Source organism: Cupressus sempervirens, chromosome 4 (assembly GCF_028749045.1).
Source record: "Cupressus sempervirens isolate cs-2001-9-10 chromosome 4, ASM2874904v1, whole genome shotgun sequence".
NCBI lineage: Eukaryota > Viridiplantae > Streptophyta > Pinopsida > Cupressales > Cupressaceae > Cupressus > Cupressus sempervirens.
Window position 1 is genome coordinate 692,900,167 of NC_143121.1, and position 288,358 is coordinate 693,188,524.

The window sequence follows — 288,358 nt, forward strand, 5'->3', positions numbered from 1 at the left end:
TGGGTGAGGGAGGGAGTCGTAGTCACTTGTTAGACGAGATTTACACGATGTACCACTCCTCACCATTGCTTGTTTAGCTTAGATATAAATGCACATGTACATGCTTATCTTTTCTATAGATTTGTAGGTATCACGCATTGACTTCCCTGAATTGCCAGGATGAGCACGCCCTATCACAGTAACTCAATAGTAAGAATGTAGAGATAATGATTAGGTCCAATCCCAGCTATAGCCTAAATACTTGTACTACAAGGAGGACTCCTAACTAACTTTCCACCCTTTTTAAACCCATAATTTTATCTTTACCTATGAAGTTTAATTTTGAGTTTTGGCCAGTTTTGGTTATGTTGCTTTTATGTGGATTTGGCTATGTGATTTATTTGGTAAATGACTTAATTATAATATTTGGGTTAATCATATAATATTGAGAATTATTAAATATTATTTAATAAAAAAGAAAAAAGAAAAAATATGAGAATATTTAATTAATTAAATATGTGTTTTAATTTAAAAGTCTTAATTTGGAAGTCTAAATTGGAAAATTGGTTAAAGAGAAATTAAAATATGAAAATATTTAATTAATTGAGTTTAAAAGATTTAATTTAAAAGTCTAATTTAAGAAGTTGGATTTAAAAATAAATAAATAATGGATTAAAAGATTAAAGATTTGATATTTCTATATTATTACTATTTAATTAATAATAATTAAATTAGAGTTGCATTTAATAATGAGCTTTAATTATTAGTTTCAGTAATAAACTGCGCATAAAATAGTGCTTGCATTAATTAATAAAGTGGAGGAAAAGAAAACAAAAAAATTAAAAGGTTTTTTAACTGTGCATGAACGGATTAAATAATTAATGTAATTATTATTTAATAAAGTTGGTGGCTTTAGTAATTTAGAAACCTTAGTTAGGGTTATGGTTCTCTATAAGAGGGTTAATAGTTCATTTAAGAGACACACAAATTTTGGGAAGCAAAATTTAGAATTGGAGCAAAAGAATTATTTAAAGTTTCAGAGGGTTTTGATTTGCATGCATTCTGTCATGCCCACAAATTTTCCAGGGCAAAAACACAACTTTTTTTTTTTTTTTGAAATAACTTCTCAAGCCACATATGGACTTAAACTTTTCCAACTAGTTTTTAGGTAAATCAGGGGAAAATATTCATGTGTTTGCATATCTATAGGATGTGCCTTTATTGAATTTCAATTCCAATTTGGTGATATTGTTTGATGTTTCGTCATACGATACTATAGTATTAGTATACAAATTATTTAGTGTTTGGAATCATACTTCATTTATTGGGATACAAGTTTTAACATACGGGCTGGATAATGTTGAATTCAAGAAAGGTACATTTTCTTACGAGATGTTGTTGTACAATGTAATTGTTGTTGTTCAACTGATTGGCAACCTATCCTTTGGTTAAATACTTTGTCTATAGAAAAAAAAACCCTTATGAGATTAAAAGTTTACAATCAGCTTGTATTATAGGGGTTATACATAATCTAATCCATATTCATGTTTGATTTCGAATATTGTACGACTTCTATTATACTGCATAGTATGTTTGTAACATTTACTCATGAACCTGGGTCACAACTCAAAACACTTCATCGCAAGATACCTAATTGTATAGCTCATACATAATTGGCTTTACCTTTATGTATCATATATTATGGGTATATATTAAGTGTTATTAAGGTATAAAAGGTGTGACACTAGTAGGATTTAACAATTAAATGTTTAGGCTTAGACGTCTATTTTGCTAGCTACATTTCAATTTATACTGCATAGTATGTTTGTAACATTTACTCATGAACCTGAGTCACAACTCAAGACACTCCTGATGGTGTTTTAAAAACTACTAAAACTACTAAGCGACAAAATGCTTAATACCAGAATGACAGTACATACACAATCTAAAGACTAGCCTATTCTTGTTAACAATTGCATCTGTAAGGTATTTGGACCCAACTTCACCAAAACCACAGATGGTTTTCTACTCTTTTGGCTCTGCAAAACCAGGGTGGGTGTACCCAGGGATGGTTTGAAACTGGAACAACTATATGAGGATTATTCTTAGTTTCATTCTGAATCTCATTTCAAGATCCTCAAACATATACATAATTCTCACTAACTTGGTAAACCCATCCTATCAAATAGATATGGCCAAGAATTCTTCTATAGATCTGCATATGTTTTCAACAACAATGGCTAACTGAAGCTAAAACATTCCATGCAAACAAGTGTTGGCCAACTTTGAAGATCTATAGGAAATAAAAGTAAAATTTGATTTGATGATGCATTTGAAAAACCATTTGTAATATATTTCTCCTTCAGCTGAAATAACTTCATCAGTGCCTAATCCATTGGGGTTCAGAGTCTATAGCAAATTCTTAGATCTAATTTGTTGCCTTACAACAAATTCTATCAAAAAATTTTATCAGAACTTATGATTAAAAATCCTTCTCAATACTTAAGGAATCTTATCACATTCATCAAAGCCTTTTTTTAATCCATTGAATTAACATCAATGATAAATGGATATACAACCTAACTAGATTGCATTCAATTGCACAAGCTTTTACTCATACAACATCAAGGTAGCTAATTATTTAAAAGGAGACAAAATTCAGAAAGAATTGATATGGGGACAGTCCATAATTTGTATTCATTTCCTTTGAAAATGGTATATCCTTTACAATAGACTCAGAATGGCCTTCAGAAAGAAACACAGCTCATTCTATATTCATGTATTTTAGGAGAATTGACAGAAAAATACATTACAAACTTGCTTTCAAAATTTGGACCAAAAACCAGACTAAGCACAATACTTAGAAGAAATAGAATTCGGACCCTTCTTTAGCCTTGGGATCTCACTTAAATAGTGTGAGATGCAACAAGCTTCAGGCTAAAGACAAATGACAGGTGTCCTTTTAAAAAGGCACTCACCTAAAATTCTATCAAAAAGACAAGAACAAAATAATAGAAAGGCTTATTACAACAAAAATTCCTTGGTGGGTTCCTTTCTGTTATGCTTCTCAGTTGTTGAGACAATAAAATATGATCTTATCTTACAATCATTCTTCATCCTCGGAGTACATAGCCATGAGGTCTGAAAGTGATGTATCATCTTCAGTTACCTACAAACTCACTTTAACCTGGGGATCTTCCATGTCTTCATTACTAACTACAAGGGTAACTGTTACTTTTGCATCTTCCTCCTCATCATCTCCTGACATCTGTTCCATAAACTGATTTTCCCATTTATTAAAAGCATCATCATCTAGCCAATCAAAACTTAGAGCTTCTCTTTGTATCTTTATTAAAGAATTTGCACTTTCTTCTAAATCATCAAATTCTTTTCTCATAGCAATATAAAATAACTATATTTTTACTAGCTCTTCATTTGTCTTTTCCCAGAACCAGTGGCTAGTCTCACTCATGATGTTTATTATTCTTTCATTAAATAACTCGTCCAACTCCCTTTTCCACTTTTCCTTTTCCTTTATTGTATCAACAGATTCTAAAGCACAAGGAAATAAAATGAACTTTTCAGCCATATATTGGGAAAAATAGAGTGTTAATCTTCTCTGTAAAGAATCTCTTTCATCATCAAAATTCTCTAGCTTATTTAATAAATCAAAAATCTTCTCAATTTGATGATAAGGCATTTGGACTGCAGATATACATATGATTGTAATATCATTATTTCTCTCCCTCCATTTCTGTGCAAGAAGAGTCAGTTTATCCTTATCTCTGTTCAACTCATCCATGAGGGTTATAATTCTTGTCAACTGATCATAAAAAGTTGACCATTGTATTTTATCCCTCAAATATACCACACCCTGCTTTAATTTTTCTTCCTGTTGATTTCTAAATTCTATTTGCAACTCATGTAATTTTGTTTTTTCTGCTTCAAAGTCCTCTGCAGTATAGAATTAGGGCCTTTCAGGGGTGTCAAGTATTTCAATAATAGGGGTTGATCCAACAAATGACTGTGAAGGGTATGCAATTCTAAGTGTACTGGATTCTCCCGCCTTTCTTTTCCCAAGTATCTTCTCCAATTGAGATACCTTGTTTTCCAGCTCAATTCTCCTTTTTACTTCTTTATTGTAGGCATCCACCACTATTTCATACTTACTCTATAGATTAGTCATTTCCTTTTCTTCTTTTACTGCAGTGGCCAAGGCAAATTTAGAATAGTCCCCATTCATGTGGGCTGGCTATACATGTGAAGTATCAGCGACCCTCCTCACAATGATACTCCCTATTAGTCCTGAATCATTGGGCTATAATGGAGTAGTCCTGGATTTTCTTCTTAATGACCACATAACAAGGGCAGCTTGATCATTACTGAATATTGTTCCCAAGAATTCTTCTTTATCTAGATCTTGTAATCCTAAATTATTTGACACAGAATTAAAAGTGAAGGCATCAGCAATATCCCAATTGGGCAATAATAAAATATTTGCATCTTTCACCATCTATCTACCCTCTTCAGGGGTTATATTCTGGAACTCTTGTATGATTTGTTCCTTTATTTGATTCTGAATAGAGCCTTCATCCATTTCTGGATGCTCTATTTTCATATTCCTACATCTTTGTTAGAAAATGTGCATGTTTGCCCTCCATGCAAACTGATGGAAAGCCCTAGATTTTACAAAACTGTTATCAGACAAACATTGTTGACTGGCTTGTTCCAAAATAGGGTCTAATTCCCTTCCTTTGAAATCTGCTACAGTTAATTCAAAACTCAGCACAGGAGGCTCCTGGGAATTCCCTTCATCAATTTTTGCTTGAGTAACAAAAACTCCTCCTTGTGACCCCATTTGTTCAATTTGCTCATTGGTGAGCTGCTCTTCCTCAATTCTCATTGGAGTTTGGGAAGGTGAGTAACCTTCATCATGGGATTCCTCTTCCCTTATTATTTTTCTTCTTTTGGGAGAAGGTTCAGGGGGTCTTTCTTCAAGGACAGTACTAGTAGATTCAATCATCTATTTTTCTTTGTTTACAATGGGCATCTGATCTCGAATAACAAAATATCCTGTCCTCTTTTGCATAACCAGTGGACCTGCCCCTATGTTAGGGGTGAAACCCAATTTCCTCATAACTTCTCTGGCTTTATCTGGAAAAGAATCAATAAAATGTTGTTTCTTCTCATTCATTACCTCCATTATTTCCGAGAATGTACTCATGAGCTTATTTATTCTATCTACATTAGTTGCAGCATTACTAAGAGGATTGTAATCCTTGTCAAAACAATTAATAAACTCCAAAACTTTTGAGTAGACTCTCCATTTCTCTTTCTTTGTTTCTTGCTCCTAGAGAGAGTATTCATTCCTTATTATATCTTCAGGGAAATAGAATTCATGCTGACTTGGACGAAGCTTGATCCTATGTCTAAGAGCAGAATTAAAGAAACCTTCTGTGTCACAAAAATGAGCATGAGATACTGCCATCTTATACTGATCTAAAAATTTGTAGAGGAAGATCCACCCCTCTTTAGTTATTACAAACTGGTGAGCCTCAGTTCAAGTAGGAAAAATTGATCCTGTTCCCCTTTTGTGCAAAAAAGTCTCCTCCACTCCTCCCAATTGCCATAAAAATTCAGCTACCCCTACCTTTAAAGGCACTTGATAGGGTGGTACATGGGGTGTCCCTTTGAATCCATAAACCCTAATGACAGTTGAGATTGGATATGGGATGATATCTTCCCAATTATGTGAAACTTTTAGACTATGGGGTCTGTCCATAGGCCTAACAAGGTGCATTAAAGCCTTAGGAATTCTGGGATTGTCACTCAACATGAGGCATCTTAGTTTAGAAGCAAAGTGCCTATCAAATCTAACAAAACTAGCATTTTCTACTTCCCCAGTCATATCTGCACTCCATAATTGAACTGGTAGTGCTTCCCCCTCTTGTTCCCTATTTAAAACCATTTCTTTACCGAAATATGTAACCCCTTTAAAAAGAAACATATGCATTAATAGGGAATACTGACCCCAAACCTTTTCCACCTTGCCCTTTGCAATCCCCACCAATCCATTGTGAATCTCATTAGCCAAGTAAGATGCAAAATCAAAAATTATTTCTACACCGAAAGAGGAGATTTGGGTGATCATATACATGAAGCTCACAGGAATAAAATCTTCTTCACCCTCTCCGAAGACTCTGCACAGGGTCATGTATATCTCTACTGCCCTTGCATTAAAGCATGATTTCTTGAAAGGTTCTTTAGAAGATGATGTTATTGCTAATAGGTTTCCAATTCTGCCTATGTGGGCCTTCAGTGCACCTTGTCTAACTACATCCCTTTTGGACATATATTCTTTTTCTAACTCTATCAAATCAATGGGCACATGATACCTAGTGAGAGGTCCCAGACTGAAAACTTCCCTAATTTCTTCTAGACTGATGGTAATTAAAACCTCACCATCCATTCTTCTTACTACCTTAGTGGCTTGATCATAACTTTTCACTACAGCTTCAAGAAGGTCATAATCCATAAACACACTAGGAACAACTAGCTTTCCAAAATCAAAATTCCATATATTGGCATGAGGGGCATATCATTTTCTTTCTGCAAACCATTTTTTGAACAAACTCAAACCAGTTTGAGAAGTTTGAGCATCCTGGACCCAATTACCCTTATCATACAATCCATCAGCTATCCTTAGCCTAGGGTTCAATGAGGTTAACCTTTTAACTTGCACTATCTCTACAGTGGACTCAAGAAGCAACTCAAGCAAGTCATCATGCACATTTCTATCCAAATAGTTTATTTGACCTGAAAATCCCTTCTTCGGAGGCATCTTGGACTATTTTTTACAGAATTGAAAAGCCTACGAAGATTATGGTAGTGCTACTTACTTGAATTCTATCTTTTTTTTCCTCTATATTTCTGCAACCTTTCTGTGAACAAATAACTTCACAATTTTTGCCAGATTTTAGCACACTTTCCTTCAATAATTGCTTCTGCACAAGAATGGCTCAAAATCTTTGCTCACGTAAGATGAAACTGAAGAAATCTCTCTGTATTATACTCTATTTTTTCTCACGGATGATGCTTTCATGTCTAATTAATACAGAGAGTTGCACCACATTCTGTGTTTAAAGTTGCGATGTCGATTTTCAAAGATCCTACGATCATGCGATACAGAGAGAACAACTAGGCGTTGCATTTGACATGTTAATCAATTCACCCAATGAGAACTTACCACATACATAACCCTTTCCTTGATGGCGCTTATATCCAGAACCACTGGCAACTAAGGACACGTGTCAGCATGTCGCTAGTTTGTTATGCATAAAGAACGAGCACCTTGCCATAGCGAAGCAGCGACAACCGTAGATCTGATCCAGAATTGGTAGATGATATGTTACTGGGCCTGCTCAGAAAGAAGGCGGTGGGCCCTATTCGCTATCTCGCTATACATATCTCCCTCACAATTCTTCGTAGCGAGAAGACGATGGTCATTGATCATAGGTTTAATCAACGATGAGGAAATTGCACATAGTCTTTTGATTCATGCTCGCTACATCGCATAGCTTAAAGAGCATGCAACTTTTCAAAGCAAGGTAGTGAGGACTGTTGATTTCGTTCCAATCTGACGCTCAGGATCTCTTTGTACATTTGATCAAAAGGGCATTGATGAAATACAAAATTCTACACAGTTGGCGCCTTTCAAGATTTTACTTCAGTCCTAATTATCATCCCACATCACCAAAGGTCCCACTGACTCTTCAATTTCACGGGGCCTCGCTACTTCGCTGACGGCGAGATGTCCAAGTTTTTCAATAGCGAAGTAGCGAGCTTCGACACTTTAATGAATTTTGGCACTGTGAAATACAAGGGGGCATTAGATAATTATTTCTGTTATTTAAACTGCTTCTGACAACGACATTTATTACTTGTCACGCCACCTGGTGTAGTCACAGTACCGGCAAAATGCAATGTCACTAGCTCTACATTTCACAGGGCCTCGCTACTTCGCTAAAGATGAAGTGTCAAAATTTTCTAATAGCGAGGTAGTGAAGTATCAAAAAATCATCATTTCGACTCTTACTTCAAACTACTTCCGCTGGGTCCCCTTTCCTATTTTGACAGTAATCTCAATGTGTACCTGCATAATAAATCAGTCAGAAAACAAAGCTCCGAATGCCATATCTTCATTTTGTAGTCCCATTTTGTAAATTATTCAGCACTCGCTACCTCGCCATACATAAAAAGTGCCCATGTTTGCATAGCAAGGTAACGACATCGGTAGATCTACTTAGATCAGATGGTTGGGGAAATATGAGAGGAAAGGTATCTTGGGGGCACAGAAGATAAAAGGTGACAGAATATTCATCTTATTTGAAGATTCAAAAATTTCGTGCTTGACACTTTACGAATAGAAAGAATGTAGGGTTTTCATAAGGTTTTTTCAAAGGCTAGCCAATGGATGGATTATCCAAGAACCCTATGTTTCACTTAGAAATAAAAGTCTGACTTTTCTACAATTTGGACAAAAGACTTCTATCACACAAAAAGTCAGACCAATAGTGGCTCTATCTGGGGGATGATAGACTACTTGAGTCTATGCAAGGATTCAGAATCTATGGGAGAGCAGACCACATACTTGGTGCAAAAATGACAACTTCTTCAGAGAGCACAAAGCAACACACAAAAATAAGAAACCAGAATGCACAAGGATACTTACAAGGATTTACAGAAAATACAAAATGACAGGAAACCCTAAAACTACTGTTCATGGAAGAAAATAAGTATTTTTCAAGAAAAATACCTCTTCAAGAACTGTCCATGAATTGACAATTCAAGAATATTGTCAAATATATCTTTGAGTATATAAGAATCTTCACCCCAAGTATTCTCAATGAGATATGGGCCTAACCAAATAGGATCAAATTTTCAATGTTTTCCTTTATCTTCAATTCTGGCATTCCACATTAAGACTAAATCTCCATTTTCAAATTTTTTGCTTATAGTTCTTTTATCATAGAGTGTCTTAACTTGCAATTGAAACTTTTGGTTCCTTAAAGATGCTTCTTTTCTGGTTTCAGTCAGTCCTACCAATTCATCCATTCTTTCTTGCATTTCATCTGTAGTATCTTCATCATATAACTGGATGTAATTGTATAGTCCCATCAAGTTATTCTGAGGCATTCTGGCTTGAATCCCATACACTAAATCAAATGGAACTACACCAATTGCTTTTTTTAGAGTTACTCTGTCAGCCCATATTGCCAACTGTAACTTGGAATCCCATGCCTTTTTATTATCATCCAAGGTTCTCTTAATGACCTTCAACAGGCTCTTATTTGTGGACTCAGCTTGTCCATTCCATTGTGGATGATATGGAGCAGATGATGACCTTGCCATTCCATATTTATCACAAAACTTGATGAACTCCTCAGATCTGAAGCACATAGCATTATCTGTGACAATTCTCTATGGACATCCAAATCTAGAAATAATATTATTCAACAGGAAATTATTTACCACTTTACTTGTTGCATTTCTTGTGGGGATAGCCTCTACCCATTTTGTAAAGTAGTCAGTGGCAACCAGAATCCAAGAATAGCCAGTGCTAGACTTGGGGAAAATCTCTCCTATGAAGTCCAGACCCCATTGTTGAAAAGGTGCTTGAATCTCCACTGGCTTTAATGGAGTATTTTCTGAGAACTTCAGTTTTCCAACAAACCTTTGAAAGGGGTCACATTTCCTAACCATAACTTGGGTATCTTTAAAAAGGGAAGGCCACCAAAACCCATCTCTCATTATCTTATGTGTAGTAGTTTTGGCCATGTAGTGTCCCCCACATACTCCAGCATGCATTTCTTTCAAAACCTCTTTTTCCTTTTCTTTATCAACACACTTCAACAGAACTCCCTCAAAATTTCTCCACCATACATTATTTTGGACAATTATATACCTAATGGCTTGCAATTTAGTATTCCTCTTTTCATTATTAGGCAGATGGGGAGGAGCTTCCATATGTTGCAAGTAATATATGACATTACTGTACCAATCACATTGGTCCATGTCACATAAGTCAACTCTGAGATCATCATTTACCAGATTTATCTGATTAGCCTCTAGATTAGTTTCAGCCATGAGTTTGGCCAAACCTTGACCTCTTACTAACTTTGTTATTTGTATATCAATGTTAAATTCCTAGATTCTATTGATCCATCTACACCTCCTGCCTGATACTTCCTATTGAGAGTATATCTTTGATTGCAGCACCAGGTACAAAAGCAATAACAGTAGCACCTACCAAGTAACATCTGAAAGCTTTTACAGCCTTTACCAAAGCATATGCTTGCTTTTCATTTATCTCATACTTAAGTTCAGCAGGCTGTAGTGACTTACTGAAAAAGGCAATCGGCTGCTCATATCCTTCTTGATTCTTCTGCAATAAGACTGTTGCTACAGTATGGAATGATGCAAAAGAGAAAATATGCATGGGTTTTGCATAATCTAGGGTCCTCAGCACTGGAGCATTCTTTATTGCAGTTTTTATATCCTAGAATGCTTGTGAAGGTTCACCATTCCAATCTATAATGGCTCCCTTCTTGAGCATCTTTGAGATGGGTCTACTAATTTCAGCAAAATTGGTAACAAATCTCCTCAGAAAATTGACTTGGCCAAAAAAGGACTGAATTCCTTTCACATTTTTTGGTTTGGGGACTTTATCAATAGTTGCTACCCTTTCAAGATCTATTTTTACCCCATCCTTAGACACTATGTGTCCTAATAATTTTCCTTCTGTGACCCTGAATGTGCATTTCTTTGGGTTTAAAGATACTCCATATTCCAGGGCTTTTATAAAGATTTTTTCCAAATGTTTGCAGTGATCTTCAGCCTTATTAGAATACGTTGTAAGATCATCCTGGTACACAACCATAAATTTGTCAATATACTCATGAAATGCTACATCCATGGCTCTTTGGAAGGTAGCTCTTGCATTAATCAAGCCAAAAGGCATCCTCACATACACATATGTTTCCCATGGGGTTGTGAAGGTTGTCTTGAACTGTTCACTTTCTTTTACTAGAACTTGATTATATCCAGAGAAACCATCCATCATTGACATCAATTCAGAGCCAGTCACTTGCTGTAACATGGCTTCCATATTAGGTAAGCCATAATTGTCTTTCAGAGATGCAATGTTTAAATTTCTAAAATCAACACAAAGCCTAATATCTCCATTCTTCTTCCTGATAGGAACCAAGTTTGAAACCCAGGTGGAATGCCTGATCAGTTTAATTATCCCACCATCTCTTAGTTTTGTCAGTTCTTCTTGCATTTTTGGGGCAAGGGTAGGATTGATTGGTCTCTATTTTTTCCTAAAAGGTCTTACATTTTCCTTCAATGGTATGACATGCTGGAAAAGATCCTCCCTGTAAGCCTTAAGGTCATCATATGACCAAGCAAAAACATTTCTGTATTTTCTAAGTAGGTCAATCAATGTTTTTCTAATTTCAATAGGCATATTTTGGCCAATATAAACCCTTTTAGGAACTTCATCAGTACCCAAGTTTATTTCTTCTAACTCCTGGGGTTTGGGGTCGTTAACTCCTGATTTTACTCTGTCTTGGCTATCAAAAATATTTTCCAAGACTACTAACCCCTTTGGCATCTTATTTGTTTTCAATTGCATTATTTCTTGACCAAAAATGGTTTCCTTCCCATTTATGGTTTCAATCAGTCCACTACAATCCATCTCCTGACCTTGGTACTTGTCTTCATTTAACAAAAAATTTGTAATATCTTTGTCATCTTCACAAATCTGCCAATTTTCAATGTTGTCAAGTATGGAAGGTTTGTTTTGCACCTCAATCTGGGAGATTCCTGCAAATGATATTTCTTTTGGCTTGATTGCTACATTTGCCAACAGATCAGCCATCTTGTTTTGGGTCCTATCTCTCCATGAGATCCCAAATGCATCAAAGAATTCTATCTGATCCCAGACTACATTCCTATATTGTTTCAATCTCCTATTCTTGGATGAGTAGGTTCCTTTGATCTGTGACACATAATTTCTTAATTTTATGATGTATGGCAACTTTGAGTCCTAGCAGCAATGCTTCATATTCTGCAATATTATTAGTGCAGGCAAACTTCAAGGTGAATGAATACCTAAAAGTGTTATTTTCAGGGGACACAAAGACTACACCTGCCCCTGCACCCTCTTTAGAACTAGCCCCATCAAAGAACATTGTCCATAATTTTGGTGAATTTATGAAACATTTAACTTCATTTTCGATGATAGCAGGTAAATTTTCAACTTCCTGAATAATTAATTCAGCCCTGAAAGAATTAATCCCAGTATCTAGGAAACAAGTGGTATCTTTGTCAATTTCTTCACCTAAGATGTGGTTAACCCTTAGTTCCCTATTTACCCTGACAGCTTTGTCCCCTATATGAAAAGTGGCATAAGTAAGATCACATTGTAGGCTTCCCCCCATGGCAGCACTCCATTTTCTGGAGAGTAACATTCCGTAGTGTGGAGGTATATCTACCACAAGGACATACATGGTTAATTCTACTTCAGGATATGCAGCCAGTTTGAATGGTAAGGCATTTATAGTACCTATGATTGGGACTTCCCTAGCATCCATCCCTCTGCATCTGCCCTGCTTGGTATCCACCTTCAATCCTAAGGCTTCCATTACTTTGAAAGGCATTATAGTGTTGGAAGCTCCTGAGTCTATCATGAAATTTTTTAAGGTCTTCCCCTTTATGATTAGACTAAGGAAAAAAGGATCAATATCTTCTATGAATGCCACTGAGGAATCATCTAGAAACATTTGAGGAATCTGGGATATGATACCACTGTCCTCTATTACTAAGGGGGTCTGTTGGGACATAGTTTGATCTACAACAATATTATTGTTTTCTATTCCACCCAACCATGACAAAGCCTTATTCTTATGCTCTTCAATTCTAAAAAGTTCAGACAAGGGCACTTTTACAGTAATTTGGGATAACATGGATATCATATCAACAGGTTCAACCACAGTAGGTTTTATAATAGTACCTGGAATCGGAGTCTTTTGAGTAGTAGGCACCACATTTTGCTTGATAACATCCGGTTCTGACTTCTTTGGTTGCACAACTAGTTTTGTTGCTTCACTTATCTAAAATTGAACCTTCTTCTTTGGTTCCCATTTCTTACCCTTGTTCTCCTTGATCTTAGGCACATCTACATTGACTTTCTTGTTTTGATCATTCATCTTATGAGTGATGTCTTTGATGAACACACTAGATGGCCTTCCTGCATCATTATTTATTGCTCTATTTCTCAAATTATAATTACTATGGACTTGTGAAATCATTTCGGCTGTAATTCTGTCAATTTCCTCCTTGGAGGGCATTCTTAAACTTGTGAGACCTACATCAGAAAATGTACTGCATACCTTATCTGTATCATACCCTTCATCATCTTAAAACACTTGCTGATGATGTAGCTGGTAAGCAATTCTCTGGCTAGTAATATCATTTTCAGGCTCTTCTAAATCAGAATCTATCAAATCATCACACATACTCACCATATTGCAGCTTATATTGTCATGGCTTTTCTCTTCAGTTTCTTCTTCAGCTTGCACTCCTTGGGCTTGGGCAAATGACTAAGCAATAGCACAATAATCAGTAGAGTGAGGTGATTGGCATATAATGCACCATGGTACATCATCATTCATATTTACAGTGTTCCTTTGCAGGGGGTTTGGAGTACCCTTATCCTTCACATTTTGGGTCTGGTTGGGAACTGGTTTACCATCTTTCCATTGAGTGGTATAAGGGTGATTTTGCATCCTAGGTTTCCTATTGAAATTTTTGTTATTCATAGGGGGTCTTTCAACAACATTTGGCTTATTGAAACTAGAGGGATTCATCTTCTTGAGCATTTCTAAAACCTGGCCTATAGTAGGTTCTTCGAGCTTTTTTCCTATAGGATTTTTGTCACCCTCCCTTTTATTGTTGTTCTTAGGATTAAAAAGCTTAGGATCATCCCTCCTACCTAGTTTTCCAGATGACTTCCTATTATTCTCTATATTTACTGCAACTTTATAGGCATCTCTTAAAGTTTTAGGATCCTTATCCCTCAATTGATAAGCCATTTTTCTATCAAAAGCATTGAAATAGGTTGTGAGACAGACGTCTTCATTTAACCTCATAGCTTGAAAAAGTTTGTACATACCTTTTTGGAATCTCACATTGAAATCAAATGTGGATTCATTTGGATTCTTCTTGATATTGTTGAACTCGTTCAACATGAATCCTACATTAGTGTTGTCCCCATATTGCTCCTTGAACAATTTCTCCAAATCACTCCATGAGGTAATACTGTCATCAGGCAACCTCCTAAACCAATCCCTTGCATCCTTTGTTAGTGAATGCACAAACAATTTCATTACCATGTCTTCATGTTCAACTTCATAATCATTCAACATGTCAATGAAAATCCTTAAATGTTTTTCACCAATAACAACATTATTTCCAGAAAACTTAACCACTTTATCTCTTAAATCAAATGATATGGGATGTGGGGCACCAGGAATACCAGCAAATGATATCTATCTATACTTTTCTAGGTATATAGGTTTCTTCTAGAAACCAGGAACATTTGAGGTACTAGCTATATTAGCTTGACTCAGGGGAGCAGCTTGGGATTGTTGTGGTGGGACAAATGGGACTTGGGTGCCAATAGTGGAAGAAGAGGTAGGAGCAGATTGGGGTACTCCCTATGTTGAAATTGTGGGACCACTAACTGGTGCAGGATTTGTAGGTGGGATAGAAAAATTGGGCCGTGAAGCCAATGTAGAATTAGACTTTATGAATTGGATTTTCCTTCTAGTTTCTGCAGCTTGAGCTTCATTCTCAACCTTCTCAAGTTCTTTTGCAAGATCTTCCCTCTCTTTTCGAGCCTTCTCAAGATCTCGATCTAATTTCGACATGGAGGGTTGTATAAGTTTGCTTGGTAAAGCTTGAGGCTCATTTATTTGGATTCTTATAGCCTTGCCTTTCCCTTTATCTAGAGCTTTTGTAGTGGGCTCTACAGGATCAACTTGAACAGGTTTATAGGCTTGAACTTGAGCAATAACCGATTCTTGCCTTTGATTTAGGCGTTTCTCCTATTCTTGAACTTTAGCTCTCAGATTATCAACATCTCAAAAAACATCCTTATGGAGAGTTGTGGTATTCTCTTCTAATTTTTTATTTTGCTCTTTCAAAGCATCCATCCTTCTTAGCAGAGCATCTCTTTCTATTATGGCATCCAAGGTGGCTTGCTCCTTCTCCTTTTCAAGACAAATGCATTTAGCTTCTTCCTCAGCAATCCATTTCTTCAAAAAAATTATTTCAGAGTGCACTTCTTTAGGGTCTGCAGAAGTTGCCTCGGAATCAGCAGGGTCATCCAAATCTATAAGGTTTGGTTCTACATATGGGGCTACTTTGGGATTAAAAGGATATCAGATGAACTCCTAAATCCTAGCCTATAATTCATATCTGCTATAGGATCTGGTCTTAATGAAGCAATTCCCATAGTAGATATGTCCTTGTCTTGAAAAACTCTTTCATTTGGTAATGGGGTATTGAAAATGCCTCCTAAGAGTCTTGTAGTTTCAGATTCAGAGCTAAGCGAAGAAGACTCTCTTCCTATTACTGGTTGATAATGGGAATTGACGGATGCATTACCTTTGGGTTTCCAAGTAGGATTTGGATCTGTCTTTTTCTTATTTTGGTTCTTCCTACCACCTTGGGGTAAATCAGTATACATTGATACATCGGGATTGGCTCTCATGTAAGCTCTTGTGTTTTTTCTCTTGTCAGCCATATTCACCTTTTGTTACAATAAGCACTAGCTTCAAAACCTTGACTGAGTCGCCACCCTATTTCGGGAAAATATATAATGACACTTTTGCTGACCGAAGGAAAATAATACACAAGTAGGAACAAAAATATCTGGCACAGATAGATCAATCACTGATGTCGTAAGACTGCAACTCTTGCTTGTTAGATAAGACACTTGGATAGGCTGAATACGTTAGTGTGTAGCAATGGTACTTGGGCTCTATCTTCTTTAAATTCTCAAGGTTTGACACTAAAAGATTCCCTTATAACCACGGGAAAAACATAGATCACATGACACACATATACATAGCAGGACCAAAGAAACTATAGTACTTTTCACAGATGTGTTGGACAACTCCCTAATAGAGTCGCCATTTTGTTGGTGTTTTAAAAAGTACTAAAACTACTAAGCGACAAAATGCTTAATACCAGAATGACAGTACATACACAATCTAAAGACTAGCCTATTCTTGTTAACAATTGCATCTGTAAGGTATTTGGACCCAACTTCAACAAAACCACATATGGTTTTCTACTCTTTTGGCTCTGCAAAACTAGGGTGGGTGTACCCAGGGATGGTTCGAAACTGGAACAACTATATGAGGATTATTCTTAGTTTCATTCTGACTCTCATTTCAAGATCCTCGAACATATACATAATTCTCACTAACTTGGTAAACGCATCCCATCAAACAGATATGGCCAAGAATTCTTCTATAGATCTACAGATGTTTTCAACAACAATGGCTAAATGAAGCTAAAACATTCCATGCAGACAAGTGTTGGCAAACTTTGAAGATCTACAAGAAATAAAAGTAAAATTTGATTTGATGATGCATTTGAAAAACCATTTGTAATATATTTCTCCTTCAGCCGAATTAACTTGATCAGTGCCTAATCCATTGGGGTTCAGAGTCTATAGCAAATTCTTCGATCTAATTTGTTGCCTTACAACAAATTCTATTAGCAATTCTTATCAGAACTTATCATTCAATTTCCTTCTCAATACTTAAGGAATCTTATCACATTCATCAAAGCCTTTATTTAATCCATTGAATTAACATCAATGATAAATGGATATACAACCTAACTAGATTGCATTCAATTGCACAAGTTTTTACTCATACAACATCAAGGTAGCTAAGTATTTAAAAGGAGACAAAATTTAGAAAGAACTGATATGGGGACAGTTCATAATTTGTATTCATTTCTTTTGAAAATGGTATATCCTTTACAATAGACTCAGAATGGCCTTCAGAAAGAAACACAACTCATTCTATATTCATGTATTTTCAGAAAATTCACAGAAAAATACATTACAAACTTGCTTTCAAAATTTGGACCAAAAACCAGACTAAGCACAATACTTAGAAGAAATAGAATTTGGACCCTTCTTTAGCCTTGGGATCTCACTTAAAAAGTGTGAGATGCAACAAGCTTCAGGCTAAAGACAAATGACAGGTGTCCTTTTAAAAAGGCACTCACCTACAATTCTGTCAAAAAGACAAGAACAAAATAACAGAAAGGCTTATTACAACAAACATTCCTTGGTGGGTCCCTTTCTGTTATGCTTCTCAGTTGTTGAGACAAGAAAACATGATCTTATCTTACAATCATTCTTCATCCTCGGAGTACATAGCCATGAGGTTTGAAAGTGATGTATCATCTTCAGTTACCTGCAAACTCACTTTAACCTGGGGATCTTCCATGTCTTCATTACTAACTAAAGGGGTAACTGTTACTTTTGCATCTTCCTCCTCATCGTCTCCTGACATCTGTTCCATAAACTAATTTTTCCATTTATTAAAAGCATCATCATCTGGCCAATCAAAAATTAGAGCTTCTCTTTGTATCTTTATTAAAGAATTTGCACTTTCTTCTAAATCATCAAATTCTTTTCTCATAGCAGTATAAAATAACTGTATTTTTACTAGCTCTTCATTTGTCTTTGCCCAGAACCAGTGGCCAGTCTCACTCATGATGTTTATTATTCTTTCATTAAATAACTCGTCCAACTCCCTTTTCCACTTTTCCTTTTTCTTTATTGTATCAACAGATTCTAAAGCACAAGGAAATAAAATAAATTTTTCAGCCATATATTGGGAAAAATAGAGTGTTAATCTTCTCTGTAAAGAATCTCTTTCATCATCAAAATTCTCTAGCTTATTTAATAAATCAAAAATCTTCTCAACTTGATGATAAGGCATTTGGACTGCAGATATACATATGATTGTAATATCATTATTTCTCTCCCTCCATTTCTGTGCAAGAAGAGTCAGTTTATCCTTATCTTTGTTCAACTCATCCATGACGGTTACAATTCTTGTCAACTGATCATAAAAAGTTGACCATTGTATTTTATCCCTCAAATATACCACACCCTGCTTTAATTTTTCTTCCTGTTGATTTCTAAATTCTATCTGCAACTCATGTAATTTTGTTTTTTCTGCTTCAAAATCCTCTGCAGTATAGAATTGGGGCCTTTTAGGGGTGTCAGGTATTTCAATGATAGGGGTTGATCCAACAAATGACTATCAAGGGTATGCAATTCTAAGTGTACTGGATTCTCCCACCTTTCTTTTGCCAAGTATCTTCTCCAATTGGGATACCTTGTTTTCTAGCTCAATTCTCTTTTTTACTTCTTTATTGTAGGCATCCATCACTATTTCATACTTACTCTGCAGATTAGTCATTTCCTTTTCTTCTTTTTTTGCAGTGGCCAAGGCAAATTTAGAACAGTCCCCATTCATGTGGGCTGGCTGCACATGTGAAGTATCAGCGACCCTCCTCACAATGATACTCCCTGTTAGTCCTGAATCATCAGGCTGTAATGGAGTAGTCCTGGATCCTCTTCTTAATGACCACATAACAAGGGCATCTTGATCATTACTGAATGTTGTTCCCAAGAATTCCTCTTTATCTGGATCTTGTAATCCTAAATTATTTGACACAGAATTAAAAATTAAGGTATCAACAATATCCCAATTGGGCAATAATAAAATATTTGCATCTTTCACCATCTATCTACCCTCTTCAGGGGTTATATTCTGGAACTCTTGTATGATTTGTTCCTTTATTTGATTCTGAAGAGAGGCTTAATCCATTTCTGGATGCTCTGTTTTCATATTCCTACATCTTTGTTCAAAAATGTGCATGTTTTCCCTCCATGCAAACTGATGGAAAGCCCTAGATTTTACAAAACTGTTATTAGACAAAAATTGTTGACTGGCTTGTTCCAAAACAGGGTCTAATTCCCTTCCTCTGAAATCTGCTACAGTTAATTCAAAACTCGGCACAGGAGGCTCCTAGGGGTTCCCTTCATCAAATTTTGCTTGAGTAACAAAAACTCCTCTTTGTGACCCCATTTGTTCAATTTGCTCATTGGTGAGCTGCTCTTCCTCAATTCTCATTGGAGTTTGGGAAGGTGAGTAACCTTCATCATGGGATTCCTCTTCCCTTATTATTTTTCTTCTTTTGGGAGAAGGTTCAGGAGGTCTTTCTTCAAGGACAGTACTAGTAGATTCAATCATCTATTTTTCTTTGTTTACAATGGGCATCTGATCCTGAATAACAGTATATCTTGTCCTCTTTCACACAACCAGTGGAACTGCCCCTATGTTAGGGGTGAAACCCAATTTTCTCATAGCTTCTCTGGCTTTATCTAGAAAATAATCAATAAAATGTTGTTTCTTCTCATTCATTACCTCCATTATTTCTGAGAATGTACTCATGAGCTTATTTATTCTATCTGCATTAGTTGCAGCATTACTAAGAGGATTGTAATCCTTGTCAAAACAATTAATAAACTCCAAAACTTTTGAATAGACTCTCCATTTCTCTTTCTTTGTTTCTTGCTCCTGGAGAGAATATTCATTCCTTACTATATCTTCAGGGAAATAGAATTCATGCTGACTTGGACGAAGCTTGATCCTATGTCTAAGAGCAGAATTAAAGAAACCTTTTGTCACAAAAATGAGCATGAGATACTGCCATCTTATACTGATCCAAAAATTTGTAGAGGAAGATCCACCCCTCTTTAGTTATTACAAACTGGTGAGCCTCAATTCAAGTAGGAAAAATTGATCATGTTCCCCTTTTGTGCAAAAAAGTCTCCTCCACTCCTCCCAATTGCCATAAAAATTCAGCTACCCCTACCTTTAAAGGCACTTGATAGGGTAGTACATGGGGTGTCCCTTTGAATCCATAAACCCTAATGACAATTGAGACTGAATATGGGATGATATCTCCCTAATTATGTGAAACTTTTAGACTATGGGGTTTGTCCATAGGCCTAACAAGGTGCATTAGTGCCTTAGGAATTCTGGGATTGTCACTCAACATGAGGCATCTTAGTTTAGAAGCAAAGTGCCTATCAAATCTAACAAAACTAGCATTTTTTGCTTCCCCAGTCATATCTGTACTCCATAATTGAACTGGTAGTGCTTCCCCCTCTTGTTCCCTATTTAAAACCATTTCTTTACCGAAATATGTAACCTCTTTAAAAAGAAACATATGCATCAATAGGGAATACTGACCCCAAACCTTTTCCACCTTGCCCTTTGCAATCCCCACCAATCCATTGTGAATCTCATTAGCCAGGTAAGATGCAAAATCAAAAATTATTTCTACACCGAAAGAGGAGATTTGGGTGATCATATACATGAAGCTCACAGGAATAAAATCTTCTTCACCCTCTCCGAAGACTCTGCACAAGGTCCTATATATCTCTACTGCCCTGGCATTAAAGCATGATTTCTTGAAAGGTTCTTTAGAAGATGATGTTATTGCTGGTAGGTTTCCAATTCTGCCTATGTGGGCCTTCAGTGCACCTTGTCTAACTACATCCCTTTTGGACATATATTTTTTTTCTAACTCTATCAAATCAATGGGCACATGATACCTAGTGAGAGGTCCCAGACTGAAAACTTCCCTAATTTCTTCTAGACTGATGGTAATTAAAACCTCACCATCCATTCTTCTCACTACCTTAGTGGCTTGATCATAACTTTTTGCTACAACTTCAAGAAGGTCATAATCCATAAACACACTGGGAACAACTAGCTTTCCAAGATCAAAATTCCATATATTGGCATGAGGGGCATATAATTTTCTTTCTGCAAACCATTTTTTGAACAAACTCAAACCAGTTTGAGAAGTTTGAGCATCCTAGACCCAATTACCCTTATCATACAATCCATCAGCTATCCTTAGCCTAGGGTTCAATGAGGTTAACCTTTTAACTTGCACTGTCTCTATAGTGGACTCAGGGAGCAACTCAAGCAAATCATCATGCACATTTCTATCCAAATAGTTTATTTGACCTGAAAATCCCTTCTTCGGAGGCATCTTGTACTATTTTTTACAGAATTGAAAAGCCTACGAAGATTATGGTAGTACTACTTACTTGAATTCTATCTTTTTCTTCCTCTGTATTTCTGCAAACTTTTCGCGAACAAACAACTTCACAATTTCTGCCAGATTTCAGCACACTTTCCTTTAGTAATTGCTTCTGCACAAGAATGGCTCAAAATCTTTGCTCGCGTAAGATGAAACTGATGAAATCTCTATGTATTATACTCTATTTTTTCTCACGAACGATGCTTTCATGTCTAATTAATACAGAGAGTGGCACCACATTCTGTGTTTAAAGCTGCGTCGTCGATTTTCAAAGATCCTACGATCATGTGATACGGAGAGAACAACTAGGCGTTTCATTTGACATGTTAATCAATTCACCCAATTAGAACTTACCATGTACATAACCCTTTCCTTGATGGTGCTTATATCCGAACCCACTGGCAAATGAGGACACGTGTTAGCATGTCGCTACTTCATTATGCATAAAGAACGAGCACCTTGCCATAGCGAAGCAGCGACAACCGTAGATCTGATCTGGAATCGGCAGATGATATGTTACTGGGCCTGCTCAGAAAGAAGGCGTTGGGCCCTATTCGCTATGTCGCTATACATATCTCCCTCGCAACTCTTCATAGCGAGAAGATGACGACCATTGATCATAGGTTTAATCAACGGTGAGGAAACTGCACGTATTCTTTTTATTCATACTCACTAAGTCGCATAGCTTAAAGAGCATGCAACTTTTCAAAGCGAGGTAGCGAGGACTGTTGATTCCATTCCAATCTGACGCTCAGGATCTCTTTGTACATTTGATCAGAAGGGCATTGATGAAATACAAAATTCTGCACAGTTGGCGCCTTTCAAGATTTTACTTCAGTCCTAATTATCATCCCACGTCACCAAAGGTCCCACCGACTCTTCAATTTCACGGGGCCTCGCTACTTCGCTAACGGCGAGATGTCCAAGTTTTTCGATAGCGAGGTAGCGAGCTCCGACACTTTAATGAATTTCGGCACCGTGAAATGAAAGGGGGTATCAGATAATTATTTCTGTTATTTAAACTACTTCTGACAACAGAATTTATTACTTGTCACGCCACCTGGTGTAGTCACGGTACCGACAAAATGCAATGTCACTAGCTCTACATTTCACAGGGCCTCGCTACTTTGCTAACGGCCAAGTGTCAAAAAATTTTGATAGCGAGGTAGTGAAGTATCAAAAAATCATCATTCTAGCTCTGACTTCAAACTGCTTCTGCTAGGTCCCCTTTGTTGTTTTGACGGTAATCTCAATGTGTACCTACATAATAAATTAGTCAGAAAACAACGCTCCGACCGTCGTATCTTCATTTTGCAGTCCTGTTTTGTAAATTATTCAACACTTGCTACCTCGCCATACATAAAAAGTGCCCATGTTTGCATAGTGAGGTAACGACATTGATAGATCTACTTAGATCGAATGGCTGGGGAAATATGAGAGGAAAGGTATCTCGGGGGCACAAAAGATAAAAGGCGACAGAATATTCGTCTTATTTGAAGATTCAAAAATTTCGTGCCCGACACTTTACGAATAGAAAGAATGTAGGGTTTGCATAAGGTTTTTTCAAAGGCTAGCCAATGGATTGATTATCCAGAAACCCTATGTTTCACTTAGAAATAAAAGTCTGACTTTTCTACAATTTGGACAAAAGACTTCTATCACACAAAAAGTCAGACCAACAACTCCATTGCAAGATACCTAATTGTATAGCTCATAAATAATTGGCTTTGCCTTTATGTATCATATATTATGGGTATATATTAAGTGTTATTAAGGTATAAAAGGTGTGACACTAGTAGGATTTAACAATTAAATGCTTAGGCTTAGACATCTATTTTGCTAGCTACATTTCAGTTCCAATGGTGCAACTATTACTAATGTGACTATGAACTATGTCACCTCACATCATCTATTAACTAGTTTATTTTATATTTATTACCACTATCAAAAGTGATTACTAGCAAATTCCCTTATTAATAACTTGTAACATCCACTTTTACTATCATACTAATCTCTCAGCTTACTAATTAATTTCCAATACACAACTTAATTATTAATTTACAATCTAATTATTAACCCCCTTTTTTATACAATTACCAAACATGCCACTACTTATTTACTAATAAACTAACCACTAGTAGTGCATTATTTCTAACTCTATCTAATACTCTCCAATATATAATTTAAATAATACTTCCCAACTACACTCTACTAAAACTCCCTATAATTCAGCTTTACTTTATGCAAACTAAGCCTATTGATCTACTAACCTATACCTTTTCCCATTTCCCAACGACATGTGATTTCCTTTCCTAAGGCACATGTAGGGGCTGAAATGACTTGACCCTAACTTGGGCGGCCTTTGGAGGTGCCTAGGGGAAAGTTAAAAAGATGGGGAAAGCAAGAGACATGTGACTCTCCAATTTTCCATAGAGTTATTCGCATGTCCCTAAGACATAGGGATGATTTTTTTTTTCAATTTAAGATTTGATTGTTATTAAATTTTCTTTGTGTTTGGGGTTAAGTGTGCTTATAAGGAAGGATGGTCGTTCACCTAGGAAAGAGGACAATGGTGTATAGGCCTTTAGTTTATTTGTTTATTCATTTAATTTTTCTTTCTTTTTTATTGTTGCTCCTAGCTCTTATCACATTTTGTCCTCCCATTAGTACTTTTAAATTAGTTTTTTTTTTCTTATTCTTCCTTTCTGATAGTTGATCACATGAATCTCATGACCCCTACTCATTTCCTTGATATGACTTAGTGATTCAAATGTGGATAAAGTCTTATGTCTACTTCTACTATATGGGATCTCTAATTATAATATAAGAAAGAATATTCTATTTGAATATTTTAATGGCATGTATTAGACAGTGGATATCTTTCACTCCTCATACAAATACCAAAGAGCTTAAAAAGTGCATGCACATACTTATTCTCTCTTCAAGTTTATGTTATGAGAATTATATGACTCATCCTTTCTATTCAACTATAATGTTTAACATATTGGGTTGGTAATAATATGATCCTACCTTCACATTCCCATATAAATACCTAGATCAAGGATGCATTTAGGAATCACTTGAATAATTATTTAAAAACATGAGATGAATTGAAACAAGATCAAGCATGAAGAAAATAAGTTACTAGTTTCTATGAATAATGGTACTTGAGATACATTAATTGACAATCTCATGTGATTCCTCAAAATTACGATTGAAATACATTCCCTTGTATTACTTTTGTGATTCAAGTGATCACGATACCAACAATGTCCATTCAATACAAAATTATCAAACATTGGCTATCCTTTGAAATGAGTCTGCTTAACATTCAACCATGACTATCTTCCATTTCTTTTCATCTAATTCATAACAATAAATCCTTCAACACAAAAATAAATGGATATCTATAATTTATTTACTTCCTCATGAAACCATTCTTCATAGTGATATGCATAACATCCAGGGAGCTTCTTTTTAACAAATGGAAAACTTGTCCTTACCAATACAATGTTCAAAGACAAGGAAGGGTGCATCACACAATACAACCACATAAGGTTTTAACTTTGCAATACAATTCTCATGGCATGGAGGAGGACTTTATCCTTCCAAATGCATTACATAATGGTATGTATTTTGCTTCTTTAGCAATGAAATGGGGAAACCATCATATCTTCATGGATCCAAATAGCACAAAACCTGCAAGACACATTTACACAAGAACCATGGAGGTTCACCTCCCATCCTAGGCTTCTATGAAGCCACCCATCGAGCAGGGGAAACAAGACTCAAATGGGTTACACTCAAACATTTCACAATGCATACCAAAGATTTACAATCCCTCCAAGGTTTAACACAATGATTCACCATTGGAATCATGAAATAATGGGTGAAGGTGGGCTCTCCAAAGAGGAGAATGCCATATCCATATGCACATATAAATTTTCAATTGCATAATGCCTCTTCAAGGCTATCAAAATATATCCTCCTCATAATACAAATACCTCTTCAAGGCCATCAATACTTCCTTCTCATCACATCAATACACTTATACCTCCCATAATAATAATAAGGCATATGGCTTCAATGGAGCCCATACTCCATGAACAACAAAAACCTCTCCAAGAGGAAAATCTCTCAACTTCAAAGTTGACCCCAACTAACCCCTTCACCCAAGGCATCTCTTCCTTCCCAAGGGTGAGTGAAGCCTTCACACCCATCAACATTCATACACATAAAAACAAGGAAAAATCTGCAAGAGGAATCCATCACAACAATGACACATACCAACAATCTCAACACAAACACATGACATGAATTTTAACACAATATGAACAAGAACATTCATCATTGAGCAAGTGCAATGAGAGTTATGGCATAGGCACCAACCTTGGTCCAAGCTAAAGGCAAATTGAATGTTGTTGCAGAGCTCCCTTCTCCTTAGTCATTCCTCCTTCCAAACCCTAATTGTCTCTAAAATTAGAGAGTGGGTGAACACCCCACTAGTTTTTCCAAGTCCCCTTAAAAAGACTCTCCCACTATCTCTTTTGGAAAAAGCATCAAGCCACTATCTCTTACAAGTTTGTCCCTACCAAATTTACTACTTTTTAACTAAGAGGAAAGATGGGGATGATTGATGGGACAACTCAATTTTCGAATTGGTGGAAGAATACATTGGATAAGGGGTTCCCTAGGCTAGCTAAGCATTAACATGGTCAAATTTAGGCCCCTAACATGTTATACTAACATATGGGTGGCTTATTTTCACAAAAAAGACACTTTGGGACCACATAATGACCCTTTAAAATTCTTGTCGAGTTTGAATTTGAAATTTCCCCTGATGGTGACCCATCCTATCCTTTCTCCAAGTGGATTTGCTTAATCTTATGAAAGGAAATTAGTTTAAGGTTAAGTGCACTTATGACTTAAACCCTAGGTGACATGTCATCAACACATAAACAATTTAAAAGTGTCAAGTGACACATTAAAACACATTACACACCAAAATGACATGTCCCTAATTCATTCATGAATATACATTTATTACACACATGAAAACTTACATTTACGAAACAAACACATCACAACGAGGCTTTGAATCTTCCAAATATTTGCTTGGCTAGATTGTGTCCACATAAGTTTGGGCCTTGTTTCCCTAATAAAATTCCAATGTTCAATTGCCTACACACTAAACTCGAACATTAGTAGCCCAATGAAAAATCATATAAAATGCATGTATATAGGTGCATGACAAATTCCATACTGAATAATTCACATTAACATACCCAATTATCCTTATCAACTTCATTTTCTAATAAACTTTTATTTTATAATCATTTTCATATAAATCATCTAAAATATTAAAATATCAAAATCTGCATATTAATATTACTATCTAATCAAATGATACAACTAACATTCTAAACCACATCATAATCCATTTATGATCATATTGATGAAATGTTGAATGTACAATGTTAAATCTACCAACATGATAATTAGTTTCGAATACATGTCTCTGATCAAATCTCTTAAATGTAAACATCAAAACTAGCATCCTTTAATTCAATTAAATATAGTTTGATTACTAATAGTATCTAAGACAATACATTATAAGGTGTTCAGGTAAATAGGATGTTTCCATAGTCATGTCACGTAGTTTCAAAATTAATCATAGAATAAATCCAATACATTTTATTGGGCCATAAAATATGTTCTTATGAATATCACGATATCCACCTAGTTGACTTATTACACTACATCGTATTGAGTTCTACCATGTATACCCCTTATCCAATTTTGACAACAACTTCCATCTATGACTATTTTTAGTTTCATATGGTTGGGTGTTGATTCATTTTTCCATAATAACCATCTAATCCAATTATCCTAATACACCTTAAAATATTATGAACCCATCGACATAGTTTCTAAGTTATGACACCTCGAGCCTTTATTCTATAGGATCTTATCTTATCGACCTAATGTAATTTCGGACATGATACTTAGCACAACAATGACTAAAATATACATCAGTCATAATAAGATTTTAGGTTCATTGTCCATCAAGGCATATTTAGATTCCAAAACTTCTCACCATCATTCTATCATAAGCTATATGATAACAATCTATAATTCACAAGAGTCAGAACATAACATTCCATCTCCTTTATTCCTCCTAGATCTAGCCATATTCATGTTATTAAAATTTATAATAAGGTACTAGGGAAGGGGCCTTACACATTCACAAATTGTCTTAGATTTTAGCTGTGGTTTTGAGGTAGGGTTTGAAAACCCATTATAGAATTTTATTGAAAGATTTGTCTACTTTGTATCTTCTTGGGTGCTTACATAATGCTTATTAATTTTTTGTATTGATTTTTTGTTTGGATAAAGAATTATGTTGTAGATTTTGAAAAGAAAAACTTATTGATCAAGAAAAATTAATTGAGGAAAACTGTAGAAAAATCTAGAAAATTATTATGATTGTATTCTTTTAAAACCCTTTCTAATATAGGGAAAATTCAATCATAGAAAACTAGAAGAAAACTACAAATTGAACAGTTAGGGTTTCAACTTTAAATTTTCCATTAGAACCATGTGATGAATTTTTTAAATAAAGAGATTTGACATTTGAACACTTGTTTTTTTAAATAGATATATTAGCCAAACTATCTATGTAAACATGTGTACTATTACTTTAATGTGAAACACACCCTTATAACCCAAACTAAACAAAAGAAATTGATGGAGCTATATCATATGACTGAAAATTATGTGTTTTCTTATATTCTATTTATAGTATTGTGATGTTTATTTCTATGATGGTTTTCTTTGTGGGTTGTTTAGTTGACCAAGTTAGGATGTGCACCAGAGGTATTTTGAGATTTCTTTCATGATTATTTGACTTGATGTCATGATGTAATTTATTATTTGAATTGAGATTTATGTTTTTAAAGCTTTATGCTATTGAGCATTAATAAGAACTTGGGTTTTGAGAACCAATGTTATTTTTGGGTTGCATGTCAAGGAACCAAATTTGATCAATATTACTTTTGTTTTATGAGATACAATTGTGGTTTATGAGTTTTGGGAAGGTGGTCTAGGTGCATGTCTATGGGAGTGGCTTGCAATGGGGGTCGAGGCCCAAAGTGGTTACTAGGGTAACTCATTGTAAGTTGTGTAACAAGTGATAACATAGTAATTAAAATATCTTGTTGAGCCCTTTTACTTGAGATACACTAAAAATATAAGTTAGAAATGTTTACCTTGCCCATGTCTTGAGTTCTTGTACATGCTAAGGATGAGAATGAGATGATACCCAGTCAGAGGTATGATTGGTTTTCCTTGTCTTCATGAGAGGTTATTCTAGTTCTGCATGTGTCACATTGAGGGTCTGGAGTCTAGAGTGACCAGTCTAGGGTAACTCAACGCTTGAGGGTCTGAGGTCTAGTGAGAGACTAGTCTAGGGTAACTCAAGTAGTTTGACCATGTGATGAAACTCCCTCATATGTATCTTGAGTCTCCTTCATGATTTTTATATTTGCCTCTAGTAGTCTACATGTTGGATATTACTTTTGATGGTGTATTTTGTAATGCCTCGCTAGGGAACCCAAAAGAAATTAATCTAAAGTTCAACTAAGTTTGCCAAATATTTTAATTTATTTTAAAGATAACAATTAAATAACAACAGATAAAATATAGCAGAAGCAATAACTCGCAAACATACAATTATCCATAAACAAGTTACATCTCTTAAGGGTCCCATGACATTGAATCACATATTTAAATAAATTAGATTTATACTAAATCTGATACATAACAAATCCACATCAAAGAATAACTACAAGTATGAATCCACTTAAATAATATACAATTATATAAGATGCCACTTCATAATAATCAGAATGCATAATCATCCACTATACAAGTCATAGGGTATGAAAAGCTCAAAGAATATATATCATCAATAAAATAAATCATCTCATAAGATCTCTAATAAATCAAGTAGAATACAACATAATATAACCATCCATTAGAAAATACAAGATCAAAATGAAAGGTACAACTACACAAGTACATCCAACAACAACATCTAGCTGCTGGATCTCAATGGTATTAAAAAAATGCACTACCACCCGAGCTTATGGAACCTAAATGGGCTACTCCCACTGTGCTAAGGAGATAGTCTCAAGTCCCAAATGAAAATCAATCCCAAAATTCATAACCAACATCTAGGTCAAGGAAACACCTGAAAGTAAACTATCTTAAAGGGACCAAGCCACAAGTATCATCTAATCCCACAGGCATCAAATACAAATACAAAATATACTATGCAAGTGGGCAAGTGTCATTGCATAAGCCAACTCTAAGATTACCTTGGCAACCTCTCTAGACTCTGGCCCCCTAGTCTCTCTATGCGGCTTTAGTATCCTTTCATATAGACAAGGCATACTAACGAAGCAAGGTCGTAACCAAGCATCCTCTCCACTCCCATCCTAGCCTGTACTAGCACTCAAGGCATGGGTAAGGAAAAATATTGACTCTTATTAATTCATTTTACTCTCATTTAATGAAATGTTATCACTTATTAAAACAACTTACAATGGGTCATCCAGGTAGCCTCTTTATGGCTCTGACCTCCATTGCAAGCCACTTCCCCACATACACATAGATTACCTACCCTAAGCTCATAAAAAGTACAAATAATAGAATCATAGCTTTCACCTCAGTCCTTTACAAGTAACTGGAAATCACCTATGGATAAAACACAACTTTCACTTTAGTCCTAAGCAAGCAACTAGAAAGCACCAATAGATAATTGATCGAGAACTCAAAGGTTACAACAAGAAGGTCACAATAATCACCTCAATTCTATATAAGAAATTGAAAAGCATGAAAAGACAACTGATTAAAACTCAAAGGTTACACCAAGATAATCACACCATTCACCTCAGCTCTACACAAGAAACTAGAAAGCACTAACAAACAATTGATCAAAAACTTGTCACAGAAAATACGTGAATACAACACCATGGTTAGGTATAAAAGATCATGACCAAATAATAACCAAACATCATCATAGTAAACATCCCAATTTGGTCAAAGTATAAAGTCAAACTTGAATCCCAAAATCAAATACAAAATACAACTCATTAGAGTTTTAGAAAGTGTTTTCAGAGTTCATTTGGTTTTCAAAACACATAAAAGTTTGATATACAAACATGGTTTTAGTTTTCGTTTCATTTTAAGTCTCAGATTTGCTGAAGTTCTCGAGTCTACAAGAATCTCAATACTCAATAGATCATAAAAACCATTTAAATATAAAACCCTATATTTTATATAAAACATGAATTATCGCGATAATAAAATTATTTTCTTCAATTTAAAAAAAAAAACAACTTACCAATTACTATAAACTAATTCTTTTATGAAATATTATTAAAATTAAATTAATAATTATTAAATTATTTAAAGTAAAAACTATCAAATTATTAATAAAGTACTACTAATTTATTAATAACTATTATTATTATTTAATAATTAAAATTTATTAATAATATTTAATATTAATTAAATTAATTACTAATAAATAAATAAAATTATATTTAAAATTTAATTAATTACCAAAATAACATAATAACAAGAAAATCACAATCACATATATTTAAAAGGGCTCGTAGACCTACTACGATAATCAACCTTGATTGACAAGGTTGCCTTAGCAGCTTTGGTTGTTCACGATAGCTTTGGCTGCCTTTGCAACCAAGCTACAATCCACAACTTAGGGACAAGGAAGTGATGACCCTAACCCCCATTCAATAAAATATTTTTTTTAAACAATAAAAACATAAAGCCCCCTCCAAAAAATGCAATTTCTTGATTTCCAAAAATATTATGTGTGATAAAAATGATCGCAGTAAAATATTTATTGTGGTAATTTTTATTAATATACTTATTTTTATTTTTTTAATATAAATTTACAAATTAGGTCTGATAGGAAAACACGAACAACCAATCGAATATTGCATGTCAAATTTTGATTTCTTTTGCAAACCCCCATCCGAATTTTAATCAATCAAATTACAAATCTCTAAAATTTACTAAACACGGGTTTACATAACAATGAACAATAAATTTATCAACAAGTGTTTCAATCCAAATACATTTTAAAAATAATTCCATTCAGAGACAGAGAAGACAGAGATTTCAAAGAAAGAAACTACTCTGAAAAACCCATAAGATCCTACCTAGATTTGATGCTAAACAAATAGATGCATAAAGCTCGCAAGCAAATTCCCTTTCTTTCAAATACCCTCTTCTTAGAAATTGGCTCCTCCAAATCTGTGTGGAGAAATGAGCTTTAATTTCTTAATAAAGAGATTTCTCCCTTTAGGGTTTCGTTTTGCAATCACGCGAAACCATTTACTTTATTATTTCATTTTATTTTAATTTCATGTGCAAACTTTTGCAAGTTAATTAAAGTAAACTCTATTCTTTCTCTCTTTTGTTAAATCATAAGACATCTTTAATAAAAATATTTATTAATTAAATTAATAATAATATTTAGAGTTTATTATAAAAATGAGACTCCTAAATAAATTATTATTAAATTAAATAAATATAATTACACCAAAATTAATTTTTTTAATTAAATCTTTAAATTTAATTCTTTTATTTAATTAATTTATCAATTAATTGAATATAATTAAATATTGATTTTTCTTTGTAAACTTTTCATTAAATTAAATCATTAAAATCATCTTTTAATTTGATTTAATTATTATTGCAAATTACAACAGACCCACAAAACTAAATTTGAAAACCCAATTTAAAGAACAAAGTACTAGATCAAATTCAAGGGTCAAGATCACGAATTCACATCACTTGACAAATTTGGAAGGGTAAAAATCATATTCTTGTCCTACTTTTTAGGATAATTGGCTTGAGGTTAGGATTTGGACTTAAGAATTATCTCCTCTCTTTTACCATTGAGATACTACAATAAGGGACACTCATCTTGGCAATTTAGGGAAGTTGATGCCTCGTACCTGCAATCTGCATAAAATCTGAGCATGTACATACACATATAATCTAAACTAAACAAACAATGGCGGAGAGTGGTGCATCGTGCAAATCCCAAATAATAGGTGACTACAACTCACTCCCTCGACCACATTAGAAAGGTTAGTCATAAAGTAAAACATACAAGTACACCATACACATGCAAGTATGGGGTAACCATAGAAACAACATGTAAATCACCCATCTAACTATCATCATGAGATAACTGAAAATCACTAAATGAATATACATATATCATCATTGAAATAATCATGAACACATGAAATAACTAACTCATCACATATATAAATTGAGTTTGAAATAATATCAAATCCAATCTAGTAACCAAGTACCACTAATCATAAAACATAAATATAAAACCGACCTAAAAGAATTTGACAATCCAACATGAAAAGTAAACCAGCGGTAGGCATTACATATTTATTGTGAGTTCTTACTCATTTATTGAATGCCATTTATTGTTGATAGTTGACTTTTACTGATGAGTGTCAGCAATTTATGATTGGTGTATTTATTGTGAGTTGTTTTTTATTTTGATCGGTAAGAGTATTTATTATGAGTTGTTACTCATTGATTGGATGCCATTTATCATTGACAGTTGACTTTTATTAATGAGTGTCAGCTATTTATTGGTGGTGTACTTATTGTTGGATGTTCTTATTATTGGTGATTGACTTTTATTGATGGCAGTTGTTATTTGTTGATTATTGTTCTCAGACATGTGGCCTTTGACTTAAGGTGGATACCTTTCATTGACTTTATCTTGATTTGATATGGTATTGTATTTGGTATCTGGATGTTGACTTGGTGTGTGATGTTGGTATTGGAATGAGTGTACTTTTGATTTTGATTATCTCTTCTTCTCGAGTAGTTTGTTTTACCTTTGAGGTAGTTTTGGCTATTAGGATTCCTTTCTTAGAAATATTTTGTGATTGATTAGCCATTTATGGATCGTTTATTATCTTCTTTGTACAATGGGAGTGGAAGCCTAACTAGGTAACTATGCAGTTGGGAGGTAGTGTCTTCTTACCATTTGGGTCCCTCCCCACATTGCTAGCTATTGAATGTTTATTGCAGGAGATGTACCTTTATCGTTCTTATTCTTATCTTGGAGACTTCTATTCAGTTGATGTATATATGTTAACATGTATTTTATATTTGGATGTACTTGTATCTATTCTTGCATACCCTGCAACATGTGCAGTGTATGTTATTCATTAGATGTATTGTGTCATATGTACTTATGCATTTTCTTATAAGATAATGTATCTCTTATATCCTTATGATTCATGAACATGTGTACTAGAGACTTAAACTAATTATTATAAACTTCTTAAATGTGATTCAATGCAAAGGAACCTTTTCATGAATGAAATTTTTTATTGTAATTACATTTGTGTAAATGTTGTGCATGTGTATATTAATTTTGTGTCGTTACTTTGATGTTGTTTAAACTTTAAAAAAAATAGTTTTGTAAACTTTATAACATATTAGATTTATTTCTTTTGGGTTCTCAAGTGGGGTGTTACACTAATAATCAATATGCTTATTTTCCACCTTCAACACATCTCCCATTTGTTTATCAAAACATGCATAAAAGCATATCCACTCACTCACCACAATAATCTACCTACCTGCAATAATTTACCCTTCATTACAATCTAGCTTTTCCCAAACCAATTCATCTTTAATGTTGCTATAAAATATTTGTTGTAAAGTGTTTCATCCTTGTAACAACAATTGGCCAACATGACCCAATCTCAATCTACTATCCCCTCATATAACACAAGTAAACTAACTTTTATTGAGATCATTCAAACCCAACTCCTTCAAAATATTGAGATACTTCATCTTGAAAAATACAATGAAAACTCCCATACTCATGTGAGAACATTTACTATTTAATACACCGACTTCTGTTTGAATAAAAAATTCTTATTAAACTCTTCCCTAGATCCTTTGAATATATTACTTTGAAGATTAGATGAATACAGTGATATGTGTGGAATGGATGGATCAAGTGATTGATGAGATGAAAATAGTTATAAGGTGAAGGAGACATTTTAGAGGTTTCTATAGCCCCTCGATTGAAAATTTCAATATGAACATTTATAAGAGATGTAATGATTGAGAAGTAAGAGTTTTTATATATGTCAAGTTGGGAACAAATTGAATTATTAAAATATTCGAAGTTGACCACTTTTGTATTAACTATTAAGTAGCAAAAAAATTGTCTTGACAATTATCTATGTTTTGACAAATTATTTGTAAGATTGTACAAGCTATAATATAATATAATATTTAATTATAATTTTATTTTGTTTTACCTCATGAGCATCTTGATGACCCAACCCAATGCCCAACCCACCTTACCTTGGTTTTATTTTTCTTGTCAAGTTTAGAGATAAAAAGGAGCAAGCTAGGACGAAACTAGTCCTCTAAGAATGCACACAATAATTTGTAAATCATGCACATTGAATAATCCAAACTTAGAATCAAACTTGAAACTAATACAAAACTAACCCACAACCCAAGTCAAATCCAACTCTCATAAAAAAAAACAAAAAACAAAATTGAGCACTTAACATTCATTGTATAAAATGAAATTGAGCACTTAACATTCATTGTATAGAAATATATTGTTAGTTCTTGCCTTGGGTAGGAAAGTATTGGAATCATTCAATTCAAGTGACCAATTAATTCATAGAATTTAAAAGATTAAAAGAAACTTGCAATGTTTATATATATATATATATATTCTAATTTTTCATTATTTTATAAATCACATTTTTTATTCATTCTATTGGACCATACTATTTTTGGTAGGGAGAAATTTTTTTCTCCAACAAAAATACAAATATTTTCTAAAAGCTCTATCATACATTAATGAATGCATTAATTACAACTATATCTTTCCCACATTTGTGACAAGTGGATTAACTTTTGAATTTTTTGTTTTTTAAATCTTCCACCTCACAAATGAATGTCTAATCAATATTAATTATCACTATCTATTTTCTTTACCAAGTTCAAATATAAAGTTAAATGTTTTATATTTCTTATTTTAAATATATTTATTATTAGTTTTACATTGATGTTTATTTTTGTCATTTTTAAGAAATACAAATATTTTCTAACAAGTATATCATGCATTAATTACAACTTTACCTTTTTCATATTTGTGGCTTTTCCACATTTGTGACAAGTAGACTAACTTCTCAAAAAAAAATCATTTTTATCTTCCACCTCACAAATGAATGTCTAATCAATATTAATTATCACTATCTATTTTTCTTACAAGTTCAAATATATTTATTATTAGTTTTACATTGATGTTTATTCTTGTCATTTGTAAAATGCTATTTCTTTAAGTTTACACTATATATTTTACGAGCTTACTCTAATTTTTTATACCATTTTACAAATTGTAGAACTAATACTACCCCTTAAACTAATTAGATAATGTAGTAATTTGAATTAAGTAATCAACAATTTATTTTTTAAATCAAATATTTCATCTTATAACTAAATTGGTAAAAATGACTAATTCATTCATATAATATAATTTCTATTATTATTTGTATATTTCTTAAAATAATAATATTATTAATATTTTTAAAATTTTCCACAACTCTCTATTCATATCCTTCCTTTCTACCTATAAAACTGCGTTTTCCTTCCCATAGCGTCTCTTGTTAGTTTCTGCCAAGGCAGGATACTTATGCATTCATGTCAATGCAAATATGACATTAACACTAACCAATCAAATTCAAGAATTTAAAACATTATATCAGATTTCAAATGTTTATATTTTTTTTTAATTTTTCATTATTTTATAAATCACATTTTTCATCCATTCTATTGGTCCATACTATTTTTGGTGGAGGAGAAAATTAATTTTCTTTAACAAAAAATACAAATATTTTTTAACAACTTCATCTTGCATTAATAAATGTATTAATTATAAATTTATCTTTTCCACATTTGTGACAAGTCGATAAGATTTTATTTTTTCAATCATTTTATCTTCCACCTCACACAACATGTCTAATCAATATTAATTATCACAATCTATTAAATATTCTTAATTTCTTATTTTAAATTATTTATTATTAGTTTTACTTTGATGTTTATTTTTGACTATTTGATATAACTTGTTCCTAAAACTTCATGTAACACATAAGTTCAAATTATACTTCTATATATATAACTAACACATGTCTTTTTAATATAATTTTTAATATGTTATATTTTTTAATTTTTAAAAAACTTTGTTTTTTTAATAAAAGTAGTTAAATTATTACTATTATTTTACTTTTATAAAAATAAATTAAACAATATTATTTTTTAATTATATTTTATAATAGTGTTTGTAATATGTATAATTGATAAGTGTTACAATTTTTAAATTATATTATTTATATTATTTATTATTATTAATATTTTTTATTTGAACAATTTATCATTTAGTTTAAATACATTTAAAACTTAAATATATGTTTTAATATTAAATTAATAATTATATTTTATATCAAAAAAATACTAAAGAAATAACTACAAAATAGAAATAATTCAATTCTAAAAAATATATAAATTATTATTAGATTTTTATAAACTATGTATTAAAATTTAATTATTATATTTTATTTCTTATTTACTACATCATATTTATTCATCAACATCAAATTTATATGTATTACATCTATTTATTATTTACAAATGTACATATTAAATTATATAGATATTATTTCATAATTAAAAATTACTTAATTTTATAAAAAATTTGGAAATACAAAACATTAAATAGTAAGCATTATCTAATTGTGTAAAATTAAACAATTAGTATTACTTATAAAATATTTTTATATTTCAATACATTTCATTTTTTCTTATAAAAATGTGAGTTTTAATATAAAAATTAAATTCTAAGTTTAATTAATTAAAATATAATATATTTTAATTCTTTATTATAAGCATGATTTTATTTTGACTATTTGATTTATTAAGAAAAATAATTATATTTAATTCTCTCTCTCACACACACAATTTATGTTGGTATCACTCTATCTTACTGTTTTATCTCTCTTCCTCTTCCTCCTCTATGTTATCTATCATTTTTTCTTCTGCATATATGTTTATGTTGTTATTGTTGTATACTGTTATTTATCTCTGTCTATATCTCTATCCTAGTTTTTGTCTAGTGCTAATGATTAAAAATAGTGTGAGTTTCATTTGATAATCAAGATAAGAATAATACATAATTGGGGGAGTTATTCCAACTACTTATGGTTGTCTAGTAGCATGCATGGTATCCTTAAACATATAATATGATACTTAGAGTTCCATTTGATAATCAAGATGAGAATAATACATAATTGAGGGAGTTATTCCAACTACTTATGGTTGTCTAGTAGCATGCATGGTATGCTTAAACATATAATGTGATACTCTAAATGCTTCATCACTTCTTCAAGTTGTATAATTCAAATATTGCTATGGATATCTTTCCTCGTTGCACATCATTTAAGTTGTCAATGTAGAATGTGCAAATCTGTCTAAAGCATATGTATTGATCGTAGTATGATATTAAGTACTTAGTGCCATATTGGGGACTTTGGCCTCTTATTTTTGGACTTAAATGCCCAAAGATATAATAATATAGCACGAGAACTTAACAACAAAATATGAGTCATCCTATCAGATCACAAGTGCATTTCTAGGACAAAAATTTAACAACAAAATATAAGCAATCCTATCAAATCACAAGTGCATTTCTAGGCAAAAATTAATGCATTCACAATGTTAAATTCTCACTCATCTACACCTCTACAACCGTTAGGTAGGAACTATGACCCATTGTGTCTCTTGTTGTAAAATACTTTCCACAAGTGCACGGGTAAAAAGCCTTTCCAGAGTAATTAAACTACACTATAGTCATGAACGCTACTATTGTCCAGATTTTATATAATTTTCTGGCATCTAAAGTGCGCAGATTTATATTCTTCCAGAAGTTGAGGAGATTTGTCATTTCTTCAGGTCATTACTGGTGCGAGTTCGTCGCAGACAGTTTTCATGTTTTCGATTCGACTTCTTCTTATATATGAATTTTAGTGTGACGCTGCGAGAACCCATGTAACGTTAATGTCATCCATGCCAACTTCCTTCGTTGAAATTTAAAACAGATAATCAAGACCCAGATCCTCAATTTGCATTTTCTGGACTTCAAAAATCTCAGAATACCAAGTTGAATTAGAATGGATGTGTCTCTCTCGGAGGAGGATTTTAAAGCATGCTGCGGGAGCACCAAATTCGTCTCAGAAATGGCCAAGGGCTGCCCGTTTTCCAACCTTTCGCAAGCAGTGGATTTGTCCAGGGAAATATGGTTTAACAAGGTAATACTGTGTTGCCTCAACATATTTCTACTAAATTCAACCTCGGTGGGGCTTGTAATCGCTGTATATTTAATTTGAACTTACGGGACCATGATGCTGATAGGTGGATGTTTCTGGTTATCTGGAAGCCTTTGCAGCCCATCCCCAGATTGGAGATGCAAAGTCTCTGAACAATAAAAACGCGGGCAGTGCAAAGTACACCATTTGCTCTTTATATTTTTGTTTAAGGGTTGTTTGTAATTAGGATGAATTTACTTTGTATGTTTCTTCTTTAAGAATTGTTTGTAATTTGGACGCATTTCTTTCCCTATATTTCTTCTTGTTACCAGTTTCTAAAATTTGAGCCATTTGATTCATTTCACTGCTGAATTTTGACATTTCGTAAGATTAGGATCTTAAGAGTATCAAGCCTGATCGCATAGCCTAAGCCCATGGAAACATTTGTTTTTTGTCTGATAGCACTTTGGGCACATAGATGAAGCAGTGCCTATGCCCTAACTGGATATGGGCCTCCTAAATGTTAAAATTCTGGAGACTGTCTTGACAAATTCAAATTAGTCGATATGCTTCTTGAATGAATTTGCTTAATTATTTCTTGCTTAGGAAGCTTCCGGGTTTAAGCCCGACCCAAGTCCAGGAGAGATTATACGGAGACCTCCTTTACAATCAACATATCTAACTAAGAAGCCAATTGTTCAACTCATATTAGCTTAGAAACTATCATGGAAGTCCAAGGACCACCACTTGGAATCCAACACTAGATGTCACTTTAGAAATCTTTAAAACACAACCTCATTGACTATTTGAATGAAAAATTGGTCATAAGTGACATATGGTTTATTATTTTATGATTCTTTTTCTCTTAATCTTGTCAAGATGTCAGCCAAAGTTAGCAGATTGCTGATAAAGATGCTGCAGTTATAAGAAACCTTAGGATACAAGTAGTATGTAGTATGTACATTGCAGATAGATGCACAAAAACAATCATATTTTGTGCTGTACTTTATGTAAAAATACATATCTTTAAAATATAAGCTTCCTGAAGGAGAATAATTAGAGCATATGGCACCAAAAAGTTCACAAAACTGTAGAATCTACGAGCATTTTTTAATATGAAAATGAGGGTGATGTGGATTCTCCGTTCTTCATTAATCAGAAAGAAACAAGCATAAAGTCTGAAACTAATAGCCGTGATACTTGCAGTGGTAAGCCCAGTGTAGCTCAGGGAAATTGGCATTGAATAAGGCCAAAAATATGAGGAAATAACGTCAGAGGTAATCATGACAAAGAATTTATAACTTAAGTAACAGCACCTAGCACCATAGTTACTGATATTGGATTTTGTGAACTGAATTTGGCCGGATGTGTATTTTTTGGACTGGCTTTATATGTCTGATTCAGTCCAAGATTGTCAATTAATATATTAATATAATTGATTTGTTTAGAAAATTTCAGATTTTAAATTTTTTAGCCTCTTGAATGAATTGAATTTTCAAATCTGTTAAATATGCCTAGCACGATCAGTGAAAGGCCCCATGTGACCTGTTGTGACCTTTTCACACCATCACCCCATTGCAAATAGAGACCCCCTCTTTTTTACTTGGTAGTAGAGGGATTAGTTGTCTGAGCCTAGGTTGGGTGGTGATTTTGAAGTCTCGATGTTGATGAAATGTAGAGCTTGAGCAACTCTAAGATTTGAGTGGATGTCTTGTTGCAAGTTCAAACAATGAGGTGACTGAGGTTGTCTAGTCGAAGTCCAACACTTGGTGAAATCTTATATTGCTTTTGAATTATGTTTCTTTGCATTTGTAAAATTTATAAATGATGATTTGCAAATTGATGAGAATGTTTACGGATGGGTAAGTGCTGTTGCTATTGTTGGCAAGTTGGATGCATTGTCATTGATCTCTACATGTCACTACTATGTTTAAGTTTGGATGGTTTACATGGTATATGTTTATTATACAGTTTGGATGACAGAGATACAAAATGTTTAGGACCGCAAAGGAAGACTAGCGAAGATGAGTTGTTGTGCATCTTAGGAGTCGATGTAGAGGTTGTCTACAATGTACATATCAAGTTACAGGTGCTAGAATGATGATTTGGTTGAGTTATGGCATCATAGAGATTGATTATTTACTTATTAATAAAAACACAAAGTTGTAGAGCTTGATGTCGCACAAGTGTGAGAGAGAAGATCTACAGTCGCACAATTGGGAAATTGTTAAGGACATGGTCATGTACCTACGATTCAAAGGGTTAGTGATTCTGATGATCCACAAGGCATTTACAAGTGTTTTGTTAAAGGGTGATAGTGTTCTTGAGTGTGGGAAGAACAACTAGCAAATCTAGAGGATGCAATAGATTTGATTGTTGTTTTGAGCTTCATGATGCCTTACGATGATCTAGGATTCTGTGCCTAAAGAGTTGGCAGCTTACATTGATTGAGATGGAAGATTTAAAAGGATTTGCGTTGTTACAAGTTATATTTTTATGTTATAGGCCGACATAATAAAGGAAGATTATAAGACGACTTATAAGAGATTAGTAAAACGTTCTATGGTTAGGGTGATGATGTTGAGGTGTTTGTGATGGATCTAAGTTATGTTTGGCTAGTACGAGAGATCGTGATGGTTGATTTTGGCATAGAGTTTGTAGTTTGAGATTAGGTTTTGCTGACCTAATTGCTGTTATAAGGAGAATGAATTAGGGTAGAAGATGTGGTTGTGCAAGTGGAAGATTTGTTGCAAACTCCAGGGTTGGTTTGTAGAAGATCTACTAAAGGCTGAATCACTTATTTGATTGCAGTAGAGAGAATTGTAACAAGAGATCTTATTGCACTTTTATGGAATTGAACAAGGCATAGGTAGATGCTACCATACAATTCATATATGTATTAGATTGTAGTCTAAATTGTACTGTAAGTCAGTGGGATTTCTTGACTTCTTTAGGGTGGGTGCCTAAGGCTAATTTGAGTAGTTAACTGACAATGTACTTGAATACATATGGATTCCCCATATTGTAATAAGCTATACTTCTAACAAGGTATTAGTCTTATTATGGGTATTGGTGTTAGAAACAATAGTCCACCAAGATAACTGAGAGGGGGGGGGGTGAATCAGTTATCCAACAACCAAAACACTTATCTTCTTCAAACAAACTTAACCATTCAACCAAAGTAAATAGCAACCATACAAAGATGCACATAAACAATTACACCAAATATGTTGACTAGGGAAACCCTTGAGAGGGAAAACTCCGGTGGGAATGATGCCCACAAGATATGTACTAATATGAATATTCCTTGTTAGATGATGGACTTTGTTAGGAGTCTATTACAACATTTAGTACAATGAGTCTTTGTTATGATACTTTGAATCCCTGTTAGGAGATTCCAACCTTGTTAGGAGTTGTAGTACAATGTATGCAAAAAGAGCCCATTGCCCAAACATGCAATTTCAACTACAAGAAGAGCTCACTGCTCAAACAAATAGTTTACTATTATTTTCTTCTTTCCTTGTTCTTTCCTCTGTCCTGTCAACCAGACCAATCACTGTCAGACCTTGTAGACCAGGTCACGAACCTCGGATCCAAATACCAAACCTTGGATCACTCAGCAAAACCTCGGCAAAGAAGTTTCCTTCACTTTCGCACTGCTTTGCTCAACTTCGCATTTCACACTCTGCTGCTTTCAGAATATTCAAAATTTGCATATATCCATACCATGATAAAGGAAAATATCCTTCCTTTATATCGAGTCCATTAAACAATTCCTTGAGTCGGCTGTTAGTCCTTCTCAATTAATTATTATAGGACCACATTAAGAACATGTTACACTTAGCGATAACACAAATCTTCTGCCTTGCAACTTGAATAACTTTTTATACATGCAAAATTATGACGAGCGAGCTTAGCCACGTCATCCTCAACATGTCTTCTTTATGTCCTCAACCTCGATCCTCAAGATATCAACTCTGCTAAGAGATATAACAAGTTTACCAGAACATGCCTCTATAAACTCTATCTCAGAATAGATATCACCAAAACTTACATAACTTCTTCTAGACTTATCCTTTCTGCTTCCGACGTTAACTGCATATGCCAGATACTTAGAAGTATCTCCCATAACTTCGGGTGGCTATCATGCTCAACTAGCCGTCTCTATCAACTTGATCTTTGCACTGTTCTTCTGTTAGATACCACAAAAGACATCAAACATGCAATGTTGACATCAATGACAAACTCAGTCATGAATGTAACATATCATCATCAAACCAATCTTCCAACAATCTCTCCAATCTTCCAACAATTAGGACCATCATGGTTTTTACCCTATTTGGGTTTCCACGATAAGAATCTTTGTATTATGGTGTGTTGATGTTTTTGGTTTATGTTTGCATGCATATCATTTTGGAAATCAATAATAGGGGTTTAAGCATTTAATGGTTTCAAGGGCTAGAGCTCAAGTGTTATTAGAAGCAATTGATTCACCTAGCCTCGCAGATTTTTACTGCCTATTTCCTACTATTGGTATCAGAGCCTAGTCCCTTTTAGGAAGCCTAACAACTTGAGGAATATCCAAAGATGGTAGCTAATATGAAGGACAACCCTAGATTTGATGGAACCAACTATGCATTATGAAAGGACCACATGATTATACATCTTAGATGCATTGATGAAAATTGTTGGAAGATAACAAATAATTCATACAACCTTCCTTAAAACCCTACAATCCCAAATGAGATAAATGATGCCAAGGTGAACATTAGGGCAAAAGAAGCTTCATTGAGTCCATTGAGTGATGTAGAAATGACTAATGTCATGGAATTGGAATATGTGGATCAGATTTGGGGAAATTTGCAAATTCTTTATGAAGGAAATGCAATAGTGAAAATGACCAAGTTGTAGAGTTTGAAGGGAAAATATGAAGCTATGAAGATGAGAACATCCAATCTTATATGGTAAAGATCAATGAGATAGTATGTGTTGGAGGAATATTTCATGAAGATGAAGTTATTTCAAAAGTTTTGAGATATCTGTCTCTTGCCTACAACAACAAGAGAGAAGCTAGTTGGGAATGTTACAACCTTTGAATTGAGTTCCTTTGGTGATGCCTGTTGATGTGTGTTTTATGACCCACCAAACACTAGAACAAAATACCAAGGTATCTTTTCTTCTCTTGAACAATGTCTTGTGTATGCTAAGATTGCGAGAAGATCATAAGATGACTCCAAGGTTCCTTTAATGTTAGGTCTTGGCTGTGGATAAGCTCGGCGGTTGATGTGATTTGTTGATGATCACAAGGGGCCTTAATATATTTTCTTAGGTTCATTCTCAAGTTATACTGGATGTGGGAGCTATAAAAATGTTTTGCGATTAAGTACATTTTTTGGGGATTTTCACAAAATATGCGTAAATGAAAGGGGATACGGGTTCAATTTTTTTATTCTAATCCTAAGGGTAGTGACAACAACATATGGTACATTGGTGGAGAAATTCCTCAATTACCAAGCTTCGCTTCACCAAGTTATAATACAACTACACGTGAACTGGTGCAATCTTCAAGTGTTATGCAAAAGATTTTCATATCACCACATAGACTATCATAGAGAACAATGTATATGAATGATAGAAATTAAGCATACACACGAAAGAGGTTCAGGGTAACTTTTCACAACGATTTAGAATCACTAAAAGGTCAAAAGAATGAACGGAAGGAATTCATCTAAATGAGGGAATTAAGAGAACAAGCAATCACTAAAACACATCAAGTATTCACCAAACTTCAATGAAAACTTTATTGTCTTAGTAGCTTATAGCAACAATCTTAGAAATCCTCCTCTTTACAAATGAGAAGTGAGGCCTTTATATAGGTCCATGAATACAATGGGTGACCCAGATGAAAAGCATAACCAATGGTCCAAATCATGCCACGTCAGCCCTAACTAAGGTTAGGACAAAGAAAAGGAATACACTTTTTCCAAGATTCCTTTTTTGAAGTGTTTTTTTGCCACTTTTCACTGCTAATCTTCTAGTTTTTGGGAAATTTCCATTTTGACACTTTTAACTTCATGAAGAAGTTATGTCCAAATTTGACTTTTTTGAAAACTAATTAATTAAATACTAATGAAAGTCAATATTTAATCGGTTTTTTGATTTTAAATTCATGAAATCCTTCTCTACTTTTTCTTCTTTCAATTATGGATTAACTTTGCCATCGTATTATTTCTCAAAAAGCCATTTTAATTCAAAATTCATTAATTAAATATTGATAAAAATCAATATTTAATTAAAATAATTAATTAATCCCACTTTTTCCATCTTTCAAGAATTCTTTTATCACGGTATATGATTTTTTCTCAACTTTCCCAAGTTTTGAAAATTTTCAAATTTCTTGCTCTTTCCATTTTTTGACTGATTTTTATGACATTTCACTTTCTAAAATTTTGAAGTTTTAAGGATTCAAATTTTTTTCGGAGTCCAACTTTTCAACATTAAGATTTTTTTCTTGACCAGAGAGATTTGGAGCATGTTTTGGGAGTCATGGATTTTATGACACATTCCATGACCAAGTGGATTTTTTGCTTGAGAAGGGGGCTTGGGCGGACTTTTCATGCCATCGTGGATTTTGTCCTTTTTGGGTTTGGGGGTGTTAAGGATTTTGTTCAAGGAAACATTCCTTGACCAATGCGATTATGCGCTCTATGGCGGGGATTTGGAGGTGTTAAGGATTTTGTTCGAGGGAAACATTCCTTGACCATGTATGTTTTGCGTTAAAGCGCACTGTAGCGGTAGCGGAGGATTTTATTCCTCATTCAAATATTCCACGATAGAGTTGAATATGGGCTTAATAGTGTGGGAGAGTGGAGTTTTGGGCAAGTCAAGGACTCCAATCCTTCCTAATGTTTTCCGTGACTTAGGTGGAATTGTACTCGAGTGCATTTTGCTACTAGTCATGGATTTCTTTCCTTTGATTGCGTTGACTTTCTCTAGGAGTTGCTTGGCTTCTATAGCAGATTTCAACACTCCACCCATTGTTTATTAACATGGGTAATTTATGCACTGGCGGCATCGTTGAACCTTGTCATTTATTACCTTCATTCTTCGTCTCATTGGGATCCCACTTCTCAACAAACAGTCTGTGTTCAAATATCTTTTGGTGAGGGAGAGCAGAGTTTTGGGCAAGTCAAGGACTCCAATCCTTTCCAATGTTTTCCGCGACTTAGGTGGAACTGTATGCGAGTGCATTCTGCTACTAGTCATGGATATCTTTCCATTGATTGGGTTGACTTGCTTTAGGAGTTGCCTGGCTTCTATAGCAGATTTCAACACTCCACCTATTGTTTATTAACATGGGTAATTTATGCATTGGCGGCATCATTGATACTTGTCATCCATTACCTTCATTCTTCATCTCATTGGGATCCAACTTCTCAACCAACAGTTTGTGTTCAAATATCTTTTGATGAGCAACATCGTGCGTACCCTTTCTTCAACTTTGTGGGGTTTTCTCAAGTTGAATGGAGGAACCATTGTAGGTGTTTGCCTCTAAAATGCTCCCTTATTCAACATGATGACTGGCTCTTCTATTTGGATCCAATGGAGTCTTGCAAGAAATAGAAAAATCCTTTGATCAACACTCAAATTTGATTCATTCAAATTCACAGCTTTGTTTTAGGGCATGTTTCAAAACTGGAGTCTTAAAAGGCAAAGAAATAACTTAAACTCTGGCCCTTATCCATTACTTCGCAGTTAGAAGGAAGGAGAACCTTGAGAGACCAACACCAAGAGCTACTGAGAAAGAGAAAACCAAAAGAGGCCAAGCAAAATGACAAGACAATGGGTCCCATTATGATGGGTGATGTGATTAGGTCACAACATCTTGCGACTCCATGAGTGAAATGTTACAAACATTTCAAGGATAAGATCTTAATTAGAACTCAAAATCTTGGGTCAATAGATCTCAAGCCTACATGAAGAAAGAACAAAACTCAAAAGGGGAGGAGAATCATAAATCGGATCAAGACACCTTTAATTTGCGATAGCCTGAGTGTGTGCAAATGCATTAATTCCCACTCAACAAGACCACTCAGAAACACTAAGAATAGTCATGACAAGTTATAGGTTCCTCTTGACTTCAAAGCATCCTGGATATTGCCCCATTGCTAGTCAGGCATCCATAGCCCTGATGAAGTTGTCACTGTAAAACTAACAAAGATTGCTCCACTTCACGAATTATTGTTTTGAACACCTATGGAGATTTCCGTGTACCCCCAAAAGCCAATTGTGCAATTTCATCTTTTCTTAACTCTTTTATCATTCTTTTCAATTGATATTGCATTTCTCTCTTTTCTCTTGGCTCGTGAGCAATGGAAGCTCACTGTGGGTTTAGGAATAATAGTGGCGCTGAAGTAGGATTTTAAAATTTTCACAAGCCATGACCTCTTCGAAAGAAATTGAAATGAACTTGGAGCAGTAGTTAGGAACTTAGGTGTGTAAAATATACGGTAATCTTAAGAGTTTGAGTATCACAATACAATGCATGATTAACCTTCCAAGTCAAGTCTGCATTCTAAGCTAATGAAAACATAAGAAAGACAACCCAAATCTCTAAAACTCTTTATAACAATTATCAAGGAAATGAGATAAACAAAACTTCGCAAACTCTTTAGATGAAATAATCAACTCACGCAATGCCCTTTCACAAATGAAGTAATCAAGATGCTTTCAGCAAACCAGAGCATATCAACCATTGGACATCTTGTAGCAGCATGGGAACCAATAAAGGATGATGTAATAGAAGTTGTTGTCTTGTCAGACACTTAAAATATTTTCATCATATTTTTGTAATTTGTATTTGATAGATTATATGTAATGTAAAAACATGATGTAATTGCATGTGATAGTATCACATGCAAAGATGCTTAATGTAACATGTTGCAAGTGCTTTAAGCCTTTAGCATTATTAGAGAATGAGTCGAGGTGGTTAAGGGTTTTGCCCGTCTTTCTCCACCTTTCTCTCCACCCTTTCTGTATATAAAGGAGGGAGCTAATTGTAGATGATCATCTTTTGGCAATGCACGAAAATTCTGCCAGTTTGTATTTGTACTCAAAGACTTTGAGCTCAAATGTAAATTGAATTGCTTTCAATAAAAAGGGCAACTTGCTTTGAAACTTTGTGTTGATTCAAGGTGTTATGTGTCGACATTTTCTAGATATTGATTGTGAGTTTTGCAGCTTTGCTCAAGAGGGATTTGAATTTAGTTGTGCAGATTTTGAGCTGCCTATTGTGTTCAGAGCCAATTTGAACTTTTGAACACTTTGTGCTGCAGGAGGACAAATTGCTATAGTTGGTAGCGGCTGCAATTACTTACATATATGACTTTGGGCTTCAGTTGTAAGTGTTTTTTAATCAAGTTTGAGAGTCTCTGGTAAGAGACTTTGCGCATTACTGGTTTTTCTACTTGAATTGCAATTCAGGATAATCACAAGAGACTTTGGGTTTCTATACTTATTCAACAAAACATCAAAAGTAAATTGCTGCCTCCAATGTTGTTCTTAAGTCAATCCCAGGGTCACCAATATTATCGTAGCAACAAGTCCTTTAAGTATTAGTGTTGTTCGTGTGTTGTTTATTGAATCATTCCTGAAAACAAGGAAAAGATTGAGAGAACAACCCTACTTTGTCATTTTCAGTTAATTCCTTGTTGACAGACACCTACGATAAGAAGGGAGCTTGCCTAAAGTCACAATATTGTAAGCTGCAGTATCAATGAGTTACAAAATTTTTAGCCAAAAACTTCCATCTATCCTACTACAAAAACTTGTTGCAGAGATCAAAAAATATCAGAGCAAACTCTAGTAGAAGTGATATTGAGTGTTTCTATGAAAACTTTATAGGATCGAGACAAGCTTTTTAGTCTAATCACTACCATATCTTCTTCCTCCATCTTGTAGTCAAGGTTATGAATGTCCTTGATTTTTTGTAAGATGTGCCTGAGAGATGTCTTCTTATCCATCATCATACAAAAAGAAAGGACAACTTTTGTCAGATGTCTCATGAAGATCCTTCAAGATGTTCTAGATCTCTTTAGCTATTTTTCCAGAAAGCATCTAAAGGAGCTGATCGTATGTAACTGAAAGTTTGATCTGTTACAAGCTAGGGCTGCCGTTGCACCAAAAGATCGATCTAATAATGCCCGATATAACTACTAGACTTATAGAACCACTTGTTACAAGCTAGGGCTGCCGTTGCACCAAAAGATCGACCTATCAATGCATTATATAACCACTAGACTTATAGAACAAAGGAGGTGGTTAAGCCATGTCACGAATCCCGAAGGGGAACGTTGGCAGTTAGTCCAACATGATCAATGTGACAACGTCTTAGTTACGTTCATCCCATTTATCTTGATTTGAGTGAGCTTGAGTAGAATGTGTTTCCATACCCAGATTTATCTTATCAAGACACTGATATTCAAATTTCGTCATCATGCACTACTTCTAGGTGTTGTAATTGCAGCCACTGAACTGCTGATTTCCTTTCAACATAATGTTGGTCAAAGATGCCATGATTGAAGTAGAGGTTGCTGGCGAACCCTATCAAGGCACAAAAAATGAGGTAGCCACCAATACAAAAAGTTGAACATGCTGGAAAAAAGTAAGACTATGGTGAACCTGAAAAATTAAAAAAAAAGGTTAGAATGAAATCTTTTTGTTTTGAAAATCTGGGAAAAACCCTAGTCAGGTTTAGGGATTGAAAACCCAATTGCAAAAATAATAGAAAACCTGAATTGCAGAAATTCGAGTTTTTTGGATCAGGGTTTCAGATAAAATATTGTTGGCTGTAAAATCATGGCCAGATAAAATTGCAGGTTCTGGGTGCCGAAAAATACAGATATGAGACATTTGTTTGCAGCAGGAAATCCCAAAAATCAGGGGAGGAAAATGATGGGGAAAAAGCTGCGCTATTCAGCTGCTTTAATGTTGTGATTGTAGGTGGTAAAAATACAGACAACTCCTATATTTTCCAAAAGAAAAAAACCAGAACTTGGGGCAGAAAACAGCCCATGAATCTCAGCTGGAATAGACACGATTTTGGGAGGGACAGGAACAGACCTACGAATTTGCAGTAAAACCCTATTTTGAGTTTTGTAGCATACTGCAAAGGATGGTAAAATTTAATTTCAAATTTCTTCAAAAAAAATGTCCAAAAATATTTACTGCTTTGATACTATGAAATTTTAAAAAACAAAATGATTGTATTAACAAATCACATAAATAAATTGAGTTTACAAACGCTAAAAAAAACTGAACTGAAAAGCAAAGTTGACTAAAGAAAGACAACATTTAAAAATAGACCAGCTGAAGATAACTAAAAATAAAGCCTAAATGACCATTCTAAGGTTCTAGACTAATGAAGTAAAAATAGCAAGAACATAGGATACTAAATATTCTAATAATACCTGCCCATTCAAACATCTTGTTCCCACTAAGTATCATCTTTATGTAGTAACACATTCATGACTCAAAAAGTGCTGCCTGTGGACTACCCATTACCTTGTTCAGCATCAAAATGAAATCTCCCACATCTTCTTTAAAATCAAATTTTGTTAACTTGGGGAGCTAGGAGTGAGTTCTTTTAGGTGTCAGTCCAGTTTGTCGATTCTTATATTCCAGATTGAGATACAACAGCAGAGGAAGCAGATGATCAGTCAGTAGAGCGAGATGGAGATTCCGTCTCTCTAGGGCAATACCCGCAGGGGTTTCAAAATAGGGGACCCAGCAAGAGAAGCTCCATATTCAGCAGAGCTTTCAACAACTCCTTGTTGATGAGGCTAATGTGATGATTGGATTTGTTCTTATGCTCTTTGCTCTGGGATATTGAAGGTTTCTCTTATGGCATCCTCTGTGAACTGTAACACTTCCCTTTGGTGTGATGATTTGTTTATTTGCTGGGTTGAGTTTCTCGCCATCTTCAAAACTCTGTCTATTGATATGTAGGTGGGAAGACTGCTGCCTAGATGATACCATTTTTAGTCCTCTTCTTGATTTCTTTGGATTGGTTGACTCCATATAATCTGTCTATGTCAAATGGACCAAGATTTGCGTCTCCAATGTTTTCTCATGTGGAGGTGAAGCTAGATTCATTGGTCATATCTTGTGTATCAATCTTCATTTGTGCCAACGTTCGTGCCTTAGCACTTTCAGCAATTTTGGCTCCTTTACCCTTCACTGTTTGCTCATTTCCTTCCTTCTCTCTCACTGGTGTGTCTTTCTTTTCCTTGGCTTTGGCTTTGGATTTTGGATATTCATCACCTTTCTACATGATTGAACCTACAACATCAACCCTTGAGAAAATTTCTCTTTATTTTATGAGACTTAAATTAAATCTTGAGTTAATAGTTGGTGATGCACATAATAAAAATCGGAACTTTAGACTTTTACATCAGAATTTAAAATTAGCAAACCTGAGACCTTAATGACATAAAATACCTGGAAATTTAATCACTTTTCAATCCTAGACCTCATTCCACTTGTCTCAATTCAATTTTACTCAACTGCTAGCAAAAAAATTGACTGAGATCTGGGAAACAGAGTTTGGTACAGAATTGTATAGTTCTGAAAATGGTTGTAGATCTCTGTCCACAATAGCAGCAATGTTCTGAGAGGACCAGAATTTTAAGTCTGGGACAGATTTTATTTGATTTCAGGCCCTGGATATGTCTGAGATAATCTCTGAGATCAAACCCTAATTCACTGGTAAATGATTAAAATCAGCGTATTATTGCTGTAAATGGTTGTAATCTGAGTCCTTTTGCTGGTAAATGTTGAAAGTACTTGAAATCAGAGTTTAATTTGCTGATGAAAGCTTGTAATCAGACCCTAACTTGCTAGTAATTGCTTGAGATTAATCAACCTTTAGCATGAAATCTTGGAGAAGAGATAGTGTAGGTTGGGTTACATCATCTCCTTTATGCAACCCTGCAATAAATATTGAGTAAAAACTCCAAAATCTCTGCCTGTTAGTTTGAACTTCTCTGATATCCCTGCAATTGGTTTGAATAAACTTCATTTGAAGTGTAAAGATGGCCTTGTTTATATAGAGGATACCTTGGACCTGTTTATCCCATGCAATGCAATCAATTTTAATTGCTACAATCAACCATTAAATGCCATTTTGAAAATTGATTTTCCAATTGCATTGAATATGTGGCATTGCATTAAATTCTATCTTATTTTTCTATTTCAAATTTCAAATTTAGGCCCCCCATATTATATTGACCTCCATGTAAGCATCTCTTCATCAAATTTGGGCCTCTAGTGGTTAAACGCAAGGCTACAGAGAGTTGGTTTTGAAGCTTTGGATTTAAAGTTGTGAGGCCTTGTGTTAAATTTAAATCCATAGACCAGATATAGGCCCATTCATTGCTGTTTAATGTTTGATTTATTGAGTTTTGTGCCATACATTTAGATATAGGGCCAATTTAGGCCACATTTTACTTAGATTTAGGCCTGATCTGCATTGAATTTAGGGTCTGGAATCTAATTTCAACTGAATTAGGGTCTGATTTATATCAGATCAGGTCCACATGTTAACACTTTGGGACTCATTTAGGTCCAACCTATTTGAATTTGATGTCAGATTTGTAATTTCAAGGCCACACAGCACGTTGTGGGGCCTCCAAAGCTTGTGTCCAGATTTGGGTCTGTCATGGTTGAGTTCAAGGCCCAATAGGGCCTACGCCTTAAAATTAGGCAATGCGTTGATTATTATGAAGCCGTACATTTTTTAGGAGTCTGATTTTAGGGCCAGATCATCAAACTTTCTCCCCAGATTTGGGCCCTGTTACCTGAATTTTCACCCCCAGCTCATTTCAGGTAGAGTTATAGTTATGTCAATCAATGGTGCATTTTTTGGTTGAACCAAATACAAGAGTCAAATTTGCAGCAAATTGAAGGGTTACAAAACAACAAGGATACATATGCAATGCATCATTTTGGTCATAAAAGGGAATAAAAATGAAGTAGCAGCTACAGACTCTACCATCAATAGCAGTGAAGTAAAGGAAGCATTTAGAAGTTTCAAATACCATCAGCAAAAGTACATCTGCAACAGCTGTAAGAGGAAGGAAGCAGAGTTTCCCTGTATAAAACTTTACCCCAAGGTTTCAGATCTAAAGAGAAATCAACAAAGAGCTTCCAGATTTCTAGAAATGATAACAAGAAGCTTCAATTTTGATTTTTGATTTTTGCAAGTTTGTATTGTATTTTTTTAATAATATTTATGAATGATATTTTAGAAATCATTTATTTGATATTATTTTAAAAATAAAAATATGGAAATTGGCTTTTAAAATAAAAATAAATATTTTATTTTGTATCATTTAGTAAACAATTATTAAATAATTTATAATCTATTATTTTTAATGAACATTATTTTATTAATAATATTGTTAAGTGATTTAATTATTGTTCAATAAATATTATTAATATAAATAATTTTGTTTAAATAATAAATAATAAATTGCCTAATGATTTTTAAACAAACGTATTAAATACTTTATAGTTCATTACTTAATTGATATTTATTAAGTAAATGGATTAGAAGTTATTAAATAATCGTTATTTAAAGTGCAAGATAAGATATTTATTTTTATCTCTAAAAGTCAAACAAAGATATTTTGGAGAGTTATGGCAAGGTAAGGTCATATTTGATGGGATTCAAGGTCAGAAAGTTATTGCTTTTCAAAGACTTTTTGTGGGATATTTTGAGAGATAAGAGTGCATTAATGAGGGCTCTTTATGTTGATATTGTTGAGGTATGACTTTTGGGCCATATTTACACCTTTTTGAAGACTTTTTAGGGGCTCAAAATTGGCCTTGAAAGCTGAATTCGACCAAGGAGTTGTTGTTTGCATTAACGATGTAGTTGGATGGAAAAAGGCATAAGTAGGAGCTGAAGGCACATTTGTAAGGGGTTCTGGTTTTATGCAGATTGGGGACTTGTGATATTTTTAGTCATTTTCCTCATTCTTGCCATATTTCTTGTAACTTATTTTGAGATACAGATTTGTAACACCTCTGAGTAGTAATATATAGTTTGTCCCTTCTCATTTTCTCTTTTTGTGTACCTAGTGTTAATGCAAGTTCATGTGATGTTCTTTGTCCTTGGAGTTGTGTTGCATGCTGATGCCTTTATGCAGAAGAAAACAATTTTTGCAGGTTATAAGTTGTGTTGGTCCGATGAATCAGTCTTAGTTTGTGAGAGAGTCTTCTCCTCCTAAGGGTCGAGCTTATTCATCCTTCTTATAAATTTTTATGCAAAGATCATGTTATTGAAGTTGTGGATTAAGTTTCATGTATCATCGGCTTCTATTGTGTGTGTGTTATCTATTAAGGCTCAAGGATATGTTTTGGTGCATCACCATAGTTTAGATTTCGTTTCTGTTATCCTTCTATCCCTTTCCCTCAAAAGAGTTTAAGAGCTTAAGGTGAAAGCATCTCATAGGAACTGGTGTAGAACCCGAAGATTTACTCCAATTTTGGGTAACCCACAGACCCAGGAGTATTTTCATTTTTCTCTAAGTGACTGGGTTTTAGAACTCAATCCGGGTGCAACTTTTAGACCTAACAATTTTGGCACGCTCGGTGGGACTTTTTGGGCTGTTTCAGTCCAGAACTATCCCGTAAATTGCTGTTGTTCGATGTGTACAACAGTAAATTCTGCCTTTGGAGGCAACAAAGAGACACATTTGGCGAATGTGGAAGAGTATCTATTGGTTTCAAAACTCAGTCTGAGTGCAACTTTTAGAGATAATAGGCCCAAGCCCACACGCTTGAGATACAGGGCTGTATGCTTGGAGTTTTGAGCCCATTTCTCATCAATGACGCTATACGATAGACCTAAGATCTGATTTAGGCCATGCCCTATCTCAATCTAGTCCATACGCCAGCCTTCTGAGATCCACACCTTTTATTTAGGGTCTGATTTATTGACTTTAAGTCCGATTTAGGCCTCATAATACTTAAATTTAGGTCTGATTTAATTTAACTAGGCCATACTTTTCTGTTACAGGTCTACATGTTTGACATTATGGCCCATTTTGTTGAGCTCAAGCACACACGTTGAATTTGAAGGCCGCATGTTACAGATGTAACAAACGGTTTTTCATAACAAAAACAAAGATGATCTATAAAGAGTTTTTCCCAACAAATTATTGAACAAATAACTGAATTCCTTTTTATGGGACATTAACTGCTTTTTTCTACCAACGATTAAGTGAAATATTCCTGTTCAACTGAGATAATTATAACAATGTTCAACTGAAACAGTGAACAACTGTATTAACTATAATAACGATTTTCTAAAAATAACTGTATCAATGATCAACTGAAATATCTAAAATAACGATTAAATGAAATAACTGTATCTATGATCAACTGAAACAACTATAATAATGATTAACTGAAAATAACTGTATCAATGATCAACTAAAATAATTATTAACTATCTTTCCCTACATTCAAGTAAAGTAAATGCTTTACATGAAAAGAAGAACATACCAGTAATATCCAGTGAGTCTTTAGTTGGTTGTGCAAGCCTTAGCTTTCAGTAAGACAAGAAGCATTGTCTTAGGCTTAACCTCCCAACCTTGGACCATACTTATCCCCACACAATCGATTGAATTAGAAAGGCCCTCTCTACCCCGAGATCGGGCTTGGAATACTTTCAGTCTAGCCACCTAAGCATTCCGGTGTTTAGAATGTCAGCACAGTTATGGATGAACATGTCTAAATAATTGGGACCACTGACATCAAGTGATCATAGATGGCAAACATGCCTTTAAATGACCTTGGCCGAGGTTTTATCTGATGGGTTCAATGATCCGATCACCATTGCTCGACTTGACAACAGGGAAACAATATTATGGACAAGCATGAGCTATTAAATGAAGTTAATTTAGGATTATTGTATCATGTTTGACTTTATTTCCATGTCATAGTAGATGTCATCTCACCTCTTCACCTTTTCCATGACTATATAGTCGGTGAATCCTAGGTGCTTAGAAAATTTAGAGCAATCAGCTCTGTTTGTTGCCTCTCAACTGATTTATGAATATTGTATATTTCTAGCTTATCACGATCTGTGACTTGAAAGAATATGTTCTTTAAGACTTGCAGAAATATCATTGATTCTGACTTACAAATGGTATATTTAAAGCATGATTTCATTAAATCATAAATAACTCTTTCTCAAAGAGGAACTAACCTATAATACTTATGATGAGTATAACTATAGTATACGGTTATGGTAATCACATTTCAGTAACATCTGATAAAGTATTTAGCAATGCTTGGAACATGATTGACCACATAACCGGATATAATTTGGAAGATAGGAGTCTAGCTGGACGTTGTGATGCGACTCTTCCTCGAAATGATCTTTAGGCGCAAAAACCAATACAAAATATATCACATTTTCGATAGGAAAATTAATACAAGACAGAAAAGAGATTGGCAATAGACGTAGAGATATCAGATGGTATTTGCAAAGGTATTGGGTGGTAGATGGAAGTTGGATGCTTGGAAATATATAAGTCGGGTGCTTGAAATATATGTGTCATCCGCCTCTCTCGACTTCTAAAATAAAAAAAAATGTGTTTCTTTGGCTTCCAAGTAGCCGTAACATAAAAGAAATGTCTTGGCTCTTGAACGCCAAATAAATATGCCAAGTGTTACAATCGGTTTTAAGTAAGAAAATAGAATAAAAAAAGATGGAAAAAGATTTGAAGGTTATAAATTGAAAATAATTATGGTTCATATCTATCTATCTACATGCATGTAGATATAACTATGGGGTGGCATCATACTATTACAAAAGAAATAATAATATTATGGTGTCATTTTATTCTTATATCTATTTGTATGTACATAGGTATGAAAGGTCAATCAAAATCCTTTGAGGTACGTATTATATTTTAATTAAATTATTTTGTCTTAAAATGTTTACTTAATAGCTCATGCGGGTCCTTCAATTGTATCCGGAAGTTCAAGTCGCTAGGTCCTTACCAAGGCAAATGAAGGTCATACCTGTCATCCTGATGATTGGACTAAGCTAGTATCCCATTTCGTTGATCTCGTTTAACAATGTTTCCCCCCTTCATCTTCTCGTGCAATCACTCGTGCAACATTTTCACGACAATAACAAGTTCCATAATAATTTTCATATCAACATTTAAAAGAATTTAATTATTAACCATAATTCCAAAATCAAGCAATTGCTAAATATCACATGACAAATAATGGATGACCACCATTTTCATTAAACAGTTAATACAATGGGTATAAATAACTATTTACTTCACATGATTATGAAAGAAAAATCCGTTCAATCTAACGGCTATGAACAAATTTAAAATTAGATCAAAATTTGGGATGTAACATACCCTCCCCCTTAAATTTTTCATCATCCCCGATGAATATCACAACAAAACTTCTATTTAGATTATTTCAAGAAAGTAAAAAGTTCAGGCTCTAGCCCTGGAGAAAAGATGAGGGTATTTTTGGAAGATTTCGTGATAATCTTCTCAGGTAGCATTATCTTTTGCATATTGATCCCACTGGACCTTGCATTGAGTCACCTCTCGATTTTGTAAGTGTAGCTTACGCACCTCAAGTATTCTGAGTAGTTCTATTTCCACCACCCCTAGTTCTCGCACCTATAATAGGTTCCAATCAATTATATGATAATGATGAGGAATGCATTTCTTAAGGTATGACACATGGAAGATGTCATGCATCCTTGCAAGAGTTGGTGGTAAGGCAATTCTGTAGGTTACAAGGTTCATAACTTCCAATATTTCAAAGGGTCCCACATACCTTGGGGCTAACTTGGCATTCTTACCAAACTTGATAGTACTCTTCTGAGGTTTTACTCTTAATAACACCTTTTCTCCCATTGAAAATTCCCTAGGTGTTCTTTTTGCATCTGCATAACTTTTCTTTCTGTCATTGGCTTCCTTCAATTTTCGACGAATTTGGATTATTTGATCTTTCATTTCCTTAAGCATTATAGGCCCAACAATAATTCTATCTTCTAATCGATTCCAGCTCACATGAGTTCTACATTTGCGGCCATATAGAGCCTCAAAGGGGGCCATTTTAATGGTGGATTGGTAGGAATTGTTATAAGCAAATTCTACCAAGGGTAAATATGTTTCCCACTGGTATTGCCGATCCATACAATAAACTTTTAAAAGATCTTCTTTAGGTTTGACCATTTGTTTCGGGATGATAAGCTGAATTGATGTTTAATTTAGTCCCTAATGTTGAAAATAATGTTTGCCAAAATCTGGAAGTTATCCTAGCATCCCTATCTGAGATAATTTTCTCTGGAACTCCATGCAGTCTAAAAATTTCTTTTATGAATTTATGAGTGATTTCTGGTGCTCCATCGGTTAGATTTCCTGGTATAAAGTGAGCAACTTTTGTCAATCTATCTACTACTACCAGAATGGTGTTGTGTCTATTCCGTGTCATAGGTAGTCCTTGTACAAATTCCATGGAGATTATCTGCCATTTCCATTCTGGTACCTCATTTGGGTGCCAAAGACCGGCTGGGTAATGATGTTCTGCTTTTACTCTTTGGCATTCCAGGCATCCTGCCACAAATTCTGCTATTTACCTTTTCATTTTTTTCCAAAAATACAGGGGTTTTATATCTGACAACATTTTAGTTACTCTAGGCTGTCCTGAATATGGGACTGAATGAGATTCTTCCAGAATCATTCTCCAAAGTTCAGTTTTGGTGGGTATATAAATCCTGTCATGATATCTTAATAGTCCATCCTCTTCTATCCTAAATTTTGACTACTTGGGATCTTGTGGGTCTCTGATGAGAGCTAAACTGATCTCTGCATAAAATTCATCATGCTGTAGATGCTATAAAATTTGGTCCTTTAATTTGAAATATATAGTAGCCATTGCAGAAATGTGTCTCCTCCTACTTAAGGCATCTGCCACTTTATTTTCCTTGCCCTTGATGTAACTTATGTCAAATTCATAGTCTACTGAAAATTCTACCATCTCCTTTGTCTAGCATTAAGATTAGGTTGAGTAAAAATATATTTTAGGCCATGGTGGTCAGATCGTAGATCAAAAGGTTTCCAAATCAAGTAATGTCTCCACATTTGAAGAGCGTGAACAATAGCTATTAATTCCAGATCATGAGGGGCATAATTCTGCTCATAATTCTTCAATTCCTTAGATTTGTATGCAATTACCTGCTCATCCTGCATTAGCACACCTCCTTCTCCTTCTCTTGATGCATCAGTTATAACAACAAATATCTTTTGTGGGTCAGGTACTCTTAATATGGGTGTTGTAGTTAACTTTTTCTTCAAGCATTCAAAAGCTGATTGACATTTGTCTGTCCATACAAGCTTCCTTCCCTTTCTCTAAAGTGATGTAATTGGGTAGGCTATCTTGGAGAAATTTCTGACAAACTTCCTATAGAACCTTGTCAATCCCATGAAACTTCTGACTTTTGTCACATTTTTAGGTATAAGCCATTCCTTAATTGCTTTGTCACATTTTTAGGTATAAGCCATTCCTTAATTGCTTTTATTTTTGATAGATCTACAACTATCCCCTAAACTGATATAATGTGTCCTAAATACTGAATTTCCTTTTGATAGAAAGTGCACTTGACAATTTTCCATATAATTTATGTTCTCTCAACCTTTGTAAGACTTTTTCCAGATGTTCTTGATGTTTTTCCTCGTTCTTTGAATAGATTAGAATATCATCTATAAAGACCAGTACAACCTTATCTAGACAATCTTGGAATATGCTATTCATTAAGTTCGTAAAAGCTGCTGGAGCATTGGTTACCCGAAAGGTTATACTGTGAATTCATAATGCCCATACTTGGTTCTGAATTCAATTTTGTGAATATCTGTCCTTAATATGAAACTGATGATATCGTGACCTCAAATCAATCTTTGAAGGTATTGTAGCGCCTTTCATTTGATCAAAAAGGTCATCAATCCTAGGGAGTGGGTACCGGTTTTTGATAGTAACCTTATTGAGCATTCTATAATCTATGCATAATCTCATAGTTCTGTCTTTCCTAACAAACAATATTGGGGCTCCCCATGGTGAAACACTGGGCCGAATCAGTTTCTTGTTTAACATATCTTGTAATTATATTTGCAACTCCATTAATTTGGTGGTGGTCATTTGATATGGTGCCCGAGAAATGGGTTCAACTCTTGGTAACAGATTAATGGTAAAATCAAAGACTTGGGATGGAGGTAGATCGGAGAGTTCTTCGGGAAACACATCTTGGTAATTCTTTAGGTAGGGATATTTTTCTTCGAAAGATTCCTTTAATTTTTCTCCGATTTCTCCATCTTCAGAAATGTAGTCATCTCCATATGTGGTGCTTATAGGATTTCTCATATCTTTAATTCTTATTACAAAAATCTCACAGCGTTTTCTTCCACATTTCTTAAGTTGCATGGCAGATATTTGTTTTGATTTAATTTTATGTTTAATTCTTATGATGCTTGTAGGTTTGCCTTGGTCATCCAAACAATGTACAGTTTTAGCAAGACAATCTACCTTGGCCTTATGCTCACTGAGCCAATTAATGCATATAATATCATTGTAAGACCCAAGAGGTGCTACATACAGATTTAATTCAGTGGAGAAATTTGGAAAATCGACCTGAGCCTCAAACAGACACTGCTCTACCTTAGCCCTTGACTGGTTTGCATACTTGACTGTCCATGGTTTTGCCATAAAACTAGATCTCTTTGGAAATCTACTTAATAGTTTAGGCGATATAAAACATTCAGAAGCTCAGGTATCAATTAAAATAGAGACAGGGTTCCTGTAGATCCTACCTGTAGTTTCAATCGGCCCTATTTGTTGTTCTGCTTGTCTATTATCAAGGGCTACGTGGATCCTTTGTTGATAAACATGCTGCTGTTGTGGAAGAGGTGGCTGGTGTGGCTGATTGGTGTTGGGTTTGACGGGGCATTTATTAGCATAATGATCTCCCCCACAATTGTAACATCCCAAAGGTGACCCCTTCTTTTCATTGCTTTTATTATTCTTACTTGTACTGAAATTACTTTTAAAATCCTTGATTCCATTCCCTTTTGATTCTGGCTTGCTAAATGTATAATCCTTAAACTGTTTCTTCTGAGATCCAGTATCCATACTTTTTGTATTCCAAATTGTTTTCCTTTTATTATTCCGAATGGAGTCATCTCTCTTGATTTTATATCCCTGTCGAACAACCTTCTCTAAAGCTTCTTTCATGGTTCGAGGAGTGAGAACATCAACTGCTCCTCCTATTCTATTATTCAAACCCATAATGAATTTCTTCATTTTCAGATTTCTGGCTTGTTGATATGGTGGTACATACTTTAGTAATCGGGTAAATTTCTCCCAGTGCTTGTGTACAGTCATATCTCCTTGCTTCAGGTTTTGGAAATCCAACAATTTTTGGTCATAAAAGGTTTGGGGTAACCAATTATTCCTAAAAATGGTTACAAATTTTTTCCAGGTAATTTCAGTAGTTTTAATGTTTTGCTCAACCTTGGTGTTTCCCCACCATGTAGCAGCTTCTCCAGTAAAGTGGCATATTCCCCAAACCATTTTTGAGGTTTCTAAAAAGTTCCTAATTTCAAAGTACTGTTCCATTTGGTTAACCAGGCCTTTGCATCCTCTCCGGATTCAGAACCAACAAATTTGGGTGGTATGATCTTCTTAATATTTGCGGACAGATCACTCACTATTTCTTGTTTCTTTTGTTTTTTAGTTTGAATGGGTGAAGCTTGTGAGGTTCTCTTGTTGCATTCGAAGACTTTTGTCTCTGTTCTGAGAGGAGGTGAGGATTGCATTTCCTCTTGGTTCTGCCCCATCTAGGCTGCCATCTCATTCATTCTTTTTTCCATATTATCTAACTTCGGTTGCATTTTTTCCAAAAGATGAAGTAATAAATCAGTGGATGACCATGTCATGACCTGCAATGTTCTCGTTGCTGCTCATTTTGTTTGTTTATCGGTTTAACTTGGAAATTTACAAAAAATTTGCGTCAATTTATTGTATACATATTTTTAAGTGTCTACAACAAACTTTTTTTTTTTTTTTAAAAGTGAGTGGATATAACACAAAACCAATTTATTTAATTAACTTTAATACTTTTGCTGCTGCATTCATGGCAGCCTTATTTACAAAAATTTCCTCTATAGAGGATGTTCACATTATGAAATCTAAATTTTGCTTCTCAGCATTCAGTTCTGATTCAGATTTGTACATATCCCGTGATGGAGTCCAAATTCTTTTGCCTCCATTTATGAAATAATAACGGAGAGAGAAATATAATGGAGAGAGAAATATAATCAGAAATGTCAAAGGCAAAGATGTAATTTACATACACAATTAACAACCTAATCAATAGGAGCATGTTTGTATAGACACAGCCAACTCCCAATCCTGTCTTTGATGTTCAGGCCTAGTAAGCCAATGGTGGGAGTTGAAAATGCAGACTTCCCAAATGCTCTTATTGCAACAGGTTCCCCTTTGGCAAAGGCACCTTTTGGTACTTCTAGTAGTTGGGCTTTAGGAAGATGAAAGCAAATATTCAACTGCAGTGAGAATAAGAGAGGTTGAACATGTTTAATATGGCAAAGATAGATCCAACACTTATTGGTTTCATATGCCCGAATCATTAACAAGAGGTCCATTGTAACACATAAATTGGAAAATGAATTGATCAAGTTGGAGATAAATTAGTTATGAGCCTACGACAAGCCAAGAATGAAGTTTTTATAGAGATTGTCAAATACAGATGCCATCTGGAGTATGAAACAATGGCAAAATCATCCCGCCACAGCATATAAAATATGATACCAAAATTGGTCTCTTGTGATACTAAACCAATACTCCAAAATTCATACCTAATGTCAAAGACGAACCTGCACAACAAATGAATTTGTTTAAGAATATATGCAAGTTATTGAAAAGAGCAAAATGCGTGTCGAAAAACAGAGACGACTTTCAGATTGGTGAAGAAATAATAGAGGCAACATGAAGGCATGAGCGGTGGAGTTAAGAAATGGAACACCGGTAAATTATAAATGTATTCCATGCCAAGTAAATTTAGTCATGTTCCGACGAGTGCATGTGAAAGAAAGCTACAAAATAAACAATTACCAAATATCCTTTCATGGAAATATGTCTCAACGTGTGGAGAGTGGTTTCAGCTCTTGCAAATTCTAATACTGAGCAACAATATTGAAGACGCCGATGACAATGAGCAATAAATATACCTAGGCATGGATAATAAACAAATATCGCATATGAAGACTTGCACATTTCCAAGACATATTTGATGATCAAGGGCTCGATATGATATAAACGACAAGTTTAATGATGAAATAAAACATAGATTATGCCCAAGATACAACAATTACCAAAAACGACACATTTAAACATATGATAAATTTTTAAATAGCAAAATGGGAGGAGTATTAGAGATCTAATGATTTTCACGCCTAATGTTTGATAAATCGTTCCCAGCACTTATAATACCTTTGGCGGAGAGAGCGTCTATTATGATCGGGTATTATTATAAAATGAATGACATGGCTCAATATTATGTTTATGCTAAGTAATTTAGCGGTGAATAATTACATGTTTCAAAAGGTCATGACGATTCAAACAATGCTTTTTTGTTTCCTCATATGCTTATAAATAGGAGATGAATTATTTTATCAAAAGGACAGAGTCGAAAAACATTCACATCCATATTCTCGTAGGAGAAAGTATTTTATATTTTATTATTGTATGGAGGAATAAGGGGCTCGTTATGATTTTGTAATAATTTTTTTATTATTTTATAATAAAATAAAATGTTCTTTGCTTATTATTAAAAGCGTGGAGATTTAAATTGCAGGCGAATTGCCCTTTGTAATTAATTTTTGGAATTTAGTATACAATTTGAATGTCAGATAAGTGGACATGGTCATCTAGCATTTAAATTCGATCATCACAGATAGTGTGAAATATTTAATTGTTTCCGCATCTGTGTCCAGTTTGTCTCCCTGCTTGAGGAGTTAAAGTTCAATCTGGATTAGACTGTGTATATATTTGATCTGTCGCATTTTGATTATTTAATTGTTGGCAGTAAAGTGTGTAAGACATTATAAAGTTGTACGTGAAAATTCACTGAAGTTGACTCTATTGCCTGGATGAGCAGAAGCATTGGTCTTTTTATTATTGAAGTCAAAAAATCTATATATTCCTTCTACAAGCATCAATTCCATTATTTGCAAATATTATATAATTCAAGCACTCAGCATCCAGTTCTAGTTTCATCGAGTTTGACGACTTTGCCAGTCGGAGAACTCCAAAAGTTTAAATTCGCTATAGAAAAGCCTTAAACCAAACAATCAGTGTTCGAGGTAAAGGTTAATCCGCTTGGGTGTAGCGGAGCCTAGAGTGCAGGGGAATAAAAAAGTATTCCTGTTCGTTGGCCAGAACTGATTGAGAAGTCCTATTGGAGAAGTGGCAGGTTCTTGGATTTTCAATCTGCGGTTTTGGGAACCAACAGATTGGCGACTCTATTGGGGAACTATCCATTAGATATTTTGGAAGTTTACCTACTTTGATTTACAAAAGATCTTGAGAACTTTTACTCACCCCATCCGAGTCCACCAACAGATTGACGACTCAATTGGGGAGAGTTGCTCATGAAGTTATCTAGAATTTCGAAGTTCGTAGATGAGTATGAGAAGTTGTATCAGTTTGTTTGGAAGTGTACTCTACTGGAAGTAAGAACTTAGAAGATCAATACATTCCTCGAAAGAGGTGGTGACTCTATTCAATAAAGTTTTAGTTGATAATTCTGCCGAGGGAGAGGACTTAGAAGGAGATGATTTGATTATCTAACATGGACAATATGTACTACGATAAGGAGGCGGATTTATGTTACACCATGGAGAAAGAATACATACACCCCTTAGATGCATTTTTCAATCTGAAAAGTTATGAAGGTGAGACATTGACACAATTGTTTATAAGGATGGATATTTTTCGGGAAGTACCTTCAGACATCATGCATTCACGCAAGGAATTGATAAGGAAGTTTCGTGAGTTGGGAATTTCACCAAAAGATCCTAATTTGATGCTTCTCTTCCAAATATTGGATGAAGGTCCAAGTTATATATCTCCTTTGGATGCATATTTGAATTTAGAAAAGCAAAAAGATGAATCTGCAACACAATTCTTTATGAGAATGTTTAATGCTTATCAAGAAATACCTTTAGAATACAAACCTCCATCATCTTATCTTCTCTACAGGATGTAGGAATTAGGCCTCTTATATGATCATAAGTTTATTACTTTTCTAAAACTTATGGATAATGAGCTGGTTGCAGAGGAAAATGAATGTGAGACTGAAGTAACATATGAGTCAAATGAAGTTTCAGATTCAAATGGAGATGAAAATTTTGAACATTCTAAAAGAGAATCAGCCCATGATGATACTTATATGCCTACGGGTGACGGTGAATGTGAAAGTGAAAATGAGGAGGAGGTACATCAAACATGTGATGGTGAGGTGGAATTAGCCATGCATAATGGGGATGATGTGTTGAAGAATTGTTCTGAAAATTTTTGAAGTGTCACACCTGATGGAATTCTTGATGAGATAAAGGTAGCAGTTCCTGATTATGAACCATTTTCTAAGCCTTGTTGTGAAGAGAAACATTTTGAAGGTAGAGCAGATTACATGCAAGACAATTAGGTAAACGGGACACATTCCAATGGTTGTATAACAGATCAAAAACGTGACTCCAACAATCTTCCATTCAGAAAGGATTGCAGTGCACCTAATGATTTCCTGAAGGGTAAGAAAAAGTGGGATACCAAAGAACGCATTGATGAAGCAGAAGCAATATATATTATTTATATGAATGATGGCATCATGATCAACAGGTTCAAAGTGTTATGTGATCAGAACTTTGTGTTTAATAGAGGAAAGAGAAAATGTTAATTTTTTTTTTTTTGTGGGGGGGGGGGAGCTGGGGCCACCCAGGCTTACCTTGCATCATGTTAAGCATGGATGCTCGGTTTGCTCTTCCAGAGATGGCTGGAATCTCGCTATGCTCATAAAGAGCATACGTCCCCAAAAAGAGCCACTGATGGAGTCCAAATTCTTTTGCCTCCATTTATGAAATAATAATAGAGAGAGAAGTATAATTAGAAATGTCAAAGGCAAAGATGTAATTTACATACACAATTAACAACCTAATCAATACGAGCATGTTTGTACAGACGCAACCAACTCCCAATCCCGTCTTTGATGTTTAGACCTGGTAGGCCAATGGTAGAAGTTGAAAATGCAAACTTCCCAAATGTTCTTATAGCAACAGGTTCCCCGTTGGCAAAGGCACCTTTTGGTACTTCTAGTAGTTGGGCTTCAGGAAGATGAAAGCAAATATTCAACAACAGTGAGCATAAGAGAGGTTGAACATGTCTAATATGGAAAAGATAGATCCAACACTTACTGGTATCATATGTTCGAATCATTAACAAGAGGTTCATTGTAACACAAATTGGAAAATGAATTAATCAAGTTGGAGATAAATTAGTTATGAGCCTACAACAAGTCAAGAATGAAGTTTTTATAGAGACTGTCAAATATAGATGCCGTCTGGAGTATAAAACAATGGCAAAATCATCCTGCTACAGCATATAAAATATGATACCAAAATTGGTCTCTTGTGATACTAAACCAATACTCCAAAATTCATACCTAATGTCAAAGACGAACCTGCACAACAAATGAATTTGTTTAAGAATATATGCAAGTTATTGAAAAGAGCAAAATGCGTTTGGAAAAACAGAGACGACTTTCAGATTGGTGAAGAAATAATAGAGGCAACGTGAAGGCTTGAGCCGTGGAGTTAAGAAATGGAACACCAATAAATTATAAATGTATTCCATGCAAAGTAAATTCAGTCACGTTCTAGAGAGTGCATGTGAAAGAAAGCTACAAAATAAAAAATTACCAAATATCCTTTCATGGAAATATGTCTCAACGTGTGGAGAGTGGTTTCAACTCTTGCATATTCTAATACTAAACAACAATATTGAAGAGGTCGATGACAATGAGCAATAAATATACCTAGTCATGGATAATAAATAAATATCGCATATGAAGTCTTGCACATTTCCAAGACATATTTGATGACCAAGGGCTCGATATGATATAAACAACAAGTTTAAGGATGAAATAAAATGCAGATTATGCCCAGGATACAACAATTACCAAAAATGACACATTCAAACATATGATAAATTTATAAATATCGGAATGGGAGGAGTATTATAGATCTAGTGATTTATCACGCCTAATGTTTGATAAATCGTTCCCAGCACTTATAATACCTTTGGTGGAGAGAGCTTCTATTATGATCGGGTATTATTATAAAATGAATGACACGGCTCAATATTATGTTTATGCTAAGTAATTTAGTGGTGAGTAATTACATGTTTCAAAAGGTCATCACGATTCAAACGGTGCCTTTTAGTTTCCTCATATGCTTATAAATAGGAGATGAATTATTTTATCAAAAAGATAGGTTCGAAAAACATTCACATCCATATTCTCTTAGGAGAAAGTATTTTATATTTTATTATTGTATGGAGGAATAAGGGATCGTTATAATTTTGTAATAAAAATTCTATTATTTTATTTTAATAATAAAATAAAATGTTCTTTGCTTATTACTAAAAGCACAAAGTTTTAAACTGCAGGCGAATCGTCCTTTGTAATTAATTTTTGGAATTTAGTATACAATTTAAATGTCGGATAAGTGGACATGGTCATCTAGCATTAAATTCGATCATCACAGATAGTGTGAAATATTTAATTGTTTCCGCATCTATGTTCAGTTTGTCTCCCTGCTTGAGGAGTTAAAGTTCAGTCTGGACTAGATTGCATATATATTTGATCTGTTGCATCTTGATTATTTAATTATTGGCAGGAAAATGCGTAAGACATTATAAAGTTGTACGTGAAAATTCACTGCAGTTGACTCTATTGCCCGAATGAGCAAAAACACTGGTCTTTTTATTATTGAAGTAAGAAAATCTATATATTCCTTCTACAAGCATCAATTTCATTATTTACAAATATTTTATAATTCAAGCACTTAGTATCCAGTTTTAGTTTCATTGAGTTCGAGGACTTTGCCAATCGGAGAACTCCAAAAGTTTAAATTCACTATAGAAAAGCCTTAAACCAGACAGTCAGCGTTTGAGGTAAAGGTTGACCCGCTTGGGTGTAGTGGAGCCTGGAGTGTAGGGGAATCAAAAAGTATTCCTATTTGTTGGCTAGAACTGATTGAGAAGTCCTATCGGAGAAGTGGCAGGCTCTTGGATTTCCAATTTGCGGTTTTGGGAACCAACATCCCACACCATCCAATATCTGTGGAAGTGCATAAGAGAGTTGCCTTGACGAGCGTTCCAGTTTTGAATTAGTTTATTTTTATATGCTGCTTTACTAGCAGGGCTCCACTTGACTCTTTCCTTCTTCATTCGTTGCAAAGCCTAGTTCAGAGTTTCATCGTCTTGGGGCATGGAGCAACAAGTTTAGTTGAAGTTTAGCAACAAGTTTAGTCGAAGTTTGGCATTTTTTAATTAAGTACAAGAAGATGGGAAATCATGCCTTCTTGCGAGGTGTTTTACGTACTTGCATCCTGTACAATTATTCTAAGAATTTTCAGGTTTACATGGAAGGTAGTGTGCCCTACGTTCAGTGTTGAACCCAACGCTCTGATACCATATGTAACAAATGGTTTTTCATAACAAAAACAAAGACGATCTACAAAGAGATTTTCCTAACAAATTATTGAACAAATAACTGAATTCCTTTTATTGGGGCATTAATTGTTTTTATCTACCAAAGATTAACTAAAATAACCATGTTCAACTGAGATTATTATAACAATGTTCAATTGAAACAATGATCAACTGTATTAACTCTAATAATGATTATTTGAAAATAATTGTATCAATGATCAATTGAAATATCTAAAACAATGATTAATTGAAATAATTGTATCTATGATCAATTGAAATAATTATAATAATGATTAACTGAAAATAACTGTACTTTTGATCAACTAAAATAATGATTAACTATCTTTCCCTACATTCAAGTAAAGTGAATGCTTAACATGAAAAGAAGAAAAACATACAAGTAATATCCGGTGAGTCTTTAGTTGGTTGTGCAAGCCTTGGCTTTCGGTAAGAGGAGAAGCATTGACTTAGGCTTAACTTCCCAACCTCAGACCATACTTATTCCCACACAATCTACCTTCCCTACCCTAGGATTAGGCTTGGGATACTTTTAGTCCAACCACCTGAGCATTCCGGTGTTTAGAATGTCTGCATAGTTATGGATTGACATGTTTGAATAATTGACACCATTGCATTCAAGTGATCATAAATGGAAAACATGCCTTTAAACGACCTTGGCCAAGGTTTTTTCTGATGGGTTCAATGACCTGATCACCACCGCTTGACTTGACTATAGGGAAACAATATTATGGACAAGCATGAGCTATTAAATGAAATTAATCTAGGATTATTGTATCATGTTTGACTTTATTTCTATGTCATTGCAGATGTCATCTCACCTCTTCACCTTTCCCTTGGCTATACAACCAGTGAGTCTTAGGTGCTTGAAAAATTCAGAGTAATCAGCTCTGTCTGTTGCTTCTCAATTGATTCATGAATATTATATGTTTCCAGCTTATCACGATCTATGACTTGAAAGAACATGATCTTTAAGACTTGCAAAAATATCATTGATTCTGACTTCCAAATGGTGTATTTAAATCATGATTTCATTACACCATAAATAACTCGTTCTCAAAGAGGAACTAACCTATAATACTTATGATGAGTATAACTACAGTATACTGTTATGGTAATCGGATTTCAGTAACATCTGATAAAGAAAAATTTAGCAATGCTTGGAACATGATTGACCACATAACCTGATATAATTTGGAAGATAGGAGTCTAGCTGGACGCTGTGATTCGACTCTTCCTTGAAATGATCTTCAGGCACAAAAACCAGTACAAAATATATCACATTTTCAGCAAGAAGATTAATACAAGGCAGAAAAGAGATTGGCAATAGACGTAGAGATATCAGATGGTATTTGCAAAGGTATCGGGTGGTAGATGGAAGTCGGATGCTTGGAAATATAGAAGTCGAGTGCTTGAAATATATAAGTATGCCGGCTCTCTCAACTTCTTAAATAAAAAGATAATGTGTCTCTTTGGCTTCCAAGAAGCCGTAACATAAAAGAAATATCTTGGCTCTTAAACGCCAAATAAATATGCCAAGTGTTACAATCGGTTTCAAGTAAGAAAATGAAATAAAAAAAGATGAAAAAAGATTTGAAGGTTATAAATCAAAAATAATTATGGTTTATATCTATCTACATGCACATAGATATAACTGTGGGGTGACATCATACTATTATAAAAGATATAATAATATTATGGTGTCATTTTATTCTTATATCTATGTGTATGTACATAGGTATCTATTATAATTATGTGATGGAAAGGTCAATCAAAATCCTTTGAAGCACATATTATATTTTAATTAAATTATTTTATGTCTTAAAATGTTTACTTAATAGCTCATGCGGGTCCTTCAATTGTATCTTGAAGTTCAAGTCACTAGGTCCTTACCAAGGCAATTTAAGGTCATATCTGTCATCCTGATGATTGGACTAAGCTAGTATCCCATTCTGTTGATCCCGTTTAACAATGCTTCTCCCCTTCATCTTTTCATGCAATCACCTGTGCAACATTTCCATGATAAGGAATTAATTTTCATATTAACATTTAAAAGAATTTAATTATTAACCATAATTCCAAAATCAAGCAAGTGCTAAACATCACATAACAAATAATGGATAATGACCATCTTCATTAAACAATTAATACGACGGGTATAAATAACTACTTACTTCACATGATTATGAAAGAAAAATCCGTTTAATCTAACGACTATGAACAAATTTAAAATTAGGTCAAAATTTGGGATGTTACAACATATATGATGCCTAGATTTGGGGTCAGGCCTATGCTTTGGGTTCTACATTTGTTAATGAGGCCCCACGTTACCCCCTAAGGACTGGCCATATTCAATATCAGTCCACATGTTTTATTTTGGGGCCTATACTTTGAGTTTTGAGCTCCCATGTTTGGGCTAAAGGACCTGGTCTCAACAAGTTTGGATCTGAATTTGATTGTTAAGGACCATGTGCTTCATTCTCTGGTGATGCCTTACGTCAATTTCAGGCTCAATTGTAGAGCTTTGAGCCACTTTTCAGCTTAGGGCCTGTTATAGGCCTCTCATTGGATCGACCCTAGGCCTAGAGTTTGCAAATTAGGCCCACAAGTTTGATTTTAAGGCCTTGCTGATTGGCTGAGGCTGTATACTTTTGGCATAGGGCCTAAAACTCGAAGTAGGGTCCATGATTTTGCAAATGAAGTGCAATTTTAGCCTCTCCAAGGCCAATCGAACTTGGTAAAGGGGCTTGTGATTGGTTCAAATTTGTTATCTTCCCCTTTTTGCATTATTTATTCTTTAATTGAATTGACCAATGTTGAGTTGCTTTCTTTGTCCAATAAAGCTAAATTTCTTCCTTTGCCACTTAAGAAGGTAGAATCCACTCCTTGATGTGTCAATTGCTTGATGAGAAGGTGGAATCCACTCCTTGAAGTGGCAACCTTGCCACTTGAGAAGGTGGAATACACTTTTTGATGTATCAATGCCACTTGAAGAGGTGGAATCCACTCCTTGATGTGATAACTTTTCCACTTGAGGTGGAATCCACTCTTTGAAGTGCCAATATTATAAAGGTGGAATAGCATTTTAATTTACAGAATAATTTTATTTCCGCTTCATGACAATTTTACTTTAGGCAATTTCTTAGAATTTATAATTTTGGCCCAATTTTAATTTTAATTTCTGATTTTCATACTTAGGTAAAATTTGCCAATTTCGCTCAATTTTCACACTTAGCCAAATTTTGCCAATTTCCCATTTTGGGACACTTGATTTTTTTTGGGGAAATGCTTGAATTATTGCCCAAACTTGCTCAACCATCTAAATATATTGAAGCAAAGAGGGGGTCCCCATTTGCAATGGGACAATGGTTTGAAAACCTCACAACAAGTATCATACTTGATGAGTATCATAACCATACATGTATTGGTGAGTGTGTACCTTGTAGTATTGATGTAAGCATTTTGGATATTGTCATATGGATCATATTCAAAATCATGTCCTATATGTAAGAGTTGAACTTGATTCTCTACTAAGAAGAATCTTTGTGGAACTCAATAAAGATTTGATTTAAATACCAACCTTATTTGTAAAACTTAGATTGACTATAAAATTTCAAGAGCAGTTCATAACAAAGATTTTTCCAGGATGGTCAACTCAAGATTGAGAGTACTAGACAATTTGAGAAGAGTATTATAACTATTATTTTTTGATTATTCTTTTTATAAATTGTATGCATTTATAAATGTATCTTAGATATCACACCTCTTGTAATGGGAAGGGTGAGGTGTAAAGGCAAAATAATCACTTTGTTTGCTTTTGCCATGTCATTTTTGTAAGAGGGATAAAAACATTGGCAACTTTGTTTTCCTATTAGTGGCCCACTTGATCAGCTGTACTCTTATAAGAATTTGCATGTGATTGGGAATATAACCCAACATGCCTTGGAAACTTTGGATTTAGGCTTTGCTCTTATTGCAATATGTAATTTTAATCAATGAAGAATATGGCAGTGCAGTGCCCCTTTTTAAATTTAAATTTGTTCCTTTAAGTCACCCTAGCTCATAATGATTGCATTATTAATTTATATCCTAAGAATTATAGTTTGGATTATACAATTTGGATTTAAAGTTTATAATCTGTGCTCCAGAGGGTGCGTCCCTTGGGCATCCCCGCACCCATACCAAGGGTGGTTTTTCGATTTCCTTGTGTGTTTTATCTTAGGACGAGCCGGAAACAATTCATAAATATGATTGGGCTATAGGGTTTCCCCCAATTGTCTTGGGGATGTTTGGCTGCCCCCTATGACCTGTTGATGTGAGTTTTGTTCTACTACAACATGTAGAATCAAATACTCAATGTTGCAAGATGAAACACCAAACATTTATCCTCTCTTGATATAAGGTCATCTCTCATGCTAAGCTTGCAAAGTAAGATCATGAAATGACTTCAAGGTTCCCTTCAACGGTGGATACTCTCTCAATGAAATAATGTGATTAGCTGGTAATCATTTAGGGGGACTTACACTATTCATTCAATGGACATTAACTGCTTGCACTTCTAAAGATTTTGCTTCATAATGTGCATTGAAAATATGGTTTGACTTTTCTAGTTCAACTCCAACTGAAACTTCTAACGTCTACTTCTACTTCTACTTCTACCATGAAAGAAAGGAACCATGGATGGACTTGGAGTCTACTAGATGTAGCTTAATCAACGACTCCACCCACCTAGTGCAAGCTTCTAAGGATATACTCACATGGTTTTCAAATTAACATCTACCCTCTTAAATCCCATCAATAGATGCAAACTAAAGATTGAATATCAATTGAAGTTAAGTACTTTCACTAGCTCATCATACAAGGCACTCCTACCATTAGCAAGAGGCTAGTGGCCTAGTTTATATTCGAGTCAAACAAATAAACATCCATAATTCTTTCATCCACCTGAACTACGTCTAAACAAAATGAAATGAAATCCTAACCTAAGTGAGGAAATATGTTGAGCACCATGCAATAATGCAAACTTGATCACAACAATTCACCATGCAAGACACAACAATGAAAAGTAGAGAAAATGTGGCATGATCTTAGCAACAATTCTCCAAAAGTCCCGTTTTACAAATGAGAGGGGCAGAGTTTATATAGGAGCCCTAATTACAATGAACGACCAAGATTGATTTAAAATCAGGGCCTAGAATAATCCATTACAAACCCTAATTAGGGCAAGCAAAAGTAGCCAATAAAAATGAAGCACCACAAAATAAACCAATGAAAAAATTTAAAGGCCCGAGGTCCAATAAGAAGAAAAGAATCCACCTCGTCATTACACAATTCATCATCTAAGTTGTATGCTCCTTTATCCTTCTCCCTTTTAGTCAAATCAATGAACTCAAGTAAAATTTCACTAAGTTCCTTCATGTCAATACTAGGAAGGCCTCCATGGTATAACTCTATGACCTCTAACTTCTCCATGCAATCTCTATCTTAATTCCACCACCTTATGCTTAGGAATTCTTCATTGTTCTTAGACTTCTTTCTCTTAGATGACTAGGCTTTACAATGCTTGAACCCTCAATATTTCCACCTTCCTTGCTTGGAATTCTTCTTTGTCTTCTTCATCTTCAAACACATTAACTTCTTCCTTGGCATATTAATTTTTTACTTAATCCACTTCTTTGTATGGATCATTCATCATTAGGGTCACTCCCCGGATGGGAATCTTATCCTTGGATTATTTTGGTCTTGGCCTCAAACTTTTCCTTGCCCTTGCTTGATGATGGTTTGGTCTTGGGATAATTCCTTCATCTTGGTTCCATCTGTGAAGTACACCATCTTGAAGTGTTGTCTTCTGAACTCGGTCACTTTAGATTAATCCTCTTTCATTGCTATCTTGGGGCTTGAGCTTGAACTTGTCTTCCACCTTCCTTTGTTCACTTCCTTGTGACTTAGGTTTGAATTTGAATTCGAGTTCGTCGATCATAAAATTCGAATGAAATCCGGCAAAGGGTAAAAGTTCGGAAAAAAAATTCAACATTAAAATTTAGTTATTTATATTTATATATTTTTAAATATTACTAATATATCCACAAAATTGTTAAAATAGTGTAACATTGTTAAATAGTTTAACTAAATAACTCAATATCAATTTAAAATTAAATAATATTATATTAAATTATAGTATTATGTTAAAATTCATAAAATTCGGATGACGTTCGGAAAGAGTTAAATTTCGCTGAAATTCGAATCAAAAGGATGAAATTCGGCAAATCCTGTGACTATCCTTGCTTTTGATCCGAACATGAATCTTGCTACAAGGCTCAAAGTTAGTAAGGATTAAAGACTTACGAAAATATTCAGTCTAGATCATGAAAGTGCTTGAATGTATCCATGGATTAAACGATTAATCTCGCACTTAGTTTTAATGAACTAATCCAAAGAAAGCAACAATCAAAATGCAAGCAAGAATATCAGAAGTCCAAAGATCCTTAATACTTAGACAAACTTATGAATTCTGATTTTCAAATCAGTCATGATAACATCCTCAAATCAAGTCCTATTAACTTGTCAAATTGACTCCAAATCATGACTAAGATTCACACAAGACCTTGGAAACAGATAACAATCCGATCATGACAGCAAACTAATTACTTGGAATGCTTAAAACTTCTGAAGACAAGTCGGCAATTTCATTTTAATTCCTCTTAAGATGATCCCAGTATTCCAAATAGCAAATTCTATATTCATGGACTCATTAGTGAGCAGTGAAAAAAATGGTGAAGCGTTACAACAAGTTCATGATCAAAACTAACCAAAAGTTTTCTGAGGACAAGTCTGAAGATAACTTGCAGTTGATCCAAACCATGCTCAAAATCCATGCACAATAATTGTAATTAAGGTTTGGAACCCGAGTTTGTGCTTATCCATGAGTTAGAACAATAATTGATCGCTTAGAATAATAGAATCAGACCTCAGCAAAATTCTGATTTGCTGAAGACAATCCATGGTCAAGTCCGAAAATTAGTTTTAAATGGGCTCCAACATTAATCCCAACATATCCAATCAATACATGTGAGTTCTCATAGGAGCATGAAAGGATTTGACTTTGGACAAACCTTATTGTCATGACAAGAGAAGTCCTAATTTTCTGAGGACAAGTCTGCAACATACCTTTTCAGATCTTTGTATGGCCTTTGAAATGACCTCCAGATGACATCCACAAGGTGCTAGTATGACTTGGGTCAGATGGCAATGAAAAGGACAAATCCAGATCTAAAAAAAAGTTGACTTTCAAGAAATTGTCCTCAGACTTTTGCTTGTAACAGCTTTACCTTAAACTTGCACTGTCCAGAAATGGTTTGAAATGATGAGCGATGGGTGGGAGAAGACTTAGCAAATAAGTTTGGACAGGTTGGGCACTTGGCGATTTTTAATTAATTTTCTGACAAAATCGCCCATATTTATGAAATTTTCAGATATGGGCTTGCCTACCTCTGATTTGGTCCTCAAATAGCTTCCAGATTGATGCCTAAGGATGGGGAAATGATTTAGAACGAGTGCATGGCAGACTGAGCACATAACGAATTTCTGAGATTTTTCAAAAAATTTATCACTTTCCAAGTAGTCTGCAGACCTGGTCTGTAAACTCCTTGTCTTTGGCCTTCCAGTGGCCTTCAATGTCTCAGAATATACTCTCTATAAGTTTGTAGTCATAGCTAGACCAGTTTAGAAGCTAGGATGAAAATCTCGAGTTTGGCACTAAATTACTTCCATGGAGTTCATTCTCAGGTTTCAGTCACATTCATGGCTTACCTTAGACTTATAGCAATGTCAGGCCTCCTTCCAATGACAGCCACCTTCCTTCTTCACCTAGACCCCAATCACCAATGTTGGATCGTGCTCCACCCTGGTCACTTTCTATAGATTTTCCAGTCACTTAGCCTTTGCCTTTATAAATCTTCACGATTTCTTCTCTCAGTTCATGGCCTTTTAAAGGGGTTCAACTTGTTCACTTACCTCCCACAAGCAATGTGGGATAAAAGTTTAATACCCTTCCAGAGGCTTGCTTGTGGGATAAAAGTTTAATACCCTTCCAGAGGCTTTTTACTTTACTTTATTAATTTCCCTTTATTTACTCTATTTAATGATAAAAAAACCATAAAAGTGAAAAACGACCCAGGTGTGGATTCCCCCACAAAAAATGTATGTCCACATTTCCCTTTCTAACACATCATCCATGGATCCACAAAGGCCACATTCATACTCTAATTTCATTCATGCAAAGTGGGAAAATCAATCAAGGTTTGTATAGGATTCATATTGTACTTAGAAAAAATTTGATCTTGCTTTGCCATCACAAGGGGGAAAATCCATCCTAGTATAGACATTCTCAACACTTGGAAAATTTCCACATTTTCTCTTGGAGGGAAAATCCACCTTAGGTCAGACATTTCCAACACTCAGAAATTTTTTCACCCTTCCAAAGATCCCTTAAGGGAAAAAATCACCCTAGTTAGGACAAATTTGACATAGAGAATATTTTTTGGAATCCATACATGCCCCCTAAGGAAAAATGACTCTAGTCTGGATATCTTCCAGAATTAGAAAAAAATTCATGTTCTGCTCTTGGTCCTAGGGAAAAACAACACCTGTCTGAACAATTCCCATACTAAGAAAAATTTCAAGCTTGCACTTGGGGGAAAATCACCCCGTCTAAATTTTTCAAACACAGAAAATTTTGAAGCCAAGATTATCGGAAGTGGTGGAAATTCATGGCATGCTTGGATTTTGACCTCCAACACTTAAATCTTTTTTTGAAAATGCCAAAATAGGAAGGCAAAATCATGTATAGTCTGGATTTTGATCAAAATATGGAGATAAAATCATGTATAGTCCGGATTTTGATTAAAAAAATGAAGGGAAATTCATGTATAGTCTAGATTTTGTGTATTTTAATAAAGAAAAATTGATATTCTTCAGGATTTCAGCCTTTTTGAATGTGAAAATCAATTTTTATAAGGATTTCAAGGCCATTATGCATGGAATATGCCTTTATATAGAAATTCGGACTAGTTGACTAGGTAAAATTTTAACACACCTAGGACTCTACATTCAACCCATTATAACATGGTTCTGGTAGACTTCAATTTTAATGTTCCCACTTTAAAATCACGACTTGGACATTTTCTTTCTGTGTTACACCTTTGTTTTTAAAGCTCTAAATTGCCAAACTTACGGCCAAAATCTGACTGACTTAACAACTACGAGCAAAAAGAGGGGGTCCCCATTTGCAACGGGGTGATGGTGTGAAAACCTCACAACACGACCCAATCATTTTTTTGGATGGGTCAAACAAGAAAGAACTTTTTATTACAATAAAGTGCCTACTGGCCTCGTAAGGTCTAACATTTTTTTAAAAAGAAAATTAGAAATGCTAATGTAAGGTTAAACAACCAAAAAGAAGAAAATATATTCATTTTCACATTTGAAAGGAGGAGAAGAACAGCAAGAGGAGGAGCTAATAAAGGAGTGAACAACAATTGAAAGAGGAGGTTAGGGCATTGGATCTACTTCAATAGAGATATGTTTTTCATTTCTTATTTCTTTTAGGGAGGGCATTGTGGGTTTATTTTTGTAATTTTGAACTTACAACTGTCTTTGACATTCATATAAAAATAAAATCATTAGCAGCAGTGGGATTGGTGGGAATAGTGCTAGTGAGGATATTGAAGTTGAAATGGAAGAAATAACTCAAAGAACAAGACCTAGAACTATGGTAGCTATTGGGGGGGTCTTCATGGAATGTGAGTGTAGCAGGGGCAACAAGTTTAAACCCATTTGAACGTGCTTCCCAAGTCCCAAAAATCTAATGCCAAAGGCTGATTCAACTCCAAAAAAATCTTTTACAATTTGCTACAAAAGTTGATGAAGATAAGAAAAAAAGCTTAAAGGGATTCTAGAGTATGGGAATGCCATTTGTGCCACAAACCCTATATTAAAGGTTATTGCCATCTTTTATGGATACGTGGTAAATGGGTGTGATATGGAAAAAGCGAGTAATCCAATAGCCATAGATTAAATTTGTAGGCAAAATATCATAAGCTTTTGCAAAAACAATAGACAACAATCTTTGCAATCAAATAGACTACAAAAATGCATTTTGCAAATATGCTTAGTGAAGAGAAAAATACATTATTATATGGGCATAATGTATGCCAAAATTAAAGATTTGGAGTATCATCCAAATCTTCAAAGAAAGTGGAAAATAAACAAAATAATATGACTTGTCTAAATTATACTAGCTTCCTAACAATTTTCTAATTTATGCTAACTTCCTAACAACTAGAAATTATTATTGGACTTTTTAACTTTTTAATAGGATAAAAACTAACAAATGTTGTAAAAATAGTTTAACGCCTTTGGTTTGATCTATACCACATTGGACTTTTTAACTTTAACATAGAATAAAAACTAACAAATGTTATAAAAATGTTTAAAGCCTTTTTTCTAATCTATACGCTATGATCCTTATCGTTCCTCACAACAATATTGGCATTGGACTCCAATGCTTGCAAAAGAGAAATTCTTGAGATAGCTAATGGTGAGAGACCTGACAGTGCTGATGCATAGTTGAACTTGTTTTGCAACAAGGTAGGAAGTGGGTGAACCATGTTGGGTTTGAGGAGTCCATGTGTCAAAAATCTAGTTAAAATCATTGATAGCTAAAAATTAGGAACAACATTGATAGGATGACTGAGAAGAAGCTCAGTCTCTAGCATTTATTTGAGAAATGATTTGGTAAAATATTGGATGAACTAATGAATGAGTAAGATGCTCATAAATAGTTTACAAGAATAACATTATTAGAAACATTCTAATAATGAAAGAATAAAAGAATATTAGAAACATTCTAATATTTACAAGATTTATGAGATTTACAAGATCGACAAGATCGACAAGATCAACTATTAAAATACTATAAATAGGATATTAACAAGATACTATTCTAATACCCTCCCGTAGTGGTCAATCGATCTATGACACCAAGAAGTCCCTTGAACTTAACAAACTTTTCTAGGAGGGACTTGGGCGAGAATAGTGACAGTCTGATCCACTTGAGGAACTTGCTGCAAATCTACGGATCCATCTTCAACCAACTGATAGATGAAGTGACAATGAATGTCAATATGCTTGGTTCGCTCATGGAAGATTGGAATTTTGGCAAGTTTGATGACCCTTGGTTGTCACAAAAGAGAGGCGAGGGGCTTGCTTGAGGCATATGGATTGTTGGAAAGCATCCCGTGAAGCCATACTGCCTCACAACCTGCTTTGATTGTTCCTTGATATTCACCCTTCGTCAAGGATGCTGCTTCTTACTAGTCCAAGTGATAACACCTGTGGCCATACTGAAGATATATCTGGAAGTGGACTTCATGTCATCAACAAAGCCTCTCTAATCCAAATTAATGTGACCAATGAGGAATGGATCTTTAGTGCGTCCATAGAGGATACCCAAACTAAGGATTGCCCTTGACGTAGTGCAAGATGCACTTCCCTACAATCCAATCATCTGAAGTAGGAGTTGTCATGATATGTAACTCTGCAAAGTTGAGATCAGGTTTGGTGGTGTTGAGATAGATCAAACCACCAACTAGTAACCTAAATGTAGGTTCATTCTCAACAAGAGAACTAGATTTGGATGACAAATTTAGACCAAACTTCATGGGTGTAGATGCAAGTTTGGAGTCTTGCATTCTGAATTTGTCAAGTAGAGCTCAAGCATACTTAGACAATTTGAACACCTAGGCAATAGTGCAAAAGCCCAAGGTCATCCATGTCAAAAGATTGACATAAATCTTGTTTGATTTCTTGAATCAAAGATTGTGAACTGCCAGTAATGATTAGATCATCAACATAAATAACTAGAAGGATGATGTTAATGCCAGTAGTCTTGCCATATAGATTTGAGTTAGAGGGACTCTGTTGGAAACCTTGTTAATGAGGTACTTTTCAATTCCCATGTACCATACCCAAAGAGCTTGCTTGAAGCCATAGAGGGCTTTCACTAGTTTAAGTACCCGGTGTTCTTACTAGCAACCTTGAATCCAAGAAGTTATGTCATGCAAACCTCTTTGTGTAAGTCACCATTCAGGAAGGCACTCTTGACGTCTATTTGATGGGCCTTGACGTCTATTTGATGGGCCTTCCAACCACAATGAGCTGCCATGACTAGGACTAATTGGGTAGTTCTCATCTTTGCTATCAGAGCAAATGTCACCTCATAATCAATTCCTACATGTTGAGAAAAAGCTTTTGGCAACAAGATGAGCCTTGTATTTGACTTCGCAGATCCATTTGCATCCAATGGGTTTCTTTCCTGAAGGGAGGTCTAACAAAACTCAAATCTTATTTTCCAACAAACTATTGTGCTCAGTTTTCATAGCTTCTTCCCACTCAAGTAACCCTTTCACATAAACATTGTGAATGTTGGCCATGAGAGAAAATTTTACAGAATCACAAGATTTTCTCTTTTGCTGAGAAGTTTTACCCTTGTGTGAGCTCATCATCATGAAGATCACAAATCGTCATAGACCACCATCTAGGCCAGAGAGTGGAAGTGATAACATTAGAAGTAGGAGTTGTGACAAGATCACCATCAAACAATAGATTAGATGTGTTGGGTGGAAATTTTGCAACCGATAGTTTGTTAAAATCCAATTGCAAAATAGGTAGACCGGCCAAATCGTATGAGAGTCTCTTCTACTTTTAAGGGAAGGCTCCCCCTTTTCATCGTTCCTTGGATCAACTCAAGACAAGCAAGAAGTTGAGATATTTTGTAAAGAGTGTTACCAATATTCTTTTCTCTCATAATTTCAGGAAGAATATGCTCTACCATTGGGGCACAAAGGCTTCTAGAAGTAGGTAATTCTAACTACTTTTGTGAATTGAGAAGGCAATACAAGGTACAGTCAAAACTTCTACTCTATGTATCACGACAATCGCTCCCAGTCAAAGTTTCATCTCTGAATGCTTCTTACTTCGTTATGCTCAATTATTTAAACAAACAATAACAACATGATTCAAAAATAACATGTACAAATTGCAATGAAAGCTTCCAAATTCGCACTATCACAATTGTTCTTAATCAAAGTTTCAGCTCCAATTATTTCTTTGTATTTACTTTTCTTCAAAAGAGTACTATACAATCAAAGTTATGCTTGCACAAATGTTCAGAGCTTTTTTGATATGATCAAAGATGATTTTTACAATAGGGGGGCACTTCTTACATAGGAAAATAAGTGAGAAAAAGGAGGAAAAAGTGGGAGGAAAAGAAGAATTGTTGGATCACATGTCATGAGGACATGCAATTGAATTACATGTAATCAATCGAATTACATGTAATCGCATTGCATGCAATTCATCTTTCCAACTACAAAGATGGAAAACTTTAAAACTAAAAGAAGAAGATGGAGAAAGTTGAATCAATCCTTGAGATTGTCAAGGAAAGCCTTGTATTTGACAATACAATCATGAATCATAGGAAGATTTGGGATCTCCATCGTCTTTGAAATGACTTCAATTCTGATTGCATTTGCATGTGCTGATTTTATGACTTTGTAATTCTTTGGAAGAGAATCCCACAAGTGTTTTGCCACAAACATGTATGTAGCAAACTTGTTCATCATATGTGATTTGAATTCTTCAGAATCAAAATCAGTATTGACTTTGTCAGTGTACCTTGAGGTCATTTCTTCTTCAGTGAACATGTTATCATGTTCAGCAAGGACTTTGCATCCCATTTGCAATAGATCGTTCATGATCTCCATTTCCACCTCTTGACAACCTTCCAAGGCTCCTTGTAACTTTGTCAAAAGTTGCCCTAGTATTTGCTCCTTATGACCCAAGAGCCCTTGATATTTGTAGAACATATCATGGGAGGGAATGACGTTGCATGAAACGAAGACATCTAGATCAACATTTTCCATTTGATCTCAAATACCCAAAATTTCTTTCAAGGTATTGGTTTCTTGGTTATTGGAAGCAATCATGTCATGGAGTATCTCCTCAACACCTTTGATACTTTTATGAGCTTTGGCCGCATCTTTGATGGATTGAACTTCTTTTGAGATAACTTCTTCGAATCAAGTCCTTGTCGCCTCATCTCTCTAATTTCTTTGGGCTATCTGAGATGTGATGATTGTGGGTTGCGAGGATTGTTGGTGGATGATGTCATGGAGACATGTAACCTGTTGCATTAGCTGATTCTTCTTTTCCCAAAGCCCGTGGTTGCTTTTCGACAATTTGGCGAGTGCATTTTGTCATGTCCCCTCTTTTAGCTCAGTCTAGCAGAGACATGTGAGTTAGCTTATTATGGGGTCTTGTAGGCTGACAGGGTTGGATAGAAACCTAGTATGGTTATTCAGTGTTGGGGACTTGATGTTCTAGTAGTTATTGATCAGTTGGGAGACGTTACTTGTTTTTAGGAGGCAATTCCTAATTTTATGGAGGTATGATCTTGCCCAGGGTTGGGTCTCCGTGAGATTACTCTTTGGGTTCAGTTTCAGAGGGATAGGGCTTGTTTCCTAAATTTTAGGAGCATCCCTAGATTTTAGGGATGAGACTTCCAGTGGATCCTTGATTTCTGACTTCAGTTACAGACAGGTGATAGGATGATTTTATGGTTTGTGATGTCAGTTGGGCATTTTGTGGCTATTTGGGTTATGTTTTTAATATTTCCTAAGTTAGCGTTTAATAATTAAATAAGGCTAAGTTATTAGCCATTTTGGAGTAATAAGGGGTTTTTGGCTTCATCTGGATGCACATCCTATGGTGTGATAGCTCATTGGAAAAGTCAAGAAATTCTCTAAATCTTTCTCATTGGTCTCAGGGCAATTCAGTGAACAGATTTCTGTCTATGAGGAAAAAGGTCATTTTCTAGTAACATGACCACTTTAAAATAAGAAATTATAACACTTTCACTACCCAATGCCACTTGGAGACACTTAGGGTTCGATTTGCAATTGAGAGGGGTTATAAGGAGATAGAAGCTTCATTCTAAGATCATCTTTTGCATATTTGACAACTTGTTTATGAATTTGCTCTCAATGGGCGATTTCTAGTTTGGGACGCAAACCCCAGGTTAGTGTTTGGCTGGGACGCAGCCCTCAGCAATGTTTGGCACCGAATCTCTTAGGCATTGTGCGTGGTGATAAAGGACAAAGGCATCAATTCTCATTGGGGTTTCAGCGTGGCATATCATCTTTCTAGTTGGGACGTGGTTCATTGCAACCTGTGGGATGCCATTTGCAGCAGATACACCACGTGGTGTATAGAGTATTGCTTGTATTCACCTCCAAATGTATGCTGGATTCAAGAACAATCTTCACCTTCCAATTTGACATCAAATTTGTATGTGAGCTTTGGGAAATGCATTGGATTTATTGCTTGGCTCCATAATTCAGACAAATCTGCCTGGTACGGTTTGCAATAATTCTGATTTTTACTGAATACCTTATTTATTTTAGTCTTGTTTCATGGTTACTGTTCCCTATTCCTTTCTATGTTATAAAACCATTAAAAAAATACAAACTTTTTTGCACTTCTGTCTAGTTCTGCAAGAAAACATAAATAAACAGGAAAACGGATTTAAAAATATAAAATTACAACAGATCAGCAGAAGAGATCCATCAGGGATCTTTCACATTTATGGGCATCCTACAAACACCCCAACCATGATTGTTTACCAAGTTCAATTTTGGTTAACTTGTAATCTGAGCAGTTAAGCTCCTCAGCTAGTTTGTCTACCAAACGTTTTGCAATCTTGACATATATAGTCTTTTCAAAATCAAAAATGATTCTTGAAACAACCATGGCTTTTGAGGGTTTAGATTTATTCTTCTTGAAGAGGAAATTATCTAAGGGTATTACGACTTTTCTTCTTTTCATGGTGATTTTTCCTAACCACGCTGGTAGACTGAAACCTTCATCCACTAAAATTGGAACAATGGCTACAATAGACATTGATATTTATTGTATTTCTGTTATCACTGTGCATGCTTCAATTTGCATGGTTAGAACCATTGGTGTCCTTTGAGATGACTCCGTCATGAACATCTCGAACCCTGCGACCAAGGAATCAAGTTGGGAAACTTTACCATATGTGAGAGTTGAAAAATCATCAAATACATTTCCCAATTTTTCACATTGCCCTGCTGTGAGGATAGGAGTTGCAGAGATGGGGAGTGTTGACATGTTCCCTTTCGAGACAGAAATGGTAGGTGTGAAACAGTGGAGAATGAATCCAGATCGTTGTCTACGACATCCAAGAAAGGTCTCTCCTAAGTAGATGGATTTTGACTGTTTGGTAGTTGTGGGGGAGATTTGATCATTATCTCTCCCTCTTCTTATTCATCTTCTTCATCAGGTTCATCCTTTGATTCTTCCTTCGATCCTTGAGTTTGTGTGTGAGCTTGAGAAGAGTGTACAGGTGGTTTTGATCCTTTTCCTCCTATGAGCTTAAACTTGAGAGTTTTAACTAGTCTTGAAGAGGATGAACCATCCTTCTTTGTAATCTCCACCTGAGATTTTCTCCCAATAGTCTAACCCAAGTTTCGAATGTACTCTTTTGAGGCCTTTGATTTTCAGCCACTTGTTACTATTCACTAAGATAGATTGGAATCTATCAAAGATAGAATTGCCTTCCTTCTGTTACCAGTGATTAGGGAAAGGGAAAAGCTTGTCAAACTGAGCCTTGTGATACTCTAGATCTAGGATCATGCCATCATCTTCAATCTGAAAGCCTTATGGGATCTTAACCATGTTGAGATCGATGATTTTTTGTAATGTGAGCCTGCAGTAGTCCATTGTCATTATGTTACCTCTATGCGTAAGTCAATCCACACGTCTTCCATGCGATGAACATGGGTGAATGCCCTTTTGATCTTCGAATGCATCCCCTAGTAATCGAATTCGAACCTAGCTTTGAACTTCTTCAAGGTAATAAGTTGAAGTTTGCTTCCATAGCTTTCGCTTTATACATTGAATTGAGTGTATATTGACCAATTACGAGGGGTTTGGTAGTGGTAATGTCAAATCCTGCCTGTGCTGACTGTGTTGGTAGGATTGCACCTCCATGAGCTGTCTAGACAACTCTATCAGAATAATCCTATTAGTAGGATATCTTGATAAGGTATACGGTTCTTGAAAATAACCAATACTCAAATAGGTGAAAGTTGGAAACTACAAGAAAATGCAGTCGAACTGATTTAACCTCTCCCAGGCTTCATCTAATACTCTTTTTATTACGAACTCTTTGTCAAACTGTCACCTGAAACGTCCAAAGAATGCATCTCGGACCCTCTTGTAATGATGCTTGCTCTTTGTCAATGTAATCTGATCATAATAGTTCTAGATGGAAATAGAGTTCAATCTCCCTTGGTGGAAAGTTCTGAGAATGTTCCCATGGTTGTGACCATGAAGACCAAGTACGAATTCATGTAGAACAATGCTGATGTTCTTGTTGTCCTGCATTTTGTCATCACAAAATGTTGGTAATAGCACGAAACTTTTTCAAGCTAGTTTTGCGTTTCTCTAAGCTTGAATTTGATATTCAATTTTTTAATGTTGATCGATCAATCAATTTTCAATTCATATATCAAATTGTTTTACTGAAGGTCTTCGTCAAGCCTTTTTCGTTTTGCTTTTTGTCGAGCCTTTGCTTGATTTTTGAAGCCTTCATCATCCGTTCTTTTCTTTTGAGTTTGCGTTTGTTTGTTTTTAGTCCTTTGATTTTTCTCATGTCATGCCTTTTGATTTCCCTTTCGATTTGGTCTACCCTAGATGTCAATTGGAGTTGTCAGTCAAGAGTTATGCCCATTTTAGTGCTTCAAAAGTGGACCTTTTGGGTGTAACAACACGAATTAAAAATATGATGTTATATTTTCAATTTGACTTTCACTTTTTGATAAATATAACTTATATTCACTTTTTGTTATATTTGTGAGTTACTTTAACTTTTAATTTTTTAACTTAAAGTGACTATAGTGCACTTTATGTTATAATTTTAAGTTGAGTTACTTTTTAATTTTTCACTTAAAGTAACTATATACCTATATAGTTTTAGTTTAATTTTTGGTTTTAAGAATTAAATCTTTATTTAAATGTTACTTTTGAATGATATTTATATGTTATATTTCTAAATATGATAAGTAAATATTGTTTATGACCCATTTTGTAACATTTTTATAATTTTAAGTGAATTAAATGACTTAAAGTCTTCATAAGTGGACATTTTATATGCAATAACATGTAAAATCCATCAAAAGTGGACATTTTACATGTCACTACATATAAAGTTTACTTTGGTGGACTTTTTGATGTCACTACATCAAAAGTCCATCATAAGTGGACTTTTTTGATGCTATTGCATCAAAAGTGAGGTTTTCATGATTTAATATCTAAAAGGTGAGCTGAATTTTAAAACATGTTTCCTCCCCCAAAAGGTCCAATTTTTCCTATTAGCATATTTTAAAACATGTAATAGCACCCAAAAAGTGCAATTTTGAAGAGATGCACATTTTAAAATATGTAAGTGACCCAAAAAGGTCCAATTTTGATCAAAAGAAAAGACATGTTTTAATATATACCATGACATCCAAAAAGTCTGTTTTTGAAGAAATGTTTTTTCCCTCCAAGAACCCGATTTTGATCATAACTTGAGATTTTCTCAATGGATTTGCATGAGATTTCTTCTATTGGAGGCATTTTTGGTTGGCAATGATTCCTCTTGCTTTTAAAATAGATTTATTAAGCTCAAAAATGTTTTTGAAAGCTTCATGATAGGGCACGTTTTTGGAGAAATCAGCAAATAAATCCATTTTTAGTGCATGTTTTAGCTCCCAAGTAAATTGATTTGGCATATTTTTGAGGTTACATTGCATTGTGGTTCATATTTTGGTGTTTAATAATCAAAACGTTTTGATCTTGCATCATGGAGAAATACATTTTTTGCTAAAAACGTCCCACAAGCATGAGCATCCAAAAACGATGGATTATGGAGCATGAATAGGGCACATTTTAGTATCTCCTAACAACTTCTCCTTGTTTGTTGCCCTCTCCCATTTGAATTTGTTAAGTTGGAAAAAGTCTGTTTTGAAGAATTTTTCAAACATTGGAGCATCTTTTCCCTTCATTTTTGGCACATGTAAGTGGACTCTTTCTTTTTTGCTTTAAATTCATGCTTATCTTGCTGATTTTATGCATGTAATTACTTGATGGTTGCCACTTGCTAAAATTTTTGCCATGGAAAGTGCATTTTTCCTTTAAAAATGAAGTTTTTGTTCATTTTCATGTTTTTGGTTCTTTTCCAAGTCCCAATTTCGAATTTGAGTGTTGAAATGCATTGCATCTTGGTATGTTTGAGTCACTTTCTAAAGGTGTGTTGTTTCTTTTGTGTTTTGTGCTTTGTGCTTGTTTGCCGGTTTTCTCCACTTGGAGAAATTGCAAGTTCTTTCCCAAGAATTTGTTTTTGCTTTGTTACATGCTAAAGCATTGTCACATTCCACATTCCATTTCCGTGTCACAACACCTCATCTCTGACTCATAAAATGCGGTTACATGTTTTCCATCTCATTCACCATCCGTACGTGCGTATAAACTCATTTTCCGCATCCATATTCACTCATTTCACTTTCTGCATTCGTTCGCATGACACAATTACACGAAATGACTTACTTGTAATTACATCCAAAAGGTCGGATTTTGATTAAAAGTCACATTTTGAAAAGTCAAAAAGATGTCAATCTCACCTTCTATGTACTTTGACTTCCCCTTTTCACCAAAAGTGACTATAAAACTCATTATCTCACTTCCATTTTTCATTTCCATCCCCTCTTCTGCATTTGCGCCTCCATGAGCAAATACATATTTCTCCATCCTCCACCCGCATTCGTATCTCATCTCACCCTCCATCTCCTGTTACATGTTGTATTTACATATATTCATTTTTTATGCAATAATGTCTTGAAAACACTAAGTCACTTTCGAAATCAGCAATTTTCATTTACACACATTCCCATGCATTCCACCATCACACATTCTCATTTCGTTTCACTCCATCTTCCATATTCTCACTTTCATATCATTTCATTTCGCATTCCGTCCATTTCATTCCACACTCCACTGCATATGCATATGTTTTCTCTTTAAAGTCACTTTGTCGGATTTGAGAAAGCTACAATCCATTTTGGAAACTTCATTGTTGATATAGAATCTATATTTGTGTTTTGGGATTTTTGTGTTGTAGTGCAAGCACAAGACGTCCTCGGCATTCGAATCCAAAGGCAAAATGAGTCACTGACAAAGAATTGGTTCATGCAGCCCCTTCATCAGTCATATCTATTCTGGATAACGTGATAGACACAAAGATTTGTCATTGGATGTGGCTGATTTTCTACAAAGGGTTGAAGCTCCAGCTAGTCATGAAATGAAACGTATTAAGAGAAGCAACATTCACCTAGTGTTTACGTTTCCCATGGCGGCTATAGAACCTGATTTCATTCTCAGATGTGCACAGTGGTTTACTAGCAAGACGAAGACTATCAAAGACCTTGATGGCAAGGTTATCATTAACCTTGATCCTGAGGTCATTGAACAAATCTTCAAAGTTCACCATAAAGCAGAATGTGCTGATTTGACCAAAGAATCATATTTAGCATGCTGGAATGAGCAAAAGGGCGATTATCAGAAGTATGTTAACCTTTACTGGTTAGACAATAAAAGAAACAATTTCTCCAAATGGCCAAAGACTGTTCATCGGTCTAGTTTCAAACAAGAATATAAGGATCTCATCATCCTTCTCAGCAGGATTTGTGGCCTTATTCTATTGATTTCGAGCGATGGATGCATAAGTTCATGTTTCAAATTATGGAGAATAAAGAACACATCTTTTGGGGAGAACTCATTAGTACTGCACTTTGCCAGTAGATATGCAATGTGGGGACATCAATGCCCTTCTACATGAATTCTTCTTCTCTTGTCTACATTGCTGCTCCCATGAGATCTTTCTCTAGTCTTTCTACCAAGGGAGATCGTCTTCAGGTTCTTATTTGGGATTACTATGACCAAATCACTTTGGAAAATAGTAAAAATTCCATTACAAAAGAGTCCAAGATGCCTTCTTTGGACATTTTCGATGCTTGTTCAATAAACAGTTATCTGTCGAAAGAGTATCTGACACAGCATGGGAGAAGGTGAACCAATATGGCTGTATTTTTATTCAGTTTTCCACTTTCACATACTTGAGAGTTGGATATTTCAAAGGTGAACTGTATACCTTACTTAGGTATGCTACAGATCGAATCATCTTGATGGAGCTGGCTAGACAACTTATGGACGTGCAGAGTGATCAACATGCTTTGCATAGGCCTATTTTTGACATTACCTCAACTAAACCTTTGGCTATTGGCAATTATTCAATCATTTCTGTGCCTAAAGCAAAAAACGTGGAAGTAGAGTTGTAGTTGATCACCTTGAAGAAGTTTAAGGCTAGATTCGGTTTTGACTACCGAGAGATGAACTTTCAAATGAAAAGAGCCTACACTCATGATCATCGCATTGAAGACATTGAGATAGATATGAGGGCAGAACTTGACATCTTGAAGATGGACTATTGCAGATTAACCTTGCAACAGATAATTGATTTTAACATGTTGGAAATCCCTTCAGATTTCCAAGTTGAAGATGATGGCAACATCCTTGATCCAATCAAGCCGGCTTTGATAAGAAATATCCTTTTCCTATTCAATGGCAACAAAAGGAAGCTATGTGTATCATGGATAGATTTCAATCCATTTTGGTAAACACCAACAAATGGTTGAAAAGTAAAGGCCTTAAAAGAGTAAATCTTAAGATGGGCTTGGATTGTGGAAGTTTTGGTCCTCCTGGCACGAAGTCACAATTGGAAATCATAGGGAAAGATGGTGCCCCATCTTTTGATGCTAAGGGTTCCCTCAAATTCAAATTGAAGGGCAGAAAAGGAGCTAAATCATCTCAAGTTCCTAAACCAATTCAAGAATTAGTAGAAGAATCAGAAGAGGAATTGGAAACAGAATCTAATAAAAGAGATTCAGATGAAGAAGGGGAAATCATGATTGTATCTCCTCCAAAGCCTGCACAAGCTTGTACATCTTCTATACGTGAAGAGCCTTTTCTGCATAAAGTTGATGATGATGTGGATTCATTCTCCATTGTTTTCGCTCCTTCCATTCTAGTTTCGGAGGTAATACCATGGTTCTTCCTATTTCCGTTGTTTCTCCTCGCATCCCTGCACATGAACAATACATTCATTTAGCAAATGTGTTTGAAGATTTTCCAACTCTTACCAGTAGTCAAGTTTCCCAACTTGATACATCTTTGACAGGATTTGAGCTTTTCATGACGGAATCTTCTTAGCATGTTCTTATGCCTTCCGTTGTGCAAACTGAATCCTGCTCCATTACAATGGAAATACAATTAGGATCAATGCCAATGGTCTCCATTGTAACTGCTTCTGCGGATGAAGGTTTCAGTCTACCTACATGGTTGAGAAAAATAACAACAAAGAGGAGGAAAGTGGTTGTTCCTTTGGACAATCTTCTTGTTAAAAAGACGAAATCCAAATCTTTGAAAGACAAGACTGTTTCTAGAATTTTGGTTGATTCTGATAAAACCAAATTTGTTGAGGTTGCTGAGCCCCTGGTGGATAAACCTATTGAGGAACTTACTCGTTCTGATTACAAGTTTATAAAGGTTGAAATTGGAAAGCAATCATGTTTGAGTTGTTTCGAAGATGTTCAAGATGCATTGGGTAATGTATAAAAGAGCAATCATGAACTTTGGGAAGAGAAAAATCAACTGAAACAGGAGGTCTCTTGTCTAAATGAGGTCATCCAGAAACAATCTTTTTAGAGTGTTGTTGTTATGTCTCAAACGTCTAAGGAGAGAAAGCTGATTGAAGCCACTAAGTCTTGGATACAGGAAATCATTTCTAAAGGAGTTTGAGCTATTCTAGAGACATTTGCAGTTCTTAGGTGTGTCAAAGAGATGAATGAAATGGAGCGAAACTTAATCTCTTCTTTGACTCAAGAAGCAAATAACTTGAAGGAAATCCTTGATGATTGGGATGAAATGATAAAATTTGATCTGGATGCTATGGTCTCATGTGACATTCTTCCATCATGTGAAATGTTCTTCAGATTTCAAGTACTCATTGGTTATAAGGAGGAAACATTGAGGAAGTTGATCACAAAGTTGCAGGTGGCCTTTAGAGATTGTCAAGCAGTTGAAACAAGTGTTACTTGTGATTTGGAACAAATGGGATGCCGTGTTACTGATGACTTTGGTAATCTTATTGCAGCAGAGAGTAAATTCAGAATATACAATCAGGATCAATGCTGATGTAGATTTTGAAGATTTTGGTTTGCACATGACGAGCAAGTTTGTTTTGTATAAGTCCTTGACAAAACACCTGTTAGATACTACAACAGAAAATTCCAATGTTGTGCAATAAGCATATGAAAATACAGTGCGAGTAGAAGCCATATCGAAGACCATGGAAATTGTTGATCTTCCAACAGTGTGTAACATCATTGACAAATTCAAGGCACTGAGAAACAATATTTAAAATTGTTGTTTTTGTTTTTATTTCATGTTAGTAGTTGTAAAGGATGCATTACATGAAAAGTGTAATTACATGTAATATGAGTTACATGTATGTAAAATGATGTAATGCGAGTTGCATGTAACCCTCTTTTTTCTTCTGTAGCTAGACTAGGTCAAAGTTGGTTGAGTTGCTCCCACTTTTTTTTCCACCTTTTTCTCAACTCCCATGCCTATATAAAGGAGTGCCCCCTCATTGTAAAATCATTATTATCTTTATGCAAGAGAGCTCTGGAGAAATTGTGCTAGCAAAACTTTGTTTGTGTAAGCACTATTTTGAGAGAAAGTGAATACAAAGGAGCATTTGAGACTTAACTTTGATTAAGTGAGATTGTTACTTGCATGAATTATATGTTATCTTCTGTCCTTGGTAATCGTATCTCGTGAATTGAATAGAAAAGATTTAAGAAGCAATTAGAGCCAGAGCTTTGACTAGGAGCAATAGTGAAAATATATAGCTAGAAGCTTTGTCTGTAGCTTATATTTTCTTCTTAATTTGCAAAATAGTTAAGTATTCTTACTTTTAGGAATCTTTGTGCCCTAATTGTGAAGCTTTTCATATAGAAGTACGACTGGACTTAGAGCCAAACTAGTACATTTTCAGCTAGCCTTTGAGTTAGTGAAGGTTTATCGGTATCACTGTTTCCAGCTCTTGATAGAAGTGTAGTTAGAGATTCACCCTGCCAATTACTCGCTCTACGAGTAAGTGAATTTTTTCTTGAAAGATAATAAGAAAGGATATTGGTAACACCATTTTACAAAATCTCTCGACTTCTTGCTTGCCTTGAGTTGATCCAAGGAACAGTGAGAAGGGGGAGCCTTCCCTTTAAGGTAGGAGAGACTATCTCACACACTGTGGCTGGTCATCCTATTTTGCGACTGGATTTTTACCCTAAAACTGTCAGTTGAAAAATATCCACCCAACAGTTCCCACATGAACCAATTGCTCATACAGTCCCGTGCTTATAAGCTATCCCCAATAGATGGCTTCCTTGTTATCAAAGATCTGAAGGATAAACTTATATATCCAGAGTTCAAAATCACCAGATTCCTTGAGGCCACAGACTTTGCTAAGGTGAGTTATCAAATCATTAACCTTTGAGTAGAAGTCAGGTTTGTTTATTGTTCTGGGCCATCTAGAGAAATTGGATCTCTTATTCTCTAACCAATTTGCATTTGTATGCCTTTGATAATCTAATTTGCTCTGATTCCATAATCGTAGAGACATTTCTTTGGACAAGTCCACTGATCCTGAAGTCTGAGGCACTCTGAAGATTTGCTCAATAACATCCGGATCCAAGTTGATAATGACTTTGCTATCCACATCCTTAATTGTTTTTGTCAGGGCCAAAATGTTGAGTGCATCCCAAGACGAACTCAGGTTCCAAGGCAGCCATGGGAAACGTGGACACTAGATGAATATTACTCCTTTTGATGTGTTTCATCTCCTTGTTGGCAGGAGCTTCGATTCTTTGTAATAAATCAGCCATGTCTACATGCCCAATCTTCGTATTTGGTACTTGATCCAGAGGAGATGAAACGAGTGATACAGTCGTGTGAGCCAACTCTTTGTCATACTGGTATTTCATCTTCCCTTTGGATTTTGATGGTACGAACATGTCTTGTGCTACAACATGAAAATTCCAAATAAAAAATCCTCAAAGGACGAACCACAAAAGTTTCATATAATACCTTTAATAATTTTTATTTCTAAAAATCAAAAAGCAAATTTCTGGAAAAAAATTCCAAATCAAAAGAGGCTCAAATTTTCTAAAATAGTCTGCCAAATTTTATGAAATCCCATCGACCTTCTTTGATACCATATTACAAAGTAATTGGTAAAATACTTGCTTGTTAATAAATCAATGTTGTAGTTGTATTAAACAAAGGAGATAAAAGCTACTTATATAGATTTACAAAGACGATGTTTCTAAAAGAAAAAATAGTTAACTAAAGACGGATTTAGAAACTACCTAATAAACTAAAGACTAACTAAGATGACTATTAAAGAAACATTACAATATTCTAATACCCTTCTTTAATGTTCATTGTCTATCTGCTATCTTTTGGTTACAAAATCTTCAAAATATTTTGTTGCTATTGAGACCCTCCGTGGATCTACAAAATGTAAATGACCAAGAAGAAGCCAAAATTCGCCCAAAAACGAACAAAGAAGGGTGTCTCGTTCTTCAAAATGCTTTGCAACAAGAGACAAGAGCTTTCTGGTGACTTTGCCATTGAGACAAGTCTTTCACTAACCCTCCCAGAATTAGCAAAACATTTGACCAAAAATCATCACAAAGCATTCAACTTGATGTTGGATAACAAAGTTGCTCTTCTCTGGAGATAGAGACAAACATAGAGAACTAGTACGATTTTGACAAAAAATCAGCAAACCCTCCGAACTTTGTAGGTGAGCATGATGCCCATAAAACAGATTGCAAAATGCCTCGTTTTTTGAGGAGAAAAATTGACGAAAACCCAACACAATTTTTGACGTGAAAAATTGATAAAATAACCCAACATGATTTTTGAGGTGAAGGTGAAAAATTAATCAAAACCAAACGAATCCAAGATATGGAAAATGGAATTCAAAACCCAATAGATAATTTTTGAGGAAAAATTATAAACCCGCTAGATAATTTTTGAGAAAAAAATTATAAACCCACAAAAGAATCCTACACAAATTTGCAAATTAATTCTTTTTTATGGAAAAAATAATGAAAACCCATTAGAAATTTTTTAAGGGAAAAAATATGAAAACCTATAATTTTTTTTAAGGGCGACAAAACACAAGACTTTGCATGGTAAACCAGCACATGCAAGCAACATGCAAGTACATACAACAAACATGCAAGCACATGCAACCCTAAAAAATAAAAGACTTTTGTTGCAACCAAGAAATTGCGAGATCAAAACCATTAACCAGGCTTGCAATTTCCAGCAAAAATCCTCGAAGATGAACCACAAAAGTTTCATAAAATACCTCTAATGATTTTTAATTCCAAAAATTGAAAATCAAATTTCTGGAAAAATCTAGAACAAAAGAGAGTCAAATTTTCCTTAAAAAATCCGCCATATTTTATGAAATCCCATCGACATTCTCTGATACCATGTTATGTTTAATTGATGTTGCTATAGTTGTATTAAACAAAGGAGATAAAAGCTCCTTATATACATTTACAAAGACGATGTTTCTGAAAGAAACAATCGTGAACTAAAGATAGAAATAGAAATTTCCTAATAAACTAAAGACTAACTAATACAAAGAGTAAATACATCATGTGAAGGGATTGGCTCCATGAAGACATTAGACTTAGATTGGCAAGGATAGATCTATAAGGAAAAAGGTGTTTGGAGTATTGATTAGATACTCATGGAACACATGTGATGGCTGGAAATGATCCGGGAAGCATATGTCTTTAGCCAAAAAGTGCCTAAATAGGACTTACAAGGATGGATTGCATGTGGGCAAAGATGGGCTTTCGTTTGTATTGCCAAGAATGCAAGTTGGATGCATAGGAATGTGTGCAAAATGACGACTTTGGTATTTAAAAGCGTGACCTTTTACCAAAATCGAGTTCTCTAGAGGTAATAACACATGGTAAAAATGAATGATTTTTACTTGAGGTAAACATGTAATTGGGTTCGGAGGATGTAATTGCATGTGATGGAAAATGAATGAAGTATGGATTGGCGTGGAAGTTGAAAGCATGTAGATGCACTTGCATTCTTGGGTAGGAATCCTCAGCTTTCTTCCAAAAAGAGAACAAAACAAGCAACCAAACAAACAAGAAAACTAAGAACAAGACAAAAACATACCTCTTACTATTGGCTCAGTCATGACAAACTTCAAGATATCCCTTTACATGCAATTTCGTTTTTGAGTGGAATTTTAACATTTGCAAATGAGAAGATTTCACACTTATTTAAAGAAAAATTGCAAAAGACATGGGCTGCATTTGAAGAATGGACAAAAAGTGCCAAAAAATGCAATAATGTAGCAAAGTTAGTAATAAATACAAGAAAAGTTGAAATCTTCTACTTATTTGGAGCTCAATGAGCCAAACATGGAGGAAAGAGAAGTTGAAAAGAACAAGTCCTCTCCAAAATCAGGTTCTCCAAGTGCAAACACATGCAACAACTTAATGGCTTTTGACCAATTCAAAGTTGCAAATGGTAATCTCCAAGGTGAAATACATGGATGTTTTTGCATGTAGATGTCAAAATGCAAGCTCTGAAACCCTTTAGATGCAAAATGTTTTAGTAAAATACATTTTCTTGGGCGTTTTTGGAGAAAAATGTCCCCTCGGGATGCACAAGCATGATCATTTTTGCCGTTCTTGGTCAAAAATGTCATCTTCACATGCATTCTTTGCAAAAGTGTCACTCCAAATGCACTTTAATGAGCTGGAAACAAAGTTCTGGGCGTTTTTGAGCAAAAAGTGCCCTTCAAATGCAAATGCATGAGGCATTTTGGCTTAAAATGAGCAAAAACGTGGACTTGAGAGGTGATTGCATGCATTCAAATGCTTAATCGCACTCTAGAGATGCGATTACATGTTTTATTTTTACCTTATACTCGAACATTTTTGCTTGAGAAGCAAAGTTAGACTTCTAAATGTAAACGCATGTGTTATTTCTCCTTATATTTGCAAGATTAGTACAAATTGAACTCTAGGAAGTGGATTACATACAACACCTGGGCTGTATTTGGGAAAATGTGCTTTTAAAATGACTTTTACATGCAAGTATTTGTCTACAATAGGCAAATCGCAATCTTGGAGGGCATTTGAATGTAATGAAGACATCTAGGAAGCCTTTTGCATGTTTAAAAAAACTTATTTATTTGTCCAAGTCAAACACTTGCCTCCAAAGAGCAAATTGTACTCTCTAGGTGCTATTACATGTGATGTTTTTGCATGTCAAAGGGAGTTTTCATGTAAATTGGACTTGTGGAAGTCCATTACATATTTAGCATGACTTGTTTTTGCCATTTGCCTTAGTAATCTTTTCCAGTCAAGTTCAAAATCACACTTTATAGATGCAATTGCACGAAGCATATTTGGAAAAAGACATGTTGAGTTGAGCAACTTAAGTGATCTATTTAGCACATATCTAATTGATTATTGAGTAAAAAGCACTTTAAGTGGGTCAAAATAGAATATTTACACTACATAGTTTGCATGTGTAAATATTTATTTAAAAGCAATACTTTACTTAAATATTTCAAATAAAACATTAAAGTAAATCTCAACAACAAATTAGACTATATAGTGCACTATAGTCACTTAAGTGAAAAATTAAAAAAGTAACTCAATATGAAAATACAACATAAAGTGCACTATAGTCACTTAAATGATAAATTTAAGTGATAAAGTAACAAAAAAACATAAAATAAAGTGAATTTATGCTATATTTTTCAAAATGTGAAACTCAACTATGAAATATAACACCTATATTTTAAATATGCTATTGTGCTTGGAGAGTCCATTTTTTGGGCACTTAAATGATCATATCTTTTGACTACTAATTCCAAATAAGCCTTAAGATATATCAAATCGAAGGGAAAATTGAAAGCAAGAGATTGAATGAAACAAAAAGCCTAAAGAAACTAAACAAACACTCAGAAAAGCAAATAAGGACTTTGAAGACTTCAAAAATCAAGTATAGGCTTAGTAAAATGAAAAACAAAAAGGACTTGATGAAAGTCTTCAGTAAAAGGATTCATTATGCAAACTGGGCTCAATTGGTTGATCAATGTTGGCCAATCAAATATTGAAATGTCTTAGAGAAATGTGAAACTAAGTTGAAAAAGTTTCGTACTGTTACCTCCATTATGTGGTGACAAAATGTAGGACAATAGGATGAATCCTTAGAAAAATTAGGTGGTTTGGTTGTTTGTCTAGGTGAGCTTGTAGGAGAAGGAATTGGTGGAGAGATAGGAACAAGAATAATTGGAGTCCGCTCAGCTAAAGCCCTCCTATCAGGTGGATCGAATGGGAGACGGATATCCAAGTCTGATCTTGGAAATACTGGTCCTTGGCATTAATAACTGGAGGAGAAAGCTAAAATGACCCTCGTATTTTATCAAAGACTACATCACAATTGAAGATAAGGCAATAAGTCTCAATTTGAACCAGGCGACAAGCTTTGAAAATATCACCGTAGCTAGTGAACATGAGTTTCTAGCACTTGGCATCTAACTTTTGTGTTTAGCATCAAGAATCTAAACAAACACAGTAGAGCCAAAAAATTTGAGATGAGTAATGCGAGGCTTAAAAACTGACTAGGCTTCTAGAGTCTATTTCTTGACAGCTACTATAGGAGGGCGGTTGAGAAGATAGACAGTAGTGTGGACAACTTCAGCCCAAAATTTCTTTGGATGTTGCTTATGTTCAAGCATAGACTGGGCCATCTCAGTGATGGTGCTGTTGTGATGCTCAAGGACAATGTTTTTCTACGGGGTGTTGTTTGTTGGTATAATATGCCATGTTGACCACATAAATGGGAGAAGGCAGAAGAACATAACTCTCCCCCATTGTCGATTCTAAGAGTAATAATTTGTTGACTAGACACTATTTCTACAAAAGATTTTAACTTCTAAAATAAACAAACACCTGATTTTTTATGAAGGAAATACACCCATGTGTTACCACTGAAATCATCAACAAAAGTAAAAATACTTGGTCTGAGTAACAAAGGGAGTATTCAAAGGTCCACAAACATCAACATGGACCAATTTTATTACCTTAGAAGCTCTCCAAGAGTTTCCATCTGAAAAAGTAGTGCAATGTTGCTTCTTAGCCTGACAAGCTTTGCATACTTCAAGATTCTAGGTCTGAATCTGCAGTAGTCTAGTGACAAGATTTTCCTAAACAAGTCGAGAAAGTGCACATTTAAGTGCCCATACCATTGATGCCAAGTTGTACTAGTAGAGGAGCGATGTGTTGTCATAGCAAGTTCTTGAGAATCGCCAAAGTCAACAAGTTTGAAAATACCATGATCTTTAACACCAACGACAATTGTGCTTTGAGTTTCCCGATCAATGATGCTACATTGATGTGAACATAAGTTCACATCAAGTCGAGGAAAATGTCTTGGAATCTAACTAACAAAGAGAAGATTGAATTCTATTGCCAAAGCGTAGTACACATTAGGTAAAATAAGTTTCTTTCCTCTAATAAGTATGGATATTGCCTTTTTCGCTAATGGTATACACCAAAAATATCTCAATCTGAGAATGGTTGGAAGTCTATGAACCAATCTTGGTGATGAGTGGAGTGAGGGGAAGCACCTGAATTGATATACTAGGCAAAGGCTTTTACATGATTTGCAGGTCTTTTAGCCATGAAAGTGTAAAAGGCATATTCACCTGGCTTAGTGTGTTCCATAATATGCGTTTGAGGTTGTGAGCAACTAAGCATTTTTGACACTCTAACTTCATATGACCAAACTTATGGCAATAATTGCACGCAACATTTTTCTTCTTAGGGTCTTTCGAGGACTGAGCTGAAGGATTCCGTTGAGTAGATTGAGAGAACAGACAATGGCCTGTAGATTTAGCTGAGAAGGCTTGTGTAATGTCCCCATTTTTGAGTTACCGCATACTTGATGAATTCGGTCTATTATTGGGTCCTTGAAAGCTGACACCGGTGTTTAGAAGACCTTGTTTTGGAATTATTAGGCTCTCTAGTGACCTATGTTGAGTTTTGACGCTATTTTGAGAGACTTACTATTTATAGTAAGTTAACAGTCTGTTTTGACGAGCTCAAATAAGTTAGACAAGTTGAGCGACGCTCTTAGTTTTTATTTTTGACTTTTGGTTTGGGCTTCAAGAATCTTGGAGGGAGCGTCTATTTTTAGTAATCACCCCATTAGGTTCATTCATCATCTTTCTTCATCAAAATCACTCGTGTTGTTAGATTTCGATTCTGATGCTTCTTTCGTCATTTTCGCAAGATGGGTGAATTTTAATTATTATTCAACTAAATATGCTGAGGTTGTTAGTTTTGTTGGTATTGTATATTGGCCAGCTTAGTGTCATAGCTTGTTGGAATTAGGTTGAAAAGCTTGAAATCGTGGGCACAAGAAACAAGGACCTTGTGTGTCAGAATATGTGACATGGTTGAAAAGGTCATTTTTGGAGCCAAAGGAAATTAATACATTATATTATGTGCTTAAGTATAAAGCAAAGAGGCTTTAAGTGAAAGGTTTCTTGAAGAAGTCATCTTTATTTATTATAAAAGCAATGCTTTGTAAGGGGGGAATTCATTCTTGTCTATTGCTTTGATATCTTTTGGTGAGGGTTTGAGTTTGCTGAATTTCTTGAGGACTGATACCTCTTGAATTGTTCATCAATTGCTGCTGTTGTAAAGCAATTGAATTTGTGTTCTGAAATTGAGTTCTACATTCAATTCAGTGCTGAAGTATATTGAATTGAGTTGGTTTATACAATCTGATTTTGGGTGCCTTCTATACTGTTGTTACCATGAATTGAAGGGCTGCAAGTTTGGCATTTCACATTTCAGAATTTGGACACCATTGTACTTGAATTCTGGGTGTCCATTTTCTCTGTTTGAGGTGACATCTTGCTTTGGCAGTTGCGGGTGTGATTGGTAATCAGGGTTTGGGTGGCATTTCCTTTGTTAGCTACACATCTATCATCTACTGGGGCATGAATGTAGCTTTCTTCTAAGCTGCTGCAAATTAAATTATATTGCTAGGGAGAGTCTTCCATGGTTCATGTTCATCAACAGTCACTTTGCTGCAATTTGATTCCTCACATTAGCATGTAGGTTCTTTCATTTGTAAATTCCCTAAGCATTAAATAATAAATTACAGCATCGAGTTATAGTTATTGTGGTTTGCATAATGGTTACGGGTTATTATTTTGCAATTCATTTCAATACTGTTGCAACATTTCATATTGTTTGCAGCCTACCACAATTATATATTAACACACACACACACACACACATATTAACATATATTAACATATGGAATATATTACATATGTTATTGTGGGCAGCATTTCATATTGTTGCAGCGTGCCATTGAGATGAGTCTGCCACTAACCCTCCTAAATTCAACAAAACATCTGACTAGAAATCATCACAATCATCCAACTTGATGTGGGATAACAGAACCGCTCTTCCTTGGAGTTAGAGATAAACACTGAGAACAAATAGCACGATTTTGAGGAGAAATCAGCGAACCCTCCAAACTTTGTAGATGAGTGTGATGCTCCAAAATAGACTGCAAGATACTATGATCTGAAGTTTAGAAAACGTTGATTTTTAGGAAATAAATTGACAAAAACCCAACACAATTTTTGAGGTGAAAAATTGATCAATACCCAACATGATTTTTGAGGTGAAAAATCAATCAATTCCAAAATGAACCCGAGACGTGGATAACAAATGCAAAGCTTTGTTTTGAGGAAAAATGATAAAACCCAATAAATAATTAAAAAAGTTATTTAAACCTTTAAAAAAAATTTGAGGGGAAAAATTATTAAAACTTATCAGATAATTTTTGAGGAAATAATTATAAACCCACCACATAAAGTTTGACCAAAAAAACTCAATTTTTTTTGAAGGGAAAAAATTATGAAAACCCAACAAAAACAATGACAAAAAAACTTAAATGAAAAACCTAGTCGGAATTTAGAGAGCAATAATTCCATAAAAAAATTGAGAAAATTTCAGTGAACAAATAATTTAAAAACCAAAATTAAAATTTTGTCAAAAAAAAAAAGGAACTTAGCTTTGATACCATATTAGACAAATGATTTGGTAAAATGTTGGATGAATTGATGAATGAGTAAGACACTCATAAATAGTTTACAAGAATGTCGTGATTAGAAACATTCTAATATTCTAATACCCTCCTTTAATGGTCATCGTCTAATTGTTGTCTTTTGGTCACAAGTTTTGTAAAACATTTTGCTATCTGCAAAATGTTAATGATTGAGAAGCCAAAATTCATCTAAAAAAGAATAGAGAAGGGTGCCCTTTTCTTCGTAAAGCTTAACGAAAAGAGACAAGAGCCTGCCACTGAGACGAGTCTACCACTAACCCTCCTAGAATCAATAAAACATCTGACTAGAAATTATCACAACCATCCAACTTGATGTGGGATAACGGAGCTGCTCTCTCGTGGAGATAGAGATAAACATTAAGAACAACTAGCATGATTTTGAGGAAAAATCAGCAAACCCTCCAAACTTTGCAAATAAGTGTGATGCCCCAAAATAGACTGCAAGATAGTATGATCTGAAGTTTACAAAGCATTGTTTTTTATTAACATGGATCTCTTTTGCAAATGTAATAATGTGACCATTGTGATTGATATGTTCCAAATGCAGATTTGGATCTCATATAAATATGAGAGGAGACATGTCTCATGAATTAATCATTATTTAATTAATATATATATTTCATAATACTAGTTAGTATAATATATATGTATATAATATATATATGTATTATATATTATATATATAATATATATTATAATATATATACTAATATATATTATTATTACATGAATACATATATATAGAAATTGATGATTTACCAATAACAGTAATGAATCTCAGACTGATTTTATCTGACTGAAAATTGAATGCCCTTAATTTAAGTCAAAAAAAAAATGGTGAAAAAAGCATGAAAAGCGAAAAAAGAAGACTTTTGTGAAAATCAATTTCGACCAAATCACAAACCCTCCCATGGTAAAGGCAAAGTAGCCAAATATGGCAGTGCGAACAATACAATAAGACCAGTTAAAGAACTGATAGGAAGGCAGGCGCACCCCTACATTCCAATCAGCAACAAATTCCAAGCATTGTCGGATGGCGATCGGAAGAAAAATTCCTCTTGAGATATGGTTAATAGGCAGGAAGCTCGGACAGCAGATGAAAAATCCAGAATCGGACCTCCTTATCAACCAAGGGAAAGAAATTCAAACCTAGTTAGATATCAGTTTGAAGAACCAGCAAAGATCAAGGGGTTTCAACAAAAATGCAGAAATCAACGGGTTTCGAAACCCTAATTCGACTTCATTCCAAACGCAATGCGGTCATTCGTAAATTGCAGGTTAGCATGAATCAACAGGAATGGAAGACCGTTATCAGCAAAAAGAAGAGGAAGTGAATACATAGAAACCAGAATTCAACACCAGATAAAAGGAGTGAAGGCATAAACTAGCGACTCAAAGACCAAGAGGTATTTTTCTACAAAACAAAATACCCCAGCAGAGCAAAACAAGTAGCTCCGTTGAAACAAAGCGAACTCAATAGGTATACAAATCAGCCCCCTCGGATATCCGAGCCAAACAATATACCTCTTGGTCACCCCTTGGCGTAGACATGGGCTCCAATAAACAAGTAGGAAGTGGATGATTCTATGCAAAAGGGAACCAAAGCAAGGTCGAGATAAGTCTATATTCCACCCCACCGGAAGATGAATTAAATATCAAACAAGCCGAGTGAAGGAATAAACCCTAAACTAAGCGACCTTGTGGAGGAGTATACAAACACCATAATTATCAGTAATATACACAATGAAGCTAAATGGAAGGAATGTGTAGAAAAAGGGATTTACATTTATTGGAACGGTCCAAATAAATACAAAGCCAATCTAGAAAGGTATTTAGCAAAAATCTCCCAAGCAAAGGTAAGTAACATAACATCCCATGCTAGGCATTATTGGTTTTTGCAATCTCTGGATATAGACTCTAGAAATGAAATTTTAGAATTATCAAATTGTTATTACAAAGGATATCACATAGATTTCATAGAATGGAAACCAAATTTCAACTTAAATGACAGTAAACATAAACAGGAAACCAAATGGACGGAATGTGTAAACATATAGCTAGAACTAAATGAAAACCACATTTAAAAAAGAATAGGGCAATCTATGGGAACATTAATAGGGTTTGAATTAAACAAACATAACTCACATATAATTAGATTTTTAATCAAAACCAATCAAAATGACTCCATAAATAAGAAAATCATAACAAATAGATCAATATACAACTTAACATTCACTAAATACACAGGAGAAATCAATAAGATAATAGGAACGAACTTCAGAAAAACAACAATAAAAAACAATATTAAGAAATTACCAAGGGCAGGTAGGAAAGAGGATGGGAGATTTGAGGAAAATAGAGTAATAAGATCACCGGAGAAGGTCAGAATAAAAGATGCAAGAAAAGCAGAAAGAGAGCAAGAAACCCAAACAGAGGATTTAGAAAGGATAAAAGAGGCAGACGATGGATCGATGACAAATATAGACCATTGACATTCACTTGAGAAATATAGGAAATGTCGAGATTGTAAAACAGAGTTGGATTCAATAGATGAGATAGAGAGCAATATCAAAAAAATAAAGAAGCTTACTCATGATATCCTGCTATTACAAAATGATCTGGAAGATCAGTGTATCATAGAAGAAGCAAATCATACAAAACACAAAGGGAAAGGAATTTTGGAGATTGAGCCAGAGGAGACACCAAACAATAGAAATACACATTTTAAACAAGTAGAGGAAGAGATTAGCAATAACCAGTTAGGAAAAGAGAATCACCAAGAAGTAGAACAATAACAAGAAAATATTCAAGAACAAGATCAAACAATGAAGAAGAAAGAGCAAAGTATATGTATTACACCAGTAGACTCAGCCCAATAGAGTAACATAACTATCAGGAAAAAAACAAAAAAGAAGAGCTACAAATTTTGGCAGACACCAAGTAACGGAAAGGATATGTTCAATTAGGGCGAAGAGGAATCTAGGAAGGAGTCAGATATAGAAAAAGAGGCATTAGGAATTGAACAAATAAGAAAGCAAATAAGTATGCAAGAAGAAAAACAGGAAAATCAAGCAGAGGAAGCATGGGAAGAATTTGGACCCTTGGTGGAAAGCTCTACTAGGAAGAATGAAATAAAAGGCAAAAGTCAGGAGGAAATCAGGCAAAGTCCAGAAGCAGAAGAGGACCTAATGAATAATCTATTTATCAAAGAAATCTTAGCAGAGGACCAATAGCCGCTAGAAGAATTCGAGACAGCAGTAAGAGTAATCAACCTAATAAAGTTGGAAAACTTGGGCTTAGCAATGAATCAGGAAGGCATAAAGACACCTATTTGTGGAAAGCAAAAACAAAAAAGAGGACGAAAATCATTGAAAGAATTGAGGGAAGCAGCAGGTCAGGTAAAGGAACAAACTAAAAAAATGGTGATTCTATGAGGGAAGGGGAAGAACCTTCCCAAGGAACAATGAAAATCACTACACCCTAGCAAGAAATGCTTATTAAAGCATAATCTAACAACTTTTAATACAAAGATTCTATTAATCCAAGAAACAAAACTAAGTAAAGAAGAAGGCATCAGATTAGGGCAGAAACTAGGAATATGGAAATCAAAATTTAAACCATCGTAGGGAGCCTCAGGAGGACTGGGCATTATTTGGAACAATTGAAAAGTTAATGTGGAAGACACCATTTCTTACTCAAATTGGATGGGAAACAGAGTCTCCAGCAATAAGACAAACCTATAGATGATAGTAATTAATGTCTATTGACCTATAAAAACAACAGAAAAATTAGCAGTCTGGAGTGAGATAAACACCTACCTCAGCACTTTACAGGAAGAGAACATCATTATTGGAGACAACTTTAATGCAATCTTAAAGAGAGACGAAAAATATGGTGGAGTCAAAATAGTGTCTAGAGCTATAGAAGATTTCAAAGAATGGATAGAAAGGAATTCTCTCATTGACATTCCAACATCTAATGGAGTGTATACTTGGAATGATAGGAGAAAAGACTTTAGCTACATTGCGGAAAGATTGGACAGATTTTTCTTCAAAGGAGAATTAAACAAGCTGAACAGAGTATTAAAAGGCAGAAATATTACCTATGGCAGGATCAGATCATTTTCTGGTAATAATCGAAATCAAGGAACAAATTAAACCTAGCAGAAACCCATTCAAATGAGAAAAGATGTGGTTCATGGACAAATTTTTTATGAACAATATAAAAAACTAGTGGCAAGAAGAACAATTTCAAGGATCTAAAATGTTTTTCTTTGTTTCCAAACTTAATAGCATAAAGGAAAAGATCCTAAAATGGAATAATACACAATTCAAAAAAATTTTCAAAAAAAAGATAGATATAGTAGAGAAACTAGAAAAATTAGATAAAGAAGTTATTAAAAATGGAATGAATAATGAAATCTACCAACTTGAAAAGAAAAATCTAATAAAACAAGAAGAAATATTGGCCAAAGAAGAAGTAAACTGGAAGCAAAAATCTAGGTAAAAATGGTTAGCAAAACGAGACCGTAACACGAAATACTTTCATAACAACACCTTACACCATAGGAACTTCAATAACATATCAAAAATAAAAAATAAGCAAGGAGAAGCTATTGAAAATCCAAACAGCATAGCAAAAATCTTCATAGAACACTTTAAAGATATTCTTAATAATTATGAAGCGTCTAATAGAACTAAGCAAGAAGAAATGTTGAAAACTATTCCCAAGCTCATCACACACTTGATGATAACAAAATCCTTAATAAATCATTTACGCTACAAGAAATCAAAATGACTCTCTTTAATATCAATCCAGATAAATCTCCTGGACCTGATGGATTCCGAGCATTCTTCTTTCAACAATGTTGGGAGATAATAGGAGAAGATTTATGGAAAGCACTGGAAGCAACTAGGAATGGAGGAAAACTTCTAGCAGAAATCAATCACACCTTTTTGACTCTCATACCCAAGAAAAACAAAAGCAAAGAACCAAGAGACTTAAGACAAATAGTTCTATGTAACATTATATAGAAGGTATTCTTCAAAACCCTAGCTAATCGCCTTAAATTTTTTCTCCCTAAGCTAATATTAGAAGAGCAAACAGGCTTTGTACTTGGGAGATCTATCCTAGATGGCATCTCAATCATCCAAGAAACAATCCATTCAACAATAAAAAATAACGAAGCATGCATGTTTCTAAAATTAGATATTCAAAAAGCTTACGATAAAGTGGATTGGAGATTCTTATTTAAATTTCTTGAAGCTTTCGGTTTTTCAAAACAATGGATAAATATCATCTTTCAATGTATTTCTACCCCGAAAAATTCAATCCTCGTCAATGGGACCCCAAAAGGATTCTTCAGTATTTCAAGGGGGATCAGACAAGGTGACCCTATCTCCCCTTTTCTTTTTATCATTATGGCTGAATCCTTTGGCAGAGCAATCAAATCAGCACAACTCCAAAACATAATCCTAGGAATAAAAGTAACCAAAAATGTGGAAAATACCACCCACTAGCAATTTGTTGATGACACAATTCTCGCCGGAGTAAGCACTAAAAAAGAAACTGAGCATTTCAAAAATATCCTCAACAATTATACTGAAGCTTCCATTCAAAAAATCAATGTAGAAAAATCGGAAATCTTTTTCTTAAACATGACAGGGGAAAGAGAAGATTATATATGCAATATATTTGGATTCAAAAAGGGTACATTCCCCTTCAAGTATCTAGGAATACATCTGGAAAGAGGAAACCTAAGAAACCAAGGCTGGAAAAAAATGTTGGAAAGAATAGACAAACAAACTGAAGCTTGGAGAGGAAAATGGCTAACCAAGGCAGGAAAAGCGACAAAAATCAAAGCAGTGTTATCAACCTTACCTACTTATCAATTTTCCTGTTTGCAACTGCCAAAGAATATGAATCAAAAAATTGAAAGGAAATTTAGAGATTTTTTCTAGAACGGTCTAGAAGACAAAAAGAAAGCAGCATTAATCATATGGGAAAAAAATTGTAGACCTAAAGAAGTAGGAGGTCTAGGAATCAAAAATCTAGAATGGCAGAATGAAGCCCTAGGAGCCAAGTAAGTTTGGAGAATGTATCAAGAAAGAGATAGCAAATGGGTAAGAATTCTTTACAAAAAATATTTCGAAACAAAGGAAAGCACCTCAATATTTAGAACCAAGAACCCTCCCAAAGGCTTGACAGCTTGGAACTTCCTTGTGAAGTGTCGCCCCCTCGTAACCAAATATGTAACTTGGGATGTTGGGAAGGAGATAAAGCGTTATTTTGGGAAGACTCCTAGAACGGATACCCTCCCCTTGAAAAATCAGGTCTGAATCATAATGTCATTAGTCATTTAAAAACAAATGGGGAGCCGAAGTTAAAGATTACATCACGGGAATCCAAACCCCTATGGAAACCTCCTGGGAATGGAAATCCTTAGTCGAGTGCGCTTGAACCAGACAGATCAAGAGTTCCTAGAAAATCTTTTGAAAGATAGGCCGATCAAAGTTAAAAATAGGGAAGATAGGCTAATCTGGGCAGCATCCAAAGACAAAATTTATAAAGTCAAAGAAGGATATGAACAAATAACGAACTCACAGAAATGGGATGCATTAAATATTCCAATGAACCTGTATTGGACCCAATAGGGCTTCCCAAAGCTGGTATTTTTCTATGGGCAGCCATCTAAGAAAGAATCCTCACAGCAGACAGAATTAGAAAAATGGGACTAGAAGGCCCATTAAGATGCATTCTATGCAAAGAAGAATCAGATACTACTGAGCACCTCCTTTATCAATGTAAGTTTGCAAAGGAATGTTGGATTGGCTCAAACCAAAGCTTAACTGGACAGCCCCCCACTAGAAAAATGGCTAGACCATATAATTGGATGGCCAAAACTCACTAACAAGAAAGTATATGGAAAACTATGGAACATCACTCTAGCAATCTTAGTATGGGAAATATGGAAAGAAGAAACATATGGAGCTTTCAAGACAAGGAACTTAATATACTAACACTCTGCAACAAAATTGAAGCAAATATTGTGGAAGTAATGAATAGCGACTTAAGAGAAAAGATGATAGAAGAGGGTTCATTCATTGATTGGGATGCTAAAATCAAAAAACAATGGAATCTTCTAATAAATCCACCCCTAATATACAAGAAGAATAATAAATTGGCTAGGAAAGATTGTTAATGGGAACCACCCCCGAAAGGTTGGAAGAAATTGAATTTCGACGGGGCCTCTAGAGGCAATCCGGTCAAAGCAGGAATAGGATGTACAAGTAGGGAAGAAATGGGCAAATGGATTGTGAATAGAGCAAAGCCCTTGGGAGTTGCATCAAATAATATGGCAGAACTGGAAGCAGTAGAAGAAAGTCTAAAAATATGCATAAAGCTAAGAATTAAAAAAATTATAATCGAAAGAGATTCATAGATAGTCCTAAATGCATTTAGAAAAGGAAAAACTCCAAATTGGATTATAAATTCTCAATTGGAAGCTACTTTAAAATTATTGGAAGGATTCAAAGAAGTAAGATTCTCCCATATTTTTAGAGAAGGTAATAATGAAGAAGATCAACTAGCAAACATAGGCACAGATGGAGAACACATCTTAACTTTTAGTCATAGTTAGTTCATGTAGATCACTAAGTACCGTCCTAATCAATCATTGATACCAGGCTTTATGATTTCCCAAATCGGCACATATTTTAGCACTTGCCTCTATGGTTACATAAATTCAGCTTTATGGAAATTAAATCATCAAAGTGATACTTCAATGATGACTTAGAGGGGAAATCATTAGCTGATGATCATAGGTATGGCATCATTATGCGAAGTTCTAGATCCTTCTCTCTAAGGGTATATTATACTATTCTTGAATCCGGCCTCCTCATTTCTGCCCTCCCCTTCTAGCATTTAGTGTAGTATAGCCTCTGCATTATGGAAACTAATATCTGCCTATATCATGCCTTTGAAAGCAGAATGATGACATTTTGTGGCCTGGTCAAGTCGAAAAGATGGAACCGGCTGTTTTGACCAATTGACAACATGAGCAGAGTGGTTGTTAGTAGGGTCCTGGGAGATGGGGTATTCAACTATGAATACTTGTGGCAAACAAACAATGATATATTAGGGCTTTGGATAGGATGTTTAGCTAGGGCAGAAGTAGCTAAATGGGACATTATCAGATTAAGCCTCAATATATTCGACCCAAGTTGGCTAATAGGATTGAGGAAGCTGTTTTCAATATTGATGACAAGCTTAAAATCCCCTTGCCAGAGGCCTATATGGAATATGAATTAGGCATCCCTGAACTCATTAGAAGTCCAAAATGCCCCAACTTGGTGATTCGAGACAACATTCTCTTTTACAGAGAATGGCCGAAAGTGGAGGCAAGTGTACAATTTTTATTGCGGTGGAGAGCAATCATTGAGGACCTGACAAGGGATTGGCTCCTGAACTATCTTCAAGCTTTTGATGCCTACATCCACCCGGAGGTGAATTTTGTTGACTTGGACACAATTGAATTCTGCCTTCCTAACTACGATAGGTCAAGTAGGGTGAGCAACACTTATGGATTTCCTCTGGGTTCAAGGGAAAAAAATCTTTAGGAAGCCATGAAGATAATTATGGTCTTCAAGAAATGGAGCGAGGCAGACTGACTAAGCCAACAGGTGTAATCGACGTCTTTGCCATGGTTCACTCTCCCCTCTTTTGCAAATAGCTTCGAAGATGATAATACTGTAGTTAATCTAAGTTTTTGAGAATTGGTCTGATGTTAGATCCGTGTCAACGTATAGTATAGTAATTTTAGAATGGCTGCATTTTATCTCGGCAGCTCATATACTGTATAAAGTTTAAAAAGAAGATGTCATGCTGCACTGTACTTAAGCAGCCATAATAGCTTTTTGGGTTTTCAGGACTATAAGTTTTTTCTACAATACTTAAGAATATATTAATATGAAAACTATATTTAGCATATATTGTCTCAAATGTGTTTAGATCTGGCCTGGCTTCCGGTCAAAAATCTTCAGTAGGGCCAAATTTTATCATTTTCTGAATTCAAATATGTTAACTTTGTTCGAGTTTTAAAGTAATGATTCGACACGGGCCAGCAAGATTTTATGACACAAAGATTTCAAGAATTAAAATAAGAAAATGGGTAACATTAATTAAGTTATCAATAGTACATCTTTATTAACACTCCCCTATCTATACAAAAAGTACTTACATTCATTCTTAACTGCAAGTTTAATCAATCCAGCCAAAATTCTTTAAACTCCCAAACAAAAGAAAACCTAGGAAAGTATGTATTTGCCTAGTTTCGGGCACTCATTTTTTCCATCACAACTACATATTAGATTAATCTGGTTCCTTTGTAATTAACCCTACTTTGGTTGTAAACATATGGTCTTTCATTATATTTTAATTTAGGATTAAAGATTAACATTGTATGGTGGTTAGTTTGTGGTGTTTCCTATATATGCAAGGATCCTAATCAAAATTTGGTGGCATTTTTCGGAGTGTAGGAGAAATGTTAACACTAAAATCTTTCAATTATAAATGCAAGCAAAATTTATGATACTTATTTGATCACATTCTCACGGGGGTATGACCCTTTGATTCATGTATAATAAATGACTATGGTCCTGGCTAGAGTGGAGGTTTTCTTTCTCCGTTCTTTCCTACCAATACCCATCAGAATGGAGACATTTGTAATACTTATTAATTTTTAATATAATCTAAGGCTTCGGCCGTTTACTGATTTAGAAAAAAAAAAAAAACACTCCCTCTTAGCTAGGGAGGATTTATAGAACACCTTGTGCTCTCAAGTATACGGAGAGATATCGACTCAGTATGATAATCCTGGAATGACATATAGAAGGATATCAACATAAATCCATCAACACACACACACACCCACACACACACACACACACACAGATATTACATATGGAATTTGCTTCAATTCACTATGAGGCTAAATTTCTCAACACTCCCTCTTTAGCAAGGAGAAAATTTCAGCACTTATAATACAATATTTGAATACCACCTTAAGTGTGGTCTATGATAGGTTTAAGTTATGGTATTCGGTAAGATCCGACCCAAAGAACCATAACAAATTGATTTTCATGGTGTCCGGCAAAATTTGGCTCAAAGAACCATGATAACACTTGCTCCTAGACATCCAACACATTTTGGTGCTACAGTTTAATGTAGCATATCTAGGAGATAGGTCAAACTATTGATAAGATCATCACCTTACAATAGTTACCTTTTGTTCATTATCATAACTTCCGACACTCCGGGACAACAACTTAATGTAGTCTGTTATGATAACATGTCCAACTATTGATAAGATCGTCACCTTTCAATAGGTTCCCTCTAAATATATACATCAACGAAAGATTGTCACCTTTCATTATATAATTACAACAACATCATGTAGTAACTCACATGATACCCACCATGAACCAAGTCAAAGGGTGGACCCACCATAGCTGTTACTAGAGGGTGGAACAAGGGTTTTCACCTCAAACTTCTCTCTCATAGAGGAGAGCTCATTACAAAGAATTTCATTTAGAACTCCTCATAGAGAAGATATCATCCACAAATGATTGCATCTCAAAATATCTCCCTCTAAACAATGATCTTGGGAAGTCAGGTCCTGTAGTTACTCCCTTTGAGACTCTCTTCACCCAAGGATGCCTCTCGGACTCTCTCTGAATTTGATATTAATCTTTCAAATTTCATTGATAAGTCATTATTTCCTCATGATGTATATAGGGGTAGGCCCATCAAAATAATGCAGTCACATACATGTATATTTAGACTCCCTCTGAGTATTAATCTTCTAAGCTCCTTCGTTGCTTTAGAAGAAGTGTCACACTCCCTCATAATATAGAAGAATCTCATAATCTCGATCATCAAAGATGTTTGTTTCAAGAACCTCATTTTATCCATCTTGATCATCAGGGTCTTTGGAGCTACTATCATTAGATTGAGTTTGCACAATATAAGGTAGCATTATGTAAAGTACCAACCTTCTTTTCCTGTAAGAATATCCTCAAACATAAAGGAAAAAAATCAAGGCAAATAACCTTTATGGTATGTATAGAATTACAAATAAGAGAGACTACAAAGAGTAGATAAATGTAAACGATAAGAATACTTATCTGCACATGAAGATTCAAAAATTGTCTTTTTAGTTATTTGAGAATGAAACATCTCCCTTCTAAATAAGGTTCAAGTGGGAATGAAACATTGACTATAATTCCCTCCACAATGTAATATTTCCACTCATTCTTATATTGTTGAACAATTTTGTATCAATTATGACAACTTCATTCTAAGTTCCAACTTGCTCTTTTCATCTAGTGAAGGTCCAAACATTCATTTAGCTTACTATTAGAAGTGAACATGTCCTTCCATTTTCTCAAACTCGTCCATAATACACTAATATCTTGATTGAGTATGATTGTGCCACATGTATGGATCTACAACTCATACGTTGAGTTTCATTCATCAAAGAGAGACCCGTAGATGGTTCAAATGAATTCTTAAAAACCTCATTAATGTCTCACAATAACTCAAAGTTTCTTTGTTCATGCAAAAGTATTTGCTTGATCTCTTTATTAAACCTATATTACGCACATCTTGCAATGTGTGTATTCCAAATTTATATCATTAGTGAATCAATCACAACGTGGTTTACTCCCTCTGAATTAATATGATCAAGATCACCAAAGGTTGACTGGATCATATCCTCTATATTCTTCCTCTCTTTCAAGGTTGCCTGAAATGTCAGTCTCCCTCTGAGTCTCAATCTCCCTCTTTTCTTGCAAGAACATTCTTGGAGGAAAAGATTAAGGCACATAACTCTTATAAAAATAAAAGAGAGAGACTACAATAATAAATAGTTTGCATAATGATATAAGATCATTTCAATAACACACACACACACACACACACACACACGTTCAATATTTAATCTGTCTCCTATTTATTATTTTTCTTATTAATAAATATGTTTTCAATGCTTTTTCAATATACAAGTACTCATTAATTAAAGATATATTCATAATGAGTTAGGTAAGTACTCACCTAAATGTGACCTAATATATTTTATATAGCAAGGGGAAACATGTTGTTGTGGTCCTTCTTACCCTGTAGTGTAGGAAAAACCTTTCAACCTACTTTTCACCTTTATCTTGAAAAGAATGTCTCTCTTTATAAGAGACATACCCTTTAATATGATTTTTGCTTTAATAAACAAATTCCATTCCTTATTGTTAGTACTAAGCTATACTATTATATAGATTGAGATTATCTCATTCCAATCAAGTATGACGTTGACTCAACCAGCTGGCTCATGAAGACTCTTCCTCTATCTTATGCTTGTCATAGCATCCTCTTTGCACACTTGCGCACTCATTTCTAATTACAAAGACTTAAAATCCTCCATTTGTTTGAAAGCTAAAACTTTATTGCTGCACAAGTGGGTAGATCAAGTCCTCTCAAGTATATGAATACATCATGCCATCTTATTTTGATAGTGGACGTAGTATAACTAGGAATTTCTAATAAGATTCAATCAATCTCTTCGAACTTCTGTAATCATGTTGGTCGCAACTATCTTCAATCTCAACATCATTCTCTGAAGTGCTTCTAGTTTATATTGATTGTGAACTCATGCATGCCATCTTGGCGAACTCAAGATCAATCATCAAGTTAGGTAGTTGTTAAATCTGCTTATAAACCTTGGAAGAAGAACATTTTCAGCATGATGAGTTAACCAACATCAGTACCATTGATACCTTAAGTTTTTTTTTTCACGACAAGATATAAATGATCTTCTAGTGAATGCATATACTTCTTCGAGAGCTATTTGATCCTTATGATTGGTACTAAGGTTAGATTATAATCCCTTCCTCCGTTATGTATTCCCTTATGTTTAGTACTTGAGAATGATGGGTTATATTCTGAGAATATAACATAAGCAATATGATTGACTATAAGAGAAGAAGCTCGCTGACATGTAATGCCATTGCTTGTAATTTCTTTATTAATATAAGATTGAAAGATATTTGTTTAGAGATGCTTATCTTAGGCCTTCTAAGTTCTCAGATCACTGCTCTTTTTAGTTAACACTCAGATCATTCACAAAGTAATAAACACTAATAATTTAATTCATAACTTAATCACCTTTAGCAAGTTGAAGTCCCCCTTCCGGACTTACAAATTAGAATCCCCATATTAATGTTCACTCTATCATATATAAAAATATTGACTACATGTTGACTGTTGATGTGTTTATCCCTTCCTTGCCATTTTTCCTTTATTGTTCTGTGCTAAAGAACACATTGATTATAGATTACTAACTCCAAGTATTATGGTAGTTGCATTTGAAGTGCATCTATTGACTCTGATGAAATATCGGTTGCTCAAATATTAAATTTCTTCCATTGAAATATTTAATTTGGTTTCGTAACTCCTTTGTCCAGATGTATATTCTTCCATTTTATAGATATATAATGTCAAGAGGAAAGCGTACATCCAGTATTCTTTCCGCACGCAATTAGTACACTATCCACCCCAAAGAGTTTCTTGTTAAAATAGGACTCCTCATCAGATGTTGCAATGATAGACATTTGCAACCAGTTTGCACAGGTATTTATGGCACCATTCATGTATTAAGAATATTCAATAACATTGTAGACTCCATATTTAGCTCACCTATCATGGTGCGAAGATCCAACTTACAATAGACATTGGGCATTCATTTATTGCAGCTTGACTCTCAAAGAACGTTGCAGATCCATCGAGGAATACAATCATTCGTTGCACTGCATGTTGAGAATGCGGTCTGGGATTACATACGATCAAAGGTTCACATTTGCTTCGTTGAGGCCATCCCACGCACATGGCTAACATCTTTAATGCAGTCTTTTACTAAATTTTTTTCTCCATAGCTAATAACAAGTTGTCTTTGTGTGTGGGCATGCTCTGTTGCTGCTTTTGTTGGAGTTTGGATTTCCTCATTGATATGAATCTTTCTTACATTTGTAGCCTTGCTCTGATACCATATTAACATGGATCTTTTCTGCAAATGTAATAATATGACCATTGTGGTTGATTTTGCTGGACACCATAACTTAAATCTATCATAGACCACACTTTAGGTGCTATTCAAAACTTGTATTTATAATTTTTGAAATTCTCTCCTTGCTAAAGAGGGAGTGTTGAGAAATTTAGCCTCATAATGAATTGAAGCAAATTTCTCAACAATTGTTAGGAGATAGATCGACGAAAACCCAACACAATTTTTGAGGTGAAAATTTGATCAAAACTAAAATGATTTTTGAGGTGAAAAATGAATCAAAACCAAAATGAATCCGAGATGTGGATAACAAAATACAAAGCTTTGTTTTTGAGGAAAAATGGTAAAACCTAATAAATAATTTTTGGGGAAAAAATTATTAAAACCCTTACAAAAAAAATTTGAGGGGAAAAATTATTACAATTTATTAGATAATTTTTGAGGAAAAGAAAACTCATCAAAAATTTTTGAAGGGAAAAAATTATGAAAATCCAACAAAAACGATGACAAAAAAAACTTGAACGAAAAACCTAGTCGGATTTAGAGAGCAATAATTCCAGAAAAAAAATTTGAGAAAATTTCAGTGAACAAATAATTTAAAAACCGAAATTAAAATTTTGTCCAAAAAATATTAAGACTCAGCTCTGATACCATATTAGACAAATGATTTGGTAAAATATTGGATGAATTGATGAATAAGTAAAGCACTCATAAATAGTTTACAAGAATGTCATGATTAGAAACATTCTAATATCTTAATACCCTTCTTTAATGGTCATCGTCTAACTGTTGTCTTTTGGTCACAAGTTTTGTAAAACATTTTGCTACTGCGGAGATCCTCCCTAAATCTGCAAAATGTTAATGACCGAAAAGCCAAAATTTGTCCAAAGAAGAACAGAGAAGGGTGCCCTTTTCTTCGTAAAGCTTTGCAAAAAGAGACGAGCCTGCCATTGAGATGAGTCTGCCACTAACCCTCCTAGAATCAACAAAACATCTGAATAGAAACCATCACAATCATCCAACCTGATGTTGGATAACAGAGCTGCTCTTCCTTGGAGATAGAGATAAACATTGAGAACAACTAGCACAATTTTGAGGAAAAGTCAGAAAACCCTTCAAACGTTGGAGATGAATGTGATGCCCCAAAACTGACTACCAAGTACTATGATCTGAAGTTTACAAAGCATTGTTTTTTAGGAGATAAATCAAGAAAAACCCAGTACAATTTTTGAGGTGAAAAATTGATCAAAACCCTCAACATGATTTTTGAGGTGAAAAATCAATCAAAACCAAAATGAATCTGAGATGTGGATAAACAAAATACGAAGCTTTGTTATTGAGGAAAAACAGTAAAACCCAATAAATAATTTTTGGGGAAAATCTTAATTATTAAAACCATAAAAAAAAAAATTCAAGGGTAAAAATTATTAATACTTATCAGATACTTTTTGAGGAAAAAATTATAAACACATCAGTGATTTTTGAGGAAAAATAAAACTCATCAAAAAGTTTTTAAGGGAAAAAATTATGAAAATCCAATAGAGAAACCTTCATGCAGCAAAACATTTGTCTTTGCATGGTAAAACAGCACATGCAAGCGCATGCAACCCTTGAAAATCAGAGACTTTTGCTTAAACCAAGAAATCACTGATCAAATTCCTTAACCAGTGTTGCCATTTTCTGCAATATTGACCATTAAAATAATAATAAACAAGATATTAGTGAGATATTATTCTTATAGTATTGACTTATGGTAGTGCTTGAGAAGGTCAACTTAACAACATCGTGGATGCTTAACAAAGTGAAGAGATGGAGCCAAAAAGCATTATCAAAAGAGCACTTTTGAAGGATGGTGCAAGGCCCATGATAGAGTGGCTTGACCTTAATATGTACTTGTTGAGCTTTGGCATATTTGTCATTGATGTCAAAAAGGTTTATTGTCAATATTCAAGAAGTATTAATGAAGTGAGTTGATATTAAATATATGGTATGAGTTCTAAAGAATATGGTTGAATTCATGGTCATGCAGTTTCTTCTACGTCATGTCATTCTAGCAACAGAAACCTGCACAAAACAAAACTGCGTGGTCAAAAGAACATAACAGAATACAGTAATCATCCATTCTGTTCATTCTGTGAGAGGAACTACGGTTTTTTTGAATAAACAGCTATGGGAATTAATTATTTTAAGAATTTGGTCGACAATACTAAATGGTTATTAATATCAGATTCATCATACTTACATGATGAAATTGATTTATTAAGTTTTGATTAATGGCAGGAAGGATTTGTATAAGGTTGATGGTTTAATATTTTTTGTCATGATATAAATCTTGGAGCAGATTTGTTGACCATGATAGTTTGACATTAAACCGATGGACTTGGTAATGAAAAAAAACTGATTTACACTGGTGAATGTGAAGAAATGATTTGTTTGAAAAACAAAGTGGAGGCTAATGCATATAGATAGTGGTTTATATGTTGCAGATTTGTTTAAACAAAGATAAACCATACTTGGAAATTCATTTTTGAAACCGATTCATGACAAGAATTATTGAAATTGATACTGACTTTGGTTTTGATGTTTTCCTTACAAGGATGACAAAATTTGTTAGAGTTGTTAAAAAAATGATTTGTCTTTTGGCAAAGCCAATTCATAATACATGTTATCTTAAATATGGATTGACAGAAGTTTAATATGAACCAATAGTTATTCAAAAAGGAAAACTGTCTAGGAGGGTATGGTTTTTACAGTTGTCTTTTGGACAACAGAGTATTGTAGATCATTTTTTATATATCTAATCTATAGAAGATCGATGGATATCTGTGAGAAAGTGGAGATGCAAAAGATATTAGAAGATCTCTTTTGAATTGTTAAACAAAGAATATAATGATGCTGAAGTAAATGTTGCAGAGTCGACAAACATAAATCTTTGAATGAAAGGTGACAAGGCAAACATAAACCTTTGAATGAAAGCTGACAAAAAAACGTTAGCAGATAGTCTTAATCTCAACTGCAATTAATGACAGTAAGAAATTTGTTTGACTATTGGTTTGTCTTTCGAATGCTGTCAAAATTTTGATGGTGATACTTTTGCATTACAAGTAAAAGTTCTTATTTTGTATCTGGTAAAGTTATATCTTTAGTGTGCAAGTGAACATAATTATACCCATACACCAGCCTCAGAAGTTTGATCATTATGGTCTAAGAGACATGCTGTTTCCTGAAATGATTTCAGATCTTGACCTGTTTGGTTCACTGTTTTTTTTTTCTCAGAGTTAAAAGTTGAGTTATGAACACAAGATGCAGATTTTAATGTTTATTTGAAAGCCTAGGATTTTCAAGGGCAACTTGCAGATTTGATCATAACATGAAGTGTTTTTGTGACAACAAATTTGATATTATGTCTGTTCAGATCTGAAATGGTAGAATGAATACTTTTGTGATCAGATTTGGTAAAATGACAGGAATCCTCTATTGGTCATAATGTATTTCAAATTCATATTCTGATCAAATTTGTTTACAGGGTTGATAAAGAGTCTACCTGTCTTTCTGGTGACAGGTTGTAACTAATGATAAAATATTTGCCAATCAATTTTTTGAAATACAAAACTCGATTTGTTGATGTTTTGTATTTGCAAAAATATAAATTGGTTAATTGATTCAGATAGTTTTGTATCAGAAATTACTAATGACTGCTTGCAGACATTGTGAAAGGGCTTTGAATATATTTGGTGTGTTTGTCATTGTTGTTACAAGTGAGAAGAAGATTGAACACATTGAGTGTGCAAAGTCAAAAGAAATGATTGGTGTTGAAAACAAGATTGTAATTTGTATCAAATGAAATATATAGAAAAAGAGTAACCCCCTGACATAATATTCTAAGACATTTAAATAGGTGCTTGTGCTCCTTGGAATGGGTGTTCCTAAATTAGACAAGTGTTGGTTATCCTTGGAATGGGTGTGTAGTGGGTGCTCTGATCTTTAGCTAGGTGAGACAATTATGCTATGTGAGATAAAGTAATGCTATGTGAGGCACATTTGCTAAGTGAGGCATAATAAAAGGATTTGAGAAAGTGCTTTTTGGCCCTGAGGGGTTTTCCACTATAAATATGGTGTCCATGATCTGGTTGTGTATACTTGTCTTATTGTTCATTTTATCTTGCTACTAAAGCACACATGATTAATGATAAAGAAATTAATACACATACATCATTGGGATAAAGTTAGAAGTTGAAAAGTTTTACAGATCACTGATTCACCACCCCCGCCCCCTTCTGTGATCTTGGTATTCCAGCAATACTTTCCCTTGTAAATGATGTTTGTCCAAGTATATCCAAGCTTATCTCCAACTAGAAAACAATGAGGGATATAATGACAATCCATAATTTGTCATAGCTTTTCTTGAGTCTTTTGAAGAATTTGAATTACTTTGGATTGAAGATTCTGCAAATGTTGGATGAAGGCTTGAGCCTTATCTTGTTTTGAATCTGCATTATGGCGGGAGATGGCAAAGATAAGGGCAACTCATATGGAGCCAAAGGATGGAAACTAAGACACACCTCAAAGGGTTAGTGACCTGTACATTAGTGATCTTGTCAGTTTTATACATGCTTTCTATGGGTTAGGCTCAAATACCACTTGGCAAGAGAAGTGTGGTGATGGTGATAAGGCCTCATGTTTTGTAGAAGTGTTCAGTTTACAACTTTAGTTTGAACATTTGATTAAGGATGAAAATAAGTGAAGTTAAGAGAAATTCTCAAAATTTTCCACAAATTGTGTCATGATTATAAACAATGCTAGTTGATAAATTGAAAGATCTCCAAACAAAGTTGAAGAAGAGTTGGGCTAAGTCATGTGCAGAACTTGTGTTGTGGCATGGAATGAACTTAGCCATCTTGTTGAATTGATCAACAACTACAGAAACACAATCATGGCAGTGAACAATCAATGGAAAACCAGTAGCCAAATCCATGGAAATTCTCTCACAACGATGAGAAGGAATAGGCAAAGGAATACTCAAGGTCATCTTTTAGTTGGTTGGTTTTGAGCAGCAACAAACTGCACATCTCTTGAGGAAATGCAGAACATCGTGTTGATATGGTGCAAATAAAAGAATTGCCACAAATGGTGAATTGTTTTTTGTTTAACAAAATGATCATCATAAAGGTTGCCAAAATATAACTCAAGTTGAAAAAATGGAAGCAACGAGACTGCACATGGAGGGGTAGGCATTAAGTAAATGGAATCCAATGGAGAATTTGCATTCTAGTGGGTCAATGACTACAAGATCCATGGATAATGCTTCTTGTGGGGGAGAGTCTGCCACCTTCCAATAGAGGAAAGGAGAGTAAGAGAAATACTAATGTTGGTGAATCATTCAACATGCAAGCACAAGATGCAGCTAAAGCATCTATTGCTAAGTTTCCTTATGCTCATGCATACAATTCCATGTCTTACTTTCATCCTATTTTAAACAAATGCTCAAAAAATTCCATGTTGTGGATCCCCATTCGTTCCACCCCGAGAAACTAAGCTATGCACCACCCTTCTTGATAGCGGTCACTCTAAGGTGAGTATTTTGATAAAGGATATGAGACAAACATAGATGAAGGGATGGATGCTCCATAGTTATGGATGGGCGGACTGATATCAAACATCAACCACTCATCAATCTTATTGTCACTAGCATAACAGGCTTTTATTTTCTTATAGGTATAGATTGTTTTGGAAAAAGTAAGGGTGCAACTTTCCAATTTTAGATTTTGAGATAGGCCATAGAAGAGATTGGATCCTCTTATGTTGTGCAGGTGGTAATTGATTCAACTAATGTGTGTAGGAAGGATTGATGGTGGAGGGTGCTTATAAGCACATTATTTTTTGGACCCCACATGTGTATATATTGAACAATATCTTGAAGAACATTGGGAAAATTGATTGGGTGATGTCAATAGTGCAAAGGCTAGAGATGTGCAAATGTTCATTTGCAACCCTTACACTTCAGTTGCACTATTTAGGACTCTTCGAGGAAGAAATTCCTCATGTATGTGGAGACTAGATATGCCAACTACTTTATATTGCTCGAGAGGAAGGATGTTTGAGGTCCAAGAGGGTCTACATTACATATTTGCAAATGTAGAGTGGGTAGATGGCATGGGGCAAGCACGACGAAGAGAAGAAGTGTGAAGTAAAAAATCCTTGATGATTATTGATGTTCCATGATGAGATAACAAAATTTGCATTTTCTTATTTAATTATTTATTTAAATGTTCAATTTAATAATTTAATGACTAATATATCTTTCTAATTTGTGACTTGTTTGCGCTTGCAAATATATTTGCGTCTTCATTGAGCCTATTGTGCGAGTGATTAGATATGGTGATACTAAATCTCAAGCTTGGAGAGATTATGAGACCTTTGATAACATGCATGTACTGATCAAGCAAGCTTTTCATATTAGGAACCCTACTTTGTGTTTTTAAGATGAGCATCTTAGGCCCATTATGACGTGATGGTGGAACATTATGAACATCCTGCTTCATATGGCAGCCTATACTCTCAATTCCAAATGGTATACATTGAGACCTCTAGGAGTGGTTCCATCAAGTGATGAAGAGGTGAAAGATGGCTTCTTTAAGGGTCTCGCAAAAATGTATAGTGAAGATGAATCTACTACTCTTCCAATGTTGTGGCTTGCATTTGCCAATTTTTGTGGTTGAACCTTTAGCAGACTAGAGGTGAGGAAAGATAGAGATACATTAACTCAAGTTGACCCTATTGGATAATGGACATGGCATGGTAGGGATGCACTGGACTTGAGAGTACTCCCATTCGTCTTCGTTTAAAAATACGCTAGTTCCTCTATTGCAGAGAGAAATTGGCCCACACATTGGCTTCATCCAAGGTAGATAAGAGGAATGATCTTACTTTTAGATGATCAAAGAAGTTAGTGGTTGTTCACAATGCTTTGCAACTACCATGTCAGAAGACTCTTGATTATCTTTTGACTCTAGCTTTACGTTGGATACCAATCCTAAAGGCATTATGCAGGTTGAGGAGGATACATATTTGGGATTGGTTGGGGTTCCATTGGTTGAGACATCCCCTCATATTGTTTCTGATTCAGACCTGAGCTCTAGTTTTGATTTAGACCCCTAGACCTACCATGTGCTGTTTATGAACAACAATTTATTTTCTTAGTTCTATTTTGGCATTATTATGGACAATTGAATTATGGACTTCCATGTTCATTGTTTATTTCATTTCATAGTCGACATTTGGAACCTTTTGTCGTTTTTGCTATAACTCTAATTATCTAGTATAATATATATGCACATTGACAATGAAAGAATTTGTATATTGTGAATTTGTGACAATTCAACTCTAATGCTATGTAGTAAGGTTCTACGATGTCTAAGATAAATGGTTTATCAATGTTATGATATGTGTATTTGGAAATTCTCTATTAACTAAACAAAATCCCTATTTTAAAAATTACCAACCCCTAGAAAATGGCCCAAAGTACCCTAATACTGGAAAAACATCCCATCATCCCTTGCCATCTCCATCCTTGGAACTCGGTGGAACATAGCTTTCATGTATTTTTAAAATATAGAAAACTTATCCCCTAGCCTTTTTTGTATTCTTCTTCCAAATTTGCAGTTGTCTCCTTTTGGATACAGTTTTTGAAATATTTCTGATTTCTTCCCAAGTTAGGGGTTTCCATCCACCAACTTGACAAGATAAATTAAGGATTTCTATACGTCCATTTCAGTCCTATAGGGATTTCATCCTTAGGCTGTTGAAATATAGATTCATATCCCACAAGGAGTGGTAGGTAACTATAACATGCAAATTTTTCAATAATGTTTGCTTCTCCTTTTTGGTGTTTATTTTCTCTTTTTGCAATGGTTGTGATTCTTTTGCCCCTTGATTTTTGTTTAAATTAAAATATAATGCTGTATTTTTATCATTATCACACACACACACACACACACACACACATAGACACACACACACACACTTAGTCTCATTTTTAATTTTGTGCTTGTAGATTGCTGAAAGATGCTGTTTCTAGGGGTAAAGATGTGGTTGAAGAGCAAAATTTACAATGGAAACAATATTGCTCCACCACTCCACCATACTTTCAGATGGATGGACAGATGGAAGAAACCATACCATCATCAACTTTTTGGTTTCTTGCAAGGATCAATTAGTCTTTCTTAAATCCTTGGATGCCTCAAACAACATAAAGATAGCTGAGACTTTGGCTCTAATGCTAGAGAATGTTGTGATGGAGGTTGGGGCTGAAAATGTGGTGCAAATCATAATCGACAATGCAGCGACATATGTGGCAGCAGGTAGGATCTTACAACAAAAGCATAACACACTCTTTTGGTCTCCTTGTGTAGCGCACGTTATTGACCTTCTTTTGGAGCATATAGGGAAATTGGATTGGGTGAAACCAATTGTAGAGGAAGCAAGGAAGATAAAAAAATATATCTACAATCACCCTTGGGTTCTTCGCTTGATGAGAGACTTCACCGAAGTCAAGGAGTTGGTTAGACCCGTGGTCACAAGATTTGCAACGATTTTTTTAACGTTGCAAAGTGTTCTCCATACGAATCCGTTGAGGCAGATGTTTGTGTGTCTAAAATGGCTACAGTCAATTTATTTGAAGAAGGCCGATGGACAGAGTGTTGCACACATTGTCTTTGACATCCAATTTTTTGATCGAGCTACATAAATTGTGGAGGTAACTTGGAAATTTCAAAAGTTGAATATTTTTTTTTGTAATTATTAATCAAGTCTTTCATTATTAATTTATAACCCTATTCTCTTATTAATATTTGTTTTCTAGGCTTCAATTGTAGGTGGTGAAGCCCTTGGTTAGAGTTCTCTGCTTGGTAGATGGGGAACAAACCCCAATGGGTTTCCTTTATGAGGCTATGGATAGGGCCAAAGAGGTTGTAAGAAATAAGTATAGGGGGAGAGCCTAAAATTTCAGCCCATATGGGATATTATTGATAGGAGGTGGAGCATTCAGCTTCACTAATCCATTCATGCAGCGGGGTATTTCCTCAACCCTTGTTACCGCTTCTCTCGATCATACATAGATCCCAATGGAGAGGTCATGGAGGGCTTCGGTGAATACATGCAAAGGATGGTACTTGACATTGTGGTGATAGACCTCATTGTGGCTGAGATGGAAGTGTATCAAAATGCAACGAGCAAACTATTCTTCTCAGCCTTGGCAAAGAGAGGCAAACAAACTCAAACCCCAAGTACAATATTTGGAATTTGGAGTCTTTCACATGCACGATAAGTAGATAAATTCTAAGCTACAAAAACTTACCCTCACCTTGCTTTCTAACTCTTTAATATATATCTTGTAGATGCTTGGTGGCAAAGTTGGGGTGAAATGTCCCAAATCTGCAAAAACTTGCTCTTTGCATCTTATGTCAGCCATGTAGCTCATCCAGTTATGAGCGTAATTGGAGCTTGTTTGAATCCATTCACACAAAGAAGAGGAACAAGTTGGCAGATAAACGCCAAAGTGACCTCATCTTTGTGCATTATAACGTCAAGTTGCACATAAGAAAGGTAATGTCATCAGAACCTGAGCCACTTCATCTAGATGACATAGATCCTTTTGGTGATTGGACAACATAGGAGCAACCTTCATTGTTCAACGAGGATGACATATATGAGTTGGAGAGGCAGGCTATGGAGGAGAAGGGTTTTGTAGCGAGAATGGACGACATTTAGGAGTAGGGCAGTGAGAGTGAGGACACTGACAATGAGTACAGTGATTTTGAGGATGAGGAGAATGAGGAGTCATTGCCAGGGCCAACACTAGCATCAGCACCACCACAGACGACTACTATGGCTAGAGCTGCTAGATCCCTCCCTCTCCCATAGTTTTTACTAGAACTACTGGGAGGGGGAAGAGGAAGATGTAGACTAGTTTCATATTGTACTTGACATATTTGCTTATCTTTTTACAAAGACAATTCGGTAATTTTGTGGTTTGCTTCAAAGTTCAGAGTCTCTGACTACATCGGGATTCCACATGATGTGATTTTGTTGCAAGTCATTTTTTAAATTCTCAATATTTTCCCAAGAAGTTGCTGATTTCTCTCCAATATTTGCCATTTTTTTTTGCCTTGCCAAGAAGTGGCAGAGAATGAGATTTTGAATGATGGTTTTAAGTTTTAGCAACTCAAGAAATTTGTACCACTAATACATTAATTTGTTTCAATAAAAAAGAAAAATAGTAAAAAAACTTAATATGATTCTTATTTACAACAGTTAACCAACACCATATGCTTAATTAGCATCCTCTGATGCAATATAACCACCTGCGTGAACACTAATCCTAACAAAATCAATATCCTTTTCTTTTTCTAAGAACCTTGGCTGAAAATTATTGCATTGGGCTCTATAGAACTTTTCATCTCTATCTTCTTTTTTATTTTTTCAAATCTCTATGACTGTAATGCATCTAACATGTTAGCTTTACCCTGCAAGTTGGCAAGATCACAGCCTTGATACCATTTGTTGTGGAAGTCTAGAATTAGATTTATATAAAATACTTGTGTATAAATATTCTTGCAATATATGCTTTATATTACATGAAGGAACTTTGAAGCAATATTTAATAATATTACTACCACCACCTTTCATAGAGAAAATGTTTTCAACTTCACTATTTGATGATAGAGGTAAGCAACAAGATTTCTAATATATAATAAGGGGGGCATGAATTAAGAGGACGTGACCCCTATGTACAATTCTTCGTTCAAACAACACATCGAGAATTACCAAGGTTAGGTAGATAGTGTGCTAATCAAGTCATACCCAGTCAACGCGGGTTTACCACAGATAGATTTAGAAATGCCACCTCATGTCAATGTACTAGACATACATTGGATGAACACTCGAACATATGCGAGTAGGATTTGTCCCGATGCAAAAACAATATACCAGCAGGCTTTTAATGTCCACGCACGTTGCCGCTAATTTGATAATCACGTTCAGTAAACATGATCATTGAGCATGCCCAAGGATATGCACGATCACTTAGAAGCCATATAGATATTTGGAGGACATGACAACTATTTGAATATCCATACAATTAATTATATATATATATATATATATATATAGATATAATAATATTTAATCAAAGGGTTGTCCTTTATGTTTACCTAATGTTTTATTTGAATGAAGACACTCTCTCTTAGCTAGGGAGGATAAACACGAATAAATATTACTTCAACATAATATTACAAATAACAATTTTAAGGATATCTCATTTGATATCTCAGAAGATTTTCACCATTTGATATCACATTCGATATCATGAGTATTGGTCTTCCAGAATATCGACATTTTATATTCACCAAGTACCCAAATGAGGTTTGATGTCACATTTGATATTAGGATTATTGATCTCCCAGAATATTGACATTTTATATTCACCAAGTACTCAAAAGGTTTTGATATTACATCTGGTATCAAGAGTATTGGTCTCCCAGAATATCGACATTTGATATTCACCAAATACTTTTGAGTAATGACCTTCCAGAATGTTGAGATGTTCACCAAGTATTGTGAGTAATGGCCTTCAAGAACATCAAGTTGCATGATGTTCACCAAGTACTTTGAGTAATGGTCCCTAGAACATCAATTTGCATAACATTCACCATTTACTCAAATTGTTTGATCTCATGGTACAAGTTATTGTAAGATCGTCACCTTACAATAACTTCTGCAAATACAAGTGATGATCATTTGGAAGTTGTCACTTCCTCATGATGTACACAAGGGGAAGGCCCATTATAGTTGCACAGTAGGTCTTTTCAACTCCCTTTGAATATCAATCATCTAAGCTCCTCATTCAAGATTACTTTTGAAGAAGTAGCAGACTTCCTCTTCCTGCAGTAACATTCTCAAAAAGAGATCAAGGCACATAGCTCTTATGAATTCAAAATATAGACAAATAAATGTAATTAAATTTAGATTATAAAATATAGTACAATAATTTGATGTTCTGAGACTCCATCTTAGATATTTGAACTGAGCTAAGGTTACTTTCAAAGAGTTCCACACATATTTTACACTTTGATGAATATAATAGAGAACTCCCGCTTAGTCAAATATTTCATATTTGTTATGGATATTCTAAATTTCTTTTAGAATGGACACCTCTCTTGATCTATATCAAAACTACTGACTTTGGCGAAGGCTGCTTGATGTTTCACTCTATCAGGACATTGATATGTTGAGTGACCATAGTTGTCACATTTAAGCATTGCATTTCAGAGTAATCTATATGCTTCCTTTTCCTTTTGAATTTAGGTTTCTTCTTCTTATCGACTTGGGTTGTGAGAACTTGTAAATCACCTCCAGTAGAACTATCACCTTGCGATATTAACATACACTCTTCTTGCATGCAGTCAGTCTTTAAACGAGCAAGTTTAGGAAGCTTGGATCGAGCACATACTATGTGTCTAAAAGTTTTCCATGATGGTGGCAGTCCCTTTATAGCTATCACGGCTAATTCTTTCTCATCATAGATTTGACCAATTTTAGAGAGTCAGTTCCTTGGTTTTGTTATCCTTATGAATTATGAAGCAATGGATTCTCCTTTGTTCATTTTAATGTTGGAGAGATTGTCTTTTAGAGTTAGAATTCTAGTGGTATTGTTTATCTCAAACATTTCTTCAAGAGCTTTAAGAATTTCATGTGCTGTATCTAATTCTGAGATAATGGGAAGTAGATGATCCTTAACACCGTCCACAATTAATTTCATGGCTCTAGTGTTATCCTTTTCCCATTTATTCAATTTATCACTCCCTTTTTGTGATTGCTTAGATTTTTCATTGAATTGTTTTAGGTCATTCTCCTTTAGGGTTGACTTCATTCATACTTTCAACCCTACATAATTTGAGTCACCTTCGAGTCTATCTTCTACCTTCATATTGCTCACCATTTTGATAGATAAAAAGATTGAGAATATTTAAGTGAGATTGAATAAAATAAAACTAATTAGGATCGTCTCTTAGACCTGCTCTGATACCATGTTGAAATTGACGATTAGACTTATATTAAATACTTATGTATATAAATATTCTTGCAATGCTTTATATTACATGAAGGAACTTTGAAGCAATATTTAATACTATTACTGCCGCCACCTTTTAGAGAGAAAACATTTTCGACTTCACCATTCAATGATGGAGGTAGGTGGCAAGATTTCCAATATATAATAAGGGGGGCATGAATTAAGGGGATGTGACCCCTACGTACAACCCTTTGTTCAAACAACACATTGACAATTACCAAGGTAAGGCGGATGGTGTGTTAATCAAGTCATACACAGTCAACGTGGGTTTACCACAGACAGATTTATAAATGCTACCTCATGTCAACGTGGCTAGACATACGTTGGATGAACATTTGAACATATGCCAGTAGGATTTTTCCCTATGCAAATACAATATAGCCACAGGCTTTTAATGTTCACACACGTTGCCGCAAATCTGATAATCACGTGCAGTAAACCTGATCATTGAGCATGCCTAAGGATATGCACGATCACCTAGAAGCGATATAGATATTTGAAGGGCATGACAACCATTTGAATGTGAATTGGTGAATACATACAAACTTTGATTTACAATTATCATATGATTATATATATACAAATTAATATAAGAACACACACACACACACACACACACACACACACACACACACACACATATATATACACACATATATCCATACAATTATATATATATGTATGTATATATATGTGTTTCTATAATAATATTTAATCAAAGAGTTGTCCTTTATGTTTACGTAATGTTCTATCTGACTGAAGCTATAAAACATCAACATTTGTAATGTCCCTTCTAAATTTTTTCATATTTTTCCTTTGATAAATAAACCTAACACACTATGTTGATTGCATAGTAAATCTTAAATATAAATATATTTGAAAAATGAAATTTTGATTATAAAATTTTCTGTGTATCTCTAAAAGCTGTAAAGCTTATTCTTTAGCTTCTGTAATTTTTATAACAAAGCAGCTGTTCCCTTTGTATAAAGTTATTGAAATGTTTCTTATTTCTGCTTAATCTAGGAATTTGTCCACTATCTTGTCAAGAAAAATGAAGGACTTTAGTCCTAGAGGTGTTCCGGCCTCAGGCTGTTAGAATATTGATTCATATTCCACAAGGAGTGAAATAAATATAACATGTATTTTTTTGAAGTTGCTTACTTCTTGTTTGGTGTCACTAACTTGACAAGAAAAATTAAGGATTCAGTCCTAGAGGTGTTCCATTCTCAGGGTGTTAGAATCTTGATCTCTATTCCAAAGGAGTGATAAATAAATATAAAAATCTTGATCTCTATTCCAAAGGAGTGATAAATAAATATAAAATGTATTTCTCTGAAGTTACTTATTTCACATTGTTTGGTGTCTCTTACTTTTGTTTCATTGGTTGTGATTCTTTACACACCACTTAAATTAAACTTTGATCTCATATTTCTATAATTATATTACATATATTGATATTTAAAAGAAGGGGAACATTATAGAAACGACTTTATTGGTGATTTTGCACCTACATTAGCTATCTTTTCATTGAATAAAAGGGTTTTGACAGCTTCTGAAACTATTTGTTGACAATGACAGGTGGAGCAAAGGAGAGCAATCTACCGCATTAAGCACTGCGACAGACTTAACTTTGAAGGTGCCTAATAGCATTTATTATTTATATTTACAACAGTACATGCAATATAGCATCTGCTTTAGTGCCAATTTCACCATAATGGCGATAGTGCAATTTGAGCAGTGGAGATGACATGATGCCTGTGTTTTACAGTCAATATACTTTTCCGGTTGTCATTCTGAGATGAACTTTGCCATTTTTAATGTCAGCAGTATCATCTGCATCTTTAACTATGCACAAACACCTGCCATCTAGTCATTATAACCTTGAAAAAAAACTGCACAGGAGCTTGTTGACTGGAATCACAAATACAAGGAAAAGTTCGGGTTCACTTTTCTGATCTGTGCCTCTGGAAGAAGCACTCCTCAAATATTGGATGCTTTGAAGGTCTGGTTCTAAACTTGAACTAATTCTATATCTGAATTTTCATATTCTATTCGCTACGTCTCAAGCAGTATAGCTTCTAGGGTACTCTTCATTTGAATTAATTATGAAAGTAAATGAAATTGAGTATATCAAGATGTCTCCATTTGTTTGTTCTATCTTTTGGATAAGTTTAAACATGTAGTAACCTACATTTACATGGAATTGACATGGCAAACTGAAATAAAAATGGAACTCAATTACTCGGGCTTAAAATAGGAAGAAGATCGCGAAAAAAAAGAGAAAAAGAAACACTAAAATTAACACAGGATTTTATAAGCAAAAATTAGAGGATTTTTTATTTTTTGAATAAAGGGTAACAACCTATTTATTTATTCTAATTTATTTTATTCAATATCCCACATTTTAAATGTGAGCATCTAATAAACTGTAGCCTATATCTGGTCTATTTGATTTGACATGGCATGGGTGACAAGTGCCTTTTAAACCTGGCAAATGCATTTTTTTCCTCTTATATGCTACTATGAGCTAGACTAGTATTTTGGCTGGGGGTTCCACTGCTAATTCCTGGAGAGTTTAGATATATGGAAGGATTGGGAATTACAGAATACTACTTGTCAGTAGATAGATTACACATTAGATTACTTTTGTGTACACTTGCCAGGAATAGTTGCTAAGGCTCATCAGTTGGATTGAGTAGTTTGGGTAGTTGCTGACAACTGGGAAGTCCTTAGCAACTGTTGGTAAGTTTAACTATTTCCTTCAGTCGGAACAAGGGGAACAAGGGATGACATCGTGCAAAGAGTTCTCGATCCCAAACTTGGTGTGAAGTGCATTGATGAATATAACATAATTGTTCTCTCAGATCATATTTTGTTTGGTATTTCTTATCTAGTTCAATTCTTCCCAGGTAGCTTGCTGGAAATATTGTCATTGATGTCAAAGGGTTTCATTCTTGTATGGACAAGATATGTGACATAATTGTTCTCTCAGATCATATTTTGTTTGGTATTTCTTATCTAGTTCAATTCTTCCCAAGTAGCTTGTTGGAAATATTGTCATTGATGTCAAGAGTGAAGCTGAAGTTATCATTTGACAAAGTTATCATTAATGTTAAAAGAATTTGTTGTAATTGATGTCAAAGGAATGAGAGAGAAGGTTTGCAAGAAGAGGAAGTGAAGAGTGCAACGATATCTCAGTAAAGGAAGATAAAGTTTCTGCGATTAATTAAGAGACACCAATATTACAAAGGAAATGAACAGCAATGTTTATTATTAAGAAGATACTTGAACAGTGGCTTTAAAGGTAATCTTGAAAGAAAGGTCGACTCATCAAAAGGTGGCCAATGACAAAGAAGAAGTGTCATTATGTAAGCCAACTCATAGTCAAGAGCAGCGATAAAGTCAAAAGGAACTGATTCATTTAGAAAACATAAGTAATGATTAATTAAAAGACGTGATGTCTTTTACCGACCAAATGGTGCAATGTTATGAGGAATTGTTCTTAGTGCTATAACAAACGAGGGAAGAAAGTGCAGACCACAAAATGGAAACATTCATGGATGGAGAACTAGAAATTATAATGTTGATGTCACAGGTGCAATAATTAGGGACACATAGCACGACATTACATATATGGTTTTGTGAAATCACATAAAAGGAAACTCAACCAAGACAATGAGCAGAATAAAAATGATGAATCCATGATTATTCACTACATGTTTCATATGCAAGTGGTAGCTCCTAGTTTGTAAGGAGAAGCATGTGTTCATGGGTAGATATGTATGAGATTATCCTTTAGCCCCTTGAAGAAAAGAATGAGATGATCAAGATTGTTGAAATTTGCAACGCAAGAACCTAGGGATCAAAGAAAGAGCAAAACAAGAATGCCTTCCACAAGCAAGATTATCGAGAAAAAATTGCTACATTCCTTAAGTGCAAAAAGAGTACAGTATTGCAAGATGAATTGCAATGAAGAGAAAAAGCTTAAAAAAATGCATGTCTCTAAAAATAGAGAAAAAGCTAAAAAACATGTTATGCAAAGTAAAGTGCATGATATGCAAATTGGAGGTAAAAAGGGAAACTAGATTGAACTAAACTAAATTTGGTTCAACTAAGTGAGCTTAAGCTAGGCACGCTTGTGCTAAACATGTGCTCAATTAAGTGGGAGACAAGAAAGCTCATGCACTCAGGTCAAAAACCTGAAGCACCCGGTGCGCATATACACCCGGTGCGGGTGCGTCAAATACCCGAGTACCCCCGCTGGCCGAAAATGCGCCGCCGCACCTTGGCTGCACCGGTCGAGCACCTGGGTGGTTCGCGGGTGCTCGGGTGCGTCACAGGTGCTTAAGTGTGGGGGTGCTCCTAAGGTGCGGCCGACTGAATGGCCCAAAAAATTTTAAAAAAAAAAAAATTCTTTTCTTTTTTAATTTGTTTTTTATGCATGCTTAGAGAGCAATTGGGATGATTCCATTCTCATTATTGACATTTTGTCATTTTGTCGATTGTGCTCACTTTGATATGGCTATGATACATTATTTTATTTCACTGTTTCATGCTACTCGGCTCATTGTCATCATGAGCATCTTTATGATATGTCATATATGATATTCATATTTGAACAATGAATTTTGAATCTTGCATCTTGAACTAAGTTAATTTGTTAAACGATCATTGGTAATAGTCATGAAGTTTCAAGTTTCAAGCTTGAACTTATTGTTTGTGAATCACATTTCAATTTTCTCTATTCAACTATATTTGGTATGTTATATAATATATTGAAGTATCATTTCATAATTAGCATTTTTCAGTCATATATATTATATATATACTATGCAACCACCCCCCCTCCCCCCCTTTTGCACCCCCACCACCGCACCCCTGTCGTCCCCCCACCATCCCTAAATTGAGGCCATTCCTGCACCCGAAACTCGTCTCGACGTCTCCCGCACCACCGCACCCCCACGCTAGGGTAACACTGAAAAAGATCTAACCATGAAATGTATAAATGGGTCAGGGCAATTAGGCCTGATTAGGTACCCATGTACAATGAAAGCTTCTCTAAGAGGAGAAAAAGTAGGTAAACCACATTGTTGGTGTTCCAAAGATTTGCTGCAAATGTAATAGCACTGCCATAATGTATTGGTATGTACTTTCCAAATGGTAGCCACCTCTCTAATATAGGATGAAGTATGGATAGACATGTCTCTTCACGGGACATTCTTATTCATTAGAATGTAATAAATAAAATGACAAATAAATATCTTATATATTTAATATATATATTTATATATATATCTCACACTTATATATGTAATATATATATACACTTATATATGCATTATAGTTTATCCAACTAAAGCTACCAATTATTAACACTCCCTCTTAGCTTAGAGAGGATAAACAGGATTCATACACAATATGAATAACATATTACCTCAGCGTAAATAATGGTTTTTAGAATGTCAACTCATATGACATCTGATTGATGTTACAAACATCAACACTCCCTCTTAGCCAGGGAAGATAAATGGTGTAATCATATTACATATCTTGTGATCACATAACACATGATATGAAGTATCATCTAACATATAGTACTTAGTTTTACATATCACCAAACATGTGATATGAGGAATCACCTAACACGTGATACTTAGTTTTACATATCACCTAACTCGTGATATGAGGAATCACCTAACATGTGATACCTAGCTTTACATATCACCTAACTCGTGATATGAGGAATCACCTAACATGTGATACCTATTTTTACACATCACCTAACTCGTGATATGAGGAATCACCTAACAGGTGATACCCAATTCTAGATATCATCTCAATATGATATTAGAGATATGGTTTGACCAAGAATATCAAGTCTCATGATATGTACCATAACTCAAAATTGTTCAAAGGTAATGTGCACTTACCATAGGAACATTCATAATCTATTGTGACTGGTTTCAGCCACCACACGATGTCTATCACAATCTAGAAGGTCATGGTCTGTTTAAGGAACTGAATTCACCATGCTAGAAATCATCTATCATGATTTGTTTCAGCCATCACATGATGTCTATTATGATAGAAGATTAAGTTATTGTAAGATTGTCATCTTCAAATAACATCAACAAATACAAGTGATAATCATTTGGAAGTCGTCACTTCCTCATGATTTACATAGGGCCCATAAGGCATTAAATGAGTTCAATAGTATAATAATCAAATAAATCAAGTTTACCTCATAAGTGTTTCACCTTCAACAGTGAAACTCCCTCTCAATCACTATGATTGAGATTGTCATAAGTTATCTGAACCCATCTACTCCCTCTGAAGCTCGAGTTCATTGACATTTTGACCTCTTTGAAGATGCTAGACTCCCAATGGTGTAATCAAATTACATATCTTTTGATCACATAACACATGATATGAAGTATCATCTAACATATAATACTTAGTTTTACATATCAACTAACACATGATATGAGGAATCACGTAACGGGTGATACAAGGAATCACCTAACACTTGATACCTATTTTTACATATCACCTAACTCGTGATATGAGGAATCACCTAACAGGTGATACCCAATTTTAGATATCATCTCGATATGATATTAGAGATATGGTTTGACCAAGAATATCAAGTCTCATGATATTTACCATAACTCAAAATTGATCAAAGGTAATGTGCACTTACCATAGGAACATTCATAATCTATTATGATCGGTTTCAGCCATCACACGATGTTTGTCACAATCTAGAAGGTCATGGTCTATTTAAGGAACTGAATTCACTATGCTAGAAATCATCTAGCATGATTTGTTTTAGCCATCACACGATGTCTATCATGATAGAAGATTAAGTATTGTAAGATTGTCATCTTCAAATAACATCAACAAATACAAGTGATAATCATCTAGAAGTCGTCACTTTCTCATGATTTACATAGGGACCATAAGGCATTAAATGAGTTCAATAGTATAATAATCAATTAAATCAAGTTTGCCTCATAAGTGTTTCACCTTCAACAGTGAAACTCCCTCTCAAATCACTATGATCGGGATTGTCATAAGTTAACTGAACCCATCTGCTCCCTCTGAAGCTTGAGTTCATTGACATTTTGACCTCTTTGAAGATGTAGACTCCCTTTGAATCTCCCTCTGAATCTGAATTCCATATGCTTTCGTCCTTGTGTTTCAAACATTTCCTTTTATAAGGTGAGCCCATATAGGAAATATAACGCATGAATCAATTTTCATCCTTCATTCCACCTTAAATACATGTGTGGGAGCTGATGTTTCTTATGCTCATATGACCCAATTTCTTTTTAACTTGTTTCTTATATTTTGATCTCATATTCTCTTCATGATTTAGTCCCTCTAAATCAATAAGATCAAGATCACCAAAGGTTGACCAAATCACATCCTCTATCCCGCTCCATCTCTTTCAAGGTTGCCCATAATGAAATGTCAAGCTCCCTCTAAATCTCAATCTCCCTCTTTTGCTGCAAGAACATTCTCGGAGGAAAAGATCAAGGCACATAGCTTTTATAAAAATAAGAGAGAGAGAGAGAGAGAGACTACAATAATAAATAGTTTGCATAATGACATAAAATCATTTCAATAACATATACAAAGATGTAATTTAAATATATACTTTGAATATTAAATGTATATATGCATGTATTCAATATACTAAGTATATATCTTTAATCTTGAACTTTCTCAAAAGAATCTAAGGTCCTTCCAACAGATCTATCTTCTGGATACCATGTATATTATTTCTTTGTTACATTTGCAGTTGGCTCTGATACCGTGTTGGTGTTCTAAGGATCTGCTGCAAATGTAATAGCACTGGCATAATGTATTGGTATGTACTTTCCAAATGGCAGCCACCTCTCTAATATAGGATGAAGTATGGATAGACATGTCTCTTCATGAGACATGTCTATTCATTAGAATGTAATTAATATAATGACAAATAAATATTTCATATATATATATATATCTCGCACTTATATATAATATATATGTACACTTATGTATGCATTATAGTTTATCCAACTAAAGCTAACAATTATTAACACACATGATAGAAAACTCCTCTCCTAAACTGAGAGATGCACTACATGCAAAAAAACATGAAATGTTGAAGGACAGAGAAGCCTCCAAGAAAATGTCCCCAAAAATAAGAACATGAAGAACATCCATGAAGCACAAATAAGCTGTAAACAAATGTCGAATGATAATTGCTTAAATGCTGAAATGGAGAACCTCCATGAACAAAGATGATGATTAGGATCAGGAAAACATTGATCTGCATGAGTGATGACACTAGTTGAACAATGAACAGATGTAAAACAAAAGGAAAATATTTCTCAGTCGAAAATACAGATTTCACGACTTTGTATGAATGACCCCAACAACAATGTTCAACCATTCAAGAGCAAACTGTAAGTGGAAAATATAGGTGCCAATAGTCCAGAGAACTGATCTGAGGATTAAATGCTCTATCTCATTGCAATACAGCCAGTGCATCTGACTGGTATGTAGGAACAAATACTGAATATGTAGCTCACTCCAAAGTGAAACCAAGGAAGGTTTAGCACCAACAGTAGAAACCCCCCCATAATGTTGACAATGGAGAGGCACGATAAGTGCACTAAAGTTTTGTATCACCAAGTCGTGCATAAAGGAGAATCTAGAATCCCCACTCCCCAAAATGTTGTCAAGGGAGAGGCATGACAAGTCACTGAAACTGTGTATCACCAAGTACTGCATAAAGAAGAATCAAAATGTATAGAAGAAAGCACCTGTGACTGAAAAAAGGTTATGCATCCAATGCACACATGCACAGGACATGGATCACTAGGATGTTGTCATGAAAGGACACCCATCGAACACTTACATTTCTGTGTATGCACAAAAATCTTTACTAGTTTCTCTCTCTAAAATTTGCCCCCCTTGTCTTTTATATTAATACGAAAACACTAAAATATCATAAAATTTATCAATCAAGATGTTGCTTGAGCATGGATCTATTCATACCTCAATAAACATTCTATTCTTTCATTTTTTAAAAATTGGTCATCTTGAATTTTTTGTTCCCACCGTAATCCTGTTTGCCTCTACCTCTTTGGATGATATACGCTTTTCACTAGATGCCATATGGTATTTATGAGCTTAAGAAATTATGGAACTTTTTGTTATATAATGATTTGATAATCTTTTCCTCACACTAGAGGTTTTTGTTCTTTCCCATCTTTAAGGCTTAATAGGGATGATGCTAGCATATCTAAGAAAAGATATGGGAAAATATAGTACGGGCCAATCTATAGTACCTGAAAGGTAAAAGTAAGGTATCGTAATACTTGAGAAATCTAAGGAAAAATGTCAGTAATCTTGATTCATAAATTATATGTACAAACTTGAACAAATTGAAGTTAGATACTTGGTTTATTAGAGGTAGATACTGTATTCAATAACATCACACAAATTTATTTATAATCTAGAATTAATCGAAACTATCTTCAAACAAGTAACCCAATATTACTTTTTGTTTGCCATAAAACCTCAGCTTCTTGATCCCTATTAATTATCAAACGTCTCTTAATCAAATGAGAAATCACAGTGAAAGTGTAGTCATTTTCTCATTAATTAAAATTGAAGCTTTTTGGCTGTGATATCTTTTTCAATACAGTCTCCTTTTTGAGGATTTAGTGTAACAATAAGTTGTGTTGAGTACACACCATTGCTTAATGTAAAGAAGATTGAAAGTCTCTGTCTCCTTGTTTGGCAAGCCACTGCAGTTGTTCACAAGAAACATCAAAAATGGTGGGATGCATTAGTGTTGAAAGATCCCTTTCTAGTGCTGTTCTGGTTTTTCTGAGTTTCAACTTTCTGCTTGGAGGGTTTTTGTGAAGGTTTTGACGGTTTTTTATTGTTTTTGGTTTTCTGATGGTTATTTAAATATGCTTGTTTTAAGCCAACGAAAGAATGATCTTGAATGCAAAATGCAATGAAATGTTTGATTAATAGACAATTTCAGAATTCTAATTTATGTGACAACAAAGCAATAATTTAAAACTTGAGAGATTTATTCCACTGAAATGGAAAGTATCATACCAGGAGTCCAAATCTATGCTTGGAAGTGAGTGCTTTATTAATGGATCTGATAAAATCACAACATAGGTACCTTCAGGAAGTTTTAATGTCACCAATGTAGTTTATTTTCATCTACTGTAATTATCAAAAACAATTATTACAGGAATAGATTGAACTGCTAAATATTTTGCTTGGCCTGAGGCAAGATTATTGAATCTGACCACTTTTTCCACAATGAATTACTGATATCAAATTCATATGCCTGTCATATCTTCCTTTACTTGCTAATTACTACTTACTGCTGGCAATGAATTTCTTACTATTACCAAACCCTAAATGCCGTTGTTTAATGAAATTGGCACCATAGATACCTCCAAAGTGGTAGGGCCAGCTAGGGGAAGCCATTTGGGGTATGGAGAAAGGTATGACTGCTTTAATTGCCTCCAAAAATCTGATGAATTGACTGCTCTAAGCCTATACCTGCTGCTATAAGCCTGAATTGATGAACAAATAGAAATCTTGAATGAATTCCTCAGTTCGGTGAGTTGGGGTTGTGTCTAAATCTGACTGCCTTCAAGGAAATGTTCTTCCTCAAAGTGTAATACTAGCGATCTGAATTTGCAGACCGCAATTCCCAAAAAGGAGCTACGAAAAATTGACCCAAATGAAGGCGCATTTTTCTTTTTATTACTTTTCCTCCTCCTCCGAGTGGTTCAAACCCTATTAAGGGTTTCACAACTTTATTAATGAATTTGATTTTATTAAAATTCCTCTTCCTAGGACTTCAAACTTCAAGGACCTCCTAGTCATTTTTAAAGTTGGCCCCTTTAATAACTTATTACTTAGGAAAATACCCAAGCCTTATTACATTTTATTATAATAATAAAGTTACTTTATAAGTTCACTTTAATATTATTTTATGGAGTCCTACTTAGGAAAATATTTAAGTATATCTTGATTTATTCATAAAATGCATATCTAGATGCAGAACTAGATTGACTGAAGCTCTGTTATCATTGACGAAGCCTGAGTCCTGCAGGCCAACTGACATTCCTCTTAAAAATTAGGGATCCTCTCTAAGAGCAAGTTGTCTACAAACAGTTGAAACTGCGCAAAAGGATCTTCCTCTACTCCATGATCCTCTAGGTGGTCATCCAGTCAATCGCCAGTTCTTACAAATAGGATACCTCCCTAAAATGTATGAATTGTCATCTGAAAGTCCAAAATGGGTCACAGAGCCCCTGCAAAGCTCCATGACCTTCGAAATTAGCCCCCTGACCATATGGTTGAGTAATATAGGAGTAGACAACATCATCGCCATAGAGTAACCATTCGTGAATGCAGATCATCCCAACTATGTGAGAATGAACCCCATCATGCCAAGAAGTCCATACAAATGGCCACCTTGTCTTGTTGTCATAATTCAGACTCACAACCAACATGATATCAAACGTGTTATCCAACCAGTGCTAATCCAAGGAAATCACCCCTTACTATGTGTCTATCCAAAATAATATTTCTTAGACTCCCATATTGCTAAATTGCTGAAGTAGTGAATGCCAACTCAGGGAATGCTATATGATTCTGACAAGGACAGCCACTACTCCAAATAAAGTCAAGGAGCATGAAGTCACATATCAATAAAGATATTGTTGCCCTATCCAAGAACAAGTGATACAACCAAAGATGAGTTATGGACAACTCATAGACAACTCATGAATGGCTGGCTTACTAGGATTATGTCAATAAAATCACCATTATCATCAAGAATGTCATTAACAACTAAATTATTTGAATTAGCCATTCTATGTACAACATCCTGCAATGAGTGATGGCTGTCCTGAATATGTTGAAGACCGAGCTTGGCTTGATGGGCCAATAACCTGGTTTATCTTTCCCTTTCTAACCAATTCTCATAAAGTTTTTGAGACTGCTCTATGTCAGAAGCCCCAAAGAGTTTAAAGTCAGTCCTAGAAGGAGATGCATCCAAGAATTTACCATGCCCAATTCTTGGATCTTGTGTGCCAATAACAATAGAACCCATATTACTCAACTCAATGTGATTAGAGGCTGTAATGTCATTAAAATTTAAGGATTTATTACAGCTGTTCGAAATCAGACAATTAGGACTGATATCTTCACCTTTATCCCGATTTTAAGAGCCTCAAAGTCAAGGCAAACATACTTTTAGCTATCCCACTCTTAGTTGCATTCATTAGTGCATTAAGCACGATATATTGAACTCTTGGACATACCTTCCAAGAGATACCTTCCCAGGGATTTCAACCATTGCACACCAAGTTCCACGTTTGTGCCTCCACCAATACCAACCGCAAAATAATCATCTATGAAAGAATAACTGCCTGGTGCAATAGATAATTGTGGTATTTTTTTTTGTGCAACCTATTTTGGAACCATTTGCTAGCATGTCAACGAATTTGTTAAATTTCTCTACTTCTAGCACCTTATTGTCAACAAAGCTTTCATTAATGAAATAATGAGCACTGCTATCTACCATGCATAACACCTGTCGCTCCTATTGGTTCCCAAAACTATAGATTGAAATCCTATGAGCCTTGCCTGCTTGATGCTGGGATATCCAACCGGTTAAGGCCAACTTGACGGGATTGATCAATGTGATCCAAATCCTTTGCGCTTCTGGCTTTGCAAAACCAAGGCGGGGGTACCTAATCCTGGACGAAAAACTTTGATCCAAGATGCTTATAGCAGATTGATTAGAATGCGAATGTATTGAAAGCTTCTAAAATGGCAAGAATTATCGAAAACTTCAAACTTGCAATTTATAAATTAAAAATAAAAGTAAATGATTGTATGAATGTGATAATGTTTTAAATAAAGAATGAATGCAACAAATGAATATATTAATTTCTCAGTGGAAAGAAATGAAATAGTTGCCAGCATATGGATTATGAATCAAGAATAAAAGACTAGTGCTTAATTAAATGGGCAATCAGAGTCAACATTATAAGTTGAAACGTACAACGTTATAAAGTTCAATGTATTTAAACTATAAATAATTTTAACAATTTAGACGCGACGGATCAATTATATGAACGCAACTCTAAACTAGTCTAGGATGCACTTTAACTCTTGCAGAGACAAACTAGACATAAATACGGAAATAATAAAATATTTTACAGTATCTATGTTTATCAAGTTTAAAATGCAATAATCACCCAGTCCACTCATCCTAATTTTAAAATATTTATAGAAAATAAATAAAAATATTTATAAAGGACACAACTTAATAATAATTTAAAACTCTAATGCAAATAAATGAAAATAAACATTTCTTACTAATTCGGAAATAAAATTGTACTGGAGACACTCCTTACGGACGATCCACCCAATACAGTCCAACTCTAGAATCAAACAAGAGTTCATTCGATAATCCACCATCCAAAGGCTTAGTTCAAAAAAAAATTCTTTGCCAATGAAAGAATATAATATATCATAGAGCATGTATATGTAAAATCTTAGAATATCAATGTGAATTGTTTTTTGTTTGATTTTACATCTTATATTTATAAAGTCTCAAGGGGTATCGGTTACTTTCTCAAGCACCGCACCTCTTCCAAATAAATAACTGAAAATTAAATAAAAAACATATGTAAAATGGTGCATAATATAAGTTTATTATTTAGCTCTAAAAACCATGCTATCAAAGATAATGAATGGAACGGCGTGACTTTAAAGGTTAAGAACCGCTTGGAGATTTTAAACATTCCATATGACTTTGTCCCTTCTGACTGTAATGATCTCACGAGCTTCTGTCTTCCTCCAATCAGCGTTGCTGCAGTTATTTCTAATTTGAAGACGGTGACTGTAATGTTCCATCCGTTCTATTGTATGCCGCATCGTTCCCTTATTACCTTCGGACTATAATGATCTCACGAGCTTCTGTCTTCCTCCAATTAGTGTTGCTGCAGTTATTTCTAATTTGAAGACGGTGACTGTAATGTTCTATCCGATCTATTCTATGCCGCATTGTTCCCTTATTACCTTCATACTTGGTGATTGGTGATATCACAAAAGAGAAACACTTAATCATTTGCCGTGAATGGTCAAGTGGCTCACTATTTTTCATCCTTAAGTATCCTTCAACATCACTACTCTTGGTTCAGTCTTTATTCCAAAACCTTGTGTTCACTGTGTTTTCATCATTCAACTTCATAGTCGAGGTTTTCCAAAAAAATCTTCCGCTCCTCATCTGCACGTGTTCATTCATACTATGCTCTGTTGCACTTTAATTGTATTGTAATCATAATTTTTCTTTAAATCTGACGTGTTATGTTTGGACTTTATGCTTCATGGCAACTCGTCATCCTGCGACAACACATAACAACGCTAGATATCAAAAAAAAAAAAAAGGTCCTTGGCTCTAGCAATTCTGTTGAATACATGCATTTATCAATGGAGATGCTGAATGTTAAGATAATAATCTTTCTATTTGACTCTGCCGTATACATTCATGGAATCGTGGGCAAGTCTCATACTCACTTTTCCCCTTCTTGTTGAGGCCTAGCTTTTATCACCACCACTGTACAAGTGTGAACCGTTGGTTTATGTAGATTACATATTCATCAGCGTCCTTATCCCTCACCAAGTCATGCAATGCTTTATTCACGACTGCATACATACTATTGCTGGGAATATAGTAGAACTATACTGTAGATGACTTGGCAATGTGAATCCCTAAAGATTATATAGATCATCTCAGTTTATCATGAATCATTGTGAATGCCATGAGAGAATGGACTGTCATTTTGACTTGAATACTTTGTTCAACATATGTTTTCAAACCTGCTTATCTGCCTTAATCTACTCTCTAGCCCTTTAGTTTCCTCATTGTTTACCATATGGGGTAAATAGTTTAACGCATACAAACAATAGAGAAGACAATATATGCCGAAGGGATTACATAGTGCTTAATGATGATTACAACCATGATCCAAAGTTGTACATATATCATTCTGAAGAACCTTCCCAAAAGGTCCCATCGGCCACATGTCGGCTACATAACAATTACCGACTACATGCTAATCTACTCGTTGGTTGTTTTATAATTTTACTGACAACATCATCCCCCTAAAAAAGAAAAGTTGTTTCTGGACGACAATTACAAAATATCCACCCATGCCGCTTTCTCTGCTTCCAACTCCTGGGCACATTGAGCCAAGTGTCGTTGTACTGCCTTCAACTGGATGATTAGCTCCTCCCAAGCTCTCTATGTATCCACCAAGACAGCTTCACGTCCAACACCTACTCCAAGTGCCTCAAAGCGTATCACCACTCTGGAAAGGCTTTCTCTAGTGCTCTCTACCTTTGGTACACAGACACTCTATGCCTGCAGCAGCTCCGAGTCTCATCAATTGGTCACATTTCTCACAACTGATAACTGCACCGATTGGGGGTACAGGGTCGAGGGGCAGCACCCTCGCGGGGTTGCCAAGACCAAATCAGCACCCTCAAACTCACACAAAAGTCTATGGAACACACCATTTTTTGTGATTTTCTTTTGATCCCACACTCTTTCTGGCAACTGCTTATGTTTTACTACCTACTTATGTCTTTTCCTTCCCTTGGACATCATGCGTTATTCATTCTGAACATTTTTGATTTGTTGTCGTGTTTTTTTTTGCTCCTTCCTCTATATCTTTCTACTATACAGCTACATCATTTCCTTGCTGAATTATATCTCCGTCTGTGATTGTCTTAGTCGTCCAGTAAAGTGGCTCCTTGCTTGGTGTATGAAAATGGCTCTTCTTTTATTTCGTGCCTTGGCCGTACGCTTCTCCCATTCTTTTCCCTTCTGATGGCCGTACGGTACTTGTTTTACCTCTTCTTATTCTAGTTCTCCCGTATGGTCTGTGTTCCTTACTCGCCTTCTTCCTTTATCTTGTACGGTTTGGCCTTTATGCCATATGGACTGCCCTTATAGGCTTGCTACCGTACGGGCTTTAATTTTCTCCTCACCAACTCCGTACGTCATACGATTGTTGCCCTTTACCCATCCTTCTTCCTTTACACTGCACGGGTTGACTGTAATATGCTTGTCCAGATTTGCATTTCCACTCCTTGTCTCTGTACACCACAAGTTTTAATTGTTCTGCCTGGCTGTACGGTTGCTTTCAGCGATCCATCTTTTGCTTCAAATTACTGTACGTTGCCCATCATCAAATTGCTGTACATTGGTTTCATCGACCCCTCACCTGCTTCTAATTACCGTACAGTGCCAACATATAATATAAGATGGTCGTACGGTGATTCCATACTTCGCCTTACGTTTATTGTCTGCTAGGTGGTCTCACCTTGCCATACGATGGAGGCACTTAAAACACCATACGGTGGCCGTACAGTGGCCATATGGTGAGCTTTAATAACTTCTCTCTCTTTTTTTCTTTTGTATTTTTTTTTTCTTCAATTTTTTTTCCCCTTTTTTTTTCCTCATCTTTTGTAGTATTGCTCCTCATTGTTTGTCAACGGGGGAACAACTTTGGTATAGTATATTTTTAACTTGGAACCGTTCATCGTTTCTGGAATTTCCTACCCATCCAATGTCCATAGCTTTATTGCTCCTTTATCGCCCACTTCCAAGATTTGGTATGGTTTGACCTATTTGACTTTCAACTTCCCTGGTTTGATTTGATTCCGTCTACTATACTTCAACACTAACTAGCTGGTTGAAACTTATTTAATTTTAAGTGTTTATCATGCCATGCTCTGCGCCTATTCTGTGTCACCTCCATGGCCCATTGTGCCTGCAATCGTCGCTCATCAAGTTTATCTAAGTTACACGATCTCTCCCTTAGGTTTTCCAGATCGCCCAGTTTGTTCTAGAAACTCGGTACCATGAATTCCGTCCGCTGCCACTCCTTGCCGTCAATAATTGTATTCTTGATTTTAGAGCCTTCACTCCGTACAACTGAAGTTTTTATTAAACCCTTCCTCGTTTCTTGTGCAGACCATATGATGTGGTTTCCTTGCTGCCAGCACTTTTCTACTATATTCATGGCTCGACGTAACATTTTCTTTCTGTGCAGTCCGTTTATTGTGTAACGTACGGTGGAATCTTTTTTTTTTCTGGGTTTGTACTGTATGTTCTTCCCTTCAGCTTTTGTCATAACCACCATTCCTTCTTCCGCTTCTCTGTATTCCTTCGGACATTCATTTCCCTCTTCTTTCTCACCTTCATCGACCCTTAACATATTATAGTTTTCTAGCATATACACAGACTATTTCATTTTTCCCTTGCTTTATGGTGTATATTTCTACTACGATCTCATTGTCGTCTCGCAACAATTGAAACTCGGTGATAAATTCCTTTTTAATTGCTGTCCAAGAAGTTAATTTTTGGGGATCAATATTGCAAACCAATCAATTGCTACGCCCCTTAGGGTTGCTGGAAATTGTCGGACCCATTCATCTGTGTCGGTTACACTATTCACTGTCCAAATTGTTTCGCATGTCTTATAGTGTCTGATTGGTTCGGCCGTTCCATCACCATCAAACTTTGGCAATTTTTCCTTTGGTTTAGCCATTACTATTCGAGTTGGAGGTACTTCTTGTGTACTTGCGTTGTTTTGCACACCCGCACTGTTCTGCACACTCGCGCTGTTTTAGATAGTCATCTTATTTCCAACAGCCATGTTACTTGGTGAAAAAGGGTTTTCCTCAAGTGAAGTTGTCTGTTCTGAAAGTGTATCGTGGACGAAGAATTCACTCCACGCTCATGCTCCCTTGGCACTCCAAGCCGTGGGAGTTAATTCCTTTCCGTCTGGATTCTCTTCCCTCGGCATATACAGGTTAAGAAATTCCTCCCTTGTTTCTTCCACCAAATTCAACCGTTGTCGAGTCTCTTCGAACAATTCTTCGGTGCTTCGGTGTTTGTCGGCAATTTGCTGAAACCTCTGTTTGCGCTTGACCTATTGTGCCAAAATTAAATTCCTTTGTGCGGTGTGTATTTCATCTTTTTCTTTTAGCTTATTCTTATTTTTGTTCAGTTGATTTGACATTAGCCTTCATTCTTTTGCCTTCATTCTAGGTCCATGGGGCAACGGCGCCAAATGTTTACCGTATGGGGTAAATAGTTTAACGCATACATACAATAGACAAGACCATGTAACACAGTAGTACTCCTTTTATTATTCACATATATGCCGAAGGGATTGCATAGTGCTTAATGATGATTACAACCATGATTCAAAGTTGTACATATATCATTCCGAAGAACCTTCCTAAAGGGGCCCGTCGGCCACATGTCGACTACATAACAATTACTGACTACATGCTAATCTACTCGTCGACTGTTTTATAATTTCACCGACAACACTCGTGAAGCTATGCTTGTCTTAAATACAATTAGGAATTGACATCATCAATGACAAGTGTCAGCATCTGAACAGACTAAAATTTCCTTTCTTCCAAAACTATTCATCATCCATTCTGGTGTAACCCACATGTCAGGTCTCTCATAAATAGCTTTAGCACATATTTACTTCCAGAGATTGCTGATGAAATCCCAATAGGTGGATGACAGATCTGAACTGCATTTCTATCTTCTGTGCCACTCCAATCTGCTCTTTAATATGAGATCATTATAAAACGCATAGACTGATGGCTCTTCTCTCATTTGGCATTTTGGCTTGCTTCCAATAGGATTTTTCTCAGTATCAACTATTTTCCATGGTCATACTTGTTAATATTGTGTTCGGTTAAGATGGAAACTCAGCAATATACAATGGTTTTAAATCACAGATTTCATCTATGCATTTCAATGCATATCATTTGGATAGTTTATCAATGCGAAAATGATAATGGCCAATGGTCATATAATAATCAGGTTTTACACATTCTATCCATAATATAATCATTTGTATACTAGCACCATATGCTGAATCTGGGACATAGTTACCAAGTTAATCTGATAAATGGCCAGACTTCATATTTTACCATTTTTGCAGACTAAGTGACTTCAGAATATATTACTGAAAAGATCCTATAGAAACAGTGTTCCCAATTCATTATTGATGGACACGTATATTGCTCCATGGTTAAGCCCAAGCATGTTAATTAGACATTCACTGCAAGGATATATGAAATCAGTAATATTTTGCCATTAAACTATCTCTGTCAAGCGAGCTCTGAATATAAACATAAATATCTGAATCCCGTCTTGCTCCAGACTTCATATTTACTCAATCTTCAAATAAAAAATGGAGACCCAAATTTTGGGCTCCATCAACTCCTTGACAATTCCCTCCAACACAAAAGGCTAATAATTGGGTGTATAGGGGAAAATAAACCCACTACCCTATGCACGGATGAAGGTTGAAAACCAAGATTCACCTCCTTATGTAGGCCCAATTTAACCCATGGTAAAGTGTCAATTCATAACCTAATGCAAAAGGGCAAATTGCTTATAATTACTTCTCCCTCACATCCGTAAAGAGAGAGTTTATGTAGATAGATAAGAAATATAAGAGCTGAATGTAAAGATATGGAGATATGTATTGAAATAGAGAAGGAAAGAAGACTCAACTTGTGGAATACAAATCTCTAAGCAGATTGTCAAATGCTGTCAGGAACTACTGGAACTTGGGTTTAGGACCTGTAATAGTAAGATCCACAAAACCAACATATGGTTCAGCTCTTGGTGAGGGTCGATGTGGAGGGAGGCTAGGGTCGCATTACGTTCTTGACTTTTTGTGTTTGATTGCAAAACAGTTTCTAAAACTTTTAACTTTTTCGAAAAGGGTATCTGAATCTGCACTTTGTTTTTCCTTCCGAGATCCACAACCAGCAAGAAAGAGGGTTTTTGTTTTGTTGATGGGGGGTTATCTTGGTCAAGTCCTAGTTTAGAAATTAACCTTGAAATGATATAGAAAATAGAGAATGCTAGCAAGTTGTAGAAGTAGATCTAACATGAAGCAATGTAAATCTATGAATATGCTCTTGAATTTATAATGTAATCAAGTACGTGGATGCAATAGCCTTGACTCAACTTCAAAAACCATAGTACAAGAAATCAAAGTAAATCAAAACCTTCGTGAATAAATGTGCTTGCATTTCGCCTTAAGAATGAATTTGGATCTTTGAGAGATGAATGTAGAAGATGCAAAAAAGGACACCAAATGTATGAAGGGAGATCTTGAATGTTGAAAATGCTAGCTCACATAAATTCCTTCAATTACTTGAATGCTTGAATCATTGATCTTCAATGGAGGACTTGCTTGAATGCCTTGAATGCTTGAGTGTTTGAATACTTGTGGAGTGCTTATGCGTGTGAATGATGGATAAATATCGTGGATGGTGGATGTCAAAATGAGGCAAATGGATGTGCTTATAAAGGATTTAGAATAAACTTTCTCCCATCGGCCGACCAGGGAAGAAGATAACTCCTCAGAGCAACCTTGACACTTGGGCCGAGAAGGGGACCCAAAACCGTCCTTGACTGGGACCCGTTTTTTGGCCCCCTTCTCGGCCCAAGTGTCAAGGTTGCTCTGTGAAATTATCTTCTTTCCTGGTCGGCTGATGGGAGAAAGTAATCCCCGAGATTCCTTTGGGGTCCTAGAACAAGTCCTAGTTTCGAGAAATTAGGTGCATATTTCAAGAAAACCTTATTTTGGTACAAAAAAGAGATTTAGAGTGATTGGAAGAAGGCAAGGGAAGACCCAAGTGGATAGACCCTACCTTGAGCTTTGCATTGTGAAATAAGAATACCAAGGAGGATATATTGGGTCCTACCCTAATTCCATCTAGGAGGAATAAAAAGAGATGAGAGGAATGCAAATTCAATGCATTTTATGATGAAATCACATTAAATGGGTGCTAAACCGTCATAAAATTGAAGTGCTTCCAATTTAAGATGCTACATTTAGCCCCCACTTTTGCAAGAGTATGGGGTTCCACTCATACCCATGGTAAAGTAGAGAAGAAAGAGTTCAACGAATCACAGCAAGAAGTCAAAGGGGATGAGCCCCAAAAACAAAGCGTTCTACTCACATCCATGCACAAGGTGCAAAAGCAAAGCAAAAGAAACAAAGCCAAAAAGACAGACACAAAAAGGGGGTTAGTACTAAAACAAACCCTAATCAAGTAGTGAAGAGACCTTAGCCCACAACGTTTCACTCACTAATATCATGTTTGGAAGGCTATTACAAGAGCATAAGTGATGACATAAGAAATACAAGAGCAACACCATTAATAACATAGCTTCATGATCTATTCCTACTAGCATGAGAGCAAAAGAGAGAAAGAGAAGTGATTATCTTTTGCAAGCAGACCTTACTGTGAACCACAGAAAGGGCTGCTTGCAAAAGATGGCATTGAATGGTTTAACGGGGTGGTAACCCACTAGTCAACCCATCAAAGTTCCACCCATAGATCAACGTCCTCGTATCACCATGGCATTGATGAATGTATTGTCAATGATGTCAAAGGTACGAAGATAGCATTGTAAGATTTTTAAGACATATGGTTAAGCTAAAAGACTTGAATATAAAAGGAATGATAAAGAACCATACCAGCGACAATCCAGCCATAGGGAGTAACTATATGCTTTTGTCCTAAGAGAGACAATGAATAATAGTATTGAAGAAACAAACATCTATTAGTCCATATTGAAAAACCATACAATATTAGTATGCGGTGATTATATAAGACAGAGATACTAGTGATGAACAGTGCATATACCATTGATGACCATGTACCAGAATTCCAATGTTGATTGCAATTATACAAAAGAAGCATGGATCAGGACAGATAGATTTAATATAAAAATTATAAGTATTGACAGAGGCAATAATCATGCTTGGATGGGTGACCAGAAGTGATGAAGTTGAAAAGAATTTGATTAGCAGGGACTATCAAAAAGAGTCAATGTTAGTATATTGAGAGGGACCCCATATCAGAGAAGATAATCTCTCAGCAGCGAAGTATACAAAATAACAAACCTGAAGCAATAAATTACTATGCGGGTGCATGGTTACTAAAATCTGTGATAAATTTACGTAAGGAAGAAATCAGACATGTTCGAACTGAAAAGAGATACAAGGAAGAGCCATAACAGGGGCAATCCATTAAGGATGAAATTATTAAAGAATCCAGTAATGTGTGGGGGGAGTCCTGATATCATGAATAGACAGTGTAAGGAACAGTAATGACATTTTAAAGTAACAGGCTGCAGCGGCAAAACTTGTTAAGATTATTGATCTTTTCTAGAGAATAAATCTGAACACTTATAACTAAATCTGAATAACTGTTGAACAGTTAATATCTTATTGATGTATACACTTGATGCCTTTTAATATTTCTGACTTTATCAATAATATAAATCAGACTTTGTCTGATTTCTATGACTTTATTTATAACCAAATTAAGAACAGAATATTTTGATCTTATTAAGCCGATGACTGCTGGAAGTAAATACAATGTCAGTGTTATTAATTGATCTCTTCCACAGCCATCGGTGAGCATATTTATATGAATGCTGGGGGTCACGATCATGAATGGTTGTGACTTCCCCATGGAAAATGCCACGGGGAGTCACAGCCATTCATGACCGTGACTCCCTCTTAATATGAATCGGCTTGTTTAACTTAATTACCAATAACTATATCGGTGTCTTTGCACCGATTCAAAACATTATTAAAGACTGCTTTGAAACAACCGGTACTTATCATTATTCTAATATATTCAATTAAAATACGTCATATATATATATATGTGTGTGTGTGTGTGTGTGTGTGTGATTATTATCATCACAAATATATATTCATCAATATATTAAATTCATAATAATGATAAGATTGCTTCAATCTGAATGAAGCTATATTCTTAACACTCCCTCTTAGAAGAAAGAGGATTGAATGCATACTACCTAGTAATGCACTCAAATCAACCGTTATCACTATTCATGTGTATTCCAGAAATGAATTCAGTAATAGCTACCATACCAAGATATTCAACACATTCCGAGATTTTAACCCAATGTGGTCAATCTTGATTATCTGTCACCATGTGTTTCAATACACATGACAACAGGTCAAACTATTGTTAAGGTCGTCACCTTACAATAGTGACCTTATCCACATGAAAGATCGTCACCTTTCTTGCCACAACACATCCACAATATTGCAATATTGATTTTATTAAATATTCAATAACAAATTTACATAATATTGAATTACAGTTTGGTTATACCAAGTTTGTTCTTGAAGTACTCAAGTTTCAACCTTGCAAGAGGTTTGGTGAAGATGTCTGCCTTTTGTTCTTCAGTGCTAATGTACATCAACTTGATATCCAGTATATACATCAGGACATGTTATAATATTTCAGTATTATTTTATTGCTTTCCAACGACCAGTTAGGCATCTAAGAGCTTCTCTTTTGCAGACTTATGTTCAAGATACAATTATGAATTTAGCTACGTATTCAGTATCCTTTGTTATCAATCCATTTCCTTAAACCTTCATAGTAATTTAGATACCACCCTTTTGTAAGCATTTTCAAGTTCAATAAAATGTGAAATGAGATATTAGCCAATGAATAATGCTGATCTCAAGAACAAGTATTATGATGTCACACATTATGATAAAGGATATTAAGAGCATAATGCTCATTTCCAAAACACTTGGGATTCACTGGCAATGTAGCCATGAAGGGTGAAGAGGTGTAAAAAGGGCAGAGTGCTCATAATCTTTCAAGCACCTGGCAATCATCGGGTATGTAGCCATGCATGGTGAAGAGGTGGACTAAATCTGCAAGAAAAACAGAAGAGAAATCAGACATGAATCACTTAAACGAAATACACTTAATAGCTCATGCTCACTCCTGTAATGTAACTTGTTGTCAAGTCGAGCGGTGGTGATCGGGACGTTGAGCCCATCGGAAATCCTTGGCCAAGGTAGTTTATAGGCATGTTTGCCATCTTTTGATCACTTGATGTCAGAAGCACCATTTATGTAAGCATGACCATTTCATAACTGAGCAGACATTCAAAACACCAAGATGCTCAGGTGGCTGGACTGAAGAACATCCCAAGCTCGATCTCGAGGTAGGGAGGGTCATTCTAATTTAATAGAATGCGTGGGAATAAGTATGGTCTGAGGTTGGGAGGTTAAGCCTATGCCAATGCTTCTCCTCTCACCAAAGCCAAGGCTTGCACAACCAACTAAGATCCTCCGATGATTCTTGTATGTTTCATTTCTTCTTTTCTTGTTAAGCATTACTTGTAAGTTTTTCCTTAGTAGTTGAACGTGAAAATGAATATGCTAGATGGTTGTTTTTGTCAGTTGATCATGAATTCAATTGTGAAATAGTTAATTGTTAATCTAGTTATTACAGTTGAACATGAATACAGTTATGTTAGTTAGTCGTTAATCTAGTTATTTCAGCTGATCATGAATATAGTTGTGAAAAGTTAATTGTTAATCTAGTTTTTTCAGCAGATCACGAATACAATTACTTTCTGTTAATTGTTAAAAGCAGTTACTGTCATATGATTAGGATTCAGTTAATTTATTTATGAATGATGGGTGTTTTTAGTTCAATCCGTCTTGTTTTTCTTTTTTGATATGAAAAGCTGTTTGTTACATTTACAGTCCATCACATCCCAAATCTGCTGAATATATCTGTAGTGCACTTGATTTAAGAAGATGCAATTTTCCTTCTGTTGTACTTCTAGACCCAAAAAATAGTGTAGAAAACTTAGATCCTGCATGTCAAATTCAGCTATGAGATCCTGTTTGAATTTCGCTATAAGGTGATCTGCACCTATTATCAACAAATCATCGACATAAAGAACGAGTATTAACATGTCATTGTTAGATACTTTTAAATATATATTCGGATCAGCTTCATTTTTAGAGTAGCCCAATTTGAGAAGATAGCTGTCTATTGTCTCATACCAAGCCCTGGGAGCTTGCTTCAATGTGTAAAGTGCTTTCTTTAGTTTACATACGTATATCTCTCGGTCATGTGTAGTAAATCCTTCAAGTTGTTCTATATAAACTTCTTTTTCAATGATACCGTTCAAGAAAGCTGTCTTTACTTACATTTGATGTATTTTCCATCCCTTGGATGCAACAATGGTGATTATGGTTCTTACCATAGTTTCAAGAATCATGGCGATTCATGAGATTCGGCGATTCGATTCAAGCCAAATGATTTTTTGTGAATCGGTGAATCGAATTAACAATACAGGGTTTATGAAATAAGTTAATCACTAAATTTCAAGGGTTTTTTAAATTTGCCGATTTGATTTTGATTCATGGTCGATTCACGATTCGATTCGGCCTTGCCGATTCTGATCCGATTGCAATTCTCGTTACTTTCTTACAAAAGTGTAACGTGCAAATGGAGAAAATGTTTCTTCATAATCGATTCCGGCCTTTTGAGAAAAACGCCTTGCAACAAATTTGACTTTGTGTTTTTCAGTGCTTCCATCTAGTGCATACTTGATATAAATAGCCATTTTGAAGATACAACTGATTTGTCTTTAGGTCTTGGAACAATATCCCAGACATCAATTTTTAGGATGGATTGATATTCCTCTACCATTGCATCTTTCCATGCTTGACATTTTAAGGCCTCCTAAACATTAGTTGGTTTTGTTTTTGTGAGTTATGTCATCAGGGAAACATAACATTTTTGGTTTCTTGTTTTCTTACTTTCTCTAGATACCTCATCTGATTCCACATTGTTCTCTTCAATCATTTTTCTTGCCCATAGTGGTCTTTTCTTTTAATTTGAAACTTCATCATTCTCAACATTAGATGTAGGGGTGTCACTATCTTTGGGAAAACTCTCGCTCAAATTTCTAGTAGAATTATCTTCTGTGGTGTTCTCCCTCTGATTCTCAATTTTGTAATCATCTTCTATGGTGTACTGTCTCTAATTTTCCACGTCCTCATCTTCTTTGTTTGAGGATATTTTGAAAGCAACATCTTCGTCAAATTTAACATCCCTACTGATTTCAACAGACTTTTGTCCTGGAATATATACTCTGTATCCCTTAGTCATTTCATTGTAGCCAGCGAATATGCCTTTCTTCTCGGAAGGTTCTAATTTAGACCGTTTCTCTTTGTGAATGTGAATGTAGACTGGACAACCGAAAATTCTCAGATGATTGAGATCTAGCTTGTTTCCTATAAAGGCTTCTTCAAGAGTTATGTTTTCTAATGTTACACGAGGACTTCTGTTTTGAATGTATACTGTTGTACTTGCTACTTTGGCCCAAAACGAAATAGGGAGGTCTTGATCATGCATCATGGCTTTTGCTACTTCTATAATAGTTCTGTTTTTTCTTTATGCAACCCCATTTTATTGAGGTTTATAAGGTATTGTATTCTCCCTTTAAATCCCAACAGAAATACATAATTCTTTGAAGATTTCAGATGTATATTCACTTCCATTATCCGATCTTATCATTTTTATTTTCTTTCCTATGTGATTTTCCACTAGGGCTTAAAATTCTTTGAATTTTTATGAAAGTTCATTAGATTCTTTAAGTTTTAGAAAGTATATCCAAGTTTTCCTAGAGTAATCATCAATGAACATCACATAGTACAAAATCCCCCCAATAAGGGTGTTGACATTGGTCCACACAAATCAGTGTCAACAAGTTCTAATACAATTTTTGACTTGTGTTTACTTATAGGAAAATATCCTTATTTTTTCGTAAAGCACATCCTTTACTAGTACTAATATGATCAGATTCGAGATGAGGTATGCTTCTTGTGATTTTCCCTATAGTAGGAATAGCACCAAAGCCAAGGTGCCCTAATCTTCTATGCTAGAGTTCATTGGAGTTATGAATTTTAGGATTTAGTGCTTGTTTTTTGTTTTTAATACATAATTTGTATAGGCTTCCATCTCTAGATCCTATAGAAATGGCGTTCTTTATGTTGGAGTTTTTAGGCCATAGTAGCACTTTATCTTCATTGAAGGTGACACGATATCCTTGGTCGGCTATACCTGAAATGGAAATTAGGTTTCTTTTTATCCCTGGTACAAATAGCATGTCTTTTAATTGAAGAGTTTCTCCTATTTTTATTTGTAAGGAGCAGGTCCCAATTCCTTTTACTGGATAAGTAGAATTATCTCGAATTGTGACTTCTTCTATATAATGCTCTTTGAATGTTTCAAACTGATTTCTTAATCTAGTTATATGTCTTGAAGCTCCGCTGTCTATTATGCAAGTGTTATTACTTGAGTTTAATTCACTTGACAACGTTAAATAGAATAGAGGATTTTCAACTTCATGGGATTCAGATATGTAAGCTTGAATTTTCTTTCATTTTGGACAAAATTTTCGAACATGACCAAATTTATCACATCGATAGCATTGAACTTTGGATAGATCTCTTTCCTTGTGATATTGAGAATTATTTCCTCTCTTTGGTTTGAACTTCCTTTTCTTTCCTTTGTTCCTGTTGTTTGTATGTAGAACTTGAATCTCCCCTTCCTTATTTGTGTATATTCCTCTTGATATTAGCCAGGATTCCTTTTGAATGCACTCATTCTTGACTTGATCAAATTTTGGAAGTGAGGGATGATTTACACATTGAATGAATGGTTCCCATGATGTACGTAATCCTTTTAGAGAAATTAGTGTAAGTTCCTCGTCATCTACACTGTTTCCAATGGTGGCAAGTTGGTCTCTTATTTCAAAGATTCTCAAGAAGTAAGTTGTCATTGTCTCTCCTTTGTTTATTTTTATATTCATGAGCTGATGTTTTAATGTCAGTATTCTACTTGCATTGTTTATTTCAAATATATCTTTTATAGTTATAAATACTTCATAGGCTGTTTTTAATCTTGCTATGGAAGAATATGATCTCTAATAGCATCGATAATAATCTTCTTAGCTTTACCGTTACGTCTTTTCCAAGTTGTCTTTTCAGGTTCTTCTGCAGGCATCTTAAGATCTTCTTTTATGAGGTAATCTAGCTTGAGTTCTTCAAGTAGGGCTACAATTCGGATTTTCCATTAGGAAAAAATTTCAGCCCCTTCCAATCTATCTTCTACTTTGATTCCAATCACCATTTTGTTTGAAGTTTATATAGTCTTCTATAATGAGTTAAAAATCTTGTTCCAATCTGATTTAAGATTTTTCTCTAGTTAAGCTTTGATACCATTTTAAGATTATTGATCTTTTCTAGAGAATAAATCTGAATGCTTATAATTAAATCTGAATAACTGTTGATCAGTTATTAATATCTTATTGATGTATACTCTTGATGTCTTTTCATATTTCCGACTTTATTAATAATATAAATCAGACTTTGTCTGATTTTTATGACTTTATTTATAACCAAATTAAGAACAAAATATTTGATCTGATTAAGCCGATGACTGCTGGAAGTAAATACAATGTCAACGTTATTAATTGATCTCTTCCACAGCCATCGGTGAGCATATTTATATGAATGCTGGGGGTCACGATCATGAATGGTTGTGACTTCCCCAGGGGAAGTCACAGCCATTCATGACCGTGATTAATATGAATTGGCTTGTTTAACTTAATTACCAATAACTATATCGTTGTCTTTGCATCAATTCAAAACATTATTAAAGACTGCTTTGAAACAACTGATACTTATCATCATTTTAATATATTCAATTAAGATATGATCATATATATATATATGTCATTATTATCATCACAAATATATATCCATCAATATATTAAATTCATAATAACGATAAGAATGCTTCAGTCTGAATGAAGCTATTTCTTAACAAGATGAGTGTTGGAAAATTATACATGCAATTTTGAATATCATCAAAACTCATCTCTCCAGCAAGTATTAAGTAAAAACAGTAGCATGAAAATATTGATCATAATTTCCTAATGTCGGTTATATAAGAAAATAATATACTGTGCAATAATACTTGAAGCCCAATAATCCAAAATACAGAAGAATGTTTGAACCAGCGATGTTGGATAAGAGTTTTGCAGACCACAGGAGAAGTGCGTTAAGCATTAAACAGAGACAAGAAATGACTATCATAGCAATATAAAAAGGATTTTGATGGAGACAATTTTTTTAGCTGTCTGCAATAGATTCTGATAGAGTTCATATCAAACAGCAGCAATAATATATATTTATATAAAGGTATGATAAGTGACGACTTGCAGCAGCGATAGACAATGATCTGTTCAATATCTGCGGTCAACCGAAAGTTCGGTGGCATCAATAGAATTATAAGTATCATTATTTTTAAACAAATAATATGCAGTGATAAAAACATGAGTCAATTCTCCATCAGAAACAACAACGAACAGTTCCAATTTTACAAGACCTGTCAGAATGTAGTGTCAGAATGTAGCGTATGTACTATGGACTCTGAGAGGCTGAACACTGAAGTGGCAGTCAACTTACCATATCATCCTGTTTCAAACAGACTATGCGCTATCACAGTATATGGAGCATATGGGAGTAATCGGTCATGAACAAAACAACAATGACTTAATAAGAGTCAAAGGCTGCGGCGATAAATACATTAATGTTCGCACAGGGAATACCACAGAGCCATTGGGGGTTTAAGGTAGTTCTATAAAATTAACTTTGCCAGTGATGTGCAGATGGGAGTTAGCCAACGATAAGAACAATGAAAGAAGTCAGCGGTGGAATTAAAAACATGTAGAGCAGCGGCATAGTGTGCAAGACCAAGAGTGGTGGATAGAGTACGAAAGACATTATGAAGATTATATCAATGATAACATCAGAACAAGTCATGAGGATTTATCAAAATAATTTAGTGTGATGAAGTATATGAAGATACAATTAAAAACCAATGAAGGCATATTACAGACTTAAACCACTTAGTTGAAGGGAGATATATTCATTAAATAAATGATTATATAAAATAATGGCAAAATATGTTATTAAGGATGAGAGATGTCTCTTTTATTTTCAAAAGGCATGATTCTCAGATATGAATGATGTATATATTGGAGTTCGGTTTGAAAAGAAAAAGTGTGAGATGAGAGTGAAAAGGAAAAAAGGTGTAAGAACAAAAGCATGGATAAGAATGTGAAAAGAGAAAAAGAATAGAGCAGATCAGTTTAGTAAAAGAAATATAGAATATGCATATCCAGATTAATTTTTGGCATATTTGTCTATATTTTAAGCTGGAATAAAACAGAGAAGTGTGGTGAGAAATGAATGAAGAGAAGAGTATGAGTGCTTAAAAAGAAAAACATATGTAATCAGATTTATCTTTCTGATATATATATATGTATGAGAATTCTTATAGCGTAAGTGATATATATATATATTGCAGAACTATTAAAGTAGTATACATGACATAAAAGAAGATACAATAAATATCATTAAGGTATGATGATTAGCTATTGTAGATTTGAAACTACAATAACTGCAGATTGAAGACGGGAAGGTATTTAGATTTGAGAAGAAAAACAAGATCCATCGTTAGTTGAGAAAGCAACATTGCCAAGGTGGAACATCAGTTTGTGCGCAGTGGGTTGGTGCTCACGAAGACAGCAGTGGGGGTTCGTGCTTCTAGTAGGTCGGTTCCTACGAAGTGTGGGAGTTGGGGCTTCTAGTGAGTCGATGCTTATAAACATAGGGGTTGGAGCTTGTAGTAGGTTGTAGCCTACAAAACATTGTAAAAGAATAGTTCATATAAGAAAGCATTTATTTGCTGTGGTTTTCTCCCACACTGGGTTTCCACCTAAATCTTGTGTCATTGTGTTCATGTGCATAATTATTGTTTTTGGAATTCAAAGTTATTAAAGCAATTGTTTGGATAAAAAGTTTTAAATTGGCAAAGTTGTTATTATACTGATTAACCCCCTCTCTCAGTATAAGCATGTGCAATTCAGGCATGACCCATTAAAAATGCATTACTTGTGTATGGGGCTTAGCATGTTGTTTTTGAATGCGTTACCCGTGTATGGGATTCAACATATAATTTTGAATGCGTTACCCGTGTATGAGATTTAGCATATAGTTTTGAATGCATTACCTGCGTATGGGACATAGCATATATTTTTGAATACGTTACTAGTGTATGGGATTTAGCATATATTGTAAAAGTGAAAAAAATATATACAAAGGGGGGTGTATATATGCTCCCCTCCTTATCATGTCTCTATAAGATTAGATAAGATAATAATATTAATGTCCAAAAAATCACAAGGGTTTATGGGACTGAGCGTACAATCAAAAGAGTCAACCAAAGTAGGAGCACCAAATGGCGTCCAAGAAGAAACAAATCCGGAAAAACCAAGGTAAGGACTGGGGATCCTTCCTTGGTACAAAGAAATTGGTCACATAAGGGTATAACTGTGGATGATCTAGAATCTTAGATTGTTGCCGAGAACCGCTGGAGGAGTGTCGTTGTCTTGAAAGATTGGTGTAATGTCTAACCAATCTGGAGTGAGTGATACTGGATGGCCTTTTCACACCCCGTGGTGGAGACAAGGGGGAGAAAATGGCGGTGATGAGCTGGTCTGAGATATGGCATTGAGGCATGAGTGACTGTAGGGTATGCTCACGGAGCTGGGTGGCCTCTCGGAGGTAAAGTGCAAGGCACTGTTGGTCAATATAGCTGAAGAATGCTGAAAGAGAAAAGTAATATTTGAATAGGCAGTAGAATCTCCCTCTGATCTCATAGTAGATAGGACAACAAAATATAAAGTGAGTCTCAGTCTCAACCTTCGCCAAAGTACATGACTGATTGATCCGGTCCTCTCTATCCATATGGTGATCGGTTTGGACTAGAAGATGGTGGGAGCCAACTTTGAAGGAGCCCAAGGAGTATCAATAGGGTGTGACTCCAGTGCCGATAAAGATAAGTAGGGTGGACAATAATACCATTCTGAATCTCAAGAAAATGCTCAACATAAAAGGCCATATTCAGATGTAATCCACCTGGAGGATTACGTGAGGTAGTGATAATGTATTTTCTATAGATAATATGTTTGACATGCTCATTCAGCTCCTATCATGAGGGAAGGAGTTGGGTAGGAGCATCCAACAAGAAGTGTAAAGGAGGAAGACAATCAATCTCAATCCCAATCAAACAAAACAAAAAGGTGGCCTGGGTGTACCAACAACGAGATCTAGTGCTAGTGTCGGATCTCATAACCGTAACAGAAGAACACTATGCCAGATGTGAGTATCTGTGTTGATTGACAATTGAATCCGTAAAGCCCCGAAGTCGATGGAGAAACCAGATCAAGTAAAAAATGGCCGCAAGTTTGAAAGGATGAGCTCCAAACTCGGCCAAGATAATGCTGTAGGGGGTGAGTCTGTGACATCTAATGATACATCATAAAAACGTCTAAACACGCTCTATAGAGGCCCAATCTGATAGAAGAAGAGGTCCCCAAACCACTGAGCCATAGAGAATGGTTGGCCGAACCAACGAGTTCAAGAGGGACAACTTGGATGAAATATCTTGAAAATGATGTCTGACGCATTGTCTTTCGAGCATGGCCAGGGAACCCATGCCCTTACTGACTCTGGACTGAATAGCTAGTCTCAAGCTGAAGTAGGGTCTCGAGAACTTCACCTTGAGATACATGTACGAAGAAGTAATCTCAACCTCCTGCCCCTGAAAGAAGAAATGAAGATGAGAGATCTTTTAAGTAGTTAAAGATCATAACCTGAGTCTTACCTGACCATGAGCTGACGTTGATCACAAAAAGAAGCCAAACCATCAAGGAGTCTCTGTAAATTGTCGGGAGAAGAGGACAAAAGAACCACATCATCTGCAAAAAGGAGAATGGAGATCAAAACCTAATGCAAATAGCACCCATTGCCAGGTTGCAAGGAGTTCATAAGGAAATCCTCGAGCTCATCGATATACAACCCAAACAGGGTGGGAGAAAGGGGGCAGCCCTACTTCACCTCAATGGTGCTCTGAATTGGAACAAAAAAGCCCTCAGGAGTCCTAAATCTACCAATCACCTTCTCATATAGTCTCATAATAGCAGTCAACAACATATCTGAGATCCCAACCTCGCTAAGTCTCTGAAATAGGGCCATCTTAGGAACTTAATCAAAAGCCTTGCAGAAGTCCACAAAACAAAAGTAAAATTTTTTTAGAGCGGTGCCTAGCCTCCTCAATAATAGCCCACAACATGAAGATATGATCCATAGTCTAGTAGTTCCCTAGAAAACTGGCCTGACCTCTTTCTCTACAACCTCTCCTGTCAAGGTCTTTGGATAGCATAGTGTTCAGAGTAGTGGCATAAAGCTTGGCGAATGTATGTCCGATCATGATGGTTCTATAGTTTCTAGGGTCAAAAGGAGGCCCAGATTTATGAATAGGGTAAATCACATGTTGCGATCAGAAGTTAGGAAACCCAGTGTAAACCCATCTATTAGAGAGTGTAGGACGGTAGGATCTAAGGACTGAGGCACCAAGTTTGAAAAGTTCAGCTTGGAAACCTTCCTTGTCAGCTGCTCTACTGCATCTCATGGATCTAATGGCCTCATAAATATCGAAGGGGGTGAACAGATGGCAATATGGAGGTGGAGTGGAATGAAGAGATGGCTGCCCTGGAATATCATAAAGCATAATGGTGTGGGAGGTCAGAGAGTGAAATTTGAGGATGGAGGGCGCGGGGGGGGGGGGGAAACCAAGGGAAAGGGTATGCCAGAAGATCTGGGGATTGTGAATAAGAATGGAGCAAAGGGATCTGCATTGAGAAGAGGAAAAAGAACATTTCTTGTGGCGAAGAAAATGAAGGTAAGAGAAACACAGGTCGGTGAAAGCAGGAGAATGAGTCTCAAAAGCGGAGCAAACAAAGTGATGGAAAGCTTTACAATCCGCATCAAACCATTGGTTCATAGGACATCTATTTAGACACTTGGACCTGAGAGAGGGCGGAAAGCGGCGAGGGATAGAAAGGAGAGTGGACGCCCAAATGACATATGCAAGTAAATCAAACATGGAGAAGGCTGCATACAAATCACTGAAGCTAGTAGGTGTCAGAAGTATCCTAAGATGGTAGGAAAAGAGTTCACCGTCCCCCTCGGGGTAGCGGAAGCGAGTAGAAGTGTGGGCGATGTCGGACAAAATGTGAGAAGGCTGGGGAGAAGGCGACAAACAGGGTGAAACGCGAAGAGCAATGCTAAGAAGAACATAGTCGACGAAGGGGAGACGAGAAATGGTGAAGCTGTGAATCGAGGGAATGAAGGAGGAAGAGGTGATGACATAGTCCACAACATTGGTACCACCACAATGGGGCCAACAGGTAAAGAGGTCAGAACTAGGGAAGGGGGATACATCTTTCAGAATCAACAAACCAAAGGACTCGCAAAGCTGGAGGAGGTGGTGACTGTAACAAGAGAGTGGCCCAAGGGCATCATCTGAGGTAAGCTGAAGTCCCAGACTAGTCAGATCTATCTTAGAAGTGCAGATCGAATCAGAGCCACGGTCATGTATAGGAGTCTGGAGATTCTTGGTTCGTGTGTTGAAGTCTCCGAGAATAATGATGTCACCCAAACCTGCAAATTGTGAGATGCTCTCTTGAAGGTCACAAAATAGGTCCCCATCCTCGGCCTCATGAATGGCATATGGAGAAGAGGTCGGTGGAAAATAGCATATTGCAAGAAAGATGTCCCTCTATTGGTGATTCCTACACCCAATACAAACCCACATGAATCTGGCAAAGGCATCAGAGTGAACCACTGATGTAGAGCTTTAAATATCATCCCTAATCAAACGGGCAACACCTCCGGACCCACGGGCCCCACCAGAAGTACAGACCTCTCTGCAAATTGACAACCATTGGTATCCAAGATACCTTGGAAGAGGATGCATGAGACTCTCGTGGGTCTCCATGATGGCCAAAATATCGGCAGACCCCACCGCATTGTGAAAGAGACCAGGTAATGCCATAAAGAGCCATTACCATTCTAGCAGTTGACAAGAAGAGATGGAGTGGACAGCTTCCTCTTGTCAGACTGCTGTAGAAATTGTCATGTGGTCTTGGAGGTCTGCCTTGCTTCCCATCCGCTAAGAGGAGAATCCCGAATAACAGCTTTAAGATTCCTAATAACAACCCATTTTCTACCCTGCCTAGCATCTAGCACAATTCCCCGAGCATGTTTAAGCTCTATAACCTGTGCCTTCGTGAGATCTTCATTAAGATAAATTTAAGAGGGGAGAGAGAACAACTTTCTCTTCGCTCTAAGAGCATGAAGCCTGTCAGAAAAAGAGAAAAACCTGATGAAAAGGGTATCTCTTGGACCAAACCAAAATTTATCTAAAGTGATATCGGAGATACTGAGTTGGTCAATTAGGAAAGAGCGTCCAATAGAAAGAGGGTCAGAAGTGGGAGAGAGACCACGAACACGCAAGTTGAGCTCATGAGCCCGTCGTACATGCTTATCATCAATCTTTCCTAGACAATCTTGTCTAAGCTCAACAGAGGTGTAGTAGTATCTGTGTTGGTGCAAAGAGAGGCCCATGAGCTCACCTTCTATTCAGTTTTAGAAATCAGAGAAGAGTGTATTGTTGCCATTTCTGTTTGTTGTTCCTTGATTTTTTCTAGCTCATCCAGTTGTTCAATGATGGATTCTAAATTGGATTTCAAGCCTACCGTTTTAGAGATGAAGGTATCGGAAAAGCCTTTGATATCCGAGGTGTTCAGTCCTATAGCTTGTTTGATTTCTGTAGTTTCTTTTGTTAGTGCAGCAACCTATTCTCTAAGCAAAGTGTTGTCAGTCTCAGGCTTATTCACATGGTCACACAACCTCTGGTAGGTCAGAGGTTGATTTTGTGGCATACAACTATCACTTGTAGTCATTTTACAACAGCCAATTGACACACACCAAAGAGACTGTATGTTCGTAATAGGCAAAATGAGCAATCTCACACTAGAGAGATTGCCTGTGTGTAATAGACAAAAAGAAAGCTCCCTAACTGTTTTGGAGATCCCCCACACCAACAAATAGGAGAAAAAATGAGCAAAGGAGATGGGACGTGAGCAATAGATAGATCCATACACTAGCAAGCACGACGGAGCTAGGTTGCAAACACCAACAAACATGACAGAACTACAGACAAACACTCGAGCATAGACTACGGTAAGGAAATGTAGGGCCCAACACGATATCAAAAACCTTTTATTGAATTAGAAGACATCTGTGAAAACTCACAAAGAAAGACGGACATGCAGATAGAAGATGAAACCCGTAAAAGCAAAATAGAACGAAACAAACATAGAGATTGTCGGAAGCAGACACAACCGCAAGTAACACTTGAGACCAAATGCATGCACTAGCAAGAGAGATGACAACCTCCATTATTGCTGAGGAGAAGAGACAAAACTATCACGGGAGGTGGTTTTTGGGGTCGAGCCACATGAGAGCACATTGCGGGAGGGAGAAGAAAAGGAAAAGACAGAAAAAGCAATAGATATGATAAGGAAGAGGAGGACACCTACTTCACACAAGGAGATACCCTTAAAGCAATAATGTAGACTATATTCATAGTGAAGGGCCTTAACCCTTACAATCTAAGAACATAGACAATCATGAAAAGGATATACCAGATATGGAAAGAGGATCCTCAAAAGGGAAAAAAATCTTGAATGCAAGAGATTTACCTAAGAAGAGTGCTTGAACAAGATAACATCTCCGAGACAAAGAAGGGGGGAACTAAAATTCAACCATCTAGCCCCTTGATTCCAAAGGAGATAGGAATTTTTGAGGAAGGATGCAAAATTTAACCCAAAGCAAGGCAAAATGTGTATGATGGACATAGATTTTCTTGATAAAGAAGGGTGATCACACATGCATACATCTCTTACAAAAGAGAAAATCCATAGTCAAGAAAAAATTCTTTATAAGAAATGAACAATGCCACATAATAAAAAAGTGCCACTAAAACCCAAGGGAAATAGATTCATAGAAAATAAGAAGAAGAGAATGTAGAAATCATCTTGCCCCCAAAACGTAAGGCAAGAAAGAAAATCCACAGTGGATTATATAACAAAATCTTGTAGGATATAAAGATGAGTTGCTAAGCAACAACCTATAGTTGTGCACAAAACACTAACACTTGATACCCAACAAGAAACATTATAAAATAATGCAACACCATTAAATTAATAAACATAGGATATGCAATTCCAAACAACATAAGTGCTAAAAAAGACATCATATATGAAGGAAACTACAGATGATTATTAAATTAGATGCATAAAAACCCAAGGCATGAAAAGACATTGTTAGGCGGAGACACCCAATCTTGCATGTAACAATGCACCATATACCCATAGATAAGAATGTACCATGAAAATTTGCAAATCTATAGAGAAATGAAATAGGTAGATGAAAGGATGCCATTATAGTATCTAAAGAACATCTTATAAATATAAGCAACACAGTGAAGGAAGGAATCAACACCTGTATAGCTCATAGAGATGTAACATATAGATATAATAAATCCAAAGGAAAAGGAAGAATATCTAATAGACTCCTGAACACAAGATCATCATGTAATAAGGAAATTCTTTCAAGCATAAAGTTGATACAATCAAGCGGGCAATAAAAGAACACACTAACTCCCTTAGTGATTTTCATATATACAATATATGTGCTTTGATGTATGCAAGAAATTGTATAACTATATAAAGTAAGACAACTTCCAAGAGAGAAAGGGGATTCCTAGATATAGATAAGAACGTGGAAAAAAGGGGATAAAAACTTAAATCTCCCCTCCTAAATTTCCAAAAGAAATACATAATTATAGGAAGAAAAATAGATCCCCAAAAGGAAGAAATAAGCCTTGCCTCGTAGCTAAGAGACAAGAAAGGGAAACCTATTGGGGGATTCCAAATGCTCATTATGCCACATAATTGGGAACCCTCCCAATAGGTGAAATGGAAAGGCTAAGAGAAATCATGAAGAAGTTGTAACACCTCCCGTGTACAAGGGATAATTCCTAAAGAGGCTTTTTCCTATTCATAGAAATAAAAGTAGTCACAATCAGCAAGTATATGAGAATTATTATAGTGAAATGAACATGAAAATTTAGAAAGAGCATCTTTAATAGGAGTTTTAAAGGCTTCCTTGTCAGATGTTATTAATTGAACATACACTCTCTTAGCTACATCTTGACGAGTATTGGGATAATCAAGATCGGGAGTAGGCAATAGAAGATAATGAGGAGGTTTAGAAGAATAATCCACTACTGTGTGAAAATGTGAAAAAATTATAACATGTTTGTTCTCCTTAGGACAAATATGAATATGATACTTAATACCTTGTTTATTAATGATAATCCCCAAGCCTTTGTATCCTCGTTTAGCAACTATGTGATATCTTGTAGTATATGTATTTTGTAAAGCTTCAATAGGAGGAGATTTTTCACAATAATTATGAACCAAAGTAGTGTAAGGTGAAACAATAGGAGGAAAAGTAACTTTGCACTTACCCTTAATATCATCATGAATAGGAGGAGGTGCATCAAAGAACTCTTGAACATCCTCATTGCGAATTATGTTTTGAGTGTGAACATATGTTTGAGAAGTCATAGAAGATGACGAAGGAGAGTGAGGAGGATTAAAAAAAAGATTAAAAGGATCACCAACTAAGGTTCTCACATAATCCAAAAAAGAAATAAGCCAACCATACGAAGACCTAACCATTGATTTGAAAGAAGGAAAGAATGTGTTTGTCAATCTCATAATAGCATAAGCAAGGAAAGCATGACGAGCTATAAGCACTACGAGATGCAAGAAACTCTCATGGTATTCATAAGTGCTATAGATAGATGCAAGGAAAATATCCATACACCTTCATATTAAGAATGCAAAGTGTAAGGTAACTCTAATAGAAGTAACAATGTAACTCCTATATCAAAAGTGGATGTCGACGCTCGGGTTCACCAATTATGTATAGGTAAACACCCAATATAATCTAAGAGGGAATCTAACACCACAAAAGAAAGAGTTGACGTAGTCAGGTTCACCAATTATACACAGGGGGAAGTAAAGCTGCTACCCTATGCACAGATGAAGGGTGAAAGCCAAGATTCACCTCCTAATGTAGGCCCAATTTACCACAACGTAAAGTGTCAATTTGTAACCTAATGCAAAAGGGTGAATTTCTTGGAATCACTTCTCCCTCACCTCTACAAAGATAGGGTTTATGTAGTTAGATAAAAAATATAAGAGCTGAATGTAAAGAGATGGAGATGTGTATTGAAATAGAGAAGGAAGACTCACCTTGCGGAATACAAACTTGTAAATAGGCTATCAAATGTTGTCAAAAACTGTTGGAACTCAAGTACAAGACCTGTAACACTAAGATTTGCAAAACCCAAAAATAGTTCAGCTCTCAGCCAGGGTTGATCTTGAAGGTCAAGGTAAATCTAGAGGGCGGACAGGGTCACAATGTGTCCTTGACCTTCTATGTCCGATCACAAAACAATTTCAGAACCTCTTAAATTTTGTGAAAACGGTATTCGAATCCACTCTGTTTTTCCTTCTGAGATCCACAACCTGCAAGTAAGAGGGTTTTGTTTTGTTGTTAGGGGGTTTGCCTTGGTCAAATCCCAGTTTAGGAATCAACCTCAAAATGAGGTAGGAAGTAGAGAATGCTAGCAAGTAGTCGCAATAGATCTAACATTAAGCAATGCAAATCTATAAATACGCTCTTGAATTTAGAATATAATCAAGTATGTAGATGCAATAGCCTTAACTAAAAAAACCATAGGAGAGGAAATGAAAGTAAATTGAAACTTTTGTGATTGAATGTGCTTGTAATTCGCCCTAGGAATGAATGTGAATCTTGGAGATATGAATGGAGAAGATGCAACAAAGAACCCCAAATGTATGAAGGGAGATCATGAATGTTGGAAATGCTAGATCTTACATAAACACTTTCAATTGCTTGAATCCTTGATCTTCAATAGAGGACTTGCTTGAATGCCTTGAATGCTTGAGTGTTTGAATGCTTGCGGAGTGCTTATGCGTGTGACTGATGGATTGATAACGTGGACGATGGATGTCAAAATGAGACAAATGGATGTGCTTATAAGGGATTCATGACAAACTTTCTCCCATCGGCCGACTAGGCAAGAAGTTAATGCCTTGGATCAATTAGGTTGAGAAGGGGACCAAAAAATGGGTCTTGGTCAAGGACGCAATGCATCATCGATGACGCATTATCACCCTTAGAATTTGTATTCAAAATATGCACATCCTCCCATTTGAATGAACTTTGATGATGCATTTTGTCTTTCCCAAGCCATTTATGTCTCAACTGCCAAGGCTTTTTACATGAGAAGCACAACTTCTTCCTCAACGCATTTTGCAACTTTTAATCGAACCGGGGAGGTGGTGGTGCACTCTTGGCCTGTGTAGAGGGCCTTTGAGATGATTTTGTGCTCTTGGAAGGCTTCTTATTCTGCTGATAAGAAGAGGTTGGTGGTGTTGTGTCCAACTTTAGTATGGTCCAAATGGCCTTCGTCAGGGTCTTGAGCTTAAAAGCCCTCATTAAAGCTTGTAATCTTTCATTTAGCCTCTCTATAAAAACCATCACAAAATGCCTAGGAGGCATCTTTGGAATCATGATAACAATATGTTTTAAATCATTGATTTTAAGTCTCATCGTGACCTGTTTGTCTCATCAAAGCTAGATCTCTATAGTATAACTCCACGTCTTTCCAATTGAATCTGGCAATATGTCGCTGTGTAAAAGTGTACGAGGTTATGGTTCTATGTGACCAAATTGTGGTGCCACCAATCATATTCAACCCCCGCCAAGTGTAGCATGACAAACTGTATAGCCTCTTGCTCAAGCATAGGCCAAGTGTCAAGTATATATCCAACTTGTGCACCCAAGTCTGTGCGCTCATCTTCCCACTGGCATCAAATGGGGATAACATAAGCTTACTGGTTGCTCACTTAAGATCCCCATTCGGCTATTGTCTAGGCCATTTATCTCCCCTAGGCCTCAAACTGTCCTTGTGCTATGCATAATTCCAGGGCAGTGGAACTGCATCTGTGACATGCTATGGAGGGGTTGGCTGCTTATCTGTAGTTTCCATCAGTACATCTTGAATTCCAACACCCTCCAATGGGTCTACAGATGCCTGTTCCTCTCTAGGAGGGAAGTGTGGCTGTAAAGGCCTATCAACTATATGTGGGCGTTCCTATCCTATCTAGGAGAGCCAAATAAGCTATAGTCCGAGGAAAGAGAACTGCTGCTCCTATGACTGCCAACAACTGAAATCGATTTATTCCCTTTGTCTTGCCTATCATGTTTTTTTATGTGTCTATCCAAGTCCAACTGATCAAGAGTATTCATAACCTGTCCAACGCTTGTGCTATCTATGGTTGTGTGTTCACGAGAGTCCCAAACAACTCCTAATTAGGATCATCCTGCTGGTTCTGCCCACCCTTTTGGCGGGGGACTCCTGCTACCATCATGTAAGTCATCCATATTGTTGGCCCCTCTATATTAAGCTTAGCCCATCTCTGTGCTCTTCTGTGCTGATAATATCTATAAGCCTCAAATCTGTCTGGAAGCATAGAACTGAACCCAACACCCGAGGCTGTCAGAATCATTGCTCTGATACCATTGAAAGATCCCTCCTTAATGCTATTCTAATTCTTTTGAGCTTCAACTTGCTGCTTTGAGGGTTTTTGTGAAAGTTTTGATGGTTTTTGATTGCTTTTTGTTTTCCAAAGGTTATTTAGGATTTTTGGTTGTTTCAATACCAATGAAAGGATGATTTTGAATGCAAAATGCATTGAATTATTTGATTTAAAAACAATTTCAGAATTCTAATTAAGAAATTGATAGCAAATCAATAATTTCAAACTTGAGAGATTTATTCCACTGAAATGGCAAGTAGCATAGTAGGAGTTCAACACTAAGCGTGGAAGTGAGTGTTTTAGTGATGAATCTGGTCAAAATTACAATATGGAAGCCTCTAGGAAATTTCAATGCCACCAATGTGGTTTATTTGCATTGAAAATAACTATCGAAAACAATTATTAGAAGAATAGACTGATGGCTAAATATTTTTCTTGGCCTAGAAAGAAGACTATTGAATTTGACCACTTTTTCTAAAATGAATATCTGATATCAAATGCATATGGCTGTTGCATCCTGTTGAAAGCCTTTATTTTCTAATGACTACTGCCAACAATGGATTTCCTACAATTACCAAACCTAACTGTCACTGTTTGATGAAATTGATGCGATCGGTACCTCCAAAGTGGTACAACTAGAAAGAGGATGCCATGTGGGGCTTGGAGAAAGGTATGGCTGCCTTAATTGCCTCCAAAAATCTGATAAATTTGCTGACCAAAGTCTATACCTGCTGCTATAAGTTCAAAATTGATGCACAAATAGGAATCTTGAATGAATTCCCGAGTTCCATGAGTTGGAATGCATCCAAACCCAGTTGCCTTCAAGGAGATTTCGTCCCTGCTGATCTAAATTTGCAGACCTCAATTCCCAAGACTGAAAAATGATTTGAATGAATGTAAACTAAAGCCCCATCTTTCTTTTTATTACTTCTCCCTCCAATTGGTTCGAACCCTATTTAAGGTTTCGCAGCTTTATTAATAAACTTTGTTTTATCAAAATTTCTCTTCCTAAGAATTCAAACATCAAGCCTTCAAGGCCCTCTTATTCATTAGTAAAATTGACCCATTTCCTTATAAGTTAGGAATATATGCAAGCCTAATTATATTTTACTATGATCATAAATTGACTTTATAAGTTCACTTTAATATTATTTTATTTAGTCCAACTTTGGAATATATTTAACTATTTCCCAATTTATCTGTAAAATGCACATTAGGACTTCAAACTGAATTCTGATTGAAGCTCTGTAATAACTGACAATGCCTCAGTGCAGCCCAACTGGCAGTCCTAAAAAGTAGGAGCATGTCTGCAAATACTTGAAACTACTCAAAAGGATCCTGCTCTGCTTCATGGTTTCTCAGGTGGTTATTCAGTCAACTGTCAGTTCTTTGCAATATCCCCTCTAATAATGAAATTCAATTGTCAATATCCCTATGTAATTGATTTTAAAAAAATGATTATTAGATATCTTGAATCTTGATTATACACCAATTGTAGTTTAAATACTTCATTATGAAATATATTAAAATATTTAATAACTAATCAAAGTAATTATTAAATAAACAATTAAAAATTAATAAATAATTAACCAAACAAAATAAATTTAATCAGCTCAAAAGAAAACTCAACAATAAACTAATGTTATATATAAATGCCGACTAAGTCCCATATTGGGCGATGTGTCAAAGGGACACGACCCATTCTATTTGAGTGGTATATATACCGTAAAATGGGATAAGAAGTCCACCACAAAAAAAGGAGAAAATGGATTGGAAAAAGTGTATAAAAAGCATTTATAAAAAATAGGGCAGAGATGTTATATAATATCCATCCAAAGGCATTAGAAAAAGTAAGGAAAAATAGGGATTAGAATTAAATCCCCTTTCAAGTTTAAGAAAATACTTTTTGACTTATAAAATCACTCAAAAGGAATATGGAAAGTATTAACCAATAAACATTAAACAAATAGATTAAAGCCACCTTTTCAGAATATAGAGGGAGTAAAAAAGGAGTATCCCTTATGTTCTTTTTTAACGTGGAGACTATACCAATTCAAGGAAAATGACTATAATAAAGTGAGGTAATTTGAAGTATATAAATTAGATATCATATATTCTTTATTTTAGATTTACTTATCTTTTCAATTTTCTATAATGTTAAATGCATACACACACACACATATGTATATATATATATACACACATACATATTTATATATGTGTGTGTGTGTGTGCGTATACACATTTATATGTATGTATGTATATATATAGTTCCTTAAGTAAGGAGCATTGGATCTTGGATAATATTATGTTAGTTTATAAGACTTACACCATGGAGATTAATGAGATTCAAAGCATGGGTATGCGATATATTAAAATCTTCATCTAACCACTATGGGTGAGAATCAATAGATAATCACCATGTGCTAGAATATTCTGATGATGTCAACATATGCATGTGATTGGCCTTGGATAGAAGATGTCCCGTCCAAGAACAATCTTAAGAGGTGCACTCTCGGGAAGACAGCGAAGTAGTTATGAGCTAGGAAGCCAAATTTGGAAAGGTCCTTAAGATTGGGTTTTAGGATAGAGGGTAGATTAGTGTAGTTAGATTTATCATTGTTTAAGTTCTAACATTTATTTTATAGATATAGCTTGTTCCTAACTAACCCTAATAGTGGGGACATTATAGTGGAATTAGAGCTATAATCTTGCCATCTTGTAGGGTAAACACAATTATAAATAATTCAGTCAATAACTATCCGACCATTGAATATAGGTAGTAATGAAGCCTAAAAACATATTCTAAATATATACAAGGGTTTTTTCGATCTAGGAGAGGAAGACTAAATCCTCTCTAGATAGGTAAATTCAAAAATGGATATAACAAAGGGAACCTACTCATAGATGAGTATTTGTTGGAATATACGGGAAACGAGATACTAAGAAGGTGGGGGGGCGGGTGGGGTGTTGAATCATGATCTTAAACTTTTGACTCTAAAATCAATCTCATTAAATCATACCCAATTTATCATTAAAATTGTAATGCTGAAACATAAAATAAGTTCATCACATCCATAACAGCTCAACACATAACACAATGATTTGGTTACTCGGAAACACTTCAAGATGAAGGTAACATTGGGGTGGGTATGAAACCCACAAATTTTCACTGTTGCAACCATAAAGTTAACCTGTTAAGGTTACAATGTTTGATCATAAAATATGATCTACCTGGTGAGAGGTCTATCCTATTAAAGACTAAAAGACTATTAGGTCTTGCCTTGTTAGAGGGCTTGGCACATACAATAAAGTAAGGATTCTGTTAGGAGATTTACATAGGCTTGTTAGGACCACTTTGTTAAGAGATTTGCCCTGTCTCGATCATAAAATAACTAATTCAGTACCTGACCCTCGGTGTGCTCTGTAAGCTGATCTTGGGTCTCCTCTTTCCCTTATCTTTGATTTGATTCTCCTAATCTGATAAATCTGTTCAGTCCTTCACTGCTCTGATTGCTCTCTCTGTTGAATCTAACTCTTCTTCTCCTTCACATGTGTGTTTCCTTTCGCATTTCATCCTCTATATGATTCTAGGGTTAGAATCCTTCTTAAATAGTTCATGTGAAGCTTCCAGATCTTGATCAACGGTTTAAACTTTATCATCTTTTGTCGTGTATGTCCCTTTTTCTAATTGGTTAAATTGTTTGTCTAGGGATCATCACCTTCTGCTAATGATGCGTAAATAGAATATGATCTGGCTCTACAAATACCAAATCTCATAGAAATGTCGGCCAAAATGATTCACATATGAGTTTGTGCCATTGCAAACTCACATAACAAAATTGTATTTCTTGGCACTTGAGTGCTTCGGATGCTCGGTCATTTATGCTATTGTTTGGCTCCTATAAGTTTGAGTGCTCGACACTTTATAACTTTTCAATATGCTCGGTCGTCATAAAATTACTCAGCTCATACTATATTCCTCGACTCGCATATCTGCTCGGTCTCTACTAAATGCTCGGCAATTATTGTTCTGTTCGGTCTAAGTGTAACTTGCTCGACCTTTATTAGATAACTTGATCACAGTGATGACCTTGTAATCTTGGCTAGTAAATGACTTGCAAATGAATAAGTGTTTGGTCTCTAATCGGCAACATAGGCTTAGAGATCAACAATCTCCCCCTTTGACATTAGTGGCAAAAACACTTTGTCATGAAATCATTCCTTACAAAAATTAAATCTCACTTGAGACCAAATTTTTTTATTTGCTGACTGATATCTTCTTCATAATTCTCTAACTCGTGACTCCCCCTTCTTGTAACTTCTCCCTTCTCTCATTTAATATCGCCCTTGTTTTTGTCACTGATGGCAGTTGGGATTGTTGGGGTGAGTTGAAACTTCTCAACAAATTTTTGATGACTTGCTACAATATTAACAGAGCTTTGGTTACATCTTTCTTGTACCTTTTTCCAAAATTTGAAACTGAACCTCTAGCTCGGTAGCTAGGTCAATAAATCCTTCAAGGTGTGCAAAATTTGCGTCTTTATGCAAAATTTCCTTGGCAACAGAATTAACCTTCTGAATTATCTCTATGTATGGCAATAACTGAAGTTGAATTAATGGCAACTTGGTTCTTATTTCTGCATCTTTAGCTGTGAGCTCAGCTAACCCAGTCTCATTAAATATAAGTTCACCAAATGAAGATGAACTTTAACTTGTGTTCTTGTTCAGTGAGTGAACATTAGTCTTCATACTTGAATGTAATAACTGTAATGATCATTGAGTATCTGCTGTGAAGAAATCTACATCACACAATCTCAAATATAAAGAGTTTATTGTTTTCAAAACTATTTCCAATTGTGTAATGGTTGTAGAAAGCTCAGCTTGTCGTTGTACAAGTTCATGTGAGACTTTTTGCAAAACTTTATGCTCCATTCTCTTTTCAGACCGTTGTAACAACTTCTCATTTGTTTCTATGTCTTTTGTCTGAACTCTATCTACTACATGTACTAGTTGATCCAAAATTGTATGCTGAAGATTGACATCTGTAATGCCAAAAGCATCTGTAAAAATGTCTCTGCCAGTATGTAATACTTGTCTTCTCTTCTGTTCTCTCTTCAACTATTCTTATTGGCCTTTCGACTCAACAAAATTTGTAGTTCATGCATTTTCTCTAGGGTAAGATTATTCAAATCATATGTAGGTAAAGTAATTACCTCATTAATGTCTATTTACTCATCAACCTCCTCTTCTACATGAGTCATAGGTTGAGATCTTGAGGGTGTCACCGGGCAGTGATAGCTGCAATTGCTTCCCTTTCTCACTTGATCTCTCCTTTGGTTGCTGCATTGGTGTAGATATCACTTGTTGTATAGGTGTTACTAATGCAGGTTATGCAACCTTTGCACTTGACATTTGAATGAGAGCTTGAGTAGCCTCTTGCCCTTTCTGTGTAATTCCTTCATCTACCATCTGTGTGCTTGAGACTTTCTCAGAATTCCCTTCCTTCTTCAAAATTTGCATGCAAGTCATTGGTGGCGAATATACAATCAATGCCTTACCAAGTTGCTCAACACTTGTAGCCTCTATAACTGGTGTGATTATCACATCATCAGTCTTCTTAACTTCAAGCTTTGGATATTCAATTACCTGTAACAAAATTGGATTTGCACAGATTTTTCTTGAGTGATTCATCAATCCTCGAATTTCTTCTTCAGTGAGTATATTTGGATTAGGTGGAGGGATGTCAATGTCATCTTCAATTGTGACAGTAGCCTTAAATTTAATTCCATTGATAAGTTCTTCCATTTTTGCTGCTAACTTAGCCACTTCCTGCTTTTCTTCATCTTCAAAATTTGTAGCATCTTGGCTTTCCCTCACTTCTACAGTTTGATTTTGTACTCCATACTTCTTTCTAGGATTCAATACTTGCTTTTTCTACTTCAGGAACTTTGTTCTTTAGAACTTTGTATGCCCTGTCCCTTGGCATAAGCTTTTTAACAAAATCTTTATGGGCTATAGACATGTGTCTTTCCCAAATTTGGTATGATATGTGCCAATGTTGTTTCTCTTATTTGCTTCTATGTGGTCAATGCTCATTTCAATTTGGCATTCACCCTATTATACAATCCCACAAGAATTCTAGTTTCCACTTCCATAGGTGTACATGTGAACTTGATCAACATATTAATTAAAGCTTCCTCAAAGTTTATCTTAATATTCATTGCGCAAAGAATCATACAGGTTTTTAAGAGCCAAAATATTTTCTAATTCTATCAAATTTTCATATACCTGATCTACAATCATTGGAGGGAGTACCTTTACCATTTGTAGTTTGCTAGTCTCATCAGACTCTATCCTTTCCTCATCTTCTTTCTCGTCTTGTGCAACTATCAATTTCTTTGGCTTTACTTGCACATCTGCCTGCTTTCTCTTCTTTGATGGGCTCCCTAGTAGTAGCTTGACAATAGGTTGTGTTGACTTCCTTCTTGTGATGAACAACTTGCCCTTTGGCCTTGATGCTGTTACCATTTCTTGTGTGTTCTTCTTGAGGTCTTCCTTTACCCTAGGTGCAATAATCACAACCTTTCTTTGTTTTGGTGCCTTTCGTTTCACGGCTGCAAGTTCTTTGCCTTTGCCTTCCTCGGCTTTTGAGGGTTGTCCTAACCCTTCTCCTTGTTTAGTTTGACTAGCCTCGACAACTTTTTGTTTTTTTTTTTGCTTACCTACGTTAGGTGTGCCAGCTTCAGTAGTCAGCTCGGTAGTAACTGTTTCATATGTGCCAAACTACTCGACGCTGGTATCTATGTCTTCTACCAATAGTGTAGTGACAATTGCTGATATGTCATCCACATTTACCTCATAGGGCATAGGTCTTAACCATGCTACCCAAGGTATTACTGCTTGTGCGTACACAAAATCTGTGTTCATAATGAAACAAAGTTCATCATAATATTTATCCACAACTGATTTTGGAATCCTCATCCTGTTCTTCATTTTATTTTTGAATTCATCAAAATAGTTGTCCATGACTGCTTCAAAATTATCTCCTAATCTCTGTATTAATTCATTCAGCTGATCTACAACAATTCTGTTTCTATCCCGAGAAATCCTTCCAACAATAGGGAAATACTTCTGTACATAGAAAAATATACAAACTAATAGAGATTCAAACTTACAGGATGTGTTCTTAGCTCTTCTTATTGCTTCCAAGTTCTTTGTAAGTTGTTGTAACTGCAGCTCGGCAAGATCGTATTCATGATCTTTCTTCACAATTTTATATCCTAAATCAACTGCACGACACGCAATTCAATCTGCTAGATTGATAAAACTTGTGTGCAATCACATGAACAACGAATTCAATTAGTGGATCCTCAATGCAGTCTATTGACATTCCACGTCCATTCCATTTTGACTTAATTACGTTTTCAATTTCTTTCTGTGTGCCACTCCTCATGCTCTTAGCTCAATCCAATGTCAGATACCCAATTACTCTTCGAATAATTGCTCTGTTGATTTTGATTGGCCCACCTTCCAACCATACTTTCATGTCGTGAACTCGGCTTAGAACAACTTTTATCCATTCGTTGTTGCAAACTTTGGGAAAATCTAGGGCACGAGTCAACCCTTTGTCTGCAATGATATTGAATTCATCTTTCAGAATTCCATCTACACACAACTTGTCATAAGCTGTTCTGATTTCAAAATCTCCAATTTCTCCAATTTTACATTGATAACATGATCTAATGCCTTGTACAGTCAAGACTCTAGGTGGAACAGATAACAGTGCTCCAACATTATCAACAGGGGTTTCAATATTGACTGTGTTTCAGAAGTTTGGTGGAGGCTTGTGATCATTCCTTATGATTTGTGCATTGTTATCCTTTGCCACTTCACTTCCAGACGCCATTATGAACTAGGGTTTTCAATAAAATCTTTTCACAAAATATTTTACTCAGCAATAAGAATAATACTTATTTCTTTTCACAAATTTGATATTTCCTTGTCGTGATTCCTTGCTTTGGTTGCTGAGATCGCCTTAAATCTTCTCTTGAACTCTTTGATTTCTAGCTAAGAAAAAATAATCATTCAAATTTGATATATACGTTCAATCTTTCAATTTAGGTCTGCAGTAAATGTCCTCAAACTAGATAGTGTATGACAGTTGGGCTCAGCCTAACTTTGTTCGATCAACATTAAGCACTCGATCATAACCAACTCACTCGGTCAATATGTGATCCATCCTGATCACTCGATCTATACTACAGGACTTGGTCAATACTGAATTTTCATTTCTTATATTTTCATGCATCTCTAATTATGCAAATATATCTTTTCAATACTTTAATGCTAGGAACTGATGTAAAATTTGAAGAATACAGTTCCTACACACCTCTGTTCTTTTAGTGAGATGTGGTGTGATCACCAGATCTATTAGATTGGGTAATTACATTGTCTTCTACTCTACTGCTTCTAGCTCTTACTACCTCTATCCATGTCTTCTTCTTTTTTGGTTTGTCATTTACATTTCTTGATGCTGGTGCAGGTGTCCTTGTTTTGCAATTCTTAGTGATGTGTCCCTTTCTAAGATAATTGAAACATACTATCTCACAATTTAACCATTTTTTGTAGTTTCTTCTAAAATGTGTCCTAAAGCAATTCTCTAGGATTGGTCCATATTCTCTACAATAGTGACAATTATACCATGTGTTGTAATCCCAGTCATAGCAATTGCCTTTCTTTGCTGCATGAGTTTGTTTTTTTCTGCTCAAGTCTGCACTCATAGGCCTTATGTACATACTTTTGACAATTATAGTAGTGACCTTGGAATCTAGATATCTTTCTGGTTGAATTAGTGTTCTCTGTTCTGCATTCATGAGCTTGATGTCCTACTTTCTTGCATTTAGAACAATTACCACTTGGCTTAGGTTTAGGATTTTGCTTACCATTTTTGCTTATGCAAATGTCTGCTGTATGTCTAATCTTTCCACATTAATAGCATGTAGGTTTACCTTTTGATTTTTCATTTTGTTGTTCTCCACTTTTGGATAATTCTCCTTCTTCAGTAGTTGAAGATTGCTTGTATCCAAGTCCAGATGTGTCTATTGCTCTTGGTGACTTCATCATGTATGTTTGATTGCCATCTTGTAGGGTAAACAAAATTATAAATAATTGAGTCAATAACTATCTGACTATTGAATATAGGTAGTAATGAAGCCTAGAAACATATTTTGAATATATATAAGGGTTTTTTTGATCTAGGAGAGGAAGACTAAATCCTCTCTAGATAGGTATATTAAAAAATGGATGTAATAGAGGGAGCCTACTCATAGATGAGTATATGTTGGAATTTATGGGAAACGAGATACAGAGAGAGGGGGGGGGGGGAGGGGCGCTGAATCAGGATCTTAAACTTTTGACTCTAAAATCAATCTCATTAAATCATACCCAATTCATCATTAAAACTATAATGCTGAAACATAAAATAAGTTCATCACATCCATAACAGTTCAACACATTCGGTGGGGATGAAACCCACAAATCTTCACTATTTCAACCATAAAGTTAACCTGTTAAGGATACAATGTTTGATCATAAAATATGATCTACTCGGTAAGAGGTTTGTCTTGTTAAAGACTAAAGGACTATTAGGTTTTTCCTTGTCAGAGGGCTTGACACTTACAATAAAGTAAGGACTCTATTAGGAGATTTACATAGGCCTGTTAGGACCACTCTATTAAGAGATTTGCCCTGTCTCAATTACAAAATAATTGATTTAGTAAGTGATCCTTAGTGTACTTTGTAAGTCGATCTTGGGTCTCCTCTTTCCCTTATCCGATTCTCCTAATCTAATAAAGTTGTTCAATCCTTCACTACTTTGATTGCTCTCTTTGCTGGATCTGACTCTTCTCCTTCACATGCATGTTTCCTTTCGCATTTCATCTTCTATATGAGTCTAGGGTTAGAATCCTCCTTAAATAGTTCATGTGAAGCTTCCAAATCTTGATCAACAGTTTAAACTTTATCATCTTTTGCTGTTTATGTCCCTTTTTTTGATTGGTTAAATTGTTTGTCTAGGGATCATCACCTTCTGCTAATGACGCGTAAACAAAATCTGATCTGGCTCTACAGATACTAAATCTCATAGAAATGTCAGCCAAAATGATTCACATATGAGTTTGTGCCATTACAAACTCACATAACAAAACTGTATTGCTTGGCACTTGAGTGCTTCTGACACTCGGTCATGTATGCTGTTGTTCGGCTCCTATAAGTTTGTGTGCTCGACAATATATAACTTTTCAATATGCTTGGTTGTCATTAAATTACTCAGCTCATATATCTGCTCGGTCTCTGTTGAATGCTCGACAATCACTGTTCTGTTTGGTCTAAGTGTAACTTGCTCGGCTTTTACTAGATAACTTGGTCGCAGTGATGACCTTGTAATCTTGCCTAGTAAATGACTTGCAAATGATTGAGTGCTTTGTCACTAATCGACAACATAGGCTTAGAGATCAACAGTATCTAGTGCTCAGTGACATTCAAATTTCTATCCTTTTAAAAGAGAATGCAAAATGAAAAGAACACTCGATATTCAAGTCACTTATCAAAGAGATCATTAAAACAAATTATCAACTATAACAATAAGACATTGAATCATATTGGCTTAGAATCATTTGGGCAATTCATCAAACGCTCTGAACCAAAAATCTATCAATTAGGCTACAATTTGTGAATATGTATTGTATACGAGTCAACTCATTAATCAATGATCAATAATGCTCAAGTAATCACCAAATATTAAACTATCCTATATTCACAAATCTAACCTATCAAAATTGAATCACTCGTAACATTAACTTAATTTTTAACTCTTGATTATACCTCAAATTTAGACTTGGAACTTGAACAAGATACATGGATTAATTGTGATGTTGACAATCAAATGAAAATCGTAAGTGTTTGAGGACAAGCAATTTTGAGAAGGTAGGACTGCAATATCCCCTCTTATAATGAAATTCAATTTTCAACATCCCTACATAGTTGATTTAAAAAAAAAGATTATTAGATATCTTGATTATAGGTCAATTGGAGTTTAAATACTTCATTATGAAATATATTAAAATATTTAATAACTAATCAAAATAATTATTAAATAAACAAATACAAACAAATAAATAATTAACTAAACAAAATAAATTTAATTAACTAAATGCCTACTACGTCCCATATTGGGTGATGTGTCAAAGGGACATGCTCGTTCTATTTGAGCGGTATATATACCGTAAAATGGGATAAGAATTCAACCACAAAAAAAGGGAGAAAACAGATCAGAAAAAGTGTATAAAAAGCATTTATAAAAAATAGGGCAGAAATGTTATATAACGTCCATCCAAAGGCATTCGAAAAAGTAAGGAAAAATAGGGATTAGTATTACATCCCCTTTCAAGTTTAAGAAAATACTTGACTTAGAAAATCACTTAAAAGGAATATGGAAAGTATTATCCAATAAACATGAAACAAATACATTAAAGCTACCTTTTTGGAATATAGAGGGAGTAAAAACGAGTACCCCTTATGTTCTCTTTTAAATGGAGAATATATCAATTCTAGGAAAGGGACTAATTTAAATTAGATATCAGGTATTTTTATTTCGCTCCAAATTTCTTTGATATATATATATATATATATATATATATATATATATATATATATATATATATATATATATATATATGAACAATTATTTATGTGGATATAAATGATTTTTATTCTTTATTTGAATAATAGGAATTTATTTTATTTGTGATAATTAGTATAGTTTCTTAAGTAGGGAGCATTGGATCTTGGATAATATTATGTTAGTCATGGAGATTAATGAGACTTGAAGCATGGGTGCGAGATGTTAAAATCTCCATCTGACCACTATGATCGGGAATCAATAGATAATCTCCATGTGCCAGAATATTCTAATGATGTCAACATATGCATATGTGATTGGCCTTGGATAGAGGATGTCCCATCCAAGAAGAATCTTAAGGGGTTTGCTTCTAGGAAGACGGCGCAGTAGCTATGAGTTAGGAAGCCCAATCTGGAGACGTCCTTAAGAGTGGGGTTTAAGATAGAAGGTAGACTAGTGTAGTTAGATTTATCATTGTTTAAGTTCTAACATTTATTTTGCAAGTGTAACTTGTCCCTAACCCACCCTGATAGTGGGGACATTACATTCTTCGTAAAGATAAGAGACCTCCCTAAACTATAGGAATTGCCATCTACAAGTGCAAATGGCTTACGAAGTCCGTAGAAAGCTCCATGACCCTTAGAATGAGTCTCCTTACCATATCATTCACCTGTGAGAACTCGAATGATAGGTCAACCCTCTGTTCCTCTATTGGCACCAAGAAAGGGGACATTCCAAGTATGCGATGAATTTTTCCTTTTTTGGCAATGGGGATGGTCAACATCCTTATCTCTTCAAATATTTCTCTCCCTCTTTTCATTTTTCATGGCATTTGACTTATAGTTTGGATCCAATTTTCTTCAATGTCACATGATACATATAGTTTCGACTCAATTTATTGTTCAATGTCACATATGTTTAAATAAATTTACAAAATTTATACTCCTAACTAAATTTTCAACCGAATCCTTTCCTCACTTCATTCCTTCAAATATTTTAGGTTCTGAAATACTCAGTATTTAATGACGTGAATTTTTCCTTAAATACTCTCTTTTCTGTCATGGATTTTTCTTTCACTTCATTTTACGTATTTCTGAAATAGCTAGGAAATGTGGGACCCATTTGTGAGGGCACTTGTCTACATGAAAACCTGCTGTGCAGATTAGCAGTTAGATAGTAGTTGAACATGAATTTGACAATTTATTTCCACACCTGTAACTTTCTATACTAATTCAATTTTGATAGATCCGTCAATTCAAAACCTATGGCATCAACTGCACAATAAGATTCTTCGATTGAAATGTGCAGGTTTAGGTTTTGGCATAGGTGACTGACAAGCCCATCCAGATTTCTGCGTGTTGCCACATTATAATTTTGGTAAAGCATTTACGAGTATGGAACTCGTAAAAACAAATCTTTCAGGAAGCAGACTAACCATCCATTGCTTGATATGGTGCAATTTGTTTTCCAGTATATTACATTTGACTGTCCAAATCAAACATTTTAATCTTTGACTTTTCTTCGAGCAATTGTGACTTCAAAAGTCTTAAAAGTCTGGGCATATCTTTTCACAGAGTTTGATATACTCAATACTTCCTTTTGTCGCCTTCTAAAGATGGGCAGATAAATTGAAATGATGGAACAAGCAGAGAAACAGCTAGATATTGCCTGACGACATCAGCACATCACTGATGCCTCTGGGTAGCTTGAAAAGAAAGTTGTCGATATTGCGGTTCAGGATGCTTTTTGATAAATAAAGTATGCTGCTGGATAGATCTGATGAAGAAGAACAAGGAAGCAATTTTGTAATTTGTTGCTGGGTTCTGAATTATTTGTCCGCCAACTCCCTTAGGATGCTTATGGTTTAATGCTAGCTGAAACATTCCACTCTGTAGAAAACAAGTCTTAACATGAAACTCATGGATGTGTAGGGTGTGCATATACTTTTGTCAGGTTGGATACATGATATCCTACCTTACCTGCAGGTTTTCTTCCATTAACTTGTATGATCTGATTTTTAGGTTCTGAAGAAGAAATTTGGGTTCCTTTGGATAATAGTATAAGATTTTTGACTCATAATAGAAGTGTTATATTGTTGATTTTCTATGCCTTCCAGTTTTAATGAAGAATTGTGACTTCTTATGAATTTATCCATATTTTGAAATTGTTTGATGTGTTTTCTGGGTAGATTGTATTTCTATTTTTCATCAACATTTTGGATCACATTTCATGATCCATTATGAGGATGTGAGAGCTAAAGGAGACAAAATCCATTATGAGGATGTGAGAGCTAAAGGAGACAAAATCACACTCTGTGATCCATCATGAGGTTGTGAGAGCTAAAGGAGACAAATGATGGATAATAGAATGTGATATGAAACATTGATGAAAAAGAAACACGATCTACTCAGAAAACAGAGCAAGCAATTGTAATGGATTGTGGAAAAATACATCGTATTTTGAAAATGAAATCACTTCTGATGGTTTGACTGCTTGACATTGTGGCATTTCTTGTAGAGCCGCTTTGAAAATAGACCTATAGTTGAGCTTGAAATTGCAGCTGGGGAGCAACAGAAGATAACTGAGTTGCGGCTTGCCAAACTATTCACTGAGAAGGGACGCGTCAATCAAATAGCCAATGAGCCTGCACCTGTGGAGTTGACGGGTCAGATTCTTTACTGAAATATTACTTTAGAAGTGATTGCTTTAGTTTTTCCGACAGAAGATTGGAGTGGTTGGAATTGTTATCGGAGCTATTGCAGTCTGTTTTCTCATTTTCTACTGCTGCACTCTTATACGTTGAATAGTTTTCAACCATTTATACATTCATCTTGTATTCATGACAGGTTCTTTAATTGCAGATCGTCGATTGAGTCAAATTGGTGGGCAATTGAGAAGCTCTGTTGGGGGTTTGGAAAACGTTCCTCTGCGTTCGTCGTCCCGAACTCGTCCTCCTATAACAACCCATGTCCTGGATGTTTCTCGTGGGAAGCCTGGTACAGGGATTGAAGTCCTGCTAGAGTCATGGAAGGGTTCTTCAGCGGCTTTTGACACGTTTCCTGGTTTGAGAGATGCTGCTGGGTGGGCTTTATTAGGATCCTCAGTTACAGATGATGATGGGCGGTGTGGAGCACTGATGCCTGTATTCGATCACGTACCAGCTGGTCTTTACAGGATAAGCTTCAACACCGGTGAGTATTATATGAAAATGGGTGCTGATATACCAGGAAGTGAGGGTAAAGGGGGTTTCTATCCATACGTGTCCATCATCTTTGAAATTAAACCCTCTCAATCTTCAGAGCATTTCCACGTTCCTGTCTTGCTTTCTCCCTTCTCGTTTACAACTTACAGGGGAAGCTAGCTGAGCTGGTAATTTTCTGTTACGTGAATGGAGTTCGACATGATTAAGCCATATGCCTCGATTGTCATTAAACCCTTAAATCTGATCCCCTTTCTACTTAAATTCATTGGCATTTTTTATGGACAATGACTAAATCTTGTATCCGTTTCAATTTGATAAAATATTAATCAGCCAAAACGTAGTTCTCTATCAATCAAAACGTAGTAGGATTATATAGGATGGAAATGAAAATTGTAGAGAGTAAAATTAAATTATTTTAAATTGAATAATGAATTTAAGAGATAATTACTGTACAAAAGCGTTTTTCTATACTCAAAATTAAAGTGTTTTTTAAAAGATAAGTACAATGTTTTTATAAAATGCATTTAAATGATCTAGGTATTAAATGCTCGTTGTAAGAAGAAAATGTATCTCTAAATGTTAGGATTAAGGATTTTTGAAAATGTAAATATACTTAATTCATCATTCATAAATGAACAAAAATATTAGGCTATTTTTGTGGTCTCATAATATGAAAATCTTAAATTTCTTTGTTTGGATTTGGAAAAACAATCTAATGTTTGTGATTGGAAGGGATTTATTGTTGATTTTAAGATGCTATTGCTGGTTCATCCCTATTTTTGGTTGTTTCTAATTACATTGAGTGCTACAATACATGGATTTATCATCCTTTTTGATTTGATTTCACCTTTTTTATTACAAACTCCTCTTGCATTAGATCGAAAATATAATTTTGGACAAATTGAACCAAGTAATCTTTTTCATTAAATCAAGGAGTAAGGGCAGAAATTATTATTAATGGCGATTCCAGCCTTGCCATGATAAGGCAAAATTGTACTAGCCATTTTATCTTGATCATTTGCAATATCAAGAATTTTTAGCATTTAGATTATCACATAAATTAAGTTTCGAGAGCATTATTTATTTTGGTCTATAAGTTTGTAAAAGAAAATTTCATTCTAAATTGTCCATTGCTTTATGATTATGACTAATAGATCAAACAAATAAAAAATCTATTCATAAAGAGCTTTTATGATTAAAATTAAAGTGGAATGATAAAAATCTATTCATAAAGAACTTTTATAATTAAAGTTGATGTGGAATGATGATGATAAAGATATTTTAAATCCATATTTGGATACTTGATGCATCCTATGGTTCATACAAATATAGGTATAATTACCAACATTTGGTTTAGATTTGACATATGAAGTTGTTAATCATATAAAAAGGCTTTATTAAGTATTACAATTATCTTTTATTTTTATTTTATTTGCAAGTCTTGTTTGTGCTTTGTAAAGTCAAATTGATCAGCAACACTTGGGTGAATTGATGTAAGTTCTAATCTGAATTTTGTTTTGAAGGTACAGCTTTCTTCACATTTAATTTTGTTTTTTGAAAAATAAGGACTTCTTTAAAATGAGGGTATACTGTAAACTCAAAAGTAGAAAATGGTAACTAATGACTACTCATCACCTTGAAATAATTGTGTAAAAGAAATTACAACCATGTATGTCAAGGAAATAAATTTCTATAAAATCATAATTTGATAAAAAATAAACCTTCACTCAAAGGTAAAGAACTAATTTGAGATGTCTCTCTCAAGAATGCAAAATCGTTACTTCTATGACAAATAGCAAAAATTCAAACAGAAATGTTGTCACAAAGAATACAAGATCTATTGCTTGAAATAATAAATCTCATAGCAATAAAATGTCTGACAAGTTTATAGAGATTTCCTCATAAAAGAGATGTTTTGGAAAAAACAATCAATCTCCTCTATTATCTCTCAATTGAATATTTAAAAATTTTCATAAAAAACACCCATTTCCTTCAATTACAATTATAATCCATTTATAAAGAAATTAATAACGATAATGAACAAAATAAAAATTTCTAGCACATAATTCCTAGACAAGGTAAATATGTAACTAAAGAATAATATCACAAAAAACAATTGTGAAACATCTTCAGCTTTTCTAGTTGAAGGTTAATGCACAACCATGTGTCCTTTTGTGTACATATAGAGAATTAGTAGAAATCACTTTTCTATCGTGATCTAGAATAGTCACATTGGCATTTCAAATTGGCCAAAATACCAATTGCTTTTTAATTACCCCATTTGTCCATGCGAGTTTTAGGGTGATCAGCACAACACATCAGAATACCATCAATCCTAACTAATTCCTTGTACTTATCTTTGTAGAAGATGAAAGGATGAGCTATCGTACTAATATTTTGTTGGTAGTCTACTTTCAAGTCATCTGCAACAACGATGCTAGAGTTACCTATCTTTCTTAAGTTGTTATCTTTCTTCTTTAGTTCACAACCAATGTCATTAATGTCTTGTATTGTTTTTTGCATTGTTTCTTTAGCCCCCTTAATAGTATTCTCAAACCACACTTTTTTAAATACAGTCACATTTGTAACTTAGGTTAAACATTCATATCTAACAAGGTTTAGTGTTTGATGATAGACACCATTAGTTCCAACTCTGTCTATTCCCTTATTAATCACCTCTTCTATTTGCTTCATAATAGCCTTGTAGCACCCTCCATCTTGTCTATGGTGATTTATAATAACACAACATTCCTCCTACTTACCAATTATCATATGATTTACTCAAATCACCAATGAAGGACAACCCCCCGACTTTTAGATTTTTGATCCATTCCCTAGTCATACTTAGGATCTAGAATGTTGTCAGGGGAAATAAGAATTTGAGTTGACAAAGGGCCAAGCAATGATCTCAAGCTTTTTGAGCTCTACCATAGTTTCCAAATTCTCTTTGTCAAACTTGTTTCTCTCGAATCTTGTTTGAAGCGCTGTTGGAAGAAACTTGCTAATTGTGTAAATTTGCATCTAGGCTTGAAGGTCACATGTCAATTCAAGTAACGTTGAAATCAATAGGGGTAATTTTCATGGCATCTTTTTGGGTATTCATATTAGTAATCTCCATAAAAAGGTGATCTAAATTAAATCGTCCTCTTTAAGGCAAGATGTAGGTGTTCAGATTAGTGATCTCCGATAAAAGGTGATCTAAATTAAATCATCCTCTCTAAGGCAGGAGGTAGTCTATAGCCTTTTATTCTTAGGACCGAGGGAAGAATGTATCATTTAAGAAAACCTCATAGTTGGGAGGAAACCTATATGTATACCTTTGTTTCTTATTAGAAAAGGTGGTCTAAAGCCATAAAGGGGATCACAACACTTGAGATTTAGATTGTATTGCATCAGGGCAGAGAAACAATGGTCTCTTGATAAGAGTCTTATTTATATTGTTTATAGAAAAAGAAAATATGGGCTTTGTCTTACTGGTATTTGAATCTTAGTGTTGAGGATCTTGGGCCACCTCCTCTTTATTATCCTCATTTACCATGGATGTCTCCTATTTTCCTCCCTAGTCATTACTTTCTTGCATTTCATTAGTTGTTGCAACCTTAGTATTGTGTAGAGGGTCCCTTTCTTTGGGGGATACCCATCTCCACCTCCAATAGTACTAGATGGGGGTGTTGTCCAAGTGGCTAGGGTAAGAGAAGGTTGATTTGTTGGAACTATGCTTCTTTGACTTGGCATTTGTTGAGTGCCCATGGTGGTGCTCCCTTTGCTATCTCCTCTTTTCTTTGCCAACTACATCCTTTTCCTTATAATCACCATAGTTGTTCTCATGTTTAAATCACTTCTTTAGGGACATCCCAATCAATGGGATCTAAAGGAAAATCATGTTATTATGTGAAGTAAAAAGGCTTATCACATCAAACTCATCACCTATGACACAACAGTATCAAACACGAGACATAAATCATGAACTTGTTTCATAGTTAAGGGAAAGGATATAGTACTTGAGCACCCTAATTTCACACATATCAAAATCATATGTGAAAATTTTGAATCACTCCCAATTTTTTATAGTAGCTTACATGGCAAGTCATCTTCTTTTAACTAAGGTTTGAAGTCCACATCATCAATTACGAAGCCACATCAACATCCTTCTTGCCAAAAGAACCCAAATAAAAAGTAAGACAAAAGGTTGCAAAAAGGGTACCCATATATGCACAACTGATGTGGCATCACATCATTGTTGCTTTTTACAACTAAGGGTACATTTCATTCTATTATGGGTAGTCATCATTGTACTAACAACTTTAAGCTCACAACTATTGGTGCAATGTTGTCAAAAAAATTGGACATTAAGTCATAAGTATGGATATTAAATCAACAAGTGTGGGTATTAAATCAACAACTCCTATCACAAACATTGGAATGTGCTCAAGTACTGGGTCCTTTCCCCTAACCTTGACCGCTTTGTCTCCCTTGAAACTTGTTAGCACAACATGTCCATAAATCATGTAATAGTGAGTCAATATGATGATGCATCGACCCTCAGCACAAGGTTTCCTTAACAATTTTTTTTGGGGTCAAATTGACTCAACACATCATAGGCACATTCATTGTGTATTTCTTAGCAACCTTGACGGTTTTTAATGCATTGGAGGAAGATTGACAACTATACATCTCGAGATGGATAAGGAATGAAATACCAACTTTATGCCTCTTTGCACACCATTTGTTAACTTCACATATCTCCCTACAAAACTCCACCATCATAATATTTTCATTGGTATACGGGTATGTGCAGGATCATGGTGTGCCAAAAAGTGGCGATGTGAAAAACATTTAGTTTTGAAATGCCTAAAAGTGTTTCAAAATGCACTTTGACTTTTTTCCCACCCATCTTGGTACCAAACCAAAATGGTAATACCTTGCCTGATCGGGTATTCGATTTGAGAATGGGTACCTGATTTGAGAACGAATATCTGATTTGAGAATGCGTATCCAATTTATGTTCCCAAATTATGGTGCCAAATTCAAATGTAAAGGGAGTGGGGACCAACTTTAAAGATAAATATTGATTTTTATTTACCAAACTTAAAGGGGGGACCAATTATTATATATATTTACTAAAATTTATTATATAGTATTAAATAATAATAATTATTTATATATAGTTGTTACTTATTATATATAAAAATATTATTTATTATATAATTATTTTATATATAGTAATTGCTTATTATATATTATTATATATCATATATATTTTTAATATATATTATATATATTACTAACCTAAGTTAATAAACTATATGATGATGCATGTCCCTAGGGGTCCCCCTAAGGACATACATGTCTTCCAATGAGTCTAAATGGGTCATGGGATACCCTAATTATATATCATATATATTATTATTATACATTATATATATTAGTAGCCTAAGTTAATAAACTATATGATGATATATGTTCCTATGGGTCTCACTAGGGACATACATGTGTTCCAATGAGTCCAAATGGATCATGGGATACCCTATGACCCATTTTGACTAATTATATGACAACATATCTTCTGAATGGTCAAAGGATGCCTAGGGACATATATCTTGTGTTTTAATGGGTAGAAAGGGGTTATGGAGTATCCTATGACCCCTTTCGACTTAATACATGATAACTTATGTTCCTAGGGGTTCTAGGACCTTTATAGACATATATGTTGTGTTCCAATGGGTCAAAAGGGTTCATAGAGTATCCTATGACCCTTTCAAGCCATTACATGACAACATATGTTCCTAGGGGTCATAAAACCCCTAGGAACATATGTTGTCATGTAATGGGCCAAAAGGGGTCATAGGGTATCTGATGACCTCTTTTGACTCATTGGAACACAACATGTATGGCCCTAGGGTATTTGGATCCCTAGGAATATATGTTATCATGTAATGGGTCAAAATTTGACCCATTAGAGCACAACAAACATGATGATAGGGGTCCTAGGACCCCTAACAACATATGTTCTTGTGTAATGTGACAAAAGGGGTCTTAGAATACCCCATATGACCCTTTTCTACCCATTGGAATATAAGAGGTATGTCCCTAGGGGTCATAGGATACCCTATTACCCATTTCTATCCATTGGAACACAACATCTATGTCCCTAGGGGCCCTAGGATCCCTAGGGACATACATTGTCATGTATTTGATTGAAATGGGTCATAGGTGTAAGGAAACTCAGGTGCGGAAACAACTTCCTACACTAATTTCATAAGGAAAGTATGATGCAAATCCTATTAAAATCTTCTACACTTACAGATTCAATATCATGTAAACAACAATATTGCAGCCAACCATGCATACAGAAAATAGATAGAGAAAGAACACATAACACAAAGATTTGCCGGTGGGGAAAAACCTTTCGGTAAAACAACCCCACCCCTTCAGAACCTGCACAATGTATTATCTTCAACAAAAGGTTACAATACACTTGTAGTGCAAGTTCAACATCGACAACAGAAGACTCCGGTAGCAACTCGCAGTACCAACAATACACCCTTTTTGCATCATCTCTCTTCGCAACCCTAAAAATGCTTATAACATGCGCTTCACTTTAGGGCTACTCCCAAAGGTAAACTGTATTAGGGTTTTACTATTAGGGTAGAGTGTACAGTACTCAAATATCTTAGTTGCCACATGTCTTCACCTGTCATTGAATCTTCCTAACATAGCTCGTACGTGTCATAGGAATCCATCATAACCGTTTTAGCCATGATCTCCTTACACACAATTCAAGATGTCGACACATCAACATTATTTGCAAGAAATACATTTTACAAAACAAATAATGAGAATAAGAATTATACAAGGTTGAGACACCTTATTCCTAACAATAGGTTATCCTATGACCCCTTTCACCCCATTTCAACACAACATGTTTGTCCCTAGAGGTCTTAGAAGCCACAAGAACATATTTTGTCATCTAAAGGGTTGAAATGGGTAATATGATACCATTTAACCCAATTCAACCCATTGGAACACAACATGTATGTCTCTAGGGGTCCTACAAACCCTATGAACGCATTTTGTCATGTAATAGGTCGAAATGTGTCATGACATGCCCAATGACCCCTTTTTACCCATTATAACATATCATGTATGTCCCTAGGGGTCTTAAGTCCCCTATGAACATACATCATGTGTTTGAATGGACTGAAAGGGGTCATAGGATTCCCTATGACCCCTTTTGACCCATTAAATGATAACATATGTTGATAGGGGTCCTATAAACCCTAGAAAAATATATCATGTGTTCAAATGAGTTGAAAGGGGTCATAGAGTACCCCATGACCCTTTTCAATACATTATATGACATATATGTTCTTAGGGGTCCTAGAAACCCTACGGACATAAATCATGTGTTTAAATGGGTTGAAAGAGGTCATAGGGTAACCTATGAACTACTTTGACCCATTAAATGACCCCATGACCTCTAGGGACATATTATAATTATTTATATAAGTCGAAAGGGGTCATAGGTTTCGACACATTTCATTACAACATATGTCTCTAGGGTCCCCAAGTCCCCTAAGGACATATTATAATCATTTACATGGGTTGGAAGGGGTCATAAAATAACCTATGACCCTTTTTGACACATTTCATTATAATATGTCTCTAGGGGTCTGAGGACCCCTAGGGACATATTATAAATGCTTATATGGGTGGAAAGGGGTCATAGGATAACCTATGAATCTTTTCAACACATCATTACAACGTCTCTAAGGGTCCCAAGACCCCTAGGGACATATTATAATCGTTTATATGGGTCAAAAGGGGTCATGGAATAACCTGTGACCCCTTTTGACACATTTCATTATAACATGTCTCTAGGGCTCCCAAGACCCCTAGGGACATATTATAATCATTTATATGGGGTTAAAAGGGGTCATAGGATAACCTATGACCCTTTTCGACACAATCCATGACAACATATGTCTTTAGGGGTCCCAAGAATCTAGAAACATATTATAATTATTTATATGGGTCAAAAGGGGTCATAGGATAATCTATGACCCCTTTTGACACATCTCATGACATCATATGTCTCTAGGGGTCCCAAGACCCCTAGGGACATATTATAATCGTTTATATGGGTCAAAAGGGGTCATAAGATAATGTATGACCCTTTTCGACACATTTCATTACAACATATTTCTCTAGTAGTCCCAAGACCTCTAGAGACCCCCTAAGGACATATTATAATCATTTATATGTGTCAAAAGGAGTCATAGGATAACCTATGGCCCCTTTCGACACATTTCATGACAACATGTCTCTAGGGGTCCCAAGACCCCTAGGGACATATTATAATCATTTATATACGTGGAAAGGGGTCATAGGATAACCCATGACCTCTTTTGACGCGTTTCATGACAACATGTCTCTGGGGTCTCAGGACCCCTAGAGACATATAAGAATCATTTATATGTGTCGAAAGGGGTCATAGGATAATCTATGACCCCTTTCGACATATTTCATTACAACATGTCTCTAGGGGTCGTAGGACCCCTAAGGACATATTATAATCATTTATATGGGTCGAAATGGGCTATAGGATGTCCTGTGACCCCTTTTGACACATTTCATTACAATATATGACCTCTAGGACCCCTAGAGGAATATTATAATATTTTATATGGGTTGAAAGGGGTCAAAAGATAACTTATGACCCTTTTCGACATAGTTCATGTCAACATATATCTCTAAGGGTCCTAGGACCCCTAGGGACATATTATAATCATTTATATGGGTCGAAATGAGCCATAGGATAACCTTATGACTCCTTTCAACATGTTTCATGACAATATATGTCCTTAAGGGTCCCAAGTCCCCTAGGGACATATTATAATCATTTATATGGGTCAAAAGGGGTCATACGATAACTTATGACCCCTTTCGACACATTTCATGAAAACGTATGTCCCTAGGGGTCCCACCTCTAAGGACATTATAATCATTTATATGGGTTGAAAGGGGCCATAGGATAACCTATAACCCCTTACGAATATATCATTACAACATATGTCTCTAGGGGTCCCAATACCCTTAGGGACATATTATAATCATTTCTATGGGTTGAAAGGGGTCATAGGATAACCTATGACCCCTTTCGACACATTTCATTACAACATATGTCTCTAGGGGTCTTTGGACCCCTAGGGACATATTATAATTGTTTATATGGGTCCAAACAGGTCATAGGATAACTTATGACTCCTTTCAACAGATTTCATTACAACATATGTCTCTAGAGGATGTAAGACCCCTAAGGACATATTATAATCATTTTTATAGTTTGAAAGGGGTCATAATATAACCTATGAACCCTTTTGACACATTTCATAATAACATGTCGCTAGAGGTCCTATGACCCCTAGAGACATATTATAATCATTTATATGGGTTGAAAGGGGTCATAAGACAACCTATGATCCCTTTCGACACATTTTATTACAACATATGTCTCTAAGGGTTCAAAGACCCCTAGGGACATATTATAATCATTTATATGAGTTGAAAGGTATCCTATGACCCCTTTCGACACATTTCATTATAACATATGTCTCCAGCGGTCATAGGACTCCTAGGGACATATTATAATCTCTTATATGGTCGAAATGGGCCATACGATGTCCTATGACTCTTTTAGAAACATTTAATTACAACATATGTCTCTAGGGGTCCTAGGACCCCTAGGGACATATTATAATAGTTTATATGCCTCGAAGGGAGTCATATGATAACTTATGACCCCTTTCGACATATTTATTTAGAAAATATGTTTCTAGGGGTCATAGGACCCCTAGAAACATATTATAATAATTTATATGGGTCAAAAGGGGTCATAGCATAACCTATGACCCCTTTTGACAAATTTAATGACAATATATGTCTGTAGGGGTCCCATGGCACCTAAGGACATATTATAATCATTTATATCGGTCAAAATGAGTTACTGGATAACCTATGACCCTTTTCAACATATTTCATTACAACATATGTCTCTAGGGGACATAGGACCCCCAAGGACATATTATAATAATTTCTATGGTTTGATACCATGACCCCTTTTGACACATTTCATTACAACATATGTCTCTAGGGGTTCCAAGGCCCACAAGGACATATTAGAATCGTTTATATGGGTTGAAAGGGGTCATAGGATAACCTATGACCCCTTTCAACACATTTCATTACAACATATGTCTCTAGGGTTCCCAAGACCATTAGGGACATATTATAATCATTTATATAAGTTGAAAGGGGTCAAAGGATAACCTATGACCCCTTTTGACACATTTCATTACAACATATGTCACCAGGGGTCATAGGACACCTAGGGACATATTATAATCATTTATATAGGTCAAAATGAGTCATAAGATGTCCTATTACCCCTATCGACACATTTCATTATGACATATGTCTCTAGGAGTTCTAGGACCCCTAGGGACACATTATAATTGTTTATATGGGTTGAAAGGGTTCATAAGATAACTTATGACTCCTTTTGATAGATTTCATTACAATATATGTCTCTAGGGGTCCTAAGATCCCTAAGAACATATTATAATCGTTTATATGGGTCAAAAGGGGTCATAGGTTATTCGACAGATTTCATGATAACACATGTCTCTAGGGTTCTCAGGAGCCCTAGGGACATATTAGAATTGTTTACATGGGTCAAAAGGGGTAATAGTATAACGTATGACCCCTTTCAACATATTTCATTACAACATATGTCTCTAGGGGTCATAGGATGCCTAGTGACATATTATAATCATTTTTATGGTTTGAAAGGGGTCATAGTATAACCTATGACCACTTTCGACACATTTCATTACAACATGTATCTAGGGGTCTTAGGACCCATAGGAACATATTACAATCATTTATATTGGTTGAAAGGAGTCATATGATAACCTTATGACCCCTTTCGACATGTTTCATGACAACATGTCCCTAGAGGTCTTAGGACTCCTAGGAACATATTATAATCATTTATATGGGTTGAAAGGGGTCATGGGATAACCTATGACCCCTTTTGACTCATTTTATTACAAAATATGTATCTAGGGGTCCTAAGACCCCTAAGGACATATTATAATCATTTATATAGGTCAAAAGGGGTCATAGTATAACCTATGATCCCTTTCGACATATTTCATTACAATATATGTCTTTAGGGGTCCTAGGACCCATAGGAACATTATAATCATTTATATAGGTCAAAAGGTGTCATAGGATAACCTATGACCCCTTTTGACACATTTCATAACAACATATGTCTGTAGGGGTCTCAGGACCCTAAGAACATATTATAATCATTTATATGGGTTGAAAGGGATCATAGGATAACCTATGACTCATTTCGACACATCTCATGACAATATATGTCTTTGGGGGTCCTAGGACCCCTAGGGACTTATTAGAATCATTTATATGAGTCGAAAGGGGTCATAGAATAACCTATGACCCCTTTCTACACTTTTCATTACAACATATGTCTGTAGGGGTCCTAAGACCCCTAAAGACATATTATAATCATTTATATAGGTTGAAAGGGGTCAAAGGATAACCTATGACCCATTTCGACACATTTTATTACAACATATGTCTCTAGGGGTCGTAGGACCCCTATGAACATTACAATCATTTATATGGGTCAAAATGGGCCATAAGATGACGTATGACCCCTTTCGACACATTTCATTATAACATATGTCTCTAGGGGTCTTAGGACCCCGAGGGACATATTATAATTATTTATATGGGTCGAAAGGGGTCATAGGATACTTTATGACCCGTTTTTACACATTTCATTGCAACATATGTCTCTAGGGGTCCTAGAACCCCTAGGGACATATTATAATCGTTTATATGGGTCAAAAGGGGTCATAGGATAACCTATGACCCCTTTCGACACATTTCATGATAACATATGTCTCTAGGGTTCCCAGTTTCCCTAGGGACATATTAGAATCATTTATATGGGTCAAAAGGGGTAATAGAATAACCTATGACCCCTTTCAATATATTTCATTACAACATATGTCTCTAGGGGTAATAGGATGCCTAGTGACATATTATAATCATTTCTATGGTTTGAAAGGGGTCATAGTATAACCTATGATGACTTTCGACACATTTAATTACAACATATGTCTCTAGGGGTCTTAGGACCCCTAGAAACATATTATAATCATTTATCTGGGTCGAAAGGAGTCATATGATAACCATATGAGCCCTTTTGACATGTTTCATGACAACATATGTCCTTAGGGGTCCTAGGACTCCTAAGAACATATTATAATCATTTATATGGGTCGAAAGGGGTCATCGGATAACCTATGATCCATTTTGACACATTTCATTACAACATATGTTTCTAGGTGTTCTAGGACCCTTAGGGACATATTATAATCATTTATATGGGTCCAAAGGGCTCATAGGAAAACCTATGTCCCCTTTCAACATTGTTGGTGCTCAAAATTGCATTCCCATTTTGAGCGTCGATTTGTGATTTTGAGTCAAATCAACCCATATGAATGCTCATAAATGCATATGTACTCAGTTGTACCTTTGGGGCCCCTAAGATGTTTAAAGTTTTTAACACTCTCCATTTAGTGCGTTTAAGTGTTCCATGATGATAAATTGACATTCCGAGCCATTTCGTGAAGTCTTATTTTGAGAAATTGCCAAATCTGCATTTTCACTTGTGTCAAATAGTGACAGGAGGTGTTTGCAAGTGAATATCTCGCACCCATAAATGTTTTATGACTTGCCACTTTGGGAGTATCTAGTGTCTATACCTGAGAACCTATGTTTTAGATTTTGGGTCATTTCGAGTCCATTTGACTAGGTTTTAAATCCCTCAAAGTTGGTCAATTATCAATGTCATGCTGATATGAAATATTCAAATTTTTGGGAAGCCCTATTTGACGTGTTATAAATTTTGACCAGTTGACGAAAATGTTGAAATTCTTGTTGCGTTGCATTAAAAATGTCAAAGACTTGTTATGTTTCAAGTTTTAGCTTACGGCGAATCCTTTGGATTAGTTTTCAAACACGATTCTAAACGCAATTTCTAAAGTTTTACTGGTGTCAGCATTTGTAGATTGATTGGTACCCCTGTTCGAGACGTCATAACTTGAGATCCATGATTTCCTAGACTAAATGGATTGTACCATTGTGTTGTCCTCTGAAAATACATTAAGTGTGCCAAGTTTCAAGTCTTGATGAATCCATTTGCACACTTTTCTAAGTCAATTCCATCTACGAAAATTGTTTTCTGTCAGTGTTGCCAGTTTGCAAAATCTGAGTAGCCCACTTTGACTAATTGCCATTTGTGCCTTGTTATTCATCATGAGCCCAAATCGCAAATCCATAATGTCCTCATGACAGAGAACCAATGCCCCAATTTTCATTTCCCCATGTGCTCATTTGCCCAATTTTCAAAGCCAAATCCAAACCCAGTTTGTTGTTTTCTGACTTGTTTACTTGTAGGTAATTCTGAGAAGGCAACTTTGAGGCGAATATCTTTTGACTAGGAATTCATCATAAGATGAGATCTGACAGGGTGAAAGTATGCAGAACAAAGATTTAGGGTGCCAGATTTCAGAGCTTGGTCAGGTGTTTGGATAAGTTTTTAAGGCCAATCAACGGACCTCCTGGCACAAAACTGACAGGTTGCCAAAAAGGATAAAATGAGTTTTTAATGATAGATTATTGATTGAATTTGACTCTAATCAATTCAAAATGATCACTAAATCAATTTGAATAGTCAGTGTTTGAAAACAATTTTTTTTTAGCCGGACACACTTTGGGGTCCGACTAATTGCATCAGGCTGATAGATCATTGAATGATCCAATAAATGTTACAATTGTCAATTATCACTTTCATACATTAAGGTATATCATGTCAAAAGTGAAAGAACAAGAGAAAGTGGATATGTTTTCAAAGTAGGAAGAAGAGATGGTGGTGAATATTAGAGATCTAAATAGGAAATCACCAATAGTTTATGACCCCAAAAAATTAGTGACTCTTCAGATTTTTCTAAAGAGAAGTGTGGGAAATTTACAGATGCAGACGTGAATCCAAATATAAATATAGAGCAAAGGAAAGTAAACGAATGGAGTGATCAAAATTTACTTGTGAACTTTGGCAAAGAGTTCGTTGATAGCTCAAAGAGGACTATTGAATCAATAGCGAATGCTGACAAGAGCCAACTATCTGTTATTATGTCTCAGACAAGTGTTAAACCCAAGCAAGATACAAAGTTTGTGTCTATGCTTCCTAACAAGCATATAGGCCTTAAGGTTCCTAAAGACCAAGCTTACGTAGAAAAAATGAATCTAGATAGTGCAATCAATGCAGATTTGAAGTCCTACATGCATGTGAGTTATAAGAGCCCAAGAAATTCAAAGGATCATTCACGTTTCACAGGAGCAGAGGCCGTGCAAGGCATCATGAGCAGCTAAGACAAAGAAACATCACACATAATTAAGGAAACTTGCGACTATTAAACAGAGCCATGGTAGGAGATCCAAGAGCATCCATGTTAGAAGACAGGGCACCCCATGCAAGAGCCAATAGAGAGTGCCAAGTGTTTGGAATGGAACGTAGAGAGCAAAGAAAATATGTCATAGTTTGCACAAACATCACAGATTTATAGGAGTTGATTGCACAAGTTTTGAAGAGTTTAATCATACCAAATTGAATTGTTAAGGGTTACAAAAATTCCTCCACCATTTGATTGCCAGTTGCTACTTAGAATTGCAACATCTAAGTAGCAGAAAGTAGCTATAAACAAGCTGTAGGCAAAACAGGGGAGCCACCATATGAAATAGAAAGGGGAATCATTTTTTCTTCCAATAATTTGATAAACTTGCAGAGGCTTCAACACTTTATGGTATAGAGAGTTTTGATTTTGTTCTTAAACTTCGTTGAAGGGCATCCGATTGCATAGAGTCTCCATATGAAGAAATGAAGACAGTTAAGCTCCATGTGACATAGAAAACAGTCCATGCAATAAAAAAAAATGCCTCTTGAAAGTGAATAAGCATAATGCTCAGATCGGCAAGAGCAATAGCGAATGAGGAACCCATGCCATTCAAGAAGCCGACTGGGAGGGAAGCTCCACACATGCCATTTTTTAAACACAATCACAAACAATGCAACCATAGCCCAAGAAAGTTCACACATCATATAAAGCAATTTCACGCCATAAAAAAGGGAAAAATCTGTAGGAAAAGCCCTGTAAAGAGGTGCAGATTTAATGGTGAGCCACCATCAACAAGAGGTCCATGCAGCGTTGAAAAGAAAAGAACATTAGCAGTAGGACCAACTGAAGAAGAAGGCAGGGGTATTCAACTTTTAAAATCCCACATTCACAAAAGTAGAGGGTTCTATTTTGTTTAAATAGAATCCCACACTAACGTTTAAATGCCTAAAAAGATAGGGCCTTTTGAAGGTCAAAAGTTGCATTGTGGACCCATGCATGAACGTTACAGCTGGAAGGTCACCGAAGTAATATTTTAAAGAAAGTTGCTAATGTGACGATGTGGCACCGATGCACATGATTGCACTACGTGGCACATCCTGTGGTTGGCACATTCCTGCATTAATAAAGTGCGTGAAGTTTAAGCAATGCAGGAATTCACCCGGGCGCCACGTGGCAGTGGGCCTCAGACGCATTCCAAAGTAACGATCTAGTTAGGGGCCAGGGGTGATAGGGCGTGCCTTGTTAGCAGATGATGTGGAAAATGGGCAGCCAGTGGTAGCATGCAACGTGGCACATGTCAGGGCCCAGTCAAAGGAAGGTTGATCCGAGGGGCAATATAAGGGAAAAAGTAAAATAATTTTAAAATGTCTTTTAAAATATATATTTAAAATGGGTGACGTGCAAGGTATTTTAAATGCAAAGGGGCATTAAATCTAATGTTCATGCATTAGAATGTTTTAAATTTTTGAAAATTTAATTTTCAAATAGTTGCAGACCTAGACAATTGTAGCAGGGGACTATTTTTCAAATTGAGATTCATGGGGTTTCTGAGAGGTGAATATAGCACTACTATATACCACCAGAACTAGAATGAGACAAGCTTTTCAAATCTGAAGTCAATTTTTGCATAGGTCCTCACCGTTTCGCACTGTAGGCCAATTTGCAAAATTCGGGGCATTGGTAGCAAAACAAGAAAATTTGATCCTTGAGCATCAGAGTTTGTTAAAGAGCATATTTGAAGACCTTTTGAAGCCTACTTGTGGTAAAAATAAGCTTGAAAAGAATATATTGCATTCTGAAGGTTATATTCAACTAATTTTCACTTTTTACCGTGAATTCATTTTAACATTAGAATTAGTTACATTCTTTTATCATGAGACTTCTGAGATATTTCTGCCTTGTAGAGGCCAAATGATGGGATTTGATATGCAATTGAAGAGAGAGGGTAGAAAGAGGGTTTTTCATCTTCTTGGGAAGGAATTCTAAGTGGACACTTATTAGTTGCAGAACAAATCCGAGAATTGACTTCTTCCTATATCATTCTCTTTCTTTCTCATTGTACAGGTTCCAATTTTTTGAAGAAAATTTGCACACTACTGTGATACCAGGGTTTTGGTTCCAGTCTTGATGCATTCCCAATACCAAGACATCATATTTTTCAACATAATTCTCTCATGTGAACAGCAGTAGGAAGGAATATACAGATAGTTTAGATCTATTAGGTTGTTTCATGTTTTTCATTTCATGCATATGACTGTATAATTTCAAGGAAATAATACAAAGAGCTACAATAGGTTGAGTTTCATCTTGAATCTTGTCTCCTATCTCAGTGAGCTTCAATGTTTTACGATCTTTGAACAAAGAGCCTAGATAGTTGCAGTCCCTTAAGGCTGTATGTTATCTTATTTTTGCTTGTAACTCAAGGGGTTATGTAAATGCTTCAGTGAATCAACAGGGTTGTAGGTTTATTGAGAAGGATATCATGTAAGAATGAGGTTTGGATTGAGCACAGATGTTTATTTACAAGGTAAATAGATAGATTGTATATCTGAATATATACATAAGTATCAGATATCCATATGTATGCATTTGATTCATGGATTTGCCAAATGGATTAGGCACTGGTCAGCTACAGGACTATTAAAGTCTTATTGCTGCATATTTGAGGGTTTATTGAATTCAACATTATTAATCAAACGTTCTTTCCTTTTCATGTTGAAGAACCTAAATGTCTAACTCTCACTCAACTTATGAATTTCCTAAATTTGCAATTTGCTGATGTAGATCTATGTCATTACATGAGTTATTAGGAGATAAAAGGGGTTTTCACCTGCAGTAAATAGGTTCAGATTTATGTTTTAAATGCACTGGTACCATATCTCAGGACCTCAAGATTAACCCACCTAGGTCTAGTAGAGCTTGACGTGAAGAAGGAGTTATGCCTTAAAGTTGGCCCAAGACTGCAGTCTAGTGTATCCGTCATAGGAATTTTCTAGCCTTAGATGCATTCATCTAGTTTCTTGGTCATTTTCAAAACTATTAAATCAGGAGCCAACATACACATTTCATTACAACATGTCTCTAGGAGTCCTATGACCCTTAGGGACATATTATAATAATTTATATAGGTCAAAAGGGGTCAAAGGATAACCTATGACCTCTTCCAACACATTTCATTACAACATATGTTTGTAGGGGTCCCAAGACCCTAAGAACATATTATAATCATTTATATAAGTTGAAAGGGGTCATAGGATAACCTATGATCCATTTCGACACATCTCTTGACAATATGTCTCTAGGCATCCCAGGACCCCTAGGGACATATTAGATTCATTTATATGGGTTGAAAAGAGTCATAGAATAACCTTTGACCCGTTTCTACACATTTTATTACAACATATGTCTGTAGGGGTCTCAAGACCCATAGGGACATATCATAATTGTTTATATGGATTGAAAGGGGTCATAAGATAACCTATGACCCCTTTCGACACATTTCATTACAACATTTGTCTCGAGGGGTCGTAGTACCCCTACAAACATATTATAATCATTTATATGGGTCGAAATGGGCCATAGGATGTCCCATGACCCCTTTCGACACATTTCATTACAACATATATCTCTAGGGGTCCTAGGACTCGTAGGGACATATTATAATTGTTTATATGGGTCAAAAGGGGTCATATGATAACTTATGACCCCTTTCAACACATTTCATTACAACATATGTCTCTAGGGGTCCTAGGATCCCTAGGGACATATTATAATCATTTAAATGGGTCGAAAGGAGTCATAGGATGACCTTATGACTCCTTTTGACATATTTCATTACAACATATGTGCCGAGGGGTTTTAGGACTCCTCAGAACATATTATAATCATTTATATAGGTTGAAAGGGGTCATGGGATAACCTATGACCCCTTTGGCACATTTAATTACAACATATGTTGCTACGGGTCCCAGGACCCCTAGGGACATATTATAATCATTTATATGAGTTGAAAGGGGTCATAGATTTTGACACATTTCATTATAACATATGGCTCTAAGGGTCCCAAGACCCTAAGAACATATTATAGTCATTTATATGGGTCGAAAGGGGTCATAGGTTATCCTTCGACACATCTCATGACAACATATGTCTCTAGGGATCCCAAGACCCCTAAAGACATTATAATTATTTATATAGGTTAAAAGGGGTCATAGGATAACCTATGACTACTTTCAACACATTTCATTATAACATATGTCTCTAGGGGTCCAAGGACCCCTAGGGACATATTATAATCATTTATATAGATGGAAAGGGGTCATAGGATAACCTATGAAGCCTTTTGACACATTTCATTACAACATATGTCTGTAAGGGTCCCAAGACCCTTAGGAACATATTATAATTGTTTATATGGGATGAAAGGAGTCATAAGATAACCTATGACCCCTTTCAACACATTTCATTACAACATATGTCTCTAGGGGACCCCTAGGAACATATTCTAATAATTTATATGGGTTGAAAGGGGTCACAGAATAACCTATGATCTCTTTCGACATATTTCATTATAAAATATGTCTCTAGGGGTCCTAGGACCCCTAAGGATATATTAAAATCAGTTATATGGGTTGAAAGGTGTCATAGGATAACCTATGACCCCTTTTGACACATTTTGTGATAACATATGTCTCTAGGTGTCCTAATACTCCTAGGGACATATTATAATCATTTATATGAGTCCAAATGGGTAGGACCACATATGTTTCTAGGGGTCCTAGGACCCCTAGGGACATGTATTATTTGTTTGAATGGGTTGAATGGGATTATAAAGTTACCTATGACCCCTTCGAACTCATTAAATAAGAAAATGCATTCGTAGGGGTCCTAGGAATATATGTTATGTGTACGAATGAGTTGAAAGGGGTAATATAGTATCTTATGACCCCTACACACACTTAATGTCATTGAATGGATCCAAAAGGGTCATAGGATATTCTAAGGGCATTTTGAGTCATTAGATCACATCATTTATGTGGTTAGGGATCCTAGGAACCATAAGCACACATATTGTGATTGAATGAGTTAAAGAGTGTCAAAATGTACCCTATGACCCATTTTGATCATTTGGAACTATTATTTGTATGGTTAAAGGACCTAAAGCCTTTAGAAAACATATTAAGTATCCTAAAAAGGGGTCATACTATTAAAAAAGAATTTTTAAAAAGAAAAAAAAAAGAAAAAAAAAAGGTATCCGATTTGAGAACCGGTGTTCGATTTGGGAATGGATACCTGATTAGGGAACGAGTTCTGATTAGGCTTGGTTTTTCTTTGGATGCCAACCCTCCATGGTTTTTCTAACTTTGACAATGTAGTTGATAACTTTTTTTTCATCCAAATTTAATGAAATGAAAAGGGTTTCTTGAGAATGTTCTTAGCTTTCCATCGATATAATGTCTATCAAATTATGAGTTAATTAAGTAATTATTACTTATTTTCCAATGGAGTTAGCTACAAAGTACTAATTGACATATTGATTGAGAAATAGTTATAACTTTCAGACCGTATAAGATTTGTGAAATCCAAAAAGATCATCACATTTTATGCTTTGACTAGTATAAGGAAAAAAAGAAAAAAAATAATTTTGAATTTTTTTGAACTAGTCAAGGTGGTCAAATACATCTAAGTAGCTTTAGGGTAAGTGCACTAAGTTGTGGTGCCAAAAGGGGGGTATAAGTGGACACCTTTTTTTCGAAACCAACAATTTCTAAACTTCAACAAAAATTTGAAGATAGTTACACTCAAAATTTTAAAATATGACAAGAACAAGAGTACTAGTCCTTTGAATCTAGTTTCTAAAGTACTAAATTTTTTTCAAAATGGTTTAGTTTTAGGTCCTCAAAAAAGGGGACCACAGAAAGTGGTACTGTTTATTCCAAAAAAAAAATAGTACAAAGTGTGCCCCCTCTATTTTTTTGAAATTCTTTAATTGCTCTAATCAAAAGTTACTTAACACTAGTAGTTTATCCTAGATTTTTCAAGTAATTTTATAAGATGTATTTTTTTTAATGAATTTTTTAACTAGAGACATCCCAAAAGTGTTAAGTATTTGTGTGCTCCCCTTAGAAATGATTGGAAACTAATCTAAAATAAAAACTTGTTTTTTTCAAAGTGTGTAGAATGGAGTCTAGTTTCTAAAAAAATAAGTTGCAAAATTTGATGAATGAGCTAATATCTACAGCCCAATTAGTACAAGGTGGTTTTTGACAAAAAAATGGACATACATTCAAAAAAAATTATAGATGAAGGTTTGAAATAGTTTAAATTAAAAATAAATTATATGGTTATACAACTAACACAGAGACCTACAATGTCATGTAACCTGATCTTATCGATGCCCAACCACAAGGAATCTTGAAGGAGAGCACACAAGAAAAATCAATCATTTTTTGTATGTTTGTAGCAAAACATGTCTCAGACCTATTTATAGACTCCAAACCTTTGGGTTGGATCTTTATGAAAAAACTTGGTTTAATGCAAAGCTTTGAATAGTGCATATGCCCTATAGCACATGCCCTATTTAAAGCTTTTGAATTTGGGTCTCAATAGTGTGCATGCGCTATAGTGCTCACGCACTATTGAGACCTAAATAGTGCATAGAGAAGGAAGAGGAGATGCAAGGCAAGAGCAAGAGAGAGATAAAGAGAAAGTAAGGGATGGGAGAGTGGAGAGAGAGAGAGAGAGAGTAGGGGATGGGAGAGAGAGGAAGTGAGAGAGAGTAGGGATGGCAGAGAGAGTACGAGATGGGAGAGAGAGTACGGGTGGCAAAGAGTGAGTACAGGATGGGGGAGAGAGATTGAGAGTAGGGGATGGGAGAGAGAGGAAGTGTGAGAGAGTGAGTAGGGGTGGCAGAGAGAGAGTAAGGGATGGTAGAGAGAGATTGAAACTAGGGGATGAAAGAGAGAGAGTAGGTAGTGGGAGAGGGAGTGAGAGAGGGAGAGAGAGAGAGAGGAGGATGGGAGTGTGTGTGAGAGAGAGTAGGACATGGGAGAGAGTGTGAGAGTTTGAGAGAGAGAGTAGGGGTGGTAGAGAGAGAAAGTAGGGGATGGGAGAGGGGAGAGAGAGTAGGGGATGGGAGAGAGAGAGAGAGAGAGAGAGAGAGAGAGAAAGAGAGAGAGAGAGAGAAGGCAGTGGAAGGAGTGGGAGAGGGAGAGGGGGGTAGGAGGGTGTGTGAGAGATCTAGAGAGTAGGGGATGAGAGAGGAGAGAGAGGGGAGATGGGAGTGTGTGGTGTGTGTGAAAGAGAGAGTAGGAGATGGGATAGGGGAGAGAGAGAGAGTAGGGGATGGGAGAGAGAGATTAGGGGGTGGGATAGGAAGTAGGAGAGGGAGAGAGGAGGGAATGGGAATGTGTGTAAGAGAGAGAGTAGGGGATAGGAGAGAGAGGAAGTATGAGAGAGAGTAGGGGTGGCAAAGAGAGAGTATAGGATGGGAGAGAGAGATTGAGAGTAGGGGATGGGGAGAGAGAGAGTACAGGATGGGAGAGAGAGATTGAGAGTAGGGGATGGGGGAGAGAGAGTAGGCCGTGGGAGATGGAGTGGGAGAGGGAGAGCGAGAGAGAGGAGGATAGGAGTGCATGTGTGTGAAAGAGAGAGAGTAGGGAATGGGAGAGGGGGAGAGAGAGAGTAGCTCAAGAGAGAGTAGGGGATGGGAGAGAGAGAGTAGGCAGTGGGAGAGGGAGTGGGAGAGGGAGAGAGAGGGGGGATGGAAATGTGTGTAAGAGAGAGAGAGAGTATAGGGGATGGGAGAGTGTGAAAATGAGAGAGAGAGTAGGGGTGGTAGAGAGAGAGAGAGAGAGAGAGAGAGAGAGAGAGAGAGAGTAGGCGGTGGGAGAGGGAGAGTGAGTGAGAGACAGAGTAGGGGATGGGAGAGGAGAGAGAGGGGGGATGGGTGTGTGTGTGAAAGAGAGAGTAGGGAATGGGAGAGGGGAGAGAGAGATAGAGAGAGTAGGGGATGGGAGAGAAAGAGAGTAGGCAGTGGGAGAGGGAGAGAGACAAGGGGATGGGAGTGTGTGAGAGAGAGTAGGGGATGGGAGAGAGTGTGAGAGTGTGAGAGAGAGTAGGGGTGGCAGAGAGAGAGTGAGAGTAGGGGATGGGAGAGAGAGAGTAGAGAGGGAGAGAGTGAGAGAGAGAGAGAGTGAGAGAGAGAGAGAGAGACAATAGGCAGTGGGAGAGGGAGTGGGAGGGAGAGAGAGGGGGAATGGGAGTGTGTGTGAGAGATCTAGAGAGTAGGGGATGAGAGAGGAGAGAGAGGGGGGATGGGAGTGTGTATTTATGAAAGAGAGTTTAGGGGATGGGAGAGGGGAGAAAGAGATTAGGGGATGGGGGAGAGAGAGTAGGTGGTGGGAGAGGGAGTGGGAGAGGGAGAGAGAGGGGGAATGGGAATGTGCGTAAGAGAGACAAAGTAGGGGATGGGAGAGAGTGTGAGAGTGTGAGAGAGTAGGGGGTGGCAGAGAGAGCTCGTACAGGATGGGAGAGAGATTGAGAGTAGGGAATGGGATAGAGTGTGAGAGAGAGTAGGGGATGGGAGAAAGTAGAGAGATAGTAGGCAGTGCGAGAGGGACTGGGAGAGGGAGAGAGAGAGGGGGTATGAGAGAGTGTGTGACAAATCCAGAGAGTAGGGGATGGGAGAGGAGAGAGAGAGGGGGGATGTGAGAGGATAGAGAGAGAATAGGGTATGGAAGAGAGAGAGTGAGAGAGAGTAAGCGATGGGAGAGGGAGTAGGAGAGGGAGAGTGAGAGAGAGTAGGGGATGGGAGAGGAGAGAGACTGAGAGAGAGTAGGGGATGGGAGAGGAGAGCAAGAGTAGGGAGAGAGAGAGAGTAGGTGATGGGGGATGGTGGGATAGGGAGAGATGTGTTTTGACATAATGCGTACACACTATGTCAAATCACCCAAAAATGGTGCAAAGCAAGTTTGGGTCCCATTTCATCCATTCTATGCTTTTGGTTTGTTGTGCATTCTATTGTTTGGACAGAAAACATAGGTTTCAACATAGAAAACATTATTTGAAGACTTTTTGAAGCTAGCAAAAACCAAATTCAATCATTGGATATGCTATTTGAAAGCTTTTTGAATATTCTTTGTATAGAAAAGGTTAGTGCAATCCTTTTTAAATATTGTTTGTTAGTATATAGATACAAATTCGATTATAATTTGACATGTTGTTTAATATATAGTGAATTCATTGAAATTTGTATGTTTGAATGAAATGTTATTTCGAAATGGTTATAAATTTGACAATTTTTTTGATATATATTGTGTATTCATTGAAATAATTATAATTTTTATATGTATTTGAATGATTTTTAATTTACATATTGTAAGTAATTTAGATGTTTGAATAATTTGACATTTAAAAATCATCATCATGCCAAGGTAGAAACCAAAAACTCAAACAAATGAAGATAGGGAGAGAGATTTGGAAATTAAAAGAAATAAAATGAACCTACTATGTGAACAAAGAAAATTGCAAAGCAATAATGAAGAATTGACGTTTTGAAGAGGATCAAGAACCACCGATATAAAGAAACAAATAGGAAGAATTAGAAAGACAAAGAGAATGAATGCGACTGTTACACTCAAGAAGACAATTGAATTGTGAAGCTACACCATCTTCCAATGTTGAAGTCATATCATCCTTTCATGTTGAAGAGACACTAATTTGTAGATCCGACAATGTACACACTCTATCATGTCATGTTGAAGGCACAACATCAACATATCAAGTAGGTGATATTCCATCTTTTGCATCTTATTGCCAACGCACATCATCTTTTGTTCAAGGTATGCAATGCATTCAACCTTATGTTGATGTTCAAAATGTTGAGGGAATGGAAGAGATTATAAAACCTTCTAAAATTCATTTTAGAAGACCAAAATATTTAATTGATATTGATACTAATATTTTGAAATCAATGCCTAACAAGATTAGCGAGCGTACTTGTCAAAGAAAAGTTAATCGTATGTGGAGATTATTTTTTGAAAAATTAAATATTATAGGTCAATGCCAATTATTTGTTGAAATGATGAGGAATTTGAAATTTAGGCCTATCATGAAGATTCTTGGGCTAAGAATGATGGACGATTCAAATGAAAAAACATTGTAAAAAATCTAATAAGTGCTTATGATAAAGTGGGTTCTAAATCATGCACCAAAAATAGTAATATCACAAGATGAGTACTTACATCAACAATAGTAAGTACTCAAATGAAAAAAGCTCGACTTATGAGAACGACAAGCAAAACATTGAAAATTGGTAGAGGTACTCTAAGGAGAGCCATGCTAAGGCATGAGAGATTGGAAGATCCAACAAAAAATGAGTTATGGACATTTAGCAGTAGACTACCGTGAAAGGATAAAAAAATTAGTGAATCTTTGAAATCATTGATCAAAGATTTTTGAAAAAATAACACACATATTCTCTTAATCAAAGAGATGTTGTAAGAAGGAGGATTGGTAACCAAAATCGCGACCCACATGTGAAACATTTTTTAGACTCAACTTAGACACAATTTTTTGTAAAATTTATTATTATGTATCCTCAAATTCGAATAAGTCAAAGATTTTTTGAGATGGGTAAACTTTTTTATGTGAAGATAAATCTCACATGCAAAACTTGTTGTTGTAGGATATATATTGAATTTTCTAATTATTTTGATGTTTTAAGGCATATATGTGTATTTTTGCATTCTGAGTTTGTTTTGCAGGATTGTGACATGAATGAGTCACCAAGATTTTCAAAGAAATTCATATCCAACATTTTATGTGAAATAGGGGACGACCAACAATTTTATAAAACGTCATGCTTGAATGGTACATGCTTATTTTGTGATTCTTTGCAACTTTTATCAACTTGTCAACATATGGATAGTATACATGAAATTGGAAATAAAATAATAGATTACAAAATTTTTTAAGACAATGACATATACTCTAAAAGATGGGAAATAGGGTAAAAGATGTGATTTAATCATTGAAAATATTCTAGTGTATGAGTTGATGAAGATGTTTCATGAAAAGATTATTTACGAGTATGCAAGACATACACATAGAGCTCGATGATTGGATTTGCAATTCAAGTTGTGTAAGGATACGTTTCCACTGGATACCATTGTTTCGATTGTAGACTTCACAGAGAACTACATACTACAACCACAAAATGAGGTGTAAGAAAAGTGTTATACTTTTCAAAAAGTTTCCATATTTGTTCAAATAACATTCATGCATTCACCTACAAGCACAGAGGATGACAAGAAAATTTTGAGGGAGTACCATTTTTACATCAGGGATGATCGATCACATTCTACAGAGTTTGTACATGGTTGTTTTCAACTATTTTATGGAGATTTGGCTAACAGGGGCATAACATATTGTCAACACATTATTTGGTTAGACAATTGCGCATCTCAATTCAAGAATACATAGATGTTCTATTGGTTGAGCAGGATGCATAGATTGTGTAGAATTCAATATACGTGAAATTTCACAGAGGTTGGTCATGGAAAGGGAGAGCACGATGGTGTAGGCACATGCATCAAAAGAGCCTTAGCTTGTGAAGAACTAAATTACAAAGATAGAACAATATTGATAGATGCAAAATCCATTGTCTAGTGGTGTAATGCTACAATGGGTCCAGGTAAGGAAGATGAGTCTATGGTTCGTAGATTTTTTAGCTGATAGATAATACTAACATTGCACCATATGAGGATTGTTGCACACTAACAAGATCTAGTGAGTTGCACTCTTTTAGGAGCTTTGATGTAGGTTCATGGAGCATCCACACATAAAAAATGGCATGCTATTGTCCATCATGTGCAAAGAAAAATTGGGATGACTCTGAGTCATTTGAATGGGTGGACAAATGGGATATACGGGTTTTGGACCCAATTGACACCTATCGTCCCCCACAAGTACTGAAAATGGTAGAGATGGATTCATCTATTGACTTTGACTTCTTTTCTGATCTAGTGCAACCTGGTTATATATATATATATATATATATATATCTTTGTAATTTCAATATGTAACTTTATAACTTTTACCTAAGTATTTTTTAAATTAATGACCGCATTTTGTACATTTGTCACTGCAAGCCATGTTTTACTGTTATTGCACTTGAAGACAATGAAAAAGGGACATATTATTATTTGTGTCATTGCGTCCAAACTAAACAAAAACTGGATCACTTGGTTATAGATGGTGAAGGTTTAGAGTACCATGTTAGTGCGGTGGTTGTAACCGGCACATGGCTTTGATGATATTCTATGAAGAACCCTAACTTGTGGTTATTCAAGGATTAACAAATAGAGAGGAAGATTCTTCATTATTCAAACCTTATTGTTGCATCAAATGTCCACTTGATGAAATATGGTGGAATACCACATAATAAGATTCTTTGGAAAGTTTGCGAGTCAAACCACGAGGCAATACTTGAGACATTAAAATGTAGAGTAGATCCAGTTGGCTCATTAGATTGAATAGGGAGAGAGGGAGAGAGAGAAAGAGTGATCAGTTGGATCCAAATACAATGTTGCAACCTCTCTCCCAAGATTGTCCACATGACAAGGTGGGTATTGTTATTTTGTGTAAGTGATGAGATAAGTTTAAATCATAGATTTAATGTTTTGATTTTTTTAGGATCTAGATACATTATTTGAATTTATATTAGATTCTTAAATTGGACCCATTTTCAAATTAGTCATTTGAATAAGTGAAAGTTTAGAATTTGTTGTTTATATCAAAATATAATGAAAGAATATGAAAATTGTTAGAATGTGAATGTTTTGTGATGTAAAGTCATGATTGTGTGCATGTATCCAGAAACTTCAAACTAGCGAAAGCAAGGATACAATGGGAGAAGTTTCCAATACTCATCAAGCAAGGGTTATCATACAACTCAGAAAGAAAGGATTTGTAAAAATGGATTATTCTTAATGACAAGCTAGATTCAATTTTTGTCATTCTCTAATTTTAGTGGATTAATCTTATCTTAGATTTTTTACCATGCTAATTCTTCAGTTGTAGGTCACCAAAGAAGAGGGCTAATAAAGTCAAAGCACCAGTGATAAATGGTGAGATGCCAAAATATCTGTAAAATAGTATTATCAATTCACATCCTCAATGTTTATTAGTGCTTTCGTATTAATCATCTTATGCCTATGATTGTAGAGGATCACAATCATCAAAAAGTAAGAAGGAAAACAGGTCTTGATATGATGATAATGGGGCAGTTACAGATATAGTTCTCTTTAAGGATAATGTTGACTAGCCACCTGTTGGGGGCAAGTGAAAGCAACATAAGCAAGGTAAATCTTTCTTAACATTATTCGTGGTTGGTTTACATTGTAGGATAACTTCAGTTGACTGCAAATGGATGGATAGCTCGTGATTGTATCATCCAATTTACACAAAACCCAATGTAAATGGAGGCTTAGGGAATGTGTTTCCAAATTCTAGAAGTAGGAGTTCAAAAAATGAAGGGAGCTATTTAAGCTTGCAAGCCCTAGGCCAAATATTTGGATGGATTTAGTCTTAATTTGTAGAAATTTGATTGTTTGGAGTTATAAGTGAAGAAAGTAACCAAACAAAAGATGGATTTTTAGCATGTTGACTGTCCCTAAGAGTCCTAAAGACCCATTTCTCATCTATGCACCCATTTCCTTAGTCTTCCTTTGAAAACCAAGCCTATAAGGGCCCTATTAGGTTTGTGTACTTAGGCAGATTAGTGAAGTGATGGAGTAGATTAGAAGTTGATCTTGGGAGGATATTGTTTGGGTAGTTGAACCCCTCTTAATTCCATCATTTTTTCAGATATTGTGTTTGGGGTTGTGGTAAAACAAGTTTTTCAATTTTAGTCCTTGTAGCCCTATTTTGGGAATAGGCTGGTAAAGCTTATGTTAGAATTGCAAAAGTGTGTTTTGAGGATAGTTGTTGTTCTTAGGATTGTTGAAAGTGGGAAAGCTATCAGTAAAAGGTGTTGAGGCACTTTGAAGTCTTTTTCAAAGACTTGGTGTTTTGAAGCATTTGCACTTAAGGATCAAACCTTCCACTGTTGCACTCTGCGTCACAAGAACATCTTAGGGAGGGGGTGATTCAGTTGTATGCCAAATATAGTAATTCTAACCATTTAAATAAATGAAATATCTAAAAGATAAATAATAATACAAGATTTGTAACACATAATACATAATACATAACACATAACACATAACATCATATATGTTCTTGAGGAAACCTATTAGGGAAAACCTAGTGGGAGCCAAAATCACAATATATTTGTACTATGAAAAAGTATTCCTAATTAAAAAAAAAAAATAGAGAAAAAAATCAATCCACTTACATCTAGAGGCATATGACCCAATAATAATAATTCCAACCACTTAAATAAATGAAATATCTAAAAGATAAATAATAATACAAGATTTGTAACACATAATACATAATACATAACACATAACGTCATATATGTTCTTGAGGAAACCTATTAGGGAAAACCTAGTGGGAGCCAAAACCACAAGCTATTTGTACTATGAAAAAGTACTCCTAATTTAAAAAAAAATAGAGAAAAAAATCAATCCTCTTACATCTAGAGGCATATGACCCAATTTATGGACACACTATGTAGAGCACATTTCTTACAATAAATCTTAGATTTTGCCTTTAGTTGGGTTCACTGATATAATCTTGATTACAAGAGAGTGAACATAATGTCCATTACAACTAAGAAGATAAACATCTCAAATACCAAGACAAATCCAATGAAGCTCAACTTCTACTTATTAATTAAATGCATACAATATATTTCATTTGCACATCTTTGCATACTTAACATACTCTCAATTATAGAAATTTTATCTCATTTATACATGTTACAAAGATTAAACATAAACAAGGTTGGCTAATGCCTATTATGATAAAGGATATAAATATTATGTTTAATCAGCAATGTTATCCAAATCAAGTCATCCAAGACTTGGATAGGACCCAAATGAATAACCAAAAGCATGCAATGGTATCACCAAAGTAGCACTAAGAATCACAACTTAGTGCTTCATCAAATCAATTAGACCCTAAATAAAGAAACACCAAAAAATCATCAAATAAATAAAAATTTGGTCTCCTCAATCAATGTGAACCATTAACATGATCCAAGAATAGTGATGTAGAGCCCTCCACTATCACCTCAAATAGGCTACCTCAACTTGAGGATTCAACAATATAACTTGGAATCAACTCAAGGAATTAGTCCTACTCAAAGATCAAATGAAGTTCTTTGACATGGTAGATCACTTCCTCAACCATGCTCATGAGTTCATCATATCATTGTCTCAATCCTATCTATTCAAACTCCAATACCCTCCTATGTTACTTAGTGCACCTAGTATACCTAGTGCCTCCAACATACCAAATATCCAGTCAAGCTTCTCACACTAACCCTAACACCTTGGATAACCTTTTCATGGCCTATCTACCATGATCCAACTCTTCACCAACTCCAACCAACTCATCTTTCACCATTTCACACTTTAGCCTACTTAGGCCTGTTTAGTAGCCCTGTCCAGACAAATCTTCCAATTCTATGAAATTTTTCCAAAAAACCTAGTAAAGTAATTAACTTTCCAAATACCCTTTTGGGAGTTATAAAACTCCTATCAATCTCAAACCTTCACCTCTTGACTGGTGAACCTTTCTACTGCTAATTGCACATGTATTTAGGCCTAATTAGCCTACCCCAACAAAGGAACCCTATCCTCCACTAATCTCCAAGAATTCCCAACCCAAAATATTCTTTCTAGACCTCTTAAGACACAATACTATCAAACTCCCAAAGTATCACCATTCATCAACTTCCCAAATCAACAAACCCTCACTATTTGAACAAGAAATCAAGGGTTTTGTAGAAAATACCCCTCCAATTCACTCACAACTCTAAACAAGGTTCAAAAACCTTACGATACCTCTAAAAAGACCTTTCAAAACCTTGGTTACCCCATCCATCCCTCGGATCATTCCCAGCCATGACTGGTATGGGACTGGTTTCTCTTAATCAACAATTTCCCATCCTTTTGGGTTCTTCAATGGCTTCATCTCAAATCCCTACATATATTCACTATATTAAAAGGATCTATTATTCATTTGACTCACCACACCAATCACTGGAAACCCATTGGTGGGTGAGTCAAGGCACTTAATGAAGTCCTTGTTCTAATGACTGTCTACAGTCACAATATAGGAACAATCACTTATACCAGTGATTTCCTTCACTTTATCACCAAATAAAACACTGAAGTTAATGCATAAACATGTAAGGGAAATAAAAGAAAATGTATTTACACCATTTTTCAACCAATATCACGTTTATATATTCAAAAAAATTTGCTATTATTGGTACTATACTCACGGGGCAACAAGCTTCATAAAATGTAGAAAATTTGAATTCTATTCATAAAACTTCCATCTTTTATTCCATTACATATTTTATCATTATGGATCCTCTCTCTCTTCTAATCACATGGAAAAACTTCTAAATAGACCCCATCTTCTCCCACAAACCCAACAACAACCTCTTACTTGTTTGTAACTGTCTAGAACAGTCTGCTAACTTAACATAAGAAAATGTTGTCAAGTTGACAACTCAAAATTTCTATCCTAATATAAAGACTCTTTAACTTATCTACACTATAAAAATCTAAACACATCCATTAGTCCTTTCTCTTAGCCATTTTTGGCATTCTTGACAACAATTTGTCAATCTTGCAATTTACATCTATTTATGCATATCTTGTATCTTAACCTTGAATGACCTATGACTCCTCCATACTATGACTTTGATGAACCAAATACATTACATTTGACTATGAAATTAACATTAAATGACTTTTAACTCTTTAAACCTCACTTATGCCATTTTGGCCTAAGTTTGCCCATTCTTGGCAAGGTATTACAAATTTGACAATTTCATGGTTCCCTTACATTTTGATGGCTTCAATAGCCATGGTTCATCATTGAATGACTTTACATACCTTCATTAGGCATTGATTTCCCTTGGTACCTTCATGGTCTCCTTCATAGGTCTTAGTGTACCTTGTAGTTTCGTGTGTCCATTTGGTGCCCCTATTGGTACAACAAGAAGCATGAATACTATTTAGAGCCTTCATATCATCATTAAATAAAATCTTAAATTATTTTCAACACTAATCAACAAGAACACTAAAATATTGAGGTCAATCATAACAAAAGATAGAGTATTATACTCTAACTTATGAAAAACACTAGCTAAGGAGAAAATGATAATTCCAATACAAACACAATCTTCACAAATTAATAAACATCATATCTAATTCATATCAAATCAAATATTTAGACACTAATTCATATCATTGGTCAAGTTGATCACATTAGGCTCCTTCCTCATTTCTTCCATTTGCGATAATGTAAAAAGAGAAAAAATGTATAAAATGTTGTCCTCTTGCACATAAAATGTCGTTCTCTTGCATTTTTATCCACATTTTTTCCATAACATCAAGAAAATAAATTAAAAATTAGGATACCCATTTCGCTCCTCTATAACATATCAAAAGATGAGGTATGGTTGTTTTGGACCAAGTCTTTGTTGTTACACTATGAGCCACTTTTTAGGTATAAAAATGAACAATATAGGTGATTTTTCAAGGAAATTTTTTTTTTAATATTTTTTAGAACGTTATAAAGATCCTTAGGGTTATTGGGTTAAGTTTTAGTTGTCTAAGAGTTAAGATGTCAAAAATTGCAAAAAATTGCAAAAGTTGTCAAAGCAAAATTGTAAAAATGCTAACAACTTTGCAGGAGTTTAGAAATTGGTGAAGGGATAAGCATTTGGAAATAAGTTATTTTACTATTTCCAAACCTTTTCCAAGTCATAGAATTGGAATCAAGTGAAAAATGTAAAAATTGCACTTTTCGTACAAAGTTGCATTGTTAAAAGTTGTAAAAGTTGCTCAAATTTGCAACTTAGTGGAAAAAGGGTCATGGGATCGAACCATCTATGTCCGTTATCTTTGGGTGGGTAGTTAAACCCTATCCAAAATCTTGTTTCATCTCGTTTAGTGCTCGAACGTTCTCGGGCATGCCAAATTGAAATGTCCCTAAGGGTCACTAAATGCCATAGGGCAGTGATCTTTGACAGGGTATATGTTGGAGCTCGTGCGAGGTATGGATGTGATTCTAATTCCTATAGGACTATGTTGTCAAGATCTACAATAACCTCTCTCTTTTTTTGGAGATCATACTCCATTTTGATTTTGCGATGCCATCTCGGGTGATGCTAAAACTTGTAGTGTTGGCCGGTACAAAGTTGCCAACTGCCAAATCTCTCTTACCTTTTGTCCTAGGATCAAACTGTCTATTTTGTTAGCTTCTGGTGGCTAGGTAAACACTAGCCTCAACCTCTTCCCATCCCGTTGAGTGCTTGAACATTCTCAGGCATACCAAACTGAAACATCCCTAACAAAGATAATGACACATTAAAGGGGCTTACAAGAGTTCATAAGTTTCTATTTATCTCCGCAACATTGAAAATATCGTGAAGAAAACATGGTGTGATGTGTAGAAGGATAAGATTATAAAGGGCTCATAACTTTTCCTCCTCGTCATAACTCATGATCTTAAGGGTTTATTAAAGATAGGCTTAATATGACACATATTCTAATGTGCCATAGGTTTATAAGATTGTGTCAAAACTATCAAAGGAATGATATAGATCACTACTTTGCATCATTATGAGGGTTTCTCAAGGATCTTAAATCTTATGTAATGTCATATTTGTGAATGGCAAAGAATACATTCACTACCTCTTGCATTATCATTCAAAAATACCAATCACATTAACATGCTCCTAAATGATAGATTTTTAAATTGTGATGTTTTTTAGTTCATTGTCTTATATTGAAAAATGGTTTGGATCCTTTAAAGAAGTGTGCTTTTGATAGTTGTGGGTACATGTGACCCTCACCAATGTATGATAGTTTCATGAGAGGCAATAAAAAAAGAAGTCAAAGTAAATAGATATATAAAGTATGAAAGTATATTTTAGAATAACAATAACTGAATAGACTCTACACAATGCATTGAGGATAGTTTTCCAAAGAGAGAGCCAAAAAAATCATACAATATATGCAAATAAAGAGTAGATAATGGTAAATAAATATCAAAGTAGAGAACATTTTTTGAATATGATAGGGAATGACTATGTTTTTGTGTTAAATTCCAAGTAATGATTAGTTGGGATGTATGTCATAGACTAAGGGAGATGATATTCATGAAGGGTTTCAGATAAAAGGCTACTAGAATTGTCAAAAGAACATTAATGATAATCAACGCACAAGGTAAGGGCATTATAAAGGAATGAGATCAAAGGAAAATATTCAAGGCAACAATAGTGAGTGTGATGAACAACTTTTTAAACCTTTGTAGTAGTGTAACTATCAACATCTCTAGAAAAACTCTTAAATCTTTATCGAAATGCTAATTTCCATGAAAACAATGACATGGTATTAAACTTAATATTCATGTTCAGTTCTAGGACTTTGTGGTAGGGTTAAAGAAAGTGGAACCATTTCCTATGTAGATGGAATAAGTAAAAGAATGTCAAGTGGCAAAGTATGATCATGACAATCTTTAAAATCATTTTGACTTTTCTTTCAACTAAGCACAACAATAGTGCTCGATCCAAACAAGTGAAAAGTACATGTGAGAAGCCTATGTAGTAGTTATGTGTAAATGGGATAGAGGTGTCCAATTGAGATCAATGATTGATTAAAGTATAATGAAAAACCTCTTTAAAGCTAGTTTACTACTACATCACATAGATTATAGTCATATGGTAAAAATCATGGAGAACTTTTATGGTAGAGGTATATAAGAACTAATTTAATGGATCATATGATAGCGAATTTAACAAAAAATAAATCATAGTGAGACAACAATCTTAATAAATCTAGTAATCATGTGTAATAGAATATAAGACATTTAGTACTATTTATAGTAGGAGTAATAAATTAAAATGTTTCAAGGATCTTTTAACATAACACCTAGTTCTGTACATGCAAGATGACTCACAATCAAATACTACAATGAGTTGTAAAGTTGTGAGTTAGTTCATAAAGGGATAACCACAAAGGAACAATCATAGTTCTAAAGCTATGAAGATGAGCTCCAAATGCCATTTAGGTGGTGGTAGGTTGGTAGTTTGAGGAAACTTATTAAATCTACTCCTATTTTTTCAATGCTGAACTCTATTAGAATAAATTTACAAGTTTCACCTAGCATGAACTAAGAATTCAACAAAGGCTTTCAAATATTTTTGCATACATGTTAGTGCACTAGTGATATATGGTGATTTTGAGGCTACACTATAGGTGTACAAAAAACACCAAGATCCACATATAATATACAAAGTTGCATGGGGATAGGGGTACTTGGGGTACTTAGGGTATGGGTACGTGTATAGGTATGGGTACAACTATTTTTTATAATAGGGGACGGGGGTACTTGGGTAAGTCAAACTTTATTTTTAATTATACGTTTATATTTATAGAAAACCTAAATTTACGGGTCATGACGATGATTTTTCAAATCAAGAACAGTGATAAAGTTTGCAAATGTAATGTATTGTTTTCAGTTTTAGATTTGTTATATGCTTGTAATAATAATTTATGATAAATGTTTAGATGCATAACATAGAAGGTAGGCTTTAAACATGAACAATAAGATCATAAATCAATATGACAATGACATATTGCAAATGATAAATTTTTAGCTTTAACATTGATAAAGTTTATTGCTGATCAATATTTTATGAAAAAATCAAACTGATTAGGTATTGAATTAAGCTTGATAAAAAAAAAACAAAGAAATAAAACTTTAAACATGAATAAGATCATAAATCATATGACGATGACATATTGGAAGTGATAAACTTATGCTTAAATAGTGATAAAGTTTATTGTTAATCAATATTCTATCAAAGTTTCAAACTGATTAGGTATTGAATTTAATGTCATACATGAACATATCTAATTTAATGTCATACACAAACACATCTAATTTAATGTCATTCATGAACAAACATATAATATAAAATGATAACCAATAATGTCATGTACATTAACAAACGCATAATATATTATGATAACCAATAATGTCATACATGAACAAACATATCATATATTAACCAATAATGTCATAAGTCTAATAATGTCATGCATCAAATAAATGTCATACATCAAATATAAAATGTCATATATACATCAAATATATATCGAATATGTTGACTGACATAAAAACCAACATATATCTCTGCTGATGCCTATACATGTATGTCTATCAAATATATCTTCTCCTTCCCACGAGGGAAAGGAAACAAATCTCTATAGGTCTTCGTTTATCGTGTGGAGGGAGATGGTGGTGATGATGGGGTATTCCTCATACGCTTGCTCGTCCTCTTGTTGAGGCTCTTCTCTAACTTGAGCTTATAGAAACAAAGTAGATATGAATCGATAATTATTATACATTGAAATCAAATATATGTACACACAAAATTAATTATTTTCTTACTGCCATCAAATAGTCGCTCTGTGAGTCCACCTTGAAGGCTCGCGGACGATTTGGTGTAACAAGACCCTACAAAAATTCAATCAATATAATCACTTATAAGTAACATTATAAATTTCAATACTAACTATTATAAACAAAAACTAAATCCAAGAAAATTCTTTCATACCTCAGTCAATGGCTGTGAACTAGCCATAGTTGTAGCCATTCCATGATCGACAGACTGCCGAAGATGAGGAGGAGTCTTAGATGTCAAGAGCTGCATGTCATACAATACACATTACATGTAACATGAAACATGAAACAAATATAATCAAATGAATTAAATTAACATGAAACAAATGTACCTCTACGAAGCTCATATCACGTCTAGGCTTTGAGTCCGTAGTGAATGTCAATGGTTATGTAGAGAACTGATGCACATGAATAATTTTTTTGTCAATCCTTAATATGATTACTTAATAAATATATGTAATTATTGAAATGATTAAATTGATACATACCTCTGGACTCGTCAATGGGACGAAAAATGGGGCCAGGGGATTGCTATTAGGGCCACCAACACTTTGACCCCAAATTTTGAACAATGTCAATAGATGTTAATTAATTAATCATTCACTATACATATGAAATATGATCAAATTAGTTTATTATAATTGTAATTTACCTGTGTGTCAATGCCAAATGTCTCATTCAGGAATTGATCAGTGATGAGCCCATCATTCACACTATCTCCAGCATGACTACCAAATGTGCACAAGGATCCACATGATGTGCACATGTGACCATGACACACAGAAGGCTCCTCCTCAACTAATGGACTCATGCAATGAATAAGGGTTTGCGTCAAAGCATTAATAGTCCATAGTGCGTTGGCCTCTACATGTTCCTTCACAACTAAAGGAATAGTCACATGCTCACCTTGTGGCTTGACCACAGGTGCCCTAACTACATTAGGATTATGACATGCCCCTAGCCTCTTAAATGATGACCCCCCACCTCTACCTTGAGAGTCTAATATATCAAAATAATTGGAGATCTCCCAAAGGAAAAACTCACAATACAATTTTCTTAAGAAATACATTGGGACCTCATGATGATTGCAAGGAGGGGCATCAAAAACCATCCACCATTTATCCCAAAAATTATTTCCAATACCATCGTGTATGCACCAATGGATGGGGAACTGTTTAGTACCCTCTCTAACAGTATCTTGTTCACTAGGCTTTCTAAATATTGTACATATTCTACCTTTTGGTATATATTTTTTTTAACATCGTGATATGATAATTTATTTGCATAATATTTTTTTGGTTCGTCCCTCTTAACCCGCCAAACATCCAACTGACCACTAGTAGAAGCTATGTGGGTCTTAATGGATTCGAGGGATGTTGCCAATTAAGCTCTCATTGGATTGGTTGGTCCACAAGATTTCAACTAATCAATGATTGCTTCTAATTCAGTTTTGCCTCTTTCTATTTTATTTATTATGTTTTCTTGTGTGCTAGGAGGAGGTCTTGCAATTGGTTCAAGTTGCAGAATTTGTTGTTCTTGTTGTGGAGGGTTTTGGTTTTGATCTTCTTGAGGGTTTTGGTTTGGATCTTGTTGAGGGTTTTGGTTTTGACCTTCTTGAGGATTTTCCGGTTCATTATTCACATTTTTTGATAAAAAATAAATTGAAATCTAAATAAATAAACAAATTTAAAGAAAAATTGAAAAAAACCTACAAAACAATATAAAAAACATATAAAACAATGCAAAAAGAAAGTTAGATAACATATAGCATGCTCGTGATCTCGAACTTTGACAAGGTGGGTGGCAAAAATCTTGTATTCTCTCAATCCATGTACACCCTATGAGGAGGGAAAAATGGAAAATAGAGGAGAAATGAATGGGGTACGGTTATGCAACCCATTTATAGTATTTTGGTGTTTCATAAAGTGCTTATGAGCTATAGTGCTTACGCCCTATAGCGCGTACATGCTATGGCTCAGGTTACCCAAGCCATAGCACTATTGAAAATTAGAAAGAAAAAAAATGTGTCACCTTTTTTGGCACCACAATATGGTGCACTTACCCTTTATCCTTTCTAATAACTTCCTCAATCCTTGATGGCTCAATATGAGTAGCATTACTCTCCATAGATGCTTCATCTACAAGCTCCACCACCAAATCTTCTAAGACTTTAGACATACCCACAGCTAAACAATCCATTCAACTAGATGCAAAAAAACTGAATAGAACACTTCTTCTCTATTGACGCCAAATTACAATAGAAATAAGGTCTTTAACATTGCTAAAACACTTGGTTTTATCATATGTAAAAGAGAAATAAAATATGTTCCCAACATGCCACTTCCCACCTTCTTTATAGCTGTTCAATAAATGATGCTTAAAAGTACTTCAAAAATTAGAATGTCTCATACTTTAGGACAGTAAAAATTGCTCCATATCCTGCCTTGGGTATCGAACATTGATTAACCAGTTGAAACCCACGTCTTTGGATATTATCAATCATGAGGATACTATTATGCATTACTGACCACCAAAAATAATTAATCTTAGGGAGGAGGTGAGAGTTCCAAATATACCCCATCTTTCTAAGGAACATCTTGAGCCAATGATGTTGTAGTAGACCAATCTCACACTAAAATCTCCCAAACATTTATCTCTACCCCAAAAGGAAGGTAGACAAATTTCCCTAAGGGGATTTCCTAGATCAACAAGTAAATCTCTCTCAATTGAATTGAGATTACCTAGATTTGAGCTTTTTCCATTTGTCACTTTCAATATAATTAGCCACCTTGAGACCATAGTTAGCCACACTTTGATCAATCAATGAGGAGAACTTTGCCCAAATAAGAGGGGATTCCCCAATCCACCTATCTTTATAGAATCTAATTGTATTCCCATCTCCATTGTTCCATCTCATCCTACCTCTTAAACACTTCCTACATTTAAGAAAGTTCATCCAAATTGATCTATTAGGGAGTTCAACAATAGACAAACATTGGCTGAACGATCTTCCACTTAGATATTTAGCCCTCATTATTCTACACCATCCAATAGAGTTTTGAGATAGTCTCCATCCAATCTTAGCCATAAGAGCCTTATTTAGGTCTCATATTTTTCTCAAGTTCAAATACCATTGGGCTTTTGGCTTACAAAATTTGCCCCAACTAACCAAAATCATCTTCATTTTTCCCTCATTGCCTAATAAGAAGTTTCTTTGGATTTTTTCCAAGATACTTTTGAAGTAGTCTAAAATCATAAACAAGGATAGAAAATGGACCGGAATCCCATGTGGATAGAAAATGAACTGAATAAATTGGGGTTTCCCAACATTGCTAAGAACCTTACCTTTCCAACCCACAAGTTTCTTTTGGATTCTTTCATCCATAACATTCCAAAATTGAGGAGTGCCTTCTTTCACAGTTAAGGGGAGACCAAGTTAAGTGTAGGGAAGGGAAGCCCCTTGACAATTAGTTCCGTAGTTATGCGTTGTTGAAGGTCAATCTTAGTATTGAAGAAATACAACTTTCTCTTTTGATAATTAATGTGCTGGCTAGAAACCTCCACATATTGGTTCAAAAGTATCCTCTAGCCTTTGGCTTCCCTTATAGAAGACATCCCATGTAAGAAAGTGTCGTCAACAAATTGTTGTAGAACCTTCGACGACAGAGAGGTAGCCAGTTTAACTCCCATAATCTTCCCTTGAGTAAACATAGTAAAGAGGTTCGTCTCCACTTGATCTCTGCCACCATAATAAATAAGTATGGCGACAAGGGATCACCTTAGCGTAGCCCCCCAATAGAATTAAAGAACTCGCTTGAGGACCCATTAGTCAAGACTAAAAAATGGACTGAGTAGATAGGTTCCCCAATCAACATAATTATCCTCTCTCCAATGCCAAATTTTGCCAAGATTTGCACTAGAAACTCCCTATTGATTTATCATAAGCTTTTGAAATATCCAACTTCATTGCCATACTTGGATTTCCACTTTTTCCCATGGAATACAAGGCCTCATGGGAGGTTATCACCGTGTCAAGAATATGGCATTTAAGGACAAAACCATTATGAGTGGGACTGCTAGCTTTGTCAAGGAGAGGTTTTATGCAGTTTACTATCATGTTGAACAATATCTTGTAAATAGTATTACACAGGCTAATTGGCATGAACTCCTCCTTGGGAACTAGCACTATATAACTCTAATTGAGTACTTTGAGTATTCTACTTATTCTTATCAAATCTCCACATGCACGAAATCATATTTGATGATTTTCCAAAATTCCTGATATTAGGCCTTAGTGCCTTATACACTCCCACGACAAAGACTGCCTCCTTAACTTCTTCTTCCAAAACCTTTCTAATCCGATCTTCATTCATCCGATTGATGACACTAAGCAACACTTTTTCTGATTATATATTTTTGTTAAAATAAATAAATATTTGCACTTATCCTATATAGACTTAATTATATTTATATATGTCAAAGTATTGGTACTTAAATATATTATACAATTATGATTTTGCATATTTTAATATACAGAATTATTTAGATATATATATATATATATATATATATATATATATACACAACTTAGACGTAAACGTAATGATAGACTATCAATGGATAAACATTTATGATAAAATTATCTTATATCTTTATAGAGGAATCTCGTTCTCGTACTCAGAGCTTGAATTGCTAACAAAATTAAAGTAATGTGGAAACCTTCTGAAGAAAACCAAAAATACAATCCAATTCCAGCTGATTACATCTTTGGTCGTACCAACTTGCAAATGAATATTGTAAATTGCAAAAACGTGTTGTAAAATTGTAACATGGTTTTCGTCAACCTGTTACGTATGCCTGCTGACGTCAGTATAACAATTTACTTTAGGAGATTTCTTTTCTAAGCAACTTTTAACATGGCTGCAACGAGTATGAAATTTAATCTGCTTTATTGAGGAGTTCCACTAAGATCTTTGAAATAGAAGTTTGCAAATCGCGGAAATCAAATAAAGATAGGGCGCTGCTATGTCAACAGCTGACTATAACAATTTCCCCTGCTTAAAACTTTCACAAAATCAGCCTCGTGACATGTCTTCTTGATAACCTTAGGTATCTTAGTAACAAATTTCTTGTAAAAAGCATTACTGAATTATTCTGTTTTCTTATCTATAATAGGTTGAATCGAAAAGCAAAAATCAGTACTTCTAACGGCATTGACAGAAAATAAGCGCATAACATAGAATTACATAATCTACTCTATACAAGGCATTCTGGATTCCATGCTACAACACAGGAATTAATGAAATCCCCTTCTACAATTTTTCAGCAAATCCAATCTACAATCTGTTTCTAAAATCGTGATCATAAAAGACGTTATAATGCACAAATAGGTCACCAAAAACAAATAAAATTCACTTTGAAACGTGAGCGATCGACAGCCAAATATCTTGTGAAAAGATACCCAGAAAGCCCACTAAGAATGCAAAGAAATTTCGGAAAAAGAAATCTGTTGTAAGATAGTGCACAAGGGTAATGGAATAAGAGTAGGAAATTAGGAATATGTATTCTATTTTCTATTTTCTATTTGGTGGGACAATTGGAATAGGGAATAGGAATACATATTCCTATTTTGTCTCTAAAATGAGCTTGTTTATTCTCAAAAATAGCTGTAGCCATTGATATTTCCAATATGCATTTCTATTCTTAATTCCTATGCCTACAAACAAACGATCCTAAAAGAATAAGCCAATAGAGAATCCCACTAAGAATACATAGAAATCCCTGTGAGGCAATCAGTGTGATCGATTGCAGGAGGAGTAATTGTAGGGAACTCAGGTAGCATTGCGATGGAATCCAAAAGAGCAGTGAATATATCCATCTCTTCAAACCCACAAAACCTATCTGATGAACTCGTTTGGTCATTCTCCATCTTGATTTCTGGTAGATGAGAGTTTGATTGCTCCTCACCGCAAAAAAACAAATACTCTTCCTTGTCATGATCAGCTTTCACAATCTTCATGGAGAAATTAGGGTTCATGAGCTTCTTTGGAGTGGTGCAACCAGAATGGTTTCCAGTGAGCTCTTGCACAATGGCGCGAAAGTTGGCTGCATCAGTATTCACGAATGTTGGTGGGCGAATATGGACAACTCGTATAACTGGTCTGATCCGCTGTGCAGGAGAGTTGGATTTTGATATTATGCGAGAAGGCTTGCATGTGCTCAAACGCCCTGATTGACCTCTCTTACTCTCCATTGCTCTGTCGAATAATCGGTGTACTTCAAACTTATTGGTCATACATTGCATTAACAACCCTAATCTTTATAGTGCCATTTTATTTCTTTTCCCTATATAGATTCCTCACCAAAAAAACCAGTTACGTAAGTTCTAATGTGAACGGATGGATCGAATCCCACAAACCTTAGAAATTATCAAACATATTAAATTCGTTATCCATTAAAGAAAATGGCAATCAGCTAGGGAATCGGGGATCGATCGTTTATTTAATGGCGGATTGTCTGAATGCGCCCAGCAGCGCCCTGTTGGCCAGCACGAATCAGGGATCCAGGATATACAATTCTACATCTGCCTGGATAGTTGTCTTAAACAATTCAATGGCCCCTAATTCATTGTCAATGGCCTAAATGACAAGATTAAAATAGCTCAACTTGTAAAATAAAAAATAAAAAATCCCCACTTGAGATGCCAGACATTATGTTTCCTTAATATAATATTTTAGCATTTGAGATCAATAAGACTTTATCTGAAGATAAAACGACTTACTCGGTTGTGCATTTTTAGGCATTTTGTTTTTGTGTGAGATAAATTAGTTTAAAATTCTTATCTCTTTCTTCTCCTTCTCTCGCTCTTCGATGACAAGTTGTCATTTATTTGTCCATACCTCATCGCTGACAGTGAACAATTATCTATATCGAGGTTCATGAATGAACTGATTCTTCGGCCCTTATTTTATTAGCTTCGCTCAGTATTTTATATCAAATAGTTTGATCATTTTGTTTAGTTGAGTTCAACAATGTTATCAGTTTCCTCCATGTGTGGAATTATATTGTAGAGTTTAAAAGAGTGATTAAACTAAGAATGAGCAATCAACGAGGGAGTTTTTTCTAAGATTTATTCTCTTGTTATTTGCATCAGTGCAGTTATATATTTGTACACAAAGTTTCGGGCACTGTATTGCAGGGCATGACGTAGATTGAAAACAAAGACAATGAGTAGCTTCTATTGTTGGCAAAAAAGTTTAACCTTAAAACCACATGAGAGACATAGGGTTTAACTATTTTGAGGTTTAGCCGTCTTTAACACCATGATTTTCACCCTTTCGAGGCATGATTTCATCTGTGTTAGTAGCAGTGAATCTCCAATGTGAAAGAATGATATACTCTTCGAGGGGTGTCTATCTATTTAAAAAACATCTTTCAATGTATTTAGGTATGTTTGGTTTGTGGAATTGTACAAATGGAGGTTTCTATAAATCTAGGTTTAGTCAAATCAAGGTTTTGAGAATTTTCATTCCTATTTTTAGAGTTTTACTTAAATGTTTTGTTTCACTTAGAAGATGAGTGGGAAGATACATTTGGTTCCTCAAATTGGAATCAGAATTACAACACAAAATAAAAAATGAGAATCAGAATTATCCTTTCTTTGCAAGAATTTGACTCTATTTGTAATTGGTTAGAACAACATACCTTGATAGGGTATTTTGTGAGTAGAACTCCGCTTGAAGCTATGCTTTGAGAATGGATAAACAAAAGATGGACTCCTCATGGAGATTGCCTTGACGTTGTGCAAAACCTTACTAAAAGTTTCTTTTTTAAATTTCTTTTTGCCAACCAGTCTCAGGTAGACACATTTTTTAACAATGGCCCTTGGTTAGTGCGTTCTTCCTTCCTAGTTTTTCAAAGATGGTCGAGAGAATTCAGTGTCTGATGAGAAAAAGCTTAGGATTCCTGTGTGGGTCAAGTTCTTGGGTTTACCCTTGCAATGTTGGCCTTTTATTGAGTCCATTGCCAATACTCTTGAAAAAGTTATTAACAAGGAACATGAAATTTTTTTAATGCTTGCCTCATAAATGCATGTGCATTGAGGTTGATCTCTTAAAGGATCTCAAGGATTCTTTGGAGATTCAGATTGGTTCTCAAACCTTCTCTCAGAAGGTGTTCTATTTGAACTTGCCAACACCTGTTATAGGTGCCAATTACCAGAACACACGATTAGGGATAGCCCTTTGGCTGTGCCTAGGGTTAAACCCTCACCTAAGGAGGCCCTTGCCAAACCAGTAGAAGGGAAAAAAGAAGAAGAATGAACTATTGTTAGGTGCAAGGGGAAGACTCCCTTAGCTCCTAAACAATCATATGCGGCTATTGTTTCAGTTCCTCCTATTTCCACAGGAGTGCAAACCCCAACCAATGTAGGGTCGATGATAGTATTTTTGGATTCAAACCCTATTGTTTCACAGGTTTCAAACCCTAGTAGTTCACAGAGGACCAACGCAACTGCCAGGGCTACCACTTTTGTTGCGGTTTGTGCTCCGTATGCTACATCCTCCATTATGACTCAGAATGTGTGGCATTCTTGTAGTCCTCTTGGATGTACTAAGAAACTAGAGGAGAAAAGAAGGGCTATTAGTCTAGAGGAGTTTCCTTCTAGCTTTAAACAAGTTTCAACTTTCTTGCAAAATAGTTACTCCTCTCTCGAGGACGAGGAAGTTATGGAAGAGTTTTCATGAATTTTTTTATCATGGAACATGTGAGGTCTTACAGACCTCTCCAAAAATTACTATGTTAGGGATACCCATCATGGAATTGGTAATTTAGATTTTCTTTGCATGCAAAATATTAAAATTTCCAGTTTCACACTTTCCTTTGCATGTTGCGTCATTTGGCCAGATGGCATTATGTTTTCCTCTTAGCACGAAACTGGTAGAGGTGGTGTAGTTACTCATCTATCACCTCATCTTCATTATGCTATTATTTCGTATGGTTATGATCCCATGCACAAAATAATTTGGCTTTTTCTTTCTATCAACAATCATTCCTTTGGAGTAGTTAATGTTTATGCTTCCAATGATGCTATGGAAAGATCTCAATTGTGGGGTTGGATGGCTAACAACTTTCCTCCAACTACTTGGGTTATGTTTGGTGATTTCAATATGGTTGAGTTGGCCTTTGATAAAGATGATATTTTGTCTTTTCCCTGGATAGTTGGGGAAAGGGAAGCCTTGTATTACATACACAATAAATTGGGCCTTTTTGATCCCAATACTAACCACCACCAACATAGTGGGGTCTGGCACACTTGGTCCAACTTTTGAGCTGACCCTGATCGCATTTTAAAATGTCTTGATTGTTCCATGATTATTACACAATCTTTTTTCTCCTTTCTTGAGGGTCAAGATTTACCTATCATTCCCCTGCCAGATGTGACATTGTCAGACCATTATCCCATTTATTTTTCCATTTATTGGCACACAACAATTCAATGAGTTGTCTAGACACAATTTTTCCTCAATACATCGGTGCTGACGCATGCTTCCACTATTTCTCATATACTATATGTCTAGAATTTGAAGCCACATCCATGTTCTTAGATAGGTTGGATTCAAAGGTGGAATGATGCTATTACCAGAACTACTAGATTTCTATGCATCTATGGGTGGCTATTCATAGTTTTTAGACAATGGTCTTATGAATCCACTACTACGGCTCTTAAGAAAGCCTTTAAGCTCTCACCCTTAACCCTTTTGATGTTAATTAGCAAATTCAACTTGCCAAGCTTTTTCATGACAAGCAGATTGTGGATAACTATGCTTCTCGAGGGGACCAAATCAAAGCTTGTCTCCATTGGTTGGAGGTTGGCAATAAGGCTTCTAAATAATTATTCTAGGCTCTTAGAGCCCATTGTACCAATTTTGGGATTAAAAAGATCAAACAGGAAAATTCTATTCTCTCCTATCTTCCTGACATCTTGCAAGCTTTTGTTCACCACTATGAAAATATTTTTGCTTCACAGAGAAATTAGGATGTCGGGGAGGAAGCCCTTAGAACTTGTATTTTTGTTACTCCAAATTGCCTAGTGATTGAGCAACATGCTTTTTGTGAGCAGCTTCTCACCATCCGAGACCTCAAGGAGGCGGTCCTTTCCATGGCTAATGACAAATTCCCTAGGTGTGATGGGTTTCCCTATGAATTTTACAAACACCTTTCAGAGTCTTGGTCCTAACTAGAAAAAAGTTGATCTTGAAGCCTATCATTCTAAGAGTCTAGGAGCTATTATCAACAAAGGAAATATCAAATTCATACCCAAAGTTGGCGATCTTGAGGATATCTATAACTAGCATCCTATTACCTTGCTTAATGTGTCTTATAAGATTATTGCTAGGGCAATGTCTCTTAAAATTCGCCATCTCCTGCCTTTAATTATGCAGCAAGAGAAAACTAACTTTATTAAGTCTAGGTATATTCTTGACAACATCATTGCTATTTGGGAAGGCATGGAGTGGGCTCACAAATCCAATCAGCTGCTTGTGGTTTTGAAAATTGATTTTGCTAAAGCTTATGACCAGATTGAATGACCTTTCATCTTGGCTATGCTTCAAGCTCTTGGTTGGTCCCAATTTTTTATGGAGATGTTTTTTGGAGATGCTAATGCTTGTATTACTATCAATAGAACTCAATCTAAAGCCTTTGGGATTTTTTCACTCCATCCGGTAAGGTTGTCCTCTAGCTTTGGTTCTATATATTCTTGCTACTGAAGGGTTTGGTTATTTGCTAGCCCGCTTCATTTCTTCTAGTTTGGTTTGTGGCATCTCCTTACCAAATTCCTCTTCTTAGTTAATCAAAGGGCACTTTGCTGATGATTCCTTTCTCACTCTTTTGGATGATGAGGAAAACATCAATAATGCCTTGTAATGCCTGGACACCTTTTGTCAAGCCTCTAGTTATGCTATTCAATGGCACAAAATGCTCTGTTATAGGTAATCTTTTCTTCCAGCTCCACCCTGGCTTGACTAGTTCGAATGGAAATGGGTAACTCACAGGGAGATCTTTTTCTTTTTGGGCATTCCCTTTGCCTTTCAAGCTTCACCAGTTGAGTTGTGGAATGTTGTGCTTGTCAAGATTGAAAAGAAGCTTGACTATCAACTTACTAAACCCATTTCTCTAGAAAGAAATTTTAGATTTGTTCAAAGGTCTTGGTGGCTACATATGTTTATTATTCTTTCCGTTGGGCTCCTTCTTAAGCCTCTTATGTGAAATTAGAGAGATTTCTTCATGATTTCTTTGGGTTTCTAATTTTGACCATCATGGCTTTTACAGAGTGGCTTGGGATTTTTTTTTGTCTCCGTAAAGAGTTTGGAGGCCTTGGCCTTCTTTCCACATAGAAGCAAGGCCTCACTCTTTATGCCAAATGGATTGTACATGCCATTGCTGGAGATGAAGCTTGGAAATTTTTGGTTTGGCATTACATTTCTTCTGGGTTTCCTATTTATAGGCCTGCATGGAAGGGGATTGGATTTCAAACCCTTCTCATCATGCGAGAACTTGTGTACATACATGGCTCTTTTGTTGTTAAGAGCATATGGAAAGCCTGGGAAGTTGCGAAGCCTCTGCTTCACTGATCTGGTGATTGGTTCTATCATGCGATCTCTTTGAATCAACAAAGCATTTGGTAAAGTCTCCAATACTTTCCATCCTGGGTGTTCCTCTTCCCAAGGCTCAAGGTACAGGTGCTCTGTGTTTTTTCAAATGTGGCATCAAGACACATAAGGACCTCTTTTCTAGGGTCTCTATGAGCTTTAGATCTTGGGAAGATATGCAAGTGTAGTTTTTTCTTGCCCATTTAGATCAATAGACTTTTGATCTATTGCTTTTTGCAATTCTAGATCACCTAATTCACAAAGTGTGTATTTAGTTTGTTCAACCTTGGTGGACAGACTAGAAGTGGTATCCTGCCTCTCCCTTCACCGGCTACAAACCAAGTTTGGGGTATCAATTGCTTTCTCCCTATTTTTCGATGGTGGATACCCTCAACCACTATTTATGAGTGAGATAAATGCAAAATTCCACTATCATATCGATGAAAATGATGAAAGGTTAGATGTTAATAAGGGTATTAAATATAAATACATTAGTTTTAATTCCAAGGAATACCCTATTGTATAGCTCTACATTTGTGGACGAATTTTAGAAAATATTTTCTCATCTAATATTACCCTTACTATATGATTTTTTTTAAAAGCTGCATTATTTCATCTTCCAATTGATAATGGCTATATCCTATAGTATTATGATCAATGAAGTTGCTCCTAGACCTACACATTGCAAAATAATGCTAGCAATGGTTCTCTCATCTAGATTTACCCTTATCAATTGTATTTGTTTGAGAAAGGTCATAAATATTATTGTTTTTGAAATCAAAACAGGTTAACACATATTTTCAAAAAAATCACATGATTTTGTTAGCATATGATTTTGTTGGGTGACTCCCTTAGGTTCCCTAGGTGATTTACCCAGATCTGACATACATCCAGGATGAAGATTTTGTTTATTTTGTGGAAAGATAGGAATGTTTTTCTTTTCACTCACAGTTTTCTTGACATAAATGTTGCTATGCATACTAAAACATGCATTTGTAACAATGTAATGATGCAGATTCAAGTGTAGGCTAATAAGGTGGCTCTGGAGGTAGCCCACCTCCACAAGTTACTCAATCATTGGGGTAATTCTCGCTATACAGTTTCTAGAGTGCCTCCTGATGTCTCAGTTGATCACACTCCACCCATGGGCCGCCACCGAGGGTGTAGTTCTTTTGCTTGCCACTCCCACACACCTTGTTCACAGGCTTCTCACCACTAGTCTCTTAGTGGTGGTGATGGTGATTGGCGTCACCACTCGGCTTCTTTGCCTCACTGTGGCTCTAAGTGGTCCCCAGGTCTGATGGCTCCCCCTACTAGTGCTCCTTGTGTGGTTTCTGGAAAATGGCCTTTTTTCCTAGAGTTGGCTATTTCTCCCTTGCAAGATGATACGAAGGTTGATGAACATGCCCCTGATGATGCTGCTGATGGCTGGACTATTCCTAACCTGCTTACCAATCCTAGGGATGACTGGGGACTTCATGATCGAGATGAACAACCCTCCTCAGTTGGCACTGGTTTGGCAACCTAAGGGGTTGGTTAATGTCTTTTTTGATGAATAGTTTTTTTTTTTTTTTTTTGTGAATTGTAAATAGTATATTATTTATTAATAGAAAAGGAATATTCATAAAAAAAAATTCAACTGAGTGATAAAATAGAAATACATATGGTAATGGGAAAATAGAAACTCATGTACCATCTATTTGGGGTTTTTTGTAGGCAACGATGAAAGAAATATTTAGCAGCATAGTGAGGCACAAGGTAACACATTAGTAGATTATGAAATCACATTGAAAATAAATGATTAAATTTGATAAACTTATGAAAGGATATGAGACATTCTCCCCCACCCTACTACTATGACTCTCAAAACCCTCACAAATTTTAATTATGGTTTGGTTGCAATTTGGTATCTATGCAAGATCACAAAAATTATAAAAGATACATGATTTGATACAACAAATAAGATTTTTTTTATTAAATATTTCCAATCAAAATCGACACTCTCATGAAATTTGCAAAGATAAGTAAATCATGCAATACTATATCATCCTTTCTAAACCTTAATAAGCTAAAATCATGTAGGGCATACATAATTCTTTTCTTCAACATAGATCTAGGTAAACAATGTTGTAGTACAACACATTCAAAGCTTGGAGTTGCAAGAAGACTCAAAAAAATAGTCCAATCTAATTTTATTACCTGCTCAAGAATTGTAACCAAGTTTTGATTTTCAATTCCTAGTTGCTAGTGGGAAGTGTGGTAACTTGGTTTTGAGGAAAATTAGAGGTCTGGTATTCTAATTCCATTTTGTCAATCTTGAAAAAAAATGCAAAATTTTTGAAATCTAGATTATGAAAAAGCCAATTCCTCTCATCCTCTACGAACCAAATGGACCCTTAAAGTCTCAAACTCATTAATGAGCTCACTTATATCCAATCAACAATTTATTTTCATGAGTTCTTGCATTGGTTTTGTTTGAATGATTTTTTTAGTGACTTTAATCTACTCCGGTTTTCTTTACTATGAAATGATTCAGAATTTATCAATCTAATGAAGTTCTCTTTTTGTGGTTTTTTCTTCCATTAACTATTAGGGTTGGTTTTGCTTCCCTTATTTATTAAGATTAGTTTTTTGCGGCCAAACATAGTTGGAAGGATTGAATTCCAATCAATTTGGATTTGCAATTGTTGTAACTCAATGTTTTTTTTATATTCTTAGTGGAAAAGGATATGAAAATCTTCTATGAGGAAATAATAAGCATATTATAGTATAATATTGTAGCTACAATGTACTTATAGATATGTATACAAAATGTGGTTGCATAAACCTTGCATGTGATTTGTTTGAAAATATGTGTTAACCTGTTTTGATTTCAAAAACAATAATATTTATGAACTTTCTCAAAAAAATACAATTGATAAGGGTAAATCTAGATGAGAGAACCATTGGTAGCATTATTTTACAATGTGTAGGTCTAGGAGCAATTTCATTGATCACAATACTATAGGATATAGCCATTATCAATTGGGAGATGAAATAATGAGGCTTTAAAAAAAAATCATATAGTAGAGGTAATATTAGATGAGAAAATATTTTCTAAAATTCGTCCACAAATGTAGAGCTATACAATAGGGTATTCCTTGGAATTAAAGCTGATGTATTTCTATTTAATACCCTTGTTGACATGTAACCTTTCATCATTTTCATTGATAGGATAGGGGAATTTTGCATTTATCTCACTCATAAACATAATTGAAAATGTTTTCCTACTAATATATTTGTGCCCCTAGGTACTTTCTCTAGCTTCTAAAGATTTCATATATTCATTTTGGATGCCAAATATGTTCTATGATAAATCAATTTGGTTTAAGAAACACTATTCAGTAATAAATTTATGTACAACCAAATTCTTATTTGAGATGGGGATCAATAACTCTTGTCAACCTTCCCAAACCCACTTCACCAAGAGAAAATAGATATTTCATTAGAAGATGAAATGTTTTGAAATGGAAAATAATTTATATTTTTTGAATATGCTTCTTATAAAAAAAAGGAAAAAAAAGATAATGCACAAAATAATGACACGTGGCTCAATAAGGTGCAAGAGTATGTGAGCATAGTTGAAACCCAACCACCCAACACAAATAATAATGCAAGTAGGAAATAGCTATTGACAACTATTTATAAATATTTAATTGCAATTACCTATTCATTTAGGGCTCGTTTGGTTGTTGGAATAGGAATAAAAATTTGGAATACATTTTCTATTTTTCATTTGGTTTGTCAGTTGGAATACTGGAATAAGATTACATATTCCCATTTTTCCTCTAAAATGAGCTTATACCCATTCCAAAAAATAATTGTTATTGGAATAGTTGTTCCTATTTCCAATATGCATTCTTATTCACCATTCCTATGCTTGCAACCAAATAGGACCTTAGAAAATGAGCATGGTGCCTAAGTAAACTAAAGATTTCTTGAATAAATGATAATATATGTTCTCCTGAGTTGTAATCACTATAATCACATTTATGATAATCAAATCATAAATATGATTTGGTTACTCTTTCTTAGAAACAAAAGTTGGTTTGATGCAAGTGGGTTTGTTTTATCAAATTTGTGTGTGATGATTTTTTTGGATATAATTATTAAATTGTATCTTGTATTTGATGTTACACAAATGTCAAGTATATACCGAGCAACCAATGTATGCCAAGCTCACTCATGAGTCAAAGTAAGTTTCAATGTATGAAGAGCATTTCAATATTAACCAAGTTTAGAGGTAGTATTAAAATAGCTCACTTGGGTACCAAATGGAGTTTGTAGGAAGACAGTGTCTACCGAGATCACTCGGTTACCAAAGAAAAGTTGGCATGGAATGAGTGTTAACTAAGCTCACTTACCAAAGGAAGGCTGAAGAAAATTTATTTTTGAGTTAGTCTTGACTGAGTTGGGTCAGCTAACAAAGGATTTTCCTTTATTAGTTGATTTGATTTGACAATTTTGTTGGTTAGCTCTAGCTAAATCATGGGATAAATTTCATTTGTTTGAAATTGTATTCAAACTAACTTGACAAGGTAAAACATATTAATTAAGGACTGAATTGGAGAAGAAGTATGAGAATGAAAAGATAAATCAAGGAAGCAAATTGGAAGGATATCAGAGTATCCAAGTTGACCAAGCTACAAAGAACATTATGATCAAGAAGGATAAACTATTCAAGCTAGAAGAGAGATCTAAAATTAGATAATACAGTTGCATTAGCAATTGTATCACCTAGTTTAGTAGTGCAAATTGAAAACTAACTATTAAATGAAAGCTTTAACCATACTAAACATGGAAAAAACTTAAGATAGGACCAAAGAAGAAAAACTTGAGGAAAGTAGACCAAAGATGGTAAACTCATCAAGTGCTTCTAATGCAACTGTATCACCTAGTTTAGTAGTGCAAATTGAAAACTAACTATTAAATGAAATCTTTAACCATACTAAACATGGAAAACACTTAAGATAGGACCAAAGAAGAAAAAATTTAGGAAAGTAGACCAAAGATGGTAAACTCCTCAAGTGCTTCTCATGATGACAAATCTATGTCCCTGATTTAAGGTATGTATGCTCACAAGTTATGCTCAAACTTAGATGGATGGATGGAGTGATTGAGGCAAGGTTTCAACAATGGAGTCATGGAGTGATTCCAACATTATAATAGTATTTTGGTAGTTTATGAGCTCTCAAAATAGCATTATAACTTTGTATGGAGGATGGATGATTTTAGTGAAGGAGGGAGGTTCAATTTATAGGCCAAGGGTTGAAGGAATGGATGGCCAAGATGTAAGGATGGCAAGATGGTGAGGGAGGGCTAGGATGCACTCAAAGGGGAGCACATGGATTGTGCTTATTTAGCACCAATAGGGAGGTGACACTTGTCACAAGGATTATGAGTGTGAGAGGATAGGATAAAGTTTGGTCAAAGGCTTGACGAGGGTGGTTGAGTTTGCAAGACTCATGAATGAAGGCGTAAGAGCCATTAAGAGGAGTGTAAGAGATATTTGAGGGTCATTTATGTTGGAGGGTGAGGGGAAGATATTTGTTGACTTTAGCTTGGGTTAGCAAGTCTTAACCCATGTTTATGATTGTGCATATGATTAGAAGAGGTTTAGGATTAGCTTAGAAGGGGGGTTAGGGGTGAGTGATTTGGCTTTGATGGGATGGGTTAGTTAGGTGGCTAAGTGAGTTTAGTATGGGTGAATGGGTTAGATTAGGGGTTAGGATAAGGTTTAGGAAGGCTTTTGGATTTTAGATATTTTACTAAATGTTTTATTCAATAACATGGGAATATGGAATTAAATTGAATAGATTTGATGATTTATCCAATTTAATAGGGGAAGAGTGATTTAATTGATAAATTGATTTTATGAATTGGACTATAGCTAATCAAATTAATTAACTAACTAGGGGATGATGATTAATTAATTAAATAGTAAATATTTAATCAATAATGTCCTAGGAGATGACTAAATATGATTACTTATTGATGTAATCAGATTTAGGCGTCTACAACAATTAGGTCATATCATGATTATTCTCTAATAATTATAATAGTGAATAAAATCTCCTAATAGATTTATCTTAACTATTTTTCAAATCCTCTAACAAGGCAGCATTTCTAGATTGAAGTGTATAAAGATCTCTAACAAGGCCACTCCTAATAGGGTGAACTAAATCCTTTAATAAGGTCACACCTAACAGTGTGTTTTGTAACCTTTAATAAGGTTGGTTCCTAACATGGCTCACTTTAGAAGAGTGAAAAATAGTAACTAGTTGCAATTGGTGGTTTTTCCCAAATTGGGTTTTCACGTTAAATCTTGGATTCTCTTGTGTTCATGTTAATTTTTTTAGGATTCTAGAACAAAGTTAATTAAGTTTAATCATACTTAATATCATAAGATCTGCATGTTCAATTTTAACAAAGTAATAGTGCATTTATTTAGTATTAACCGAGTTTTTATCGAGTGATAGTCATTCTTAGACATGTAAACCAAGTTACTATGTTAACCAAGTGTTTTAGTGCTAACCAAGTTACAATAGTATTTCAATTTTAGCAGTTTTTTTTTTTTCACATACATCTTAAGGGACTAAGATTTTTTTTTGTGGTAACTAATTCACCCTTTTCTCTTAGTTACTCCTTTTAAATTTCCAAAAATTGGTATAAGAGCTTTTGGTGCTTGTAGAGAAGGTTTCAAGGACCTAATCTAAAGATCAAGATGTCTTACAGAAGAGAGATTCATACACTAAACAAAGATAACTTCCAAGCATGGCAGGAACTCATGAAGCTGCATTTGGCAACAATTGGAGACTCATGCCTAAAATATATGAACACCAAATATGTGGAACCTACTAGAACTATGATTGTGGAAGAAATTACAAAAAATAAGAATCCTAACATTATGATGATTGACATTTCCTCTACTCTCAATTATTTTAAATTTCATGAAGTCAAATATTGTGCTGCTTCTTACAAGATGTGGATCAAGCTAAAAGCTATCTATGAAGGAGATGACAATGTAAGGAGAGCTAAGGAAGAAAGTCTCAGAGGTTAGTTAGATCAAATGAAGATGAGAGAAGATGAAAATATTGCAAAATAGAGTGAAAGAATCAAAGCCAATGTGTATGCAATCAGAGCTTCAGGTGGGAAAATTGATGATGTAATAGTGGTAAGCAAGGTACTCAGAACCCTTCTTCCTATTTATGCAATTAGAGTGTTAGCTATTCAAGAAATGAGATGTGATCCTAAGAATAATATAACCTTGGATGCACTACTGAGAAGGTTGACAACATTGAGTTAGATAATTTTGATAATTATGTTTCTAACTCTAGTAACCTAGAGTTTGCATTCCAAGCCAAGCTATCACTCAAGAAGAAAGGTGCAGAGTCTAAAAGAAAGAAGTATAATAGTAAATATGAAGACAATTATGATGATGATCTTGAAGTAATTAAAGCATTTCTTGCAAGAATATTTCCCAAAGGTGAAGGAAAGTACAAAAATTCCTTTGATCTTCTTTTCCTATGAAGAAGTTGGTCACATTACTACAAGGTGTCCAAACAAAGAAGGAAAATAAGAAAAGAAGCATGACAAGTACAAAGGTAAGAAGGATTTAAAAGGCTACAAAGACTACAAGGACAAAGGTAAGAAATCTTGTTAAATGGCTAAAGATTCTAATACTAGTGAAGAAGATGAAATGGTTTACATTATTGTTTAGGATGAATTAGATGATGTGAATGTAAAGATGGCCCTCATCTCTCATTTTAGTAAGAATGAAACATGGATTATTGATAGAGGTTGCTCTAACCACATGATTGGTGATGAATCTAAAATTGAGCACTTGGAACACTATGATGGTGGGAGTGTCAAATTTGGAAATGATGAACCTTGTCCTATGAAGGGAAAAGGTTGTATTGCACTAACCAATGATCCTAGATGTGAAAATGCTTATTAAGTTGAAGGACTGAAGAATAATCTTCTTAGTGTGGTACAATTGAATAACATTGGATTCAAGGTAGAATTCATGACTAGGAAAACTAAGGTGCTAGATGGAAATGGAAATCTAGTTGGGACTGGTAATCAAACAAGAGGTAATCTATTCTACCTAGATCGAACCGTAAATTCATGTTTCATAGCTCAAGTAGAAGAAAGATGGTTATGGCATAAAATGTTGTGTCATGTGAATTTTGATAACTTGGTCAACATAAAAAATAATAAAAGGGTTAGAGGCATTCCAAGCTCGAAGAAACCTGATATGGGGATACACAAGAATTGTCAAATTGAAAAGATGGGAAAGACAAGTTTTAAAAGTAAGAACTATCATTCTAAAGAAGTCTTGGAGCTAGTTCATACAAACCTTTGTGGACCTATTGGCATATAATGCTACACTAGAGGTAAGTACTTTATTTCATTTGTTGATGATTTTTCTAAGATAATGATAGTTATGTATTTAAAGGATAAATCAAAAGCTTTTCAAAAGTTAAAATGGTATTTGGCTAGAGTTGAGAAAGAAATAGGAAAGAAACTGAAATATTTAAGATTAGATAGAGGAGGTGAATTCATCTCAAATGAATTCAATGAATGCTATAATGAAATAGGAATCGAAAGACATGTATCTATACTTGGTACACCTTAATAGAATGACATTGCTGAGAGAAGGAATATATAATCATGGATTGTGCAAGGACATTAATGATAGAAAAGACCATTGCTATCAAATACTAGAACGAAGATATCAACACTGCAGTCCATTCCTTGAACCCATTTTAGTTGAAGGAATTAAATTAAACACCTTTTGAATTATGGGATGGCTATAAACCTAATGTTTATTATTTCAAAGTATTTGGAAGAAAATGCTATATTCTAAAGGAGTCAAGAAAAGGAAAATTTGATGTGAAAAGTGATGAAGGCATATTCTTGGGATACTCTAATAAGAGAAAAGCATACAAATGTTTGAATCTATCTACTCACAAAGTTATAGAAAGTGCACATGTAAAGATTGATGAGTTTGTAGACGAGTCTAAAGAACAAAGCAGAAAATAACCTAAAAAATGCAGAAACTTTGTTTACTATGAGGCTGATACTTTACTTGAAGTTCAAGCAAATGGCAGTCAACAATCTCCACCACTTGAGTCCTCAAAATTCCCAGTTCAACCCGAGTTTCATCCAGTACAACCTGAGTCATAGGCTGAAGGACCTGAGTCATAGTCAGAAGGACCTGAGTTTTAGCAAGTACAAATTGAGTCATCTGATGGACCTGAGTTGCATACAATGAGACTTAAGCATGATTTTGAAGATCATGGTGAACCTCATGAATTCAAAAAGAAGGAGCCTAAACTTGATGGATATGTTAGAAGGCATTATGCACCTAAAAAAATCATTGGAGATTAGTCATATGGTATAATGACAAGGAACAAATTAAAAGGTACATGTTTTCTTACTGAGTTTGAACCTAGAACTATCAAAGATGCATTAGAAAATGAAAGTTGGATTGAGGCAATGAATGAAGAGATTGAGCAAATTGAGAGGAGCAAAACTTGGACTCTTGTTCCTAGACCCAAGGACAAGAATGTAATTGGCACAAAATGGGTATTCAGAAATAAGCTGAATGAGAATGGAGAAGTTGCAAGAAACATGGAAGATTAGTTTGCAAGGGTTATGCTCAAGAAGAAGGTATTGATTATGGAGATACTTTTTCTCCTGTTGCTAGACTAGAAGGTGTTAGAACACTCCTTTCATTAGCAACACACACAAGATTCAAAGTATATCAGATGGATGTGAAATTAGCATTCTTGAATGGAATCTTAGAAGAGGAAGTTTACATTGACCAACCATAAGGTTTCATTTATCCTAGAAAAAGGGACATGGTTTGCACACTACATAAAGCTTTGTATGGTCTCAAACAAGCCCCTAGAGTTTGGTATGAAAGGTTACATGTAATTATCTCATAAAGATTGGTTCTCAAAGAACTAATGATAACAACAACCTATACATCAAAGGACATGATAAGAAGATTGTGTTCATGAAATCTTTGTGGATGATGCATTATTTACTGAAGATGAGTAAGGAATTTGAAATGTCAATGTTTGGAGAGATCAAATTCTTTGTTGTCTTGCAAATTCAACAAATGAAGGATGGTATCTATATTACTAAATCAAAATGCATCAAGGAGTTATTGAAGAAATTTGGAATGAAGGATTCTAGACCAGTTGGAACACCTACGTCTATTGGACATAAGATTTCCAAAATAATGATTCCAAAGAGGTAGATTAGACTACATACATATCAATGATTGGAAAACTTTAGTATGTAGTGCACACAGGACTTGATATAGCATTAGCAGTTGGTATGGTGGCTGGATTCTCTGCTAATCCTAAAGAAAATCATATGATGAAAATCAAAAGAATCATGAGGTATCTGAAAGGTATTGAAGATTGTGGTCTATGGTATAAGAAAGGAAGCAAATTTGAATTAAAGGCATTCAATGATGCTAATTGGGTAGGAAGTGTTGATGATAGAAAGAGAGCTAGTGGTGAAGCACTTTTTCTTGGAAAGAGGCTAGTATCTTGGAAAAGCAAGAAGCAAAACTATATCTCTCAGTCTATAGAAGAAGAATAATATGCTATTGCATCAATCGATTGTTCCAATAATGTGTGGTTCAAGTAACTATTGTAAGGTATGAAGGATGAGATCAAGGACCTAGTTGTTATATTCTTTGATAACACTAGTGCAATCAACATATCCAAGAATCTAGTGATGCATACCAAGACCAAGCACATTGCAATAAAATATCATTTCTTGAGAGAATTGGTAAAAGAAGGAGAGGTGAGATTAGAATATGTGAATACAAAAGAACAAATTGCAAACTTATTCACCAAGCCATTTCCTAAGGATGCATTTTTGTATCTAAGAGGTAAGCTAGGGGTCATTCCCCCATCTAAAGCTCACTAATAAGATTTTAGTGATGCATCAACCAAGCATATTGAAGATCAAACAAGTTGATGCAGTATTGTTAGAGAAGATTAAATATGAACTGTACATCATGTACATGGAAGTTACATTGATTATTGTCTTTGACATAAGATGTCAAAGAGGGAGAGTTTTCTGTTAGATATTAGATAAATTTTGAGTTGATATCAAAGAGTGAATTTTTTTTGTTAGAAGGAGATATTGTAGTCATTGAAATAAGAGATTGATGATAGAGGGAGTTCAAACTGATAGAGAGAGTTCTCATGGATGACAATTAGGATGAAACTAAGGATATTATCCTTCTATTTTGCTCTAAAATTTCTATGTATCGTGACATGTTGTGTTGCAATCAATGCCAAAGAGGGAGATTGTTGGATACAATCATTCAATTCTATGTTCTTTTTGATGTTACACAAATGTCAAGTATATACTGGGAAATTAGTGTATGATGAGCTCACTTAGGAGTCAAAAGAAGTTCTAGTGTATGATGAGTTTTTTAGTATTAACCAAGTTCAGAGCTAGTATTAACCAAGCTTAGTCAGTTACCAAAGAGAGTTTATAGGAAGACAGTGTCTACCGAGCTCACTTAGTTACCAAAGAAAAGTTGGCATGGAAAAAGTGTTAACTAAGATCACTCAGTTATCAAAAGAAGTTTGAAGGAAAGTCATTTTTGAGTTAGCGTTGATCGAGTTTGGTCAGCTAATGAAGGATTTTCCTGCATTAGTTTATTTGATTGATAGTTTTGTTGGTTAGTTCTACCTAACTCATGGGATGCATTTCATTTATTTGAATTGTATTCAAGATGACTTGAAAAGGTAAAACATATAAGGTCAAGTTGAGGATTAAACTAGAGAAGAAGTATGGAAATGAAAAGATAAATGAATGAAGTGAATTGGAAGGATATCAGAGTATTTGAGTTGATCGAGCTGCAAAGAACATTTTGATCAAGAAGGATCAAGTATTCAAGCTTGAAAAAAGATATGAAATATCAAATATAGTTGCATCAACAATCAAGTCATATAATTATTACTCTCTAATAATTGTAGCAGTGAATCAAATGTCCTAATAGAGTTAGCTTAACAACTATTTGTCAAATCCTCTAACAAGGTGGCATTTTTAGGTTGAAGTGTCTAAAGACCTCTAACAAGGTCAGTCCTAATAGCGTGAACTAAATCCTTTAACAGGGTTACACCTAATAGTGCATTTTGTAACTTTTAACAGGGTTGGCTCCTAATAGGGATCACTTCAGAAGAGTGAAAACAATAACTAGTTGCAATTGGTGGTTTTTCCCAAATAGAATTTCCATGTTAAGTCTTGGTGTCTCTTGTGTTCATATTATTTTCTTTATAATTATGTAACTAAGTTAATTAAGGTTAATCACACTTAATATCATAATATTTTCATGTTCAATGTTAATAAAGCAACAATGCGTATATTTAGTTCTAATCAAGTGTTTACTAAGTGACATTCATTCTTAGTGTAAATCGAGCATTTTAGTGCTAACAAAGTTACAATAGTATTTTAGTTTCAAAAAATTTTGGTTTTGTTTTGTACTGACATCTTAAGGAACTGAGATTTGGTTTTGTGGTAACTAATTCATCCCTCCCGTCTCGGCTATTCCTCTTACATTTCAAACATATTTATACTTGATAGTTCTATCAATAAGTATTGGACTTGTCCAATGGATAACGAATATTATAAGGTTGAGGGTATGACTATTTTAAGATCTTTTCTTCTATAGCCAAGATGGATTCTACGTGTCTTTTACTTTCTCTTTTTACATCCTATGGATGGTATGAGATGGATGTGAATACTTCATGCATAATGATCTTCGTGGGTTTATCTATATGGAGGAACTAACAAGTTTTTTTAGTTTTTTCAGCACATTGTTGGTACATAATTTAAATTTGCATTTTTTTTATCAAACCAATTTTATTTTTTTACTTAACAAAATATGAATAATCTTATTTCACAATCTTCTTTTATATAGGCAATATTTGTAATTATGAAATTAAACATTTATGTTCTCCAATTTCAAATGAATACATTATACAACATCCATTGCACTTTATTTAATTATGACATTATATTAAATTCAAGTGTTAATAATTTTACAAAGGAAATCATACTATAGACTTATTCTTTTTACTAATCAAAATGTGTTTATTATTATTAGAGTAAAATAAGGTTTTGAGGGGACCAGAGTCACATCAAATAAATATTACTAGGGATCTATAATCCATTCAAAAAAATCTCTTCCACAAATATTAGTAAACAAATTCTAGCATCCCAAGAGAAACAAATGATTAGGAACGCAAAGAGACATTGGAAAAGAAGAAGTTGACTTCCCTAGAAAACCCAACATAGAGGGCTAAAAAACTACAAAAAATTGTCTCTATAGAGTAAAAGAAAAAGGAGTTTTGAGGATCCCCAAACCATAGTATAGAAAGTTCATGGCTCCTTGAGCCATCAGACCAAACTATTGGAGCCTATTGAAATATATTCTATTATAAGACCTAAACTTTACCCAAGGATTTGGATATCCCAAAATATGCCTCGTACAATAATTGAAAACATCTACCCACCAGAAAGGGCCCTTGAAAACTAGCAACATTAGTATGATCAAGAAACCCAATATAAAACTCTAATCATCTGGAGGAAATTTTTAGAAACATGGAACTTAACAAGGCTATCAACACTAGCCAAAAATAGTTGGGGCACACTATCCAAACCCATCCAATCCAAAGAAACAACAAGATAAGATAAATATATCACACAAAGATAAACCATAACCATATTTCTAGCCTTAAAAGAATAAATGGGTTTAGGCTAGGTGATCGAAGGATGAACCAACAATGGCCACCTACAAAAGACCAAATCAATAGAGGAAATCCTACCCAACTCTAAATGAGAAAGATCCACTATTTAATAACTAAGAGGGAAGGGGGGGTTTGGATCAGTTATAACCAGTTATCCTACACGTCTTAAGAAGAATTTTGTACCAAATTCACCTTCATAAATTTTTAGATCAATAACTCAGTAACCACATCGAACATAATAATTCAAACTTATAAGAAATTCACATAAAACCATTATCTAACCATTTCTTAATATATCAAGTATTAGAGTAAATATCTATCTTTCATCAAGTTGTAGTATTAAGTAGATAACATGAAATAAACAAGCAACACAATAAGCATTCACACATTTGACAAAAGTATTTAATGTGGAAACCCTATAGAGGGAAAAACCTCCTAGGAACCAACAACCCGAATATTTCACTCTTCTGAAGTGATCTCTACTAGGAGCCAACCTTGTTGAACATTACATGCACATTTTCAGTGTGACCTTGTTAGAGGGTTATCACCAAAGATCATTTAGAAATTATCACACCTTGACTTTTCTAAAGAGTGACCTGAATTAAAGAGCTTACAAATATTACTATTGAATGTTACCGTATAGGATTTCAAAGGCTTGTTAGGTCCATTTTTTCAAGAGAATTTTCTACTATGATGATAAGAAATTTATAATGAAATGACCTATTAGGTTTTAGTACTACCTTGCTTTTGGTTAGATCTCTGCTTCACTCTGTCTCTTTCTTTTAACATCTTTCAAATGGCTAATTCACACACTTCACACTATGCTTGATCTTCACACTACTATTCTTCTCGGTTCACCTTCTGTCAATAAATTGATCAATAGCTTCAAATGGTGCAATGATCAGCAACAAGAAACATCTTGTTCATCCCATCAAATAGACAACTTTTATCATTCTTGAATCTTTCATATTTTCCTACTTAGTTACAATTGTAGATCTCCATAGGATTTGAATTCAAAGAATCTAGATGCTTAGGAAATAGATTTCCTCCTTAAACTTTGTGCACTAATTAAAATTATAAATCTCCTTCATTAGATCCTCTTTGAATTATTCCTGTCATTGATCTCATAACTGACTTCATCCTTGTCCTTGAAAATTCTCAAACATTATTAATTTTCACCAAATGTGTGCCTCAAATTAATCTTTTACAAATTTTTTCTTCATGTTGGTGCTCAATGATCATCAAAACTTGCTCGATCAATACTTGACTCAGTTAACAATGAAATTGCTTGGTTAACACTAAATTTCAAAACTTCTTTTCTAGATGCTCGCTGACTACTATACTATCCTAGTTAATACTTTATTCCTTCATTCATTGATCAAACTACCATGTATATACATCTTTTTTAAAACCACGTAAATAAGACAAGTTAATATTATACCATTAGAGTCTACCTCATTCAAGTACCCATTGAATACCATACATTCATCAACACTCTAACTCATCATAAATTCATCAAATCCTCTTCATCAATCAAATGATATGACACTCTACATGAATTAACATAATGTCTAACCAACTAATGCTTGACATCAGTGACAACATAATTAGTGATATGATTCCTACATATACATTAATCAACATTATCAATTGGGGCTAACAATCTCCGCCTTTGGTATTGATGGTGAAACATAAACATAAGATTCTATATTACAAAACATTACATCATAAGACAATCAAATATATTTATTGATAACAATAGACTCTTTAACTCTTTGACTTTATTTAGGTTCTCTGCAATATGCTCAACATTTCCAACTTAGTATTTTCTTTGACAAATTCTCCCCCTTTGGTTGTACTTCACTTTCTCTTTAGTAACATCACTTTTAGAACTCACATTTAGAATTTTTCTCATTGCTCAAGTTACTCTCTCCCTTTGACTTATTTACAAATTCTTTAATTAGTATATCACTCCCCCTTTTACTGAAATGACAAAGGTAATTATAATTTCCAATGTGAAACTTGTAAAACCTAATAGTTATACCTTATACTTTACATGTACTTATTACATTAGTTTCATTATAGTATTCTTACAACTTCAATAAATAGTCCCTAAAGAGTGACCTTTTGCATCAACTCTAGAAAGATATATCTACATCTATGAAGATGCACTATGCATCTTTTTTCATGAATCTTGGATAGGGAAAGGAACCCTAACTTACCTCTTAGATAATCAAAACCATCAACCTTGGGTATTGACTTTGTTAATATGTTTTCAACTTTATACTTAGACTTCACATACTCTAGTCTTACTTGTTTATCCTATACTTCCTCCCTCAAGTAATGATACTTGATAGATATATGCTTGTTTTTTGCATGTATCATCAAATTCTTGGATATGTTTATTGAACTTGTGTTATGACAACATACAATAACGGGCCTAGTAACTTACTCTTACATTAATTCCAATAATTTCTTGACCCCAAACAATATTTGAATAGTTAATTGCATTATCAACATAGTGAAATTCAACTATAGATTGTGATATGTAGCTATGTTTCTTTCTCAACCATGTGATCATTCTTTCTCCTAAAATAAACTCTACCACTTGTGAATTTCCTATTATCAATATTTCTAGCCTAATTAACAACAATGTAAATTCTAAGTTTAAAATCATCTTCTTTGGTACCATAATCCATATTATTCTATTCCATTTAGGTAGCTAAATATTCTCTTAACATTAGTCATGGGCGTTTCCTTAGGATTAGAGGAAAACCTTAGATCTATACCAACTGCATGTGCAATACTAAGTTTACTATGTAGAACATGATGTAACTTCTCAATTAGTGATGTATTGTGTCTCATTCACTTCAGGAGTTATATCCTTCTTATATAATTTGAATCTAGTCACCATAGGTGTACCAACTTCCCTTGACCCATTTATACCAATTTTTTTTCAAGATTTCCTTAATGTACTTAGACTTAGCCACATATATGCCTCCTTCTATTTGATGAACTTGTGAACCAATAAAAATCTTGATCTCACCAAACACAGACATCTCAAACTCCTTCCTCATTTGATCAACAAATGATTTACATGACAAATAATTACCACAAAATATTATATCATCCACAAATATTTTAGCAATGAGTTCTTTGTATCCAAATTCACTCTTCAAGTATAGGTTACTATTTCTACTTGTTCTAACAAATCTTATCTTAATCAAATACAAATGCAACATTTCATAATATACTCTTGGTGCTTGCTTCAATCGATACAATTCTTTGTTGAACTTGCATACCAGATAATTCTGATATGGCTCTACAAATCCTTCTAGTTGTTCAATGTATACCTCTCCCTCTAGTACTCCATTCTCAATATAAAAGTTATTAAATTCATCATATATAAACTCTCCACCTCTATCGTATCTCATTCATTTCAATTGTTTATGAGTTTATTTTTCAATTATAGATTTATGTCCCTTGAACATTTGGAAAACATCATATTTCAACTTCAAAAATATTACTGTCATCATTCTAGAATAATCATCAAAAAAAGTATAAAATATTTATCTCCAAAATATATCTCAACTCTCATTGGTCCACATAAATCAATATGAACTAACTCTAGAATATCACTAGTTGAATGTTGTTTTCTTGAAAAAATAGATTTGGTCATTTTACAAAGTTCACATTATTTTCCCATAGAATTCTCAAGTTTATATAGATTTGATAAGACTATGACTTTCTTCTTTCTACTTAGTTTGACCATATTCTCAAAATCAACATGACATAGTCTCTTGTGCTAAAACAAAAGATCTTCAACTTTGGAAAATAGACATGTACCAATCACATTTCCATTGCCATCATAGATCTTTACTTTTTTATTCTAAAATTCCAAATCGTGATCTGTATTATTCAACTAAGCAACACTCAATAGATTATACTTTAGTCCTTGAACCTAATATGCATTATCACATCTTATGTTTTCATAGTAATGGAACATAATTTGCAAGTTTAACAGTTTCATTATCATACTCCTCCAGCTTTATCAAACTTGCTTATATCTCTAGTCATGTAATGTGAACATCCACTATCAATAATCCACATATCACTTTTATTAACATGAAAATAAGGTCTTCTTGTTCCTCATACCTTTTCTTAATAGTTTGTTCTTTAAAAATAATGTATACCACTTCTACTCCTTGTTTTTCATCTTTTGTGAATGACTTAGTGTGCTCTTCCTTACAAATGTGACATGACTTCTTCACTTGTTCCTTGTAGTCCTTTTTCTTTCTATATTTTTTATCCTTCTTATCATTTTCATCACTCCCATTCTTCTTAGGACATCTAGCAACAAAATGGCTAGCTTCATTGCATTTAAAACATATCAGGGGTAATTTACCTTTGAATTTTCCTTTTCCCCTTGGTGGCCTCCTTGCAATAAGTGCTTTAATCTCAACCAATATATAAATATGCATTATTTTCATCCTTACTCCTCTTATCTATCTTTGAAATTCTAATGGTTACTAATGACTTGAAAGTATTTTCAATCTTAGGCACAATATTAGCATTATTACTTAAATCAAATCCAGTCAAATGACCAACTAAACCATCAAGAGTAAGATCATTACCAAGCATAGCTCTGAATTCTTGAATTGAACATACTCTTATAACATAAACAAGCAATCGTTTTCTAAGAAATTTACTTACAAATTCTTCATTACTGATGGTACCTCTAGCTTCTTTGATAGTAATACAACATTCTTGATTTGGTTGATATAGTGCACAATATTTTATCCATCTTTTATGTTTATGTCATCATATTTATCTCTTAATATTTCTTCTTTGGCTCTCTACATATTATCATCTCCTCTATATGCAAGTATCATCTTGTCCCACATTTTTTTAACACTAGCATAGTTGTTGACATCACCAAACTCAACATTATTTAATGCTGAAGTAATCTCAATTACAAAACTATTATGTTTGTTCTTCTAGTTCATCTCATCAACCGTCATAGGTCCAATAGAAGGGGAACGAGTGTTCTGGTTGTCTAGATAGAATAGTGCATTATCTCCATTTTGAGATAGATAAATCCTCATCCTTTTTTGCCATGATGAGAAGTTCTCCTTGGTCATCTTTGGTACCTCTCTATTACACATCTTCAAATGTTTAGTTCAAGTCCCTTTAAAGTTCTTCCTTCAAGAACTTAGCTCTCATACCAATTGTTAGATAATTGAGAGGGGGCGAATCAGTTATAATCAATTATCCTATGAGATTTAAAAATAAATTTTTACCAACTTCAACTTCATAAAACTTTAGATCAATAACTTGGTAACCACAACAAACCTCATAATTCAAACACATAAGAACTTCACATCAAAATTTTATGTTAGTATTTCTAAATATACTAAGTACCAGAGTAAACATCTATCTTATACCAAGTTGCAACATTAAGCATTTACCATGAAATAAATATGCAACACAATAAGAATTAACATATTTGACACGGGTATTTAACATATACACCCTATAAAGGGAAAAATTACCTCAGAACTAACAACCCAAATATTTTCACTCTTCTAAAGAGAGATCTATGAGGAGCCAACCTTGTTAAAGTTTGTATGCACATTTTCAGCATGAAATTTTTAGAGAAATTTCACTAAATATCATTTTGAGATTATCACTAATTGACATTTCTAAAAAGTGGTTTTGTCCAATGGACTTAGAAATATTACTATTGAATGTTACCATATAGGATTTCAAAGACTTGTTAGGTCTACTCAATTAAGAGATTTTTCTACTACAATGATAAGAAAGTAAAGATGAAATGATTTGTTAGGTTTTAGAAATACCTTGTTTGTTTAGATCTCTAAGTCACTCCATCTCTTCCTTTTGATCCATATCTCGCTGATTCACACACTTCACACTTGAACTTAGCACTTTCTCTACTTGATTTTCACATTCTTCTGGGTTCACCTTCTATCAACAATAAACAATAAGAAAAATGTTGATCATCCCTTTAAATAGATAATATTTCTTGTTGTAGAATATTCTATATTTGTGCTTAGTTACAATTGTAGATCTCTGTTAAATTTGAATTCATTGAATCCAGAGGAATGAGAAATAGATTTCCTCCTTGAACTTTGTGGTCTAATTCAAGATTTTAAATCTCCTCCATTAGATCCTCTTTGAATTATTCCAACCATTGATCTCTTAAATTTATTTTTCCTTATCCTCGAAACTTATCAAACATTCTTAATTTACAGCAAATGTCAACCTCAGATTAGTCTTTTACAAAATTGTTCTTCATGTTCATGATCGGTGATCATTACAACTCACTCAATCAATACTTGATTTGGTTAACACTAAAATTATTTGAATAACATTAAAATTCAACACTTCTTTTTCTAGGTACTCGATGAAAACTATAGTGGCTCAATTAATAGTATATTCCTTCACTCACCAATCAAATTTTCTTGTATATACATCTTCCTTAAGATCATGTAAATAAATCAAAACAACATTATACTATTAGATTTTAACTCATTCAAGTGCCCATTGAATACCATACACTTATCAACACTCTAACTCATCATACATTCTTCAAATCCCCTTTATCAATCAAATGATATGATACTATACTTGAATTATCAAAATATCTAACCAACTTGTTAGAAAGTAAAGTCCACCAAGAAAACTAAGAGAGGTAAGGGGGAGATAGTTATAAGATCAATATAACTTAAATATCAACCTTATTATACCTCAAACATGTAAACAATATAACCAGTAACCATAAGAAGATACACATACAAAATAACACCAAATATGAAAATTAGGGAAACCCTTAATTAGAGGGAAAACCCTAGTGGGAATGGTACCCACAAAATGATGTACTAATATAAATATTCCTTGTAAAAGGATTGACTCTATTAGGAGACAATAAAATGTACACTTAGTAATATTAGTCTCTATTGGGAGACTTTGAATCCCTATGAGGAGTTGTAGAAGGCAGATAGACCCACTATCCAAATGGCTTCAAGGGCAAGACCATCAAACTTACTATCCAACTAGCCTATATATTATCCTTTCAAAATAATAGAAATGCAACTGATCTCTATAACCCAAACTCTTTCTCTTCCCTCTTATTGTGCCAATACTGCACCAAATACTTATTAGATCTCATTACCAAATCTTCAATTTTGAATCACACTGATCCCTTTAATTGGTTAATCACATTTTCTAACTTTTCATATCTAAAAAATTTAGCTTACAACTCATACATTAAAAACTTCATCACAAATAAAATGACTTTCCTTGATACCATGTGTTGATATCATTATGGTTTTGCTAAGTTAGCGATTAAAAACTTAATCATTATCTGGAAGAGTTAGTCAATCATCATTGTGACTGAGTTAGTACATAGAGCAAGATGAGCACAAGCATTTAGATAATACATGCCAAGTTGATATATGACAGGCTAGTATGTGCCAAGAAAATGGTAAATTCTAAGTCATTCAAGATTCAAGAAATAGTATGTGTTGAGCTACTTAGAGGTTGAGTGCTAGTAGAGAGCACAATTACAATCGAGTATTAGAAGCCTATTGGTGTCGAGTAACCAATTTTTTACATGCAAGTTTGTAATGACAAAAACTTGTATGTAAACCATTTTTGGCCAAAATAATATTTAATTTATGATATGAAGAGATAAGGATCAAGTCATATCACACATCCCAAGATTACCTAAGCAACCGATAAGAAAAAGGAATCTTAATGTGGCAATAATAATCAACTAGATTGATTGATTATGACCTAAGATCCTCTCAAAATGCCTATTGAAAGAGATAAATCCTAAGGGGAAGTTATCATGAAGTGAAATTTCTTATGTGAAGTAGACTGAATACTAAGTGAAGAGAAGGCATTCATAATGGAGAAGATGCTTTAGTGAAGGATCAACAATGTAGAACTAGTTGATAAGAACAAAGTCAATTGAGAAGACAAGTAGGGAAGGGTCAGAGAAGAGAAACTAGATCAGAAGGATCAAGAGGCAATAAGTAAAGAGGAGATATTCTATCTGGCAGAATGTGCTAACCAAAGAATTAGGTACTAAATCATATTGACAAGTGGTACAAGGTAAATCTCTTAAAAAAGTAGTCCTAACAAAATTTTGTAAATCTCCTAACATAGTGCTTACTTAATTGTGAGTTTTATATCATTTCATCAAGGTAAGACCTAACAATCTTGTAAGCCTTTAAAATGGAAGACCTTTCATAGGGTATGATCATAGATTATGATAAAAAAATTCTAGCCATAATTGGCCACACTTTATCGCTATGGAATTGAAGATTTGTGGGCATCATCCCCACCTCAATTTCCACCTCAGTTTCAGCTTCACCTTGGAGGGTTTCTAGGTAACCAAGATGTTTTTTGTAATGTGTTAATTCACATTATGCTATGGATATGATGATGGTTATGCTAGACTAAGAATGGTTTGGACACTTGAGTGCCAAAACACTTAACCACTTTCTACATTAAAGCCAAGTACACTATGTATGTCAAGCCATAGGTTGTGCTGAGCCAGGAAAGCCATCAGGTGCCGAGTGATCTTCAGGTGCTAAGCAGCCTTTAGGTGCTGAGTGAAGATCAAGCGTCGAGTGACTACAGGTGCCGAGTCATAAAAAATGCCAAGCAAGATAGGGACGAGACAAGAGCTGAGTTATAGAAGGTGTCGAGCATCAAAAAGCAGTAAGTGCCGGGTAACTCAGAATCAGCATATGGTTTGTAACTTCACAAACTCAGATGTAAACCATTTTCATGGACGAAATATGATGAATCTCGAAGGATTTAAGTGATAAGATCAAATCATTTAAATTTTCTATGCAATCTACATGCAGCCAATAAGAAAAATGGAGAAGGCATGCAACCAATGATAGAAGTATAAGGAATGAGCAAAAACAGAGATTCAATATGGATTGTAGATCCACATCTAACCCTAAGTCTTTGAATGTATTTATAAGGAAGACTAAGTCTCATTGTATGAGGAGGGACAAAGGTGTGGAAGGTAAAATATTTTCAGAGTGAAGTATAAAAATACTTAGAGGAAGAGATCAACAGAAAAATATTCAGTTAATCAGAATAAAAGTAGGGGATACAAACGAATATCAGATCTTAGAGGATCAAGATCAGAAGAAAGTAGATCAAGTGCCTATATTCAACAATCAAGGATTGCAAGCTATCAAGTTTATTATACCTAATACTCTTTAGCCATTGTATTAGAAAGGAAATCCTATGATGATAGGTTTGTAGAACAAGATTTAGTGTGCAAAGAACATTAACAATAAGAGAAACATTCACAAACTAAAACTAAATTCACATATATGTTTAGACAAAGAAAAGAAAATAAGAAGTGCAAAACCTCAAAAGAGAAAACACTCCATGCTTTCTTGATTCTGTAGATGTGTCCTTTTGATGTGGATGTATGCTCAAGATGCTCAAAAGCTACTTCAATGGAGGTGGGTAATGGCAAATTGGTAGCTTTGTGAGCTCTCAATTTGGCATTATAAGGGTAAGATTGATGGCTTTGGTTCTCGAAATAGCATGGTAACTTCAGCTCAAAGATTGTTGATGAAATGGCTTGGGATGGGATTCAATTTATAGGCCAAGGGGTAGAGGGATGGAGGTCTTAGATGCAAGGATGGGGAGATGGTTAAGGAGGGCTAAGATGCACTCAAAGGGGAGCACATGGATTGTGCTTGTTTAGCACCAATGGGAAGGTGACACTTGTCACAAGGAGGATGAGTGTGAGAGGGTAGGGTAAAGAGTTGGTTAAAGGCATGATGAGTGGGGTTGAGTATGTAAGAGGAATGTAAGAGGAATGAGTGTGGAAGAGGGAAGAGTGTGGAAGATGGATGTAAGAGTCATAAGTGGGCTTGTAAGAGTCTTTTATGATTTGTAAGAGCACTCATGACTTGGTGGTTGGAATTTTTGAGGGAAGACTTTGATTTGATTTAGGAAAGTCTTAAATTTGTTTAGGGAATGTGACATCATTAAGGGGTGGATTAGGCTTGGGTTTAGGATTAGATTAGGGATGTTGGAGATGTGCAAGTGGATGGCATTAATGAGGGTGGGTGAGTTAGTGGCTAAGCTTGGTTAGTATGGGTGGATGGAGTGGATTAGGCTAAATGGAGGATTAGGGATAGGTTAGGGGTTTTTGGATTTTATTTATCAAATAGATTTATTTAATAAATGGAGATTTTTGGAGTTAGATAGAAGAATAGGATTTAATTGATAAATAATAGGTTATTTGATTTATCAATTAGGACTATAGATGATTGATTAAATTAATCAACTAGGGATGGCAAAGGATTAATTAAATAAATATTTAATTAATGATGCCTTTAGAGATAACTAAATAGGATTACTAAAGCGGTGTAATCAAATTTAGGTGTCTACATTTTGCCCCTCTTTGACATAGTGTTGAGACAACACTATTTCAAAGAAGTTCGAATGAAGAGGACACGAGGAAGATGTTTTAGCAACGAGGTTTCCCCAATCTCAGATAAGAAGAGGAGAGACTAGACTTAGATGATGCCCCCTCAAGAAGGTGACAGGGAGAGAAATGAGGCTCGACGACTTCTTGAAAAGTACAAGAAATTGAGACAAGATGAGATGCAAGTTGGCGAAGAGAAGGGGTTGAATTAGCTCAAATTCTCACTATGGGAGAATCATAAAGGGAAATCAGAGGCACAAAAGTAAAGCAAGCTTAAGACTTTCTAGGATTGGGGGGGGAGGATGGAGGATCTCAAAAGATGAGGCTTGGTGGATTGATTCGATTGGTGGATCCCTAAGACTAGGATTGTGGATCCCTAAAGCTAAGCGTGAGGAGTGATTCAAAGAGATACTGATGCATAAGCTAGGGTAGGAGTGACAGATGCAAGATATGGATGGGGGATAATGGAGATGAAGGGAATCCATTAAAGCTTTTTGAGCGGGGGGATACTTCAAAGAGAAGTACCACCATGTAGTTGAGCACTAGATTTGCTATAGGACTATTGGTTAATTGCAAAGGGTACCAAGAACATCAAAGCCTTTTCACCAACCATCCAGAGGACTGATGAACTAACTCAAAACAAACATGCAAGGATTGCCCCAGTATCACACATGAATCCCAGAGGAAGCAACATGGAAACGACACTGGGTAACCCACAAGCAGAAAAGAAAAACAAAACGAAAGACCTCATCAAGACCTTATGATCTGATTGCCCCATTCGCAGCATACCATGATATGGAAGATCGTGGCAACCTTGAGGAGGGAGCAAGGAGATTGCTTGGAAAAGATATTTCAAGACTCAAAAGGGAAGATCCCAAATCAAAAGAAAGAAAAAATCCAAAAGAGAACTATTTACCAATGAGATGGGTAGGATGAGGTACTAACGGACCAAGATCAGACATGAGGAAAGCTATATCCTGCAAGGACTTATCGGAGAGCACCTAAGCTGGTGGATTTGGATGAGTGATGCATTTGGCAAGCTGAACTAAGAAGGATAACACTTTGGTGATAGGAAATCTAGCTAAAGGATGCATTAAAATAGCTAACCAAGATGTGCGATGTGTGCAAGATGCCGATCAAGGACGAACTGACACGAAAGCTGGATAGATACAATGGTACTAAGCTAAAGAGGATGTACAAGCCGACGGACCAAGATATGTTAAAAATGTACAAGTTTGTTCATGTTTTTGGTTTTTGTGAGATGGAAATGTTTGTGAAGGGTGGGATGTCTATAATAGTTGATAGGTGGATAGGTAGATGGTTTGCGAAAAGCTTAAGTGAAAATGGGGTTCTTTGTGTGCATGTGATAGGATACAAGCTAGGATACAAGATTATTTACAAGCTAGAATATGGTACAAGCTTTGGACAAGATTCGGATATATACAAGGTATGGTACAAGATTTACAAGATATAATACAAGCTTTGGTACAAGATTTACAAGCTGAGGTTCAAGATTTACAAGCTATACCAGAGGTATTTACAGGCTTCATCAGATTTTGGATATTTGGTTGGAACACCAAGGGAACAAGTAGGTTTTTATTAGATGGTGTGTGGATGGATGAGGGATAGGATAGTGATAGGTAATGGATTAGTCTTTAGTACACAAGGCACCTGAATTACTAGGTTTTCACGAAGGTACCTATCCAAGACGCTCGAATTGCCAAGTTTTCACCATTGGATGCTTATTTCTCTTTACTATTTTTTTGTATTTTTTAAAAGCTGGGTATACCAAGGATCTTCAAGCATAGAACTTCTTGAGATGAATGATGTTAGTGGGATCATTCAAGAGTTCTCCTTCTGGTGTAGCTAATTGATAGGCTCCAGAGCCAAAGGATGTGGTAACCACATAGGGACCAAGCCATGTAGGTTCAAACTTGCCTTTCTTTTCTCGATCTTCTTGGACTTTCATATTTTCTTTGAGGACCATGTCACCTGGCTGAAAGTGTCGTGGGAGCACCTTCTTGTTGAAATTCCTTTTGAGACGAGTTTGGTAGACTGTGAGATGGTCATAGGCTTGTTGTCTCTTCTCGTCTAAGAGATCTAACTGGGTGAGCTGAGCTACTCTATATTCTTCATCTAATATTTTCCCTCGCAAAGATATGCGTAGTGAGGGAAGTTCAACTTCTATAGGTAATACTGCTTTGGCACCATAGACTAGGGAGTATGGAGTTGTTCCTATGGATGTACGAAAGGAGGTTCGATAGGCCCATAGAGCCGGATTTATTTGTAGGTGCCAATCACAGCCAGAATCATTGACAACTTTCTTTAGGATTTTGAGGAGGGTTTTGTTAGTTGCCTCTACCTGGCTGTTACCTCGTGGGAAATATGGGCTAGAAAAGTAGTGATGGATGCAGAGGGAAGTGCATAATTCTTCCATGTTGAGATTTTCAAAGTTACCTCCGTGGTCAGTGAAGATGGTGGAAGGGATGCCGAAGTGGCAAACAATGTGATACAAGATGAACTTGGAGACCTAAACTCCTATAGCTGAGACTAGGGGAACTGCTTCCACCCACTTAGTGAAATAGTCTGTAGCTATTATTATCCATTTATGTCCATCAGATGAGAGAGGTGTGATAGTTCCAACTAGATCAAGGCCCCAAAAAGTGAAAGGCGAAGGTGGTGCAATAGGTTGTAGATCTTGTGCTGGAGCGTGCACAAGATTTGCATGTTGCTGACATGGGAGACACTTTTTGACAAAGTCATAAGAGTCTTCTTCAATGGTAGGCCAATAGTAGCTTGCTCTAAGGATTTTTCATGCTAGGACAATACCACTCGTGTGGGAACCACAAAGTCTGGAGTGTACTTCTTTTAATGCCATCACAACCTCATTTTCATCTAAACATCAAGAGAGAGTATCATGATAACCCTAACGATATAGGGTATTGGCTATGACAACATAGCAGGATGATTTTCAGATGAGGTTCTAGTGTTGGGTATGTGTGAGGTGAGGGGATATGATACCATCGTTAAGGTAAGCATGAATTTCATGGTACCAAGGGGATTGGGGACCAACCAAGATACAAACACGATTTGAATCCTTATTCACATAGGCAGGTGTGAGGAGCTGCTCAACTAAAAACTCATATTGAGTAGCTTCTTGGGGAATTTCCAAGAGTGAGCCGATAGTGGCCATGGCATCTGCTGCCTTGTTCTACATTAGTGACACTTGTGTAAACTGAAGCTTTGTAAAATGCTGGGTTAGCTGATCAACTAGCTCTTTGTAGGGTAATAGCTTTTCATCTTTGGTTTGATATTCATTCAAGACTTGTTTGATGATGATCTGGGAATCAACAAAGATTTCAAACTCAGTGATATTCCATTCTGCAACTATCTTTAATCCTGCTACAAGAGCTTCATATTCTGCTATATTGTTGGTGCTAGGGAATTGTAGCTTGAAGGCTTTTGGAATATAATCTCCCTGAGGTGTAACTAATAATATTCCTGCCCCTGATCCATGAGATGTGTATGAGCCATCAAAATAAAGCTTCCATGGGGGCTGTTCTTCAATTAGGCAGATATGCTCATCTGGGAATTCTGTGAGCAAAGGATATGCATCTACTAGAGGTGCATCAGCTAGGTGATCTGCTATAGCTTGCCCTTTAATTGCCTTTCTGTCCACATACTGGATGTCAAACTCACTTATTAGCATAACCCACTTTGCTAGCCAACCTATGAGTGCTGTTCTAGAGAGCATATACTTGAGAGGATCAATCTTGGAGACTAGTTGGATGGTATGACTTAGCATGTAGTGGCAAAGCTTTTGAGTTGAGAAAACAACTGCCAAACAAGCTTTTTCCATAGGAGTATAATTGAGTTCATAACCAACTAGGGTTCTAATGGTATAGTAGATGGCTCTTTCTCTGCTATAATCATCATGTTGTGCTAGAAGTGCCCCTAGAGCAGTAGGTGTTGCTGATATGTACAAGATCAAGGGACAACCAGGAACTGGTGGGACCAAGATAGGGGGATTGGCTAGATACTGCTTGAGCTGATCAAAGTTGCGCTGACATAAAGGATCCCACTTGAAGTTCTCATCCTTCTTTAGTAAATGTGAAAATGGTGTACACTTATCTGCAAGCTGGGAGATGAAGCGCCGAATAGATTGGAGCTTTCCGTGAAGAGAGAAAAGTTGTTGCAGTGTCTGGGGAGGAGGCATGTCTAAGATAGCCTTGACCTTCTTGGGGTCGATCTCTATACCTTGTTTAGAGACTATGAAGGCTAGAAGCTTGCCAGATGTGACCCCAAAGACACACTTCTTGAGATTCAGCATGAGATGATATTGGGCTAACCTATCAAAGACTTTCTCTAGGTCAGCGAGATGATCCATGAAGGTGTGAGATTTGACTAGGATAGCGTCCACATAATCTTCCAAAATGCTATGGATAAGATCATGGAAAATGGCTGTCATTGCTCTTTGATAGGTAGCCCCAGCATTCTTTAGGCCAAAAGGCATCATGGTGTAGCAAAAGGTTCCCCAGGGGGTAGTGAATGCCGTCTTATGCTGATCCTCTTCTGCAATCTTGATCTGATTATACCCAAAAAATCTATCCATAAGGGACAGAATTTCATGTCTAGCTATAAGATCTACAATCATATCTATGTTGGGCAAGGGAAAATCATCCTTTAGACAAGCTTTGTTAAGATCTCTGAAATCAGTGCAGATTCTGATGTCATCGGAAGGCTTATTGACAGGGACCATGTTGGAGATCCACTCTAAGTAGTCGATAGGTTGGATGACCTTAGCAACTAACATTCTTTCTAATTCAGCTTTGACCAGTAATGCCACCTTGGGGTGCATTTTTCTAAGCTTTTGTCTGACGGGCTTGATCTTTGGGTCGACTGCAAGATGGTGAACTACAAGCTTTGGATCCAATCCCGACATGTCCTGATATGACCATGCAAATCGGCCAATATTCTCTCTTAAGATTTCAAAGAGGAGGTTGGCTTGGTCTTGTGATAGGGATGCAACAATGTGAACAAGTCTAGGGATCTCTAAAGAATTGATGTTGACTTATCTAGTATCCTCTACTAGAATAGATGACACCTCTGGACGATTATCTTGAGGAGGCAATACTAGATCCTCATGTTCTGCTTGTGGCTCTAGATTTTCTTGCTGAGGGGCTTTCTTCGTTGCATTAGCTAGTCTTGGTTTCACCTTAGTTCTAGTTTTGGGTGCATCAGAACTAGGTTGGGGATTTTCTCCAAAATACCCCTTGGGATCTAGCTTATAGATATAGGCAGAATCTGGCTTTGTTTGCTTGTGAGGTGTTTCAACTCCCATGAATCTTAGAAGTGCTTCCTCTAGTGCAAATTCATCAATGTGTATGATGCTTAGTTGGTCCCAATCTATGAGTTGTGGATGAGCGAGTGGTAGGTCAATGAGATGGATGGATAGTTCTTGGAGAACAGAGTCTCCTAGGAAGATTTGGTCTAGGATATTGTCGTAGGCTCTCTTTTCAACTTCCTCAGGAATGTCTTCGATTTTGAAAAGGTCGCGGTGGATGTTCAAAAAAGCATGATCGTTCTCGTTGGTGCCCCCAGTTGTGGGTATGCCAAAGCCAAGACCTAACTTCGTTTCCCACTTATGTGCTTCAATGAGACATTGCATGCCCCTTTCTTCTGGTCCTGGTCCACCACCTTGATAGTTCCATTTTTTAGTGATGAGCTTATGTTCTTGGGGATACTTCTGGCTGAAGTGATCAAGGCGTGCTTGATTTCTTGGAGGTGCATCCTTATGTAACTAATTGTTGATATCTGGAGTGAGCTCTTCATGAAGAGGGGTTTTTGAGGACACAAAGGTGGTTGGGCCAAACTGTTTGTATCGAGGAGGTGGAATCTCCTTAGCTTTGTGATATGTCAGCCATCCATGGGTATGTGGATCAAGTGGGATTGCTCTGACAACAAATACATCTGACAGACTATATTCTCCACAACCTTTGTTATTGATCTTTACGATAGATAGGGTGGAGGCAAGGATGGTTTTTGCATCATTACAAGTGTGGGATGAGCTGGCGATGGCTGTGTTGATGTCTATTCCAGGGAAATAGTTTGTATATGAAGCTTCAACCGCATTGCAATAAGCAAAGGGTTCTAGATCGGCATGGATGGTCACCTCAGTACCCTAATGCAGAAATTTGATGCACTAATGGTAGGTGGATGGAACGGCCTTCATAGCATGAATCCATGGGCAACCATGGAGGATGTTAAATGGTAGGTTTAGATCAACAACATGACAAACTGTCTCTTGGATGACCAGCCCGACCTTGATTGGTAGAAAAATAGTCCCTTCTATGGTTCTTTCCAAGTTGTCATAAGCTTTGATGGTGATAACCTCACTGATCATATCTGCCTCTATATACCCATCTTGTTTTATGAATTTTAGGGTGCAAATATTCAAGGCTGATCTATTATCTATCATTACTCTTTTCATAGCAAAATTGGATACCATGATGGCTATGCGAAGCGGAAGGGTGTGATCTGGCTCGACTGCGGGTATGTCGGTGGGTTTGAAAAATAGGGCACATGAGGATGAAAGGTGTCCAACACGATTATGAAAATTAGTAGCATTGATATCAAAAGGGACACGAGATTCTATGAGAGCACTGTCAAAGATGTCTTTGTACACAGGACTAGTTCGGAGAAGGTCTAAAATGGAGATTTGGGCTAGCATGTTCCCAAGGTTTTCCAGGATATTGTACTGGCTTTTTGATGGAGCTGATGGTGCTGGTGGAACTGATGGGCCTACAATGTTAAATTGTGCTCTTCGAGTGGTGACTGCACACTCATTGTCTGGTCCTCGGATATTGATAACATTGACAGAAGGCTCTTTCTCGGACATACAACCTATAAGGCTACCATAGTCTATATAGGATGAAGTGTGGTCATTGTTCTTCCCATGTTGTTGGTTTGGCTAGCGGTTGTTGGTGTTGTTGTTGTTTTGGATAGGTGCTTTTCCAGGATTTTGGTTTTTGTGTGGAGGAAAAGCATTTTGATAAATCTGTAAGCCTGCATTAGGAGAGGTTTGGGCACCAACAATGATTTCTTTCCGATCAATGAGGTCCTGCACATAATCTTTTAGTTTCATGCATCTGAGGGTGGTGTGACCGTTTACCCTATGGAACTTGCAATACTCATTGTCCTTGTACCACGCAGCTTTGGATTGTCTTGGATCAATTTTCTGGGTAGGAGGAAATTTGATGAGGTTTTCTTTAGCCAATTTCTCAAAAATAACATCCAATGGCTCACCAAGGGGTGTATAGTTTCTAGGTGTGGGTTGGAATCTGGTTTTTTGCCCTGCAGCTACATTGATGGCATTAGCTTGATTGTTAGACCCTTGAAAGTTGGGTCTTGTATTGTGGTTTTGATAGCTTTGGTTATTCCGTTGTTGGTAGTTGATATCTTGTTGATTGTTTGTTTGATATGGTGGGTTAGACTGATTTTGGGAAGGACCAAAAATATTAACATGTCTGGTGTCAGTAACCCCATTTGTTGCAACATGCTTGTTTTTGTTCCAATACCTAGACTTGTCATTGGAATGTGGTTGATTTTGGTTGGCCTCTTTGTAAATCTTGACCACACCATCTTTAATGAGTCCTTGCTCAAGGATCATTCCTTTCTCTTTGATATCTTTATAGGTCTGCAAACAGTTCATGGTCATGTGGTGAGCCAAGCTGGGATGGGCATTATCAATAAACATTTTCAGCACATGGCATTCTAGCAAGGTGTAGGATATGCGAGTGGTAAGGGTTTGCCATCTTTGTAGGTATTCGGCAAGGCTTTCTCCACCTTTTTTCTTGGTGTGGACAAGATCAACTATTGATAGCTCTGTTTCAACATGATGGGCATATTGGGCTACGAATGCCTTAGATAATTCAGAAAATCTTTTAATTGTGCCATAGGGGATTCTGTAAAACCATTCAAGAGCTGGTCTAGCCAAGATTTTAGGAAAAAGGCGTAAGAGGAAGACATCATTGTATGCCACGTCTTGGTAGTGCATGTAAAATTCTTTGATATGTGTGATAGGGTCTCCTTTTCCTCTAAATTTGTCAAATTTGGGTACCTCAAAGTGTTTGGGAAATGGTGTCATGGTAATGGCTTTGTCAAATGGGTAAGGACACACATTCTCAAACTTGAATGTCTTCAGATCATTCCCTTCTTGGATGGCTTTCAGAGCTGTCTTCATTTGCTCCCATTCTGAATTGATAGGTGATGGCTGGGGCGCCCCCAATGTAGGAGTGCCTTGAGGTAGGTATGCACTAGATGGGGCCATTGAATATGGATGGATGTGAGGGATTTGCTGATAGGGATTGTACATTGTTTTGGCAGCTACATGGTGGATGACAGGTTGCTGAGGGGGAGGTGGCGCATATTGTTGCATGTGCTGCGAGGCTTGCTGTTGATATGGGATTTGAGGTTGGGATTGAGGAACATAAGCTGGCTGTGGGATAAATGGATTGCTTTGTGGAAGTAAGGTATAAGATGGTTGTGAGGCTTGGGGAAAGGATCGGGGGCTTGTGGGGTTTGACCAATATATGTAGGTTGTGCCCCCATTTGGGATGGTATCTGCAAATAATTGGTGGTTGGCTGGGGTGGTGGATTACCTCCTAGAAGTGGCATTGAAAATTATTTGGTAATAGGAGGTAATGGATTAGTTGGTGGTGGAGGTGGTGGGAATTGAAAGCTTGGGAATTGAACTGATGGGGTTTGATAGCTTGGCGGCTAGATTTGGAAGCTTGGTAGAGTGGTGGCGAGAGCTGGGGTTACTCGGGAGCTTGGCAAAAAATTGGCAGTAGCTTGTGGGATTTGATAGCTTTGTGGAGTGAAGGTAGTAGCTTGTGGGTTTGTGGCTGATGGTATTGAGCTCCCAAGACCTAATGGAAATGATGGGATTGTGCTTTAGGCTATGGTGAATAAGCTGGGGGTGACGAAAGGTTGATTACTTGGCCCTATGGGTGGCATCCCTGTTGTATATTGTTGAGGTTGGCCAAAGATGCTAGCACTGATTTGGGAGATGGGTGGATTTGGAAGGCTAGGTTGGGGAGCAGCGGCAGCAATAGTGAAAGTAGTGAATGGTGAGGTGTTTTGGGCAAAGGTACTTTGGAGTGGAGAGGTATGAACTAGGGATGGAGTGGTGGTGGTTGGGTTGGCTTGTGGCATGGAGATTTCAACTTGGGTGGATGATGGTATGTTTGGGTCGGTTGGATCATATGGATTGGCTGGATGCTCTTCTTTTGGCATATATTGAGGATAATTTGGATCATAAGAGCCTATGGGTGGTGGTAGCTGCCCAAACAATGGGTGAGGTGGATCTGATAATGGAGGGGGTCATCCAAAGTCAAAGGTTCCTACATTGTCCCTTTAAAAATTAGCCATGATTGTCTCTTTGTTCTTGTCTATAATGGCGTTTACCAATACTGCATTTCTTGGTTGGTTCATGAAAGCTTCAATGTCAGTAGGTGATGGCATAGCTTTCTTTGGGCTGAAGGATGGCTGAGTGCTCAAGGGGGGTGATGCTGTTTGATCCAAATGATAGGGCTCCATTGTTTCTTTCTTCTTGGCTAAGCGAGTGACGGGTGGCATGAAGATGCAAAATGTTCCTAGGGATGAGATGCAAGAAATGCTAGTGGATGCAAGAGGGGGGAAGGCTTTTCTATGCAAATGATTTCCTAGGTTGAGGCAAAGCTATATGAAAAAACCTAAGGAGGATTGGGTTGGGGATTCTAACTTCAAAGATATGTTGCCAAAGCACAAAAGGTCTGCTTTCCTATGTGCAAGCTTGGTGGTGATTGTGTCAACTTAAGGATAGACTGATGATCCTTTAGGAAGAACATGAGATTGACCACTTGTGGATCCCAATCTTTAGCTCAAGGTAATGAGGGATAACAAGTGACAAAGCTAGATTACCCTAGACAAAGCTCTGTCAAAGGGATAACCTTGGTGAGATTGGTGGATTTGGAAGATTTTAGGAATGGCAAAATTTTGGCAAGGTGACAACAAATTTTGAAGGCTTGGATGTGAAGATTTTGGATTGCTGGCTAGATGGTTTGATTTTAAATGAGATGGATGAGCTAATAATGCTTACAGGGATAACCTAAGATGGTTGGCTTTTCTACAAAGATGGCTCTAAAGTGAAGCTTATCCAAGAAGATGTGGAGAAACAAGGGTGTCTAATCATAGAAATTATGCCGAATTGGTAAGGCATAAGTATGATTAACTCTCGAATGTTGGCTAAATTTGATGGTGCGCTCTAACCAGGCCTCTTGAAGTACTTCGTCGGTAGCTTTGTTCTCTGCTTTGTGGAGTTTAGCAATTCATGGGCTTGGTGTTATTTCTTTTCTCTTGGCTGAAAGTTCTTGGTATGCTAGAGATGGCTTGAGTTTGACCTTGTGAAACTTCTGTTTGGGTTTGGGTTGTTCCGACATAAATTCTTGAATTTTCTTGGCTTTGAGAGATCTCAAGTGTTTTGCTTCAACTTGTTGAACTTCTAAAATAGGCAGTGACTATGCTAAGTGTGCCCTAAGCTAGGATTGACCAATTTTGGAAAACATTCATTCAATAAATAAAATAAAATCAAGCAATAGATAGGAACACCCAGATAGAAGTTTGTGGTTCTCAGAATGTGATACTTGCGCCGAGGAGTGTGTATGTTCTATAAATGTTTCAATCAGTCACTTCAAACACATTAACATCCTAGATGGTTTTCTGCAAGGCTGACAGTTGGTTTAGCTAGGGAGTCCTCGATATACGCAAGGTACGTCAGGCCCAAATCCGTAGATGAGACCAAAAAGATGTCACACAGTCGAGAGGAGCGGTAACCCACTTCTTCTCTTTCACTTCTCAAGGGTATAAAGTTCCTTGAGGCTTAGCCCGAATGACAAAATCTTGATCCCAAGAGAGGTGTCTTTCGTTTCACCTCCCGATTCTTATACTCTGTCGGAACGTTGGAGTTGAGGTTGTCCAAGAGGTGATGAAATCCCCAAGCAGGCCTCCTAAAAAGAAACAAAGTTTTGGATCCTAATCTTATGCACCCAAGATGGCCTCAAAAGACAACAAGGGGAGAGAAGACTTGGATGACCTTGGGCTAAAAAACATGCTTGTTCTTTTACCAACTGACTCTTATGTGTGCTAATCTAGACTTTGCAAGCACTCATGTTTAAGAGACAATGTTCAATTCCAACTTGAAGCACCAACAAAAGTAAATCGATCGAAGAATGCAAACAATAAGAATAGTTAGGGTCAACAAAAGCAAACTCACGTGCCTGGAGGCCCTCCACGTCAAGCATTGATTAATTTTCTTTAAGGCATTCAAGATTGAGTGTGAGTTTGTTTTAAGCCCAAAATAAAAGTGTGTGAGATTCGATTTCGAGCACGTGCCCAGAGGCTCTCCACGTCAGTTGTTGTTCAATTTTAGTGCCCAACTTGAAGTGTGATCGATTTAATCTAGAGTTTTGGTCATTTAAGAATTTTGATAAAGTTAAAGAAAATGTTCAAAGACCAAGTGAGTTAGTTAGATTGTGGAACATTTAACACCTATTTCAAGTAGACCCATCCCCACAAATGGCGTTGAGATTGCAACCAATGGTTGAATTGATGGGTGATTAGAAAAGAGGTGAGTCCAAGGAACTACTCAAATTGATTTTTGCAAATTTGTATTTAACTTAACAAAGTTTCTTAAATGTCCAAAAATAAACTTTACCTAAATTGCATGTGGAAAAGAGATTTGTTTTGTTCAATTTTAGAAGCTCCAAATGAAGTGTTTGATATTGCAATGGTTAATTGATCCTTGGCATTCAAGATTGGATTTGGTGTTTTAAGCATGCATTCCAAGGAAAATTGATTTTAATCCATGGCATTCAAGAGTGTGTTTTGAGCAACATTCATTCAATGTAAAATGTGTTTAACCATTCAAGTTCATTTTAGCAACATGCATTCAAAGACAAATGGTTAAACATTCAAGTTCATTTTTTAGCAACATGAGAACCTACAAGAAACATGGTTAGTGGTTCCATATGTGCTCCAACCTGCAATGAGACAAAAAAAAAGCAATTTAGTTAGTTACCCAAAATCTTCAAAAATGAGAGCTTAACTATGGGAATTTTTTTTAAAACTTTTTTTGTTGTTTTTCCTATGCGTAAAAATGCTTAAAATGCAAAGAACATTAACAATAAGAGAAACATTCACAAACTAAAACTTAATTTACATATATCTTTAGACAAAGAAAAGCAAATAAGAAGTGCAAAACCTCAAAGGAGAAAACACTCCATGCTTTCTTGATTTTGTAGATGTGTCTTTTTGATGTGGATGTATGCTCAAGATGCTCAAAAGCTGCTTCAATGGAGGTGGGTAATGGAAAATTGGTAGCTTTGTGAGCTCTCAATTTGGCATTATAAGGGTAGGATTGATGGCTTTGGTTCTCAAAATAGCATGGTAACTTTAGCTCAAAGATTGCTGATGAAATGGCTTGGGATGGGATTCAATTTATAGGCCAAGGGGTAGAGGGATGGAGGGCTTAGATGCAAGGATGGGGAGATGGTTAAGGAGGGCTAAGATGCACTCAAAGGGGAGCACATGGATGGTGCTTGTTTAGCACCAATGGGAAGGTGACACTTGTCACAAGGAGGATGAGTGTGAGAGGGTAGGGTAAAGGGTTGGTTAAAGGCATGATGAGTGGGGTTGAGTATGTAAGAGGAATGTAAGAGGAATGAGTGTGGAAGAGGGAAGAGTGTGCAAGATGGATGTAAGAGTCATGAGTGGGCTTGTAAGAGTCTTTTATGATTTGTAAGAGCACTCATGACTTGGTGGTTGGGATTTTTGAGGGGAGACTTTGATTTGGTTTAGGAAAGTCTTAAACTTGTTTAGGGAATGTGACATCATTAAGGGGTTGATTAGGCTTGGGTTTAGAATTAGATTAGGGATGTTAGAGATGTGCAAGTGGATGACATTAATGAGGGTGGGTGAGTTAGTGGCTAAGCTTGGTTAGTATGGGTGGATGGGGTGGATTAGGCTAAATGGAGGATTAGGGATAGGTTAGGGGTTTTTGGATTTGAGGATTTTATTTATCAAATAGATTTATTTAATAAATGGGGATTTTTGGAATTAGATAGAAGAATAGGATTTAATTGATAAATAATAGGTTATTTGATTTATCAATTAGGACTATAGATGATTAATTAAATTAATCAACTAGGGATGGAAAAGGATTAATTAAATAAAAATTTAATTAATGATGCCTTTAGAGATAACTAAATAGGATTACTAAAGCGGTGTAATCAAATTTAGGTGTCTACAAGGTTAGCTTAACAACTATTTGTAGATCCTTTAAACAGGTGATTAAATCCTTTGACAGGGTAGCACTTCATGTAAAGTGTTTGTAAATCTTCTAACCAGGTCACTATTGATATAGTGTAAAGCCTTTAATAGGGCAGGCGTTTAAGAGGGCAGACCATCAGAAGTGGTTAAACATTATTGCTGCAGTGATTTTTGTGCGTATCATCCCCATCCCAGTTTTACCTTCTTATTCCTGGAGAGTTTTTGGGTTACCAAAATCTCAAGTGTTATGTGGTGATACATACTTGTTTCTCATGATTTCTTAATGTTTATATGCATGCATGTTCATTTCAAAGATATGTTAGTAAGGATTTAAAATAGGTCAAAAGCTAGTACTTATGATTCACAACCCCCCCCCTCTTAGAAGCATTCTTTCCAATAAGATATTACAACAATTGGTATCAGAGCACTAGTTCTCTCAAGAAGGAGCCTAACAAGTTAGAGGAAAATATCTAAAGATAGAAGTTTTCAAACTTGGAAAGATCATTGAGAACCAGGTGATAGATGTGCATCTCGCTCTACAAAAAGTGGAGGAAGCTAGAGTGGAATGAAGAAAATCTTTGAAAAGGAGAAAGGAGATAGCCATAGCTGAAAATGATATACACTATAAGGAGATTGATACCACACAAGTGTTTGCCAATGGAGACACTAAAGAATTCGCTGCAGCAATAGCAAAACTGATGGAGAAAAACAAAGTTCAAGTAGAAGAGATAAGATCTCTCAAGATGGAACATGAATCACAGGCCATAATGTTATGTGAAATCACTAAACAAAAGAAAAGAATAGTCGAGGATAGAGTTATGATGGAAGATGAGAAAAGGAATCTTGCAAACAAACTAGAAGAAAAATGTATAGAATTAACAAGGATCTCAAACATACAGATGGATACACTTGCCCAAATAATGAACCTTCATCATGAACTTAATATGAAAGATATTGAGATCTCTACTTTGAGGATGCAGAATAAACAACTACAGAATGAATTGAACAGAGAAAAAAGAAATGGAAGAGAATCTCAACAAGTCAAGTGAAGTCATAAAGTACTTTGAATAGTTACTGAAATCCCCAAAATTTGCTCATGATACATCAGGACTTGGATACAACAGCACTGAAGTTGGTGAATCATCAAAGAGTGTTGAGCAAAGAAGTGAAAAAGGTAAGGATTCTAAACCCATTTGTCATTACTATAATAAAAAGGGACATACTGCTAATATTTGTAGGAGTAGAAGATTTAATCAACAAAACACACCCAAGAGCGAGAATTACTGTCACAAGTGCAACATGCAAGGACATATGACACAAGATTGCAGATCCAAAGTCCCAAAGACACAAAGATTTAATGGACATTGTCATAATTGCAAGAAATATGGACATAGGGCATTTGAATGTAGATCAAAGCCTATGTGGACAACAAATAAACCAACAAAAGAGAATGAAGGTTACTATCATTGGGATTATAACACCAAGTATAGTTGTCACTATTGTCAAGAGTATGGACATATACCCCAAAATTGCATAAGAACACGTTTCAAGGGGAACTATAAAATATGGTTGAACCAAACTACTTGCTTCAGTTGCTTGAAAATTGGACATGTCAGCAGAAACTATCCAACAAAGGCCAAGGCACCCAAGACTGAAGTAAAGAAGGGCAAAGAAAAGATTGATATGGAACACATAAGAACAAACATGAAGAAGACATGGCAGAAAAAGGATGGATCAAGTACATCCTATGAAAGGGTCACTTCACCCATGAGGTCAAGTGATCATTTCTCATCTAACTAATCATAAGATAAGCCTATAAGGCTAATACATAAGGAAGTATCAAACATCAGCCCTAGAACATGAAGAAGCATTGCAAAGTATAAATTTGCATGAGAAAAGATGTTAAGACTAAACTTGAAGGATGATGCTGAGTTGTCTTCGGATGCTGAGTGAAACTGCTTTGGATTCTGAGTTATTAACAAAGTAAGTATAGTTGCCGAGTTGAAAAACATTTGGAAGCTGAGTGACAGGTGTAGGTACTAAAATGCATTTAATGCAAAATTTCTTCTATCACTTAAAAGTAAAAATTGATTCATTTTTGAGACATTCAAACGAAGAGCGATTACCTTGAGCACAACTGAGCAATTTTCAAGTTTTCAACTAGCGATTTAGCATCTACTCAAGCGACCTAAGCATTTATCCAGGTATTTTCCTCAGGTGCCGAGTTTTACAATTTGAGAAGTTTGATTTAATTGTTAAAGTCTAGTTTAGATATAAATGGCATCTAGTTCAAAAATTACCCAAGGGATAGTGAGCCATGAGATTCAACTTGTCAGCAATGAGGTTAAGTAACCTGAGTTTAGACCTATACCAGAAGTTGCATACAAAAATGATCCCACTGGTGCCCTATTTGCCATCCCTAAAAAAGTCATTATGGTTCAGGATGTGTGAAAGTGCTATAATTGTAAAATAGGAGCCATAGGAGATTTGGAAATCTTTAATGCCTATGACAAACTCTGTGAAAATGGTATCCTAAAAGATGAGTTTTTTGTTATAGAAAAAAAGGGTTTAACCAAAGCTCTAGTTTTTCCAATTGTATTAAAAAATGAGTGGATACGCATAATACTCAGCAGAATCCATGATGGATCATTCTGGTTAGAACAAGGACCAGTCAAAATTACTAAAAAAATGGTTCATAGGGTTACAGGTTTTCCAACCCTAGATCGACCAAAGACATTAAGAAGTGAAAAGAAGGAGACAATTGAGAAGAACACAGTCACCAAATGGAACAATAGAGGCATGACTATAGACACCATAACTGATCCCCTTCTAGACTTTGCTATAAGGATCATATCAGATAAATTTTATCAATCCAATGGGTTAAATAGTGTACACTGCATAGTAGTGGATGTGGCATATAAGCTTGTAAAGAAAGACCACACCTATGACCTTGCATAGCTCTTGTTGCAACAGATCAATGAAAATCTTGGAGCTATTAGAAAGTCCAAGGGAGCACAGTGTAAATTTGCTTCAGTGTTGGTTTGTATGTTATTCTATGCAATGAAGGAATTCCCTTCATTTGGAAAAAATAACTGGAGTCAGAATAGAACCATTGTTGATCAAATTAATGATTTCATTGCACAAATGGGAGATAGCTTTGATGATCAAATGTCTATCTATTTTGAGGATTTCAAAAATGCAATGAAGAAAAGAATGAGAATACTAGTTTCACTGGTAGAAAAGCATGTAAATGAGATATGTTTTCTTGTTGATATTGATTATACTTACATTCAAGTAGTCCTTCCAAGAACAAGATGGATTAGACCATTGGGATATGAGCTTGATGTTGACCAAGCTTCTGCAACCATCACATCATTACTTGCAGAGGAAATGGACAAATCTACCAAGGCATTTGGAACATTTGACACTGCCAAATCAAGAGTTGTTACAGAACTCAAGACAACCACTGCAGTCAAGAAGAAGGAAAAGCTGGTAAAGTAGAAAAAGAAGAAATTTGGTGTTAAAGAATCTAGTGCAGCAGGCAAAGTAGAAGAGATTAGTGAAAGAGAAGAAGAAGGTGAGCTAGAACAAGAACCACTTGAAGAGAAAGATGAGAGTATCGAGGAAGCAGAAACCAAGAAGGCACCCATCAAAGGTAGAGTCATCAAAAGAAAGACAAAGGCGCCTCCTACTTCTCAGCCTTCACCAAAGAAAGCTACCATGCAAATGCCCAAGAAACCAACAACCAGAGCTACAACAAGGGCCTCTACCCAAAAGGCCAAAGAGGAATTCATAAAGAAGAAGAACACAAAGACATAGGAAGAGCCAAAGAAAAGGAAAAGATATGTGGCCCAACTTGATATTGATGAAGAAGATCAGACTGAAAGGGTAAGTCATCCTCCTAAATCTTCAGTTGATATATTATGTGAGAAGATTAGGAATGGAGACTTAAGTGAAATGGAAAAGATTGATTTCAATAAGTTCAGTAGAGAGGAACAAAATAGCATAGAAGAATCAGTCTATGCATTAATGACACAGTTCAAGTATACACCTCTTGAACTAGATGGACCAATTTCCAAAGGAATTGTCTAAAACTATAGAAGACAGATGGCATTTCTATCTAATGGTGGAGAAAGAGATGAGGGAATCAACCCTAGCAAACCTACTACCTGATTTAACAAAGGAATAGGTAACTCAAGAGTCAAAAGGCATAGTAAAAGGTTTACACCTAAATATAGGGCATTCTCCATCCTGCAAAACAAAATTGAAGAAGTTGTATAGAGAACTACAAGAGTTTGGAAAAAGTTGTACAAGACAATTGAAGATGTCCTTGAAGAGGTATACAAAGAGGAAGCTGCTACTAAACCTAAAGAAAGAAGGAAGAGGAGAGAAGAGAAGATAGAAGAAGAGAAAAAGGTTGAAGAAGAGGAAAACAAGAAAGAAAGAGAGGAGGAAGGAAAAGATGAAGAAAAAGGTACTAATGAACAACAAAGTGTGCAAGACACACAACTTTTACCTCCTAGCCCACCTCACTCTACTACCACACCTGCAGAGATCATAAAGATTAAGGATGTTGTTGACACCACATGTCAAAACATCGATCCATTAATTACAAAGGATCTTACTAAAACCCTTGACCAAACAACTCTACAAGCACAATTATGTACAAATCCTATATTGGTCAGTGTGGATAATCTTCAAAAAATTTAGTAGACAAACTCAAAGAAGCCAAGGTGTCACCACAAGGACCACTTCAAACCATTCAAACTACTAGGCTTACATTTCTAGGCTTACATTTCTACCACCTCCTTCACCACCAAGAATAGCCACTCAAGCTCATCAAGAGCTGAGTGCAACAACAGAGGTAGTCACAAGGATAACAATTCAGACAACAAGTACACCTCCAGTAGCAGTGACACAAGAAGAAGCCAAGCAAGAAGAAGAGGACAAAGAAGAAACACTAGATAAAGAGGAGTGTGCAATACAAACCTTGTTTGAATTACCAAAAATAGGAACTCCCACCAAACCCAGTCATAAGTTGAGTATTGAAATAATGACCCTACATGTCAATACACCAAGTTCCAATTCTACAAGGGTAGCCAGGACCATTCATTAATGTATTTTGGAGCTTGATGAAGAAATTAAAATACCCTATTATGATTCAAGCACTCTAAATGAGGAAAAGATGAATGAAATATAGAGTGCATTGGATAAGAGAAGGAGGCAAGAGGAAATGAGAAAAGACTACAAATACAAGTAGGCAATGAATGAGATAAAATATATATTCATGGATGCTTTTAGTCTTCAACCTCTAGATGCAAATAGGCCAATACTTGAGCAACTCTCTGATATAGTTGACAAAGTGAATAATGAAGACCATGATACTAATGTTAAACTAAAAGAATGGTCAGAAAAGAAGTTTGTAGGCAAAGTCAACCAAAAAATAGCTAATAACATAATTTTGGGATAGGTTGACCTAGCTAAGAAATTGGAAAATGTAAAGAGTGTATTAGGGAACATATTTTCCCTTTATAGAAATTTGTGTGATTTTTCCAGGTTCACACAAGAAATAAATCCAAAAATTTTGAACCTTGAGAATAAATTAAAGCTCTCTAGCATGCAACTACCCTCAGATCTTGCACAGAGTGAAAAGCAATTTCCTCAAACACTTCACACTCAGAGGGAATTAGCTGCATTATCAGCAGAAGAGGCCACTATCAAAGAAAAGCTGATGAAAATCCAAGCCTCCATCACTCCTCACTTGGAAGTATTACACAAGGAAAAAATGTGTGTAGAAAAAGTTCTGAAGAAGGATCCAAACATTTCTACACATGAAGAACTTATTGATCTAGCAGCAGAGCTTGCAATCCAACAAGAGTCATTGGATATTGCCTTAAATAACTGGGATGCAGCTCTCCAAATACTCCTTGAGTTAAATAAGACATTTTTGGCCAAGCATGGCATTACTATTTAGGACCCTTTGACATTCGTATCAAAAAGGGGGAGATAATATTCTAAGGGGAAGATAATATTGTGAAGATATATTAAAGAGAACATTAGGCATAATGGCACAAGACATCAGAATTCACATGACAAGGTATGATCAACTCAGGGGGAGTTATAATAATTTTTGAGGTATATATTGTAAGATCAGATAAATAAGGATTAGTTAAGTGTTTTTGACACTCATGTCAAAGGGGGAGATTGTTAGACTAAGAATGGTTTTGACACTTGAATGCCAACACACTTAACCACTTTCTACATTAAAGCCAAGTACACTATGTATACCGAGCCACAGGTTGTGCCGAGTCATAAACAATGCCGAGCAAGATAAGAACGATAGAGGAGCCAAGCTACAGAAGGTGCCAAGCATTAGGAAGCAGTAAGTGCTGAGTAACTCAGAATTAGCATATGAGTTTGTAACTTCACAAACTTAGATGTAAACCATTTTCATGGCTGACATATGACGAATCTCAAAAGATTTAAGTGATAAGATCAAATCATTTAAATTTCCTATGCAATCTACATTCAGCCAATAAGAAAAATGGAGAAGGCATGCAACCAATGATAGAAGTATAAGGAATGAGCGGAAATAGAGATTCAATATGGATCGTAGATCCACATCTAACCCTAAGTCTTCAAATGTCTTTATAAGGAAGACTAAGTCTCATTGTATGAGGAGGGACAAAGGTATGGAAGGTAAAATATTTTCAGAGTGAAGTATAAAAAGACTTAGAGGAAGAGATCAATAGAAAAATATTTAGTTAATTAGAACAAAAGCAAGGGATACAAATGAATATCAGATCTTAGAGGATCAAGATCAGAAGAAAGCAAATCAAGTGCTTGTATTCAAAAATCAAGGATTGTAAGCTATCGGGTTTATTATACCTAATACTCTTTAGCCATTGTATTAGAAAGGAAATCCTATGATGATAGGTTAGCTTAATAGCTATTTTATAGATCCTTTAAACAGGTGATTAAATCCTTTGATAAGGTAGCACTTCATATAAAGTGTTTGTAAATCCTCTAACCATGTCACTATTGATATAGTGTAAAGCCTTTAATAGGGTAGGCCTTGAATAGGGCATACCATCAGAAGTGGTTAAACATTATTGCTGCAGTAATTTTTGTGGGTATCATCCCCACCCCAGTTTTACCTTCTTATTCCTGGAGGGTTTCTGGGTTACCAAAATCTCAAGTGTTATGTGGTGATACATACTAAAATAGGTCAAAAGCTAGTATTTTTGATTCACCCACCACCCCCCCCCACCCCCGCCCCTTTCAGAAGCATTCTTTCCAATAAGATATTACAATAGGTTAGGTATTTCAATTTATTAGATAAGTTATGAGATAGATGAATGGTGAAATGTTTTAAGTACTTATTCAATCCCCCCTCTTAGAACTTGCTTTCCCATTTATTAAAAATAGTAGATTTCCACAATCCATTTGTAAAATAGTGATTTCTAGATTTGATTGTGTGTGTTTTTTAACATCAATGTTTTGGATCACACTACATGATCCATCGTCAAGATGAGATAGTGCATGTAGTGTGATCTGAAATGTTGATGCTAAAAAACACACACACTCGAATGCAAAAATCACTATTTCCAATTTATATTTCCAATAATTTGTATCAGAGCTTGATTCTCTAGAAAGTAAAGTTTGAAAACTTGAGAGGTAAGATCTTGAAGATGGAAGTCTAAAAATTGGGAAAGAATATTGAGAACTAGAAGATTGAAATACAACTTGTCCTACATTAACTAAATAAGGAAAGAGATGAACTACAAAAATCATTAAAAAGAAGAAAGGATCTAGTCATTCAAGTAAATGACACTCAATATCAAGAAGAAAACAATACAAGATTGTTTGAGGACAAGAAATCAAATGAATTTGATGCAATAATTATAGATCTGATGGAAATGAATAAAGCCCTAAATGAAGAAGTCAAGAATTTGAAAGGGGAACAAGAAACTTAGTCAATATTGTTGTATGAGATATCAAAATTGAAAAAGAAAACCAAGGAAGATAAGAGCATGATTGAAGAAGACAAAAGATTACTAGAAAATTTACTTGAGGAGGAGTCATTAGATGTGAAAAAAATGAAAAACATTAAACTGGAATTAATGAATCAACTAGTGCTTGCAAATTAAGAACTAAATAGACAAGACATGAATGAATTGAAAACTGAGAAAGTATTCATTGAATGGTTTAATAAGCCTAATGAAGCCATAATTTACTTTGAAAAAATGATGAAAAAACCAAGAAAAAATGGTGATACTATTGGATTGGGATATTCTACTACTAAGAAATGAGAATTATCTAAAAGTGGTGAACAAAGGAGTGATAAAGGAAAGAACATCAAACTCACTTATCATTATTGTGGAAAAATAGGTCATAGAGAAAATGTTTTTGGAAGCAACACTGGAAATGAAAACCCTAAGAATAAATACAAGTTACACTACCATAACTACAAGAGACAAGGACATCAGGCACCTAAATGCAAGACAAAGACCATCAACACTCAGAAATTTGAAGGATATTGCTAAAATTGTCAAAAGTCTGGACACAAAGAATATGAATGTAGATCCAAACCTAAGTGGACATCAAACAAAAAATAAATGTACATCATCATGGAAATTATTACAATTGGGATTACAATACAATATACAATTGTCACTATTATAGAGAATATGGTCATGTTACTATAAATTGCATAAGGACTCACTTTAGAGACAATTGCAAAAGTGGTTAAATAGAGAGATTGTATTCTTTAGTTTTCTTAAAGTGAATTATGTAAGCAAAAATTACCCAACTTGATCACCTGCACGAAGCAATGAATTCAACAAAGACAAAGGAAAGGTAGATGTTGAAAAGGTAAAGATCTAGATGAACACAACATGGATAAAGAAATAAGATCACAACACATCAAGCGAAGATGAGGTGACTTTATTCAATAGATTAGGTGATCACATCACCTCCAACTAAGCAATTAGAGGTATGTATAGAACTGACATTTGAAATGATATATTTTGTATTAGTTCCAAGAATTTAAGGTGTGAAAAGGTTTTATCAACATAAATCAAGATGCAATTTAATGATTAGAAGGATGAGACATTTTATTGCTATGAGATATTCTATGTTACTACTGAGCACCAGAGGTAATTGTTATGTCAGCTAAGTAAGCTATATTGAACAAGCACAATGTAAGACCTATGGAGACTAAGATGATAACTGTTTAAGCATGAAGCATTAAATGCAAGGTTTTTAAGGCTATAAAGTCAAATTTTCAAGTCAATTTCACCTACTAGATGATCGAGAGAAACCAAACAATTTTTGCAAAGAGATTTGAGTGAATGCAAGGAGGTTCAACTACATTATTTCACATTGCCATCAAATAATGAGGTATTTCACTTGTCCCAAGTTATATTTTTGTTGTGTTCTTCAAACCTTAGCAAGTTAAAATGATAGTGAGTTCTTCAACAATAGAAAAGAAGGAAAATAAGTTACAAATGTTCAATTGATCAACAAAAATACACAAGAACCATTAAAGTTTTATGGTATACATAAGACAACTTATAAGGGAGATCCATCAGGTGTATTGTCTATGATTTCATCAAAAGTATTAATGACACATGATCCAAGATGTTGTTAAATGTGCATGTTTGGAGATATTAGTGACCTTGAACTCAGAGAAGCTTACGGAAAGCTATGTGAAAATGAAACTTTGTAGGAGGAATATAAAATTGTTGAGTAGAAAGGGTTAACCCATGCCCTAGGTCTTCTATAGCTATTCAAGACATAATCGATTAAGGTAATCTTGAGCTAAATTTATTATAATCATTTGTGGTTGGAAAATGACCCTTTTAAATCTTGAAGAGGAGCATACATAGGGTAATTGATTATCCTATCCTAAATAGACCCAAGACCTTGAGGTATGACACGAAGGAAGTGATTGAAAAAGCTATAGGAGCTAAATGGAAAAAAGAGGGGAATTTCCATAGAAACTATCACAAACCCTATTATTGCATTTGTAGTACATGTAATTGCACACAAGTTCTACCAATATAGCCATCTAAACAATGTGCCATGTATTGTAGTAGACTTCAATTATAAAATTGTCAAAAGGTATCACAACTATGACCTTGTCGAGCTATAGCTACAACAATTATCAAGAAATCCTAGAGAAACCAAGAAAACCAATAATTCCTCATGTTATTTTGGTTCACTTATTGTTTGTACATTTCTCTATGTGAAAAACATATTTCCCATGTTTGGTAAAGTTGCATGGAAGAGAAATCGATCCATTATGATAAAAAAGTAGGGGATTATATTGATCAATTGGTAGATAAGTTTTATTTAGTAATGACTAGCCATTTTGAAGACTTTAAGAAGTGAATGAAGCAAAGATCAAGAATACTTGTATCTCTAGTGGAGAAATATTACAATAATATTTGTTTCCTAGTAGATACCAACTACACTCATGTATAGGTAGTTATTCCTAGAGTGTGATGGCTGAGACCTCTACCTTATGAGGTGAATGTAGATGAAGCATCTGTAGCCATCACTGCTTTACTAATAGAGGAAATTGACGAGGATTTGGTAAGTATGAAGAGGAAAAGGAAAGGATAACTATCAACTTGCAGACTACTACCATAGTAAAAAATAAAAACAAATTGATGAAGAAACAAAAAGAAAAATTTGGTGAAGAATAAGGTCAAGGACCTTTACAATTAACTAAAGGGTTAGGTGAAGACCAGATGCTGACAAGGAAGAAGCCAAGGAAGAGGTAAGGGAATAAAAAAAGAAGAGAAAAATGATAGAAGAAAATATAGAAGCTAAAAAAGACACCGAAGAAAGATGAACAAATGTCTGTTACACCTTTAACAAGGTTAAGCACTTAGGAAACCACTGCAAAAGCCAAAGAATCACAATCTAAATGAAGGAAGAAGAATGATACTTTAGATCTGAGAAGAGCTACAAAGAGACTAAGGGGGAGTCTTCAACTATAAGATGAATTAGATGTAGAGAAAACATAACCAGATGTCATGAGTCAATGCAAAGTGGTAAGTCAAAATCATTAGAAATATAAGAGGATTAACTGAAAATTGAGGGGTGAATCAGTTACTACAAAAATAAATCCTAGATCCCTTAGATGTTAGAAAAAATAATAAACTTTGAAAAGTAAACTCTATTGATGCTCGAAAAAAACACAAAGATGTTGTAACTTGGTAAAAACTAAGAATACTCGATAATTACTTAATATGAAAATCTAAAGATGTTATTACTTATTATTTTAACTTAGTTGCAAACACAAAAAAGAAATAGCATGAACACATTTGACACCAATATTTAACGTGGGAACCCAATTTGGGAAAAACCACCAATTGCTAAATTGAGCCTTGTTAGGAGCCAACCCTATTAAAGGTTATAAACCACACTAACACTATTAGAGGATTTAATCACCCTATTAGGAGTGGCCTTGTAAGAGTTCTTTAGACAATTCAATATAACTACCACCTTGTTAGAGGATTTATGAATAGTTATTGAGCCAACTCTGTTAAGAGATTTAGATCACTACTACAATGGTTAGAGAGTAACAATGCCATGATCTAATTTGGATGCAACTAAATTGCTAATTATAGATATCAATTTTGGCTTGTACTTGATCCTTTCTAATTAAATGCATCCTTTCAGCTTCACAAGAATATTCTTCTTATCCTTCTAATTCACTTCCTTTTTGCATCATTAGATCTTCAAAAAAAATCTTCCATTCATTCACACATACTTCACACTTTCTAGCCCACACCTTGACCTTTTATTTATATCTTTCATTTTTCAAGTTGGCTCAAATACAACTTAGAATAATTAATATTCATCTTCTTAGTTGGCTAGAACCATTAGATAAATCAATTGAACAAAATATGCCAAAAAAAGAAAATCCTTTGTTAGCTGACCCTGCTCAGTAGACACTAACATAGAAATGATTTTTCTGTGTTAACCAACTAAAACTTGGTCAACATTGCATATTATAAAAGTTCCTTTGGTAACCAAGTGAGCTCGATTAACACTTGTTCCATCCAACATTTCCTTCATTAACCGAGTGAGCTTGGTTAACACTCATCTTTTGCAGACTTTCCTTTGATACCCAAATGAACTTGATAGACACTTCCTTCTAGACTAGGCAAATTTTGGATTGCTGAGTAGCCACAAAAAACTATATTCAATGCCTAAGTGAGCTTGACATGTACTAACTAGTAATGATAGGACATTTTGAGTAACATCAAAGACAATACACAATCAATTTTATTCAACAATCTCCCTCTTTGGCATTGATGGCAACACAACATGCCATAACACAAAATTTTTTTGGAGCAAGAATAAAGTAAGGAACATATCCTTAGTTTCATTCTAATTCTCATCCATGAGAACTCCCTCTATCAATGTGAACTTTGTCTGCCTTTAGTTTCTCCCTCTGTTTGAAAACTTCTATTTGTTAGAATTTTAGGTTCATTAACTATTCTTTCTATGACAAAAAACCTCTCCCTCTTTTCATCAACAACAAAATTTCTATGAGATATGATAGTAAAATTCTCCCTCTTTAACATCTCATGCCAAAGACAATACTTTCTGAATATTAATGTACCTTAAGTACTGACTCATTTGCAATATGCCCTTGCCAATTCTACATCAATTGATTGATCTTCAACATGCTTTGGTTGATGCATCACTAAACTTCATTTACTGAGCTTCAGATAGGGGAATGACCCTTAGCTTACCTCTTAGATACATAAATGAATCCTTAGGTAATGGCTTGGTGAATATGTATGCAATTTGTTCTTTTTTATTTACATATTCCAATCTAACTTCTTTATCTTGCACCAACTCTCTTAAGAAGTGACATTTTATAGCATTGTGCTTTGTTTTGGTATGCATCGCTGGATTCTTTGATATATTGATTGCATTGGTGTTATTACAGCATATGACTAATAGATCCTTGATTTCTACCTTCATACCTATTATTAATTGTTTGAATCAAACAATGTTAGAACAATTAACTCCTACTGACATATATTCTACCTCTGCTATGGACTAAGAGATACAATTTTGCTTCTTTCCTATCCAAGACATTAGTCTTTTGCCAAGAAAAAATGATCCACCACTAGTGTTTTTTTCTATCATTAATACTTCCTACCCAATCAACATTTGTAAATACTTTTAAGTCCAAGTTGCATCCTATTTTTACCATAACCCATATCCTTTAGTACCTTTCAGATATCTCATGATTCTTTTGAGTGTCATCAAATAATTTTCTTTGGGATTTGCTAAGAATCTTGCCATCATATCGACTACTAATGCAATATCAAGCCTTGTATGCACTACATACTACAATTTTTTAATCATTGATCTATATGTGATTTGATCTACCTCTTTGGAATCATCATTTTTGGAAAGCTTATGTCTAGTAGACATAGGGTTTCTAACTTGTCTTGAGTCTTCCATTCCAAATTTTTTTTATATCTCTTTGATATATTTAGATTGAGTATTGTAGATACCATCTTTCTTCTACTAAATCTTTAATCCAACAAAAAATTTTATCTCTCCAAACATAGACATCTCAAATTCCTTACTCATTTTTTCTAAAAATGCCTTGCATAAGCCATCATTTTTTGTGAACAATGTGTCATCAACAATTATTTCTACCAACACAATCTTGTTGTCTAGTCCTTCTTTGATATATAGACTACTATTATCATTTTCTCTTTGAAAACCAATTTGTATCAAGTAGTTATTAATTCTTTCATACCAAGCTCTAGGAGCTTGCTTGAGCCCATATAATGCCTTGTGTAATTTTTAGATCATGTCCTCTTTGCTAGGATCTACAAAACCTTCTAGCTGTTCAATGTAGACCTCCTCATCAAGAATTCCATTCAAGATTGTATATTTTACATCCATTTGATAAAATTTAAATCCTTTGTAAGCTGCATATGCTAGTAAAGTTCTAACACCTTCTAATCTTACAACAGGAGCAAATGTTTCACCATAATCAATACCTTCTTCGTGAGAATAACCTTTACATACCAACCTTTCTTTTTTTCTAGATATTTTTCCATGTTCATTTAGCTTGTTCCTAAACACCCACTGTGTGACAATTACATTTTTATCCTTGGGTCTAGGAACAAGAGTTTACATTTTGTTATTCTCTATCTTTTTTATTTCTTCATTCATTGCTTCAATCCAAATTTCAGTATCCAAAGCATCTTTAACATTTCTAGGTTTAAATTCAGCACGTAAACATGTACCTTTCAATTTTCTTCTTGTCATTGTTCCATCTGATTTGTCTCTAGTGATCTGATCAGGTGCATGATGCCTTCTGACATATCTTGCCAACATAGATTCTTTAGATTTATTGATTTCATTATGAACTTTAGCGCCAAGATAGGTTCCATTTTCTATGACTCAGGTCCATCAGTCTCAGTTTATTCTTGAAGTAGCTCGATAGCTTTTGACTATGACTTAGGTCCTTCAGATTGTGACCTAGGTTGCACTATCTACAACTCAGTAGTTGTTGGATATTTTTGGGACTTGGGAGGTGAAGCTTCTTTTCTTTCAGACAGATTTGGCAAAGTATTAGGTTCATAGTAAACAAATCTTTTGTAATCCTTACACTCTTTATTGCTTTCTTCTTCACTCTTTTTTACAAATTCATCAATCCTCACATGTGCACTTCCTATGATTTTATGAATATAAAACTTCAAACATTTGTATGCTTTACTTCTGTAGGAGTATCATAGAAATATGCCTTCATCACCTTTGACATCAAATTTTCCTTTTCTAGATTCTTTCAAGATATAACATTTGCTACCAAACACTTTCAAGTAACTTACATTAGGTTTGTAGCCATACCATAGTTCACAAGATATTTGATTTGAGTAATTCTTCAGCTATACTCTCTTCATGATATGAACTACAATGTTCATAGCTTCCTTCTAGTATTTGATTGCAACATTCTTTTCTATCATCAATGTTCTTGCACAGTCTATAATAGATCTATTCCTTCTTTTAGCTATACCATTCTGCTTAGGTGTACCATGAGTTGATACTTGTCTTTTAATTCCTTTTTCAATGCAGAATTCATTGAATTTATTGGAGATGAATTCACCACCTCTATTTGATCTCAAATATTTTAACTTCTTATCAATTTCTTTTTCTACTCTTGCTAGATACCACTTGAATTTTTGAAAAGCTTCTGATTTTTCTTTTAGATACATTAGAATCATCATTCTATAATAATCATCAACAAAAAAAATATTTTTTTTCCCCCACTGTAACTCTCTATTCCAATAGATCCACACAAAGTTGTATGCACAAGCTCTAAGACTTCTTTAGAATGATAGTTTTTGCTTTTGAAACTAGTCTTTCCCATCTTACCAATTTGGCAATTTTTGTATAGACCCATATCAAGTTTCCTCAAACTAGGAATACCTCTTACTCTTTTGTGTTTTCTTATCTTAACTAAATTCTTAAAGTTTACATGAAATAATATTTTGTGCCATAACCAACTTTCTTCTATTTGAGCAATAAAACATGAACTTTCACTCAGATCAAGATAAAATAGATTACCTTTTGTTTGCTTGCTAGATCCAACTAGATTTCCTTTACCATCTAGCAGTTTGGCCTTTCCATCCATGAATTCTACCTTGAATCCAATGTTATTCAATTGTGCCACACTCAATAGATTATGCTTTAGTCTTTCGACCCAATAAGCATTATTGCATACATGTTCATTAGTCAAATAGATACATCCTCTTCCTTTTATGTTACAAGGTTCATTGTTTCCAAATCTCACACTACCACCATCATAGAATTCCATGTGCTCAAACTTTCTTTTATCTCCAATCATATGATGTGAACAACCACTACCAATAACCCATGTATCATTTCTGCTAACATGAGAGATAAGTGCCATCTTATCTTCTTCATCATCAGATTCATCTTTTCTAGCAATATATACCATTTCATCTTCACTATTAGATTTTTTAGCCATAAAATAAGATTACTTACCTTTTTTCTTGTAGCTCTTGAATTCCTTCTTGCCTTTGTACTTATTACTTTTCTTCTCATCCTAGTTTTCTCTGTTTCTACACCTAGTAGCAATATGACCAGCTTTTTCACAAGAAAAAATAGATTAGAGGAATGTTGCCTTTGTATTTTCCTCTGCCTTTGGAGTATTTCTTTGCAAGTAGGACTTCAACAATTTCAAGATCACTGTTAGAAATTTCTTCTATTTCTTCTTCACTTCTTGATTGATTGGCCTTTGATTTCTTCCTCTTTTCTTTGAGTGAGAGTTTGGCTTTAAATGCAGACTCAATATTTTTGGAACTAGGATCATAGTTGTCATAGTTATCCAACTCAAAAATTTTTAATCTTTCAATTAAAGCATCCAAAGTTATTTTGTTATTTGGACCGCATCTCATTTCTTGAATAGATTGTTAGAGTAATTAGTTGTTTTCACTTATTAATTAAATCACTTTGATTTAATTAAATAAGTTGCCTATTACTCTAGTTTACTTAAGCTATCTCGTAGGTGCATATAATTAATATTTTATTAATTATAATGTACAACCTAGCTTTTTTAGGCTTTAGGTTACCCTTTTTGAGTTTCAATCTCCTTTTATAAGGATTGATCTCTTTGTAAATTAATTCATTCACTTTTGATAATAGCTATCTCTCTTTTTGTTCATCAAGAATGTCTCATCTATGGATCTTGCAATTCCTGCCTCCATAGCTTTTTCTTCTCT

The 288,358-nt window shown here is 35.3% G+C and overlaps 2 protein-coding genes across 3 annotated transcripts; one reads left to right on the plus strand and one right to left on the minus strand.

The window, feature by feature from the left end:
• The first annotated feature begins 38,297 nt into the window (after window positions 1–38,297).
• Window positions 38,298–186,359, plus strand: LOC149563172 (transthyretin-like protein). Of its 2 annotated transcripts, none has more exons than XM_089826560.1 (6): window positions 38,298–38,741; window positions 38,845–38,936; window positions 130,973–131,030; window positions 131,295–131,396; window positions 185,317–185,464; window positions 185,646–186,359. In XM_089826560.1, the coding sequence occupies exons 1-6, from the start codon at window positions 38,604–38,606 to the stop codon at window positions 186,158–186,160; spliced, it is 1,053 nt and encodes a 350-aa protein (XP_089682686.1). In that variant the 5' UTR covers window positions 38,298–38,603; the 3' UTR covers window positions 186,161–186,359. The 2 variants fall into 2 exon arrangements, with proteins under 2 accessions (XP_089682686.1, XP_089682687.1); XM_089826561.1 differs by having other exon boundaries at window positions 185,661–186,359.
• A 41,621-nt stretch (window positions 186,360–227,980) lies between these two features.
• On the minus strand, window positions 227,981–228,472 carry LOC149563173 (VQ motif-containing protein 17-like). Its single transcript, XM_089828080.1, has one exon. The coding sequence runs from the start codon at window positions 228,470–228,472 to the stop codon at window positions 227,981–227,983; it is 492 nt and encodes a 163-aa protein (XP_089684206.1).
• Between the last annotated feature and the right edge of the window lie 59,886 nt (window positions 228,473–288,358).

Excerpts from the sequence above, each read along its gene's own strand:
- LOC149563172 (XM_089826560.1), top strand. The coding sequence starts at position 38,604 with ATGGATGTGTCTCTCTCGGAGGAGGATTTTAAAGCATGCTGCGGGAGC. Across the intron at positions 38,937-130,972 it reads AAAAACGCGGGCAGTGCAAA|GTGGAGCAAAGGAGAGCAAT; the intron begins GTACACCATTTG and ends TGACAATGACAG. Across the intron at positions 131,397-185,316 it reads AAATATTGGATGCTTTGAAG|AGCCGCTTTGAAAATAGACC; the intron begins GTCTGGTTCTAA and ends CATTTCTTGTAG.
- LOC149563173 (XM_089828080.1), bottom strand. The coding sequence starts at position 228,472 with ATGGAGAGTAAGAGAGGTCAATCAGGGCGTTTGAGCACATGCAAGCCT.